The sequence below is a fragment of the Pelobates fuscus genome, chromosome 7 (assembly GCF_036172605.1).
Source record: "Pelobates fuscus isolate aPelFus1 chromosome 7, aPelFus1.pri, whole genome shotgun sequence".
In the NCBI taxonomy this organism is placed as follows: Eukaryota; Metazoa; Chordata; class Amphibia; order Anura; family Pelobatidae; genus Pelobates; species Pelobates fuscus.
The window spans coordinates 73,113,603-73,401,960 of record NC_086323.1 but is presented as its reverse complement, the minus strand read 5'-3'; the positions used below and the strand labels follow the sequence as shown (position 1 = coordinate 73,401,960).

Sequence of the window (288,358 nt, the reverse complement as noted above, 5' to 3'; positions counted from 1 at the left end):
AAAGCAGACATATCTCTACCTGACCAGTCACCAGCTCACCAATCAGGATGCTTTTATTCTGATGTAAGTCTGATTTTATCCCATAATCACCACTTGACCATAGGAAAGTCCCTATTTTTTTTTTTTGGGGGGGGGGGGGGGGCGGGGTGAAACTATGTCCATATTTTCAATCCAAATGTCCCTCTTTTGTAGGAGCTCCATATTGCTGTGTCTGAATGTAGACTAGAGGCCTATTTTTCTCAAATATTGTTCACAAATCAGTTTAAATCTGTGTTAGTGAGCACTTCTCCTTTGCCAAGATAATGCATCCACCTCACAGCAATGCCACAGATGTCGCAAGTTTTGAGGGAGCGTGCAATTGGCATGTTGACTGCACGAATGTCCACCAGAAATGTTGCCCATGAATTGAATGTTAATTTATCTGCCATAAGCCATCTCCAAAGGTATTTCAGAGAATTTGGCAGTACATCCAACCAGCCTCACAACTGCAGAACACGTGTAACCACACCAGCCCAGGACCTCCACATCCAGCATCTTCACCTCCAAGATCGTCTGAGACCAGCCACCCGGACAGCCACAATCGGTTTGCATAACCAAAGAATTTCTGCACAAACTGTCAGAAACTATCTCAGGGAAGCTTATCTGCATGCTTGTCGTCCTCTTGGCGTTCTCGACCTGACTGCAGTTCGCCAACGTAACCGACTTGAGTGAGCAAAGGTCCACCCCCCTTATTATAATTTAGGGCCCTCACCAGCTGCTCAGGGGTGGGGGCTCAGGAAGGCGGACCTTTTTTTTTTTTTCAACAGTGAGCAGCTATAGGCTGCTCACTGTTTAATAGACATGCCCCTACTCGCGGTATAGCGAGTAGGGGCATAATTTACTAATACTAAGTAGTCTTTACTTAGTATTAGTAAATTTGGCTGAAAGACCAATTTAGGTCTTTCAGCCTTTTAGTAGATAGCTCCCTAATACCGTGGGAATTAGGGAGTTATCTACTTATTCATTCCTGTCATTACATTGACTGGACAAGTAGCTTACATTTTATATGAATGTATGTTACTTGATTGTTGTAAGTGTTGCAAATGCTTAATTTCCAAGCTCCTGGTTTCTGGTATCCGCTGAAGCTGATTCAGGGTCTTGGTATGTGGCTGCACAAACGCTGGTGCTCAACACCAGGGGGCGTGCAGTTACCCTGCTAATCCACCTCCACGCTGTGACTCCTACTTTGAACATCAGGCATACTGGGTCCTGGTCCTGCACCGCCGCCCAGACAGTGTCTGGGTCCCGGGCACCGGACTGCCAACCTGACAGTAAGTATATTAGTACTTAGGCAATACTGTGCTTTGGAAATTCGGTAACTTCGGGACCTCGGCACTTCGGCAATTCGGCACTTCAGCAATTCGGACATTCGGAAGTAACCAAATGTCCGAATTGCCCAAAATTCGTCCAAATTCATATTCGGACCAAAACAAATTGCACATGTCTAATAATCATGCTGTCTAATCAGCCTCTTAATATATGCCACACCTGTGAGGTGGATGGATTATCTTGGCAAAGGAGAATTGCTCACTAACACAGATTTGTGAATAATATTTAAGAGAAATAGGCCTTTTGTGTACATAGAAAAAGTCTTAGATCTTTGAAGTTAGCTCATGAAAAATGGGGGCAAAAACAAAAGTGTTGAGTTTAAAGTTTTGTTCAGTATATATACACACAGATACACCACTAGAGATACATACAACGTTACATTGACACATACTGACATACTTGCTAAGATTCACATACACAGATCCACATGTACAGATACACTGGCACACATGCATAGGTGCACTAAATGCACAGGTACACTAAAACACACATTGACACATATGCACAGATACATACACTGACACACATTCACAGATGCACGGATATACACAGATCCATAAACTGACACACACACAAACACGCAGTTGCATATACTAACACACATGCACAGATCCATACATTGCCACATACAAACACTCACAAACATGCACAGATCCATACACTGACACACACACAAACACTGACACATATAGGCACAAATAGAAACATTTACCCTCTCTATCAGCCCAAACAAACCTGCCTGCACCCTGCCTCCATCCCTTACACAGCAGAACCCCACAACACAGCCTGACCTAGTGGTTCAGTGTTGTAATTGTTGTTGTGTGGTCCCTGGTGGTCCGGTGGTATAACTGACACTCTGCACCCCTTCCAGTAACATCTATGATATCCTTTCCCTTGCAGTTCTGGTGCTTAGTATTGAGTCAGAGCACAGGATGGGAATCCCTTTTTGCTGTGCTCTGACTCACTCATAGAGGGTTACCACAAGGGGTGCAGAGGGTCAATTATACCAATGAGGGCTACATAGGTTATCCTCCAATGGTAGTTCTACTCATCACACAGTATAAGAGAAAATGGTTTATAACAGTTACAATGGATGCTATGAGTTTACTCGCAGACCAGTTCACTGTTTTGTAAGCCAGTTTGTGGGAATCAACATCACCTCCTGGGGAAGAGAGAGATGTAACACAAGTTTGACAAAATTAATAAAGGTATTCTGGAACAAAGAGTTTTGGCTGTGTGATTGACTGCTTGGGGGCCATCTTTAAGCTCCAGCAATTGTTAGAAATAATTGCAGTCACAAGACTTGCTTATCAGTGAGAGTAGGCGCAGGTTATTTGAAGAATCTATTAATTTATGATCGATGTCCAATATTTTTAGAAAATAAATTACCAATGTATTTTTCCTAGTGAAATATATATTCAAAATAATAAATAAAGAAGCCTTTCTTAGATGCATCACACTGGTTTTGACAATCTTCTTATTCTTAAGATGCCATGTTTGTAAGATAAAAACACAATTTAGGTTATCCCTCACTACTTAGATGATCCATTCTATTTTATTTTGAATGACTGATTAGTGCTAAAAATGAATTTGACCATCATGGGTTCTATACGGCCATGAGGTTTAAATCAGTTCACTCTAATGTGGGTGATGTATAAACTAATATATTGATACAAAGATAATAAATTACCTGCTCATGTGATTATGTTCACCCTCTGTGAATTCTGTGATTAAACCTTCTATATATGCCCTTTTCATATTGTTCCATAGGAATAAGTGTATACAATAATATGTTGATACAAAGATAATAAATACCTGCTCATGGTGAACTTACCTGTTAATATGTTAAAAATATGTATCTATTATTTTGGGGTTTGAATAAATTACCAATATAACATTTGGTTAGTATAGTTGTGTTTATATCAAAGATATCTCACATGGTAGTCTTTCATTAACTTCCATAAGAATATACAGTTTGGTAGTTCGATTATTTTACTGATTGTCGGTTCGTACGCATTGGCTTTTGTGTGGTTGCCCTCACCCGTTCGGCCTTTAGTTCGTACGCTTGAACGTTACTTACGCATTTACCCATTTGGCCTTTAGTTTGTACGCTCGAACGTTACTTACAATTCGTACAACATGTCTGTATAGTGTTCGGTTAACCATGGAGTGTTCGCTTGTTATGCGTCTCTTTGCTCCTCTTTGGGGACATTCGTATAATTACAGTCAAATGCCCTATTATAGCAATAGGTTCCTTGGGTCCATGCGGACATTCACATAAATGTATGTATATGCTTGATAGGCTGCTGCCCTCTAGAAGCCATAGGGGTGTACTGCATGTTTTCAATTTCTATCAAATACGTTTCTGTTTAAATTTAATTGAGCAGCGCATTGTTGCTAGATTTTGTTCTGCCTATTAGATATGTTGTAACAAGATATTTTATAGGTTGCCGGTCTTGAACTTTCCTTTTGGCTGTGCCTCTGAGGGTTTTCAAGTCTCATAGGTTCTGGTGGTCTCAATTTCAATTGTCCAACTCACTTTAGGTGGGTCCTTTTTATTGTTTGTCAATTAGTAGTAAGTTATGCTCTCTTGAAGATTCTGATATTGGTGGTATTATAGGAACTCGCTTCCCTCCTCTGTTAGATGCTCACCCAGTCTCCACTCCTTCAAAAAATCGTTAAAAACCCACTTCTTCATGAAAGCGTATCAATTAAACTGTTTAATAGCTCCTGACTGATTCCTCTTCTGCAACTGTCACTAGTCCAATGCTATCCTTACCTTTTTGTGTCATTTTACCCCACTCCTAGCATGTAAGCTCATTGAGCAGGGCCCTCAACCCCTCTGTTCCTGTGTGTCCAACTTGTCTGGTTAAAACTACATGTCTGTTCGTCCACCCATTGTAAAGCGCTGCAGAATTTGATGGCGCTATATAAATACCATAAAAATTAAAATATATAACAGATTCGAGTCACTCTGCCATTTCACTATCATCTACTCTCTTTCGATTTCTACAATTTCACATCGGTTAGTGGTTAGATTTGTCTTGGGGATCAATGATCTGACCCTCACTACCCAAATAACCTAATTTGTTCCTTTTTATATTATTAGGTATTAGGCCCTACTGGTTATACTACCACTTAAGCTTTGCTGGTTCATTTAAGGCCTAGTCTATTGGCTGGTAGGTATCCCATATTATTTTGTTCTTCTGCTATTTTAACAGTTCACGACATGGGAATTACAACATTGCTATTACTCTCATAGGTATTGCTTGGGTTTTCATATACTCTGTCCTATTTCATCTACATCTGATACGACAGGTGTGTGAACCCAGTGGTCGTTACACCTTCCCCGCCTCCCCATCCTGCAACTGATACTAGGGTAAGACTTTGTCTACTGGCTGATAGGTTTCAGAGTCTGCTTATTTAGTATTCTGGCCTTCTTTCCTTGTCTTAGTGGTCCCGCAAGGCCAACACCCATCCTCATACTCACGCCCAACAGCCACTTCATAGTTAGTCGCCTCACATGGTGGTATAGAGAAGGCCTCCCCCTGTCACTACCATGCTATCTTTTGCTTTACTAGTCACCGAGAGGCTGACACCCTGCCACATTTTCAGTTGCCACATAATCCCCTCAGACCAACATATAGCTAGAGCCTCTCATGCCACTTGACAATTAGTAGGGCTCCTCTCTCCATTACTAAATAATATCTTCGCCACTTGGCATTAGGTAAGCTAGCCAGTACAATATTATCACTTTGGTTACTCATTAATTTTTGTCCTATCATGGCATGTCTGAACTACCAGAAGCTATTGAGGACTTCCCAATTCCCAGCACTCCTGCAAGGTCCATCTCTCTATCTCACGGAGCGGACAATGCCAGGCTGTCTTCCCTCAGGTCTTGGACCATACCTAGGATCACGGCTAAATTAAGGCGTTGGAATATTCCCTACCCTACCACTGTCAGGATCGCTGAACTTTATAGACTGCTCAACACCAACATGGATAACACCGGGGCTGGAGAGGGCCCCAGCGGTTCCCAGTCATCCGACCTCCAGGCCGTCCTGTCATCGGTCTTGTTCTCGTTGGAATAGATTACTGATAGGTTGAACCATTTGGATGCTATTGATAGGTAAGTGGCACCACCTGGATTGGTTACTCCAGAACCTACTGGTCTCTCAGGCACCCTGACTGGTAAATTCATTGGTCTACTACAGAACCCTAATATTATCAACCCAGCTCACATGGTGCCAGCTAATTTTAAAAAGGATATCTTGGAAGTGTTGCGGTCACCGGCCCGTCGAGCCTCACGGCCGTGCCCGACTGGCACGGCCACGCCGACAACACGAGCTTACCTGCTCGTCGGCGAGCCGGGAACCGCTCCTTCCGTTCTTCCGGGCATCACGCCCGAATCAAACATGGCGCCGACCACGTGGTCGCGCCTAAGAGTAGCTCCGCCCCCGAAAATTATACCAACGTGTGCGTGATGTCACAACGTCAACGCACACGCACGTTTTGGGGTCAGAGGTCGCCCTCTGACCAATCATAGCCTAGAGAGGGGTATTTAAACCCCTAGCTTTTCCCATTACTTTGCCATGTCGTGGTTTCAGTTTCCTGATTTCCTGAGAGTGCTATTTCCGTGATTCTGATTTCCTGGTATCCTGATCCTTGGCGTTTCCCTGGTTATTCTGATCTCTGGTTTCCCTGACTTGGCTTGTTTTATTGGTATTGAGTATTTTCTGGCTTCCTTGACCTCGGCTTTCCCTTTGACCATTCTCTGTCTCTAGCGTATTAGTCCGGCCATGCTAAGGTCCGGTTTACGCTCTATCCTGTTATTTTCCTTTTCTTACCTATGTATATGTTTACATAGTTTCTGCGTGCTGGACCACATTACTAGTCGTGACAGGAAGGCAAGGATATCAATCTAGTTTTGCTGCTGATTGCCTCCCAAGATATTCTGGAGAACAAGACGTGTGCCTATGGCGATGCCTTTGTTGTACTGAAGGCTAGGGACCCCACGTTAACTGGGACATTGTCAATTCCTGAGTTCATCCTGGCCTTTGGTATTTATAGGGACTTGGTGTGCTCAGTTTATCCCGAGCGCAGAGAGGAATTGGATCTGTATTTACACAAGCTGGTGGACCTGGGGGATAAGTATGGAGGTACATAATTTTATGATTCCCACAGGTCATTCTTTGTGAAGGTGTCTGCAGCTCTGGCTCAGTTCAATTTTCAGATGGACAAGAGCAAGTTGGACACGGAACTGTTTGCAGGCACTTCGCACTTCACCTCAGGTCCCCAGCTTGTGGTATTTGCTCTTCATCCTCACATACCACAAACCTATGTCCTAAAACCCCAGAGCTGGCTGCTATCTTTCCTTTACCGACCTCCTCAGCTAAATCTGAGAAGGTGGTTAAGGACAAGCTTGGTCATAATATTGCTTTTTGGGGTAAATCCCAGATTTGCAATAACTTTAATGCGGGTTCCTGTGGATTTAGTGCTTGCCGGTTATTGCATGTGTGTTCTCTTTGTTTTACGGCACATGCCAAGATAATGTGTCCAAATAAATTGTTTCCCAAACCCTATATGGCCTCAATCAATTTGACTTGTTTCACTAACGTATTACATAACCATCCCTCACCCCACTTGGTGGAATTTTTGGTGACTGGATTCACGGAAGGGTTCCACATGGGAATAATGTACATGCCATTCAGCATTGTACAATGTAAGAACCTGCAGTCTGCCCTTGCTAATCCAATAGTGGTTAACGGTCTGTTACATATTGAAATGGATCAAGGTTTCCTACTTGGGACGTTATTTCTTTATTTCTCAGTATGGAGAACTAACCCTATAGGTATGGTCTCTGGTAAAAGTTCAACCAAGCAAAGGTTGATTGTCGAACGCTCTGCTCCCCACTCTTCCATGACCCCAAGTCTGAACTCTCTCATTCCTTCAGAGGAATTATCCCTTTAGTATGCCACTATTGATAATGTTATTGACGCAATTCTGACTGCAGGGAAGGGGGCAAGACTCAGTAAGACTTATATCATTAATGCCTTCAAGCTCCTCCCAATCCTTCTTTGTGGCATCTACACGGTGTTAAGTGGCAGGGTTCTTACTATTTTACTCATTTCACTTTTGGTGCAAAAAGTAGCCCCAGGATTTTCCATACCTTCGCTGAGACTTTATGCTGGCTACTGATCTGTCTGTAGATGCCCCACAGTTATTCACTATTTAGATGACTTCTTGACTATTGAGAGTAACTTATTTCCACCCAGTAGCCTGAGAGCCACGATCCAGCTTTTCCAATACCTGGGGGTCCCCGTCTCCCCTAAAAGACAGAAGGACTCGACACATTGATTAATTTCCTGGGTATCCCGCTAGATTCGGTTGATATGCAAGCCAGTTTGCCTAGAGATAAGATTGAGCGCATTCTGTCCAGCATCGATCTATATCTCTCTGTGGGATCTTGTAATTGTACAGAATTACAGTTTCTACTAGGCTCCCTCAACTTTGCCATGAAAATTATCCCACAGGGCAGGTCTTTTATATCTAGACTGCTCAATCTGTTTCCTCGCTTTCAGTCGGACATTTCCCGCATTTCACTAGGCGTTCCGGTTACCTCGGATTTACGCATGTGGCAGGAATTTCTCATGATATGGAGTGGGAAAAGCATGTTTATCCCTTTACTTACCTCTGACTCCCATACTATTTTTACAGATGCAGCTGCCTCCTCAGTCTTTGACAATTGGCTATGGAGGGTTTGGCCTATTTAGTGTACAATGTACTAGGTTTTTCTACCACTTCTGCCCTGTTCAAGCTAAATCCTATTGTAGCTGCTGCAGTAGCATGCGGAGCAGCATGGTCAGGTCAGGCGGTGTGATGTTTTTCGGACATCTCAGCCACCTGCCATATAATTAACAAAGGTCATTCTAAATCTCTGATCATCTTGAGCTTTCTGAGGAAATTGACTTGGTTGGAGGCTAACTATAATTTCTTCTTGGTATGTGTCCATATTCCTGGCATTCAGAACGTAGCAGCTGATCATTTGTCTCGATCTCAATTTCAGGAATTTTACAAAGCTTTTCCGATGGCAGCCTTGGTGGCTTCCCTGGCTCCGTCATGGCACAACATGACATTGGATTCGGAGATCTGTTAACTCATGGAAGACTCCTTTCCCAATTGGCTTTGTCTGACAATACTAGAAAATCATACGACATGGCATTCCATTTTTATAACCGATTCTTGTTTGACTTTCAGGTTGTAAATAAATATTCAATGGAAACTATTGTAGCTTTCCCTTCTTCTTGCCACCTTAAATTAAAATTATCTTACAACACCATCAAATTATATCTTACAGGAATACAACACCATATACTTACACATTGGCCAAACAACCACAGTTTCCTATCATCTTATCAAATCAAAACCATACTAAAAGGCTTTAAAATTCTGATTAAGAATTCAAACCCCATCTTCTAGATCACCTATTCATATTCAACTCTTCCAATCATTATCCGACCTCATTGATACAACCCCTTTTCGAATCACACGCTAATCATGTCATTAAAACCGCCATCTACTTAACTTAATATGGGTTCCTCAGACCCGGAGAGTTTACTACTGCAAACATCACATCCCAAGATGCCATTAAGAGATCCAAGATTGTAAAAATACAAGATCACTACATACTATCCCTTAACCACACTAAAACCACACCAAAAAATCAACTAGTAAATATCCCCTATTACCCTACCAGTAACAAATGGTGCCAGGTAAAAGTACTAGATAAATTCTAAACCATTGTTCACCGCTTCGCCTAACCAACCTTTGTTTACCTTACATGGCAATGCTCTCACCACTAGTAAATTCATGCTCTATATTAGAGTATTATTGACAAGGTTAGGCCTTAATCCATGCCACTACTCAGGACACTCCTTCTGCATTAGAGCAGACACCACTGCTTCCAGCAGAAACATACTGGTACATATTATTAAGACATTGGGACGGTTGAATTCATCGGCATATACCAGATACATACCCCAACCAATACAGGATATTGGTTGGGGAATATGTGACGCTTTTTACAACATGAACATGTGATCTATGCTATATGATTGTCAAATTGTAGGCTGAAATAAATCTTATATGATATACTCTTTTTGCCCTCTTTTATTATAGGCCCACCGCATCGTGCATCGTCGGTTTCAGCACACCACAACCGACTGTTCATATTTTCTATTTTGTTATATGGTATAAGTTATATAAGTTATATACTATCATTATGGCTTTCTATGCCCTGAACACAAATGCTTTATAATAATAGGCCTGCACAATAAAGCCTTCTGACTCTAATCCTCATACAGGTGAAGATATAACCCTGTGTATAGTTATTTATTTGATATTGGAGTAGCCTTATAAGGCTAGTGGATATATATTTATATGTAAGTTTTTCACTGTTTTGTACCCTACTATATGTCTATATATATATATATATATATATATATATATGAGTATTTACTATATTTGATAGAATACTGACCTAATTTTCAGATTGGCACTAACCCACATTGTATGGATTAAGTGCGCATCTGTATATTGCTAAAAGATGAACCCTTACATGCAAGGGTCCTGGCATTTTTTTATCACAGCGGCCCAGTGGGAAAGGGGTGGGGCCTGAACGGAGTGTTGTGTCTTTACCAATGACAAGCACCTCAAAGTGAGCATCTTGCTCCAATGCTCTTCCAGGACAGCCCATGCTCAGAGCCCTGCTGAAGAGCTCTCGCATAAGAAAAAGGCCCTAGATTTGTGCTGTGCAGGACAAGTGGATTACATGACACAATTTCTCTCCGTTTGCATGTGACTTGTCTCTGATGTCTCCATACATGGGATACCTGAGGACAGAAGGACCAGGAAAAGTATTGTGCATGCGTTTGGAGGCTTCTTATGGAATTATGTGTATGTAGATTGAGCTGACTGTAGTGTTGTGTTTTCTGTAAATAGGTTGGTTTCAGTTTTGTTGTTTGTGATGTATGTGTGTGGCTAGGTGCTACAGAGAGTGTGTGTGTGTGTGTGTATGGCATATGAGCGTGTGCAGTGAGATGGTATAAGGCCTATATATTGTGTGTGCAGGTTTAGGAGCAAATTTGCATTATTTTCTTTGTAGTATACGTGTGCATAGGGTATCTAGTGTTTATTGGGGATGCAGAGAGTGTGTGTGTGTGTGTGTGTGTGTGTTACGGATGTAGTATCTAAAGGGGATGCAGTGTGTATGAGGAGTGCAGTGTGTGAGGAGTACTGTGTGTATGAGGGGTGCAGAGTGCATAGGGGTGCTGTGCACAAGGGATGCAATATGAGAGGGGTGAAGTGTGCGAGGGGTGCAATGTATGTGTGAGATGTGCTATGTGAGAGAGGGGTGCAATGAGGGGGGTGCAGTGTGTGAGAGGTTCAGTCTTGGTGTGTGATGTGCTATACATTGTGTGGGGAGGGTTGTTTGCAAATATGGATTTATTTATTTGTTTGCATTATTTAACAAACACAACATTTTTCCAGTGGTCTTGCGGAGGCGAATTACTCTGCCTGCAGCTCCTCCAACTGCAGGCAGAGTTCAGTCCTCTCGAAAGCTCCTGGGAATGTTGCCATGGTAACCCGTGGCAACATTCCGAATTGCCCAGCTCGCAGAAGTATCATTCAGCCACCCAGCTCCTCCACTCACTCTGAAGCAGTTAAGTGCCTGTGGATCTGTGAAGGAGATATTTGAGTTCCATCAACCCGTGGAGGCACACAGCAAGGTCTGTGCTTAGATAGTAGACCCTGATCTCCCCTGTCAGCATCGTCCCATGGCTATCGTGGCCCACTGGGCATTTGCCAAGTTTGCCCAATGGCCAGTTCGGGCCTGCTTAAATGTCTAAAGAAACATATACAAAACTGCTCTCTTTTCCAATTAAAATAAATGGGGCCAAGCTGATAGAACAATAATCCAAATTTAAATGTCCAAATGGTTTTCTCTTAAGAGTAGTCCTAAATATTTTCAAAATTAACTTAAAGAAAGTGAAAAGAAAAAGAAAAGATACTAAGCACTTTTAGTACATTTTGTCTCTTTTATCATGTTGTAACTTTGCTTGTTTTTGAAGCCATTCCAATTCTGGACTTTATCACAACTGTATTATCAGTAGGTTCAGACTATTGTTTATGGTCCTTCTCTTCACTCCATGAAAAATAAAACTTCAGACCTTATGTTGGCACAGATAAATAAATTGCAGAGTCTGGCGATTCTCCATCATTACACTGTTAAACATTTCCTATAATAAATACAGAATTTCCCAGAGTTTCTCAACTTAAGGGCCAACTGCTGACCACTTTGGTCTGAAAATTTTTCCTCAAGTTGAGATAATGATCTGTGTGCAAAGCTAAAATCATCAGACATCATCTCAGTGATGTTTAAAATTGCTCATTATATATGGAGTTATCTATATGATGCATCATGTGGGGATTATACTGTAACTCCTGAAATAATACCCTCTCTCTATGACCAGATATAACAGCAAATGTATTCATTGCATATTTATTTTTTGGTGACTCTTGCCCAATATGTCAATCCAATGGTATGTAGATATCAAATGTCAGATATGTCAAAGCAGAAAGTGCAGCAGAGATTTGAATCTCAATCAGCATGAAAATGTTGAAATAGGGAGCTTGGAACATTGAGAGAGTTGCAGAACACTGATATAGTTATTCACTTAAAGTCAAAATGTCAAGAGGATTTTAAATTTAATTCCAAATCAGCTGTCTTAAGAGAATTATTCCAGTTTGGCATTTTTGACCTAAAATTTGAAATTCACTTTGAATTCACTTTAAATTCTCACTTTAATAACCCCATTAAACTTTAATTAAAGAAATGGGTGCCATAGAAGATGGATTTATTTTTATTTTACTTATTACGGAAATAAACGTCTAAACGAGTGAAGCTGCATCCGTAGGACGTAAATTGGCAGGCCTCCATTGTTTAATTTTCAGAGTTTTCTTTATTATCTGGGATGCTGAAGATGTTCCTCAGGGTGGGATGAAAGCAAGATTAGTACCATTAATCAAAACACCTTCTGAGTCTGGATATTAAGGACCAGAAAGATGAATAGTGGCAAAGCTATACAAATGATTATAATGGAACAGTATTCAACCATTTGTTTTACAGAACAATATTACTGGTGGGAGTTAGCTTGGTATTGTTAATAACAGAAGATGCCAAACTAAATTAGCTGGTGTCTATGACAAAGTAAACCAAACTATAGAGCAAGATAATGTAGTGAATTTCTATGATAACGTATTTTTAAAAACTGGTGAAAAGATATACTTTAACCCCTTAAGGACACATGACATGTGTGACATGTCATGATTCCCTTTTATTCCAGAAGTTTGGTCCTTAAGGGGTTAAAGTGCTAACCATGGATTGCTTCTTAGTTTGTACAAAATGTGTGAATTATATATACGCATATATCTGTTTTGTCTTCATCATTTATGAAGTATTTACTAATCATCTTAAAGGGTTACTTTAAAGGGACTCTCCACTATGCAAATCCACAAATATATAAATCACTGTTCAGTAGATATATCTACATTAAAAACAAGCATGAATTCATGTATTTTTTTCATTGGCTGTCTGTGGCTGTCCAATCCCAGACTTCCCAATACAGTTCAATGAGAAGTCTTTACAAGGCAGGTGCTCTGAGCAATTACTGCCTCGTGTGTTTAGCTCCACTGAGCTAAACAACCAGGAAGCAAAAGGAATGGTTATCTAATTGACAGTCAAGGTGTTTAACAAGGTTAATTAACAAAAATGCTAATTTATTTTGAAATCTGCACTTTTTCTAAAATTAAAACAAGAGGATATAGTATTCACACACAAAGCATTTCAGCAAGCTGAAGTGCTTTCAGGATTTGGAGTTTACCTTTAAGAGTCGCGCATGAAACTTTACAGATGATATCAGTTTATACAACAATGTCAATGTTATGGTAATGTCATATTCAGCATAGGAAATGTTTTGCTCCTTCTGTACAAATTAAGATTCACAAACACTCATTCATTAGTAGAGTGGTCACCTGACATGGAGAACATATGCATGCTTCTTCACACATACACATGTCCAGATTCGTCACGATAGTGGGGGACGGGATTAAAGAATTAAGTGACTTATTGGAGGGTGCCTGGGTACTTTTTTACACAGACTGAAATATGAACAACTAAGAGTTTACAAGCCACATGCCCCAACGTCCTGACTTATACCGGTTACTTACCATGTTTGAGTTCCTCTACAATGGCCAAGACTTGTGACTGCATGCTATCTCATTTTTATGTTCTTTACTACAAAGACATTTGAATCTTCCATCTCCAGCATACATAAGGATGTGGGAGAGTCCCCTTGGGGAAGCTTTAACAAAACATCAATGGGAAAAGATTTGCGAACGGTTACACTATTGTGCAGTAGCTAGCAAAACACAAGAAAAAGCTTATAAGGTTCACAGCTCCTTTAGAGCATAAATCCCACTGTGGATGAAGACTTCTGGCCCTGTCATGCTACGCTGGGCACGTTTCTGCATATTTTGTGGGACTGCCCTAAAATTAGACATTTTTGAAAAGCAATTGGTGACATTTTGCAGAGGTTTTTGGACAGTTCTCCATTCTTTAGACATGCCCCTCTTTTCTTACATCACACCACTACACCAATGGCTAATATAAGAAATCCATTACCATACAGATCTTAAACACAGCAAAACAAGTTGTTCCCCTTTCCTGGAAAAAAAGATATGCCAACGCCACTTACTTTATGGTTCGACCTAATTGAGTAATGCAGACAATTGGAATAACTGACATTTATGGCTCAGGGACTTATTTGGACTTACTGGCTGATGGTTGCTTATCACGCAGACTTTCAGGAGCTGCTAACGTATGGAAACCTGACAAACACAAATGAAGGGTGATAAGAGTGAAGAGTAGGAGGATGATTTGCTATGAGATAAGGTATCCGGTCGCTGGTCAGGATTGCATCCGTGCTACTTTAGAGTCGTGTACCTCCCACACTTTGAGTCCATTGTTGGCCTGTCCATGGATTACCTCCACAGGCAGTGAAGATAAACCCTTCACATTTGCACACACATAGGAATACAAACCCCCTGGGGAGGAGGTGGGATGGGAACCGGGAAGGATAAGTTCTCGCGGTCTGTCCATATATCTAGTGGAGATTGAGTAGAGATTACATTTAGAGTTTCTTGATAAATGATTACTGGAAGTGATTACTTGGAACATGGTTCAATGGCAATGTTGATTAATTCATGTTGTATTTTGTCGAATACGTTTTGATGCTTATTGACGGACCTGTGTCCCAGCTTATTTTCATACTACTGTATAAAAAGTTCTGTGACTAAATATGAAAATGGTTGTTAATGTGGACCTGTGTGTCATTTGATGATGTGTTATTATTTTGTCTGTTAATAAATTAAACTTTATTCACAAAAAAAAAAAATGGAGGTACCCAGTTGAAGGATAAAGAAGAGTATATTTCTAAATTTTATTTTATTTTGTGCACCTCACTAGTGCTTATTGGCACGTCCTGTTCCATTCTGCACAGATGTCTGGCCTTGGCTTATGGTATCCAGTACTCTTTTTACAATTCTTGTTTAGTTTTTCTTGTTTTTTCTGGTATTCTATTGTATGTCTGGTTTTCTTTTTGCTGGGTTTTCTGAGTTCATTCATTTATTCTGTACCTGGAATTCCCAGTCTCCTGGATCCCTTTAAATGTTTTGTTTTTGTTGCCACACCCATTCCTTTGCCATTACTCATTTTTGTTTGTCTGTTCCTGCTTGCAGTGGTCTAATTTCCTCAGCACCTTTCTTTGCAGGTAAGTAATATGTGTGTTTTATTTTTGTTTATTTAGTCATGCATATCTAGGCAGTTAGGACCCACCTTAATTGGAGTACTTTGGCACAGTGGTGGGCTGCATACATCTTGGCCATTTATGTATGTCTAAATCTCCAATGTTTATTACATATGCAATATTTGGTTATGTGCCTTGTATATCTTGTCTCATTTTATTTCTCTTGTATTCCCAGTTCATGTACTGTCCCGTCCTGTCTTGTCCATGTCCTGTTCATGTTTCCCTCATGTATTGTGTACATGTTCTGCTTTATGTCCTGCTCTGGTTCTGGGTTCTTCTAGTCTTGTCTTGTTATCTTGTTTGGTGCCTGTTCTAGTCTTACCTTTTTTCTAGTACTGGATACATATAAGCATATCATCTAGCTCATGGCTTCCACTTAAGCTGCATCAGGGCTCTGGTATGTGGATGCACAAACCCTGGTGCTCAGCACCAGTGGGTATGTGGTTACCCTGCACCAGACCCTGATAGACCTTTTCCACACTGACCACCACCCATGACACATATTTGTTAGCTATTAACTGTTAGAACTACTTCATCTGTATCATAAATAGTATGCATATGTTTTGCAGTAAACTGACAGCAGCATTTTCCCACCGTTTAGCTCACCAATTAAGTAATTTATTAAATATGTAATATATAAAAATAGGTATTTCACGGTTTCTTTTTTTTCCAAGTGTTGGTAACTTCTCACCTGACCTGCGAATAAAATTAACATTTAGTTTCTGTCCCCTAGCCATCAGTCATCTTTTTTTCTTAACAATAATTTCTTATTTTGGCACCATGGGCAGAAATCTGAATCACAAATCGAGCAAACATGCTTGTCCATTGCCCAATTATTTATTTTTTTTAAATCTAAAACGGCAGTGTTTACATTGAAAAGCGTGCAGGGACAGGCTGTAGACACCAGAACAACTACATTAGGTTGTAGTTGTTCTGGTGACTATAGTGTCCCTATTAAATTCACTTTGAATTCCCTACAATTCTCACTTTAGAATATAAACTCTACTTTGAAAATGCAAAATTAGTCTTCTTCATGGCTTTATACTTATCATATACAAGTATGTAAAATTATCAGTCCAAGTGTTCTACATAAGTCATACAATTTTATAGATGACATCAGTTTATACACTAATGTCAAGGTTATGGTAATGTCATATTCAGTATAGGAATTTTTTTGTTCATTTCATACATTAATTGATGTTAAGACATGGATTTCACCATGGTGCCAGATGAGTTACTTGTAAATGCTGAACTTCATACACTTGTTTCTTTTTTTTAACCTAATTAGCTGCATAACGATGATTATAAGAGAAGTACATCACAATGGTTTCATTTGGATAAAATTAATGGCAATCTTGCCCCTGTCCCTAAACTCTAACAAATCTGTCATCTCACATAGTAGGCAGCCAATTAAACTGAGGAGTAAATTATATGCTAAGTAGATGGTACTTATTCCATTCTTTAGAATGAATGTAAAATCTTTTTTGAAACTGGCAGGGCTACGGCCGTAATTATAGGTCTCCATCAGCATTGTTTTTCTACATGGTGCTTTTTACTGTGTGCCTGGATAATGCATTGACCATTATATATTTAAATTTTTCTTAGTGGTATACTCCTAATACAGTGATTTTTTGTGAAATGAAAAAAGTATTCGAAATTTAAGGAGACATATAAGTTCAGAAATATTTTCTTAAAACAATTTCTTGTAAATACTTAATTTTTTATCATTGAAGCAGATACAGTTGTGCTCAAAAGTTTGCATACCCTTGCAGAAATTGTGAAATTTTAGCATTGATTTTGAAAATATGATTGGTCATGCAAAATAAAATATATTATTGAAGGATAGAGCCTTTTTTTTTTTTTTTTATCATGTAGTTGTTTGGTTCTGATGAAAAGTTTACATACCCTTGAATGTTGGCCTTGTTACCGACACACAAGGTGACATAAACAGGTTAAAATGCAAATTAAAGGTTAATTCCCCACACCTGTGGCTTTTTAAATTGCAATTAGTGTCTGTGTATAAATAGTCAATAAGTTTGTTAGCTCTCACATGGATGCACTGAGCAGGCTAGATACTAAATGGAATACAAATACAGAGTCTAAGCGTGTAACCCAGAAATTACCAAGTAACTCAGACACCCATGTGGTAACCTCTCTATCCACACATAAATCAATCAAAGATTATACATACACAGTGGGTGGAGTATCTTGATTCGAGGTATGGGATAATGGCAAAAGTGCAAATGGTATAGCTGTAAAAACACAATAAACACGCACCTAGTGCAATATCATACAGTACATGGATAATACAGTGCAAATTTCATAATTGCGTACTCACAAAGACGGAGCCAACAAGTAATGGCTCAATCTGGGCGCCTGTGGGATAGTTGGAAGGGATCCCACTCCCTTAAGGTATGTTGATTGTATGTTTTGTCCCAGAAAGGAAAAATGTCCACAAGGATTGTGAAGACAAAACTTCCTTTAATCAAAGAGTAAAATAAAGTGCAAAGTGCAAAATACAAAGCACAGTTTTAGCATGAACCACAATTGCACAATTCCCCCCTTTTATGTTATATTGCATTTTACAACTTTTTCCTTCTCATATTTTAGGGTCTTTAATTCTGATTTTTACTTTATCTACACAGATTTTTACATGTGTGAGCACATATTCTCCTTTAAATAAAATATGTATAAGCTCTCCTCCTCCTTTATTTAAACTTTATGCTTTTCCATTTAGGTGTGTTGGATACCATTCTTTATATATAGGGTTTCATTTTGTGTATATATAGGGTTTTATATTCCCTTTTCTTATCAGTTTCCTGGGGAGCCCTTTGGTACATTAACCATATCCTCTGTTTTATTATCCCTTTTACTCTATTTTTATGGATATCCGGGTGTATAAAGACAAATTGGCGTAACAATGTGGACAATAAAGTTTTTCCATCGAATGGAGCGCATATGCGTTCCAACAACAGCCGAAACAGGAAATCGAAAACCGGAAACGCGTCACTAACATGCAGCCGTGATTGGAAACGTCATCCGAAAGATACCAAGACGGAACAGGTGAAGAAAATGGGACAATTAGAAAGAGGTATAAAAGACTGATAACGGACAGGTAATATTAGCAACTGAGGAAGCCTATATTATAGGCGAAGCGCGTCTTGCTAATCGCTATCCCATAGTGGACTTTTTTTACTTCACCACTTGTAGTGGTTCATGCTAAAACTGTGCTTTGTATTTTGCACTTTGCACTTTATTTTACTCTTTGATTAAAGGAAGTTTTGTCTTCACAATCCTTGTGGATCCTTCTGGGACAAAGAACATGCAATCAACATACCTTAAGGGAGTGGGATCCCTTCCAACTATCCCACAGGCGCCCAGATTGAGCCATTACTTGTTGGCTCCGTCTTTGTGAGTACGCAATTACGAAATGTGCACTGTATTATCCATATACTGTATGATATTGCACTAGGTGCGTGTTTATTATTGTGTTTTTACAGCTATACCATTTGCACTTTTGCCATTATCCCATACCTCGAATCAGGCTAGATGCTAAGCCATCGGGAGCAGAAACGTACTGTCAAAAAACCTGCTTAATGAAGTAATGGAACTTTATAAAGATGGAAAGGATTGAAACTGCCAGTCAGTAATGGTAAATCATTTATTAAGAAATGGAAAATTTGGGGATCTCTTCATATCAAGCCAAGGTCAGGAAGACCAAGAAAGATTTCAGCCACAACTGCCAGAAAAAATGTTCAGGATACAAATAAAAACCCATAGGTATCCTCAGGAGAAATACAGGCTGCCCTGGAAAAATAGGGTGTTGTTGTTTCAAGGAGCACAATACTTGAACAAAATGAGCTGCATTGTCGAGTTGCCAGAAAGAAGCCAATACTGCACCAATGCCACAAAAAAAAATCCTAGTTACAATATGCCCGACAACACCTTGACAAACCTCACAGCTTCTGGCACACTGTAATTTGGAGTGACGAGACCAAAAGTTAGTTTTAAGTCACAACCATAAGCACTTTGTTTGGAAAGGGGTCAAACAAGGCCAATAGTGAAAAGAATACCAACCCAACTGTGAAGCACGGTGGTGGCTCACTGATGTTTTGGGGGGTGTAAGTTCTAAAGGCATGGGGAATCTTGTAAAAATTGATGGCAAGATAAATGCAGCATGTTATCAGAAAATACTGGCAGGCAATTTGCATCCTTTTGCATGAAGGCTGCGCAACAGACGCTCTTAGACTTTCCAGCATGACAATGACCCTAACTACAAGGCCAAATTTACCCTCCAGTGGTTACAACAGAAAAAGGGGGAAGTTCTAGAATGGCCATCACAGTCTCCTGACTTTAATATCATCAAGCTACTCCGGGGAGATCTTGAACGTTTGGTTCATGCAAGACGACCAAATACTTTGCATGACCTGAAGGCATTTTGCCAAGACGAATGGGCAGCTATACCACCTGCAAGAATTAGGGGCTTCACAGACAACTATTACCAAAGACTGCACACTGTCATTGATGTTAAAGGGGTCAATACACAGTATTAAGAACTAAGGGTATGCAGACTTTTGAATGGGGTCATTTCTTTTTTTTTTTTTTTTTTTGGCATGTTTTGTTTTATGATTGTGCCATTCTGTTATAACCTACAGTTGAATATGAATCCCATTAGAAATAAAAGAAATGTGTTTTGCCTGCTCACTCATGGTTTCTTTAAAAATATATTACTAATTCTCCAGGGGTATGCAAACTTTTGAGCACAACTGTGTACCACCAAAAAAAAATGCATGTATTTTCTTTTGCATGTTTTATTTATTTTTTGCATGGCTTATATGTAAAAGTAGCTTGCAATAACTGCAGATCTATTATCTGCAGGTAATGCAAGCCCTCACATCTTTCTCCGACATAGATGGTCAGTCTTTTACATCAGAAACTGAGGCCAAACAAAACCTTCATGTGTTTTTTGGAGAAGCCTGCTTGCTGGCCTCCTGCCCAAGGACTATGGTCCCCTGCAATTGGAATTATATTCCCAAACAGCCGCTCTAGCCAGAGATCACCCAGGAGTTTGTTAAGCCTAATTGACAGTTTGGTCTCTCTCCCCAGCAGCCGAGGACCGCTGGTCTCTTCTCACAAATCTGTGAAGCTTTGGCACAGGAGGGGTGGATGGGACCGTGATCTCCACTCCTGGAGTACAGAGATGCTGGACAGTATTGTCCAGCAAAGTATGGGAGCCCAAGTCATCCTGTTTTTGCACCTTCAGCAGAGCCAGTGTCTGTGATATGGTGCCCTCCGTTTCCCTCCCCAATGGCGCTGTGTATCCCGGAGAAGGGAGAGTTATACCCTTCCCCTCCAGCAACAATAGGAGGCCTTCAGAGGGGATTATAATGGTTTCCTTGCCCAGCAAGATCCCGGAGTAATACTTTGGAGCAGGTGGCAGGGGGCCCTCTGGATCACGCACTTTTTGAGAAAAGACACCAGACTAACACAGACCCAGACCGATTGGAGGTCTGGGGTCTAGTTAGATCCCCCAGGGAGAAAAGATATGTGACAAACTGAACCTTGTCATGGGCTCCTGGAGGAGACTTCTAGCCCGCCTCCTGCCCCAGGATTATGGGCCATGCAAAATTCACTGAAAAAAGGCTAGGTTTGTGCAATTTGACTTATATTGTTCGTGAACCGAACAGCCGCACGAACCTGAAACCACCTGGGTGCTTGTTAAGCCCAATTGATACTTTGTAGCAATTTCCACAGCAGTGTTCGTCTGGGTGGCCACATTTCATATGAATGTCCATGAGGTGGTGGCCATCTTGTTCCCGTGAACGCAGGCAGCGATGTTTGGGCATAAATCTCATGGAACTAAAATCGGACACAGAAACTCACGAACACCATCATTGCCTGCGTTCGGTTCTACCTCACTTAGAATGTCACTGTTCGGTGGAAACGTTCCCACGAACAAGGGGAACAGGCTACACACGTAAGGATTCCGTTCTGTGTTTTATGTAGTGTTGTGCTCCCAAAAGAAACCAACTGTTAGCCCTGATTTCCTGGAACTGTTTTGGGCATAGGACCATGTGCACGGTTGGTCAAAAATGTGACTTCCATAAAAAATCCAGAACCTCTGAACCCATCTGGGTAATTTTTGGATGTGTTAGTCACCTAGATCGGGGTTATCAGGAGATGTGACTTTTGTGGGGGTATATGTGTTTTGGGGGTATTTGAAGGTTTTTGTTATATTGTATGTTTTTGTACCTGAGCGATAATTTAATTATATATTTGTCAGGTAATTATCGCTCAGGCACAGGGGTGGAGTGTGTGGAATGTTTGCTTGTAACTAGTTCCCTATCACTGGTCCAGAGGGGAACGCCCCTAGAATATGTTTACGGAAACCCCTTGCATGGGGAGTTACATAAAAGGCTGTGTGTGGCTCCCATTAAACACAGTATTTTCACCCCTTCATGAAGTCTAGGCTCATGTTTGGGGGATTGGAGAGCTATAATCACTACTCTGCTGGAAACAGGAGAGCTATAATCACTGCAGCACCTGGTATTCGGGAGACTACTAACGAATATACTCAGCTGGAGTCTAGTTGATCCGTTACATATGTATATTTCAAATTATGTCCACTTAATCATATACCTTGTCCTACTTTATGTGTTTTCAAGTTAAAGAAGCACTACTAACACATACAGCACTTCAGCTTGCAGAAGTGCTTTATGTCTGTAGAATATGCTTTTTTAAAATTTATAAATGAAACTGGCACTTTTAAAAATTAACCTTGTTACACTCCCCCTGGTTTTCAGTCAGACAACCTTTCATGTTACTTTCAGGCTTGTTTAGCTCTGTGAAGCATAGCATAAAAGGAAGGCAATTGCCCAGACCATTGCATTGCAAAGACTTCTCAATAAGTTGTAACACAGCTCATCGAGAAGTCTTTGATTGGACAGCCACAGAAAGTCTGTACTGAGGAACAAGGGGAGGGCTTGCAGTGGCTGCAGGCACTTGATCTGCAGCTTTTCCAAGTCAAAATGTCACATACCTCCAATGAAAGAATTACAAAGAAATTATACACATATTTTCTGTGGGGGTTGACTTTTTTTTTTTTTTTTTTTGATGGAGTGTTTATTTTATATTTTTTAATTTCAATTATGTATTTTGTTTTTGGATTATTTATTGTACTGTTATCTCTCCTTTTGTTTCTTTGGATTACCATTTCCTCTCTAGCAAGACGGCTAAGTTCATTGTCTTCAGAAAAGCAGATTCTCAAACTTTGAGTCGTGATTTGTTTCTCACTTTATAATATTCCCCTTTAACTACTTTAAATTGTTTTGTGACTTTTCCAGGAGTCCATCTACCTACTATCTATTATGGCCTCCGGAACTTGATAGTACTATTCACTTTTATATTGATTTGACAGGACACAGCTGCCAGGCTGCGCTGTTATAGGACTTGCTGTGAGAATAGGAAGAGAAAAGCAGCATGTAACTGCAAAAGAAGTGTCTTATTGTCATCAAAACCCTTTGTGATTTATTCATCTGAAAAATGTCTACATGGCATAATTTGAAAAAAAAAATATCTGCGATCATAAAAAAATAGCTTTCATTCGGCTCACTCTTACTAGACATTCCAAATAGTGACATCCATTCAGTATCTTCACCTTTCAAAGAAAACATATTTTTCTTTTTTTTTTTGTTAAAAATTACTGCTTTCAGATGAACAAAATGAGAAAAGGTATGAATAATGTTCTTTTATAAAATTTTCATACTTCTATTATAAAGAGAGATCACTGATAAACACACATACACAGATGCCTACAAAAAAACACACTTATAGACATGAAGCAACAGGTCTCGATCACTGTAGTATTTACATTTTATTCTAAACCTTATATATGTTTTTGTAGGATATACAACTATAAAATGAAGATTAAATATCAAAACAGATTGGAATATACCTGCTAAACCAATGTTATTTCTATATGTGTTACTCAGATACACCATTGAGGGAACAATTGTGTCAAACGGACAGCATTATTGATATTAAAAATACTGTTCTGATGGGACAGAGTGAAATTAATGCATTGTTTCAACAAACTAAAAAATAAATAGTAATGTCTAACATGTGACATAGGTTACATGTTGTGACACTTAACAACCACAGTTGAAAACATCCAGAGTCCATCCGAAAGTGTTTTAACCAGCAAGAAGGAGACAGAACTCAAAGGTCAGAACTACATCCAGCCTTACCCCCCTTACAATGTATGTAAACAGACAGGACACACAAAACATGGTTACAGCTTTATTGGAGCAGAATAGCAGTTTTGGTACACGTAGAGGCCTTTATCAAGCTTAAAGGAATACTCTAAGTACCAAAACAACTTTAAAATAATGAAGCAGTTTTCTTGTATATATCATGCCCCTCTCTGATATTTAGGCATTATAGGGATATGGTAGGCACTGTAACTGCTTCAGGTCATTGAAGTGTTTGTTAGGAGTCCGTGGGCACTGTCCTTTCAAGTTTTATAACATGTGTGGTTTATTCATTTTCATAGAACATGCAGAGAATGCCATGTTTTCAGCATGAATTGAGTCATGCATGGTTTACACAAAATACATAAACAAATGAAAAGAAAAGAAAGGAATCTGTGGTGTAATATACAAAGGTTTGTGTCCCTAGATTTGAATCTCAATCTGACGCTCTCTCCAGAAGTCGTCCTACTACATTTAAATTGGCCAGTAATGGCACAGGATTTGAAAATCATCCTTATTCATCTTTTTTTAGCAGCTAAAATTGTGATTGCGAGAGGATGGAAAATTGATAGAGACGTTCTCTGGGATCAAGTTAAAACTCAGCTTGAGTTTCAAATAAAAATGGAACTCATGTTGAGTACACAAAAAATAAGTAGAAAAACAACTGTTTGGGAGAAATGTTGGGAGTTGATTAATAAATAGAGCTCCTAATAAACATTTGGTTTATTAAAGTTGGTTTCTAAACAAACTAAAAGTAAAAGTTAAAATGTGTGTGTTTGTACATACTTTGGACAGTATAGATTATAAGATATATACTCTCACCCGATATGTTTTCCCCTCTCTCTTGCTGCAATGTCTTGTCAATGTAATTCTGTAAGTCTAAGTATTGGTGTTTTTTTGGTTTTTTGTTTTTTTTTGTAATTACTGTAATGTATTGTATTGTCTTTCTGTATGAAAAAAAAATGGAGAAAAGAAAGGGTAAACCTTTACAATAAAGATTATATAAAAAAAAAGAAAAGAAATGAAGAGAACTATAACAAAACAAAATAAATTGGAATTCACTTTGCAAGTAGTTTCTTTCTCTGTCAGAGAATTCTCCCCTCAGAGCATTACTCAGTATAGATGCTCAGCTGTACCCACCTAATATTTTTATACAATCCCAGAAATTCACCTTGCGCCAAACACAGTTAACCCACGGCTGCCGTTTACTCACATTTTTTTTTTTTTACTTGGGCAATATGTTCAATACACATCTGTACATAATTGAGTTTTAATCTGTCTAGTAAGTTTGGAAAGGATGGGAGCAACAAGACATGTCGCCAGTGCCCTATCCACAAAATGGATGGATCTTGGACATTAGTAGCAAGTAGCGAGAGGGATCAAAGAGTAAGCTTCCTATCGATAGTGACTTTGGTAGAGCAGCTGCCTCTTTTCAGAATGGCTGACTTTTGTGGAATGTCCAACAGATATGCATCATGGTTCCCTCTTGTTTGACACATCTCCAATAAAAGGGATGTTGTCGGGCAGGGGTTGTATGCCACTGGTATACTAAGTTGCAATGGGCTTCAACATGATGATAATATTTTGTCGGGGCATCAAGTGACTTATCCCAGTCCCGATCTGAAAAGGTTAAACCACATTCCTCTCTCCATCTTATTTGGAAAGCATGTACACAAGTAGGCAGGGCTTGGTTTCATACCTTGGAATATGCTTACATAGCTTTTGGTCTTAAAGGACCACTCTAGGCACCCAGACCACTTCAGCTTAATGAGGTGGTCTGGGTGCCAGGTCCTTCTAGGGTTAACCCATTTTTTCATAAACATAGCAGTTTCAGAGAAACTGCTATGTTTATGAATGGGTTAAGCCTTCCCCCTATGTCCTCTAGTGGCTGTCTCATTGACAGCCGCTAGAGGCGCTTGCGTGCTTCTCACTGTGATTTTTCACAGTGAGAGCACGCCAGCGTCCATAGGAAAGCATTATGAATGCTTTCCTATGTGAACGGCTGAATGCGCGCGCAGCTCTTGCCGCGCGTGCGCATTCAGCCGACAGGCAGGAGAAGAGGAGGATCGGAGGAGGAGAGCAGGAGGAGATCTCTCCACCCAGCGCTGGAAAAAGGTAAGATTTAACCCCTTTCCAGAGCCGGGCGGGAGGGGGTACCTGAGGGTGGGGGCACCCTCAGGGCACTCTAGTGCCAGGAAAACGAGTATGTTTTACTGGCACTAGAGTGGTCCTTTAAGGAGAATTTCAGAATCTATCAAGGAGTAGCTGGAACCAGTGGTTTATCTGAAAGAAAGGGCACGTGATTACCAGGGAGTTGAGGATGCTCTTAAGTTGCAAAAAGGGGAAGATGTGACATAATTGTGATACATTTCTATTTCTGCAAGGACAACCATGGGGATATCTCTGCCGGGGCTGAGATCGGGGCCGTTGTTACACAGCACTTCCTTGCACCATGGAGCAAAGTACCTAATCCCTGATTGTCAGGTTTGTAGTGGCAAATTGTGGCTAACTAGATTGTCTAAGTGGCTTTGGGGTCCATACAGTTACTGTCATAAGTTGGGTTTGATTAAATTTGTAACACTACAGCTATCCAAAATGCTAAAACTGACAGTAAATATGATCATCCTTGATTATGAATATCTATGCCTGAGATGTCCAGACATACCTGGATTGGTTGTTACTTATAATGGAAGGTAAGATCAGGGATCTATTTCCAAGCAGTTTGGCATATAATTTAGTGTCACTATTTAACACTAAGATTGAAGAAAAACATGTTACTTGCGCTCTCTCCTTTATCCCTATGTATTTTTAAAACAAATTGAGGTATTTTAGTTACCTCCAATGGCCATGAGAGGATTGAGCCCACCTGCCACATCAAGGCAGACCCCCCTAGGTGGGTCCTAACTCTAACCATTCACCTTGCTTCCTTGAGCCTCTGGCAAAAATCTCTAATGAGACAGAAAGGGGTATTTTTTATATACACCCCTATACATTATTAACCCTTAATAGGGAACACATGGGATGGGCGGCTGCATTGTAACAAGGTTGAGTAATACAAAAATTGGATACAAATGCAAAAAGAAAAGTCCTGCGCTCAACTCCCATCACTACTGGGCGGCTGCAATGACTACAGTACACATCAGCCCCAATACATAGTAAAAACCAAAGAAAAACATGTTACTTGCGCTCTCTCCTTTATCCCTATGTATTTTTAAATGTTCCCTATTAAGGGTTAATAATGTAGTAATGATTTAGGTCACATTTGGGCTGATCGAGTGAATGATGACTTTATTCACAGATTAATTGAAAAGTAACCAATAGAGATAAAAAAGAGAAACATTCTAAAATGTAAATATGAATATAAATATAGTGAAAATCTTTATGATGTCAGCATCCTAGTATATTAATCTTCCTCTATATCTTAAATATTATAAAAACTCTGGGATCCATATATTCACTTATGTTTACCACTAATGGTGTTTTAAAGCAATGGAAGAGCCCAAGAATGTTCTGTCAACTTTGAACCCATTCTTATATTTTCTTCAGGTCTCAAAAACCATACACAAGCCCAGGCTAAGTGGCTCTGGAAAATGAGACTTGATTACTTTCACTCTGCTATATGATCTTTATAAAATAGAGCTGCCCTATTATACCTTCTTATCTTATGTCTCTTACATTTGACAACCTTTCAGAATATCTTTGTGTAAGGTGCACTATTATAGTACACAGAGTATATTTATTTTTAGTGTATTAAAATATTTGAAATTCACCTATATCGCTAGAGGAAATTCATGTGGGCCTTAAACTTACAAAACAAGGCTCCAGGACCGGATGGGTTCCCTACACAGTATTATAGGACATTCAACGACATATTGCTACCCAGACTGCTGAAGGGCCTTAACTCAATCCTTGAAGGTGGACAATTCCCAAAAGACACACTCAGAGCTAATATCACAGTTATACATAAAGAAGGAAAATACCCCACCAGCTGTGCCAGCTATCGTCCGATATCCCTCCTAAATGCTGACTTAAAGCTCTTCGCCAAGGTCCTAGCGCTGCGGATCGTGAGGGTGTTCTCTCACCTGATCCACCCAGACCAGGTTGGCTTTGTGCCAGGTAGAGAGGCAAAAGATAACACCATACAGGCGTTGAACGTCTTGCAAGCCGCCCAGAGGACTGGGCGTCGGCTTCTCCTCCTCTCTACAAAACTTGAAAAAAGCCTTCAACCAGGTAAGCTGGGGTTTCATGCACCAGACCATACAGGCAATGGGGTTTGGGATCCATATGTGCACGTGGATCTCCTCCATCTATACATAACTATGGGCGAGCATACAGATTAATGGAGCACTATCCCGTCTGTTCACGCTCCGGAATGGAACACACCAGTGTCCGCTGTCCCTCCTTCTGTTTGCCCTCTCTCTAGAGCCCTTTCTGGAGGCGGTCAAAAGGTACGGAGGTATTCTGGGGTTCACATACAAAAGGTATGACGCATAAGGTCACGGCTTACGCCGATGACCTTCTCTTTTTCCTGAAGGAACCCATAGTCTCCCTACCGAACCTCTGGAAGGCCTTTGATACGTATGGTAAATTGGCAAATATTAAACTAAACCTGGATAAATCTGAAGCACTATCACTCACAATACAGCAGAGGGAGGTCGCGACTCTTGAAACACAATACCTGGGTATCAGGTTGACAAAGGACCTGGGTTAGCTCTATGTCGAAAACTTCACACCCATTCTGCGGACACTACAGATGGATCTAAAAAGATGGTACAGCTCTTCGTTTGGCCGGACCAACGTAATAAAAATGAATCTGCTAGCCAGACCACTCTGCCAATAACACTCCAAAGAGCCTTTTTTCAGTCCATCGACTCTGCCTTAATGAGGTTTGTGTGGAAAGCAAGATCAACTTGGATAAAACTAACGTACCTGACCCTGCTGAGACGCCTAGGTGAAGTGGGTCTCCCATCCATCAAGACATATTACCGGGCAACCCACCTCTTGCGACTCATAGACTGGTACGTGAAAGACACACAGAAACAATAGATAGCACTGAAGAAGGCCCAAATTAATGTCGCCATCCCTGCACTACCGTGGCTGAACAACCCACTGAAAAACAAGGCCGCCCGCGAACACTCCTTTATCAGTGCTACCTTAAAGTATAATGCTCAATCCGACAAATGCTGCAACTGTCCTCGGCACCTTCACAACTGACCCCAATTACACACAACCCGGAGGTAGTTGGAGGACTGACACTTTCGGATCTGAAAAGATTCATGGATTTAGACTGGATATACTTCATCAAAGGACAGTCGGCCCCAATCTTAAACCCATCACCACACTACTCGGATAACGAACCCCTTAAGTTCTCCAGCAGTTCCGCTACTACCAAATAGCACAACATTTCAATTCAATTCCGGGCACACACCTACTATACAGAGACCTCACTACAATCGAGAAATTCTGCACCACCAGGACACATATATAACACTCTATACCCTATTCCTTACGGCCACCATACCGAAACCGATGGCCTTACATGTCAACCTGGGAAAGGGACACAGGGATCATGCTAGCTGATAACCAATGGGAGAAACTACATGTACTGGCCTATCGAGGAATGGTCAACACTAAAATACAACAGCTTAACTATAAAATAATAATTTGTTGCTACAGAACCCCATGCAGGCTACAGAGAATTTTCCCAGACCACTAGGACAGGTGCTGGAGGTGTGGTCAAGCAACCAGACACCATGCATATCTGGTGGACCTGCCCGGGGATAGTCTCATACTGGCAGAGGATAGATAGCATAATGAAATAAATAACTGATTCAGACATAGAACTGCAACAACTAACTATGCTACTCCTTTACACAAAGCTCCCAACCTCCACCTACAAAAAGTCCCTAATGAAACACCTCTTAAATGCTGCTAAAGCCCTCTTTCCCGTAAATGGGGAAAGCCAGAGATACCAATAATCAAGGAATGGATGGAATGCATAGAGGCGATCCACAGCATGGAAAGCCTCACGGCGGACGCAGGGACGTTTTAGCGCGAGGCAAACAAGGCATTTGCCTTGGGCGGCATTTTCCAGGGGGGCGGCAAAATAGCCGCCCCCAAACGCCCAAGGCAAATGCCTTGTTAGTCTTGTGGCTAACTGACATGCCGGTCGGGCGGGCGGCACTAGCGAGGGAGCACTTCCTCTGAGCATATATGACGTCATATTCCGGCTCCCAGCCTCACACTGCGGCGCGCGAGGGAGCTGAGCAGACAGCTCAGAGGAAGTGCTCCCTTGCCAGTGCCGCCCGCCCAGCAGCCACTGGACCCCCAGGGAGAAATAGACCCCCCCACAGCATTCCCAAAGGTAAGGAGGCTGGGGTCGGTTAAATAAAAAAAAAAGTGTTAATGTGAGTGAGTGTGTGTGTATGTCTGTTAGTGTGAGTGTGTGTGTATGTCTGTTAGTGTGTGTGTGTTTGTATGTCTGTTAGTGTGTGTGTATGTCTGTTAGTGTGTGTGTGTCTGTTAGTGTGTGTCTGTGTGTGTATGTCTGTTAGTGTGTGTGTAAGTGTGTGTGTGTGTCTGTTAGTGTGTGTGTAAGTGTGTGTGTGTGTCTGTTAGTGTGTGTGTCTGACTGTGTGTGTGTGTCTGTATGTGTCTGTTAGTGTGTGCCTGTGTGTGTGTCTGTTAGTGAGTGTGAGTGTGTCTGTTAGTGTGTATGTTTCTGTTAGCTAGTGTATCAGTATCTGTCAGTGAATGTGGGTGTGTGTATTTAGAGGGTTGGGTGGGGGTGGCGCGGGAGGAGGGGAGGGGGTGCCTGAGTTTTGTCCTGCCTAGGGCAGCACAAAACCAGGATACACCACTGGGCGGACGTACGGGGGAACCCCGAACTATGTGCTCTAATCTGGACTCTGTGGCTTTCATACATCTCCCAAAGAGAGGGGGGCACTCAGTTACCCTCACAACCAGACACAACACCCAACCCACAAATGCTAGACGACCACTCTGCCGCTTACAGTAGACCCACATAGTACAATACAGATAACCGGTCTGATCCACCACTCAATGTGAAATTCGTCATCCACCCAAGACTGGAGACCATGAGAACCATCTGAAATGTCACAAGAGCTGAATGACCACAGTCATGAAACCATCTACCACCATGGGGGGGAGCCGCCGTCTGGGCCCTTCCCGGGACAGGGGGACCCCTCACGCTCTCTTCCCACACATCTGTCAGCTCTTTTTTTTCTTCTCTACCTATGCCCTCACCCCTGCCTCCCCACCATTTACTACACTGGATGGAATCACTTACCAGAAAAGTCTAGCCAGGTACCCCACGTAAACCATTCAACTGCATCACACTGGGGGCAGGTCACAGCCTGACCACACAATATCCCTAAATAGAGGGGATATGCTTCCACTTATTTTGCAACTGTTCCAACGATATGCCTAACCTGATGCTTAGTGTATTGTTCATTTGCCTGCATCTGTACTCATGTCAATACCGTGCTTCGTGACACAAACAAATTCTACATTGCACACGTCATTGTTGAAACATTCTAACCCAGTGAAACCTGTCATGTTGTTCTTTATAAAACAAATAAAGATTGTCGAAAAAAATATATATATTTAAAATTATACAGTATATATTAGTTTCGTGAATCTATATACTTATTTTCAATATGTTGCTTTGTCATAAAAATAAGCAATAAAATTACTTTATGGATGTTAAAGACATATACATTGTTGATTGTTGCTTGATCTAGATTAATGTAATGGTTCAATAGTATGATGTCATAATTTAAGTATGATGTCAAAAGCCAGTGAAGGAGTAGCACAGAATAGTTATTTTAGAGCATCACATATTAGATACAAGGGTGCAGAGGTGCCAGACCTCTTAAAACCACTGCAATCCCCATAGTTAAATCACTGTTTACCACTAGATGTCAGCATAATTGATTTACTATTTATACGTCAGTGTAGTCTAACTGTGCATTTTTGAGTATGAATAGATATTTTCAGGAGAAGACATATCATTTGGAAGAAGGTTTCTAAATGAACTGAGTATGTTACTTTCTCTTACTTTTGCACAGGGATAGATAATTCATAACTAAAAGTGGTTCCCAAGATTTATTGCCTACATAGACAAATGCATGGGCTTAATCAATGCAAAATTTGAACTTGGACAACAGGAAAAAAAAGTCTATATTCCCACTCGCTGATTGAAAGGAGATATTTTAGTTGCAAATCTCTGCCAATTTTTTCTGCGTATGAATAGCTCAATCAAGCATATTGTATTTTTTACATTTATCATTGTGTTCTGAAATATCTGATATCAGTTTATGGATATTTTGGTTTTAAAAAAAAATATGATAAATTATTCCCAGTTTCTCTGCTCTGAGCAGCTAAAGTATTTTGCTATCGGAAAGGACTACAGAAAATGGTTCAGCAATACATTACATCCTCTGTATTAACAACATTCTCAACCAAGGGTCCTCAAACTCCGGCCCCCCAGATGTTGCTGAACTACAACTCCCATGATTCTTTGAATTACATAGAGAGCCAGAGAATCATGGGAGTTGAAGTTCAGCAACATCTGGGGGGCCGGAGTTTGAGGACCCCTGTTCTAAGCCATTCAGTGGTTAATAGAAAAATGAGACCATGCAATGGACTACCATCTTACTTTGAAAGAGTTAGAAAATGATAAGCATATCATTCCCGTAATGTCAATGATATGCTTGTCTGTAGGACACTACAAATATACCCATTAATATATCATGAAATCCATTAATAGATCATAAAAAAACACTTGAAACCTGACAAAATGTAATGCTTTATTTGGTGTTAAAGAACGAAAGAGCACAAGGAAAGCAAAATGTCAACTTAAGCTTAGTTGTCCTCGGGCACTAGGTTTGTTGTATATCTTTTGTTCCTGCTACTCTACTAACCTCTTGACAAGTTTACACTTAAATTGTATTTGCTGAAGAAAACAGTTATTTATTTTGTTCTTACCTGAAATACTGTGACTGACTAAACTTCGCACCTGAAGATAAACCAATATACATCTTGCACATAGACGTTTTCATAAAGTTACGTACAAATCCATTTCATATATGCACTGCATATATTGATTTATTTTTTTATTTATTTTTTTAAATACAAAGATTAATAAACATAGGCATTCTCAGCTTCTTCTTGGGAAAGTGTAATCTAAAGAAATCAATTTTTCTGGACCATAACCGCTTGACTTGTCTGGTGCAATTAACTGAAGTGGAAAAGGTCAAGTGTAAGCATAGGATGGAGGCATATTGTTAAAAAAGAAGTACGTAGTTATTCTAGCAATCCTATGTAGCATAATAGGCATAAGAATTTAAAGCATAAAATGCACTTAATTGAATTTTGAGGTGGAGAGCTCTATCCATTGTGCAAAAAGACCCACAGGGCCTCCATTTTATTATGTTATGCAATAAATAATATGTGTATTGATAAACATGTTGACTGTTATGTAACTGCCATCACAAAAAACATTTTCCACATGCTGTAGAAATGTATCACATGCTATTATTTTTTAATATAGACACCTATGGGAGTGCTGACAATCAGCACCCAATAGCTCTGCAGATAAGGCATTGCATACTAAAAAAAAAAAAGTAGTAGTGCAAATAATAGAACAAATTTACGAGTCTGGCGCAAAGCGAGTCTAAAGAATTTTTCATTGTGAAAAGTATTCTCTTTGATAACTGTCAGCAAAACTCACCCTCAGACTAAGCTTAGTTTTCTTTCAACATGTATCCCATGTTGGGCATTGAATGTTGACAGTTCTTTCTTGACACCAAAGGTGTCTCATTCGCTCTTTTTTGTCATACAAAGTTGGACTCCTCTATTGTATTTTTATCCCTTTTTTTGTGATGTGTCTCAGCTTTGTGGTGTTCAAAGTTTGCTTCCGTACGTGAAGCACTCCGCTGCTACACTTTAATTCGGGTCAACTTCTTGTGTCGTATGTGAAATCCCCAAAAACCTGTGTCTATTATTACTTTAGATGGATTAGGTGGCTTCTTTCCTTAACGTGCGAGGACATTAGCATTTCATTAGCGTGCGTCCGATTATTATGCTCTCTGTGGACTGGATGAGTGAAAATATCTTCCGGGTATTTTACTTTTGCCCTTCTACTCATGCTTCCTTTGTCCTTCTTTGTCAGTGTTAAAAATGCTAAATATGAAGCATTCTGCCATGTAGTAAAAATTTAGATTATGCCAGCTTTAGTGTACAATAATCTTAATTTTAATAATGACAGTAAGTGAGTATATTCCCTCCTTCTCTCACAGTTGGGATCAATCATTCTTTCTACCCTTAGATTTATTGTCTTTATGCATGGGGGTAATGTCTCATACATTATTTTATTATTATATACTTAACTTAACAATTTAATTGCCTATCTTTATTATTTTGACACATTTTATATTATGTTTACACACTACCATTCCAGCAGTCGTTCACTTGTTTCTATTTTGTTTCAGAGTCATCTTCTTCTGTTGGAACATGCTCAATGTCTCTTCGGAGCCTGGTCAATTAGAAGTTTACCTACGAGTTTTAATCTTCATTTTTTTTATGTCTGATTTTATTCAGCTCACATTATTACTGGTATACTTGTTCACATCAAAGAAAAAGGAGGTGCTGATATGATGCAGATATTTTATATCTTCTCATGTAACATAATCTACAATCATCATCAATAGATGGGATCATATTGTCATCCCTCATAGAGATACATTAAATTCATTCATGGGACCATATCACCAGGTTAATAGAGAATTCTGGACCTCCTGTTATTTTATGAACAATTATTTTTTGTTGAAACAGTATTTTGTATTAAAAAAAAAGATTAATGCTGAGCAATGGAGGCCATATACTTGTTTGCAAATTTCTTGATAAATTGCTGCCGTAAGCTGTCACTATTGAAAACAGATGACAGCATGTGGCAGATACAAATGACCTCTGTTTAAAACTGTGTGGCAAAATTTAGTAGCCCACTGCTACTAATGGCTTCTGCTACAGATTCAGCCACATGCATAATCAGAAGAGATATGGGATATGTCAATGATTAGATCAGACATGGACATCCTTGTGGACAATTTTCACCAAGAGTTTGCTAATTCATGTAATGCAATGGTGGTTAATAACTGTGTGCATACACTGCCCAATATAACAATAGATCTAAGGGACTGCATAGGTGGTAGTAAAGTTGTCTCTGTACTTACCAAGCCCTGGAAAAAATGTTAAGGTCTGGACTTGGCTTTCATTGCAATATTACCCTTACTTCTGTGCTGTTGTCCTAACTACATAACCTAAAAGCATTGCTAATTGTTAAAAACTGATCCAACTTCCTAGGCCACCAGCACTCTGTAGTATTATGGATGCCATTCATCTTCTGTGTCCCCAAATGGAAATGAAGTGTAACTGAACATGGCCAGGTGTAAAAAAAATTCTATTTGATGTCTGTTTGAACTCTGAAACCAAACAGGATTCTAGAGAGGCACTCATCATATAAAATGTTAGATGGGTTCATGTTTCTGGTTCAAACAATGAGGAAGAGCAATGACTGCTGTTTTTATTAACGATTAATGTTTCCATTAACAAAACATTTTTGTCATTTCTGTTCCTTTAATAGTCTTACAAAAAGTACTCGCTCAAATCACTTGTACAGTATACTTTAAATCAGATCCGTAGGGGCATATTTTTTAAGAATGCAGGGAAAATAAATCAATTCCGTAGTCTGGTTAACTGATTCATAATGTAATGTAGCGAAACAAGGGAAGTAATTATTTTGAACAAATATCTCTGTATATATGATTGCTTTTAGTGAGATACACCAGTGGTAGTTTTATCCTGAGAAGCAATTAGGGACTTTGATGGAAGAAGCCTGCAACTTTCAAGTCTACGATAATGACCTTTCATCCACTACACTACAGCATGGAGTGCATGTTAGTGCTGTTTGTGACCTATCTGACTCATTTTATGTCTGTTTACCGGAAAAGTCTGCCCGAATGTTGGTCTATCTGATCGTCACCTGTCTTTTGGTTTGCTCATATGTCTGTCTGTTTACTGAAATGCCAATCTATCCATCTGCTCGTCAATAAAAAATATAAAAAAATATTTTTAAATGTCTGTGTGTTTAAGTGCATGTCAGTTTTTCTCATATAGTACTCCAATTTTCTGTCTGTTGAAATTCTTATTCACATGCATTCCTGGTGTCTAATAAAATATGTATTTTATGCTGCTGTCTGTCAATACTGAAATGTTTACCCCATTGTCTGTCTGCTTTTATTAAAATTAAAATATTAAAAATGAACTGTTAAAAACAAACTAACAACATTTTCACTTGTTAACTTCTTGCTGACCAAACTCGTATATACATGGATTTGGTTTCATGATGGTGAAGTAATAATATTGGGAATTCATTGATCACTCCTGAGCAAACCTGATATTAATATAAGCATAGGCACATACAGGCAGTGCCACTAGACACATGCCTGGATGTCACAGCTATTAATTAAGCTGACAGGCAGGACACAGCATAAACCTGTATAAAGTAACAAAACACAGTATTAGCATGACTTGACATCGAGGGGCTGCGCACCATCACGAAAATAGTATAGTGCTAGGCGATAGATAAGAGAGAGAACAAAATTATAGAAAGCAAAGGCTGTGCCAGGTACAAGTATAAAATTAACAATATGTATATTAGTCCAAAAAAAAAGTCCTTATAACATACGTTAATATCTTGTTTTCAGATGTAGATGTTATATAGTTAGGTATTCTTTACCACTGGGGCTGTTTTCTTGGTTCCCTTTTAGATGTATATGGGAGACAAAAAATAAAAGGGAAATCCAATGGTACAGTATATCAGGCAGGATAAGTGCAATAGAATAAATAATAAAATTCCCACTCACAATTTGTAGAGCCTTAGCCAGCTCTAGCGTGTAGCACCTGAAGTGGTACAATCCTCACTCAGGGATATAACGTGAGTGTTTCTCAGTTGGGAGATGGTGTCAGGAGCTCAATGGAAAAAATATAAAAAGGCAACAATAGTGCGCTAGGTATAATCCACAGATAATTAAGATCTAAGATAAAATATACTCACAAAGGTGGAGCAGACAAACTGCTCTTTGGTTGTAGTGATGGTGGAATGATCCCCACCTAGGATTTCTTTGGAGTAAAGTTGATTAAAATAGATGTAGCCAGGGAGTAGTTTAGAAGAGGTGTTAATAAAGGTAATTGGCACAAAGATACGTGTAAAACAAAATGCAATCCTTTATTAGTAAAATCAATCAATATCCATAACGCATTTCGTCTATCAGACCTTTTCAAATGGAATGGTAGATAATAGTAATGGTAGATGATAGGTAAGAGATAAGCTAACCGCACAGACATGACATGGCATCTTTGGTGGTCCTGAACAGCCTCGCCAGCTGCCATTCCCATCAGGGCCGGCGCTACCATAAGGCGGCCCAGGCTGCTGCCTTGGGGCGCACCAGCCCTGGGGGCGCAATGTCAGGCTGACCGGAAGGAGGGAGGCACACGGCGCTCCCCTCCATCCGGTTACTATTTGTAGCGTGGCCGAGCCCAGAGATTCCCGCCCGCGGAGCCCAGCCTCTGCCCGCCTACCTCCTACCCTGGTGTTTGCTGATTGCCGCAGGCTGTGTGGAGGGGGCGGGGATATGACATCATATCCCTGCTCCCTGTGTACCGCACAGCGTGGCTGTGCCCAGTGATGGGGCTGGGCTGCAGGACTCCACAGAGCCGGACAGCATGCACACAGGGGACAAGATTGAACTGTACAAATGTAAGTATGTATGTTTCTGTCTGTATGTCTCTGTCTGTATGTATTTATGTAAGTATGTATGTCTCTGTCTGTATGTATGTATAGAACAACAGGGATATTCGGGATACGGCTGAAATATCTATAATTGAAACATAAAAGTGTACATAGTGTAAATCTACATAGAGTAATTAGTAAGTGATCATGAAATGCACTCACGAGATGTAGATGAAAAGATCGCGTTTCAAAGGTGCCTCCCCCGGTAGTAATGGGGGGCTGATGCCTTTCTCCACTTGCTCCCGATAGTAGATGAGAAAAACAGGACTTCCAGGTGGTGGAAAAGATAAAACAATTTATTTGGGATGAAAGAAATCACCCAGCAATAAAAATAGGAATACAGGCTTTAAAAAGAGGTCCTACGCGTTTCGTTCACCAATTGGAACTTCCTCAGGGACCAAATAATTTAAAATTACATGTAGAAATCACAAACATGAAAAAATACAGCCTACTCCCACCCTCCCACCAGTCCTGTTTTATAGGGCTAATCCCTGAGTTAATTGATAACCATCTGGGCGTTCTCCTTTCTTTCCTCCCTCATTGGTGGAACAGTGGGTCCTCTCCAGCTGATTTCTTTCAGTGTTAGTTGAATTTCCCGGGTTCTGTACCGGCCGAAAACCGGAACCGGAAGTGAACCTTCACTTCCGCGTTCCACTGAGTCATGCGTTCCAGCAGTGGAATTCAAAGAGGTTAGGATATGTAGTGGTGTGGCCATCTAGTGGTCGCCAGAAGAACAGTCCCAGAGAATAGGATTTTAAATAGATATGAATCTAACAAGAAAAAACATAATAACATCGGCAGCAAAAAGTGGAAATCGTATCCCGAATATCCCTGTTGTTCTATATTTTGCTGTGTAAAGGTTATCCGATCTGGGTGATGACCTGGGAGGCTGTCTTATTTTGAAATACTGAGATAAGTATATATTCTGTCACTTATATATCACTTATTGTAGTGAAATTTTTTATATCTATATACTTGTCTATAGATTCTATTTTTCTTAACCCAGTATTGTATGTATGTATGTATGTAAGTATGTATGTCTCTGTCTGTATGTCTCTGTCTGTATGTATGTATGTATGTCTCTGTCTGTATGTCTCTGTATGTATGCATGTCTCTGTCTGTATGTCTCTCTCTGTATGTATGTCTCTGTCTGTATGTATGTATGTAAGTCTGTATGTCTCTGTCTGCATGTCTCTGTCTGTATGTCTCTGTCTCTGTCTGTATGTATGTCTGTCTGTATGTCTCTGTATGTATGTATGTCTGTCTCTATGACTCTGTATGTATGTATGTCTCTGTCTGCATGTCTCTCTCTGTATGTATGTCTCTGTCTGTATGTCTCTGTATGTATGTAAGTATGTATGTCTCTGTCTGTATGTCTCTCTCTGTATGTATGTATGTCTCTGTATGTATGTCTGTCTGTATGTCTCTGTCTGTCTGTGTGTCTCTCTCTGTATGTATGTATGTCTCTGTCTGTATGTCTCTGTCTGTATGTCTGTCTCTGTATGTATGTATGTCTCTGTATCCATGCATGTATGTATCTGCATGCATGTGTGTAACTCTGTGCCTTTATGTATCTGTATGTACGGATGTATGTATGTGTCTGTGTGTCTCTGTATGTCTTTGTATGCATGTTTCTGTATGTATGTGTCTGTATGACGGTTTGCCTCTGTATGTATGTATGTTTTTATGTGTCTGTATGTCTTTGTATGTATGTCTCTGTATGCCTGTATATATGTATGTGTCTGTATGGCGGTATGTCTTTGTATGCCTGTATGTATGTATGTATGTACCTGTATGTATTTGTATGTATGTTTCTGTATGCCTGTATGTCTCTGTATGCCTGTATGTGTCTGTATGACGGTATGCCTCTGTATGTATGCATGTCTTTATATGCCTTCATGTCTCTGTATGCATGTATGTCTTTGCCTGTATGTCTCTGACTGTATGTCTCTGTATGATTATTTCTGTGTTTGTAGGACAGTGTATCTGTGTGACTGAAAAATGATGCCTGTGGCTTGAGAGGAAATACACACAGGTGAAGATGCATTTTTTTTTTTTTAAAAGGAGGGTGAGGGGCGCCAAAATGCATCTTCGCCTGTGTAACTAAAAATCCTAGCACCGGCCCGGATTCCCATCCAACGCTCGTGACAGGTCTTTGCTGGGCTGCACTGATAAGAAACTTGGTGGAAAAGTACAGACTGCCCACTCTTTTGGGAAAGGTATAAGAGATGGTGAAATTTGGCACTCACTTGGAGAACTACCGTATATACTCGAGTATAAGCAGAGTTTTTCAGCACATTTTTTATGCTGAAAACCCCCAACTCAGCTTATACTCGAGTCAATGTCTGTATTATGGCAATTTACATTGCCATAATACAGACTGGGGGCTGTGTGCGGTTACTTACCTCTCCTGCAGCTCCTGTCAGCTCTCTCCTCCTCCATGGCGGTCCGTTCAGCACCTCTGTCAGCTCCCAGTGTAAGTCTCGCGAGAGCCGCGGGGTCATAGTGCGGCTCTCGCAAGACTTACAGTGTGAGCTGACAGAAGAGCTGCACGGACCGCGCAGAGGAGAAGGGAGCTGACAGGAGCTGCAGGAGAGGTAAGTGCTCTCTGACAGCCCCCCTCCCCCCCACTGAACTGCCAATGCCACTGGACCACCAGGGAAGGAGAGCCCCTCTCCCTGCCATGTATCAAGCAGGGAGGGGGGATGAAAAATAAAATAATAATAATAATAAAATAATAATAATAATAATAAAAAAATATATAAAAAATGCCCACCCCCCACCAAGGCTCTGCATCACACACACACACACTGCACTCATACACACACACTGCATTCACACACACACACTGCACTCATACACACACACTGCATTCATACACACTGCATTCATACACACACACTGCACTCATACACACACTGCACTCATACATACACACTGCATTCACACACACACACTGCACTCATACACACACACACACTGCATTCATACACACTGCATTCATACACACACACTGCACGCATACACACACTGCACTCATACACACACACTGCATTCATACACACACACACTGCACTCATACATACACACTGCACACACTGCACTCATACACACACTGCACTCATACATACACACACACTGCACTCACACACACACTGCAGTCATACACTCACTGCACTCATACTTACTGCACTCATACACACACACTGCATTCATACATACACACTGCACTCATACACACACTGCACTCACTCATACACACACTGCACTCATACACACTGCACTCATACACACACACTGCATTCATACATACACACTGCACTCACACACACTGCACTCATACACACACTGCACTCATACACACACTGCACTCATACACACACACTGCAGTCATACACACTGCATTCAAACACACACTGCACTCATACACACACACTGCATTCATACACACACTGCACTCATACACACACACTGCATTCATACATACACACTGCACTCACACACACACTGCACTCATACACACACACTGCATTAATACACACACACTGCACTCATACACACACACTGCACTCATACACACACTGCACTCATATACACACACACTGCATTCATATACACACACACTGCATTCATTATATACACACACTGTAAATAAATATTCAATTAATATAATTTTTTTTAGGATCTAATTTTATTTAGAAATTTACCAGTAGCTGCTGCATTTCCCACCCTAGTCTTATACTCGAGTCAATACGTTTTCCCAGTTTTTGGGGGTAAAATTAGGGGCCTCGGCTTATATTCGGGTCGGCTTATACTCGAGTATATACGTTACTCACCTGTAATACAGACGCATGTTGCTGGTTCTCCTGTTCCCAGTGGAGAGGGTCCCTCCAAGTCTGACTACCAGAGTTCCCCCGGTTGTTTGCAGCGAGTGACAGCCAATTTTTTTTTTTTTTTAAATGGTGATGTATACTTAAGCTGATATATAGATACTTAAGCTGTTTGATGTGAATGCATGCAGTAAGTTAAATGAGAGTACAACTTATTATTGTATTGACTCCCCCTATGGACAATAAAGTGTGATGTGCATTCTTATATTCAACTAGGTCTCTGTATGATTTCTCTTTCCTATTGTTCAATATACTCATCCAGAATTGGGTTGTGTGCCCGCCAATATCGTTTTAAACCTTATTAGGTATTGCTTATTACTTTTTGGGTATTTGTGCTTCATGAATCTAATTATTAGGCACAACAGATGGATTGTATTGCAATACAAACTCACTTGGCAAAGAGCAGTACTTAACTCTATCAATATGTTGTCTTTCTCCAATCACTCAGGATTCATGAATCCCTTCCCTACTAATCTTCTAACTTGCTTGCAGTGATGGCTGTGTCCCGGCATAATGAAACAGAAAGAAGAAGGTATACTACCATTCAGTATAAAGCATGCAAACATTAAAATACATGGAATCTTTAAGTGACATTTATTGTTATTTCATTCGCGTGTGTCTATGTGTTATGGCTTACTCTACCACCAGTCGTAGCTTGTCAACTTTATGAAGCTCTGCATTGTTCCTGACCACTTACTTTTCTCTAGTCTGTCTCTGGACTATCCTCTAATGGGTTCTTCACCAGTGCTCCAGACAGTCCCTTTGCCTTGGACTATATACTACCAACCTTTGCTTCCTTGTGTACAGAAACCTGGTGTAGGTGTTATAACTGATTTGTGAGGCACAGGGGGAGATGGGGGGAGGGGAGGGTATTAGCAGCAACCCTTGTGGTCAGTTGTTATTCCATCCATTAATCATACAGAAAGTGCAGTAATATACCAGACATCATGGTCTGCTTTTTACAGCCCTAGGATGCAGAAAGAAACTGGTGTACAGCTCACATAAACAATGCAGTTTTAGTCTCTCACAAAGTACCAGAAAAGGTAAGCCCCAGAGAAAAGATAGAGTGGCTTAAATGTTTCTACATTAGCGATTGTGTAATTGTTTCTCTATGTGTCTGTTTGTGTGCATGTACAATTGTGTGTTTCTAAATGACTGTGTGTGTGATTGTGTGTCTATGACTGTGTTTATGATTGTGTGCCTTTTGACTGTTATGATCCACTCACAAATGGAGCAAAGACATGTTTGGTACCTCTATACCTGGCTAACTTCCCCTGATTGGGACACTGACAAGTACCTACTGGGATGGCTGCACTGGAACATGGATTACCAGATTTAACTGGTCAGATTTAATTTCACTCACTCTGGATTAACTCTCTGCTTGCAACTTAATGATTGTGTCTATCAACGCTGACTTGAGCATTAACTAACTGACACTATTAAAATCCTTCCGAATGATGACAGCAACCTTATTGATTTTCAAAATGCACAAAATAAAATAATGCACACCAGAAACATAAATGTGCAAAATGCACTTTTTTTTCTACTGGTATGGTACTGGTATGCACACAGTGTGAGGTGCACTGAAACATCCACTAACTTTGACATTGCAATGAGATACCTCCAAAAAGATGGTTGTTTTATCACATTGATTATAAGCTATCTCCATGTGGACCTTCTATTATCCCATACTGCTGATGATTGATCTGCTTAAAGCTCAATACATTTTCTCTACCTATAAATACTTTGTCAAAAGCATGAACTGACTGATGCTGACACAATAAAAAGATTCTTCCAGAAAGAGGGGCATACAAGAAACTAGGCATGTGCATGGAGAAAATTTTCGGTTCGGTTCGGCATTCCGAAATTCGGGACTTTCGCAATTCGGGACTTCGGCAATTCGGCACTTCGGAACTTCGGCAACTTCGGAACTTGGGCACTTCGGAACTTCGGCATTTCAACACTTCGGAATTTCGGGACTTCGGCACTTCGGGACTTCTCTTCCCATGGTATTAGGGAGTTATCTACCAAAAGGCTGAAAGACCTAAATTGGTCTTTCAGCAAAATTTTCTAATACTAAGTAAAAATTACTTAGTATTAATACATTTTGCCGCTACTCACTATACCGCGAGTAGGGGCATGTCTAGTAAACAGTGAGCAGCCTGTGGCTGCTCACTGTTAAAAAAAAAAAAGAGGTTTTTTTTCAGGGGTGGGGGCCAGGGGGGAGGACATTAGTTCCCCCCTTATTCTGATTAAGGGGGGGAGGACAATAGGTCCCTCTCATTATTTTACATTAGGGCCCCCACCCGCCGCTCAGGGGTGTGGGGCGGGAGGGGGCAATAGGTCCCCCCATTAGTTTAAAAGCCCCAACTCGCGCGTCGCGGGTGGGCGCTCGGGAGGGAACAGGCTGCTCACTGTTTAATAGACATGCCCCTACTCGCGGTATAGCGAGTAGGGGCATAATTTACTAATTTCGGCACTTTGACACTTCGGAACTTCGGCAATTTCGGAACTTTGGGACCTCGGCAATTCGGCACTTTGGCAATTCGGACATTCGGACGTACCCGAATGTCCGAATTGCCAGAAATTCGTCCGAATTCATATTCGGACCGAAACGAATTGCACATGTCTACAAGAAACCTAAAAACTTCTCTGCATGATTTCTCTATCCTGCAATTAGCACGTGTCCTTCATCAAGCGTTTCATCTTAAAATGTGAGAGATATATTGATTCAGGCTCATAACAATCGGTACAGTTGCACAAAATACATATTCTACAACTGGTATATTTAAAAGCTAGTGCCCAAAAACTAGGCCTCCATTCTCTCCGAAAAAAAAATGTTAAAGCCCTTATAATTCAGATATCTACAAATCATATTCTTCTGCTTGAAGGCAGAGGATCAAAATGGTCACAATTTGAAATTGTAGAGCTTGAACTTTACATAGTTACATAGGCTGAAAAGAGACATGTGTCCATCGAGTTTAGCCTTTCTCACATCTGTGTTTGCTGTTGATCCAAAAGAAGGCAAAAAACCCAGTTTCAAGCACTTCCAACTTTGCATCAAACTAGAATAAAAATTTATTTTTAACCCCAGAATGGCAGTCAGATTAATCCCTGGAACAAGAAGCTTCTACACTACAACTGAAAAATCTATCCTAGAATATTATGGTTTTTGCAAGTATGCATCTGTTGTTGTTTAAACATCTGTACAGATTCTGATAAAACTACTTCTTCAGGCTGTGAGTTCCACATGCTTATTATTCTTACATCACAGTTATTTACATGGAATTTATTTAAAAGTAATGAACCAAAGAACACGGTGTAATTGATATCAAATAATTCAAATACCCAAATAATTAGGTGGGCAGCAACATACATACACAAGCGACTTAGTCTGAGTGTAAGCTCAAGATATAGAATGTATACAATAGTAACAAAAATTATACAAATATAAGTATTTATTACTGAATAGTAAATTAATAGATGGCTAAACAGGTCTATAATTAGACCATATTTGCTAATAACAAAGTAAAATTAATGAATGAATAAAACAATATAAATATACCCTGATAGTAATGGATGTCACGGTAGGTATTCCACACACCAAATAGGTACAATGTAAAAAATGCAGCTATCTGAATATATAAAAACATACAATGTAACAAAATAAAACAAATATATGAATGAACTCAGTAAAAGTACCTTGCCTCGGTGGGGGCCCCCACCGAGGTATAAGCTAAAGAAATAAGAAGAAGCAGGACGAGATCCGTCGTGAGAAGTGTGGTGCTAAACCGCGGTCGGTATCTTCCAAAAAGACCGCGGTATGATGGAAAAGCACTCCAACGAAAAATACGTTGCACCGCGGTCGGTACCTTCAAAACAGACCACAGTGTAAAAGGACCAGCCCACGGCAGAACACGCTTCAAGCCGGTACTCACAGGGAATCCTGAACCTGATCTCCTCCTGCAACAGCTGATCCGAATGTCAGACTAACAGCTGTGGCTCATCGACGCGTTTCGTCCCGCCTAGGAATTCTCATTCCTAGGCTACCATACGGTCTCAAAGGCAATGTAACCAATCTGGCGAATTTCAATATGAAAAAACTGAAAATGTAACATGCTATATTTGACCCTGTAACTTCCAAAAACACCATAAACCCTGTACATAGGGGGTACTGTTTTACACGTGAGGCATCGCTGAATACAAATATGTGTATTTTATTGCAGTAAAAGCAAACAGTATTATGACATTCGCAGTTAGAATGTCACGTAGAACTAACTTATTTTCTCCCATTTTTTTATATTTTATTCATATTGAATTATGTTTTATACCTAAATATTTTATGTTAAATGAAAGCCCTGTTCCCCCTGAATAAAATGATATATATGATTAGTGTGGGTGCACATAATATGAAAGAGGTGAATTACGCCTGAACAGACATATAGCGCAATTTCAAGTTTTTGTTTACGTTTTGTTTTGATGACAACGTGTACATTTGGCTCAGTCCTTAAGAGGTTAATATAGTTACCTGTTATGTAACAGATATTGGTAGAGAGAGAGAGAGAAAGAGAGACAGACAGACAGGCAGACAGATAGAGACAGACAAATACATACATATATACATACATACAGTGTATATTGTCTTATTAGATGTATGGTTATGTTTATGGTTTTGATAGAACATTGGCTACCAAAGTACTCAAGGTAAGACGTTTCCAAGAATATTGTTCTTTAATAGCACAGGTCAGCTTTTCTTCAGTGCCTTTCTAATTAATTGGAGATGAGTACTACATTTTGTAAGAAAGGAAAAGCTGAACACATCATTACATGTCTTCGGCTTCCTCTTACAGTATTTCCACAGGATCTCTTCATTTTAAGAGTAATTCAGCAGGTTGCCAATTTTCAATAAATTCATGTATTTTAGTACATTAATCTGTCAGTGTCCCAGAATATCCACTACAAGTATCTACTTAGAGGTACAAAAGCAGACAGTCGTTATGGCAAAGGACTTCTATAGCTATAGCAGATATTGGAGTGTTTATTCATAGGTATCTCTGAGCAGTAAAAATCACATTTTGCATGGGTTGTGATTTTTTGTTTTGTTTCTTTTTTTGTTTAAATCTATATTAAATATGATCCTAGTTGCAGCCCTGATCCACACTAAGCCCACAGTCATCCTGGATGCAGAGATGTATGCTGAATGTATTCCAAATGCCATACCTTCTCTAATCAGGGATTGTTCCTATTAAACTAGGACTTGTGTCTGCGGAATACATAAAAGTACTTAGGGAGCTGGATATAGCATCAGAGGATTTTGAAATCCCTGTTTCAGATATTTAATTCAGAGTTTGGAGTGAGGATGATCTTGGTAGTTGCTTATGGTGTTTCCACACTACATATTATTCTGTATTAAACAAAGCTTTAAAAATAATTAATATTGATGAATCATTTTATTAGCGCACTACAAGCCTAAGCCAAACCGGTTCTGTTTTTTAGGCTAATAATGTTATTTGTCTCTGAAGCATGAGAGAACAGTGAAGAGCCACAACCAATCATGGACCCCTACAAGTAGGCAATCATGTTACCGATCTTGTATTCAGAACATACCACAGATAATTTAATTGCACATGCTATATATTGTATTATTGAACCCTTTTAGTTTCTTGCCATAACAGATATGTTGAACCATTGGAATCTAACTGACAGTGTAGTGTCTCTAAATTCCAGTTTTGATTCTAGAAATTGACATCTATTTCTCAAATATAAATTGTACCCTCTTGTTGTGTGTCACAGATGGTAACAGCTTGCTACCTGCTTCATTGCGTTCATATTAACAGAACCCTGGCAGATGTGTCTACATGACAGATGGAACATAGATAAGTTTGATGCACAGCTCATGAAATGCCACATTTATTAAACACTTGTATGTGTTCTAAACTACTAGGACATTCTAAGTCCATTAACTTTTCTACTTACATCAATAATACCAAATTGGTAGTAGCAATTGTGTCTGCATGAAATACTGAGTCATACCACTCAAAGGAACTGTTTTGTTTCAATCAAATCTATTGTAAACATGGTTGAGTGGAGATATATTTGATCCTACAAGCGTTGTCCAACTTCATTGATGTGGAGGACCGGATTTTGTTGGACAAACTTGAAGGAGTCCGGATACCATGAAACTAGCAGACAAATGACACATAATGTGTAATGTGCTGAAGAATATCACAAGATTATACTGGATATCCAAATCCCATATAATAAACACAAATTATTTACCTTCAATACCATAGCATATATATATATATAAAAAAATAACAATATTACTTGTTTTTCATACACATCACATGTACACTCACAGATAGTGATGTCCCGAACGGTTCGCTGCGAATAGTTCCTGGCCCCCTATTTGTCATCATTGAGTAAACTTTGACCCTGTGCCTCACAGTCAGCAGATACATTCCAGCCAATCAGCAGCAGACCCTCCCTTCCAGACCCTCCCACCTCCTAGACAGCATACAATTTAGATTAATTCTGAAGCTGCATTTTTTTTTATTTTTTTTTAGACAGAAGTGTGTTATATTTGAGCATGCTAGGCTGAACGTGCGTATATCATGACTAGTTGCACTGAGGGTATGAGTATATAGCAGTACATTGTTGTGAAAGATGGCTGTCATGTTTAGGGTGTAGCTTGCACGTCAGAGGCGGCTCTCTAATTAGGCGGTTTAGGCGGCCGCCTAAGGCCTCGCGCTGGCTGGGGCCTCGCGGCCGCCTAAACCGCCTGTGGGCAGACTGTGTCAGGTCCTTGGTCAATGACCGAGGACCTGACACCAGGAGGGGGCCTGGCGGCTTGCCCGGTATGCCGCCGGGTGCGAGGCCCCTCCTGGCTGCCCGGCCAGCCACCACAGACACCGGTCTGCAGCTCCGCAGTGAGCAGAGCTGCAGACCATGTGTCTCGCGAAAACCGGCCAATCAGAGCATTGCCGCGGATTACCACGGCAACGCTCTGATGGTCTCGTGAGATTACATGGTCTGCAGCTCTGCGGAGCTGCAGACTGGGAGCAGTAGCCACCGGACCACCAGGGAGCCCACTGGACCACCAGGGAGCCCACTGGACCACCAGGGACTAAAGGCTCTCCCCCCCACGACACTCACCCTCCCTACCACCCTTAGCCAGCCTCACCACCCTCCCCACCACCCTCAGTCTCACCCTCCCTACCACCCTCAGCCTCCTCACACTCCCTTCCACCCTCAGCCTCACCACCCTCCCCACCACCCTCAGCCTCCCTACCACCCTCAGCCTCACCACCCTCAGCCTCCCTACCACCTTCAGCCTCACCACCCTCCCCACCACCTTCAGCCTCACCACCCTCCCCACCACCACCCTCAGCACCCCACAACCCTCAGTCTCAGCACCCCTCACCACCCTCAGCCTCAGCACCCCCCACCACCCTCAGCATCACCACCCCCACCACCCTCAGCCTACCCACCCTCATCAATAACCTCAGCCTCACCAGCCTCCCCACCACCCTCAGGCTACCATACGGTCTCAAAGGGGGTGCCCTCACCACCCTCAGCCTCACTACCCCACCAGCCTCAGCACCCCCCACCACCCTCAGCCTCAGAACCCCCCACCACCCTAAGCCTCAGCACCCTCAGCCTCACCACCACCCTCAGCTTCACCACCCCCACCACCATCAGCTTCACCACCCCACCACCCTCAGCATCAGCCTCCCTCACCACCCTCAGCATCACCCTCCCTCACCACCCTCACCATCACCCCCTCACCATCACCCACCCCCCTCCTCAGCCTTACCCCCCACCACCCTCCGCCTCACCTCCCACCCCCCTCAGCCTCACCCCGCACCACCCTCAGCCTCACCCCCACCCCCCTCAGCCTCACCCCCTCACCACCCTCACCATCAACCCCCTCCTTCTCACATCACCCCCCTCCTTCTCACATCACACCCCTCCTTCTCACATCACATCACCCCCCCTCACTCTCACATCACCCCCTCACTCTCATATCACCCCCCTCACATCACCCCTTGTGCAAATGGGGAGTTTGCGGTTGTGCAAATGGACTGTTTGCGGTTGTTTGCGGTGTGTTAAACGGGGAGTTTGGTCTGTCACTGTGAAGTGGACGTAACCCTTACACTACCTGATCGATACAACATCATACCTGATGTTTTAAAGCACGTTATTCCAAACAATTTAGGAATGTTAGGTGATTTATGCCCTTTATGGATTAAAACCAGACTCTGCATCAACTATGTAATTTTCCATGGGAGTTTTGCCATGGATTCCCCTCTGGCATACCACAGTCCAGGTGTTAGTCCCCTTGACACAACTTTTTCATCACTATTGTGGCCATAAAGAGTCCCTGTGGGTTTTAAAATTTGCCTGCCTATTGAAGTCTATGGCGGTTCGCCCGGTTCACCCGTTCGCGAACATTTGCGTAAGTTCCCGTTTGTCAGGATCGGGACAGGGATCCAACACGCAGCGTACAAACAGTAGCCAGATACGTATACCGGACCTTAGAATGGCCGGACTAACGTAAGTAGTACTGAGAGAATAGTCAAAGACAAGCCGAGGTCGAGGGTAACAGAAGGCAGGAGAGCGAGAGACAAGCCGAATCAAGGATACAGAGGTCAAAACCAAAGGGAATAAGCAGAACACAAGCACTGAGTGACTAGAACAAGCTAGAACCACGACAGGGCAATGAGCTGACGAGAGAAGCTCCATTAAATACCCTGTTCCGAAAAGTAACCACGCCTCTGAGGCGTCCTGATTGGTCCTGCAGCAATTGACTGACAGGTCGTTCCGGTAGTCTCCTGACGACTTCCGGACGTGATGCTGTAAAAGGCAGTCACTCCCTCGCGGCCGGCTTTGCACGACCGGATAGACCGCGAGGAAGGAAGCCATCAGACCGTCCGGATGAAGGAACTGCTAAGTCTCTACCTCTTTCGGAGGTAGAGACCACAGGTACCCTGACAGTACCCCCCCTCTCAGATACGCCCACCGGGCGGAAGACACCAGGGCGAGAAGGGAAGCGAGAGTGGAACGCCCTGCGGAGACGGGGAGCATGCACCTCCTCCTGAGGTACCCAACTTCTCTCCTCAGGACCATAACCCTTCCAATCGACCAGATACTGCAGTCTCCCTCGGGAGACTCGAGAATCAACGATGGAATTGACCTCATACTCCTCCTGACCCTCCACTTGCACAGAGCGAGGAGGGGCGATTGCGGAGGAGAACCTGTTACATATTAGTGGTTTTAGCAAGGAAACATGAAATGTTTGAGAAGAAGACTCCGAAGGAAGGATGGAAGGATGGAAGCCATAATTCAAGAAAAAAGGGCTAGACTGCGTAGAATCACAAATGAGATTGTTATGTGCAAACTCCGCCCAAGGAATCAAACCGACCCAATCGTCCTGGTGTTCAGAAACGAAACAGCGTAAATATTGTTCAACTTTTTGGTTAGTACGTTCAGCAGCTCCATTGGACTGAGGATGATAGGCAGAGGAGAAATTCAATTTGATGCCTAGTTGGGAGCAGAAAGATCTCCAAAAACGGGAAACAAATTGAGAGCCTCTGTCAGAGACAATTTGGGAAGGTATCCCATGCAAACGGAAAATCTCCCTAGCGAATATCTCCGCTAATTCAGGCGAAGATGGGAGTTTAGGTAAGGGAATGAAGTGAGCCATCTTAGTAAATCTGTCCACCACAGTGAGGATAACAGTCTGCTTTTTAGAGATAGGCAAATCAACAATGAAGTCCATGGCCAAACAGGACCATGGCTTTTCAGGGACCTCTAAAGGATGCAGAAATCCGCATGGAAGCGAATGAGGTTGCTTAGTCTTGGTACAAACCTCACATGCCCCTATGAATTCTTTAATATCCTTACGTAAGTCAGGCCACCAAAAATCTTTAGAGACCAGAGCATATGTTTTGCGGATGCCCGGATGCCCCGCCACTTTGCTGTTATGGAGACAGCGTAGCACCTCCAGTTGGAGAGTGGCAGGAACGAAGTGTCGATCCCCAGGAGTCTGTTTGGGTGCCAAATGCTGAGATTTCATGATCTCGGAAAGCAATGGAGAGTGAATCCTAAGATTCGTGTTAGCGATGATATTTCCCTTGGGAACTATGGAGGACAGAACTGGTTCAGTTATAGTGGATGGTTCATATTGACGAGACAAAGCATCGGCTTTAGAGTTCTTAGAACCAGGTCTATAAGTAAGTACATAATTAAAGTGAGTGAGGAACAAGGACCAGCGAGCCTGTCTGGCGGATAAGCGCTTAGCCTCCCCAATATAAGACAAGTTCTTATGATCCGTTAATATAGTAACAGGGTGTAATGTCCCTTCGAGTAAATGTCTCCACTCCTTTAAAGCCTTAATGACCGCTAACAGTTCCCTCTCCCCGATGTCATGTCTGCTCTCAGACCCAGATAATTTCTTAGAGAAGAAACCACAAGGGTGTAACGGTTTATCCACCCCTAACCTTTGAGATAGAACAGCCCCAACTCCTGTCTCAGAGGCATCGACCTCGAGCAAGAAAGGCAGAGTCGTATCAGGATGAACTAGAATGGGAGCCGAGGCAAAAAGTTCCTTGAGAGTTTTGAAAGCAACAAGAGCCTCCTTAGACCAGACCTTAGTATCAGCCCCTTGTTTGGTCATATTGGTAATAGGCGAAATGATAGAGGAGTATCCCTTAATGAAGCGCCTATAGTAGTTGGAAAAACCAATAAACCTCTGGATAGCCTTGAGTCCTTTGGGCAAAGGCCAGTCTAAAATAGATTGGAGTTTTCCAGGGTCCATTTTAAAATCTTCCCCAGAAATCACGTACCCAAGAAAGTCTGTCTGAGACTGATCAAAACTGCATTTCTCCAATTTGCAGTATAGACCATGTTGCAGAAGTTTGTGTAATACCTTTCTGACCTGTTTATGGTGAGTCTCAATCTCCTTAGAGTGTATTAGTATGTCGTCCAGGTAAACAATAACACAATCATGTTGAAACTCCCTAAGTACCTCATTAATCAAATCTTGAAATACTGCAGGAGCATTGCAAAGTCCAAATGGCATAACCATGTATTCGTAGTGGCCATACCGGGTATTGAATGCCGTCATCCACTCGTGACCATGCTGGATTCTCACCAAATTGTATGCCCCTCTAAGATCTAACTTGGTGAAGATCTTGGAGCCCTTAAGACGATCAAATAATTCAGTAATCAGTGGGATAGGATAGGCATTTCTGACAGTTATTTTATTCAAGCCTCGGTAATCGATACAAGGTCTCAGCGTACCATCCTTTTTCTTAATAAAAAAGAACCCAGCCCCGGCCGGAGAAGAAGACCTCCTAATTAATCCTTTTTCTAAATTCTCCCGAATATACTCCTCGAGAACCAAGTTTTCCTGAACAGACAAAGGATATACATGGCCCCTCGGAGGCATCGTCCCTGGTAAAAGCTTAATCTTACAATCAAATGACCTGTGTGGCGGCAAAGAATCGGCATTCTTCTTGTCAAATACTGCCTTTAAGTCTAGGTAAAGGTCTGGTATTTGTCTTTCTGTGGACTGAGTAGGATTCTCCGGTATGTTAATATTAGCTAAGGGAGAAACCTTGCTTAAACACCTCTCCTGGCAGCCCTGGCCCCACGAAAGTATCTCCCCTAACTCCCAATCAATAATAGGGTTATGTTTCTTCAACCATGAGTACCCTAGAACAATGGGAACGGAAGGGGACGAAATGAGCATAAGAGATAAATTCTCAACGTGTAGGATACCAACATTTAAATCAATGGGTATGGTCTCACGAAAGATAACAGGGTCTAGTAGTGGTCTACCATCTATGGCCTCAACGGCCAAGGGTGTCTCCCTTAGCTGGGTTGGGATGTTGTTTTTACTCGCAAAGGCCTGGTCGATAAAATTCTCCGCAGCACCGTAATCTATCAATGCCATAGCCCTTACTACTTCCCTCTCCCAAGTCAAGGAAACTGGTAGCAGAAGCCTGTGATCTTTATAATTAGGATTAGAGGACAAAATCGAAACACCCAAGGCCTGTCCTCTAGAAAGACTTAGGTGCGAGCGTTTCCCGGACGGTTAGAACAGTTCGAGAGTAAATGACCTTTGGCTCCACAATACATACACAAACCCTCTCTTCTTCTGTACTGTCTTTCCTCCTCAGAGAGGCGGGTATACCCTATCTGCATAGGTTCAGGAAGCAAAGATACCGTGGAGTCAGGACTTGGAAAAGAGGGAGCTAACCTAAAAGAAGGTCTCCGATTCCTCTCTCGAGTGTTCTGTCTCTCTCTTAAACGTTCATCTATACGAGAGATGAACGAAATTAAATCTTCTAAATTCTCAGGGAGTTCCCTAGTAGCAACCTCATCAAGGATTACATCAGATAGACCATTCAAAAATACATCCATATACGCCGGCTCGTTCCACTTGACTTCTGACGCCAGAGACCTGAACTCTAGTGCATAATCCACAAGTGTTCGGTTCTCCTGTCTCAGGCGCAACAGTAATCTGGCTGCATTAACCTTTCTACCTGGAGGGTCAAATGTTCTTCTAAAAGCAGCTACAAATGCGTTATAGTTATATACTAATGGGTTATCGTTCTCCCATAGTGGATTGGCCCATCTCAGAGCCTTCTCAATAAGTAGGGTGATAATAAATCCTACCTTTGCCCTATCTGTAGGATAAGAGCGAGGTTGCAATTCAAAATGGATACTAATTTGGTTTAAAAAACCACGACACTTCTCAGGCGCCCCACCATAGCGTACTGGGGGGGTAATGCGAGAAGAAGCACCCACTGTGGCTACCTCTAACCCTGAACTGACAGGAGAAATAGGGGTATTATGTATCTCCTCTGGTGGGTTATTGGCACGAGATAATAGTGCCTGTAGCGCAAGTGCCATCTGATCCATTCTGTGATCCATGGCTTCAAACCTAGGATCAGGGGAAGCAAGCTGACTGTTTGTACTTGCAGGATCCATTGGCCCTGTCGTAATGTCAGGATCGGGACAGGGATCCAACACGCAGCGTACAAACAGTAGCCAGATACGTATACCGGACCTTAGAATGGCCGAACTAACGTAAGTAGTACTGAGAGAATAGTCAAAGACAAGCCGAGGTCGAGGGTAACAGAAGGCAGGAGAGCGAGAGACAAGCCGAATCAAGGATACAGAGGTAAGCAGAGTAGAATAAGCAAGCCGGGTCAAAACCAAAGGGAATAAGCAGAACACAAGCACTGAGTGACTAGAACAAGCTAGAACCACGACAGGGCAATGAGCTGACAAGAGAAGCTCCATTAAATACCCTGTTCCGAAAAGTAACCACGCCTCTGAGGCGTCCTGATTGGTCCTGCAGCAATTGACTGACAGGTCGTTCCGGTAGTCTCCTGACGACTTCCGGACGTGATGCTGTAAAAGGCAGTCACTCCCTCGTGGCCGGCTTTGCACGACCGGATAGACCGCGAGGAAGGAAGCCATCAGACCGTCCGGATGAAGGAACTGCTAAGTCTCTACCTCTTTCGGAGGTAGAGACCACAGGTACCCTGACACCGTTCACCGTTCGCGAACGGAAAATTTTATGTTCGCGACATCACTACTCACAGACAGACACACCAGATTTACTGTTCATGCATTCCCAGGACAATTGCACCCCACTAGTGTTTTCCTTACAAACATAATACAGTTGCTATTTCTTCAATGACATTACACAGTCTCACCTTAAATAAACACTAAAGATTTACTGAAAATACAAAAACCCTTTTCTTACATATGCTAAGTTCTCTCTCCAAGCAGATATCACACTATTAGATGCTGGTCACACTAAAATATGCTTTCTTCACATACAATTGATCAACCATACACATGAAAACACCACCATTATTTACTCACAACCATCACAGTCATATCACCGATACATACACGCTATTCCTTAATTCATAAATCCATAAGTACAGTCGCATACTTTTTTAATCCAATCCTTTTTCTATTCTAACTCTCTATTTGATGTGTCTCCAACTTACATGTACTTCTCTCCTTATTCAATCTCCATCAAAAGTACAGTTTATTCCTCCTGTACTTTAAAGTTCCTACTCATTCAAAGTTTCTTTACCAATCGTAATCCTTTTTCAAGTCCCCTATCAATTGAAATTGAAATCCTGCGATTCATAATTATCCTTCAGTTCCCCTTATTTTCAATTCCCCTGCTTATTGCACTTTTTACTTCTCCTCTCCTTTGGTCTTTTTAATTTTCCTGGTATTCCTATTCTCAGCTTCCATTGGTCTTCTTTAAACAACTTGTTAACTGGTATAAACCAAAGTCTCCAATAATAAAATATAAAGTTATTCTCTGGGCCACCAAAGGCTGTAAAGATAGACTTGGCTTGCTTTTATTGTAATATATAATCTGACTCTTTCACTACATACAAGTAATCACTATATTTACTGTGAAATGTTTGAGTTTAAAACACTAGTTTAAATTGGCTGTAGAGAAAATAAATCCTTACTATGAACTATCCTATTAATGGGTTGGTTCTCGATCAACCATTTTCACTAACAGAGATATATAACCTGCAATGGATTCTATAAATCGCTGAATGGTCTTCAGGGAATTTGTAATTGTCTTTATATTGCTGTATGAGATACATAAAAAAACATTATATTTGACCTATTGAAAGGATATCATTACCTACTAAAAATTGATGTGCAAGTGCTATGCTCTCTTTCATCAAAAACAACTCTTCTACTTTATAGACAGCTTTGTGTATTTTTTTCTATATATTTTAGTTTTTTACTAAACAGCTTAAAGGCTGTCTGGTTGAGTCTTATTCTACTAGAACTGTTTATAGCTATAGAAACATTATTCAATATTCAAGAATCTGTCTAATTTTGATGTTATTATTGTAATTCTGATGTGGGCTAGGGTAGAAAAAAGGAAAAGAGCTGATGTAAAGCTACATTCCTAGTTGAGCACACTTCCCCCTTCCCGCCCCCACCCCTGCCTTTTCATTTTTATATTTTGGACGTTTTTGGAAATATTAGAGTCAAAATAGAATCTCAGAATTCAGACCTGCGTTTTATTTATAGCAGGCAGCAGCGGAAAACCCTCCAAAGGCATAACATCTATAAAACTAGAAACGTGGACAATTTGAATGGAAAGCGAGGTCTTTTCAAAATGCCATTCGATCACTCTTTTCTGCCAGAATTTAGCAGTAATATTTGTTCCTGTGTTTTACACACACGTATTCACAGTACTGCTGTTTGTCTACTACATTAAAGAGTGTAGATTTTTGTTTATGTGTTGTTTTTTGCTACACGCCTCAAAATAGTAATAATTTATCCCATGACCAGATTTCTGACGGATCCTTCATATTCCTCAAATTTGTACTCTTGCGCATGCCTGAGCAGGGGCGATCTATAAGCCCCATTTTGTAATCAGACGCACACTCCCTGACAGTCACACACTCTCACTGAAAGACACACACACTCACAGATTTGAAACACATACTCACTGACAGACACACTGACACACACTCTCAATGACAGACACAAAATCTGAATAATTTGAAACACACACTGACAGACACACTCACTGATTTAAACACAGTCACTGACAGACACAATGACACACTCACTAATAGACACATTGACACACACTCAATGACAGACACACTAAAACAGACTCACTGACACACTCACTAATAGACACATTGACACACACTCAATGACAGACACACTAAAACAGACTCACTGACAGACACACACACACACTCACTGATTTGGAACTCACTCACTTACAGACAGAAACACACACACTCACTGATTTGAAACACATTCACTGACAGACAGACACACACTGACGACACACTCACTGACAAACACACTGACAAGCACATGCATACATTTACACATACTTGTACACACACTCACAAATTAATTTTATTTCTTGTTGTTTTATTTTATTTTTTTAGGCACACCAGCCTCCTTACTAGGCTGGGCTGAGCTGTCACACATTTATACATAAGTGTATATAGGTGCGCTAATTAATGATGTTGTATTATTTTGTTAAAAAAAATATTCTTTGTTATGTAATTCCCTTACATTTTTTTATTTAATTATTTATAAAATATTTTACCAGGGAGGATACATTGAGATTTCTCTACTTTTCAAGTATGTCCTAGATCCACAAACATTGCATTGTTACAATTGGGTACAATATAATATGACAAATACAGAAGCAATATTAATATACAACAGATATACAAAATTTAGCATAGAAAACGAAATAAATATATAATCAACCATGACAGGTGCATTCTATTTTAAAATATGTAGAGAGGAATCTCTTAAAGAATTTTAGGCAAGGAGTTTTTTTAAAGTGTGTGGGAGGTCATTCCATAATTTCGGTGCTCTGTAGGAAAATGAGGATCAAGTCACTTTCTTTTTGTATTGAAGGAGACTAAATAAAGTGCTGGTACTGGATTAGAGGTTGTAGGTGGTGGGAACAGCTGGGGAGAGCATTCTACTCAGGTAGGGTGGGAGCTTCCCAGTAAAGCTCTTAAACACACGGCTGGAAAGATGAAGGGTGCGTCTGGATTCCAGCAATAGCCAGTTTAGCTCTTTTAACATGTTACAATGGTGGGTCCTGTAATTACATTGTAGCACAAAGTGGCAGAATGAGTTATACAATGTATTAAGTTTATTAAGGTGGATTTGCAGTGCAGGTGCATATACTACATCCCCAATATCAATGATTGGTATTAGCATTTGCTGTACAAACATTTCTTTTACCATGGAGCTTAGGCAGGATTTGTTTCAGTATAGGGCACCTAGTTTTGGATAAAGTTTTGATGAGAGTTTTGCAATGTGGAGGCCAAAAGATAGATTGGGGTCTAGCAACATGCCTAAGTATTTTAAGGAATGGACTGCGGTCAGTTAGTTATTGGATTTGTTCTGATGCATAGATGGGAAATTTGCAATTTGTGTAATTTAAAAACTGTTCCAAAGATCATTGTGACAGTTTTGTCAGTGTTTAGGAAGAGTTTGTTTTTTACGATTTACTTTTCTACCTCTGTGAACTGATCTTGGAGCACAGTCCCAAGGTGCGGTAGATTTTGGTTTGCTTGCATAGATTACTGTGCCATCTGTGTACAAGTGTATATTTGAGGCTTTGCAGATGTTAGATAGATTGTTTACAAACAATATGAATAGTAGGGAGCTTAGTATGGAGTCTTGGGGAACACCACACGTGACTGGGAGAGGGAGGGAGTCGCTATCAGAACTTGACACATATTGCGATCAATCCGATACATATGATTAAAACCAGGTTAGTGGATGATTACCAATACCTGAGTTTTTTGTGTTTTTGTAGTAGAATGTCATTGTCTACTGTGCCAAGGGCCTTGGAAAAATCAAGGAAAAAGAGCTCCAGTTAGGTCTCCTTGTTCCATGCCAGTTTGGATGTCTTTGCAGACTTTTAAGAGGGCAGTTGTAGCTGAGTGATTCAGGTGGAAGCCTGATTGATCAGGGGTTAGAAAGTTTGATTGTTGGTAACACTCACATAGTTGCATATGAACGCACTTTTCCAAGATTTTTGACAATACAGGGAGCGATGATATTGGGCAATAACAAGAAACCAAAGTATTGTAGCCACGTTTGTGGATATGTACTACTCTTGCAGTCTTCCAAAGTTTGGGTATGTATCCAGATACCAAGGATCCATTGGTTAGGGTTGCGACAGGGTTGCAATTGCCGGCACACTGAGCTTCAACAGCATTGCTGGGATTTGATCAGCTCCATACTATTTCTTCATTTTTAGATTATTAATATGTTCATTTAAGACACTAATATGTACAGGTCTAAAATTTTACTTCTCTATATTGGGTATTTGCAAATCTAGTGGGGTCTGATCCACATTTGTAATTTCAGTATGCATGTCATGTATTAGCTTAGCAATCAGGGTGGTGGAGCATCCGACAAAATAATTATTAGAGGCATTTACTACATCTAAGGGGTGTTCTAGGGTTTGTACTCTGCCTTACTGAATTAGCACCTGCTTCAGGAGCTACCTAAGATGACCCGTCATCCACCTCCTAGACCCCACATGACAGGCCATCCTCATGGCACACCCATCTTCTGGCTCCTGGGCAGGGTACACACAGTGCACCCATCCAGAAATGGCCCTGTGCCTGAGAGTACAGCGCTGACATTGGCTCTTGGCAGCTGACTGGGAAATTGGGTGGTGAGGTGGTGACTGGGAAATACTCTGGTATTTTGGCATCTTGCCTATGGGACTAATACAGCTAATCCAATCTACACTATATATATATATATATATATATATATATATATATGGATTAGCTGTCTTTGCATCTTTTCCTAAATTGTGTTTCAAAGCTGTATATATATATATATATATATATATATATATATATATACAAAAAACAAATATGCTTGGCACTCACCCTATCTCAAAAATCAAGTTATAGATGCCTTGGTGCTATCCCACGTGTAGAAGATATATATGCAGAAATAAGGGAAGCACTCTCCGGTCTTCATAAAAAGTCCTTTAGTATTTTATTTCCAAATTTTCAAATAACGATCGACGTTTCGACCCCTCAGGGTCTTCCTCAAGATCAGTGTATCAATAAACATAAACCAAATATATAGCATAATCAATAATGTACTCACCAATCATGACTGAATCACCTCCCCTCCTCCGTGTAAACCCGGAAGTGAATTAGCGATCACGTGACTGCGTGACCCGTCGTGCTACGTGCGTGCTGACGTGTACATGTGTTGCTAGGAAACCCATATACAAAACATTTACAGAGTTATCTATCCCGAGCATTGTATAGATATGTGAATATATATCTATGTAGATTAGATGTGAATTATGAGAAATTATTTCTGCATATATATATATATATATATATATATATATATATATATATATACAGCAGTGAACCACTCATGGACAGCTGTTTCATTGTTAATGCAAATCATCAGCATGAGGTTGGTTACTGGCAAGCTTTGAGGCTTGGAGGTACTTGCGAAGCAACAACCAACATAGTTATGGTGGGTAAAAAATTGTGATTGAAAACCCTCATGCTGATGATTTGCATTAACAATGAAACAGCTGTCCATGAGTGGTTCACTGGCTTTGCATCTTTTCCCAAGTTGTGTTTCAAAGCAAACACAGACTCAAAGAAATCCATGTTTAAAATGGAATGAGGCAAAAATGTGATTTATTGTTAAACTAATTTGCATGTGCCCACCCAGAATCCTTTGCGGTAGTAACATCACTGCAAATTTGTGATTTATGTGGAAAAAGCAAGTCTTATGGCTTGACTGGTGTGCAGATTTTTGTTTAACATTGTATATATATATATATATATATATATATATATATATATATATATATATATATATATATACACACACACACACATACAGGATTTGCAAGTAACATGATTTCCAAAGGCTCCAACTGAGGTCCCTTAGTAATTGATATCTAACAATTGTGCATTATGCTAAAGCTATCAGATGGCTGGGTCTGCCTCTAGTAGCCTATTGTGACATGTTACACTTGTGAGGCATCTTCTTAAAGCACTTTGAGCCACAGTTTCTGAAGATCATTGCAAAACAAAGATATTAAAGAATGATTTGTGGGTGGTACACAATACCAGTGATATAACCTGCTCATCAGCTGTCACTAAGGAGTTAAATCAGATGATCCATATAAAGTGCACACGTAGGTTTTAAGATGAATGGTCACTTTCTCAATAGATTTTACACTTCATATCAACATTCATCAAACTTGCAATAGGTTTCATGGCTTTTCACTGAATGAAATAGATAAACTAAGTGATTTAGAAATGACTATCTATATTATAGTGAGAGAATCAATCTTAACTTGTTCCAAGTTTTGCCTGATTTTGTCTTTCTATATAACTTCCTCTCTCTTTCAAGGTAGATTATGGTTTTGGCAGCTATAGGATAGGAGGTGGAAGAGAGATCTTTGGTAATTCAGGTTTTGTCCCCCGTGCCTCAGATTTCTGCTGTGTTAAAAGTAAAACAATTCATGCTTTGCAAAACTAAGGGCACAAAGTACAGGTAGCTCAGACAAATGTAAGTCATGCTGTTCAAGCTCTGTAGGTGAAAGTCAAATTTAATGTACAGTAAATAAGTTAATGGAGAGCAAACATACATTGTTCCATGTTATGCTTTAATCACCATCCTATATAGGAACAATATCTGCATACTATTCCAATAGCATAGACAGAACACATGTAGAGAAAGACAAAAAACATAAGGACTCTGTTCGTTTTTGGTACCGGTGACCTTGGGGATTATTACCTACACATTGTTTGGAACTGTACACAACTGCAGATATGCACAATGTAAGTGCAAGTAGCTGATTTGGAGGCATTCTTCTACACAACTATAGCCTTAGCTTGACTATTATATGCTGACATTTATTATTTGCTTTTCATGCCACTAAAATTCACTGTTTAGAGAATGACCCTTCTCAAAATAAAAAGAGCAAAAATCTGGCTCACTTTTATTATCAGTATGGCTATGTTAAAATAATTCCCCAGGACTAGTAACTAAAATTTAAACTTTGAGATATTTGCTTGGACATTTAACATTTTCAGGGTTATTTACTAACGTGGGAAATCGGAGTAAATTCACAACTAATTCTAGATCTTTGGTCAGAGTAGCTGGACCGCGAGCAGAGCTGACTTTAGTTTTTCAGTTGGACTATTTTAACCTTCAATTTGAAATTCACTTTGAACTCATCTTGAATTCTTACTTTAGTGAAAATCCGGTTTATATCACATGGCCAAATTGGTCTAATTCTCCAATTCACTAAAGTGAGAATTCAAAAGTGAATCCAAAGTGAGTTTCAAATTTAGGCCAAAGTAGCCAATCAGGAAACATACCTGACTTAGAGAATTTTCCCAGTTCTGATATTTTGGCCTGAAATTTTAAATTCAGTTTGAATGTAATAGGAATTCTCACTTTAGTGACTAACCCTGCTGGTCATCTAGGTTTCTGTTTCCGTTGTATTGGCATAAACATTGCAGTTACTCAGTGAATTACCCACAGTCCACATGTACTAAATAACTATTGTTTTCACCACAATTCACTGTTTCTGGGTTTTATACACGTCACCGGGAAATACAGAGAATTGAAAAGGAAAACACATTTTAAACTAAAATAAGTGAAACGAAAAATAAATCTCCAAGTCAGCTTGTTTTCCAAAATGTTAAATTCCCGTATTAATTCCTCACAATTCATGGTGTTGTCAGTAACCCAAATAGTGTCTGAACACCAATGTCATGTCTAGAATTTGATAACCCCATGACTACTTTAATAGCAGTCCCTCTGTATCCCCTGGGTACTGGAATTTAACTCCTTTTATTGTTTTATTAATATTTTACAGCTAATGTAACCTTCCCACATTTATCTCACACCTCTGTCACTCAAAGGGTTAATTGATTTAGGTCTCCCTATCTAATTAGTAATCTCAATGCCTCCAGCTGCCTGTTATCTGTTTATGTATCTAACTTGTATCTGTCTTGGGCCTCCTACCTCCTTCACTGTGTGTAGATCTGTATCTGCTACAAACCCATCTGTAATAGAGACGTTTCTGCATAACATGAATACTCTGTGTTGGGGAACTAATTTGGATCCTAATTTGGGAGGACATTACAGAGGCTGCAGCATCCTACATAGGTCTGAATGCATTACCAGTTCATGATCTTCATTCTGTCTCCCCGACACTTTATAAAGGGCAGGCACACCTCTCACTGTTTTTAGTCAATGTATACAGCAGCTGCCTCATCCTTGCACTCATTACAGCAGCGCTTGGGATTGCGGTAACAGGTTGTGCATTTCTGAAATAATTATCTCCCCTCAGCTTTTGTGCATGTAGCCAATTTTTTTCTTTGTTGTTTTTTTTCAGTAATTCCCCATTCTGCCTCCCTTTTTTTTCTGCTCTGGGACCATCAGGAGAATACAGAGTAATAAATGCACACACTCATCCCAACCCCAATTGGAAGCTGCTTTGGCCATTAACCCATTGAGTACCAGAATGTTGTGCAAAGCAAGGCATCAATGCCCACCTCCCTTTTCCTCTCAAATCTGGAACTGAGCTGGTTAATCCACAGAATCCCCCATTAGGTCAATGTATTCATCAATGCAATTTAACCATTGGAATGCCTAGACCGACTAGCACTGATTTCTAGTACTTTGCTGCACACTCTGGCACAGACAGTGTTAATGATGCTGGTTAATAAGAGACACCCAGGAATCACTAGCGTTAAATTAAGGTGCTGGGAAGTCTGTACAGTGTCTTATTGGACCATTGGGGCGTGTGATCCCCCAGCATTTAGACTCTGAGCCAACGGGAGCAAGTCTCTCTGCAGATTGCCAGTGACATTCAAAGAACGACCATGAGTTGGATCCAGTGAGGAAGTGGAACACGGCAGAGTTCTATTCAGGGTTCTAAAGGAGCCACACGGTTCTTAAGTGACCCACCAGGGATAAGGGGCACAGGGAGTGTCACATGGATACTTCTGCCACAGCTTACTAAGGATGAAAGCAGAGACAGTCACCTTATTCTCATCTTCCCTGGGTCCTAATGCTCCTCTCTCCCCCTGCTGAAGCTTCATCCCCCTAAATCCCTGCAAGAGAAGCCCCCCAGAGCCTATGTGATGTCACATCCGTTGCCCAGGTCTGAACACCTCTTCTAGCAGCTCTCCTCTCCACCTCCATCTCCTTCTCTTCTTCCTCCCAGGCTCTCCTCGCCTTCTACTGGGCAACAAACTTTGGCAGCTCCATCAGCACCAGGGACAGCGCAGGATGTGCAGCACAGAGCAGTGCTGATGAGCCGCCCAGACAGGGGAGCAGCATCATGCAGACTCCTAGCAGCCTCCTCCTCCTCCTCACTCTCCTGGCTCTGCTGGAGCCTTCCAAGGTACAGTAGAACCCTTGATAGCTGGGTCCACGCTCCTCCTTGCTGGCAGGTCCCCCTTGGTTCTAAGTGTTCTTATAATGTCAGTGTCCCTGCTATGCATACAGCCAGGGTCCATCCATCTCCTGTTCTGGGAAGCTGCTCATGTAGCACTGAACATTGCATGTGTCCTTATCACAGACAAGGGGCTCTATCTGGATCTTGACTTCAGTTTGGGGCAGTGGAATTCGTGTGCTTTTATTTATTTAGTGCACTAGAGGGATGCAGTGTGTGATCAGTCATTAAGTATAACTGGTCATTGCTTAGACTGCAGAGACAGAGAGAGCCTGGGAGGGAGGTAGCCAAGGATGCTATAAGTACTTCATTTATGATGTTTGCTCTGTAGGAGAGCCAGACTCTGTACAACCCAAATAACTTCCTATTGAAGGCAATACATAGCAAAGCAAAACTGCTCCTGACAACCAGCATTACCATGCTCTAATCTGTTTACTGCTCCAGGCTGGAGTCTGGCCAGGTCTTGCTGAATTTCACACCAAAGCAGAATGCCAACTAATTCCTGCTCTGAGCTCATTGATACTTTGTAAACCTTGCTATTTTGGTGTTTAGAGAGATAGCTGGCATTTCATTCAGATCATGGAGGCAGTCTGCAAACCACCACAAACCTCTGTGGGGATGCTGTAGGGATAGATTATGCTGGGTTCTTTCCTTGTGATGTGCAATTCTAATTATATCTTAATGAAGTGTAATAGGCTTGGCATTTGGAGTCAAAGATTCTCTCTTTAATGTCTAAGTAAATGCATTTTAGTCTTTGAGCTGCTAATCAGGAAACTGAGGCAGTTTTATTTTATTGGAATTAGTTTTAAGCAAAATGATGCAGTATTTGAATAAACAGCTAATTACTGCCCTCAATGCATACTACATTGTGTCTCATTTAATCAAACTATGGTACTATGATTATGAACATTTTGGAGACTAACATAAAAATCTTCTAGATGTAATTTAAGTGACCTGTTTTATATGGCACTATGGCAAACGTGTGTGTGTGTGTGTATATATGTGTATGTGTGTGTATGTATGTATGTATATATATATATATATATATATATATATATATATATGTATATATATATATATATATATATGTGTATATATATATATGTGTATATATATATATATATATATATATATATATATATATATATATATATATATATATATATATATATATATATAGTGTGTGTGTGTGTATGTATATATATATATATATATATATATATTGTGTGTGTGTGTGTGTGTGTGTGTGTGTATATACGCTCCACACTATATATATTAATAATAATAATAATAATAATAATAATAATAATAATAATTAATAATTATAAGATGTATCAACATTTTCAAATTTGTGTTTATGCATGGAATTATATTATGTTAACCATTTCAAGGCCAGCACTATTGTTTGGTGAGTTAAACACTATCCTCCAGAGAACATTTAAAGAACTACTTTGCGCTGATGTTGATATAAATATGTGCTGGTGTTTACCCTTCAAAAAGAGTTACTTGCTATATAGAACTGGAAGGCTGATGCATAATTTAGTAACTGAATGCCTAGCAAAGATACCCTTAGCTAGATCTTAAATTGACGGTGCTGTGAGGCTAAACTGCTTATTTGGGGAAGCACAGTTAGAATAAGTCATTGATTCTTTCCTCATACAAGCTCAAGGTTCACAAGTCCTTTGCACTTTTTTTCCCCTCCAAATCCCCTATTAGCCTGGGAGAGATATATACAGACGTGATTGCAAGAATGTCTCTTTTTCTATATCCTTTGTAGATATTTTGACAGCTAGGGGAATTGGGATTATGAAATATACCAAAAAAATGTTTATAGATTTGACAATGAAAATGCATTGGTGAGAAAGGTTAGAGAAAAGAAATCCCCTTTGAACAGATTATCATTTTACACTGTATACTATCAATATGTGTATTATTTGTAAATACAGACTACTCTTTGTCTACAGCATTGAGTACTAAGTTGGTCCTTTTTGCACTATTTTAATATAGTATATAATAAAGGTTCATGTGCACTGATAATAGGTAATGCTAGAAAACAGAAGAAATGATGGGCACACCCTTGAAAATATTTCTATTTGGGAAATGAAAAGGAAATATGCTAGCTTCACTTAACCCTGCATTACATACATAATTTCTTCCCGCCTCTGCCCACAAAGATTTCTAATCATACACAGAGTTCTCCTCTTATTTAGCCTTTGAAAATTTAAGGATTTAAGGACCATAGCTCTTATGATCCAGTGTAGCTGAGAGTGATGGTAGTTGATTTCCCATTGCTGTGCCTGGTGATTTACTATACAGGGTAAAATTCTATAACAGAATTTACTTAGAATTCATATCTATTGGACAATTCAAGCGACATTGTCTTTATTGAGCACAGTATGGTATCAGAAAAAACACAAATAAGAAATTTAGAATTGATAGCTGGAAACGAGATTTGGTTTTCAGTTCAGAATACATTGTTTAGTAAGCAACCCCCAATGATTCGACCCTGTGATTTTGTTATTGAGTTGGTCGTGCATGCTGGGACCTGCAGACCACTTTATCAGGAGTTCTAATAGTTGGATATCATTGTTCCATTATCTGTTGCACAAATAATATTACCAAAGAGATGATTTAGTCCTCGAAAGCCATGGGCCTACCAGAGTTCACTGGATTTCACTAAGAAGCAATCAGTCAATTAACAATACTTAGAATAGAATCGAACAAAATGTTTTGGTATTACTCTAGGAATTCTATTGTCAGTCTCTCCTGGAAATATTAAATGGATAAAAACTCACTGCCGATCTCTCTGTAATTAGCTGATCAGGCGATTATAATAGTCTACTCACAGAGGGGTTTTAAAACTGTTTGCATTAAAAAAGGCTGTGCATCTTTATAATTTCTTGAATGACGATAATATTACATGAAGAATTTTATCCAAATTTTTACGTTTGTCAACATGTTGATAATGCCATATTCATCTATCAATGGATTGAGAACAAAAGATTGGTCAAAGATAAACATGTTGCTTTATTTTATATATATATATATATATATATATATATATATATATATATATATATATATATATATATATGTGTGTGTGTGTGTGTGCAAATAATGTACTCTTCAAATATGCAGTGAATGTTGTCTTCATTTTACTTAGCAGTGTACATTAGATCCCACCACTATTTTGCAGTAGCAACAAAACACATTTGTCTTGACAGCAACTAACTCAAAAAGGTTGCTTAATAACATCAATTGGAACAGATCTGCTATCAGTCATTATGAGTTCCTGGGCAAATTTATAGGTGCCCCAATACGTTTGTCCCTTTCTGTCCCTGTCCATCTGTTCCTTCATCTACGTTTGCAACCTGTTCTATTTTCAGAGTCCTATGTCTTACTATTCCCTTTAGTCCCATACATTTTTTTTCCATATATTTCCTTCTGTGCTCCATATTGCTTTAATAGTATATGGGGTAATGCACTAAATTAAATTCGGGTGAATTCACAAGTGGATTCACCAAGCTATTTTACCAGGTCAGGTGTTTTTTTTTTGCAATTCCCTTGTCAATTCTACACAATGCCTGATTAATAATAGTATGTCCTCATTTAGCCCCGCTTGTAATTTGACCAACCTCTTCTCTTGTTTTTCTTCAATCTCTACAACAGTACTGGGTTTGTTTTTTAAAATTATTTTGGGTGAGTTTTCTTTCAAAGAGTACACATAACTGCGATACCAACAAAATCTAAACACACTGGGGTTTATTCACTAAACAGAAATGGCAACTAATTGATAGGTGAAGGACAGTCTATAGGCTAAAATAAAAAAACTGTGAGTTGGGGAGTTTTTTTTGTTTTTTTTTACTCCGCTTTTTTCATTATTTTTGCAATTTCGTTTTAGGTTTACGTCAATGTGATGGTGAGTGAATAAAAAAAAAAAATCGAACTATATGCTATATGCCATTACTGATATAATATTAACTGCTATAAAATAAATCATGCTCTGTCACGTAGGCTGACCGTCCAGCCTGCACACACATTAACAGATTTCAGTCCAGATGCAGAGAGTGTGGATTCTCTGTAATAGTCATTAATTACATTGTCTGCAAGTCGTTTTATACCCTGGAGGTGCACTGCTGCCTCACTCTTTCCCTGATGCTGAATTGTTGCTGTCATTGCTTGCATGCAGCCTGAAGGATCCATACAGTCAGTGACGTGTCTCACTGCATCTGGCTGCAGTGAGATGTTACAGGGTGGATTTATAGTATGAAAATAGAGATTTATTACTTTATTTCCATTGTGCAATCTGTAATGCACTGGAATAAGGATTATACACTACATGATTTCTAATTGACAAATGCATTCATTTACTTCCTCCATTCAACACTTCAGTTGCCTAGTTCAACCGCCCTCCCCGTCCCTTTATACTCTAGTCCCCACTTCATTTATTTCATATCTCTCTCTCTTCATTGTTTCATGCATTTTAATTTCCCCCCCATTTCACAATCCTAAATGCAATTCTTTTGTCTCTCACTTTTATTTCAGAGTTCTCTGATCTTTTACCCAACAGCAATTCACTTAAAAGATCTAGCTATAACCCTTTTTATTCTCCCCCTTTCACTACATTTGACCTAACTCAACCATTTCCCTGTCTCAACCCCTTCACAATCTCCACAACCTCCCATCCCTCTCCCCCATTCACTTCACAGCCCTTACAGGTTCCCATTCTTTTCTCTCCATTCACTGCACAGTCTTCACAGCATCCCATTCTTCTGCCCCATTTATTTATAGTGCAAACCTATCCAATGTCCAGGGCCAGTGCAACCACAAGGTGGCACAGATGGCAACCTATGGCACACAGACCATGGGGGTACCATCACACTGCACAGAGTTCCTCTTCCTGCCAGTCACTTCATGTAACATGGACGAACAGACCACGGTACATGATCTTCTTTGTCATATTCCCAGTCTGACAGGAGGAGCACACTGAGAGCTTCAAACAGCTTGATGTCAGACCTTGTAGAGGATACAGAAGAATTTCTACTATGGTGCGTCCGGACATGGTACATAGAGGGAAGTCAGCAGGCACCTGGGTGGAAGAGACACACACAAGAGGGGCTGGGGGAAAGAGACACAGAGAGGGATAGTAGGAGGGAGAAAGACACAGAGGGGCTGGGGGGAGAAAGAGGCAAAGAGGGGATGGGGATGAAAGATACACACAGAGAAGCTAAGGAAAAGGAAAAAGAGGAACATGATGGAGGACAAAAAACAAAGGGAGGAATTCAGAAATACACAAGTGGTGGAGTAAGAGAAACAAAAGTGACACACAAGGGGGAGTGGTAAGAGACACACAAGGGAAGTGTAAGATACACAAAGGGGAAAATGGTGTATATGATACACTAAAGTAGGTTAGACAAGCAAATGGGGGGATAAGAAAAACAAAATGGGGTAAAAAATCTAAGAGAAAAACAAGTGAATATGTGAGGGGGTGGGGGGGGGGATGCATCTTTACCTGCATTACCCAAAGTCCTTATGTCGGCCCAGCCAGTATCCATTTTGTATGTAAAGTAATGATTGGATGTAATATAAAATGTGACCCCTTTCCAAACCCTGTTTCACATTTTAGTCCCTCATGCTTTCTTTTTCTTTCAGCCATTTTACAACATATTCTCTTTCACAACTTTGATCTCATCTATGATCTTACTCTCCCATGAGTCCCTTTAACCCCTTAAGGACACATGACGTGTGTGACACGTCATGATTCCCTTTTATTCCAGAAGTTTGGTCCTTAAGGGGTTAAAGTCCCATTACATTACCTTCCCCCTAGTGATATATATATGATCACTTCCCTCCTAAAATTTCAGTCATAGTGTATAGCCACCTTTCTCATTTAGCAGTCCACAATAACATTTCACTTCCTTGCCTTTAATTAATCTCATTCACCTGCACATTCTGCCCTGGTTCTCATATTCCCATCTTAAGTGCCCTAATCGAACCCATGTTAGTAACCAGGTCACCGCATTATTGGTATGTGTTGTGAAGGATGTTGATCCATGCTGCAAAAAACATGGTGAAAAGCCACCTTCATATCTGGTAGGAAATAGGTATTCGCCTTGCAGCAGCCTAAAACAGGAGAAATCAAAGTGCTGAGAGGAAGCTCAAAATAAATGCCCACTGAATCTTAGGGCTGACAATGACTTCTCTGCTGACAATCCCACAGTATTTATATCACTGCAGAGAGTTTAATAGCACATGTGTATAGATAAAACAATTCTTTAACTGTGCTAAAATCCAGCAAAGCATGTGACCACTAGTCCGGCTCAAGACTCCAGTCACCCAGGGTCCCCACTGCTGTCCCATCTCTACTATGCTGTGATTGTATTAAAAACAAAGATAATAAATTTCACACAAAAAAAAACAAAACAATAAATGGGTGATACATGTGAGACTCTCTTAATTATCTAATAATCTTCTAATGTAAATGCTTTTTATGACTTCTTCACCTTCCTAAATTTTTAACTCTTATGTATTGGCAAGCACAGTTAACGTCCAAAAAAACTAATTTAACTAAACATCGATAGTGTTTTTTTTTTTTTTTTTCACACAATTACAAATAATATGTCATTACGTTCAGAAACGTTAACAGGGACTTCAAGCTGTCAGTTCAGCTTTATGATTTGTGTTGCCCTAAGCAAACAATATATTTGGTGACACTTACCCAAACTCTGAATATTTTTTGATTGGTTCCATTTGTAGCTGCGTCCTTGATTCACAACCAGCCCTGAACATAACATGTGATGTCCTAGATTGCTGCCTAAGTTGTTTAAAGTGGCAATGGTGTTTCCAAAAAGGTTTGTTTTTTTTTTCTGATAAAGGCTTTAGAATGTAATAGGAGAGTGCATCATGCCAGTTCATTATCACCCAATGAAACGTGTAGGGATGCCATTATATCCTGTGCTAAACATAACAAGTTCTAATATAAAGTGCATCTATATGGAAATCATTTGTAGGGATATACTGGACCTTAAAGGGTTACTACAACCACCATGACAGTTATTTGGAGTTTGCATTGTAGTAGGAGTCTGGGTGTGCAGCATTTCTGTTTAGAACACTGATATTTTTAGATCTCCCTACACCCTCTGCACACATGACTTTTAAGCTGCGGGGAACTCTTTTCCTTTCTGTAGAATATCAATTCTGTGCAAAAACTATGTGTGTTGTTAGCACACACAGTGCACTGTCAATCTGTGCACACCAACCCAACTCCCTCCATTGCTTATTTTAATTTTTTTTTATTATTTTTTTTAAATAACCCTCCAATTTTTCACTGCTTTAGAGTGCAGGGATGCGGTGTGAGCTGACAAAATGGTCCAATCAAATGCTTCTTTAAGAGCGCAGCTCCAACAACTTAGCCTGGAGCTGGAATTCAGGAAAACATTTCCAAACTATATTTCCAATTACTCCAAACCCAATATCCAATGAAGGAATCTATCTAGGTATGCCCAATTAGGCAGCATAATAAATAAATATATATATTATTGGACCTTGAGAAAGACCCGAACGGGTCGAAACGTTGGTTATTTTTTCAATGTAATCCCTATTGGAATAAATCCTAATTTTTCACTGTAAAGTCCTGAGAGTGCATCTCTTCATTCATCTTCTTGTATGTATGTATGTATGGGTATATGTATATGTATATGTGTGTGTGTATGTATATATATATATATGTATATATATATATATATATATATGTATACATATACACACACAAAGGTTAGAGTAACTGCTTAACAAATTGAGACAGTGCTTGTCTAACTATATTGTACATACTGAATGAGAAGAGACAATAGACACAATATTCTCAATTTAATCATCAGTTTAATGCTTCCTGCTTGTGAATGTTTCTCTAAGGAGTCTTTGCATATTGTATTTTATAATTTGTGGTATGCTATTAAATTTTTATTTCTGTCTTTTATTTATCTCCATTTATGTTTTAACTATTGATTAAATTACTATTAATATTTTTTTTACTTGGGTATATCAAGGCAACCATGTTCTATTCTGAGTGCAAAGAATTAAATGTTGAGAGACATACTGTGGGTTTCCTTGGTATTTGCCAATTATTGAGCCCCCAGAATGGCACCTGGTTTTCCCTTTAAAAAATCACTCATCCTTTGTTCCTATTCGTTGGATATGCAAAAACTGTTGGAAAATAACTATATGATTTCTTTTATGGTTCAATCACTACATCACTCCAGGCACTTTTCAATATAGATTCACTTTATTAGCACTCTTATTTAAGACTCGGTATATAATTGCACTCCTGGGTTGATGTTTCATTTTACGTGAAGTGTCTCAGTGTTTATATTGAGGTGGTAACAGCGCGTTGCATAGTGCACACTTAGTTTTATCTGTTTATTTTTGTTTGGATCTGTTGTACCGTCATGAGGCAGTAAGGAGCAAGTATAACTGAGAACTCTTTGAACAAATAAACCAAAATATTCTACTCAAAGAAAACACAGTTTTATAAATGATTAAATGTGATGCATTACTTAAAAAGCAATCAAATAAGAAGTTCAAGAAAATCATGGATGTTTCTCCGTCTAAAATGATTTTGTTGCTCAGAAGACTGCAGCTGCACTTAAAAAAATAAATAAATAAAAACATACCAGAAAATCCTGCCCACACTGTTGACACTTTAACAGATTCATCTCATTGAAATTGTTACGGTGTCTGGAGTCCCCCTGGCACTATCCATCCAAGCACATCCTCTGTTGCTGCTTGGACTAATGAGGAAATAGGTAGATCCTACAGGTAGATCATCCCCCTCGCAATAGGACAGGAAAATAAACAATATTATAAGAGAAACCATCTAGACATAAATCACAAGCCCTGCCCTTGCACCAAAAGTGTCAGTATGGTCGCTGGATGGTCTAATAGCCTTTTTCTCCCAAGGAAGTCCATCCCTTAACCTTGAAACCCTGATCTTCCCAGGTAATTACTTCTTAGCAGTCAGAAGTATAATGCTGAAATTATTCTATAGCTTGCAATTGATTTGCCTAGTTGGATCAGCAATTTGTTGGGGATATTAGTGTGGTTTTATTCAAGTAGGTAACAGGGGACAGGATATGCACTTGGTTGGAGGAGGTAGCACTCTGATATCTATGGGGAGCATACATCCCCCTAGTCACCCCAAAATGCCCCTAGGTCCCACATTTAACTTTTTTTTTTACCTGTTTATTTCTTGTCTGGATCTAGGTCCAAGGCGCCGCCATCTTCGTGGCAGATTCCACTATGAATCTGTAAGGAGTATTCAAACAAGGCTTAATCTGTAAATTTGCTGGCATTGCTCACACTTAATATACATACATACATAGTGTATACATAAAGAGATACATTGTTTGTTTTTTTCTTTTTGACCACCACGATCTTAACAGCACATTTTCAGTTTGTTCTTTTGTTAATAGCAAGCTGTAACTGCTGGAACCAAAACAGAACAAAGCGGGTGAAATGGGTCACAATATATTAATCCATTCTAGTAGATATAATTTTGCTAGACACACCATCCACAAAACATAATGTCCAGCAAAATGTAACAGCATAATAAATAACTGCACTTTCATTAAGAGATCTAAACTAGATTAAAAAAAAAATCAGTTAATCAGCATCGATTAAAATCAATTGAAAAAAGAGTTGGGTTTATTCCATGTGGCATTTTCAGTTTAAATACATTTCGTCTGTACAATCATTTTGGTAAAAATGATTTGGGCAAACTAAAAGAGCATGGAAATTGACCAATCAGTGTTCACCCACATACTGCTTCCTTTTCTCTCTGCTGCCACAGTATGAGCAAGGTTTTACTCGGTGGCTGGTCATAGTATAAGAGAATAAGCAGTATTACGTATGGGAGGACAAGCTTCTGGGTTGAAACGTTGCAAAACAGTTTAACTTGTCAAGGTAAGGTAGGGTGCGCACATTCCGGCCAACAAAACAACTTAATTGAGCTGAAGGTGTTATGGAGTGGGAATGCCCCTTTAATGAATACTATACTGCTTTACTTTTCGATATTATGATATTTTTTAAAAGTCTTTATAAACACCAGAAATTCTTGCTAGCTTTCCAACAGCATTTAGATTGCTACCTATGTCAAATGTATAGAACATTCCATGTCAGTATAGGATCTCAGTGGACTAGTTAGTTAGCAACACTATCAAAGGTCTTTCATGGATTGAATTGTGTACACTACATGATGCATCTCATTAGGCTTGCTAGATGACCACTCATACTTGTAAGATGTAAGAACAACCTGGGAGTGTTGGCTCCAGAAGATATTGCTGCCAGGCATGGTTTATCTAGCACTTGGTACATTCACTAAATGGTGCCAAGTAGTCCAGGAACCTTTTATAGTACACTGTGGTGCTGATAGAGGGTAGATTGTTATATATTTATTTGTATTGATACGGAAGCGCATATAGTGTATCATGCAGAGATATTTCTGAGCAGCACTTTCTGTCGCTGTGTGAGATGGGCTGGACCGTAAGAAGATGGGATGTGATTTCACTTGCTATCTGTCCACAAAGAGCTAACTGTTAAATAGTGTAAGTGAAAACACACAAAAAAAACAAAAAAACAGTGGGTGAGAGTGAACTTAGTGTATGCAGTCTCTCAAAAGGATAACTTCTCATTCCTATAAAATGTAAATAAAACCGACATGCGTATAGATATTACTGCATGAAAAACATGGACATCAGTGTTAATATAACCTCAATAAATGTACCATTTGGTAAAGAGATCCCACTCTGATATTGGTCCACTTAGATAAGTATGTTTTCATATTTGGGGAAAGTTAAGCGAACTAATCATATTGTAGTAAGTATATTTATTACACAGAACATAAGGTTAAAATCACACTCACAAAGTAAATTGCACGAATACAGAGAAATGTGCAAATAAAGCAATGTCACTAAGGACTCAATCCCACTGTTCTTGCTGGAGGATAACCATCTCTTAAACATCCAGAATCCAAGGTTCCAATTAGGATGACCGGTTCTTCTCCGCGAATGAGTCACAAGGTGGTGGCATAACAACTAAGCTCAAAGTGTTTCATCCCTAAAACTTCAAACTTTCTCAGGAGCTATCTTCCACCAATTGCTTCACTGTTTAAATATCATGTTTGTTCTTGCCTTTGCGGTTCCATGCATGCGCACCTTGGCACTGACTCCCAATGACATCGCACGTCGTAACACCTTTAATGCCATTAGCCCCTTCCTATGTTGTAAAAACGTCTTTTTAAGCCTAAACACAAATTATAAACCCTTTCTAGACTACTAATCAATTTCTGTGATGTCATTCATGTATAATTAACATGGCCAGTATTTTTTCTAAAAATTATGGCAACCCAATTTAGATATTTAGATCCAACTACTAGCGAAGTTAATTTTCAAGCCCTTCAATTATTTGTATTTTTCTAAATTTTCACCACAGTTTTGGGGTATTTTTTTTTCATTTGGTTTTCTAATAGTGAGTTGATTTTTCACTAATGCATTCCTTGAGACTTTGCTGTATTGATTTTTAATAAGTGTCTTACATTAAAGGTTAAGTCTGACCACATTATCCAAAATGTATAATTAAGATTATCACTGTTGATTTCATTGTGCAGCTTATCTCTTAACGCTCTCGGATCACGTCACCTCAGAGTGCCTTTGAGAATCTATTTTGATAGTGTAATATTAATTTAATGACCTACTTCTCTGCAATCAGATGCCAGTGTCACCCTCAAATGTAAATTTTACATCAATGTCCATTTTTTATTGTGCACCTTTTATTTTAAACAGATAATATATAGGGAGCATGGTGTATGGAGAGTTAGAGAAGTATTACGGTTTATTTTGTTCTGAAAGCTAAAGTATAATAGAGAGACATACACCGATGAGCCACAACATTAAAACCACCTTCCTGATATCATGTAGGTCCCCCTCATGCTGTCAAAACAGTTCTGATGCATCAAGGCATGTACTCCACAAGACCACAGAAAGTGTCCTGTGATATCTGGCCCCAATACATTAGTAGAATGCATGTCCTGCATGTTGTGAGGTGAGGCCTCCATGAATCGTTTTTGTTGTTCTTGCACATCACACAGATGCTCAATCAGATTGAGATCTAGGAAATGTGGAGGCCAAGTCAACAGTTTGAACTCTTTGTCATGTTCTTCAAGCCATTCCTACTGCAATACCTTCCCTGGGTAAAAGACGCACACGCATCCAGCCATTCTCCTGATCTAAAAGAAAACATGACTCATCAGACCAAACAACCTTCTTCCATCACTCCATGGTCCCATTCTTATGCTCATGTCTCCACTGAAGGCGTGTTCAGCGGTGGACAGGGGTCATCATGGGCACTGCGTGTGCAAATCTATTTGGGATTAGTAAATAATAAACTACAATTGTATAGATAGGGGAAGCCAAAAATTTGATCTCCAGAACTACTATGCACCACGACTGAAAAAGCATGATGGGATTTAAAGCTTTACAAAAGCTTAGTTGTACAACCAGCAGTTGCTCATCATAATTCTCTGTACTCTTCAAACATAACAAAATAGATGACCAGCCTCTAAATGATCATTAATTATGTTTTGTTTCTTGTTTTACCTGTAAGCTGGCACACCACTCCTCCTTCTAAACAAAAAACTCTTAATTAGTTCTTACAAATATACTACTCATCAATCTCCAGTGCTGGGGATATACAGGGAGAGTAATATCAGCCTGGTGGCTTGCGCTATGAACCTCAGCCAATATTTGGTCCATCTCTTACTGCCAGGGTAGACTGTACATTTTATTAATTCACTTCTGTTGGCAATTTTGCACCCTTCTGTAAACAAAATTGATTGTCCACTTCCATTTCACAGAATGTATGAGCAATTTCACTATCTTAATGGGAAAGGACAATGCAATGCTCAGCGGCAAGTCAAGTGAAGAATATATTCATCTTTGCTCATCTTCTTACAATATTTCCAAATGCTCTTCCTAAGTACAGACTGGTAATTTAGAAGCTGCCAGCAGTAATTCGGTAATTCATATTAGGCTTATAACAGGGCATAGGATGTTCTCCGACTGGGAGTTACAGGTGCATTTGGTCTATATTGGAGCATAAAGTGGAACCAAATTTGTAGTTTACAATTTAAATATTTTACATATGTTTTTATATATATATTCTCAACAAAGGATAGCAGTCTTTGATTTCTTGCAAAAAAAATAAAACAACTTTATTATATTATATTCTTATTCTGATTAGCATAAATGTTTTTATTTATGCAAGAAACCTGACAGTGCTATCCTTTGTTGTGAATATATGAATATCCTGCCGGATTAAGCACCAGGTTAAGTGCAATTTAAACAAAATCTATGAGTTCAATTTTATGTTGTTATGTACATGTATATGTGTATATACAGTTAGGTCTGGAAATATTTGTACACCAACACAAAATTTGTTATTATGGCTGCTTGGGAAAATAAATTCAGGTTACTGTTAAATAATGAATATGGGATTAAAGTGCAGGCTTTTAGCTTTAACTTGAGGGTATTCACATCCAAATTGGAGGTAGGAATTACACCTCTATAATATGTATCCTCTACTTTCTCAAGGGACCAAAAGTATTTGGACAATTGACTCAAAAGCGGTTTCATGGACAGGTGTGGGCTATTTCTTTATGTCATCATCAATTACACAGGTAAAAGGTCTGGAGTTATTTCCAGGTGTGGCATTTGCATTTGGAAGCTGTTGTTGTCAACCCACAACAATGGAGCTCTCAATTCAAGTGTAACAGGCCATTGTGAGGCTGCAAAAATAAAGAACAAATCCATCAGAGATGGCAGGAACATTGTGAATGGGCAAATCAACAGTGTGGTACATCCTGAGAAAAAAGAACACACTGGTGTGCTCTGCAACACAAAAAGTCCTGGATGTACACAGAAAACAGAGGTGGATGATCGTAAGATACTTTCCATGGTAGGAAAAACCCCTTCACAACATCCAGCCAAGTGAAGAAAACTCTCCAGGAGGTAGGTATATCAATATATAAGTCTACATTAAGAGAAGACTTCACAAGAGAAAATACAGAGGGTTCACCACAAGGCGCAAACCATTCATATGCCTCGAGAAAAGAAAAGGCAGATTAGACGTTGCTAATAAAAATATCTAAAACAGCCAGATCAACCTGTGCCAGAATGAAGGAAGAAAAAAGTATGGAGAAGGCCTGTCACCACCCATGATCTGAAGCATACCACATCATCTGTAAAACAAGGTGGAGGCAGTGAGATAGCATGGGCATGCATGGCTCCCAATGGCACTAACACGGTGGAGGCAGTGTGATAGCATGGGCATTTATGGCTTCCAATGGCACTGAGTTACTAGTATTTTTTGATGATGTGACAGTAGCTGGATGAATTCGGGTGTGTATAGGGATGTATCGTCTCAGATTCAGCCAAATTCAGGGAAGATGATTAGACAGCGCTTCACTTTACAACTGTACAATGACCCAAAACATACTGTGAAAGCAACCCAGGAGTTTTATTAAGGCAAATAAGTGTAATATTCTGCAATCACTTGATCTCAATGCGTTTGAGCATGCATTTTACTTGCTGAAGACAAAACAAGACCCAGGAACAAACAACAACTGAAGACATCTGTAGTAAAGGCTTGGCAAACCATCACAAAGGAGGAAAGCCAGTGTTTGGTGTCATTGCCTACAAAGGATTCTCAACAAATTAACACTTTATTTCTGATTATGTTGATTTGTCCAATTACATGTTAGTCCCTGAAATAAGGGGACTGTGTATGAAAATGGTTGTAATTCCTAAACATTTCATAAAATATTCTTGTTCAACCCCTTGAATTAAAGCTGAAAGTCTGAACTTCAATCGCATCTTGGTTGTTTAATTTCAAAACTATTGTGATGGCATACAGAGCCAAAATTCTGAAAATTGTGTCAGTGTCCATATACGTCCGTGTGTGTGTGTGTGTGTGTGTGCGTGCATGTGTGTGTGTGTGTATATATATATATATATATATATATATATATATATATATATACACTGTGTGCAGAATTATTAGGCAAATTAGTATTTTGACCACATCATCCTCTTTATGCATGTTGTCTTACTCCAAGCTGTATAGGCTCGAAAGCCTACTACCAATTAAGCATATTAGGTGATGTGCATCTCTGTAATGAGAAGGGGTGTGGTCTAATGACATCAACACCCTATATCAGGTGTGCATAATTATTAGGCAACTTCCTTTCCTTTGGCAAAATGGGTCAAAAGAAGGACTTGACAGGCTCAGAAAAGTCAAAAATAGTGAGATATCTTGCAGAGGGATGCAGCACTCTTACAATTGCAAAGCTTCTGAAGCGTGATCATCGAACAATCAAGCGTTTCATTCAAAATAGTCAACAGGGTCGCAAGAAGCGTGTGGAGAAACCAAGGCGCAAAATAACTGCCCATGAACTGAGAAAAGTCAAGCGTGCAGCTGCCAAGATGCCACTTGCCACCAGTTTGGCCATATTTCAGAGCTGCAACATCACTGGAGTGCCCAAAAGCACAAGGTGTGCAATACTCAGAGACATGGCCAAGGTAAGAAAGGCTGAAAGACGACCACCACTGAACAAGACACACAAGCTGAAACGTCAAGACTGGGCCAAGAAATATCTCAAGACTGATTTTTCTAAGATTTTATGGACTGATGAAATGAGAGTGAGTCTTGATGGTCCAGATGGATGGATTGGTAAAGGGCAGAGAGCTCCAGTCCGACTCAGACGCCAGCAAGGTGGAGGTGGAGTACTGGTTTGGGCTGGTATCATCAAAGATGAGCTTGTGGGGCCTTTTCGGGTTGAGGATGGAGTCAAGCTCAACTCCCAGTTTCTGGAAGACACCTTCTTCAAGCAGTGGTACAGGAAGAAGTCTGCATCCTTCAAGAAAAACATGATTTTCATGCAGGACAATGCTCCATCACACGCGTCCAAGTACTCCACAGCGTGGCTGGCAAGAAAGGGTATAAAAGAAGAAAATCTAATGACATGGCCTCCTTGTTCACCTGATCTGAACCCCATTGAGAACCTGTGGTCCATCATCAAATGTGAGATTTACAAGGAGGGAAAACAGTACACCTCTCTGAACAGTGTCTGGGAGGCTGTGGTTGCTGCTGCACGCAATGTTGATGGTGAACAGATCAAAACACTGACAGAATCCATGGATGGCAGGCTTTTGAGTGTCCTTGCAAAGAAAGGTGGCTATATTGGTCACTGATTTGTTTTTGTTATGTTTTTGAATGTCAGAAATGTATATTTGTGAATGTTGAGATGTTATATTGGTTTCACTGGTAAAAATAAATAATTGAAATGGGTATATATTTGTTTTTTGTTAAGTTGCCTAATAATTATGCACAGTAATAGTCACCTGAACACACAGATATCCCCCTAAAATAGCTATAACTAAAACAAACTAAAAACTACTTCCAAAAATATTCAGCTTTGATATTAATGAGTTTTTTGGGTTCATTGAGAACATGGTTGTTGTTCAATAATAAAATTAATCCTCAAAAATACAACTTGCCTAATAATTCTGCACTCCCTGTATATATAAAATCTTTGGTGAAGGTTAATATATCTTGGCAGGTTGATGTCAGGACAAGCAAGGGAATTATTCTTGAGAATTTGCAACAAAAGGCAAAATAAGGTAGAGTTTTGCAGAGGAAAGCTAAACACACATTTACAATTCATGTCCAATTTCTTCAGATCTATTAAATGTTTAAAAAAAAAAAATACACATTGCACTGTGTAGCATTAAATTGAAGGAGACACAAGTCATCTCGAAATGCCGTTTCTAGGAATGCACTATTGGTGCAGTATGAAACAATATTCTGTACATGGTAGCTGACAATAGGATAGCGATCTATTCTCACAGAATTCAAATTAATGTGGTTGTATTGGCTGGGGGAATATTAAAAGCTTGATGATTAACAGTTAATTCCAGTTCCAAGAGCAGTGCTATTGCAGAGCAAAGTTTAACCCTCTACAAAAATGAAATATATGTACCAAATATTAATTAAAAACCATTCCAACCGAGTATTTTAAATCTTCCCTTACTGGACACATTCCCCTTCAGTATCACATGTAAACACTTTTCAACTCCCCTTGCATAGATGCATTGCTAATATCTTCATGTTACTTTCACTTTCTGCAGTGAGAGGTTGACATCTGTTAGGATTACAATTTGATCCAGCACGCAGAACTGTGTCACACCTAGGACTAAGGATAACGTATAACCGGACATTAGAATGGCCGGACTTAATGTCTCCAAGAACAGTCAAAATACTTGCCGAGATCATGGACACAGAATCAGACGCAAAGATGACTGAAAGCCAAAAGTCAAGGATACCGGATATCAGGGAAGTCAAAACAAAGCCAAAGTCAAATACCAGAAAATCAAGATCAGGAGCGCACTCTTGGATAACCATAGGCATGAAACCATGACAGCACAATGAGCAAAAGGAGAATTGGGTTTAAATACCCCTCCTGTGGATCCGATTGGCTGTAACCGGCCTTTGACCCCAAAGGCAATTAGCAGGTTTCCATGTGCATGATTTCTGCTCAGCACAACTTTTCCTGTCAGGACAGTAAATGCCATTAACCACATTTAATATGTGACAACATCCTTGTATAAACTACTAAAGGCAAATACATTGTTTATGATTAAAGCTGTGTGTTTATTTATGCTTTACCGGTAGTGAAGTTGAGTCACCGTGGTCATAGACTGGCTTGAATTCTTTATTAGGAATTCTGGTGAGAATTTTTTTTTTTTCGTTTGTATAGTTTTATTTATTTAGCATTACAAGTGCACCTTTAAAATTGCAAATAACTGCGGAAGAGACAAGACCTATAGATTCAGTTGTTTCTGACATTAAAAGACTTTAACTTGGTAATGGTATCATTTCAAGTTGTTCAGTTGGGTTGATATAAGGACTGTGTTCAAATCACTAAGGTTTTCATACATCGATCTTGACACACCATTTCTACATGGACTTTTTTTTTTTTACTGTACAGATACACTGTAAAGCTATAACAAACAGGATACTTAATAAGACTAATGCTACAAAGTTGGAACCACAAATGCTTCTAGAATGCATGATGTTGTGTTAAGATTCACTAAGCATCTGAGTCATTTGATGACAATGCACATGCTCACTGCTCAGCCATGGAAACCATATTCAATGAGTTCATGGTTCATTCTTGTGCAGTCTAGAACTAGTGACTGCTGCAAGTGACAACAGACAATTTTTACTTGTCTGTTATTGTTTTCTGACTACAGATTAACTATCTCTAGGTAGATGAACTAAAGTTATGCTTTTTGGTTTTATTGATTTTTGTTTTTTTGTATTTGTTGTTGGAGAAAGATTATTGGAAGTCCAGCGTGCTTCAGTGCCCCTACTTGTGCTTTGCAAATTGCAATACACTTTGTGATAGTTTACTTCACAAGTAAATGCTGAACTGAATGTGAAAGGTCATTTTTTTTTCTTCACAAACATTTATTTTAGCTTAATACAATTGTGTTAGCATATAAAAGACACATTCATATCCCAATGTATTTTAATAACAAAAACAAATCCACCATCATCTATGTTAGATTCTAATCCCAAAAAGAAATTGATTAATGGTACGGGAAGGTGTTGTGACCCTCAATCCAACATCAGCATTAGTGCCATTGCCTCTCAGAGTCTTAACACCTCAGCCATGAGGACTGCTAACATCTCCCTCACTTCTACTGCCACTCACTCGTTCCACCGTGACATGAAAAAAAGCGTTCCTGCACATCCAGTTTTTGTCAAAAGTGAGTTTTTTTCATTGTGAACAAAGAAATCAGTCCCCTGTCTGTTTATGCCAACTGTATTTGTAGAGAAACATAGAATGTGATTGCAGATAAGAACCATTTGGTCCATATAGTCTGCCCAATTTTCTAAATACTTTCATTAGTCTCTGGCCTTATCTGAAGTTTAGGATAGCCTTATGCCTATCCCACGCATGCTTAAACGCCTTTCCTGTGTTAACCTCTACCACTTCAACTGAAAGGCTATTCCATGTATCCACTACCCTCTCTGTAAAGTAATACTTTCTGAACCCCCTCTAATTTATGACTATGTCCTCTTGCTGTGGTAGTGTCTCTTTTTTTAAATATAGTCTCCTCCTTTATTGTGTTGATTCCCTTTATGTATTTAAATGTTTCTTTCATATCTCCCCTGTCTCATCTTTCCCCCAAGCTATACATGTTAAGTTCCTTTAACCTATCCTTGTAAGTTTTATCCTGCCAGCCATAAACCAGTTTAGTAGCCCTTCTCTTAACTCTCTGCAAAGTATCAATATCCTTCTGGAGATACGGTCTCCAGTACTGCGTACAATACTCCAAGTGAAGACTCACCAGTGTTCTGTACAATGGCATGAGCACTTCCCTATTTCTACTGCTAATACCTCTCCCTATACAACCAGGCATTCTGCAACTATTTCCTGCTGTTCTAATACATTGTCTGCTTACCTTTAAGTCACCTGAAATAATGACCCCTAAATCCTTTTCTTGAGATGTTAAGGTTAGGACTGTGTCAAATATTCTATACTCTGCCCTTTGGTTTTTACACCCAAGATGCATTGTCTTGCGTTATCCACCTTAAATGTCAGTTGCCACAGCTCTGGTGATGTTTCTAGGTTACTTAAATCATTTGCCATATGACATCCCTCATGGAACATCAACCCTGTTACATATCTTAGTATCATCAGCAAAAAGAGATACCGTACCATCAAGACTTTCTGCAATATCACTAATAGAAATATTGAAGAGAATGGGTCCATGTACAGATCCCTGAGGTACCCCACTGGTAACATGACCATGCTTCAAAAATACTTTATTTAATACAACCCTCAGTTGTCATTCAGCCACTGCCTAACCCATTCAACAATATTGGAATCCTAATGCTAGAGGTAGCATTAGTAGCCACAGCGCAAGTTTTAGCAGGGCAGAGGAAAAAAACACTAGAATTAAAGGCATTTTATAAAAAGGTTTTTTTTTTTTTTTTTTTAACTGAAAGGAAAAATTTACTGGACACTTGAAAACCCACTCACCCGTTTGACCCAGTTCCCTTTTTTTAAAATTAAATGACTCCTCCATTTTAAAATGTCATTCATTGTTGTGGTTTCGCCCGGCCTGGCAGAGTCTTCCCGTATGACTTTGCCTGCTATCTCCGCAGATGCAAAGTGCCTTGAAATTGAAATCTGTTTTGTAGATTTCTAAAATTATTGTAACATGTTTGTGGTGGTTTTAATGCTTTTGTTTTTTAAATGTCTATCATTGTAGTGGTTTCATCCTACCTTGCTGAGTCTTGCAGTGTGACTATGCCTGACGCTTCTGTTTATTTACCCAATGAAGTGGTCACTCACACTACAGACTGGATGTTTGTAAAAGCCTTATTGTTCCACCTCAGTGTGGAAAGGATCAGGGAGGAAGGGATGAGAGGAGTGAAAAAATTCCAAAAGAAAATTGTTCTAAAAATACCCTCAAAGAATCTGTTTAATACAGATATAATGATATTGTTTTGACAACTTATTATTGGCTGATATTGCCCAGCCATTGGAAAAGGAATATTGTAACAATTTTTGCATTGCAGTGCACTAATAGGAGCCTTTTGACCCATTTTTCCCTTACATATCATTTTGCCAAATCTTTGCGTACATGATCTTCGTCCAACACAAAAGTTTCTAGACAATCTAAATTTAAAAAAAAGATTCAGCCAAACTGTAATCTTTGCCACTAAATATTTAACCCAGTGCTGTCTAGTTTAACGCACTATTGTCTAGTTCCATCAGTAATCCCTCTCTATAAATTATTTGTGTCTTTTTATTCTGTGCATCTGTCTTATCTATTTATCTATCCATATATCTGTCTGTCTGTCTGTCTGTCTGTGTCTCGATTGATATGTTTGTATGTCTCACGATCGATCTGTCTGTTGATCAATCTGCTTGTCTGTCTCTGAAGAAATGCCACAAGGGCATGAAATGTGTGTAAGCATCATCTGTCCAGTGCTCCCCTTGTTTGAATACTCCTGCTGAATTCATAAATGAAGAAATTAAGTTTATTTATTTTATTTGAATGAAGCTGATTGAGTCGCCTTTCTCGTGGCTGTCTGGCTCTCTGCATTTAGTCCTTGTGAGATTCTGCATACATCATTTAGTTAAGGTCAGAATAAATAAACACTAAAAAATAATATTAATGTTTAAATTAACAATATTTCTGCTTTAATTTGCAATGTAGGCTAGTGCGGTTCGTAAATGGAACTGTAATTTGTAATAAGGGACGCAAGTGCACATTAATATGTTTAGTGTTCCCTGTTTTTTTTTGTTTTTTTTTATGAATACATGAATTGTTAAATATGGAAGTGCATTATGTATGTATATTATACATACTATGCATGTATATTGGCTGCTTTTGTAGCTTCCGTTACATTTTACCACTTACCCACATGAACATGTATAGCTACTGATTATCTACAGTTTGGAGATGATCCTTCTAAACTTTTGCCCCAGTTTAAGTGCCAATAGATAGACTGCCTGTGCCATAAGGTCTTAGTTGGTTGTTTTTCTATGAGCTTATTTTGTTCTGACAGTGTATGCCCTCCTTTTGACTTATACTGCATGGACACTTGTTGCTATGGAAACAGATTGCACATTCGGTATATTTTGCATCAAGCCCATGTTTTGTCTTGAAACACACTAAGGGACCACTTTTCCTACAGGTTTATTTCTGAAACCCATGTTCTACAGTACATGTGGTTTTGTGTACGTCTAGGACACATGACATGCTCTGTGCGTTCTCTGGTGTGTTAAATTGATATTGTTTTATAATATATATCTAAACTTGTTTCAGTGCACTATTTCATATTAATTCTGCTTACAATAGGCCGTTATTGACCCTTCAATAAGCCTACTTGACAAGAAAAAAAATGAGAATTTTGTTCATCAGTGCAGAGCTTTCTGTCACATTTTTCATCTCCACTAGTTAAATTAATGTCAGTCTTGGTGACATTCCAGTTATGACCAAGAAGTAGACATCATAACAATGTAGCCCTGAAGGTTAAAACAGATTTGAATAGATTGCTTCAGCTCAAATGCTGTGTTTAAAGAACAGGCCAATGTGAATCATACCTACAGGCATGAGATAGACAGATGATAGCACTGATGTTCAGAAACCCATATATTTGATATTGAGGGGTTGCAGGTGGAAGTAGACATTAGCAGATTAAGCAAGAGACTGGGATAAACATTGAGATAGGTAGGCAAACCGACAAGATATTGGCAAACATTGACTTCTGAAAATTGTTTCATATTATTTCATATTAATTTCATAGTAAATATAGGAACATACTAAAATAAAGAGTGAAAAAATAATTAACACTTACAATACACTTTACTTGATGGTGTGAATATGTTTCTCTTGCAATAAGGCAATCACTGATGCAACATGATATATAATAGAATTAACCTTTGAAGTCTTTGGTTAATACATGAAATATCGCACCAGGCAGAACAATGCATTTTGTTAAGGTCAACTTTTAAAGCTCCGACCACCCTCTCCTGTCTCACTTACAAACAGACCATGCATGACATTGTAACATTTTTATTTTCTTGATGAATGAAAGCTAAAAGCAGTTTTGCTGATCCATGCTATTGTCAGAAATTGGGATCCGGAGGTTGCTGAGCTGTAACCCAGACACAGGCAGGAGCAGAAATTGTGAAATTAGGGCAGGCTTAATAGAAGTGAGTGGTAACCTAGCAAGCAAACAGAAACAGGAGAAGAATAACACACATTAGGAATTCAAAGTTTGTGGCAAGTAGGGAAGACGTGGTCGGTTAAACAAGTTGGCAGCAATTAGGTAACTAGTAATACGATAGAGGAAAAGATTGGGCAGGTTGTGGGAGAAAGAATGAAGGAAAGTCCTGAAAAGCAGATATGTTGCAGGGTACGCTTTAAGCAGACAAATAACAGAGTAACCAAGCACCATGTTGACAGACAATGATTGAAAGAGTTGGGAAAACAAGATGTGACACTAACTAGACTAGTGGTTTTCAACTAGTGAAATGCCACCTTAGTGTGTGCCCAAACAATTTGATTTCAGAGCTGCAACTGGCTGAATGCAATCCTTAGGTTTGTGGTCTTATTTTATTAATTAGTGACTGCATCAAAATTTACATTCCCATCTAGCACGTAGTTTAAAGTCTATTTAGTTAGTTACACATAGGAAAAGCTGTTACATAATGTATCATTTAGAAGACGCTAACGTAAAAAATAAAGGTGTGCCTTAGAATATTTTATTGAAGTGTCCCTTTTGTCCAAAAAAGGTAAAGAGCCACTAGACCAAGTGTCACAAATGGATAAATCCAGGAATTGTGGTACAGCAGCAAGTGTGCTCTAGATTTGGTGATTGGTTTTGTTATGAACTGAAATTTGTACAAATTTGGGTGGATCCTGTGATTGTCCAAATTCCAGATTTCCAAATAGCAATATAGACTAATCATGAAACAAACAACTCATGCAATGGAGAGAGAGAGATTACTGCTCCTCTTCATTTTAACTTTTTTGGTTACTTTTTGTCCCTCGATCCGTGAACCAAATGGCAGGCAAATATTTATATTGTGTATATATTTTGCTGTACACTGAATGATCAGTTTTTGCACCCTTTGGTACGTCTAATTAATTTTGCCAAATCTTTTTCAGTGGACGATATTTTGATGGGCTGAGCCACCAAATGCACGAAATTCTGCTGTCCCAAAATTATTTTTATTTTTGGACAAAGTGATTCATCAAAAACATTTTTATTTTTTTTAAATCAGCTGTGCCCAAGTTTTCTGTGCTTGCCTTGCTTTGATGTAGGAGCACCATGTTCTTGTATCACAAGGTAAAATATTTGTACCAATATTGCAGTTGTGTGACATAAAGTGCACCCACACAGCTGTAGAAAGTGGTGTCATACTGGAGCAGACTATGTTGATAAGGAAAACAGTAAATCAATGTTGTCATGACAGTAATGTTTTGTATTATTACAGTGATTTAAAAAACGGTTTGCAAGATTCAAATTACAAGTCGAGATATTTAATTTTTCTTTTTTTTCCCCCAACTCTATTTTGATCTATATTTTGCAACTCACTTGTCATCTCACCCAAATCAGCATTTAGTGAATAAATTGCTAAATGTCAGATGGAGAGTTAGGTGGTACACGGGGTGAGACTTGATGGGGAAAGTGAGTCTATCCCCCATCTGGGTTTGAGCATCAGTATCAAATCACAGATGCATGTCTCCCATGTAATGTTTTTTTTATATTATCTGAGCTCATCTTCAGCGCTACATACAGAGAAGGTTTTAATCCCATTCATTTGTATTGACAAGGAAGAGAAGCATAGAACAGGAATCTCGTTATCATGCAGCTGTCTGAGATATGCTGAGTTCTTCTTATGGATATTTATGCGTCAGCTTGTGAAGTTTTAAGTGTCTTCACTTCATATAACTGCTCATTCGGCGTGCGTTCCGAGCACTGTCTGTCAATATCACAGTAATATTAGTCTCACGCCTTCTGATTACTCTGCTTCTTTGCATTCTGAGGTGGTAATAAATCCAAAATATGATCACAATAAAATTCCTGTTTTTTTTTTTTCCTGTTGGTACACAGGTCTAGAATAATGATGAGCCATTTTTCTCATCTCCGCAAGTAGCAGTCTTAACTAATTACAGTCTTGTTAAATTTTGCATTGAGTTTTTTTTTTTTTTTAAGCAATCTAATTATTTTACACTTTACAATATTGATAAGATTATTGATTGTGTTGCTCATTCATCTGTTGCAAGAAAACTGATGCCTGACATTATTCTGTCTTTTCATATTTATACAAAATCCTCTAGAAGTGGTCAATGTTCCTAAAAACATTGCAGATTGCATCAGTCATAAAGTAAGATATTATTCATTTTTTTAATAACAAATCTATATTTTAGCATAGATTGTGTAGTGAGTGTTTTATTCAGTTATTTGTTCCCTAACGATCTATTTGCATAAAATTTTATGTTCTATTGCTGAAATAAATCTCACCTTGTGTCTGTCATTTATTTCTCTCCAAGTCACCAAAGCATATATTTCATCAGTATTTCATTACTATTGGGGAGACTTAATACAGTCCTTGGAAGTCACTGATGGATTTATTATTACCACCTGCCACATTGGTTAGTGATACACAATGAAGATTGTTAAAACACAAATCAATTAGATTAATACACAGGCAGGATTATGACCATCATGTGTTGTCCTTTTAACACTAGCTTTAGTTTATAAAATCGCAAGAGGTAATGGTAAACAATCGTAAAAAGATAACGGTCATTAGACATCATCTATGTGTCACACTATTGCAAAGTACAAGAGAATTCCATAAACAAAAAATCTTCAAACGGGGATCTTAGATAAACATGGCTGCAATAAAGAAGTGTTCATGAAAACACAGATTTCAGCTACTAATAGTCCAATTTAGTGCATAGCAATCAACACATGGTAGATGAGTGTTCATGATGAGTGACATCTACTCAGTAAAGGTTCAAGAAAGACAATCATTTAATTTACACATCTGATTTAACAACACAAAATACTGATACATGTTTCCTGTCTCAACAGGCTTTGACATTCATTCAACTCTAGAAGAAATGTCTTTTAAGTAAATGGATTTTGTACACGATTTAGTTGGAATTATATAAAAAACAAAGCTTCTCTATCAGTATAATTATTTTCAGACACAATTCCTACTATTGATCAAATAATATATTCAACGCATTTATTGCAAACAAAAATCTAAAACATAAAAAAGGAATTTCTACGTATCATTCTGTTATGGATTCAAATATGCATTTTTACCTGTGATAAATATTATACTCCCTAGGATTGCAACTTTGAATTTGATACACAGTTAGCATTACTAATTTTATCCCATTTGCTTTACAGTCATTATTTGCTTTATTTAAATATAAAGCATATGCCTCTGACCCTGTCCTCGGATTCAACCCTGCAAAAAAATGAATTTGCATGATCAGATTTTTTTTTTTTACAGACAATTATGATCTTCACTGCCAGGTGGCAGCAGTGAGCTGTAGAAAAACATTGTATTGTGACCTGCTGATTGTAGCTAAGTGATGGTAATTTTACCCTTCAGGTGCCAAAGTTAGGACACGGCGTCTTTGTAATAAGTTGCATACAAATGTTCTAAGTTTAGGTTTATTTGTGGTAAATCTTGGAGGAGGTTAGGTGGCACGCACAAGAAATACAGTGGATTATAGAACATCAGCAACAGGCTGTTTCCTGTGTAGAGAAGAGGGCATGACATATGTCATGACATATTTCCACGTCACTGTTGGTATAGCAGTCATCAAGTTTTGTTTTTTTGTGGCTTTTTTTTCAGATGTTTCTGGAACCTAGCAACAGCACTGCTTACGTTTAAGTTAAACGCAAAGGTGAGTTGATGTTAAAGAGAGGAACATTTTTGGATGGAGCCCTCTAAATTATGTCCCAGTAAATAAAGGTCATAAATATTAGTGAGCTGGAAATTTTCCACCCAGAATTATATGTTTACACTAAAACTAAAAGTGGGGTAAAGAGGAATAAAAAAATGATGCAACCATATGTTGTGGTTGAGGGACGAAAGAAGATGCTAACATCAAGAGAACCAATTTGATGTAAAATTGCAGACCTCTTCTCTGTGAGACTTCACGTTTGGCCTTGAGCTTTAGAAGAGAATAATTGATTTGCATAACAAGCAAATGCCTCACCAAGACTGGGTGCAAAGCTGATTTTCTATCAAAAGCAATTACCGTTCCATCATTTCTTCTTGCCCTAAAAAGAGGGACTCTACCAGAACAAGTTGATGCGCACCCAGTAACCGTTATAAAATGAATTCTGCTTCCCATAACGGTTCAAAACAACGTGGGTGAAAGTTGGAATTGTTTTTTTATTTTCACATAGAGAAAAGTATTTTTTTTTTTATAGTTCGTTGATTAGTTACAATTATTAGTTCAGTCATTCTTCCAAAAACTTTGTCTGTATATGTTATTTTCTGGCCTTTTACCTAATAATGTAAACATTACCAGTGATGGCATTCTAGAATAATAAGCATTATTTCTCTCTTCCTTAAATATATTCAGAAATTCTCTAATCCTATCTACAATGCTGTTCTCTCTGCATCGATTCTTGTCACTAAACATTTGCACCCGCTGCCACACTGATGACAGCAAACATGTGTGTGAAGACTACAGAGAGACCCAAGAAGCTTAATTGTTGAGGAAGACATGAGCAGTGAAGGATTTGGGTGAACAGCATGCGTTGCTCCTACATGCCTTGATTTGTATAACAGTTGGTTGATAATCCCAAATGGGAATAGCAAATGTTATATATAAAGGGATTTACACTAAAAAGAGATTTTCCAAATAAGGAAGCGTGGGATTTATAACTTCTGCTACTTCATTTGGTGCGGATCATAACTCCCATCACTTTATGTTGTATGGCTAAAATGCGAGCATTGTGTTGGCTTTCAACAGATGCAGTGCAAGAGATTGTTTTGTTTTTTCCTATTTCACGTATATATATATTAATGAATGTTGCTTGTTTCTCATTAGCCGGCTCTTTCTGATTGATTGTGATGAGAGTTGTAGCACTTGTCAGTTGGAGTGCTGGAGTTGTCCTTCTTCTGTTTGGTACTTGGAGAGCATAAATACTGTTTGTGCATGACATCAAGCAACAATGATGAACAGCCTCATTTACAGCTTGTGGCTGAGGCCAATTTAGGAAACTCATTAATCAAACATCTGATATTTGACATATATCGTTTAATGGGGAGATTTATATTGAAAGAGCACAGAATGGGAGCTGAAACACAATACAATCAATCACATTTTAATGCATAATGTCATTTATTGCAACAAATAACAAAATTAAGCAGAGTGGCATTTCAGTTTGAAATAAATACATATAAGGGTAATCTTTGCTTTCAAGTATATTGTTATTTATGTCCTGGAATGGTTCAAAAGGTTATCTTATTCCATATTTCAAGACAACATTAAGGTGCCACCTTGATAGTTTTCTCCCTTCTCTAATACCAATGGTATTCTCTTGCGTAGCAAAGAACTGCACAAAAGGGTCTATTTTTTGTTTTTGTTTTTGCAGCCTGTTGTGGTAAGTTGATATGTTGACCTGCATTAAAACCATGATGAAATGCTCTACAAGTTTACTCTGGACTTAAATTAGAGAAATTACACATGCACGTTAATTTAAATTTTTTTATCCTGTAGTTTTGAGCACTCACATTCACGATTTTAAACTTGCACCCATTTTATAATCCTGTATAAATTATAATCAATGATGATCTACACTATTAATTCACACAGGATCCCAAATATTTATTTTATTGGTTTATATATGCAGTCCCTATTACTGCCTGCATCTTCCAATTTTTTTCTATATTTACCCTAATACATATCTTTGGATACTCAGCTTTGCTTTGGAGTCTACAGACCATTGCTGTGTTCTCTTTAACAGGCAATATATTCTACTTTTGGGGAGTCCATCACCTTTTCTGTCTAAATTTAGAGCTAATTTCATCATTTTAGGTTACCTCAACTTCCTTCTCCAAAGGAAGCGAAAGTAGGACACTTAATCATTAACATTAATAACACTATTTATCTAAACCTAATTAAACTTAAAGGAACACTATATTGTATTCCTTACACTAAAGTACTGAAGTGGCTGTTTAGCTCTCCAGTCCCCTCTCTCTATGGAGATAAAAGTTTTTTTACTTACGTTTTTTCCCATGCCATGACTGGCTCCACCTCCATGGCTGAGATCATCAATCATGATTATCTTAGCCAATCCAATGCTTTCCCATCGGAAAGGTTTGGAAGGCTATTGTGCATAGGTGGCAAAATTACACACTGCGTCAATCATAATCCCCTCATAGATGAGGTATTGAATCAATGCATCTCTATGAGGAACATTCAGTGCCTTCACACAGTGCTTGGGACGCTGCATACCAATGCTGCATAGCAGTGCTGCACACTGTGTAGCACTGTTCTAGGAAGCACCTGCCTGAGTGACTGCCACTAGAGGTGTGACAAGGTAGCAATGTAAACACTGCAATTTCTCTCAAAATGCAGTGGTTACAGGGGCTAACACTGCAGGTACATCTACCTACACCAGAGCCAATACATTAAACTGTAGTGGGTCTTGTGACTATTTTGTCCTTTTTAACAATCGTTTCTACTTTTGCTTCTTCTAAACAGCCTTTGATTAAGCCCCACATAGATGAGTTGGTTGCTTATCCACATTTTTCCAGCATTAAACTGTCTTAATGATTTAATGCTAAACATGGTTGCCCAGCAGTCCATCCTCTGTGTGATACTTGGGCTAATGAGGAAGTTTTAGCCTGAACAGCAATGGACAGCTGTGATTGGCTGTGAGTGTCGGCTGACTGATTTTAGCCTCTCAGAGTACCCACTGATGGTATGAATGAGTATGACTACAAGGAAGTGTGTAATCTCTGTCGTAGCCAATGCCAGTGGACTCCAGGCACTCTAACTAATTCAAAGAGATGAAATGGTTATATTGCCAACAGTTTCCCTTTAAATTTAATAATATGTAAAATACAATTGTTTACATTTTACATGCGTTGTAGATATGGCTATAGGAGAAGTGGTCGATGCAAAGGCAAGTACTTCTTGTTATTCATAAAACCATCCCATCATAAACAGCTCCATGTTTCTTATACCAAGTATGAACTAAGTACAAAACAAATGTGTCTCCAACCACTGTGGATCTACAACCTGCTTGATTGTGAGTTGCTCATATGCAATAAAAACCTTATGGGATTTGTAGTTTCACAACAGCGGTAGAGCTATCCCTGTCTGAGAAGAATTCTTTGAACAGAAATGTACAGGTAGATGTTTTTCAATAATAAAAAAAAAAATGTCAAAACCTGAATTCAGTGACAGACTTAGTCAGACCTACTATTACAGCCTTTCTTGGATAATATGTGACTTGGTATTCACCCATTACATTTATCTGATTCAATTACACTTAGTTACAAAAGTTAATTAGGTTTTCGGATATCATTTTGTAATTAAGCAAGCCTGGGACCTGAGATACAAGCTGGGGACATCACAGGAGAGTTCATTAACCCAACAGAGTAAAATTGGCAGAGAAAGTCATTTGTCATATAAAGTCCCACGCTATGTCAAACCATCTGATATTTGCTACATATATGAATGTGTGTTTACCAGTAATATGCTGTTAAGATCTTTATGGTATTTGGATGGATATAGTTCCCCAATAACTGAAAGCAGAAAGACTATGGAAGCACACCTCCATAACTTCATCAAATATAAAGTAAATGATGTATTGCAGTGACATGGGTGACAGTTCGTGTAGAATATTGACAGTACGGTGTACGGTAGACACCATGGAATAGACAAAGGACAACTTTCTTCCAAATTTCCCTGAAAAAGTTACTTTTTTCATACAGTGATTCACTGGAAATGAAGAAATTATAGGATGAATCACATAGATCCCTAATCTTTCTTCCTTAAATCCTTGCACCTTCTCTGTTCCTTAATCATTATCCATTCTTTGTTTTGATGTTGCCATGCTGATACAAGTTGAAATCTTTAACTCAGATTTCATACCTTTTGGTGGAACAGTCACAAGGTCCAGCTCCTGCACCACTGTCCTACTTTTGGACCAAGTCCACAAAACCTGCAGAGCAAGTACAGCATAAGCACAGAACCAGACAATGTATGCACATCACCACCTCTCACCATCTCATTTATATCCTAACTAGCAATCAACCATTATACACATTGTCCCAATGTCATGCCCTCAAAAACTCATCTCCTGCCACTACACCACCATTATAATAATGTTCTTTGCCAATGTCGCCCACTTTACGACTAACGTTCCCTCCTATCGGTATCAATCTCCCTGTCAGTATATCCCATCCACACTCTGGTTCTTGCTTTCAAATCTTTACATAATGCTACTCCCACCTATCTATCCTCCCTAATACACAAGTATGTCCCGTTTATGCCCCTACACCCTGCCAAAGACCTGCATCTATCCTCTGTATATACTCCCACCTCTGATGCTCACATTCAAGATTTCTCTAGGGCTGTACCATTTCTGTGGAACTCCCTTCCCTTCTCTGTTAGATGCTCACCCAGTCTCCACTCCTTCAAAAAATCATTTAAAAATCACTTTTTCACAAAAGCATATCAATTAAACTGTTAATAGCTCCAAAAACCCTACACTAAGTCTTCATTAAGTACTATTCTACCAATCTACTTCCCTTACCTTTGTGTCACTTTACCCCACTCCCTCTAGCATGTAAGCTCATTGAGCAAGGCCCTCAACCCCTCTTGTTTCTGTGCGTCAAACTTGACTGGTTACAATTACGTGTCTGTTAGTCCACCCATTGTAAAGCGCTATGGAATTTGTTGGCACTATATAAATATCTTATTAATAATAATAATAATAATGTCCCTTCTCAACAGGCATCATTATCATGCCCCTGACAGTTCCACCTATCCTGAGAAGAATAGTTATAGTTAAAGTCATAAGAGAGTTGGATATGCTGCCTTTTTTTTTTTCTTTCTTTCTTTTTTTTTTTATAAACAAATTATATATATGTATACGCAATTCTTGTAGAGGTTATGTTGCTGTAAATCTATGGGTGCTCCCCCCAATTTTCTGTCAAATCTCTATGGAATACTTTGATTGAAAAGGTATTTCTTCAGCCCCAATGTCCACCCACCTACAACTGCACTTATGATAAAGAAATTACACTTTGAGTGGGATAGAACACCTATAATGAGATGTAGTGGTAAAGCTGCTAAGACTGCCCCTTTAAAAAAGGGGTACTTTAACCTTTCCATTGCCAAATAATATTTGTCACTGAAGGCTCATTTAAAAGGACAATCTAGGAATTCAAAGCATTTAGAAGAAATTTCTGATTGATAAAGCCGAGCGGCGAAACGCGTCTCGGAGAGAGAGGAGGGTCCACTCTACACCATATACTTTGGGGCTGGTATTACTTACTTATATAAGTTTTTATTTGTGTTTTGCTAATAAAGTGTTATTTTTTGTGATCACCAGTCCTGTGGACCTTTACTGTTTCCTGCTCCTGTATACAAGACATTTAGTGCTTCCCTTAAAGGCACACACGCTTTGATACTAAGAATCTAGTATAATTAGCATTACCAAAGGTGAGCAGTTTATTGCACTAGCTCTTTGGATAATTTTCTACCTCAACAATTTGGCACTAGGGCATTTTGTCTCCCTTTTTGTCTCCATATCTGAGAATCACTGCGTCAAGAATCCGGAGAGGGTTTGGTATGACCAGACATACCCCTGCTTCTGAGACCTGAGCCTATCCTTATATGGCTCTATACCACGTGAGTTTGATCTATATTCTTGAACATTACACTCTGGTCTCATTGATATACTACACTATTTTGTGTCTGTTTTTCTGTTTTAGAGAACATTGTTATTATACACCCCTGAATATTTAGTGGGGTAAGTGTATCTTATATACTAGCGCTCCACTGATTGATTTCTTTTGGTGGTGTGTTCTAATGGGTTCACTTTTTTTGGCATTCTAAGCATTTAACCTCATTGAATTGATAATAGTGCTTGGAGTCCCCTGCTATTGGTAAACCATTTGTAAAATGTTTAACACTAAATAATGGCCCCTTGCCACTCACAGCCAGCCTCCACTGTAGGTATGTCTAAGGCAGAGATTACACACTCCTTTATAGCCATACCAATTCTATTGAACGCAGTCAGCTGACACTCTCATCCAATCATAGCCACCCATTGCTACTCAGACTAACTAATGCTTCTCCATTAGCCCAAGTAGCACAGAGGAAATGGTCTGCTGAGTACTCATGTAGCATTAAAACATAAATCCCCTCTCCCCCTGCCTCCCTGACAGTCCCCCTGCCTCCCTGCACAGATCGCCTGCACAACCACCCCTCTCATTCACAGATCCACTCTCTCCCCTGTACAGATCACTTCTCCCCTGCACCGTTCCCCTCCCTCCACAGATCCCACTCCGTCTCTGCAACCTCCACACACACGCCCCCTCCCAAAAAATAAAAGTATATATTTTTTAAAATGTGTAAAAAATTAAATTCAATAAGCTGTGTTTCACTCCAAGTGTTTCTTTTCAAGCGCTTCAGTTAAATATACTGAAGCGCTTCAGTAACAATAATTATTTAAAGGAGCACTCTGCCCCCCCCCCCGTAAAATTACTGTTTAGTAGGTATTCCCCCAATTAATTACATGCATGAATTTTTCATGCATGTATTTATTGGGTGTATATCTTAAAAAAAAAAAATGAAAAGGTTGTAAACTGTGTTGGGCTAGAGGTGTTGAGTACTTAAAATATGTATGTCTGGTGCAGCCACCGCCTTCCGCGACTGCACCGGACATGACATGGGTATAGACAGGGGCAGCAAACTCAGGGGCAGCCCCGGGCGGTAAAAGTTCTAGCTACGCCACTGCTTTAAACTTTCCACAATGACAAAGAACCCATTCCCTGGTGGGAACTGGTTCACTCAGTATTTCCTGCCAAGAAATGTTTGTACAATTCATTTGATTGCATCGTACAAATCAGTGAGAGTTTCTCTGCCTCTCCTCTGAATGATTTTAATTTTCCATTAAAGAAAAACATATTCCTGGCTGTTGACAAATTAAGATAATGGTTCTGTGTAAGTGCTGGGAGAAGGAGCAATTGATTCACCGCAATTATTTTATTGCAGCAGATCTTTCTGAGAAAATCTATCTAGGGGATGTATATATATACACATTATACCTTATCATTATATACCTAAATTAAGAATAAATAAAAAAAATCGGATTTTATAGTTGAAGCTTTACGTGTTTTCTCATAGCTACACATAATGTTGGGTGAAAAAAAATATGTATATATTTGTTAAAAATGGATAGTGTAAAAAATGGATACATGATATAATCTAGAATTTGGGGGAATAGCTTCTACAGGGCATGAGAGCATGACACGTGCTAGATATTACTAGCCAATATGCTATCAGAAAGTTCAGCAAAGGCTTTAAAGGAGAATTGTAATTTACCAGGGTTTTATTATGTTTAGGTATCCCTTTATTTAACAGCTATATATTTGTGAGGTTTAAAAAATAAAATTAAGTGTAGAAGTCCACACCTATTTACCCTGCAACTGGGCACCTCCATCTTGGCTCACTGTCAATCATTGTTATTAGATCTGTCCTTTGCACCTGGCAGTCAATAGGGAGAAAACATACCGATAAGAGGAGAAATGAAAGAATATTTCTATTTCTCCTCTTCATTTGCAATGTTTGCCCCGGGTTTTCTTTGTCTGGACTATGATGTCATTTTCTAAATCTTTAATATAAATGTAAACAGAAAAGCAGTATCTCATGAAAGAAGCATGAAGACACAACATACTCCCCTTAAAGATGCATTGACCAACCGCATTTCTGTGATGAGATGCTAATTGGTGCAATGGGGACATTTCCATAAATGCACGGCACCCCTTCCCTCCCGGCACTGCGGTTCCTTATAGGGAAGCTTTAGACTAGCTGAGATCATTGTTACTGATTAGCCAGCGGCAAAGCAGCAGCCACTAGGTGACCACTGCATTATAGAAAGAAAGGTAAAAAAATACTTTATTTTGCTTTTATAGAGGGGCCCAAATCTAACAAGGTAGGAGAATACCTGTTTATTTCTCTAACACTAGAATGCTTCTTTTTCTGTCCTGTACGCATAGTGCATTCTTTGCAATAACCATTTACTCTAAACTTGCACAATGCATAAAAAGTGTTCCTCCAAATTTTAGACATTTGCAAGACTCAAAATTAGGTAAATAAAACCTCAGATGAACAATAACACATGACCTATTACATTCTGTGGTGATGTATTTAACAAAAATGAAGCCAAACAAAAAGTCATGTGTGAAAAATTAAATACACCTTGTGATTCAATAGTTTGTAGAACCACCTTGAATAAAATGAAGTAATCATTTTCTGTATGACCTTATCAGTCCCTTGCATTGTTGTAGAGGTAATTTGTCCCACTCTTCTTTACAACGTTGCTTCAGTTCATTGAGGTTTGCAGGCATTTGTTTATGCGCAGCTCTCTTAAACCCCCGCTACAGCATTTCACTCAATTTGAGGTCTAGACTTTGACTGGGCCATTGCAACACCTTGATTTTTTTTTTTTTTTTTGTCATTCTGTTGTAATTTTGCTTGTGTGCTTCCGATCATTGTTTTGTTACATGACACGATTTGGTCAAGCTTTAGCTGTCGGACAGATATCCTCATATTTGAATATAGAATACTTTGGTATACAGAGGAGTTCAACTCTGCAAGGTTCCAAGGTCCTGTTGCTGCAAAACAAGCCCAAATCATCACCCCTCCACCACCATGCTAAACTGTTGGTAGGAGGTGATCTGTGTTTGGTTCCCACCAAACGTGACACTATGCATTATGGCCAAACATCTCCACTTTCATCTTGTCTGTCCAAAGGACATGGTTACAGAAAGTTTGTTCAGATGCAACTTTGTAAACCTAAACCGTGCTGCCATGTTCCTTTTAGAGAGAAAAGGCATTTTCCTTGCAAAACCTTGCAAACAAATCATACTTGTTCAGTCTTTTTTTTTTCATTTGTACTGTCATGGACTTTCACATATAACTGAGGCCTTTAAAGATGTAGCTCTTGTTTTGTTTTGCAATATCTCTGAGCATTGCACGGTCTGACCTTGGGAGGGGGGAGGGTGATACTGTGAGGGAGGGGGGTTGATACTGTGAGGTGGGAATATTGTGAGGGAGGGGGTAATAGTGAGCAGAGCTGCAGACCATGTATCTTGACAGATCCAGTCAAAGCGTTGCCATGGTAACTCGTGGCAATGCTCTGATTGGTCAGAATTCACAAGACACATGGTCTGCAGCTCTCCTCCTGGACAGATGGCACAGAGGGGCCTCACACCCGGCAGCATATCCAGCAAGTCGCCAGGCCCCCTCCTTGTGTCGGATCCTCGGTCACTGACCGAGGACCTGACACAGTCTGCCCTAAGGCGGTTTAGGCGGCCGCTAGGCCTCAAACAGCACGTGACTCTGGGGGGCCACCTAAAACTGCCTAATTAGAGAGCTGCCTCTGCCTTAATGCTCCAGACCAGAGGTTTTTTTTAGAGGTGGTCATGCTTGTTGATCAATTAATTAAGGGGTTTTGATTAGCAGCACTTGTCTGCTTCTTAGCCTCTTGACTCCTATGGAAGCAGTTAATCTGTACTTTGTTTTTCACACACGACTTCTCCATTTTCACTTTATTTTTGTTAAATAATTCATAAGTGTAATATGTAATGCATTGTTGTTCATCTGAGGTTGCATGACCGGTGTATAGTCGCCATATGGGCTGTCGGAACCTTGGACAAAACCCCCCCACATACCTAACCCAATAATACACTGACACTCTGGTATATGGGAAAATTTGTCCACAGCTTTATTAAATAATTATAATATATAACGATAATATTGCTTAATAATAAATTAACATGTAAAACATGGGCCATTGCCCCCATCTTCCGCCCCTCGCATCCGTATCCTTCCTTTAATAAAGGGCAATGACCCCCAACATAACAGATACAAATATATAACGACAGTTTCCAACCACGCTAACTTGAACCAAACAAGTGCCAACCATAAGTAACCATGGCAGGGGTATACCCGGATACCCCTGCCCCACCAGGTTCTGAGCCACCTCCAGGACTCGAAACCACCATTGACCATAATTCTCCATGTTCCTCACGTTCCTCATAGGGAGCCTATGTCCTCTCACTCAGCTCCCTATCCCGCCACAAGCTCAGACCTTGACCCCTTAACCCCTTAAGGACACATGACATGTGTGACATGTCATGATTCCCTTTTATTCCAGAAGTTTGGTCCTTAAGGGGTTAAGCTGTCTGAGCTCCGCCACCCCGGAGAAGGAACGCCCTCTGCATCCCCTCCTGCAGACCCAAGTTTAGCAGGTCGTAACCCACTGCCGAAAGGTGTACACCGTCCGAGCGGTAATACCCAGCCAACCCCTCCTCCAGCTCCTGGTGCCTTACCACCACTCCCCCCAGTTTCCTGACAAAACTCGCCATCAGGCTGTTCACCTTACCCCTGCATCTGTCAATGGCTACTGGGTCCCGTGCGTACCGCCACCGCCGCCTCGGAACAATCTCTGACCATACCAGCATCATCCCGGGAAGCAGGTCCACCAACCTATTAAGATCCTGCTTCATCCATTTTACCAACCTCTGTTGCGGGGTGAGGCCCAGGTCATTACCGCCTGCATGTAAAACTAGCATGTCCGGCCGCGCCCCTCCTGCGACCATCCGGAATATTGCCCCGCAGACGTCCCCCCAGCAGAAACCCCGATACCCCCACCAGCGCACCACAAGCTGGCCTTCCGGAAAGCCCAACTGCTGGCCTTGAGCTCGAGCTGCAGCCCTCCTTCCAGCCCAGAAAACGAAGGAATGACCAACGATCCAAGCGACCCGGCCTGGGGAATAAAGAAAAACAGGATAAAACACACCCGTACCCCCAAGGCCGCCTCCAGAGCCCCCTAGTGATCCAACAGACCCACGTACATATGAGCGGAACCTAACAGATTTCCATCTCCCAATCCGCTTGACTACCTCATCCCCCAAACCCAGGCGCGTAGCCTCTGTGGCCGCCCCAATACGAAAGGAATGGGTACCGTATGCGCCGGCATTCAGTCCCATCTGACCCAGACCAAGACTGAAAACCTTCTGAAATTGGAAGCGAGAAAGCGACGAGCCATCCGCGTGAACCAACAGGGACCCGCCAACCGCGGGTCTCCGACCCAAATACTCCGACACCGCAGCTACCGGGCACAGCGCCGAGCCCGGCAAAGCACCCAGCGCAACATCCCTGCCCTTACCATCCACATCTGTCTTGGACCTCGCCAAGTGTACCACCAGCTTCCCTCCCAGTATACGCACCCCCGACACCTGCAGGCCCCCTGTGGCCGCCTGGGTGTTGCTCACCAACTCCCCGACACGGAACGCCCAAAAGAAAGCCAAAAGAAATGCCGCATGGAATAGCGACACCTCGAAGTCAGTGAAACAAATGTCAGGCAGCACCTGGACAAGCCTCTCCAGCACATGCACCTGACACTGGGCGCCTAGCATCGGGGACCCTCCGAGCCCTCCGATACCCTTTGAGCGCTTGCCTGACAATAAACACCTTGGTAAGGTCCTCACCCCCATGGATTTTGAACCAAAACGCCATTGCTGCCATGTTCCTGTCAATTACCGCCGGGGAGGCGCCCCCCACCAGTAATTGAAAGGTAAACCACAAGAAGGCATCCAGAGGCGGTTCCCCTCGTACCCCTTGGCCCAGCCCGCCCCAGGAACGTTCCCATGAACTCCAGACCTTACTGTAGGCGGCCCATGTGGCCGGCGCCAGCGAAGCCTTCACGAGTCCGCCAAGCAGGATGCTCCTAGTTCCACATCTCGACCGGGCACGGTTGACCCATGTCCTGAGCCTCCGGAGCCATCATCCGAAACCGGGACCACTGAAAACGAGACAGAGCGTCAGCTACCTCGTTCAAGTACCCTGGCACATGTCGCGCGCGAAAGACCACATTCAGGGACATGCACAACAAAACAAAGCGACGCAGCAGTGTCACCACCGGCTTAGATGCCGCTGATTGATTATTAACCGCGTGCACCACGGACATGTTATCCGAGAAGAAAACTACCTTCCGGTCCCTCAACCGGTCCCCCCACAGGGCCAACGCCACCACCAGCGGGAACAATTCTAGAAAAGCCAGGTTACGCATGAGGGGGCTCCGCCCCCACGCCTCCGGCCACTTCTCAGCACACCAGCTCCCGCTGAAGTATGCCCCAAAGCCCACGCTACCCGACGCGTCGGTATACAGCTCCAGCTCGGCTGTCGACACGCCCCCTTGCCGAAAGAACACCGTCCCGTTAAAGTCCCGTAGGAAGGTATCCCACACCCCCAAGTTCGCCCGCATGGACGAAGATACCCGCACGAAATGGTGAGGGGAACGAATCCCCGCGGTAGCCGCCGACAAGCTGCGGCTAAACACCCTACCCATGGGTATCAGCCTACAAGCAGGCGGCGCAGGGTCACTTTCCGCGCCCGCCGCACCTCGCCCACCACGCCGCGCAACCCTTCCAGTTTCGCCAGTGGCAGCCGACATTCCCCCCGCACTGAATCGATCTCCAGACCCAAGAAACTAAGGCACTCGGTCGGGCCCTCCGTTTTATCCGCCGCCAGCGGCACCCCAAAACAGCCCGCCACCCATTGAATAGTCCCCAACAAGTACTGACACGCGGGAGAGCCGGCCGGCCCCACACACAGGAAATCATCCAGATAGTGCACCACCGCTCTATCTCCCGCTTCCACCCGCACCACCCATTCGAGAAATGAACTAAACTTCTCAAAGTAAGAGCACGAAATGGAACACCCCATGGGGAGGCACAAATCCACAAAGTAGCCCCCTTCGAAGAAGCACCCTAACAGGTGGTGACACGCCGGGTGTACCGGGAGCAACCAAAAAGCGGCCTCGATATCCACCTTGGCCATCAACGCACCACGCCCGGCTCTCCTCACCAGCTCGACCGCCTGGTCAAACGATGCATAAGAGACCGAGCATAAGTCCCTATCAATGTCGTCGTTCACCGACTCCCCCTTAGGATAGGAAAGGTGGTGAATAAGCTGAAACTTCCCTGTTTCTTTCTTGGGGACCACCCCGAGAGGAGAAACCCTAAGGCCCTCCAGCAGCGGGGCCGAGAAAGGTCCCGCCATCCTACCTAACCGCACCTCCTTGTCTAGCTTCTCCCGAACCACCTCCGGAAACTCCGCCACAGACTTGAGATTACGAGGGCACGCCGTGCCGCCCCTCTCCCTAAAAGGAATAACAAACCCTTGCCCAAACCCCGCCCGAAGCAGCTCCGCGTCTGCCCTGTTACCGTAACGGCTTAGCCAGGGCTCCATCGCATCTAGCCTCACCGGGGTTAGCCAACCGCGGCAGAGGCTCCCGCCCCCCCAGACTTTCCTTTCTTGGAGCCCATGCGCCCCACCGCAGCCCGAGCACTCGTGCTTGAAGCGGCAGGCTGCGCCCCACTTGCACTGACCCTCATTAAAGAGCCAGTATAAGCCCTTCTGCGAGGCGGCCGACGAGGATGACTGACCCTTAGCGCCAGCCGCGTGCTGAAAGGGCTGCGCCTTCTGCGCCATCATGAGCTTCATCCAGAGAGGCAGGTCCATCTGGTCCCACCTCATGCCAGGATTCTCCGCCAGCCGCTGCCGGAACTGCTCATCATACCGCCACCATGCCAATCCGCCATAGGTGCGGTATGCCTCCCATATGCCGTCCAAGTAGCAAAACAGGGTCGAGCAGGAGCCCGGCGACTTCTCCCTGATTATGCTGGCCACGATACAGAATGCCCTCAACCAGTTACCGAACGACTTCGGTATCTTGCGATACCTCCGCCGTTTTTCCTCTTCCTCCTTCTTCTCATCCTTCTTGTCCTCCTCCTTGAGGTCAATAAAGTCCTCCAAGGGAAGAAGAGAGAAGATCCCGCAAAATTCCCCCTTCCAGATTTTGTCTTTCACCTCCTGCTTGAGGTGCACCCCCAGCGGGCCTGCGAAGGACACATACGCATGCTGCCTCGCCGCCTCCGACAACCCACCCGTTAACTCCGCCCTCTCGCTCCCCGCCTCACCCACGCTGGAAGCCGCTACGGCCTCCCCGCCCGCAACCGCCGCCGGGGACCCTACACCGGACCCCGCCCCCCCCCCCCTTGTGCCCACACTTGCCCTACGCCACCCTGTGTACCACCCCCCGCTCCCAGCGAGTGGAGTAGTGATTGCAGTGTTTGTACTAGTGCACTGGACTGTAGCGATTCAGTAGACTCACCGGCCAAGCCCCTCGAGCCGGGGATACCCGGGGCTGCGCTGTCCGCCACTGCCCTTCCAGGATGAGCGACATCCGCCGACGTCCCGCCAACCAGGGAGCCCACCCGGTGCCTGGAAAACACTGACGAAGAGCGACTCTGGGACCTGGAAAGAGGAAAAGAAGTCCTGGGCAAGGCGTACTGTTCCCCCACCACCTTCCTGTCCCGAACCGGGGAGCGCCTGCCAACCGCCAAAGCCTCCCGCCGGGTGTCATCCCGCCGATGCGCCCCAAAGGCCCGGAGAGCCCTGCCCCGCGGACTATGACTCCTACTGTCACCCCTAGATGCCATCCCCCGTCGATGCAACCTGGGGGACCCGGACCCCGCCGAACTCCCTGACGTGGAGCGCCTGCGCTGGGGCCTCCTTCTGCGCGCCCTCGGGACCCTAACTGGCGAGGGGCTAACACTACCAGACTCCGAACTAGGCCCACTCCCCCCCTTTTCTGCCCCGCACCCCACCCCCGCTTCAGCCCGACCTACCCCTGCTCCTACGGCACCCAGACCAGGGACACACCCCCCGGGGCCCTCTACGGACACGGACATTGGCACCCCGCTCCCCGAGACCGCTATCCCCGACCGACCGGACCTCGGAGCCTTCCCTTTCCCTTTACCACCTACCGCCCCCCTAACATCTACCGGACCCGCGGGCCCCACCCTCTGCGCCCCTTGCGCAGAGGGTGGGGCCCGCGGAACCCCCCACCCTCCCCACTGAAGCCCGCCCTCTCTGCACTCCTCGAGACCCCTGCGCAGCCTCCTGCACCACTCCTAGGGGCCCTCCGTCCGACCCCCGCTCCCCATGGGCAGCTCGCCCACCCTCCCTTCCGACCACCCGCTCCCTCGAATTGGACCGCGCTCCCCGTCTGCCCACCACGCCAAGGGGACCCCCGGAAGGGCCACCTGCACTTGCCTGCTGTATGCTGGGCCCGTCCTGGACCGTCCCGGTCCGCGTGCTGCCGTCCACCACCACGACCGATGGGGGCGCCCTCCTGGGCCTTGACCCCGCCTCGCCTGGCCCCGCACCAGGCCGTCCCGCCGCCATCTTGGGTCTGGCTCCGCGCACGGCCCCATCCATGTTAGGGGGTGCGTCAGCGATGTCCAGGGCAGCCGCCCGTCTAGAGTCACTGCACCGAAGCCCCGGCCGCACACTGGGAGGCGGAGCCTCGACCAGGCAGCTCCTGGGCCTGCTGCGACTTCCACTAGCTGCTTCCTGCACTCCCGTGCCACCGACCTCCGGTTCTCCACCTGGGCTCAAACGCCTCGGGGGCCTCCTGGCCCGCACCGGGCGCGCACCTCCAGCATCTCGTCCGGCCGCCGCAGCCAGGACCGGGCCCAGCTGGGCCCGCACCCATTCCGCTCCCTGTTGCCGCGCCGCTATCCTGATCCCCTCCAGAAGCTTCTCCACGACATCCATGGCCCTGCAGAGGAGACAAAAGAGAAAAGCCCTACCCAGCAAGTTTAGAGAGCACCGGGATGCACACAAACTAAACCGGGTAGGAAATTAAAAGTGAACATCACAAAATGGTTCCTCCCTTAAATAGCCAAACCCACATATCCCATAACCCACATGTCCTGTCTGTTCCTCCTAGGCCCGCCTCCTAACCCCTGTCAAGGCCCTGTTCCGCTTAAGCTGCGCTTTGGCTACATGGGGCTACATTTACCTAAATTTAAGACCCGCTAAGGAACAGATCATTATTATAATGTTCTGATAAAGACATACAATTTAAAGAGGGTGCACGTTCTTTTTCCAAGGATTGTCTAAGAATTTTTAAAAATCATTTAAATATAACATTTGGCTTCATATTTAGTGTGTAAATTATACATTAATATGTCGAAGAGACTCTTATGATTGCTTAGGCCCTGTGTCCTGACTGCTCAATGCATAGCAAATGTTTTTGATATTAAATGTCAACCCAGAAACCTTAGCTGGGTATTCAACCACTTTAAATACATTGAGTGAATCCACCGGTTTTAAAATGTTTGCACTATATGTAAGTAAGCAACATGCATTACTGAATAATAATGTCAGAAGTAGCACAGAAATAAACTATGAGAAACAAAATGTCAGACTGTGTACCCATGATCCATGTAAAGGATCATTACACTATGATTAATAAATATAAATTGGAACTCGTGCAAGGTTATTTATTAAACACAAGATTGTGTCTGAATGTACACAGTTTGGTGAAAATGGCCAAATTCCAGTCAGAATTGCATTATTTATATTTTTTAAAGCAAATTCCAATCGGTATTTGGTTTATCCAACAGAATCTGTATCATTTGGCTGGAAGCATTCAATGCCTGGTTTAAAATCTGTCTTTTGTGCATCTAAACCTTTTGTATAGTATTACATGGGGAATATGTACAAATCCCTAATTTTAAACTGAATCAGGACTGAATGCATCCAGTAGGATTCACATTAGTGAATTATGGATAGACATTTGCTTTTTGCAAGTCATTGATAATTTAAAGTACTAGCCAACTGCCACTTTATAAAGGTGAAAAGTATGTTAAAAAGCTTATGTAAGTCTGTATGATTCCCATGTTAATATAAGGAAGGGTTTTAACCTCCTTTATGCCCCCACCTGCCATGCAGCTTGTGGAAGCATATCAACTAAATAGTAAGAATCAAGGGCTGCTCACTGTAACTATAAGCTAGCAACAGACCAGCAATTGCAATGGGCATTGTATAGGGGACTTTAAATTGAATAATGGAGAGTGAACAAATCAGGATTGCCCCCACCCATGGTCAGCGAGTAGGAGGTACTTATTAAAATAAATAGCCCCAACCATAGTCAACAGGTGGGGGGGCTATTTATTTTATAATAACATAGGTGGCCTAATTCCTCCCCCCAGCCCACACCCATCAGTGTTGGCGGCTTATTAATTTAATAACTGGGGAGACATATTGCCCCCTCCTACCTTCCCCACATATTAGTGTGGGGGGATACTAATAGCTTACATACATTCCCTAATAGAATGTAAAAGGGGCTATTTTGGGTCCAAATCGCTTAGTCCCTCTTTTCTATCATCCTTTCTAGGAGCTTTATATTGTTGGTGTGTCGGTGTGTCGGTGTGTCGGTGTGTCTGAGTGTATGTATAACAGAGGTCAACAGTGATAAGACTCACAGTAATTTGTCTTTAAACATAAATATATATGTTTATAAATCAGTTTGTGTAACAACTCAACAAAACATTGTTTTTTGGTTTTCTAAATTAAATTTGAGTTGCATTGTAGTCATGTAAAATTTTTCACAAACAGCCATGCCCCTCTCACATCGTTAATATGAAAATGTCCATCTTTGGCCATTTATAATGATGGGTGGTATGCATAATTACAAATAAATTCTACAGTTACTAAAGCCATAGGGAGTTTTATAAGGCAGAGGAAAGTGACTATGCTTCTTGCTCTGAGTGTAACACCACTTGTTCCTCTCCCAATTTAATTAATATATCTGCTCTTAGTGAGTTCCGGTTATTTTCCCTTCAATTACAAAACACAGGATAGCTACTCTAGGGATACTGAAACTGTAGCAATATTTATATTTATCAGACCTTAGTCATTCTAATTTATGTTGTTTGAATGAAACGGTCCTGTCTCCTGAGTTGATTTCATTAGATGAAATGTGTGAAACATAATCAGAAGTTCCCCGGGCATTACATAATAATCTACTGTTCATTCAGTAGATTGTAGAAAGTACATTAGGGTGTTTAGCACGCAAAATAAGAGACATCGGTTTAATCTATGTGACTTCTGCCTCACTATTAACATATACATTGTTTTCCCGCGTATGTCTATGGCAGCCATGCCAACCGTCATGGCTGAATTTACAGTTCAAGGAAGTTTAAAGCCACTTGGCTGTGTCCTTGGGTACGTGATGGGAACTCAGTATACTAAGCTAGTAAGGTCTAGAAAACCTGTGGGGAATGATGCGTCATTGTCACTCCTAGAACTGGCAGTTTTTATTTTTAAAGCTGGTATTACTACAAAACAATATTTTTATTTCTTTAATATTTGTTTAATAGATGCCACGCTAAAGAACAGCCAAAATACATTGTACTCATGCCTACCGTGACAAAAAAATAATCTTTCTCTGTGACCTTGGACTCACAAAGTTGCCAGCTCACCTTGCTGAGTTTTGCTGTGATTTTAATGGTATCAGGAACCATAGACACAGCAACTTTACCTCCCTCGAGCTCACTTCCAAATTCTGTTCCAAATGCATATACAAAATAATCTATCAGGAGCAGAATAAAATTGCCAAATTAATTGCCTCTTTAAAGGCTTTCCAAGTTTGTTTCAAGCTTGGCTGACAGTACCTTAATGGCACTTCTCGATGCACCTGGCGCTTTATATCTATTAAACTAAGCAGACAAAATGTGTTGTTGTTTTTCTAGCTATTTATAATATCATTACTCTTCTCGTCTATCATGGAAAAAAAAGTGTAATGAGCATTTTTCCTAAACAGTTTAATAGCTGTGAGAAGCTACTTGTGAAGAAAGAAAAAAGGATATTTTGCCTTCGGAGAGCTTCTCGGTGATCCGTAATTATAGAAATAGCTGTATGAAGGTCACTGGATTTACACTTATCTTTCCTAAATTTACTTTGGATGGAAGCACCTCTGGGTTTATTCACCAAACGGTTGCACCAATTGTGTAACTGCATGTATAATGTTGTGCTCTTTTCAAAGACATGGATCTACTTTAGCAACATGAACACACTTATTCTAGGTGCAACATATTTTGAGTTTCAATAACATGTATCTATCCTATCTGTCTGTCTATGTAGTCCTAAACTAACTTTAGGGAATGTAAGAGCCACTTTTCACCTCAATTACTAATTAATTGAAGACATGTTTAACAGGATAACTCCTCTCGTGTGGGAAGATATTTTTGTGTATCTGACATAGATGTCACACATATAAAAACATATGACAAAGGGCACACACATATAAACGAGAAGACAGACACAACTAACACAAGCTACCAGTACAAATCTCTTACGTATGCAGATATCTTGTATATTCATACACACGTCTTCCAGACAGAGCATATGTGATGTGATTTTTTTTTTCTCCTTACCTGTATCAGGTAGAGTCCAATTCTCACATTTGCTCTTATTACTATCTTGGTGAAATCTGGAGATAGGCCTATGGCATACTAGCATTCCTGTAAGTTCTGCCATATCGGTTGTGACACAGTACGGATGTATATGTACAGAGATTTACCAGATTTGCTTTGATAATGCCCTTTATTCTTATTTTCTGGTACTGTGATAACATGATACATGTTTCCAGATCTGCTTCTAATTCTATCTTCATTTTCTGCATACAGCCTTGTGCTCACCCTCACCAAATCCCATCTGTGGGACAAACATGCATGTCATAGAGATGAAATAGAACACAGTTTTAGTATCTGCTTCTCTGTATTGATAGTCCTACTGTTTAACATCCTTCCTGATTGTCATACATGACTGTAGCACATAAACATATTACATATATAACACGTAAAAAACAAGGGCACATGCAGTTTGCACACATTGTATGTTGACTTATCTTACCGACATGCCCATAAACACTTAAAGGAACACTATAGTGTTAGAAATACAAAACTGGATTCCTTACACTATAGTGTTGCTCCAGCTCCCCCCCCACTGCCCCAACATGAAAAGTTTAAAAAACATTTAATAAACTTACCTGATTCCAGCAACAACTCTCCATCTGTGCTGGATCGGAGTCCTACTCCCAAGACATCAGCAGTGGGGGGGACCTAATGTGAATGTGCAGCAAGCACCACATGCTTATTAGGGAGAGTATTGAATCAATGCATTCCTATAGGCTTTAAAGATGCTGGACATCCTCATGCTAAGTGTGAGGATGTCCACCATCGTTTCACCCAGGAAGCGCCTCCAGTATCTGTCTGAGAGACAGCCACCAGAGGATGAGTGAACTGTGCAATATAAACTATAATAATAAACAATATAATAATTAACATTCTAGGGTTAATGGACCAGGGTCCCTGCACCCAGACCACTTCAATGAGATGAAGTGGTCTTGGTGCATATAATGCACCTTTAAAAAAACAGAAATATATTTTTGGAGACTTCCTGCACTTGTACTTTAACGCTTGATCCTGTCTCCACCCCCATCATCAATTAATATCACTTTAATCTGTTCCCCAGTTGATATTCCTCCATGATCTCCTTATATATTTGTAATAGTAATACTCTAAGAACTAAAACGTTTACTTTAATTTTATGGGTGAAGGGATTCTCATGTGCCATTGTGTTCCATGTTTCTGTGTTTCAAACTATGTCATGTTAACATTTTGTTAATATGAGCTCAGAATGTCTTAGCCAATGCTTCCTCAAACAGAGTGATGTATATATCACCTATTGACTTTCATGTTACAAGCTATTTCAATACATCTTGTCTGTACACATCCAAGACACAAAATTATTTAAGCGATCCAAGCCTTACTTTGTAGATTTAAATGTGTGTCTGGGGATAAATATTGATTGATATTATAATTTACCAAAGCAATGATAAGTCTATTTCTCAAAAACATTTTCATAATATTGATAGCCAGGCATTAGGGAAGTCTGAGACTGATGGACGTTTTTCAACAGGTAATTAATTATGGTGAATTAATAAGAAAACAGAACATTAATGCTGTAGACTGTTAACCACGGCACCCCAACATTTGAGAACTGCATTTCTCACGAATGTCAAATGTGATACAACATTTCCAGAAATGCTAAATGTTGGCAGTGGATCATGGTTAGTGTAGTTTAGGATTGTTATGATAAGCCATTTCTAGCCTTTAAGAGATTATTGGCAAATAGTGATGTCCCGAACTGTTTGCTGGCGAATAGTTCCTGGCGAACATCGCTTATTCGCGTTCGCCACGGATGGCGAACACATGCGCTGTTCGGTCCACCCCTATTCGTCATCATTGAGTAAACTTTGACCCTGTACCTCACAGTCAGCAGACACATTCCAGTCAACCAGCAGCAGACCCTCCCTCCCAGACCCTCCCACCTCCTGGACAGCATCCATTTTACATTCATTGTGAAGCTGCATTCTTAGTGAGAGGAGGGACAGTGTAGCTGCTGTTGATTTGATAGGGAAATTGATAGCTAGGCTAGTGTATTCAGTGTCCACTACAGTCCTGAAGGACTCATGTGATCTCTGCTGTAAGGACAGCACCCCAAAAAAGCCCTTTTTATGGCTAGAACATCAGTCTGCTTTTTTTTCTGTGTAATGTAATTGCAGTTACCTGCCTGCCAGCCTGTGCCCACTTGCCCAGTGCCACCACTCACTCACTGGTGTCACAGTAGCTTGCATTTAAAAAAAACTAAACTTTTTGGACTGTAATATAATAGCAGTCAGTTTCCTTCACGCGTGTGCATTTCAGGGCCTGCCAGGGCACAGTGTCACACCAGTGCAACTCATATCTGGTGTAACAGTAGTGTACATTTAAAAAAAAAAAATTGGGACTGTAATAGATTGAATAGCAGTTAGTTGTCTGCCAGCGTGTGTGTCAGGCTCACAGCGTATACTGTGCCCACTTGCCCAGTGCCACCACTCATATCTGGTGTCACAATAGCTTGCATTTAACCAAAAAAAAAAAATGGGGACTGTAATATAATAGCAGTCAGTTTCCTTCACTAGTGTGCATTTCGGGGCCTGCCCAGTGCCACCCCTCACTCATATCTGGTGTCACAATAGCTTGCATTTAAAAAAAAACTAAACTTTTTTGACTGTAATATAATAGCAGTTTCCTTCACGAGTGTGCGTTTCAGGGCCTGCCCAGTGCCACCACTCACTCACTAGTGTCACAATAGCTTGCATTTAAAAAAAAAAACTTTTTTGACTGTAATATAATAGCAGCCAGTTTCCTTCACTAGTGTGCGTTTCAGGGCCTGCCCAGTGCCACCACTCACTCACTGGTGTCACAATAGCTTGCATTTAAAAAAAAAAATAAACTTTTTTGACTGTAATATAATAGCAGTCAGTTTCCTTCACTAGTGTGCGTTTTAGGGCCTGCCCAGTGCCACCACTCACTCACTGGTGTCACAATAGCTTGCATTTAAAAAAAAACAAAACTTTTTTGACTGTAATATAATAGCAGTCAGTTTCCTTCACGCGTGTGCGTTTCAGGGCCTGCCCAGTGCCACCACTCACTCACTGGTGTCCCAATAGGTTGCATTTTAAAAAAACTAAACTTTTTGGACTGTAATATAATAGCAGTCAGTTTCCTTCACAAGTGTGCGTTTCAGGGCCTGCCCAGTGCCACCACTCACTCACTGGTGTCCCAATAGCTTGCATTTAAAAAAAACTGAACTTTTTGGACTGTAATATAATAGCAGTCAGTTTCCTTCACGAGTGTGCGTTTCAGGGCCTGCCAGGGCACAGTGTCACACCAGTGCCACTCATATCTGTTGTCACAGTAGCTTTCACGCATAGTACCACTAATCGAAAAAAAAATGACAGGCAGGGGCCGTCGTGGTCATGGTGCTGTGATTCCCTTTGGCCCTAGAATAATGCCCAGTGTTCAGAAGCCACATACCCTGAACTTGAAAAGTTCTGAGGACATAGTTGACTGGCTAACACAGGACACCCAATCTTCTACAGCTTCTGCTCGGAACCTTGACACACCATCCTCCTCCAGCTTAGCTTCGGGCACCTCTCAAGTTACCACTCGCCCGCCTGCCGCCACCACCAACACTAGCACCACAGCCACTTCACTTGATCTGTTAGAGGAGTTATTTACACATCAGTTGGAAGAAATGAGTGATGCGCAACCATTATTGCCAGAGGATGTAGATAACAGTGTGTCAGGGTTCTCACCGGGACCTCCAGACTGCCAGACAGGGTCGCCTCTTTATTGCCCAAAGAGGGATTTGAACCTATGTACTCTGCAATTCTGGACCTGCTCTCTTACCTCTGAGCCATTTCAGGACTTTGGATAACTCCCGTTTATTCTTGAATTGCCTGCAGCACTAGGGGGCTGGACTTCACCTGGCTCAGACCTGTCAGTAACTCTCCAGCTGAATCTGATACCTTATTAACAAGGTATAAGACACTGCCCCTCCCTAAGGGCAGTGTCAGTTCATTGACTCTGGCAGCATTACACACGTACGGTGTGATGATGATGATGTTGTACCCGCTGCGCTTCCTTTGCTGAGTTGTGAGATACAAGTAAAGCGGTTGATGATGACGATGCGTCCGTGGATGTCACGTGGGTGCCTGCTAGAAGAGAAGAAGAACAGGGGGAAAGTTCAGATGGGGAGACAGAGAGGAGGAGAAGGAGACGAGTTGGAAGAAGGGGGAGGTCGTCGCAAGGAGCTAGTGGCACAGTCAGACAGCATGCATCGGCACCCGGGGTCAGCCAGACAGCACGCCAATCAAGGCATGCTGTTGCCACTACCAGAATGCCGTCATTGCAGAGCTCAGCAGTGTGTCAATTTTTTTGTGTGTCTGCCTCTGACAACAGCAATGCCATTTGCAACCTGTGCCAAAAGAAACTGAGTCGTGGGAAGTCCAACACCCACCTAGGTACAACTGCTTTGCGAAGGCACATGCTCGCACATCACAAACGCCTATGTGATCAACACATGAGTACAAGCAGCACACAAACTCAAAGCCGCCATCCTCCTCCTGGTCCAGCATCTTCAGCCACGTTAACCACTGCTGTCCTCCTTGCCCCCTCTCAACCATCCCTCCGTCTCTCGCCTTGAGCAGTTCCTGCTCATCTGCCCACAGTCAGGTGTCTGTCAAGGACATGTTTGAGCGTAAGAAGCCAATGTCACAAAGTCACCCCCTTGCCTGGCGTCTGACAGCTGGCTTGACTGAACTCTTAGCCCGCCAGCTTTTACCAGACAAGCTGGTGGAGTCTGAGGCATTCAAAAAATGTGTAGCTATTGGGACACCGCAGTGGAAGGTAGCCGGCCAAAATTTCTTTGCACAAAAGGCAATCCCCAACCTGTACTTGAGTGTGCAAAAGGAAGTAATGGCATGTCTGGCACACAGTGTTGGGGCAAGGGTCCATCTGACCACTGATACCTGGTCTGCAAAGCATGGTCAGGGCAGGTATATCACCTACACTGCGCATTGGGTAAACCTGCTGACGGCTGCCAAGCATGGAATGCGGGGCTCTGCAGAGGAGTTGGTGACACCGCCACGACTTGCAGGCAGGCCTGCTGCCACCTCCTCTACTCCTCCTACTCCATCCTCTTCCATAACCTCCTCGGCTGAGTCCTCTTCTGCTGCTGCGTCTTGCTCCACATCAACGGCACCCCCCCCCCCCAGCTCCCCAGGTACTGTTCCACATCCCGGATACGGCAGTGTCACGCCATCTTGGGGTTGACTTGCCTGAAAGCAGAGAGTCACACCGGACCAGCACTCCTGTCCGCCCTGAATTCACAGGTGGATCAGTGGCTGACTCTGCACCAACTGGAGATCGGCAAAGTGGTTTGTGACAACGGAAGAAATTTGTTGGCGGCATTGCATTTGGGCAAGTTGACACATGTGCCGTGCATGGCACATGTGTGTAATCTGATCGTACAACGCTTTGTGCATAAGTACCCAGGCTTACAGGACGTCCTGAAGCAGGTCAAGGTGTGTGGCCATTTCAGGAGTTCCTACACGGCATGGCGCACTTTTCCGATATCCAGCGGCGAAACAACATGCCAGTGAGGCGCTTGATTTGCGACAGCCCAACACGTTGGAATTCAACACTCATAATGTTCGACCGCCTGCTCCAACAAGAAAAAGTTGTTAACGAGTATTTTTATGACCGGGGTGCTAGGACAGCCTCTGTGGAGCTGGGAATTTTTTTGCCACGTTACTGGACGCTCATACGCAATGCCTGTAGGCTCATGCGTCCTTTTGAGGAGGTGACAAACCTAGTCAGTTGCACCGAAGGCACCATCAGCGACATCATACTATTTGTTTTCTTCCTGGAGCGTGCCCTGCGAAGAGTGCTGGATCAGGCTAGAGATCAGCGTGAAGAGGAAGAGTTGTGGTCACCATCACCACCAGAAAAAACCTTATAAACATCGCTTGCTTTACCTGCGGCAACGCTGGAAGAGGATTGTGAGGAAGAAGAGTCAGAGGAGGACTATGGCTTTGAGGAGGAGGAGGAAGACCAACCACAACAGGCATCCCAGGGTGCTTGTTGTCACCTATCTGGTACCCGTGGTGTTGTACGTGGCTGGGGGGAAGAACATACCTTCAGAGAGATCACTGAGGATGAGGAACAGGACATGAGTAGCTCGGCATCCAACCTTGTGCAAATGGGGTCTTTCATGCTGTCGTGCCTGTTGAGGGACCCTCGTATAAAAAGGCTGAAGGAGAACGACCTGTACTGGGTGTCCACGCTACTAGACCCCCGATATAAGCAGAAAGTGCCTGAAATGTTACCAAATTACAGCAAGTCGGAAAGGATGCAGCAGTTCCAAAATCAATTAAAAAGTATGATTTACACAGTGTATAAGGGTGATGTCACAGCACAACGGGAATCTAACAGGGGAAGAGGTGAAAGTAATCCTCCTCCTCCCACAACCACGCCGGCAAGGACAGGACGCTTTACAGACGTGTTGTTGATGGAGGACATGCGGAGCTTTTTAAGTCCTACGCATCGCCACAGCCCTTCGGGGTCCACCCTCAGAGAACGACTCGACCGACAGGTAGCAGACTACATAGAAACATAGAAACATAGAATGTGACGGCAGATAAGAACCATTCGGCCCATCTAGTCTGCCCAGTTTTCTAAATACTTTCATTAGTCCCTGGCCTTATCTTATAGTTAGGATAGCCTTATGCCTATCCCACGCATGCTTAAACTCCTTTACTGTGTTAACCTCTACCACTTCAGCTGGAAGGCTATTCCATGCATCCACTACCCTCTCAGTAAAGTAATACTTCCTGATATTATTTTTAAACCTTTGTCCCTCTAATTTAAGACTATGTCCTCTTGTTGTGGTAGTTTTTCTTCTTTTAAATATAGTCTCCTCCTTTACTGTGTTGATTCCCTTTATGTATTTAAATGTTTCTATCATATCCCCCCTGTCTCGTCTTTCCTCCAAGCTATACATGTTAAGATCCTTTAACCTTTCCTGGTAAGTTTTATCCTGCAATCCATGAACCAGTTTAGTAGCCCTTCTTTGAACTCTCTCTAAGGTATCAATATCCTTCTGAAGATAGGGTCTCCAGTACTGTGTACAGTACTCCAAGTGAGGTCTCACCAGTGTTCTGTACAATGGCATGAGCACTTCCCTCTTTCTACTGCTAATACCTCTCCCTATACAACCAAGCATTCTGCTAGCATTTCCTGCTGCTCTATTACATTGTCTGCCTACCTTTAAGTCATCAGAAATAATCACCCCTAAATCACTACCTCGCCTTAACTGCAGATATCGACACTCTGAGGAGCGATGAACCCCTTGACTACTGGGTGTGGAGGCTTGACCTGTGGCCTGAGCTATCCCAATTTGCGATAGAACTTCTGGCCTGCCCGCTTCAAGTGTCCTGTCAGAAAGGACCTTCAGTGCAGCAGGAGGTATTGTCACTGAGAAGAGAAGTTGCCTAGGTCAAAAAACTCTAGATTACCTCACCTTTATTAAGATGAATGAGGGATGGATCCCAAAGGGACTGACAGTGGGCGATACATTCGTCCAAAAAAGGCTTGATGAGGGTACGTAACAGGGTGTCGCGGCTGCCGGCCCGCCGCATGATATTTAAATCCCTAGCTCACCCCAGTACCTTTCTTTGTCGTGGTTTCCCGTTCCTAGTTTCCTGAGAGTGCTTTATCATTGTGAATCTGATTTCCTGGTATCCTGATCTAGGCTTTTCCCTGGTTATTCTGAATTCTGGTTTTACTGACTTGGCTTGTGTAAACGGTATTGTGTATTTTCTGGCTTCCTTGACCTCGGCTTTCCCTTTGACCATTCTCTGTCTCTAGCGTATTAGTCCGACCATTCTAAGGTCCTGTTTACGCTCTGTCCTTTTATTTTCCTTTTCTTGCCTATGTATATGTTTACATAGTTTCTGCGTGCTGGACCACACTAGTAGTCGTGACATTAGGATTAAACTGATAAGAATAGTACTACTTAACACACCACTCCTATCTGGTGGCACATTAGATTGCACGCGCAGTGCCCCAAATTTGAAGTCGGAGGACCGACCAAGCATCTTTTTCCATCTCCCGGTTCCTAAAATCAATGCCTTATATACACGTCCCCTGATAGGGGACATAACGGGGATTAAACTGATAGGAATAGTACTACTTAACACACCTTATAATAACGCAGAGAGAGGCAACGCAGAGAGAGGAGTCTGAAGAAGAGGAGTCAGAGGAGGAAGGTGGCTTTGAGGAGGTGGAAGACCAAACACAGCAGGTGTCCCAGGGGGCTTGTCACCTTTCGGGGACCCTTGGTGTTGTACGTGGCTGAGTGGAGGAAGAGAGACCTTCAATTGTGCAAATGGGGAGTTTGCGGTTGTGCAAATGGACTGTTTGCGGTTGTTTGCGGTGCGTTAAACGGGGAGTTTGGTCTGTCACTGTGAAGCGGGCGTAACCCTTACACTACCTGATAGATACAATATCATACCTGATGTTTTAAAGCACGTTATTCCAAGCAATTTAGGAATGTTAGGTGATTTATGCCCTTTATGGATTAAAACCAGACTCTGCATCAACTATGTAATTTTGCCATGGATCCCCCTCCGGCATGCCACAGTCCAGGTGTTAGTCCCCCTTGAAACAACTTGTCCATCACTATTGTGGCCAGAAAGAGTCCCTGTGGGTTTTAAAATTTGCCTGCCTATTGAAGTCTATGGCGGTTCGCCCGGTGTGCCCGTTCACGAACATTTGCGGAAGTTCGCGTTCGCCGTTCGGGAACTGAAAATTTTATGTTCGCGACATCACTTTTGGCAAACATATAGTGTTGGGAAAAAAAATATCTCGGTTAGTTTTGTTTGATTTTTAAATATTTGCTTTGGTTTGTTTTTTGTTAAACATTGCTTGATTTTAGACATCCATCTTATTTGAAAGGGAAATGTCACTTATCAGGAGTATTAACCTTATATTGACTTATTTTTAAATGTGAGCTTGTATTTACCAAATGTAGATTTTCAGATAAGTGATACTTTCCTGTATTATACAAAAAGAAATGTTTGATCACATGGTTATGTTGCCTAGAGAGCCATTGAACCATAATCCAATTTAACATGAAACCAAGTAGGAATAGTTTGATATAAATCCAGGTCCCTCCCAGGACCCAAGGACCTTCCATATCACATTGATAATACAGGAGTAACCTTCCACATGTTCAGTCGGTATCGTCCAACCCGAACTACATTGATTGGCTAACTCACCAATCAGCCAATCAGTTTAATCCAGTTTGATCTCATAAAAAGTCACAATAGTCTGTATTTGTATAATATATTATATCTCAGATCAGCAATGGATTCAAAACGGCACCCATGAAGTATCTGCTAGTTAGAATAGTTTGCCAGTGATGTCAAAATGTGCAGAAACTATACAAATGCCTAGTATTGATCCATTAAAATACTCTTGGCTGTTCCATTTATAACCGTTTATGTTATTAATTAGTTTTATGAGTTTTGTCATAGCACAGCTTTTTTTGGACACAATCACATTCTCCAATGTATTTATTTTTTAATAGCTTTAAAAAAAGAGGAGCAGCAGGAATCGGGATAAATTTGTTACAATTACAATGTTACAAATATGTTACATTTTGCATCAAAGATAAAAGTCCCTTGCGCACTCTCATGTGTTTCCTATTAAGGGTTAATCAGTGTGTAGAGGTTTAGAAAAACACCCCTTTCTGTCTCAGAGATTTTGCCATTTAGTTGCCAGCAACAAGATAAATTGTTAGTGTAGGACTTATTTCAGAGGTTTTGACATGACTTGGCAGGCAAGCTTATACTTGAATGGTTATTGAAATTATGCTAAACAAACCTCTAGTTTCATGGGGATTTTGTTGTATGTATTGGGGCTCGTGTACCATAGTCATTGCTGACGACCAGGTGTAGTGAGCGCTGGGCTTTATTTTGCATGTTGACATTTCGGATCAGCAAATTTAAATTGGAGGATCTACATTGACCTGAATATTTTGGATGAATGTGGAACGATTTGCGGCTGAAAGTTAAGCATTTTATAAATTACTCCTAAGCAATAATTACAATGGTTGACATTGAAGATGGCCAATTTTACATAGAAGAAGGATGCAAAAGGATTTGTACATATCTTACAATATAATTTAACGGTGAGAATCGAGTAAATATGTATGTAATATGTTTATACAATAAAAACAAAACAGCAAAAGATATGTTCCCTTATTTGTACAAAAAAACAAAAACAACATATTTTAGTGCTGTTCTAATATACAATAATTGAAGTGAATACACATAATTGCTCTAGAAACAGACATGATAAATACATAGATAATATAGTTTATTATACTTTAATACATGTAAAAATATATCAAACTTTAAAATATAATCTGAGATTTGAGGGCACGTTTTGTGTGTTTTATACATATTCATTTTATTTGCACTATTAAATACTGTTGTATTTCTCTGCAATATTTTGGAACACATGGGCAAGTGTTCATTTTAATAGGCAGTAGCACATTATGTGTGGATATTAGAAATGACTTGTGAGTTTAGTCTTATAATATATTCTCCCTATACTTTTTAATGAAAAATGTCTCCTTTCAGCTAGACAGAATTATTTTGAAGGCCTGTTTGACGGCTGTACATTTGAAAGTACAGCAGTGATTGCAAATCAGAAATTCGCTTTTCTTTAAACATCTGATTTTTTATTTTATTTTATTTTTTTCTATTCCATTAACATCTGGAAGACAGATGATTTCCCAGAGCACTAGGTAGATCTTCCTCACAACTGTGATTCTCTGGCTGATGTACAACAAGGTACAAATAATTCTCACTGCGAGCTACTTAAAAAAAGCTTTGGTACTGATACGATGCTCCACATCAAATAAGCATTGCAGCATTTCAAACAAATGGTCTGTTTATCACATTTTATTGACTGCAAAACAATGAATTCCCTCTAATTGCTGTAAAGCTAAACATCACTTGTGATTACATCTACATGCCTGCATGCACATGGCCTATTGTGAAAAGTCAGCTCATTGTGTTCCTAGCAGTTGAATATCTTGGGTTCAACTATGAAAATTGGATCATTGTCACAATGTAAAGAATATATTGATTTACAATTATCAACAAATGTATCTTTTGATAAATGTAGCTTTATTGGATCTAATTTGTGTTACTATATTTAAAATCTAGAAACTACAGACTCTGGGTTTGGCAATTTCCTTTCAGTGGAAAGAACTTTGTTCTTGGTGGCTGAATGGGATGCAGTTTCCCATTCGTCATGACTGTCACCACCCCAAAACTATACTTTTTCTTTACCTCTCTTATGGGTGAGACTTCCTCTTCTTGTCCCTATCAGTTTAAATCTAAAGTAAGAACTAAAATATTCCCAGTAATGGTTGTAACATAAACCTATTGAATTATGAATGGCGTGAAGGAGGAAAGGTTTCTGGAGACGAAGGATGGCTGTTGATGAGGGAGAATCTCTGTCAAGGAATGTGAGAGAGCAAATGTTAACAGTGTGGCCGAGTAATATGGCTGACGAGGAATGTCAGAGGTGACAAGGAATTGTCACTGCCTGAGTAAGAGAGAAAACTTGGTTGCGGGGAGGGAGGGGGGGAGAAGAAATCATAATTTTGAAGGGGGGTGAAGAAAATATGTTTGGCTAAGTTACAATACTACGTGGGGGATATTGTGAGATAAAATTGCCAAACCACTATATGTTCCAAAGGCAGTACCAGTCCTCAGGAAAACCAAGCCCTTTTGACAGTTCTCTAGACTATAAGTAGCCAGTGATTACTGTCAAAATAATACCAGTTTAGTGGTTCCCAACACTCCTAAATATGCTTGGACATGATTGGATTATTTTCTATAACTTTTGTTGGACAATGGTTTTTCCTGCTTGCCATATCTAGCATGGTAATACGCAAACATTCATCTTCAGCAAATTGAAATGGGAAATTAAAATCAGCAAAGTCGGCAAAACAAATGTAGTTCCTTACCGTTAGAGCTAAATAAGTAAATGTAATTGGTTGGGTTGTTCCAGCCAAACACATTGACCCATTAAATTCCGATTCTGTGAAATAAACTTTGCAATTCTGATGCACTTAAATAGCTGGATAAATAGCACCTCTGTGTATTCGTCTTTCTGCAAGTCTGTGTCACGGAAGATTAGGTGTTTCTATCCTGCTGATTAAGGAGTCACAGAATACTACCTTTCTTATTTAACTTTTAATGCATGAGTCAATCCATAGACCATCACAAGGAAAAGAAACACATGAAATCGATTTAACCCATTAAAGAGTTTCACCCCATCAATTCCAGAGTTTCTGTGCATCGGCAGTGTATTGGTTAATGATGGCTGTCTCTAATAATTTGATTACTTTGACAAGCTTCTATGAAGTACGCGCTCTAAGTCTAGAACAGGTGGTGAGATGCTCATTTTTATGGAGCCGTTCATGCATACACAATAGACACATAGAGTGGTGGGACTGCCAGAGCGACTGACATAGGGTCCTGTAGGACTGGAGATGTGATATTGAGCTGGCTTAGCTCCAGAACAGCTAGAAACCTGCCAGGAATTTGTAACTGTTTAGGAATCAGTTAGCCAGATGGAACAAACGAAGACCAACTTATTGTACCATACAACAACAATATCTGTTGTACATGACAAAATAAATGTAGAATGCTTAAAAATGTATCATTATAATTTTACAGAAGAACAAGCAGATGTCTGTTGCAAATATAACTCCCATGATTCTCAGCAAGACATTTCAGAGAAACTTCAAAATCATTCGTAATGAGGTCTAGTGCAGAATGTTTTAGATTGAAAGTTAAACTTAATCTTGATCAATTTTAATCCATGAATAACATTTAATTAGTTTTTCTATGTTTTGCAAGTGCGATTTTTGTTTTTTTGGTTTTTGTTTTTGTTTGTTTTTAAGCTGCTATATCTTTCAAAGAGACTTTGTCATAAAATTGGCACTTTTAGATTTTTATTTTTCCTTTAATCCTTTAATTTCCTCATAACATATATACCGGTGCAGCATAACCTAACCATTTGAATACATGTTTCTCACCATTTTCATCACACATATAATGAACTCCATTACCCTGTGATTTTTACTGTAGTTATTTTACTGCCCCTTCAATAAGGATTTACATAGGTATTGTTTTTTTATTAAATAATGTGCTGATTATATATATTAACACACGCAATGACTTAGTTTCTGGGGAGGGCATAGGCCAGGTCAGGGAGACCGTGCATAAGCACACCTTGCACACCTGTTGCACGCACATATGTATAACACCATAATCACTGCAGCTTGATTTGTCTATAACATTGATGCCTACTACAGTGTCACAAAAAAGACAATATCAGAAAAAAAGATAGCAATTTTCTCAAAAAAAAGAGTGATACATTTTTTTGTTTTATCTCTCAGGGCAGCCTTGACGACTACTCACACACAGCCACACGCATTACTCACAGCTACACAAACACAGCAATACACATCACTCACAGCCATCGACACTTCACACACATCACTCACAACGGCCCAAACCTTTTACTAACAGCTACTCAACAGCTACATATACCACTCACAGTAATCCACTTGCATTCACACATACCTCACGGCTATACACACATTTCACACAGCCAGTCTTATACATAATACCCAGAAAGCCACAACACACACCCAACAACACTTACTTTCACTCTACACCTACTCAAGACATACACACACACCACACATTCACTCAACATTTTAATAGATATTCGCATTACATAATATTAAAAATAACATAGGGGAAGTGTTTCCTGCTGCAGACCCTATTGAAATGGGCTGTTCATGCCTGTGGTGATATAGTGGTTATGGTGCTTTAAATGTTACTGTAATACTGGCAAAGAAAAGCTTTATCTTTCATTAGCAATCCATGCCATTTTCTAACAGAGAGATATTCTTCTTAGCTCTATGGCCGAGAAACTAGTGTAATTTTCCATGTAGTGATTTTTATGTGCTCATTTGTTTATCGTATTGCTGTATCATGCATTGACCCATTGATATTAGCACATTAGTGTTTTTGTGCTTTTCAATGTCTGGTTTTATTTTACCACATCTCATAGCACGGTTATTTACTTTTACAGTTTCTAATTATTTTTGGTAAGGTAAAAATGGTTCCGTTGTAAAGGCATACATGCATACTAAGCAACGCAGAAAGACATTTAGTATTAAAGGTATAACACCCTATCGTAAACAGTTAGACAATCTCACCATCCTACAAGTTTCTTTCCCTCATTTGTATTCTTCTTTCCACCCTCATTCATTACGCAGTACTTTTGCTTTATGTGCCAACCCTTGCAACATTAAGGGGTGAGAACATTTTGGCTTTATATAGTCACTGGTGTTCCTCTCCTACCTTTATACATAGAAACATAGAAACATAGAATGTGACGGCAGATAAGAACCATTCGGCCCATCTAGTCTGCCCAATTTTCTAAATACTTTCATTAGTCTCTGGCCTTATCTTATAGTTGGGATAGCCTTATGCCTATCCCACGCATGTTTAAACTCCTTTACTGTGTTAACCTCTACCACGTCAGCTGGAAGGCTATTCCATGCATCCACTACCCTCTCAGTGAAGTAATACTTCCTGATATATATTTTTAAACCTTTGTCCCTCTAATTTAAGACTATGTCCTCTTGTTGTGGTAGTTTTTCTTCTTTTAAATATAGTCTCCTCCTTTACTGTGTTGATTCCCTTTATGTATTTAAATGTTTCTATCATATCCCCCCTGTCTCGTCTTTCCTCCAAGCTATACATATTAAGATGCTTTAACCTTTCCTGGTACGTTTTATCCTGCAATCCATGAACCAGTTTAGTAGCCCTTCTCTGAACTCTCTCTAAGGTATCAATATCCTTCTGAAGATATGGTCTCCAGTACTGCGTACAATACTCCAAGTGAGGTCTCACCAGTGTTCTGTACAATGGCATGAGCACTTCCCTCTTTCTACTGCTAATACCTCTCCCTATACAACCAAGCATTCTGCTAGCATTTCCTGCTGTTCTATTACATTGTCTGCCTACCTTTAAGTCATCAGAAATAATCACGCCTAAATCCCTTTCCTCAGATGTTGAGGTTAGGACTCTATCAAATATTCTGTACTCTGCCCTTGGGTTTTTACGTCCAAGATGCATTTTCTTGCACTTATCCACATTAAATGTCAGTTGCCACAACTCTGACCATTTTTCTAGTTTACCTAAATCATCCCTCCTGGAACATCAACCCTGTTACATATCTTAGTATCATCAGCAAAAAGACATACCTTACCAGCAAGGCCTTCTTCAATATCACTAATAAAAATATTAAAGAGAATGGGTCCAAGTACAGATCCCTGAGGTACCCCACTGGTGACAAGCTAAGCTTCGAATATACTCCATTGACTACAACCCTCTGTTGCCTGTCACTCAGCCACTGCCTCACCCATTCAACAATATTGGAATCCAAACTTAAAGATTGCAGTTTATTGATAAGCCTTCTATGTGCAACAGTGTCAAAAGCCTTACTGAAATCTAGGTAAGCAATGTCTACTGCACCACCCTGATCTATAATTTTAGTTATCCAATCAAAAAAATCAATAAGATTAGTTTGGCATGATCTCCCTGAAGTAAACCCATGTTGTCTCTGATCTTGAAATCCAATTTTACTATTGTATAAATGAATTTTCTTTGTTTAATGAAATCTTATATATAGGTAAGTAAAAAAAGATATTAAAAGTATAAAGTTAAGCAATGAGATATCCATAAAAAAGTGAACATTTTTGTTCCCCAAGGTTCCCCAACAGTCCTGATTTCAGGGGCCTGTCCATCCGTCCTTATTTTGTTCCCTGGTATTCCTCTTCCAGGGACACTAGAGAATTGTTTTTGAGCACCATAGGGCATCATTAGACTTTTGTGCTGTAAACATGGATTAGGACTCTGCATAATGGGTGTTGCCAATAATAAAAGCTGCGTAACTGGTGACAGCACCTCCGGGCCCATCCAACTATCTTGCTTCTATAACGCCCAATTTAGGGAGGTATGTAAGAACTAGTTTAGGCAATAGTTATCAGTTAACAGAGACAGAATATAGGGAGGAACAGAGATCCCTCAGGAAATTGGATATGTAGTTATAACATATGTTGTTTTTATGTTCTTTTTTTTTTTCTTGTCACAAAATCAGTTTATAAAACTTCTAAGAAAATTGGGTAATTTAATTATGAATGCGGGCCAAGTAACACTTTCTAGACTTGGACTAAATTCTGCCTATCGTAAAATGGAGCACAAAAAATTAAAAATAGTATATTTCTTCAGTGTTCATTTTGGCAGCAAATTTTAATTTAGTTTTAGTCATAGTCTTTTGACTAAAAGGCCATTTAGGTTTTAGTTGTATTTTAGTCATCTGAATTGTTTTAGTTGTAGTCTAACTCCAGTATATTTTAGTCGATTAAATCTCTAATATATTTTAGCCGACACAACTAAAATCTAATGGGTTTAGTTAAAGCCTCTATCTGTCTCTTCTGCCCTTTACCAACCCCTCTGTGTCTCTTTAATTCCCCCACAGTCTATGTGCTTCAATCCCCCAGACCCTCATGTATCTCATTTCCTCTCCTCCCTCCTCCATGTGTCTTACCCACCAGTGTTAATTTTGGTGGCAAATTTAAATTTAGTTTTAGTCATTGTCTTTTGACTAAAAAGCCATTTTAGTTTTAGTCGTATTTTTGTCATCTGAATTGTTTTAGTTTTAGTCTAGATTTTGTCTACTAAATCTCAAAGTATCTAAAAAATCTGACTATAATTGTTAGTCAACAAAATGAACACTGCCTTCTTTTTATTAGGCAAATATAGATCTGCAAATATGCTATTCTGCCATGCCAGTGTGTATCTATTTAATGTGGCTCCAGGCTCTGTAATGCAAAAGGGGTAGTCACGCAAAAGTGTCTCTGCACACAAAACACGGAAATTGTATGGCGCCGCCCTGAAGCCTATGGAGCTTTTTTCCCGCTGTTTTATACTGCTTTAAGAAGATTTTGAATAAAAAGATTGTATTTTAGTGTGGACAAGTAGTGGTAAGCATATTTCAGGAACACGTATGTTTTTTAGTTTTTTTTCATGGATTATCATCATATAGAACACATCTCAGCAGTCAGCCAAAGTTGCTCAAAGTAATTGTCCTGGGTTAAAAGCATTCGACCCAGTAGGGTGCTCAGACTGAGCAAAACTATCCTTGACATGATTTTAGGGACCGCCGCAAGATTGTGACAATAGGCAAAGACCAGAGATTTGAGATTATAACTTTATTGATTGTGCTTAGGGTTCAATCACCTCTTCTTTGATCTGGGGTGATCGCATGTTCACATCTACTTTAGTGATGGGAGTATCTAATTTTGGTAAACCCAAACTAGGTTCAACTACCCATCCTCAATCATGTCATTCTCAGTTTGGCTTTGGATATGAGAAGAGAAGAGGAAGAAGCAGATTTTATTAGCAAAGGGATATGGAAAATCATAGATATGATATCTTAGAAAGAATAGTCTTGGACAATAAAGCCTTGGAATATGCTGTTTAAATTTTAATGTGATCTGAACTATTCAGAAGTCATGTATTTCAAAAATATTTTAAGATGCCTATGAAGACAAAGTTTGCCTTTGTTTAATAATAATTCTTGTAAGGGCTATTAAAAAAGTGAAGCAGCTGCATATAAAAACTGTAGAAAACAAATTGAAGTTCTTGGTGGAGTTTATTGATAATTTTCTGGAAAAAAAATCCACTCAATTATTCAATAAAATAACCCAATTGCGACTATCCTGGATTCAGCATTTCAACTCAACATCGTGGATCTAGCCAAATTAAATGTTAAAGTAACAGTTAAGTCTCAAAACAAATAAGCTCTCAAATAAAGGCACTGTTGACTAAAAATGCATGACACAATGACAGAAACAGTGCTCCCTGCATGACCTGTCCTCAGTTGGCTGGCAGCCTGATGAGTATTCAGTAATGTGGGCGGACATGCCCCCTTTTTGGGTGGGTCTGCCTCCTTTTGGGCAGATCCAGTGACACAATCAGGTCACTGGCCAGCCCCTTTTACTCCACTCCCACCGACATCGCGATTCTAGGACTGCTGCTGTTGGGAGGTAGTCTGCTAGATATCTCAATAATTGCTTTATAGTATCTGTATTCATGAACTATCTCAATAGTTGAAGGACCACTATAGGCACCCAGACCACTTCAACTTAATGAAGTGGTCTTAATGAACTTAATGAACTTAATGAAGTGGTCTGGGTGCCAGGTCCCTCTAGTTTTAACCCTGCAGTTGAAAACATAGCAGTTTCAGAGAAACTGCTATGTTTCAGTGAGGGTTAATCCAGCTTCTAGTGGCTGTCCTACCGACAGCCGCTAGAGGCACTTCCGCGATTCTCACTGTGAAAATCACATTGAGAAGACGCTGGACGTACATTGGAAAGCATTGAGTAATGCTTTCCTATGGGCTGTTTGAATGCGCGCAAGGCTCTTGCCTTGCATGCGCATTCGGATCTGATGTCGGCAGGGGGAGGAGAGGTCACCAGCACAGAGGGAGCCCGGCGCTGGAGAAAGGTAAGTGGCTGAAGGGGTTTTAACCCCTTCAGCCCTGCGGGAGGGGGGCCCTGAGGATGGGGAGGTTCTAATGACCCTATAGTGCCAGGAAAACTAGTTTGTTTTCCTGGCACTATTGTGGTCCATTAGGATTTCAAATTAAAGAGAGTGTGTGTATGCGTGTGTAGTGATCTTTTGTTGCTGCAACTATATGAAAAGAATGAAAGGAGACAGGGCGGGAACTCTTATGGCAATAACCTATAAATTGAGCAGAGCTAGCGATTGTGCTTGTAGTGTGTTTAATGGTAATGTGATTTTTACTACAGTGCTGCATCTCTTCCTCATTACTGGAGTACTGGGTGCAGTCCAGTAAAAGACTCATTAACGGCCAGGCTGCAGACATATGTTGTCTGAGGATCATCTATCAACCACAAATCAGAAATGTGTTGAGATTTCTGCCAGTGAAATACCCACTAATGTACATGAGAGGTTAGGATGCATTAGTGTTCTCTCTGTTTGAGCATTGTGTAATATATATTCCTGTATATAATCATGAAATAATGTGGAGAGACGCCTATGCAAACAATATTTTTAAAGTGCAGCATGGCTAAAAGAGGAAGTATCATTAATTAAGAAAATGGTATGTTCCCTTTTTTATACTACTGAATAAATTATTTGAAACTGTTTGTGTATGCTGCATGGTTTCTTATGCTGTAGTCTTTGTAATTCAAATCTGCAAATTATATGAGCAGATATCTAATCTCTAGTAATAAAATTGTAGCTTTCACCACGAAAATATTGTCATCACCAAAATAAAAAAAATATTACAAACATACTATGCAGCTTTAAAAGTTGACCATAAAAAGTATTGTCTGACTTTGATCTATCTAATGTATTAATGTATTGAATCCAAATGTTAATCCCAAAGAAATATTGTGAAAGTAGAAGTGAATTGACTAGAAAGATTCTAGTTAAAAAAATCAGGCGTGGGGGGCAGGGCCAGGCGGCCATGCTAGCAGGCTGCAAGTCACTATGGCTCCTGAGGAAAATGGCTATTTCTGGCTACATACCTGCTTTCTAAAGCTGGTAACACCCTGGAAGTCCATGGTACAAGGCTCTGGAGTGTCCCAGTGCAGCTGGAGCGCCTGATATCGGGTGATTCTTGGTCCTGGTGAGAGACTCTGGGACTTGAGGCCTGAGGCCTACCTGGGAGGGAAGAGGGGCGGATGGCCACTGCCTCGCTTTCTGCTCGGGCTACTGCTACACTATGACTTACCTGATGCCTCCCTGGTTCGCCCTTGGACCGGCGAGGGATATCCCGGTCCCCACAGGGGAGGCGGCTGCGCGGCTGATCAGAATAAACAGCCATGCTGCTCTCTGTAAAATTGTTAATTTATTGACTAAAGATTAAAAACACTCCCATAAGTGAAGTTAAATCGGACATGTAAGGAATAAACAGGATGGAGTCTTGTTGTGGATCGGTAGTTGTCCTCCAATCCACAGCGGACAAACTTTACTCAATAAATTATCAATTTTACAGAGAGCACTATGGCTGTTTATTCTGTATATTAGATCACAGTGAGGATCCTGTCCCTATAGATCTATCTCTGCCAGTAGATAGCAATGACTTTCCTGCCAGTACTATACAAATCTAGCCTGCTATTAGAGTTATCACGTCTGTATTACAAGCTGAGATTCTCTCACCCAGGCGAACAGATTCAATTTTAACTTATTACAGTGCAATATTATTTATAGACATAGTTTCATTTATGCACTTATACACTACTGGACTGGATTCACTCATCGGACTATTATTGTTTCTTGTATTTTAATATTTAAAGGGACACTATAGTCACCTGAACAACTTTAGCTTAATGAAGCAGTTTTGGTGTATAGAACATGCCCCTGCAGCCTCACTGCTCAATCCTCTGCCATTTAAGAGTTAAATCCCTTTGTTTATGATCCCTAGTCACACCTCCCTGCATGTGACTTGCACAGCCTTCCATAAACACTTCCTGTAAAGAGAGCCCTATTTAGGCTTTCTTTATTGCAAGTTCTGTTTAATTAAGATTTTCTTATCCCCTGTTAATGTTAATAGCATGTTAATAGTTTGCTAGACCCTGCAAGAGCCTCCTGTATGTGATTAAAGTTCAATTTAGAGATTGAGATACAATTATTTAAGGTAGATTACATCTGTTTGAAAGTGAAACCATTTTTTTTTTTCATGCAGGCTCTGTCAATCATAGCCAGGGGAGGTGTGGCTAGGGCTGCATAAATATAAACAAAGTGATTTAACTCCTAAATGACAGTGAATTGGGCAGTGAAATTGCAGGGGAATGATCTATACACTAAAACTGCTTTATTTAGCTAAAGTAATTTAGGTGACTATAGTGTTCCTTTAATTTTTGCTTTTTTCCTGCATTTTTTATTCCTCCTGTTTTTTGTACTGCCTTCACTTAATAGTCATTAACCCCTTTTAGCAACGCACTCCTGATTTTATAACTAGAATTTTTCTACTCAATTAACTGTTCCTTCCATTTCTACATGGGCTTTTCCCCTAATATTTCAGTAGATTATGGTCAAATATCCCATTGCTTTCTTGTATATTCAAGGGGTTTTAATAGATTGTCTCTTAGACGTACTCATATTTTTTCAGTAAAGCTATATTGTGTTTAATTAATGAAATGCAAGAGAAATACATTGCACAGATATATTTACATCCTGCCAATTGTTTTTTACACTTTTTATTTTAGCATATTTCTCAATATTATGTGAAAAAAATAAGAGAGTAATACTTTACAATATTTTTTGAATAAAAGTGATTTTATCTGTCTGTCTGTCTATCAATCCATCCATATATCCATCTATATATCTATCTCTTTATAAGTACAGCTAATCGTATCAGTCTAACAAGCACTTCTTCAATGCACTTAGAAAACTATAATGAAAAAAGCAGACACATTATAACAGCCCTCCCCACACCTAATTTGTTTCCATGCACAGTTCAGTCTCTCTCCTGCCACTCTTAGAATCTCCCTTACTCCACTTTTACAAGACTTAACTCAACACAGGCATCATATAGATCCACATTTGCATTTTGCTTATTTGCATATAACTGGGGTCTCCCTAAGTAACAATATGATCCAGACGTGGAACCTTTCCTTAATGTGCCAGCTACACCTTACTGATAAAGCCTAATGAAGACCAAAATGATCGTCTGGAGTTGCTGTATCTGTTGTGCAGAGAGAAACGTGCTGGCATTTGTGATCAGACTTACATGCTTCATCATGCAGGGGTAGGCAACCTTCGACACTCCAACTGTTGTGGACGGAATCTCCCACAATGCTGTTACAGCCATAATGCTGGAATAGCATCCACAACATCTGGAGATTTGAAGCTTGCCTACCCTCTAATTCAGACTGCCTAATGTCAATTCTGTGCAAAAATAACATTTGTGGTCAGCATTCACTGCGTGCCGGGGAAAGATGTAATCGTTCTGTAATTGTTACCTCCTACCCCTTCCACCCATCTCCTTACCATGTAAAAAATCCCAGCCCTCTCCATCCACTTATTTTGTTAAAGAGCACTCCAATCTGCAAATAATGAAAAGTAAATGAATAAACTGAATAAATATCTAAAAATCACTATTTAGCAAATATTCATGCATACATTTTTCATGCATGTATTCATTGGGGTATAGCTGTAAAGAACATGCATTAACAAACTATATAATATACAAGTACGTCCCATCCAGGCCCCTACATTCTGCAGAAGACATGTTTTTATCATCTGATCGTATTCGCACTTCTGACTCTCGCCTTCAAGATTTCTCTAGGGCTGCACCACTCCATTGAAATTCCCTTCCCTGTTACAATAGATTCTCAGCGAGTCGCCATTCCACCAAAAAATCTAATCTTCTAATAAAATAAGGCGTCAATATAAACTCTTGTAGCAACATACTTTTCCATTACATGAAATACATCTTACTCTTGCTTCTCGTGTCATATACCCCACTTCACTTAAAAAGTAAGTTTGTTTGAGTGGTGCCCTCAACACTTTCTGCACCTGTGCGTCCAACTTGTCTTGTTGCAATTACTTTCAAGTCTACCTATTGTTCTACTGAAGTTGTTGCTTTATAAATAATAATAATAATAATAATAGTAATAAAATGTTGATGCCATAAATCACAAAAAAAGAATCAGACAACGTGGGCCTACTGAAATGTGTGTGCCTGGAACTTTATCTCTCTCAGCCTCTGTATCAATCTGACCCTGAATCGATGTATGCAGTCACTCAAATTTTGAAGCCCAGCGCCCATAACGTGTGACCAATGGAGGTGTGCAAACTCTTGCATTTAAAGCAAATTGCTCAAGTATCTGTTTCTGTACCTTCAATGGACTTATATAATTGCTTTTTATTGCAGAATTTGAAAACCACAATGTCGTAACTCTGTCAATAACTGTTATGGAATTTCACTTAATTTCACTTATCAAATCATTGTATGGAGATTTTACAAAATTAGCACTTGTAGAATCATCAAAACCAAGATTATTTCTGTGTATCATTTGCAAACACTGTAAAACTATGCACACTTGAACATACACATATACACCAGATCAAGGTCTTTGATTCCCAGATGGCAAAGGCTGATGTTTTATCGATTAAATTAGAATCCTCATTTTGGGACCTAAATCCAATAATCCTTGTTCTCGCGGGGAGATTAGGATCTCTCTATTCCTCACTGCTCTGTGGGTGGCACATTTCTATTTTCAGATTGTTTGTTGGAATCTCTCATTTGAAGTTTAATTCTCACTGTTTTCAAGGACAAATGAGGGTGATTGCAAGGGTTTGGATAATATTGTAAGTATTTAAGGCATGGTGAACACTTTAACTAACCAACCAAAGTATGACACTCTATCTCAACCCCGTGAAGATATAGGGCTTACACAATAGGTCAGCAAAAATAATATTTGATAGGGCTATTATAATTTGTATATTCACTTTTAGTTGATGTTAGAGTTGACTGCTATATATCTCAGAATCATCTTTCATTAATTTATTTTGGAATGGTTGGTGTGGATAATTGGCTCAGATCTGTTAAATGAAACATACAGTGATCAAGCAAAAGGGAAGATCAATAAGTTAAGGTTTTGTCATTTGCTGCATATTTGTAGTGTTTTGCTGTCATTGACTTTCTGAAACCCTTACTAAATATTGTTTTTTAGCAACAGCTAAACGCTGATTTCTTGTCATTAATGGAAATATTGGTTAAAAAAAGCAAAAGCATTGGACTCTAGTGGTGGTTTTATTTCAATAAAGAACATTGCAGTGAAGAGTTTAATTGGTAATCAACTGAGAAATTATATATTTTTTTTTAATTTTACATTTATGGTTAAAGACAGTTGATTTATTTCCATACTGGTATCAACAAATAAACAGATCTCCCTTGCTTAGTGGACTTTGTGTTAAAAATAAGCTGAGATATTTATGACTATGTTTTATGTGTGTGTCCAATTCTTGATAAATGTATCAACTGTTTTCTCCCCAATGAACACGTACCTATGAATAGCTCTTGGGACAAGTGCTAGTTATGTCTACTAGTTGGAGAATCTAAATGTTACAGCATTTGTATTGTGTTCTTGCTTTGGGGATTTATTTACTAAACAGTGAATGACAGTGATTTTAAAACCATGTAGAACATTTTAACCAACAATTTTAATTGTTATGTTCAAGTTGGGACTAGAGCTGAAGGATTTAACCTAAGTAGTCACAATTCAGTGTTTAATTTATGTCAATTTACTGTTTAAATATTTACTAGCTTAATAACATATTTACTTTAAAAATATGTTATAAATATTATTGTGTTCTTAGTGGGATTATTTTCAAGCAGTTCATTTTACATTACAAGCTTTGTTTCATGACAAGCAATCTCTGTGTTAGATTTGTTGTTCTGTTAGATCTATCTTTTATCCTGTCTTTCCTAAAATTGCATAAATTGATTACAGGGCACATCTGGCCATCTTTTTTCTCTAACATGAAGATATTTCTGATTACCCCCAATGGTTGCAGCGGAGCCAACTCTATAGCCTCCTTGGTACGTAGAGCCGACAACTCCTCGTCAATCAACCTACGATCCTGAAGGGAAAAGCAGATCGGTTGAGGGGTAGGGATGTAACGAGGTGTTCCCATTAACTCTATGTGAAACCCCCTTAACGTGTAGAGAACCCATGTGTCGGATGTGATAGACGCTCAGGCTGGGAAAAAATGACGCAGTGTGCCCCCTACACAAACATGAGAAGAAATATGAGGTAAAATTAAGCTTACCATATGGCCGTCTGCCCCCAGAATTCCCTCTGAATCCCCTTGACCGCCATGGTCCACCACGGGATGGGAAGAAGGGGCAACGGGTCTTCACCTCTTGGTAGCTGGGGCGCTGGTTGAAGAAGCCTCGTCCCAAGCCACAGGAATAAAAGTAGCTGCGGCCGGCTAGACAGCCACTGGATCTGCCGGTCCTGGTAGAGACCTGCCCCTGGAATGCCCTCATGGAGCACTGGGCCTTATCTAGGGCAGCAAACGCCACACCAAAACACCCTAAATCCTTAATAAAGGAATCACCAATCCCTGATGGCATCTTTACCGGCCTCAGCATGTATGGGGAATTCTAAACAAATAAACCAGGATATGATGTACTATGCGACTCACGCTTGGCCTATGTTAATGCGATCATAAGGTTACAGCTCTAACTTGTCAACACTAAGTTTTCAAAATGTAAACCACATTGTATAGCTCACGCACCAATGTAAATATTGTAATGCCTACACTAAATATGTACCTGGATCAGCTCTGCAGAGCAATATTTTACCCTCCCCCTTTATTTTCTGTACCCTCGTTTATTGTTCTTATAAATGAAAACTGTACCAAACTCAATTATCTCCAGGCACAGAAAACATACATTTTAACAACCTTCCTAAAGTACCCCCAAAACACATGGAAGCTCCACAGTCACATTCCCTGATAGCCCCGATCTGGGGGACCAACAAATCCAAAAATTACCCAGATCGGTTCAGGGGTTTCGAATTTTCATGGAAGTCATAGTCAGTCTCTCTTTCTGGAGTTCAAAAGTACATAAATCACATACAATTTTAAAGGGCCCATAGTCTTTTGGCAAGAGGCTGGCCAGCAGGCCTCTCCAAGAGCCTGTGGTGAGGTTACTTTCACCACATCATCCATTTGTCTGGTTACAATGGTGTCTGTTAGTCCACCCATTGTACAGCGCTACGGAATTTTGCTGGTGCTATATAAATAATAAAATAATAAAAATAGCGTTGGTCACATACCTTTGGAGCGCCAAGGACTGTGGGGATCAGGGTACCCTGCCGAGGGGTGGATCCAGCAGTAGATGGGGCACCACTCAATAGTAGTGGGGTATCTATCTCCCCAGGGGTTGTGGGGCACACAGGCACTTTAGGCATAGATATGGCAGGTAACTAAGTAAGGCCCACAAAAATACTAGCACTGAAAATAATTGAACACTGTCAGGAAATAATAATGCAATCAGTGAGGGTTAATCACCCAAACTAGCACACCAGAAGGGGGCTCACCAGGGTCCAGACCAGCAGGTATAAACCAGAAGGAAACTCCGTTAATATCATGAGATCACGGTGAAAAACGCACAAATTTGCATGGAAAAAATTTAGCCGAATGCGTCTAGTAGGCAAAACCCGCGAAAGTGGCAGTAAAACAACCGGAAGGTCCAGTGTTCGTGACCCAAAATATAATATGAAAGAGGCAAACAGGCATTCACATTTGAACGCTCGAACGCCAGTCTCGAAACAGCACAAAAAGAGCTGAACAGAGGTGCGAAAAAAAAACAAAAGGGCGTCAAAACAGACTCTGGACGCGGGACAGAAAACAGAGAGAGACAGAGAACAGGAAAAATACTGGCACACCCCTGAAGGGAAAGGCAGAAACCATAGAAAAGAAGAGAAAAGAAGAGAAAATAAGTCAGTGGAGGAGAAAAAACCCAAGTAAGGGGAAAGGAAAATCCCTCAGCTGGCCTGGGACCCCGAGCACAGAACAAGTAAATATACAATAAACAGGTATAAAAAAATCCAGTATTAGAAGTTAAACTAAAGTATAAGTTAAACCAAAGTCCCGAGAGACATAAAATAGAAGTCCAACATAATCAGTACAACTAAAATTTCAAGAGACAAAAATATGGTACTTAACTGACTGTGGAGCAGCAAATAAAGAGGAAGAGTTAAGGGAGGTGCTGACTATTATACTGGGACTTGGCATGGGAGTGGCTTATATCACTATGTATACCATATTTTTATTACTGTTTTTGTATTCTTTGCTGCTATTGGTGGACAGTAAAGAAAGGGATATGCAATATGAGCCTCCGTGTCTTATTATAAAATCAGAAAGCCACTGTTGACGTCTGCGCAAATTCCTATAAAACTTTTGTACAATCACCACAAAAATCCATTAATGAATTCTAGCATGGGTTGAAGGAGTAGGAAATAGTGCTACTATCAATAACCAATAACTCTAGCTGGGTTCTGGTTTATACAATATAATTTTGCCAACACACTGTGCTTATCCAGTATATATGTTTAATACTTGTAATGTGCTAATTGAAATAAGTAAAGTTGTCTCAGTAGTTGCTTTGGCAACTCTCTACCCAATGCTGCTATTGCTGGCTAGGGAGTATAGAAAGGAAGTGACTGATGTCACTATGTTCAGAAGCCAGTATTCTGGCAACGAAGCCAATGTGTCATCATTACTAAAGAGGTTTGCCCTGCTTAGGGTAATATCACAAAGCAAGGCAAATCAAAGCAGACCAGAGGAGGAGTGTAGGACATACTGGAGGTGGGTGTTAAAAAAATAAAAATAAAAAATAACACCCACGAGGCTCTGAAGAGGACAGCACTGGCATGGAAGGAAGTATATATCAATATTTTACGTTAAATATATAATGTGTCATTGCAATTTATGATGTAATCAATGTGTATGTGGGCTATTTAAGGTAAATTGATTTTTACACTGTAATAGTTATTATGCCAGTAGTGTCCTGGCGCCACGTCAATGTAAGCAATCAAGCTATTTAGTCATGGTTTAACCCTTATCCAGGGTCTACCACTCATGGCTTAACACTACCTCTCTGCCGTAACGACAGCGGAAAGCAATAGGGGGTTGCCTAGACACTATGGCACAATAACCACTACAGCTTGGTTGTGGTGCTTGTATGGTTCCTTTAAAAATTAGAAATCTATGACTTTACTTACATGTAAACATTGTATCTAGGCCTTTGATCTGATAAAGTAAATATTGCAAGATATGGCAAAATATGGAACCAAATGTCATAAGATCCAGATTAGAGCATTCCTGCACAAATAGATATTCTGACAGAAAGAGAGGGTCAAAGCTTATTATTCGTTGGATAACTTTTTTTTATCTCTAGTCAGAAAAACTGGATGGAGGTTGTGTTGACTTTCAGTTTGACCCATTAAGGTTTTTTTTTAATGTTACCGTTCTGTTGTATACAAAAGAAAATATTTGCTGTAATTTTTAAATGTGAAAGCTTAATAAAAATACATTGGAAAAAAAGATATGACTAAGTATAAACACATACTACTTACACATATTTACAAGAGTCAGAATTTAAACAATATGATAGTATGTGGACATAAGGCCTATTTGCAACAATGGTGAAGAAGATGAGATTAGGGAGCAGCGTCTTGGAGAAGACCTCAAATTGAAAGTGATATATAGTAGAAGCGGACAAGAAAAAAATAGAGCAGTATGTCAAAGCTTCAGATTAAAGAAAATAGAGAGATACACTTACAGTGTAAGCTATCTCTTGGTTGCCTCAGTGGTACAATCCCCACCACTGGAACTATATGTTGTTTGTAGGGATTGTACTGAAGGGACAATTACATTCTGTCAAATTTTTTTTTGTGAATTCTACTCAATTTGGTTGATATAAAAAATATTCTATTCCAGCTATTAACAGTTTAATTGATACGCTTTTAGGAAGAAGTGTGTTTTTAACGATTTTTTTGAAGGAGTGGAGACTGGGTGAGCATCTAACGGAGGAGGGAAGCGAGTTCCACAGGAATGGTGCCGCCCTCGAGAAATCTTGAAGGCGAGCATCAGAGGTAGGAGTATGGACTGAAGATAGACGTAAGTCTTTAGCAGATCGTAAGGGCCTAGACGGGACATACTTGTGTATAAGGGAGGATAGATAGGTGGGAGCAGCATTATGTAGAGATTTGAAAGCAAGAACCAGAATTTTAAATTGAGCTCTATATTTTATAGTAAGCCAATGTAGGGACTGACAGAAGGGTGAGGCATGGGAGGTGCGGGCGGACAGGAAGATGAGCCTCGCTGCGCATTCATTATGGACTGTAACGGCGCAAGTTGGGAGCACGTAAGACCCCTGAGAAGCGGATTACAGTAGTCAAGGCGAGAAAGGACAGTGGAATGGACCAACACCTTAGTCGCATCTGGCGTTCAGTAGGGGCAGATGCGCGCAATGGTTTTGAGACGAAAATGACAGGATTTGGTGATAGACTGAACATGAGGCTTGAAGGAGAGGTCGGAGTCAAAGAGAACACCTAGGCAGCGAGCCTGCGTGGTGGAGCTGATGGTAGCACCGTTGACTTGGAGGGAGACAGACACAGGAGTAACAACACTTGACCAGAATTTCAGTTTTAGTCAAGTTTAGTTTAAGGAAGTGGAACTGGACTTATATATAACCTAGGAAATGATTTTAACTTGGGGCGCCTTGGAAAAATATTGAAATATTAAAGGCGCTTAAACTGAAAAAGTTTTGGAACCACTGCTCTATTGAATAACTTTGTACATTCTAAGGCACAAAGCGAAGAAGAACAAACATGTTTCTTCTTACATTGGGAGCAGTCACTAAAAAGACACAACTAAAATCTAATGGGTTTAGTTAAAGCCTCTGTCTGTTTCTTTTTCCCCTTTCACAGTCCCTTTGTGTCTCTTTGTGCCCTCCCAGCCTCTCTAGGTGTCTTTCTCCCAAGCCCTGGTCTCAGCGGTGTACATATCGTGGCTGTGACCGGGCCCATCACTCCAGGGGGATCGGCCGCCCTGCGGACCCCCGCGTCCGGGCACCAGCTGCCAAATTTTGTGACCCTGGCCCGCACGGCAAACTGCCGGGGCCGCATATGGAGGGGTCCAGGGCTGCCATCAGAAATTTCGAGCCCCTGAAACAGTTCAAAGTGTGGGCCCCCTGGGCCCGCCCCCGAGGGCCCATTCTGAGTCCACCCACAAGGATGGCCTGTGTGGTGTGTAAAATGGATACAGATTGCACATCTGTATAATGAATGTAGTTTTGTGTGTTTTAGATAAAGTGCGTGTTTGTGTGGTGAATGCAGAGTGTTTGTGTTGTGGTTTAAGTGTGTGTATGGTGAATGCAGTGCGTGTTTGTGTTGTGGTTTTAGTGTGTGTATGGTGAATGCAGTGCATGTTTGTGTTGTGGTTTTAGTGTGTGTATGGTGAATACAGTGTGTGTGTTGTAGTTTTAGTGTGTGTATGGTGAAAGCAGTGTGTGTTTGTGTTGTGGTTTTAGTGTGTTTATGGTGAATGCAGTGCGTGTTTGTGTTGTGGTTTTAGTGTGTGTATGGTGAATACAGTGTGTGTGTTTGTGTTGTGGTTTTAGTGTGTGTATGGTGAAAGCAGTGTGTGTTTGTGTTGTGGTTTTAGTGTGTTTATGGTCAGGGCCGGATTAAGAGCCCAGTGGGCCTGGTGCTGATAATTATGATGGGCCTAATTACAAAATCTTATTGACCAAAAACACTAAAACAGTCCTACCTCCTAAGCGTCATGTATCTGATGGAGATGATGCTGTAGGGAAACTCATAGGATGCAACTATGAGAAAACACATACCCTTTGCTAATCTCATGCTTTCATCTTTCAAGTAAACCCATACCCCCTAACAGCAGTGTCCAGTAAAGCAGGAAGTCTATGGATGCGGTAAAAGGGTGGGCTACTGACACAAATCACATAACCAGAACGTCCGAAAGGGCGAACATACACAAAAAGGGGGAATGTCTGTGTCCCTATGTCTCCCAGTCCCTTAGTGTTTGTGTCCTCATGTCTCCCAGTGTCCCCATGTCACTAGGGGACATTGAGAGACATTGGGACACTGGGAGACCTGGGGACACAGATACTAGGGAACACTGGGAGACCTGGGAAATCTGAGACTCTTGGGGACACTGGGTGACAGACACGAGGGGACACAGGGAGACATGGGGCACTGAAATACTGTGATATATAGGGGACACTGGAGACTTGATAAAAACCTGGGTACAGGTCAAAATGTTGTGGTGTCCAATAAACCTGCTTAAAGCTATCACAGTGAGTGCCTGAGATTTTTTTCTTTTATACTAGGGGACACTGAGACACTACGGGCACAGAGACACTACGGGCACAGAGACACTACGGGCACAGAGACACTACGGGCACAGAGACACTACGGGGACAGAGACACTACGGGCACAGAGACACTACGGGCACTGAGAGACATGGGGCACTGAGACACTGATACATAGGGGACACTGATACATAGGGGACACTGATACATAGGGGACATTGGAGACTTGATAAAGACCTGGGTACAGGTCGAAACGTTGCGGTGTCCAATAAACCTGCCTAAATCTATCACATTGAGTGCCTGAGATTTTTTCTTTTATACTAGGGGACACTGAGACACTAGGAGACATGGGGACACAGAGACATTGGGAGACTGGGAGACTAGGGGACTTTGGGAGTCTAGGGAACACTGAGACACTAGGGACACTGGCACACTACAGACACTGAGAGACACCAGGGACACATGGCGATACTGAGATACTAGGGACACTGGCTGGGAGACATGGGAACACTGCCATGTCTCCTATGTCTCAGTCGCCCAGTGTCCCCATGTCTCCCTGTGTCTCCATGCCTCTCAGTGTCCCCATGTCGCCCAGTGTCCCCTAGTGTTTGTATCCCCATGTCTCCCAGTGTCCCTTTGAGTCTGTGTCCTCATGTCTCCATGTGTCCTGATGTCACTAGGACACTAGGGGACACTTAGAGACATGGGGACACTGGGAGACATGGGGACACTGAGACCCTAGGGACAGTGGCTGGGAGACATGGGGACACAGACTAGGGGCCACTGGGAGACATGGGGCCACTGTGTCCCTAGTGTCTCAGGGTCATGGGCATCCGAATGGGGGGGTAAAGGGGGTACTTGGCCCCCCCGGATTTTTCAGCTTGTGCTGCTATTTTTCGTTTTAGTGTGAGAATACAGTGCAATACCAGCGCTGGCCAGTAGGTGGCGCTGTGAATGGAGAAAGGCAGGAAGCTACAGCTTATCCCTGCCTCTCTCTCATGACTGAAACCGCAGGGGAGCAGCACAGAGGCAGCCTACAGAGCAGGTAAGTGAGGGATGGGGGGTGGGGGAGACCGCATAGAGGAAGGTAAAGTAGAAGGAGCAGAAAGGTTCTGCAAGGGGCAGGAGGGACCAGCAAGGAATAGAAAGGGTCTGCAAGAGGCAGGAGGGGTCAGCAAGGAATAGGAAGGGGCAGCAGGAAGGGGTAGGGACGGTCTGCAAGGTGTAGGAAGGGTCTGCAAGGAGAAGAGGGGTCAGCAAGGAGTAGGAAGAGGTAGCAAGGAGTAGGAAGAGGCAGCAAGGAGCAGGAAGGGGCAGCAAGGAGCAGGAAGGGGCAGCAAGGAGCAGGAAGGGGCAGCAAGGAGCAGGAAGGGGCAGCAAGGAGCAGGAAGGGGTCGAAAGGTTTTCAAGGAACAGGAGGGTAAAGTAGAAGGAGCAGCAAGGAGCAGGAGGGGTCAGCAAGGAGCAGAAAGGGTCTGCAAGAGGCAGGAGGGGTCAGCAAGGAATAGGAAGGGGCAGCAGGAAGGGGTAGGGACGGTCTGCAAGGAGTAGGAAGGGTCTGCAAGGAGCAAGAGGGGTCAGCAAGGAGTAGGAAGAGGCAGCAAGGAGTAGGAAGAGGCAGCAAGGAGCAGGAAGGGGCAGCAAGGAGCAGGAAGGGGCAGCAAGGAGCAGGAAGGGGCAGCAAGGAGCAGGAAGGGGCAGCAAGGAGCAGGAAGGGGCAGCAAGGAGCAGGAAGGGACAGCAAGGAGCAGGAAGGGGCAGCAAGGAGCAGGAAGGGGCAGCAAGGAGCAGGAAGGGGCAGCAAGGAGTAGGAAGAGGCAGCAAGGAGTAGGAAGAGGGAGCAGGGAGGGTCTGCAAGGAGCAGGAAGGGGCAGCAAGGAGCAGGAAGGGGCAGGAAGAATCAGAAGGAACAGAAAGGATCAGCAAGGGGCTGCAAGAAGCTGGAAGGGGCAGAAAGAAGCAGGAAGGGCAGTAAGAAGCAGGAAGGGTATGCAAGAAGCAGGAAGGGCCATCAAGAAGCAGGAAGGGCCATCAAGGAGCAGAAAGGGATCAGAAAGAGAGCAGAAGGGCGCAAAATAAGCAGAAAGTAGCAGAAAGGTAAAGGAGCAGAAGGAGCCTCAGAAGGCAAAGAAGACTGTTTCAAATGAAGGAGAAGAAAATGAGATTGGAGCACTTCATTCTGGACACCACATCATTAGGCGTTGGTACCTGGGCCTGGCAGGGAAACTTTGGACCTTCTCATCTCCCCAGGTAAAAACAAACAATATCAGTGTTAATGTGTTCACTTTTATTTACTGAGTGTCAGGAAACACAGAGGGCCGCTGGGTAGGGGTGCCGCTGATTGGCTAGATGGGTCAGCTAGCACTCTAAGCCAATCAGTAGCTCCCCATTCATAAAAACGTAAAACATTTTTATGAATCGGGAACTAGCGATTGGCTTAGAGTGTCAGCTGACCACTCTAGCCAATCTGCAGCACCCATGCCTGACGTCAATCTGCACTTCCTGACACTCTGTTTCAGAAGTTGAATACCACTGAGCGACCTGGAGATCTGGAGCTGAAGGAAGCCTTTGGGGGTAAACCATTTGAGAGCGGTTTAACCCCTTTAAAGAAAGAGCACCCAGGGGCCTCCTTGCATCACATCATTTTCATTTAGATAAAGTTGTTATGGTGACCAGAATGTTCCTGTAATTTGATGAAAGGAACACTATAGTGTAAGGAATACAAACATATATTCCTGACACCATAGTTGTGAAAACGCTATTCACCCTGGCTTTATGTGAAAATGACTATGCTCCTTCCCTTTCATGACACTGTCAAAAAGGGGCCAAGCATGGATGTCATTACAATTATGTCCCCCCTCCCCCCCGGAAAAATTCCTGCGGACGTCCATGCTCAGGGTCCCCATGTTACCCAGTGTCCCAATGTCTCAGCGTCCCCATGTCTCGGAGCTGCTGTCTGGACTCTCTGTGCAGAACTGGTCCCCGCGGATCAGTGAGTAGAGAGATGCAGGGAGGGAGATGCCGTAACTTCTTATCACTGCCTCTCTCCACACAAACAGCGACCCCTACTGGCCGGCGCTGGTATTGCAGAATAAACTATGTTTATACTGAGACAGACATTTGTATTGCCGGTATTACTGCAATACTGGCACCGGCTAGGCAGCCTCAAATACCTGAGAAATACTTCTGAGAAATACCTGGCAACCCTAAGAAATACATGAGAAATACCTGGCAACCCTAAGAGTAGTGTGTAAAAAAAAAAAAAATGTAAAAAAAAAAAAAATTTTTTTTTTTTTTTAAACCAATGGGCCTATTCCATGGGCCTGGGCCTGGAGCTGCAGCTCCATCAGCCCCTATGTTAATCCGGCCCTGTTTATGGTGAATGCAGTGTGTTTGTGTTGTGGTGTTAGTGTGTTTATGGTGAATGCAGTGCGTGTTTGTGTTGTGGTTTTAGTGTGTGCATGGTGAACGCAGTGCGTGTTTGTGTTGTGGTTTTAGTGTGTGTATGGTGAACGCATTGCGTGTTTGTGTTGTGGTTTTAGTGTGTGTATGCAGTGTGTGTGTTGTGGTTTTAGTGTGTGTATGCAGTGTGTGTGTGTGTGCTGTGGTTTTAGTGTGTGTGTGTTGTGGTTTTAGTGTGTGTATGCAGTGTGTGTATGCTGTGGTTTTAGTGTGTGTATGCAGTGTGTGTGTGCTGTGGTTTTAGTGTGTGCATGCAGTGCGTGTGGGCAGTTTGTGCGTGCTGTGGTTTTAGTGTGTGTATGCAGTGTGTGTATGTAGTGTGTGTATGCAGTGTGTGTGTGCTGTGGGTTTAGTGTGTGTATGCAGTGTGTGTGTTGTGGTTTTAGTGTGTGTATGCAGTGTGTGTGTTGTGGTTTTAGTGTGTGTATGCAGTGTGTGTGTGCTGTGGTTTTAGTGTGTGTGTGTTGTGGTTTTAGTGTGTGTATGCAGTGTGTGTATGCTGTGGTTTTAGTGTGTGTGTGCTGTGGTTTTAGTGTGTGTATGCAGTGTGTGTGTGCTGTGGTTTTAGTGTGTGTATGCAGTGTGTGTATGCAGTGTGTGTATGCAGTGTGTGTGTTGTGGTTTTAGTGTGTGTATGAAGTGTGTGTGTTGTGGTTTTAGTGTGTGTATGCAGTGTGTGTTTTGTGGTTTTAGTGTGTGTATGCAGTGTGTGTGTGTTGTGGTTTTAGTGTGTTTATGCAGTGTGTGTGTGTTGTGGTTTTAGTGTGTGTATGCAGTGTGTGTGTGCTGTGGTTTTAGTGTGTGTATGCAGTGTGTGTGTGTGTGTTGTTGTTTTAGTGTGTATGCAGTGTGTGTGTGTTGTGGTTGTAGTGTGTGTATGCAGTGTGCATGTGTTGTGGTTGTAGTGTGTGTATGCAGTGTGCGTGTGTTGTGGTTTTAGTGTGTGTATGCAGTGTGTGTGTGTGTTGTGGTTTTAGTGTGTGTATGCAGTGTGTGTGTGTGTGTTGTGGTTTTAGTGTGTGTATGCAGTGTGTGTGTGTTGTGGTTTTAGTGTGTGTATGCAGTGTGTGTGTGTGTGTTGTGGTTTTAGTGTGTGTATGCAGTGTGTGTGTGTTGTGGTTTTGGTGTGTGTTGTGGTTTTAGTGTGTGTATGCAGTGTGTGTGTGTTGTGGTTTTAGTGTGTGTATGCAGTGTGTGTGTGTTGTGGTTTTTCGTGTGTGTATGCAGTGTGTGTGTGTGTGTTGTGGTTTTAGTGTGTGTATGCAGTGCGTGTGTGTGTTGTGGTTTTAGTGTGTGTATGCAGTGCGTGTGTGTGTTGTGGTTTTAGTGTGTGTATGCAGTGTGTGTGTGTGTTGTGGTTTTAGTGTGTGTATGCAGTGTGTGTGTGTGTTGTGGTTTTAGTGTGTGTATGCAGTGTGTGTGTGTTGTGGTTTTAGTATGTGTATGCAGTGTGTGTGTGTGTTGTGGTTTTAGTGTGTGTGTGCTGTGGTTTTAGTGTGTGTATGCAGTGTGTGTGTGTTGTGGTTTAGTGTGTGTATGCAGTGTGTGTGTGTTGTGGTTTTAGTGTGTGTATGCAGTGTGTGTGTGTTGTGGTTTTAGTGTGTGTATGCAGTGTGTGTGTGTGTTGTGGTTTTAGTGTGTGTATGCAGTGTGTGTGCTGTGGTTTTAGTGTGTGTATGCAGTGTGTGTGTGTTGTGGTTTTAGTGTATGTGAATGTGGTGGCTGTATGTACAATAGGGGGCTGCATAAGGGGGTGGGGGGTGAGAGGGGAGCTTTTTTGGCTGCATTGACATTTTATTCCCCCCTCCCTGCTTTTTACCTGGCCAGGGAGGGGGGAGATCGCATCCCTGGTGGTCCGGTGGTCCGGTAGAGGTAGCCAGCCGCTGTCGAACTCAGACGGGGACCAGCCAGCACCATCTTAACACTCCAGCAGCTCCTGCCTGTAAGTCTCGTGAGCTGTGCTGTTTGCTGCGTGGAGCGTTGCCATGGTAACCCGTGACAACGCTCTGCCGGCTGCGGAGCTCGCGAGAGTTACGGGCAGGAGCAGCTGGAGAGTTAAGATGGTGCTGGCTGGTCCCCGTCTGCATTTTACAGGTAGCCGGGGCCCGAGGTGCACATATAGATAGCGATAATCGCTATCTATATGTGCACAAATGAAATGTGGGGCCCGGGACTCCCTGAGCAGTCCGGGCCCCCCAGGACCGCCGGGCCCATGACAACCGTTATGGTTGTCATGCCCTGATTGCGGCCCTGGAGGGGTCCATCGGGTGGCCCATGCTGTCAGATTGACATGGATTGTCAGGGGTTGTCAGGGGGCCCGTTCAGCGCTGGGCGCTTTAACAGCGCGACCGGGCCCCCTGTGATTACATCACAAGCTAGGAGGAAGTGATTCCCCGGTCACTCCTCCCAGCTATCAGGACCGGCGGGAGGAAGGAGGAGGAGGGAGTCAGAGTGGGAACTCTGACTCCCATCAGGCTGAGCCCCCAGGGAAAGTCACAAGGTAGGAAACATTTTGTATATGTATGTCTCTGTATGTGTCTGTGTCTCTCTGTGTGTGTGTCTCTCTGTATGTGTGTGTGTCTGTGTCTCTGTATGTGTGTGTATGTATGTGTCTGTCTGTGTATATATGTGTGTGTATGTATGTGTCTGTCGGGGGGTGTATGTATGTGTATGTGTCTGTCTGTCTGTGTGTAGTGTGTGCCTGTATGTATGTGTCGGTGGGTATGGGGGGGCACGGATCGGGGGAGAGAGACGGGGTGGGGGGGCCCACGGATCAGTTTAGCACTGGGGCCCCATGGATTGTGTGTATGCCAATGCCTGGTCTGTCTCTTTTGCCCCTTCCACTGTCCCACTGTGTCTCTTTGTCAGGGCCAGCCTTAGGGCTGTGCGAACTGTGCGGCCGCACAGGGCGCCATGGAGCTGGGGGTGCCGTGCGGCCGCACAGCTCACACATGGCCAGCCGGGATTTTAAAAAATATATATATATATATATATTGTGGCGGGCGGAGCTTCCGTACAGCGGGGCAGAGCTTCCGAACGGAGGGGCGGAGCTTCCCGTGCGGCAGGCGCGGAGCTCAAAGTGCCAGAAAACTACTGCAGGGGAAGCAGGAAGGAGTTCCTGCTTCCCCAACAAACAGTCTCCAGGATCTGCACTGCCTGTCTGCCTCCACAATGAAAAGAGGTAACTATGTGTAATTGTCAGTGTTACTGTGTGTGTGTGTGTGTGTGTGTATGACTGCCTGTGTGTGTGTGACTGTGTGTGTGTGTGTGTGTATGTCTGCCTCTGTGTGTGTGTGTATGTCTGCCTCTGTGTGTGTGTATGTCTGCCTGTGTGTGTGACTGTGTGTGTGTGTATGTATGTCTGCCTGTGTGACTGTCTGCCTGTGTGTGTGTGTGTGTGTGTGTGTGTGTGTGTGTGAGTGACTGTCTGCCTGTGTTTGTGTGTGTGTGTGTGTGTGTGTGACTGTCTGTGTGTGTGTGGCTGTCTGCCTGTGTGTGTGTCTGTGACTGTCTGTGTGTGTGTCTGTCTGTGTGTATTACTGTCTGTGTGTGTGCGCGCGTGACTGTCTGCCTGTGTGTGTGTGTGTGTGTGTGTGCGCGTGACTGTCTGCCTGTGTGTGTGTGTTTGTGTGGCCGTCTGCCTGTGTGTGTGTGACTGCCTGCCTCTGTGTGTGTAGATGGTCGCCTGCCTCTGTGTGTGTGCTTGTGTGGCTTTCTGCCTGTGTGTGAGTGTGTGTGTGTGGCTGTCTGTGTGTGTGTGACTGTCTGCCTGCGACTATGTGCATGTGGTGGATTTGACAGTGTATATGTATAACTGTGTGCATCTGACTGTGGGAATGTGTGCACATAACTCTGCAAAAATATACACCTGCATTCAAAAATAGGCCTAAATGCATGTTTTTATCGGATTAAAATAACCATCACACACAGCCAATAAACCCAGCACAAATATCACATACAACTAATACATGCATATCACACACTGTTAATACACCCATTACAAATATCACACACAGTCATCACATCTATCACATACACAGACAACACAAACATTAAATCATACATGGATGACGAGGGGAGGAGGGGGGGGGGCGCTGTGAAGATTTTTCGCACAGGGCGCCTAAAGGCCTAAGGCCTGCTCTTTGTGCCCTCCGAGTGTCTCTAGGTTTCTCTCTCCCAAGCCCTGGTCTGTCTCTTTTGCCCCTTCCACAGCCCCCCTGTTGTTTTTTTATGTTTGACAGCAAGTTTAAATTTAGTTTTAGTCATATTAGTTGTAGTTGTATTTTAGCCATCTGAATTGTTTTAGTCTTGTTTTAGTCTACTAAATCTCAGAAATATAAGTAGAGTAAAATTTGACTAAAATTGTTAGTCGGCAAACAACACTGATTGAGAGTGAATGTTCAATATAAACCCACATAGAGGTGTGAGTATGAATAGGAAACCTGCGGAGAGATCGCGTTTTGTACTAAACTCCAAGATATCTGATGATATTCCTACTGAGTGAATGAGTTAAACTCTTTATATATCACAGACAAATCTGTTGTAGTTTGAATGCAGATATCACCATGCTCCTACCTATACCTGGTTCAAGCTGGGTCTCTGCCTGGTGCAATATAAGCCTTCATTATTATTTAATACCTGCAGCAGTTCTCTCTGAGGCTGGCAAGGCAGAGTCTTTAAATTGCTGCCCATGGCCTACTGATATTCCGAAGGCACATAATGCAGTGATAATAGATTCTCCCACACTTCTGAGTGATGAACATCACGATTTAGGAAGCTGTTCAGAGGGAAGTGATTTCCTGGCAGCTAGGAAATGATTCAGCTGTTTGACCTCAAGTCCTCATTGTGGGCTCTTCATCAAGCTGTGTAATTCACTGCTTGTAGTGTTATAATATATGCACAATAGAAAAGCTGTTAATGCCCACAAATACCACAAATGCTCTTCTGTCATCAAAAAAACATATCACGTACCAGTCAAGCCTTCCTTTGTCATTCTCCAGATAAGGTCCTTTTTTGCATTGTATTCATTTAATACTCTATAATCTAGAATAGCAAACATTTGTGAACTACATTTCCCAGAAATCCTCTACAATTTTGAGAATCATAGCTCTAAAACAGGGCTACTAAAACATAGCTCTAAAACAGGGCTACTACAACTTCCATGCGGCTTTGTCATTTTAAAGCCATGCAGAGGCATGCAAAACATCATGGGAATTGTAGTTCTACAGCATCTGGGGATCTACCTTTTGGGTACTCCTGCTCTAAACCATCTGCACTACAAGTGGTAGTCATCACTGCTCAATAACTTCTTTATAAAAGTCACCTGGTGCTCAATTGCTTAATAATATTCATGTAACTCTTTATATTGCCATAACCACCCTCAACACATACCTACTTTTCCCTTCAACTTGGTTTTCCAATATTCACTGTTTCTCCTTTCATTTAGTCTCTTTAACTACAAATGCTCATGTAATAGGCATTCTTCAGTCAATGACATTTACCCTCTTCACTTCTGGAATTTTTAAGGATATATATCCTAGCTCGTTGGTGATTAATTACATTAATATCAATAACTAAGCAAGCAAAATGTTAATGCATTCTTGAAATTATTATATATTATATAATTTTTTTTCCTGCAAATTATCTTATTTATACATATAACAATGGAATAGAAAAGTAAAAATGTTTTAACCCAGCTAAATGTTTGTTTGTTGTATTTTTTTATGTTATTTAACCACCCATTATCTTTAACAAATAGTTTATGTAAACGCAATTTACCAGATATTAAAACTGATTGGACTAACAGTGGGAACGTTAATGGTTTAGGGAAGCATTTTCCTTGGATGCATGCATTCTTCACACTGATCAGCAACAGCCCTAGAGTAGTTTATAAACTAATTCAAAATAAATTGTTAAATTGTTCCTATATGTGTCATTTTTTGTGTTGCTGTGACAAGCAGGTGAAATGCCATTAGCGAGCCTACAAATCTTAACTCTTCAAACTGCCCTCCAGAGAATAGAACTGCTACATGCTTCATTCCTCCTGCCCAGAATCATTGCCAAAAGGCACCTCACAGAAAATTCAAAGCACCCCTGAGTGAACTCATTCCTCCACCCTTACTTTCCACACTCACATACACATACTCGCATATGGGCTAAGGGAATTTTTCAACTTACAAATTGATCCTTTTTTTTAACAAATATCCATTTCACTAACTTTTTTATGTAGAAGAAAAAATAAATGGGTTTCCATGACAAATCATTGGAAAGGAACTCTTGAACAAGTTACATTCCTTGCATTGATTTAGATGGAAGGAACGCTCCCATCCTTGTCTCCCTCCACACAGTTTCTTATTCTGACAGAGATTCCCAAAAATCATTGCAAATACAATCAAACTACTTCACTAAAGTACATCACAGCGGAAAGCTAGACATACCTTGCCTGGTTTGTACAATGATGGTGTGCACCCAGAGGACAGGCACACAACATTCAACCTGACACCTATAATATTTGACGTCTTTACAGAGATCTATGAAAAAGCCATTGAATCACATATGCAGGCAGCCCAAATGTCCCAATTTAGATGTGGGAGTCCCGATTTTCGTAGATCTGTGCCCCCATGCTGGTTATGTTCTCTATGTCACCCATTCAGAGACACCAAGAAGTGTCCCCAGCTAACATAGCATGACTATATCATTAGACACACTTCCACTGTGCTGAGAGCGCTTTAGCAGAGATTTGTTCACGGGGGCCAGCCAGGAGGGTGTCAGTCGGCCTGGTATCACACAGGCCTGCTCCCTTTTCAAGCAAGACCACCCACATAAGGCATACAACTTTCTTTACTTGTTGCCCCTCAAAGGCATGCCTACCCCCTGTTCCACTTTTATACCTCCAAAATGTATAGCCCATAGCCTCACTAAAGGAACACTATAGCGTCAGGTATCCAACATGTATTCCTGGGTCTATATGTGTAAATTAGCCATTTAGGTTCCCGTCCCCCTTTGCCCCAGTTAAAAAAGTGATTGAATCAACTTATTTACAGCGCTGCACAGGTCTCTTAGCGGCTGGCCCTGCTTGTGCTCCACCTACTTGGTTGAGATTCTCAAAATTGATGATCTCAGCCAATCCATTGCTTTCCTATAGGAAAGTTTTGGAGGACTAGAGCGCAAAACTGCCTCACCCAGCATCTCCTAATAGACAAGCATTGAATCAAAGCATATGTATGGGGAGCATACATGGAGGCCCTGATTGACCCAGGAAGCACCTCTAGTAGTCATCTGAGTGACTGCCACTAGAGATGTTCGTAAGCAGCAATGTAAATACTGCCTTTTCTCTAAACATTGTGTTTAGTTTAGTTTGTTTAGTTTATAAAACCTGCAGGGACAAGCAGCAGACACCAGAACAACTACATTAAGCTGTAGTTGTTCTAGTTACTATATTGTCCCTTTAATGAAAAAGCATAAATAGAGCTACTGGCAGGAGAAGGACTTATGGGATATACCCAGCTCTCTCTCATTGAACATAAAGAACATACTAGGACATTTTTAACTACTTTTTGGTCTTGGCAGAGTTTACAATGGGTGTTGTACGTTTTGGGATTTTTTAGCTGGGACAAGTAATTTCAAGATGAGCACTTTATTTTAGAAATTATGATGAAGAATTATATAAAACCCACATGGAGCTTGAATTTCAAATCATGTTGGCTCCTCTGGAATGTGCACAGTTCTTCTGCGATTGTTCACTCTTCAGCGTAAAATTCACAATCCAGTTCACCTTTGTGGAAGCATGAAATGACTTTGCTCTTATGCGTTATGGCCGCAGGTATTCTCAAAAAACTAGATTTTTGTTTCGTTTAAAATAAATTGTAACTATGAAATGACAAATGACAAATGACTAATGATACCATTTACCATTTGCAAATCCCTCTGTAATATGCTTTACCTGGCATATCTCTGCATTATCTCAATAAAAGACCAATGGTGTGAAATGGCTCCTGGAGAGTCTCCCATATGTCTGTATTAATTGCCAATTATGTGACTAGTCGTTCAGTATATAGTGGGACTCCATTCTTTTCAAGTAAGATGCAATGTTCACAGTTTTTGCTCCCTGCTCCTTTTTCAGTCTCTTCCTTTTTGTTTTGTTTTTGTTTGTTTTATTACTTCTTTCTTGCCTGTTTGTCTTTTTGAAAGCTGAACAAATGTGATGAAGTGAGCAGGGTATATTGTTCTTTAATCACACTATTATGCTATGATTTTGACTTGCCCGAGTATCTTGTTTTATGTTATTTATAATATTGTATTTTTGTCATTTTTACCATGGTAATTTTATTTTTCCTTAAAAATAATTTTGTATAAAAAATACAAATCTGCAATCCTAGCACTATAATTCCCTCTGTCTCCTCCCCTGACCCAGCAGTGTAATGGTTAATAAACCCTTCCTGTTCTTACCCGATTCCTGCACAAATGTCCCTCGGTGATGGGTCACTGCTTTCACCACATCCGACGTCCCCTAACGTGGGGACGCATATGCACACTCGCGGCAAGCACATTAGGCCATCCCCGTAGGAAAACGCAAACATAAGGATCAGCGCTGTAAAACTAAATAGAAAAGGATAAGCAGTAGCAAACCTAAAAAATGGGGCTCCCTCAAACACGGGCGGACTGACAACTTATAGGGCCCTCGGTCAATAGGAGATCAAGGGCCCCCCTCCCGGTGCAAGGTCTTTGTGCAGCTGTCATACAGATATGTGCGCGCTACCCAGCATGGCTGTGTGAGTCATGGCGTCCCCCAAACAGGGTCAGATATATTTTAAAGGGTTAATCCAACCAAAAACAGTGTTTTCATAAAACATTGTTTTTGAGTGGAGTACCCCTTAATAGCTTGCCTTACGCTACCCCTCCATTAAAATAAAGACATAAAGCAAATTTAATTAAACACTTCCTCTGTGTTTGTTGGTGACATCACAAGCAGCATCCCCCACATGTTCAACTATACAAGCAGCCTCCAAACACATGTGGTGGGTACAGGGAAGGATAGGAATGAGAGTGATAGGGCTGTAGTGGGTGAAGGGGGAGTGGGATCTGGGATGGTAAAGGGGCATAGGGGCTGTGGTGGGTGAAGGGGCATAGGGGCTGTGAAAGGGGGCTCAGATGGATAAAGGGGCTTAGTGACTGGGATGGGTGAAGGGGGCACAGGTGGTGTTATGGGTGAAGGGGGCACAGGGCCTGGGATGGGTTAGGGGCACATGGGCTGGGATAGGAAAAGGTGGGTACAGGGGCTGGGATGGATAAAGGGGGCACAGGGGCTGGGATGGGTGAAGGGGGCACAGGGGCTGGGATGGGTGAAGGGGGCACAGGGGCTGGGGTGGGTAAAAGGGCACAGGGGCTGGGATGGGTGAAGGGGTATAGGGGCTGGGATAGGAAAAGGGGGGCACAGGTACTTGGCTGGGTGAAGGGGCACAGGGGCTGGGATAGGTAAAGGGAGCACAGGTACTGCACTGGGTGAAGGGGCACAGGTACTGGGCTGGGTGAAGGGGCACAGGTACTGGGCTGGGTGAAGGGGCACAGGTACTGGGCTGGGTGAAGGGGCACAGGTAATGGGCTGGGTGAAGGGGCACAGGTAATGGGATGGGTGAAGCGGCACAGGTACTGGGATGCATGAAGGGGGGCACTGGAGCTGAGATGGGTGAAGGGGGCACTGAGATGGGTGAAGGGGCACTGGGTCTGGGATGGGTGAAAGGGGCGCTGGGGTGGGTTAAGGGGGTACAGGTGCTGGGATGAGTGAAGGGGGCACAGGGCTGGGATAGGTGAAAGGGGGCACAGGGCTGGGATAGGTGAAAGGGGGCACTGGGGCTGAGATGGGTGAAAGAGGGCACTGGGGCTGAGATGGGTGAAGGGGGCACAGGGCTGGGATAGGTGAAAGGGGGCACAGGGCTGGGATGGGTGAAGGGGGCACAGGGGCTTGGGTGGGTGAAGGGGGCACAGGGGCTTGGATGAGTGAAGGGGGCACAGGGCTGGGATGGGTGGAAGGGGGCACAGGGCTGGGATGGGTGAAGGGGGTACTGGGGCTGGACTGGGTGAAGGGGGGCACAGGGCTGAGATGGGTGAAGGGGGGCACAGGGCTGGGATGGGTGAAGGGGGCACAGGGCTGGGATGGGTGAAGGGGGCACAGGGCTGGGATGGGTGAAGGGGGCACAGGGCTGGGATGGGTGAAAGGGGGCACAGGGCTGGGATGGGTGAAAGGGGGCACAGGGCTGGGATGGGTGAAAGGGGGCACTGGGGCTGAGATGGGTGAAAGGGGGCACTGGGGCTGGGATGGGTGAAGGGGGCACAGGGGCTGGGATGGGTGAAGGGGGCACAGGGGCTTGGATGGGTGAAGGGGCACAGGGGCTTGGATGGGTGAAGGGGGCACAGGGCTGGGATGGGTGAAGGGGGGCACAGGGGAAGGGATGGAAGAAGTGGGGCACAGGGCTGGGATGGGTGAAAGGGGGCACTGGGGCTTGGATGGGTGAAAGGGGGCACTGGGGCTGAGATGGGTGAAAGGGGGCACTGGGGCTGAGATGGGTGAAAGGGGGCACTGGGGCTGAGATGGGTGAAAGGGGGCATTGGGGCTGAGATGGGTGAAGGGGGCACAGGGCTGGGATAGGTGAAAGGGGGCACTGGGGCTGAGATGGGTGAAGGGGGCACTGGGTGGGTGAAGGGGGCACAGGACTGGGAAGGGTGAAGGGGGGTACAGGGGCTGGGATGGGTGAAGGGGGGCACAGGGCTGGGATGGTAAAAAGGGGGCACTGGGGCTGAGATGGGTGAAGGGGGCACAGGGGCTGGGATGGGTGAAGGGGCACAGGGGCTGGGATGGGTAAAGGGGGGCACAGGGGCTGGGATGGGTAAAGGGGGGCACAGGGGCTGGGATGGGTAAAGGGGTACTGGGGCTGGGCTGGGTGAAGGGGGGCACAGGGGCTGGGTGAAGTGGGGCACAGGGCTGGGATGGGTGAAGGGGCACTGGGGCTGAGATGGGTGAAAGGGGGCACTGGGGCTGAGATGGGTGAAAGGGGGCACTGGGGCTGAGATGGGTGAAAGGGGGCACTGGGGCTGAGATGGGTGAAGGGGGCATTGGGGCTGAGATGGGTGAAAGGGGGCACAGGGCTGGGATAGGTGAAAGGGGGCACTGGGGCTGAGATGGGTGAAGGGGGCACTGGGTGGGTGAAGGGGGCACTGGGTGGGTGAAGGGGGCACAGGGTGGGTGAAGGGGGCACAGGACTGGGAAGGGTGAAGGGGGGCACAGGGGCTGGGATGGGTGAAGGGGGGTACTGCGACTGGACTGGGTGAAGGGGGGCACAAGGCTGGGCTGGGTGAAGGGGGGCACAGGGACTGAGGTGGGTGAAGGGGGCACAGGGCTGAGGTGGGTGAAGGGGACACAGGACTGAGGTGGGTGAAGGGGGGCAGAGGGCTGAGATGGGTGAAGGGGGGCACAGGGCTAGGATGGGTGAAGGGGGCACAGGGCTAGGATGGGTGAAGGGGGCACAGGGGCTGGGATGGGTGAAGGGGGCACAGGGCTGGGATGGGTGAAGGGGGCACAGGGCTGGGCTGGGTGAAGGGGGTACTGGGGCTGGGCTGGGTGAAGGGGGCACAGGGCTGGGCAGGGTGAAGGGGGCACAGGGGCTGGGATGTGTGAAGGGGGGCACAGGGCTGAGGTGGGTGAATGGGGCACAGGGCTGAGGTGGGTGAATGGGGGCACAGGGATGAGGTGGGTGAAGGGGGGCACAGGGCTGAGGTGGGTGAAGGGGGCACAGGGCTGAGATGGGTGAAGGGGGGCACAGGGCTGGGATGGGTGAAGGGGGGCACAGGGCTGGGATGGGTGAAGGGGGTACTGGGGCTGGGCTGGGTGAAGGGGGGCACAGGGCTGGGATGGGTGAAGGGGGGCACAGGGCTGGGATGGGTGAAGGGGGGCACAGGGCTGGGATGGGTGAAGGGGGTACTCGGGCTGGGCTGGGTGAAGGGGGGCACATGGCTGGGATGGGTTAAGGGGGCACAGGGCTGAGGTGGGTGAAGGGGGGCACAGGGCTGAGATGGGTGAAGGGGGCACAGGGCTGGGATGGGTGAAGGGGGGCACAGGGCTGGGATGGGTGAAGGGGGATATTAGCTTTAAAAAAAGTAATATTTACTTACCTGCTGTCTGCCTGGGTTCAGCAGATTCTGCAGGACAGGAAGTGATGTAACTTCCCCTCTTTCGGCCCCGCCTCTTCCCCCTCACACGGAGCTCCGCAGTCATTGCATGGAGGAGACCTGGCAGGAGCAGCAGGATCACTGCCAGGTTTCAGAAGGTGGGAGTGGAAGGGGGAAACAGAAAGCAGGAGCAATCTACCCCTAGAATATGTATAATTCTGTTTGTTTCTGGCTGGGGAGATCTGTGATCTGATCTTCCCAGCCAGAGCATGTTAGTGCAGCCTGCCGGGCCCCTGACTGCCTCGGGCCCTCGGTCCATGACCGATCTGCCCGAGTGGTCAGTCCGCCCCTGCCCTCAAACACCCAACAGAAATTGCTGCAATACTTTCCCTGAGGGATTTGACTGACTTTGGATATCCTCTTGCACAGTGTAAGCACGTCCAGCATCAGCTAGGCACCCAAGTCGCCTAGAAGCCGTCTTAACCCCCGCAATGTAATTATTGCAGTTTATTATAAACATTGCATGGTTAAAGGGGACAGGGTCACTGCACGCAGACCACGTCAGTGTTTTAAATCAGGTGCTGTACATCAGGTGCTGAAGCGCTGAACATTCCCCTATAGAGATGCACTGATTCAATGTATTTCAATGTAGAGATGCTGATTGACGTAGCTCGGCTTATTGGATTGGCTGAGATCATCAAGATCTGGAGCAGACCGTCGTAGCCAGACAGAAAAGGCGACTGATACATGTTTGCATACCTTGCATAGTGTTTTAAGGACAAATCACAAATCAACAATACATATACAGGAAATCCTCATGAGGAAATGTACTGTAAATGTTGCTTTTATTTTTTTGCGTATTTCTCTTTTCTAGGATTTAAATTCCTTAACACAGCATTTATCTATTAATAGACTATGTCAATTTGCAAATAAACTATGCATTTTCAATTTCACTTTTTTAACCTTGGAAAGAAACAAACTGTGCAAATTAATCTGTGTCAGGTTTTGATCCCCCCGGCAAGTGGACACCTGGCACAGATCTGGCAATATTACTTCCAAGTTGTGTTTTTTAACCATTTTAGAATCAGTGGCAGAAACTTTCCATCATAACAACACAGTCTTGAGAGATTCTTTATCAAAATGGAATATCCTGTTGGAGCTCTATGTAGAGATGCACATGGAAAGCATGATATTCCATAAAGGAACACTGTAGTGTTAGTAATACATAACTGTATTCATAATGCTATAGCCCTGATGTCCATTGTTAATTAAGTCACCCCCATTTGTAACAAAATAAAATCTAAATAAATATAAATCAATTACTCACCTTTTCAGTGCCCAGTCTCCCTCTGTGCTGCCAAGTTCTCCTCCTCGCATTGTATCATCCTGGAGACGTGCCTTCAGGATGACAGGCCAATCTAATGCTCCTCATAGACCATTGGGGAATATTAGTACCTGTGTGGCGCTAGCCGGGATGCACTTAGAATTCCTCCATTGGAAATCATCATATTCAATGTGTACGTTATACCTTACTGTATGTTACAGTATGATAGCCAGGAAGTACGATTCACGGATTTCATACCCAGAGGGCATTGATGCATAAATTGGATGAATGCCTTCTATATAATGAAATAAAGGGTTTGTGGGGATAGAATAGTCAGAAGGGGGGCGGGACTGCCGGCACTATAACAACTTCAATAAGATGAAGTTGTTAAAGTGCACACACTGTTCGTAAAATAAAATGGTATATTTGGGGATCAGATTACAAAGCCACCATAAAATATCATTATGTGGGTTAAAAAGAGGGGCTTTGCTACAGTATTTTGTAAACTATTGTAAAATATTGCATTCCTTAATAAAATTATAAAAATATTCCTTCATTAAATAGATAGAAATATTCTTTAATTAAATAGATAAAAATGTGTTGGGATTAATTAGCTTTAAACAACTGCAGCATACCATGCCAGGATATTTCTCTTCAAATAAGAGATGCTAATTGATATGGCTCTTCAGTCAGACATGCAGAAATACAGATTTGCATAATAAAGCGCTTCTCGTTTTTGGCCTTGAATTGGCCACAAAGAACACGGAAAAACAGAATTAAAAAGAGCTTTCACATATTGTACTACAGGTGGAGTCAGATCAGCCATGTTATTTGCACACGGAATAGACTTTTCACTGATCTATATACAGTGTTAAACAATCTTAAACTCTCAAAAACCAGATGGAATGCGAAAAGATCTACGGTGTATTCATTTGAAGGCTCCTCCTTAATTTACAATGGGCAAATAGAATGTGCGGCGATCAGGAAAGGGACATTAGAAAAAAAAATTAACAACCTCTTAATTTGCTATGTTTGTTGCAAACTATATTTTCTGATGTGACTAGAAAGGTTCATTTAGATGTACCCTAATGGTATTATTAGAGAAAGTCTTTGAGAATAGGTCATCGTCTACCCTAGTCTCTACTGTTGAAATGGAGAGTACAGAGAGTTCGAGGACTGCATATCCTAAGGCTCAATTACAGGGATTGTTGGGTTTGGGTTAAAAACCCTTTTCTTAGATTGCTGATCAAAACACCAAAGTCACTGTGTAAAAAGAATGAGCAAAATCAGATACCTTAGTGTATATGTCATCTTAAGGACTCTTCCATCCCCCTGTATGTAGGGTAGTTATAGAGGGAGCATTCTCTAAATCTGATACAGTATTACATGCTTTGCCAAGGGATTTTCATTTAATATGTGATTGCAAGAGAGTTAACATCTCGTGACTTATTTGGATGAGGTCAAGTACTTCAGCTTTAAAAAAAAACTTTTTTTTTTTCCCTTTATTTCCCGGGAGCTAATCAATACCTTGCGTTAAAACAATAATAATAATATATTACATATGTCATCATTAAAATTATAATGAAAAGGGGAAATTATCTTTAATGTCTTGGTTGACATTTCAAAGTTGGAAAATAAGTCTGATCAGCAGCAACATATAAATATAAGCTGAAAATGTCAAGACCACCAAACACAACATAACTCTTAATTATTATCTTTGAGTTAATAAAGTTGTGTTTGTTACTATTGTATATTTAATTGTAGATTTATTTTTTTTATGTTTGTTGTTTTTTTGGGGGGATGAATTCTATTTTCCGCAATATTATTCGAAAAAAAAAATTGGAATTTAACATGGCTGTAGCAAAAACTATTGTTATGCCTCATCAAAAATAGACAATTTCTCCACTGAACACTTCAAATTACATTTGCAACTTTATAAAACTGCTCATTTTCGAACTTATAACAAGTTTTTCTTTTAATTTAAAATGGAAATAAAGTACAGAACAAAAGAACTTATTTGAATTGTAATATCAAAATCCATCATTGTGCATAAATATATATATATATAAATATAGAACCACTTCTCTTATAATTCACCTTGAGTGGGATATGTATGATGCTGTGAAATTTATTCCTCCTGTTCTAGGCCCTCTGGCAAAAGTCAGAGCCAATAAGACTCTCGGATTTATAACTTTCTGTGTTTCTTCTGCTAAATCAATAAACCGTCCGTGTAACTCGCTGAGAATCTCATATCTTCCCAATGCGGTGGGGGCTGTGTGGAAGGTAATTTCAAAGCTTTAGGCCTGGCGGGCAGAGCCAGCGGTTGTGCTTATAGTTGCAAAGTTGATTACTGCTCTAAATAGCTAACTAACCAGTTTAGAAAGGCATCATGAGGACAGCTACCTAAGGGTATCTAGATAAAAAAAAAAAAAAAAACTTTTACCAACTTCTGCTGTTACTGAAAACAAAAATATAATAAGTTAAGTGAATAAGTAAATTGACAGATATATAGAGAGTAGTATTTAAATAAATTCCTCAGCTTTCTGTTTTCCTGTTTAAACCTTTGAAGGATTGTAGTTTTTATTTTTGAGTCAGGGGCTATCGTGAAAACTATTCTTTTGAAATTGTAGCAATAATTTAATGTGTTACTTTGCAATGAGTTTTTACGGCCATAACCCCCTAGGTTACTTGAGTCTTCAGCTTCCTGTGATGACATCACTGATTTTTTTGGTTAGTAAGGTTCAATGACAAGACTATATAACAAGTGCCTATCAGCCAAAAATGCTAACTGCTGTCTAATGGATACTTAAACTTGCCAGTTTAGACTGAAGGGACCCTATTCAAGCAGTACTAAAACATTAAATGTAGCTTGTCTGAAAATGTATAGTAACATATAAAAATAATGTTTTTCATGATAGTTCCATTATATGGACTAATGTTAGTCTTTCATGTAAGGTGAAAGTTAGATGGTATAATTTGTAATATTTAGCAAAATTATGGTCCAAATAGTCAAGTTTCCATCTCTGTTCTTTTTGGTTTAAGGTTTGCAGATCAGTCAACAAAACTGGATCTTGTGAATATTACCCTTATACTTATAGTGTAGTGTGCTGGTGCCCCCAATGGTATCAGCGTGTGTGTGTGTGAGGAACACAGTATGGGGTAACCCTCACTAATATGTGAAAAACTATAGAGCAAATGATCCCTGGAGAGAAACACCGCCAGGGGTCACGAAAAAGGTCCCTAGGGGATCTGTACCATATTTACGATTCTTTGTTAAAATTAAAAAATATCTTTTATTAGAACTCTGATCCTAAAATCTTGTAAAGAAAAAATGGGATATCCTATTTTGATGCACAGCACAGTAGGATTGTTAGTAAAGTTATTAAGGGACGGATGGCATCCCTTTAATTTCTATGATTATAGAGACATTACAGTATCTTTTTCTGTACGCATACGCAATGGGAGATGTACACGCATGCCACCACGGGATGGACACGCAGGCGCAGTGAGAGACGAGCATGCATGCGCATTGGGAGAGCCGCACGCTAGCGCATCAATGGACGTGCGCACTATGACGTCACATGGCCCAGCACCCCACCGACATTAGAGAGACGCCCAGCACTTTACCGACACTGGAGAGACCTTATATGCATCCAGGGAGAAAGAGCAGGACTACCAGGATATCTTGTACTGTGAACAGCTCATTGTACAGCATTGTGCAGCTTTGCCTGCAACAGGACCTGCCTCTACAAAAATATTGGTGAGATCCACTCAAACATCATAGTGTGTACACACTGGGACTGTATATTCATTTTTATTTTTTTTTCATTTTTTCAATCTTTTTAATTTTTTTCATTTTTTCATTATTTTCTATCATTTTTTTTACATTTTTTAATTTTTTTTACATTTTAATTTTATACTTAACCTTTTCCAAGAAATCTTCCAGATAGCAATCTGGGCTCTCAAATATATAAGTGCAGTTAAGCACTATCACTACTAAGTAAGTCGGACTTTGTAGGGGTTTATTTATACATGCATGGAGGATCGTTGGTTGTCAGTATATATCATCTCCAGAAAACTTATTGTTTTAATATCTTCTCACTTTTTTGCATATATTAAATTAAATATAACTACAATTGAAAAACTAATTATTTATTAAATCGAGTAATTACTTATATTAAAAATTATTGAGTGCGGTATCATATGTTGTTATATATCCTATTTTGTGTGTGGTATAGACAATATGTCATCTAAAGATTATTAATAGATAAACTTAGTTTCAGATGGACAGGTGCCTAAAATAAATGCTGTAAGCGTATAAATTGTTATAGACAATATGGGCTATCCTATCCAAATCAACCGTGGCTCGTCTAGGGGAGCCGGTGGCGACTCTGGTATAGACATATTGTCTATACCACACACAAAATAGGATATACCATTTTTTCTTTACAAGATTTTAGGATCAGAGTTTTAATAAAAGTTATTTTTTAATTTTAACAAAGAATCGTAAATATGGTACACCTGGTGGTGTTTCTCTCCAGGGATCATTTGCTCTATACCCTTATATGTATAGTAACATTGTCAATTGTTGCTTTCAAATTAAATTGACATAGCAAAGTAATCACACGGTATATTGACATAGCAAATTAATCACACGGTATCAAACACAAAACACAGCCTGTTTGTGTTATGTATGAGATGAATTTTAGCAAAATTAGACAGGTCGGAGCTGTATTCATTTTCTGAGTGCCCCATTATGGCATTTCCTTTCAGCTGTCACTTATGAAATTCAATGAGAACAAACATCTTCTTGAGTGACATGCAATGGATGCTTATGACATCCCATTGCACAAGTTCTATGGAAGATCCCACAGTCTATCACAGAGGTAGGCAACCTTCGGCACTCCAGACTACATCCCCCATAATTCTTTTACACCCATAATGCTGGCATCAAGTGAGATGTAGTCCACAACCTCTGGAGTGTCAAAGACTGCCTATCCCTGGTTCAGCAGAATCTTCCATAGGTCTCTGTTGTCTACTCTCAGAGTTCATCAGTGTTAAAGATCCTGACAGTGGTGTGGCCCTTGGCACCAGTGAAGCTGAACTGGAAAGATTGAGATCTCAAGTAAATATACCTCCCTTACCCTACTCTCGATGGGAACATCCATACATGTAGAAATGTCACCTGTCAAAAAAAACAAAACATACTGGCAGGGCTAATTTAACAGTAATTACAATGATTCAAACCAATAGCTTTACTTATTATTTATTATATTTTTTATATTCATATCACATTGCCACGTCCTACATTTTAGTCAGTGATTTAAGTTCGGTTTCTATCTATTAAAAACAAGCTCCCTATGACATTTAGAATTGTATCACATTAACCCTCCAATTGAACCTTGTACAGTGATCTTGGCTACAATTTTAGCCAGCAGGATCATCATGCAGCTTAGACTTAGGTAAATTTAACTGAGTCAGTAAAGAGCTCCAGATTATCCCTGACCTTAATCAAACGTTATAGCTATTGAGTCGGTGTCCGTGATAGACGTCCAAAAAGTCAGTAATATTAGCAAATAATGCAGAATTGTCACAGCCAAATTCTGCTCAATAGGAACTCATTCTCTCTGTCACCATTAGCACTTGTTAAATACATATATAGAATAATTGTATGCTTATTTTCTATTCATCCTTGTTAGGGTTGATTCACAAAGGTTCCACTTCTCAGTATTTTTTAAATAGGCGAGTATGGTTGAAAAAATATTACTAGCTTGAAATCAAACGGACATCTGTATTCATGTAATAACATATCCACTATTATGAAGAATGCTCTAAAGGACAAATAATGCTCACAGGGTGACATAGACATAGATGAACCGAACCAGTAATAAGTAGATCAATCTAATAAAATGGATTCCTTCGGACACTCCATGAACTGGGTTTTCTCTATGGACTGCTAGATCCATGGTAGCAAAATCAGGAACTTTTTACCTTATCTAAAGAAAGCTAATAAAGCCAAAAATACATCTTTCTATTTTTTTTATTTGATTGTGTTGAGACAATTGTAAATACTCTTGCTGTTCATTATTCCCTAGGTTTTTTTATTTATACGTAGGAATCCATAAATTCTTGTTATCATGTTCCAAATAGCAAGATATCAAAGATGTTAAAACCCAAAATTCACATAAAGGCTCAGCTGCTTGAGGTTGGCCCATATTTGTGTCATTCACTTAATGCTGAGTATGAGAGCATAAAAATAATAATTTAAGCAGATTTGAGAAAAAAAACATGACGTCACCCATTTTGAACCAATCTTGACAAACATCCTAATCTGGAAAGGATGTTATGCAGTGTTCCTTGAAAGCAAATTTGGAAAGACTGTCAAAGAGTAACCAGTAGGCACCAATCAATGTCCATTTTGAAAACAAACACCAATTATATTCTCTTTCTGTTAAAGCTAAAGAGCTTATTTATGTGGTGCTACTTATCAGAGTAGGGGTAGGCAATCATTGGCACTCCAGATGTTGTGGACTATATGTTTTATTATGCTTTGCCAGTATTATGCCTGCAAGAGCATGATGGGAGATGTAGTTGACAACGTTTGGAGTGCTGAAGGTTGCCTATCCCTTTATTAGAGTGTGTAAGTGGCATTCCCAAACACTCGCCTAAATTACTAGATCCATCATAACCAGCTTACTGTTATCATATCTCTCAAACATGTAATTATGTTCCTATAGAGAAAGCTAATATATTTCAAAGCCTCTAATGAGGGTTAATAAAAAAAAAAAGATATTGGATTTGGACAGGTGAAGGAAAAATTACCTTTATCCATAGACCAACTTTTACTTGTCAAATGGTTCAATGCCAGGTGTGTTCCACAAACAAGTATGTTTTATTGAAAGGTTTAGAGAAACAAAAAGTTTGGAGAGAATGTAAAATGTCTGTTACTCTCCAATTTATCATGTATCAATTTGCATTCACAGACAGAAAACTTCCTGTGACAAACTATGAAGATAAATGTTTCTCCCAAGAGCAGATATTTTGCGGTGTCTTCAGAATATTAAACATGATTCTCTCGTAGCATTTGGTTAGCAGAAGTACATTTGCTACATGAAACAGTAACATATTGTATTATGTCAACCAGCTATCGATTTCCCTTATACAACCATTTGGAAAGAAATAAAGGGGCTTGTTTAAAAGAATATCTGGTAGGAAATGTAAGAAAAAAGAAATGCATAATTAATCAAAAAACGATTTTCCCATATATAACCTCTTTCTTTCATAGGCATAACTATTTGCTCAATTGCTTTTACACATAAAATGATTCTGTACAAAAAATAAACTCTATATTTCCAGGGGACATTATAACACAAATTATATAAAAAAAAAAATAGAGGTATTTAAATGGGGACACCTGCACAAAATATAACAAAGTCCAAATAAAGACACTCTGATATAATTCATCTTTTTGAAGATTTTCATTTACCTGTGTGTTTAATAAGATTTTCCTGGGCCAATCAGTGTACAGCAAAATATATACATTATATGTAATGTTTATGGTGCCAGGAGTGCCCTAGTGCTCCCAAGGATAAGTAGTAAAATGGGGGCTGGAGAGAGACTGGATGGGTCCATGTCACACACATTCTCAACAAGCTAGTTGTGTGGGCGACTGTAAACAGAATCCAGAGTAGTTGCTGATAATAAATCAATCTTCAAAGGGCAGGCACCTCAGTGTTGCATCTTGAGCACCACCTTACCCCTCCACTGAGTACCCCTTGCCTTGTACTTTAGTAAAAATATTTTGTGAAATTATGTATCATTGGAAGAGGTCACTTTCCATTCTGATGAATGCATCTTAACAAAGCAATATTTGGGTAAATACTATTTAGAGTATAATTTGTTCACACTTGTATCTGACTTGTTCTCATGTAATACAATGGTTGTGATGTTTTTCATTTGTGATACACTTAAATATATATTTTTTTTTTATTGATTTACAACATAAGTAAAGTAGTAATCCAGACTTTAGCTCAGTTGTAATCTCAAGCATGTGAAGAACCAGTAGTAAAAGAAACACTATAGTGTCAGGAGTACAAACATGTATTATTGACACTATTGTCCTGAAGTGGCTGTTTAGGTGACTGACCCCTCTCTGTGCAGTAACAAATGTGATTTTACTCCCCTTTTCTCCGTGCAGCGCAACTCCCACCATGGCTGATCCCATCTGGGTCTGCCTCCATGGCTGATATTATCAGTCTTAATGATGAGCTCAGCCAATCCATAGTTTTCCATTGTAAAGCACTGAGTTGCTATTGCAAATGTACGGCAAGATGCCGTACTGCGCCAATTAGCATCTCCTCAGAGAAATGCATTGAATCAATGCAGCTCTATGGGGAACATTCAGCACCTCCATGCAGATCGTAGAGACGCTCAACACCAATACTGCACACTGTGCAACACTGGACTTGGAAGCATCTCTAGTGTGCCTGAGTGACTGCCACTAGAGGTGTTCCTAGGCAGCAATGTAAATACTGCCTTTTCTCTGAAAAGTGCTAAGGCTCCAGGGACAGGCTATAGGCACCAGAACCCCTGCATTAAGCTGTAGTGGTTCTGGTGACTATAGTGTCCATTTAAATATAGGTGGTATCTGGAGAAAATATGCTATGAACCATCCTCTTAACAAATCCTGAAATGTGTTCTACAATTAGATGGAGAGTCATAGGCTTATCGCTTATATATTCTCAAAGTTTCATAAACAGTGAAAGTTACGGTGCTTTATTCTCCTGAGTTTTCTGTGCTTATGTGTCCGTTATTTGTTTTTACTCCAGATGCTCTCCATGCGCCTTTTTGTTTTATTTTTTAGTTTAGCTGTGTTTAGCTGTGTACTGCACACACTTGCAGCGGCATACATACCGCGGTCACAGGGGTCGCAGCTGCGACCGGGCCCGTCACTCCAGGGGGCCCGACCGCCCTGCGGACACCCGCGACCGGGTACCTGCTGCCATCTTTTGCGGTCCCGGCCCGCAAAGCAAACCGCAGGGGCCGTCCTCCAAGGGGTCCATCGGGTGGCCCATGCTGTCAGGGCCACCCGATGGATATGGATTGTAAGGGGGCCCAGTCAGCGCTGGGCGCTTTAACAGCGCGACCGGGCCCCCTATGATGACATCACAAGCTGGGAGGAAGTGACTGCACGTCACTTCCCCCCAGCTAACACTGAGAGCCGCGCGGGAGGAAGAACAGGGAGTCAGAGTGGGAACTCTGACTCCCATCCACCTGAGCCACCACTGGACCCCAGTCACCCTCCTGCACCTAAAAGGTAAGAAGCAAGGGTGACTTAAATATTGTGTGTGTTTGTTTGTTTGTATATGTCTGTGTGTAAGTGTCTTTGTATGTATGTGTGCATGTCTGTCCGTATGTTTGTGTCTTTGTATGTGTGTCTTGTGTGCCTGTCTGTATGTGTTTGTGTGTGCCTGTCTGTTTGTATGTATGTGTGCTGTCTGCATGTGTGTGTGTGTGTGTGTGTGTGTGTGTGTCTGTCTGTATGTATGTGTGCCTGTCTGTATGTATGTGTGCCTGTCTGTTTGTATGTATGTGTCTTTGTATGTATGTATGTATGTGTGTCTGTCTGTATGTATGTATGTATGTATGTATGTGTGCCTGTCTGTCTGTATGTGTCTTTGTATGTATGTGTGTTGGTCTATATGTATGTGTCTGTGTGTGTCGGTCTGTGTGTATGTATGAATGTATGTGTCTGTATGTATCTGTATGTGTGTCTCTGTTGGGGGAAGGAGGATGGTGGGGGGTCCACGGATCAGTTTTGTCCTGGGGCCCCATGGATTGTGTGTACGCCACTGCACACTTGGATGGAGACAATGTCCAATTTTACCAAGACACTAAACACCTTCAGCATCACCTATCTTCTGAATCAGTCTGACTCCTTTAGAGTGATTTAATGAACTGTTTGAGGACTCCAAGCATCATGTGCATCGTAACACAACATAAGCTCTTCTTAAGTGTCTGTTTACAAAATCCACCATCAGTCAATTATGGCATGTAAAATGAGATTGGCACTTAGAACTGGCAGCCTACCCTGAAACAATTACTCTATATCTGTATGTATTTTTATTGAAATGCGTACTACATTTTTTAAGGATATACCACTGGAAAGCAGGAACCAACCATTTATAATAAGTTTACAAGTTTTAGAAAAGTATAGGGTAATACAATTAAATCAACACTCCAAACACATCAAGCACTTTAGCTTGCTGACATGATTTATGTGTGAAGAGTGTGTTTTATTTTTCATTTTACAAAAAGTGTAGTTTTCAATAGAAATCTTCTATGTATGAATCTTATTGCAGACCCCTAGTTGTCAATAGTTAAGCTGGTTCAGTTATTTCCAGGTAGTTTAGCTCAGTGGAGCTAAACTCAAGAGCACCTGCCTTGCAAATACTTCTCATTGGACTGCAGTGGGAAGTCTGTGATTGGACAGCCACAGTAAGTCTGGCGGGGTTAGAAGAGGAGGGCTTGCAAAGGCAGCAGACAAGAGAACTTCAGTTATTGAAAGATATACCCCAATGAAAAAAATGCGTAACTAATTGCATACATGTTTTAATTCTGAGTATATCTACTAAATAGTGAATTTTTATTTAGGCATTGGAGTGTCCCTTCAAAGTTTAAGCATATTGTAATATGTTTAACTAATTTCATAGTATCATTTAAGTCTGAAATGCTCACACTACACGTGCCATGCCTCTTCACCCAATAAAACCATATAAAGTAAATAAACAAATATTTATGAATTTCTTGGTACTAGAAGTGAACTGAGAGTAGTCAAAAAAGTCAACAAAAAACTAAGGCTGATAAAACATAAAATAAAGAGACATCTGGAATTTTAAGCATTTTTATGCTCTCCCCTCCCCCGGAACTGTGGCATGCAACATTCCACTGTGGAATAGCAAAGGGGAACACCAGTTAAATGTATATTTTAGTGTAGGAATAGGATCTAGGTAGGGTAAAATAATGTCATATATGTTTAAACATTTAACCTAAGGCAATTGTGCTTATTTATCGTCATATAAATATGGTATGGCATATTTGGTTAACTGGCTACAAACAGTGTAAAAATCCATATTTTAGTTTTTTGTTTGTTTTTTTTGTTTATTTTAAAAGACAACCTATTTTATATCAAGTGAAATATAACCTAATATGATCAGAATGTCACAAATGTTAACATTAAGACACAGGATTGAGCAGGGTAGCAGGTTTTTATAAAACTGTCAGTTTTCATAAATGTATATTTTTTTTAATTGTTTTTAGTAATTGAATAATGTTTTCCAAGTCTACCATTCTAATTTCCCCAGCCTGAAGGAAAGCTCAGCGTATGTTTGTGATGAATATATATAAGTGTTTTATGTGTGTTCATTTACTGTACAAGAGGCAAACCCTCCTGTTGGATGCTGTTTGTGGCTTTCTGCCGTTCCTCCTCCCACTCTTTCCCATCTCTGGTTCTGATCAGTCACTATGAAAACTCATTAGCTTCCCCAGGATGGGCTCTCAGCTTTTAACATTGGGTGCTGCTCTCAGCACCATGGCAATAATCTCTAACTGGATGTCCCAAACGCTCCCCTCCCTGGTAGGACTAAATACAACGCGTATCCCCATCAGCAACTCTCTGGTAAGTGTCCAGTCTGCATGACTAACTAATCCTTTACTCTCACACTGTATTATCCATAAGCAGATCCCTTTTAACTCTTTCACTGAAAGATGATTCTTTGTATGAGATCTCCTGCCGTGAAGACTTTGGGAACTAACACCATGCTTATTACTCAAAATACTGATATCATTTTTTAATTCCAGCTTGTCAGATGCGGATTTAATGTGTGCAGTTTACTTCTTTTATTTTTTTAATTGAGCTTTTTTTTTTTTTTTTTTTTTTTTTTTCTGATCCCTCTGGCGCTGAAAGGATGAGTTAATTTTAATTAGATTGTTGAGGAGAATTCACAGACTGAATAAGAATCAGTCAGGTCGTGTGTACATACGTTGAATATGAAAATTCCAATTCCCAAGTGGTTCATAATTTACTTAGGAGGAGGATCTAAAAAATATTTCATGTCTCGGATGGAGACCTATCAGATGCAGAATGGGGTCAGTATGATTCCTTGATAAGCTTGCAGGCAGGACTCTTCAAACCAACTATCCTACTTGTGTTTTTTTAAGTTTTGTTATACACGTCACTCATTGTATCTTGCATGAGAAAACTTGTTCGCTCTATATATAAAAGTATCGGTCATACATATTAAGTCCTGCTTATTTAGTTACCCTTTGGTTCTTATTGTGCCTAAATTTGATCTGTTTAATGGACATCATCATTTTTCTACTCATTATGTGTTTGGGAGACTTTATTAAACAGGTCTTGAACTGATTTTTGGCATTATTCCCTTCAGCCCAAATACAAACGGTTAATTCGCACTTACAGTTGCCAAATTAAAGATGGGGCAGCATCATCTGATTTCTTATTGCTAGATTTTTAAGTAGCTTCATTAAGTATTTAACGATGTATGTAGGAGTGGCGGATATGTTTCAGCTGTTGGGAGCTCAGTAAAGTAAATTTGCAAATCTCCCTAGGATAGGCTGAAATATGCACAATATGTTAATACTTCCTGCATTGCCTGCTGTAGGAAAGCTTTTTATCTCATGGATAAGCAACTTCTTCTGTTGATTACGACTCCCATGTTGCTTTGACATCCTTTTGGCTGGTTGAGCAAGCTGGAGCTTAATATTTTGCCTGTCTCTAGGGAGACCATATTTCACATCATACTTTCACAGCAAAGTATGTTGGTACCCTACAGCATGCATTCTTTGTAAGTGTCTAAAATCAAAGAGGTAATATAATCACCTTAGCTCTCATCCTATTTATATCTTCATTCATATTCAAAGTACACATAATCAATACAATTTGACCAGATTTGTAATCAAGCCAAGATCTGATGGTCCCTAACATGCACATTAAAGGCTGGAAAGCACTATTAAGGAACATATTTCTTTATAAGTCATCGAGACCAAATCACATCATTATAATATCCTGAACTGCAGTGGTGTAGATTTCCAATGCATCCTTGGCTTGTTTATATTTGTGAAGTACACTAGACACAAAAAAAATGAATCAAGTTTTAATGTGCTTCATAATTACCAATATGCTAATATATAAAGAAGTGAGAAAATAAGGGCTTGAGGTGCGTGCTGTTGCACGAGATACAAAATCAAAACAAAAAATAAATTAGTGGTTATATTTGTAATTGATAGCGCTAAGTTATCTTAGTGCAAACATGAAAAATAAATGCATATGAATTTTTAAGTTTCTAAGCAGTCTTATAGCTTAAAAACTGGTCTAGCTGGTCTGATTTTGTATCTAAGAAAGGACTGAGATAGTTAGCTAGAATTTCACATTTGGCCTGAGCTGGGCTAAAGTAGGGAAAAGGCCTTATCAGAGTGAAACATGCCTAACTAGCTTGCTTTGGATCCAACTTAACTGTTGTCATTGGTTAGCCCACAGCACTGAAAATGCTGTATATAATTAAATAAAACAAAATATCAGAAACCATGAAACTCCTATGAAAACTTTGAAATGAGATGGAGATAAATAAAAAGTAGGTATGAGATACAACATTTGCAGAAAGATAAAGCATGGTCAGATTCAGTCAAGGAAAGTGAGGAATATGTAGAATCCAGAAAACAAGTCAAGGTTGCTGGAAAATAGATACAAGATTTGGAAAGCAGGGTGGTGGAAACAAAAATGAAGGAACGAGGGGGGGCGTGGCCTGACAGCTCAATCGGACAGTCGCATGTGCTGTTAGCTCCTCCATCAACCGACCCTCCACAGCTAATAATTCGAGCTTACTCAGCCCAAACCAGACATCCACCACCTACAACAGGTACCACGCAAACATGGCAACAAAATCTGCGAAGAAAACTAAGCAGAGGCAATCCCTGCTACAAGTACAAGCGCTGGCACTGCCGCGCCCGCAGGCCCAAGATGGCGCCGACCTGCAACGCTCGCCAGCGGCCTACTCTGACGCCAGCGACCTCACCTCAGCCTCGGAACCGACGATAGCTCCGACTACGGACCTTTCGGTCCACAAAATGCTGCAAGCCATGCAGACCTCGCTACAAGCTGATCTGTCTAAAATGGCGAGAGATATCAGGACCGATATCCAAGCGCTTGGGGATCGAACATCACGCCTAGAAGAAAAAGCAGAGGAAATCATCTCCGCTCACAACACCCTGGCGGATGCCTATGCAGACATGCAAGCACAGCTAGTTCGCCTGACAGAAAAAGTTGCTGATCACGAAGATAGAGACCGGCGCAGCAATATCCGCATCCGAGGCATCTCAGAGGAGGTACTCCCCCAAGACCTCCAAGCCTATGCCATCGGCCTTTTCCAACATCTGGTCCCCGATCTCGCCCAGTCAGACTTCCTCATTGACCGGATCCACAGGCTGCCAAAACCGAAAGCCCTGCCAGCATCAACACCCAGAGATGCAATTGCCAAAATGCACTACTACACAACCAAAGAAAAGATTATGAGAGCATCCAGACAATCACAAAACCTACCGGAGAAATTCAAAGGGGTCCAATTATATACTGACCTTTCTGCATCTACTCTCCTGAAAAGGAAAGAACTTTCCCTGATATCAAGAGCCCTGCGCGAAGCAAATGTGCTCTACAGATGGGGCTTCCCAGCTAGGCTGATTGTCAGACGTAATGGAACTGACAGGCACATCACCAACGAAGAAGACGGCAAAAAGATCCTCGCCGAATGGGACATTGCACTACCGCGCCAATACCCACAGGAAACGCGCAAAGAGCAACGCAGGCCCCCACAGAAGGTCCAAAACGACTGGAACACAGTCGCTGCAGATAAGTGACACTGTCCACTCCCATACCTGTTACCACAATAACGGGCATGATAGCCCAACTTTCTTTCTCTTTTACGAGAACCACCTTTAGTTCCTCCTTTTTACATGTTTTATGTTTAGCAAAATGTTTTATGTTTAGCAAAATGTTTAAAGCAAGTACCTACTTAAGACCTATTCTGCAGCACTCCCACCCGCCTTCTAGGTCTCGCCGTGGTGCCGGGGCTCCGGTTACTATAGCGTCGCTAACGAGGCTATCGCCCACACGTCCAGAGCAATTGGGCTGCGGCCTAAGATCATTATCCCTAGACCCTGTGTATCTAATCGCGACTAGCGATCACCCTACCCCACGATACAAACAAACACAAATAACGAAATAGCATTTGTAAATAAAAAAAAAAAAAAAAAAAAAAAAAAAAATAATAACAGAAAAACAATAAACAAAAAAAAAAAAAAAAATATATAAATAATAATAATAATATTAAAAAAAAAAAAAAAAAAAAAAAAAAACTCCCAAAAGATCCCCGCCACACGGGACATTGCACTGTCGCGCCAAAGCTCACAGGAAACACGCAAAGAGCAAAGCAAGCCCCCGCAGAAGGCCCAAAGCGGCTGGACCAAAGTCGCTGCTGATATATGATACTGTCCATTCCTATACCTGTATCCACAATAACGGGCATGATAACTCAACTTTCTCTCTCTTTCACAAGAACCACTTTTAGTTCCACCTTTTCCATGTTTCATATTTGGCGAAGTGTTTGTTTAATGCAAGTATTTTTAAGATTTATTTTGCATCGCTCCCACTCGCCTTCTAGGCCTCACCGTGGTGCCGGGGCTCCGGTTACTATGGCGTCGCTAACAAAGCTATCGCCCACACACCCAGAGCAACTCGGCTGCGGCCTGAGATCATTATTCCCAGACCCTATGTAGAGAATCGCGACTAGCGATCACCCTACCCCACGATACTAACAAACGCAATTAACGAAATAACATTTGTTAATAACACCAAAAAAAAAAAAAAAAAAAAAAAAAAAAAATGAAGGAACGATCCAAGGGTAAGGCTTCCGACTGGTGTTCAGATCCATTGGAACCTGAATATCTAAGTACTGTGTAGAGCTCTCTGGGGGAATTTCTAGAGTGAATCTGAGTGCTTTTTTTATATAAAGCAGGGCACAAAGTGTAGCCTAGCTTATGAAGTACAGATACACAGTTGTCATTTTAGTTCTGTGAGGGTTCCTGTTTTTGTCCCGTATGGTACTCTAATGTATGGAAAAGATTCTTGTGCCATTGGGAATTCCGATACCATTAACATGGGGAAAACACGGAGTAATGCAAGCCTACACTCCAAGAGTCTGTGTCAACAAGCAAATCCTGAAATCAAAGGTAATTGACAATTCAGGTCTGGAAATTTTACTAAACAATATAAGATTATGTGGTTACACACAAAATATACGGTGCTTCTAAAAAAGAGGGCGATATCATGAAAGAAAGAGTTTTATCCAAAGAGAGACTCTCTCTCCAAAATATGGTAATTATTTAAATTTTATTAATCAGCTCCAACTTGGTCTGCAAAGCTGCACAAAAGATAAACAAAACAAAAAGGTATTTTATAGCAAGGAAATAAACAATGGAGGACAAAGGCCTTGTTCAAACGAACTTGGCAGTTACAGGTAGTGAGTTGCACATCCAATGTATCCGATAAAATAAACTGTCAGGAGAACCATCGGTACCAGTGTGTTCAGAAAATGTACAAGATGTGGGTGTTTAGGTATGGTTTATAAGTTTTGAAAGCTGAAAGGTTTCATAGAACAATATAGTGTCTTCTTTAAGAATGGGGGAGCCTTAGAGGAGTCATGTGAGCTGCTAAAGATGGTGTGTAAGACAGCAGAGTGGAGGTGAAAATTGTTACAGGCCGAGGTGTCTAATTGTACTTACCACAATCTACCTATCCTCTGTAGCTAGTAAGTTGTGAAGAGCGTTTTAGGTATCAGAATTTAGAGGAACACTTCAAGCATCATAACCACTGGAGCCTACTGTAGTAGTAATGGGGCCAAAAATTCCCTTTTACATTCCAAGGCAGTGGCGGAACTACCGCGGTCGCAGGGGTCGTAGCTGTGATCGGGCCTGCCACTCCAGGGTCCCAGCCACCTTGCGAACCCCTGCGACCGCAGGTCCTGCCGGCTAAGTAATGTGGCCCTGGCCCATGTGGTGTAACATTGAAGGAGCCCATCAGGTGGTCCATCCAATGCTGTGTATCCATCCAATGCCATCCAATGCTATGTATTTCCAGGGAGCCCAGTCAGCTCCCAGCAACCACCGGGAGCTGCTCCGGAGGAAGGAGCAGAGGGAGACAGAGTGGGAACTCTGACTCCCATCAGGCTGAGCCACTAGATCCCAGGGAAAGGTGTGTGTGTGTGTGTATGTGTCTGTATGACTGTGTGTGTGTGTGTCTGTATGTGTGTATGTATGTATTTGTCGCTGTGTGTGTGTGTGTGTGTGTGTCTGTATGTGTGTATGTATGTCTGTGTGTCAGGATCCTATTCTGACAACCAAGATATTGTTTTATTTTATTCTGTATTATTACTGCAATACCTGTTTCTCGCCACTAGTCACCTCAGTCACTCTCACCTGCATAGCATGATAATCCAAATCTGCTACAAAAGCACACCCAACTCATCACAGGGCCTTTACATTGAGATAAGTTGTGTTCTAAACCTGGCAAGTCTTCTGCTACTGGCTCTTTCTAAAGAAAACCTGCTCCACCCTTACTTACCTTCAACCATCCTGATTTATTCCAACCTGATCTCCAAAATGAACTAACTTTATTTCTATAATGGACTTTGTTTTCATATTGATTTGGTTCCAACCTACCTGGATATTACAGACGTTCTTATTATTTGCAAGTTTACTCAAAGACACTGAAACTGCAGTTCTGATTAAAAACCAAAGAGGCTGATCACCTCAAATTGATACTTTAACCTGTCTTAACCTGTTTTTACTCAAATGGTTTGATTACTTATCTGGGGTCTGCTGGACGCTGCTCATGGCTTCTTCTGCAGCTAGAAGCACCTGCCAGGAGCTGTTGGCTCCATTGAGCTGTGCAGGGCTGGGTCACTGGCAGAGCGAGCCATCTTAGCGATTGACTACTTACCCTAGTAGGGTGCCATTTTACTTCTGTAAAGCAGGAAATACTGGTTACAATGCTTGGAATCTTCATTTAGAACTTCATCATACAGAAAAAAAACGATGTAATTCAGTACAAATTGTAATTATAATATATGCATATGTTGGCGTATTCAATATGGGGATTAGTGAGAGGGTAAACAAGTTTTTGGTTGTAACTGTTTTAGAATGGAATGCATACTTATATCATCTTATAATGGCCCATTGAAATATGGGCTTATCAAAAAAGCTACTTTAAAATGGCCCCATACAGGCCTTCTGTTAGGAATGTCACCCTCATAGAATGCTATAAATATTTGTGATGAACTATTATTGTAAGTGCAGTTTGCTGTTATCTTGACTTCATTTGAGTAAAAATATAAAAAGAAAACTAAAATCAGAGAATATGCAAAACGAACCCTAGTAATGAATTTTTTTACTGCGTCCTTTCAATCGAATTAGTGTGGGTACAAGTTTTCTTCACACAAACAATGACAACTGGACCCTAAGTTAAAATTAAGACCCCATTCAGCTCCAGCAGTGTTACAAGTGTTGATTCACATTGTGTATGCTGCAAACACTTTTTTACTGCAGAGGGATAATTCTCTAGCCTGGTAAGACTAGGGTGACATAACAAAAACAATTCAGATGTATTTCACACCAAATGGAGCTTTCTGTACTGTATCAGAGGATCAATTATCACAATTTCTTTACCTACTTCACTGCTAGTACGTGATTTATTTATAGCTGAATTCACATCAGTGCATAACTGTGTCAAATTCAACAGCAGCGTTCATTGCAACATTGCCTGTATTTGGCAGATTAACCTGGCAATAGGAGATAGAATTTAGCAGCCAAGCCCAAAATGTAGTAAATGTTTCTGCCAAACTAGCTATTTTGTTTAACCAGTTTTACCTTTCCTTTAGATTTGCATATCTCTAGCCATCTAATTACAATACCAAGTTTACAAGAAAAGCTATCATCAGAATATTAAGATTAATGTGAGTGTATTTTCTTTTTGAGAATTGACAGCAGACTTGGCAGATTTAAAGGGACACTGTAGGCACTCAGACCATTTCAGCTAATTGATGTCCCATGTCCCTTAACCCTACAGTGGTAACTACTGCAGTTTTTGAGAAACTGCAATAATTACCTCTGAGGGTTAACTCCTCCTCTAGGGGCTGTCTACTAGACAGCCACTAGAGGGACTTCTGGAATCTAAATGGATTTTTGGTCCGTTATCTGACGCTGGACGTCCTCATGCTCTGCATGAGGACCTTCAACGTCAGATTTTTTTCCCTACAGGAAAGCATTCGATAATGCTTTCCTATGGGGAAATCCTATTGCGAGTGCGGATGCGCATTAGGTATCCCCCGCTGGCTGGCGTCGCGGGAACGAGTGTGGGCAGAGCCGGATCCAGCCCCGAGGGACATCGGCGCTGAATTCAGCTAAGTGACTGAAAGGGTTTTAACCCCTTCAGCACCGCAGGAGTGGGGGCGCGAGGGAGGGGGCACTGCAGGAGCCTATAGTGCCAGGAATACGAGTTTGTTTTCCTGGCTCTATAGAATCCCTTTAAGAGAATGAATTCTAAATTATCACATATATAGTTAGATATTAAAACAATCACTATTGTCATTTGTTTATATTGAAAATCATTGTTATAATTCACTTCTGAATAAACAATGAAGCTCTGTGCTAATTGCTGCACTCAAACACACAATGATGTTTTTAAATATATAATTTTACAAGATTTATCATTTTACTACTTTGATGAACAAACATAAACTGATTTTGTTTTTGACAAACTATTTTGACAAACTATTTAAAAAAAAAAAGCTGGTTCTGATGGGTACAGCCTATAATCCTTACCTGACGTTTAAGTACAAGATGACATGCGATAGAGATGATGCAAGTTTGGTAACCCGTGGGAACTACAAATTGATTCTCAGTATCCACTGCTGTTTTCAGGTATCCGCAGGTTGAAAATGTCAAAGTGATGGATTCTTCCAGTTGGATTATTTAGCTGATGGCTTGCTCACCCTGCATGAGCATTAACCCATGTGATAAAACCACACACCATGCAGGAAATGCTTTAGCATGAATTTATAATCAGGGTAATAATTTAACGTAATTTTTATGGATATTTTTCTTTTTTTTACTGTGTGGACAACAAAAGATTTCCATGCACAGCAAAAACAGGATATCCCCGGTAGCATTCATTAAATCATCTTACATCCTTTTGGTAAAGAGTGCTCATTAAGATTCTCTATTGCTTTCAAGTATGTTCCGGGATATCTTTGCTATAATTTCCCAACTCAGTAGTATGAACCTTGGTAAAGATGAATGACAGAGCTTATTAAATGTTTAGACAGTTATTATAGAAAGTACACTAGCTGAATGAGCTATCACACCAGTTCTAGTGCTACGTGGTATTGTCATCAGATTGCGAAAAAGGCAAGAAGTGACAAAAAGTCCCACTTGACAGTAGGAGAGAGAAAACATATTTCTCAAGGTGTTTGATGAGAAATAAACAGTGTATCAATGCTTTGTTCGGCCTTGTATAGAAGCATGAAACATAAACATATATCACTTTAGTTACATATTTTATGTCATGTTGGCTTTACCTGACGTAATTGTCAGTTATTTTATGATAACCGAACGAGTTTGGATGACATCTGTCCAAATAGCGCTACTTGACAGGAGCTCAGTTGAGGTAGTGGGTACATTCTGTAAAGCTGTAATGGGAAGAGAGCCTTCTTACTTAACAACTTGGGTTTTTGTTAAGGGATTGTTTCTACATCACATCTCGTACATAATGACAATAATTTCACACTTCTATACACTCCTCAAACCAGTCATTCTGGCAAACTGACAAGAGATTTGCAAAAAATAAGGAGAATATAACAGAGTTTGATAATAGTGGAGTGAAAGTTTAGTTTTTTTTTTCAAAATGTATTATTTGACCAAAAATGTACAGCTCTTTTGTCATTGCTCTGAAGTATCCTGTTTAGTGACCCTACGTATTCCCCCAGCAACCTCACACATTCCCCACACACAAATACAAAGCTGTATGAATACATAAAACTAAATTAAAGGAACACTCCAAGTACCATAACCACAACATTATGCTATAGTGGTTATGGTGCCAGGAATACCCTGGCACCCTCAATGTAATACTTTTGGGTACCTAACTGATGCTGGACATCCTTGGGCTCCGCTCGAGGACATCCAGCGTCAATCAATTCCCCAAAGAAATGCATTGCAGGCTTGCAGCGTTTGCCATGCATGCGCATTAGTGCCAGCTCCCTCCCCATTGGGTGATGTCAGAGGGAGAAGAGTTTGACCCAGCGCCAAGGGACATTGGCACTGGAAACAGGTAAGTACAGTAAGGGTCTCTTAATCCTTATACTGCAGGGCTGGGTGCGAGGGCACATCTTTGTATTCCTAGCACTATAGTATCCCTTAACACAAACACACTGCATCCACTGCACACACATATAACGTATACATATTGATGGGCAGCACATGAAAAAGGTTGCCCTGTAGTATGTAGCATTCAGAAGAAGGTGTAAGATAAGATTCAATTAGGCATTGATTAATCCTGTAGAATATGCATTATACATATTGCAGGGCAACCATTTTCTTAAATATGCCAAATGTTATGTGTCCATAAAAACACAGTGGATCTGTTAACTATATATATATTTTTTTTTTCTCACCCATCCTGGGTGGTATGTTTATTGCTCATTCTCGAGTCCGCAGCTGATGTTAGCTGTTCCTAGAACTGCACTCTTCTGGAAAGGGATCTCAGATGTTCCATCTGATACAAACCTAGAGCTGCTTGAATATATATATATATAATAGGAGCACTCAAAAGGACTTCTTTTCCGTGTTTTTTAATGTGGCAAAAAAGTTTACATCAAAGTGTAACGCATCAAATCGACGTTTCGACCCCTATCTTGATCTTGATCTTGATCTTGAAAAAGACCCTTAGGGGTCGAAACGTCGATTTGATGCGTTACACTTTGATGTAAACTTTTTTGCCACATTAAAAAACACGGAAAAGAAGTCCTTTTGAGTGCTCCTATTAATCTATGGTTATATGTTTGGACGTTGGTAGCACCAAAGGCAAGAATAACGAGAAAGCTTTTTAAGGGTGAGTGCCTAAACCATATCTTTATATATATATACACACATACTGCATCCACTACACACACTCGCCAACCACTACACACTGCATCCACTACACACACACACTTCAACCACTATGCAAACACTCTGCATCTACTTTACACACACTGCAACCACTTTACACACACACACACATGCCTGTTGAGTCAGTTTTACACACGTGGGCCCTATGAGTGAACTTTGGGATGGGTCGTGTGGGTGGACTCAAGGGAGGTTCCTGTAGGCAGGCTCGGTGGTGGGCAATGTGGGTGGACTCGGTAGTGGGCCTTGTGGGACAACTGGGGGATGTAAAGGGCCCCAAAATGCCAGATAGTAGTCCTGCTAGAATGTCATGGCAGTCTGTTTAACCCCTTAAGGACCAAACTTCTGGAATAAAAGGGAATCATGACATGTCACACATGTCATGTGTCCTTAAGGGGTTAAAGGACTTGTAATGCGTTAATATAATAAAGTTTCTTAAGAAATAGTACATTGAGAGATTTTCAAATATGTATGAAAATGTGTGGGATTTGACTGTTATGTATTTTAAAGAAGCTGAAAAAAAGAAGCTTAAGTGAGAACTGAACAAAAAAAATTCCTGCTTTTGATTTGAAATTAAATATATATTATTTTTGGCTGTTTTATGCTTTCTTCTAATCTGCATACTCCTGGAATTGAAATCCTTGAAAATTCACTAGTTATAGTAAATAAATGGCATGATGTGCTAGTCCAGGCATAGGCAAAATTTCGGCACTCCAGATGTTTTGGACACCATGATGCTTTGCTAGAATTATGGGTGTAAGAGCATTATGGGGGCTGTAGTCCACAACATCTGGCGTGCCGAAGGTTGCCTATCCCTTTGCTAGTCTGTTATCAAAAAGCACACTTCATATGTCAATACAAGGAAACTGAGGCACATTCAAACATGTTCTATATATTGATGTCTCTACATTAAAGCTTAACTGTTCTGTTCGGTATGGTATATGTGATGTAGATTAATTTAGAAATAAACAAATATGTTTAAATGTCTATCTGTTCCTGTCCAAATCTGAGATGATTAAATTGCGTATACGCAGAAGTAAGCTCACACTGACACATGGAGTTCAGGTTAAAAGCACTTCAGAAAATGTAATGCCATCTGGTTGGAAAACAGTTATGCAGACCTTTTTAAAGGCAAAATGACATCATCATTGAATATCAGATAATAACAAATAAACATCATTAATTGGATTAAATGTTATGTGACTATATCAGTGTCCACCCATCAATATTATTAATTGGCTCAGGGGTTTGAGTGACTAGCTAGGTGTCCTCCCACCGGGAGGTGGTATTGTTCTGGACAAGGGTGTGGACAGAAGGCTCAGGCGCCATTTTTCCCAGCATGAGTTTTACTCGGTGGAAAGGGGGGCTTGAGCGTCATTTTACACAGTCAGTGATGTCAGATCTTGTGGTCAGGTGCAAAGTTCTTTTATGAATAGAACATTTCATTAGTACAGTGTTCTCATGGCCTTGGCTCTGGCCTTGGTTATACTTTGTTGCATGTTACAGGAGATTCAATAATTCCGGAGTCAGCTATGTCTTTATAGAAAATACAGTCTCTGTTCATTGTATTAAATGTACTGGGAAATTCTGTCATGTAATGTAGTTTAAGATGGAGAATCTGTCAGGTAATGAGGACAAAATGGAGGGTTTGTCACAGTGTGAGGTTAAAATGGAGTTAGTACAATAATTCAGTACAAGTTCAATAAAGATTTTTAATAATTCTACATCAGTCCCCCCTATGAAATGTTAAATTCTAAAAGATAAACTTTATTGCTTAGTTTCAGAAGACAGGTTAGCCCAAAGGCACAAAACCCTATGAAGTAACGGTCCTTAAAGTCTTCTTAGTTCTTCAGAGGGACATCATAAATAGACAAGCTTACATTACCATATGGACCTGTGTTATCTGGAATATAGGCACAACAAGTCATGGTGACAGGTAAATGTTGTTGGTTGCAATAGATATAATAAATGCAAATCAAAATATTATTATTATTATTAGCAGTGACGGTTGGGAAAATGGACTCAAGCTTTCCTTTTACTGCAAAATCATCTGGTACCCCCCTTGGCACACCTATGGCATCAATATATATATATGTATATCAAACTTTCCCTTTAGAGGGGTGCTCCTCTTTATGTTCTGAAGCATGAATGTGGTGTGTCAAGAGTACCTTGTCATGTATTATGTGTATGGACATAATAACCTTGGCTAGGGCGCATTTGCTTATGCATTGTAGTATTAAACCTGTCCCACGCTACATCAGCGTAGGTGGACTCGGATCATTTAGTCAATATTAATATCACCACAAACTCAGGATGGGCAAATAATCCTGAGGAAGCTTGGCGTTTGGATCTCTTTAGCTTCACGAGGTCTCCTTTTGGGGTCCTCGGCTTTCCATCGATGGCAGGTGGTCAGGCATTATTATGGCCATCAAACACCTACTTGTTGGTATCTTTTTATTTTTTTATTTAACAAGTCATTTTTTTCTTTAGAGTCAAAAGTGTGTCAAAATCAACAAATGTTACTTCTCATGTTGCAGAGAGAGAGAGAGTCTTGAATCTGGAACAATGAATCCACTGAGTGATCTCTGTAACTTTCACAATGCACTATTGGGTATATGGTCTTGGTTGTCACATTGATGACCGGCTAGGCTTCTGGCCATCCTGACAAAATGTCTATTATAACTAGTGCATATTTGACCCAGTAGCTCTTTGTCACCTGGATTCTTGAAAGGGATATTGAGAGTTAGCTAGGTGCTTAGGAGTATTTAGAGATCAAAGAGTTCATGAGGGTCTTGGATAGGTATAAAGTTCCATGGGCTCACTGCCCAGTACATGTTTTTGGGTAAACAGAGCTTGAGAGTGTTGGAGTACAGCCCGTCTTCAAGGGTTGCCCCTTTCTGTTTTTCCAGCTTTGTATTTCTTCAGGGTCAGCAGCTGCTTGTCATTCTTTCAGAAGCTTGAGATCTGTAGGTAGGATCTACATGGTGAGTATAGAAGTTTCTTTAGCGGACACCATTCTGTCCACTTCCCTTGGTGCACTTGTGGCTTGGTTGGCAGCTTTTAGTCAGCTGAGTGGTGCTTCTTATCTTCCAGATTGATCCAAAATAATGTGCTGCACCCAGGGCATATCTTGAGTCAGTGTAGGTATTGGCATGTCTTCCTTCAGGCATTTTGTATGCCACTGAGAAGGCTGTCAATTCAGCGTCTTGAGCAGATGTGAGTGAGGAAAGTGAAGATGCTTGACGTACCTGATCTTCTGTAGCAACAGCAAATCCAGTATGGTACCTTTCCTCTTTATCCGCAAACAGAGTGGAGTCAGGATCTGGTAAAGCTACTGCATGCTCTGTTGAAAGGTGTCTTGTTTCTTCTTTCATCTGTTCAAAGCAACCATGAGGAGCAGTAGAAGAGGTTTCCTCACCTATTTCTGTGTGAGATTGGGGGGTATTTGTCTTTCTATTTACAGTTCTCTTGCTGACCCCCCTCTGTAGAGAGTTGTGAATTGATTGTTCATGTTTTGTTCTAATGAGTCAGGTTCCTTTCATGAGATTTCTGGGGACTTAGTGAAGAAAAAACATGAGGGACAGCCACCTCCCTTACAGGTGTCTTACTTCCATGGGAATCTGGGTCAGGACCGCACTATTTCCTTGAGAGTGCCCAAAACAGTTCTTTCATGTCTGAATAATTTTTCGTTAGAATAATTTTTCGTTAGTGTGGTATTACCCCCTGGGAAGTGGCGGAAGAGTGGCCAGAGCAACTTTTCTTCAAAATATAATGTTGTCAGGTAGAGGCAGAGTTGTCTATGAGCGGAGGAAATTGGTAAGGAATAAGAAGGGAGGAAGCATATAAAGGATATAGATATGGTGGTGGGGAGATGGAAGAATGAGAAGTGGATAGAGTGAGAGGGGAAGAAGGTGGAGTAGGAGGAGGAGAAGGTGGAGTAGAGGGAGGAGTAGAAAGAGGAGAGAGGAGTAAGAGCAGGAAGAAGGAGTAGGAGGAGGAGAAGGTGGAGTAGAGGGAGGAGTAGGAGGAGGAGAAGGAGGAATAGAGGAGAAGTAAGAGGAGAGAGGAGAAGGTGGAGTAGAAGGAGAAAGTGGAGTAGAGGGAGGAGTAGGAGGAGGAGAAGGAGAAATAGAGGGAGGAGTAAGAGTAGGAGGAAGGAGTAGGAGGAGTAGAGGAGAAGTAGGAGGAAAGAGGAGAAGGTGGAGTAGAGGGAGGAGTAGGAGGAGGAGTAGAGGAGAAGTAGGAGGAGAGAGGAGAAGGTGGAGTAGAGGGAGGGGTAGTAGGAGAAAGTGGGGGACTGTAGATGAAGGGGAGGGATCGGTGGGAGGAGGAAGCGGGGGTGGGCAGGTAAGGGAGCAGACAGGTGATGTAGCAATGGAGGATACATCAGAAATCAAGACTAGGTAGAAATGCAATGGAGGCTGCAAATAGCCCATGTACAACAACTATTAACTGGCCCTATGCTTTCCCTAGAGAAAAATAATAAAAGGCTAACATGCTCATCTTGTCTCCACAAGCCTCGAACGTTTCACTCCGTGGGTGTCCCACAGCGGCTAGCCCATCACATCTCCCACACCAGACTTGTGCCCGTGGAGACAGACGCTATCCCTGACTCTCGTTCTTAATTTAATAATTTATATCTAACATCTCAAAATGTAATTCCTACTTATATCACAAATATACATTATCACAATTTTATGTCTCGTAAATGGGATAAAATTTATTCTACTCTTCACTGATAATGTATTTTTGAAACATACAAAATAGACAAATAACAATGTCTTCTGCAAAATAAATGGAAAAGATAATGGAGATTTTGTTAAGCTTATAAATAGCTATACATTAATTCACATTTCTTGTTCTCCAGTTTCTGGCTGTTAATGACAATGTACAATGTAATAGAGCAGCAGGGTATGCTATCGGAATGCTTGGTTGCATAGGGAGAGGTATTAGCAGTAGGAAGAGGGAAATGCTCATGCCATTGTACAGAACACTGGTGGGACCTCACTTAGAGTACTGGATACAGTACTGGAGACCATATCTTCAGAAGGATATGGATACCTTAGAGAGAGTTCAAAGAAGGGCTACTAAACTGGTTCATGGATTGCAGGGTAAAATTCACCAGGAAAGGTTAAAGGATCTTGACAGGTATAGCTTGGTAAAAAGACGAGACAGGGGAAATATGATAAAAGCATTTTAAATACATACAGGGAAACAACACAGTGAAAGTGGAGACTATATTTAAAAGAAGGAAAACTACCATAACAAGAGGACATAGTCTCAAAAATAGAGGGACAAAGGTTTAAAAAATAATATCAGGCAGTATTACATTATTGAGAGGGTAGTGGATGCATGGAATAGCCTTCCAACTGTAGTGGTAGAGGTTAACTCAGTAGAAGTGTTTAAGCATGCGTGGGATAGGCATAAGGCTAAGCACTTGCTGCTAGTAACAGATCTAGAATTAATATACTATAATGCCCAAAGTCTCAATTCCTATGCATATGCAATAATAAAATATCTGGACTTACAACAAAAATTATGTTAGTCAGTCTTTTAATCTGGAGGCAAACATTATCCAGTAAAAAACAGATTGGAACACACTCCCACCTTATTAATTTGTTAATAGTTATGCTTAGAATGTTAACTGGTTCCTTTTCAATTAGATCAAAACATTTTGAAACCAATCCCTAATTGTATTACCATTTGTTCATGAAATCTTTGTTTATTAGAACATTCTTTTAGTAAATGTTCTTTAAGATAACCCCTCTTCCAGCATGTTATCAATTTTGTATACAAAGTTAAAACACACTTGTTACTTATACGTGAATCGATAGACATATATATATATATTCTATCTATATATATATATATTAACCATTACTTGTCACAGACACTTTCCTGATATAGGGAAACTAATAGTAGGATTCAAGATATATGGGCGGATATGACCTCACTAAGGGCAGAGTGAGGGCAGGAGCCAGGACTGATGTGTCTCTTTAAGGACAACCTTCTTTTGTTCTAGGGGCCATTTTCTTTTAGGGCATTTCAGCTGGCAAATGAAAGCATTATACATTTAACAGCCCGTGAAGCTTTGAAATAACATGGTGCAAAAAATAAACTCACGGGATTCAAACAATTTACCTACAGCCATTAATCACTTTTCCTCTTCACAATCTCACTTAACAACTTTGCATATTCCCTCTATCCACATTGCATAGTATTGCAACAAATCACACTTGCCTTTACATTTTTAACTCGTCCAAATAATTCTCTATTCCTGCATCAGATTCACTTTCCTAACCTTCGTAATCAACACTGAGCTACATCCCCGACTCCCTATCTTATACACCAGTCTTGGAGAAAATACTTTGCACCGCGAAAGGAAATACAGCCTCAGAAAGGTGGAATGTAATCTTGTGAGCTAGTCTCCCACACGATCCTATCAACTTCAATTGAAATAACAAAATACACAATTAGAATATTTTCTAGCAAAAATCCCATTGCTAAGTTCTGAATAACTCTACGGAACACAAATCTGAATCGCACTGAGTCGCAACCACGCCCCCCCCCCTCCTCCTCCCTCCCTTGTCTCACAGAAGGCAAAAAGGGAGGGGGAGAAACAAGAGGGACTGCAAGCATGACATTTTAACCATGTCAGTGCTGGAAAGACAGTTACGTTACAATTATTGCAAAAGCAAACTGAGTCCCCTGCCACAAGACTGAGTCCCCTACCACAAATAAAAAAAATTTGGAATTCCACCAGCCTCAGCGCTCGAAGCTGTGGGTTACCACCTCTCTGCAAGCAGAGTTACGTGCACAATGAGGCTAGCTAGGCTATCAAAGTGACACAAGAAGGATCACAGGAAATTATGAGTCTACACAAATTCCACAGTTCCAACACTCCTCTTTTTCCTTACAGCCACAGCCACTAGGCTCCTAAAAGAGGTAAACAGGCAAAGAAGACCCCCAGGAAAACTTCCACAGGTCAACCCCCCTTTTTCCCTACAGCCACAGACACGTGGCTCCTAAAAGGAGTAAAACAGGCAACAGGACTCCAGGCAAATCCCCCGGGTCCACCCCCCTTTATCCCAAAAGGGGCAACAGACAAACACAGGACCCCCAGGCAAACTACCACAGGTCCACCCCCCTTTTATCCCAAAAAGGGGAAACAAATAAACACTCAACCCGGGCACTTAACTAAAACAGGCCAATTCAAACACACCCAGGCAACAGATAGACTAAATGCAGGTAAACAAGTGAGTAACGAGACACCGGGCAAGATATTACCTGTCTTTGATGTCCTCCCGGGAAGCAGTCACAGACACGTGGACGGGTCAATCAAAGGGGCCGGAACATACCGGTGGCTCTGCAGAAGTCTCTACCGTGTACCTGGAGGTGATCAGTCTCCTTTCCTACCCCCAGGATTCCCCCGTCCAACAGCATCTTCCTTAGGACGGCTCACCGGCCAGACATAGCCCGATGCCCCACGTTTCTGGGCGCCAAATTGATGTAGATTAATTTAGAAATAAACAAATATGTTTAAATGTCTATCTGTTCCTGTCCAAATCTGAGATGAATAAATTGCGTATACGCAGAAGTAAGCTCACACTGACACATGGAGTTCAGGTTAAAAGCACTTCAGAAAATTTAATGCCATCTGGTTGGAAAACAGTTATGCAGACCTTTTTAAAGGCAAAATGACATCATCATTGAATATCAGATAATAACAAATAAACATCATTAATTGGATTAAATGTTATGTGACTATATCAGTGTCCACCCATCAATATTATTAATTGGCTCAGGGGTTTGAGTGACTAGCTAGGTGTCCTCCCACCGGGAGGTGGTATTGTTCTGGACAAGGGTGTGGACAGAAGGCTCAGGCGCCATTTTTCCCAGCATGAGTTTTACTCGGTGGAAAGGGCGGCTTGAGCGTCATTTTACACAGTCAGTGATGTCAGGTCTTGTGGTCAGGTGCAAGGTTATTTTATGAATAGAACATTTCATTAGTACAGTGTTCTCATGGCCTTGGCTCTGGCCTTGGTTATACTTTGTTGCATGTTACAGGAGATTCAATAATTCCGGAGTCAGCTATGTCTTTATAGAAAATAGTCTCTGTTCATTGTATTAAATGTACTGGGAAATTCTGTCATGTAATGTAGTTTAAGATGGAGAATCTGTCAGGTAATGAGGACAAAATGGAGGGTTTGTCACAGTGTGAGGTTAAAATGGAGTTAGTACAATAATTCAGTACAAGTTCAATAAAGATTTTTAATAATTCTACATCATATGTATTAAAACACTGAAAGAGTAACACTTTAATAATCTCATTTTTATGTTGCCATATATACTGTGTGTGTTTATATGTGTATATATATGTATGTATATATATATATATATATATATATATATATATATATATATATATATATATATATATATATATTATAACAGGATTTGTTTGTAATAGACAGATGAAATGCATATTTTAGACTAAACATGATGAACTGAAAGTTTTCAAGCTTGCCAATTTTGAGAGAAATCTACAATTCCACTGTGAATTACCTTGCAATTTTAGATTTAGTGACTAAATCCCATCCCTCTTTCTTATGATAAATTCAAGTAGAAAAATGTGCTCTAGCTCTTTAAATTGATCTGCCCATTTTTTTCACTGTTACAAAAACATATTGGCATGGGTGAATTAACTACTGGGTTCACAGGTTATTTGCTGCAGGGCTTTTATCCACCGAGCCCTAGTTCTGTCATTGAGCAGACAAAATTATAAGGTAGCCTTTTTTTTTGCAAGCAAGCAATAATTCTATAAATGGCTGCCTTGGGGTTCAGTTTGTGTTGAAAAATACATATAATATTGATTTATATGTAACTGTTTCTTATATTACTTTTCAGTTATACTGTGGAGGGTGCTCTTGTGACTGTGTTGCCTGGTTTATAATCTACCCATGCTGAAAGGAAGTATGGAGATGCTATGGCTTATCTTGGGAGAGGGGGGGGGGGGAAGAGTAACACAATCAAACAAGATATTTTTTTTTTTCTGCAGAAGCCCGTGTTTGCAGTTTTTCCAAGCATAACATTTTTTCATCAGCATTATCAATGTAGACAGATTTACACCTAGTGTTAAAAAAGGTAGAAATTACTAATACATGAGCCGGAAAAAACCCATTAAGAGTTAAATCATTTCTTGGAACAGTATTCTTTAATCACAATTTTATGAACAATTCAAATGCAATTTAAAAGGCTCCCCAAAGCTGTCATTTTATTTTGGATTTTATTGCTTTCTTCATTGAAAAGAGAAACTTGTAAAAAGTCCTTCTTACCGTATCATGAAGCCGAAAGATGTATTATAACGTAAAAGGCAGTTTCTTTATATTGTTTCAGGTAGTTCCGTAGAGGCAAACTCAAAATAAAATCGTAAGAATTATTTACTAAAGTGAACTTCAAATGTAAGGCCTGAGTAGCCGAACTGAAAGCATATATGATTTAGAGAATTTTTCCAGTTTGGCTAAAATGCCCTTAAATTTGAGATTCGCCTTGAATTCTCACTTTAGTGCATAACCCTGTAAAACTGCTTGTAATATTGTGAATTCAGAGAGTACTTTCTTCTGAGAATGAGCCAAGTTATATCCCTATACCTGGGGCTCCACTGTGTCAGCTGGGGTCATTTCTAGGGGCCCCAAACTGACGGGTAACCTGCAAGCAGAGTTGAAAGTGAAATCGGCATGCAGTTCTTCCAATTTGAATTTAAATCCCAATAGACAGCAATGCAGTGTGAGCAGGAATAAATCCCTGGTCACACCAGGAAACCCTGGCATCAGTGGCCCCAGACTTACAGTGCGTTGCATGCAGTGCTGAAAGTCAACATGGCATATAGCCCTTTAAATCCATAGAGAACACTACAGCTGATCAAGCTAAACCACAGTTATTCTCACAGTGGATCTGGGTGATTGGGAGACTCCCAGGGTCCCAATGGCATTTTGATAAGTGCTGTGTTTTGTTTTGTCCAAATGGACCCCCAGAGACAGGCAGCTTTGATTGCGTCAGAGACAGTGAGGGAGCTGTTATCTTCCTGCTCTGCTCCCTCGCACGCTATTTACTGATGCTGGGAGCCGAAATATTATGCCAAAATATATACAGGGGATGAAACAAAATTAAAGAGATGTATGATATATGCTTAAAATTTCAAAAACAACAAAGGTCAAAACAAGAAAGAAAAATAGGTTGGAAGTTAAAAGAAAGAATGAAGGGGAATACAAAACTGAAACAAGAGGGCACGAGCCGCGCGCACATTCAGCCATTCCATAGGAAAGCATTCACAATGCTTTCCTATGGACACTGGCATCTTCTCACTGTGAAAATCACAGTGAGAAGCGCGGAAGCGCCTCTAGCGGCTGTCAATGAGACAGCCACTAGAGGCTGGATTAACCCTATTATAAACATAGCAGTTTCTCTGAAACTGCTATGTTTATAGAAAAAAGGGTTAACACTAGATGGACCTGGCACCCAGACCACTTCATTAAGCTGAAGTGGTCTGGGTGCCTATAGTGGTCCTTTAACGCAGAAAAGTGTCACATATTCATCCGCTTATAAAAATGTGGTTAATGGTATTTACTGTCCACACAGGAAAAGTTGTGCCAAGCAGCAACCAAATCCACAGAAGGGTTAATGCTGAGCAGCAATTATGCAAATGGGAACCTGGTAACTGCCTTTGGGGTCAAAGGCCGGTTACAGCCTATAAGATCTAGAGGAGGGGTATTTAGGCCCAGTTCTCATCCTACTCAGTGCCCTGACGTGGTTTCCCTTGTGGTTTTCCGAGAGCACGTTCCTGATTCACGTTTCTTCTGGTTTGTGACTTTGGCTTTGATTTTGACTTCCCTGTATTCTGTACCCCTGACTTCTGGCTTTCTCTTATCGTTGTGTCTCTTTCTGTATCCCCTGTCCTCGGCAAGTATCCTGACTATTCTTTGGTACGTTAAGTCCGGCCATTCTAAGGCCCAGTAATACATTACCTATTAGTCATCTGTGTGACACAATGCTACGTGCTGGATCAACTAGTAATCCTGACAAAAAGGTGTTTGACCCCCTCCTCTGGCTTTTTCACTTTCCAAACACTTACTCACTACAAGTTCCCAAAACAATTCTTATCTTTCTTTGAAGATACATATCATCTCTCACAGGGAACCCTCCTCTTACCCAACATTTCCCCTCCTAGGTTCCAGATCTCAAATGGAACAAGACATTACCCCTTTCTCCCCCTACTGTTTGCATTATCCTTAGAACTATTGTTGCAGACAATATGGTTTAGCCCTGGATTGAGGGTGTTTATATTAGAGGAGAACCCTTCAAGGTGTTGACTTATGTTGACAATGTCCTACTGACACACTGACAAAACCCTAAAGGGAGCTCGTCCAGCCAATGCAGACATACTACGAAATATCAGGCTACAAACTTAATCTCACAAAATCTGAACTTTTCCCAGACAATCTGGATGGTCTATGCCTGAGTTAGCTAAAGAAATGATTTCCACTTCACATTTATGACTCTAGCATTACTTATCTGGGAAAACAACTACCCGATGACATTATTACTCTCTATTAGAAAAACTATATCCCCTTCTTGCAAAAAGCATATACTAACTTAAATCAGTGTAAATCATTTGGAATTTCCTGGCTGGGTCATGTCACCTCCATCAAAATTAACCTTCTCTCCCTGGTTGCTATATAAGTTCCAGACCCTCCCAATCCTGTGCCAATAGATCTGATCTCATCTGATCTCATACAATCAACAGTTGTTTTGTTTGGAATGTACACAGACCCCGCATTCGACAAAGCACAATTTATGTCCCTATGAATTTGGCAGGACTCTGCCTCTGGGATAGAGTAAAGGACAAATATGACTTCTGATAGTTCCTTTTGCCAATGACACCTATATTGTTATTCTCGCCTGGATTAACACTTAAATTTTGCTCACTTTGAGGAGAGAGACATCACAAGGCTACGTAAAGACAGCTTTACCTCACAAATTCACAAATTACAGCCCCCTAAATATTTCATAAAGTTTGGGACCCATTGCTAACCCAACTAGTTAGGAAGGCAAACATGAAAGAACAACTAGACCCCAGCACTGCAGATTGTGTTGAATAGCACATACACAGAAATACACATTTTTGTATGCCTATTGATACAAAAAATATTTTTTCAATACTGCTTGTTGGACAACATCCATACATTGTATTTCAGGTTTCTGTACGCACCTTTCTTTTTTCAATGTAGATTGCACACCTGAAGCCTGTAATGTAATACTTATAATTAAAAATTTAAATAAAGAATTAAATATTAAAAATACATAAGGGAATTTATCACCTTATAGATTTTTCTGATTAATAGATGACATGAAGACTGTCTCCCTATTTGTTGTCTAGTTTTAAATACAATGTTATACTTTACAAAATAAAGTAAAGTTATGGATATTGTACTTCCCGTAAAGGTCCACCCATGTCTTTCTGCATAATTCCTCACATGCGGTCCTTCTTCTCATTCACTGCAAAGATGTAGTCCATTGTCATTAAATGTGGGTGGTGCAATTATTAGGTTTATTTTCTGCTGAATTTTGTTTGCAATAGATAAAGAAAATTCATATGTAATCATTTGGAGGATATGTACTAAATGTGCTTTACTCTGTGTGGTGAACAAAAACCTCGCCATGGGAGCCTATTGCCCCTGCAATATACCTTTTCTAACACACTTTAAACTGCTCTGCTCGTGTGGTTTGGGTTATATGGTTCGGAAACCACCCAGGAACTATTTAAGCCTAATTGACAGTTTGTAACAATTTCCACCACAGTGTTCTAAGTGTTCGTCTTGGTGTCCGCATTTCATATGAACGGCCACGAGGTGGTGGCTATCTTGTTCCCGCGAACACAGGCAGCGGTGTTTGGGCATCGATCTCCTGGAACTGAAATCTGACACAGAAACTCCCGAACACCGCTGGACTTCCAGCATCACCTGCGTTCGGTTCTACACCACCTAGAAGGGAACTGTTTGGTGGAAACTGAAGCCCACTACCCTTTCTATGAGAGTGGGATAGTGTGATTCGGTTGCGGTGTTTGCATGATGAGCTCAGCATTTTCATACTGAGACAAAAGTCACTTCATTAGTATTTTAAAGTTAAGTCCCCATACAGGATTAACTGTGTAAAACATCAACCACCACATTATCCCTCCCCTGTGTGTTTGTTGCAGTGGATCAATACTGTAAATATAATTCTTGTTTGTAAATAAGAGAGCAACATCTACATTTTCAGCGGTCAACACATCTTCATTTTGTGCTGTAAGCTAACTTTTGCTTGCTACAGGTACTTTAAATCAGTGCTCCCCAACCTTTTTATCGCCGCGGACCGGTAAACATTTGATAATTTTTCCGTGGCCCGCTTGTTTTGATTTAATAAGACAAAAAAAAAAACAGTCACATATATTAAAAAAACACGCAGACACATACATAGTCAGAAAATCACAAACACAGTCACATAAAGACAGAGACTCAAAATTGTGTGTATGTGTGTGTGAGCGGTGCAGTGTGTATGTGAGGGTGGCAGTATGTATGGGGCAGTGTTTATGGGGCAGTGTTTGTGGGGCAGTGTGTGTAGTGTGTGTATGGGGCAGTGTTTGTGGGGCTGTGTGTGTAGTGTGTGTATGGGGCAGTGTTTGTGGGGCAGTGTGTGTAGTGTGTGTATGGGGCAGTGTTTGGGGGCAGTGTGTGTAGTGTGTGTATGGGGGCAGTGTGTGTAGTGTGTGAATGGGGCAGTGTTTGTGGGGCTGTGTGTGTAGTGTGTGTATGGGGCAGTGTTTGTGGGGCTGTGTGTGTAGTGTGTGTATGGGGCAGTGTTTGTGGGGCAGTGTGTGTAGGGCTGTGTGTGTAGTGTGTGTATGGGGCAGTGTGTGTAGTGTGTGTATGGGGCAGTGTTTGTGGGGCAGTGTGTGTAGGGCTGTGTGTGTAGTGTGTGTATGGGGCAGTGTGTGTATGGGGGCAGTGTGTGTATGGGGAGTAAGGAGGGTAGGGAGGCTTTTTTTTATTTATTTAATTAAAAATAATATATTGATGTCCCCCCTCCCTTCTTACCTTTACTGGGAGGAGGGGGGACATTTCTTAGTCCCTGGTGGTCCGGTGGGGATTCCCTGGTGGTCCGGTGGTGGTGAGATGAACTCTAGCCCAGTTACAGGGCTAGAGTTCACTCTCGCGAGATTTGGAGCGTTGCCGTGGTTACCGCGGCAACGCTCCAAATCTCGCGAGAGGAGGACCCGGAGGAGCTGCAGGTAAGAGCTCCTGGGTCCTCTCTCCCTCCCCTGCCGGCTGCCAGCACCGTGCCTGCGGACCGGGGAGGGAGATCTCTGATCTCCCCTCCGGTCCGCAGGCACATTGCAGGCAGCCGGCAGGGGAGGGAGAGAGGACCCAGGAGCTCTTACCTGCAGCTCCTCCGGGTCCTCCTCTCGCGAGATTTGGAGCGTTGCCGCGGTAACCACGGCAACGCTCCAAATCTCGCGAGAGTGAACTCTAGCCCTGTAACTATAGCCCTTTAAATCCATAGAGAACACTACAGCTGATCAAGCTAAACCACAGTTATTCTCACAGTGGATCTGGGTGATTGGGAGACTCCCAGGGTCCCAATGGCATTTTGATAAGTGCTGTGTTTTGTTTTGTCCAAATGGACCCCCAGAGACAGGCAGCTTTGATTGCGTCAGAGACAGTGAGGGAGCTGTTATCTTCCTGCTCTGCTCCCTCGCACGCTATTTACTGATGCTGGGAGCCGAAATATTATGCCAAAATATATACAGGGGATGAAACAAAATTAAAGAGATGTATGATATATGCTTAAAATTTCAAAAACAACAAAGGTCAAAACAAGAAAGAAAAATAGGTTGGAAGTTAAAAGAAAGAATGAAGGGGAATACAAAACTGAAACAAGAGGGCACGAGCCGCGCGCACATTCAGCCATTCCATAGGAAAGCATTCACAATGCTTTCCTATGGACACTGGCATCTTCTCACTGTGAAAATCACAGTGAGAAGCGCGGAAGCGCCTCTAGCGGCTGTCAATGAGACAGCCACTAGAGGCTGGATTAACCCTATTATAAACATAGCAGTTTCTCTGAAACTGCTATGTTTATAGAAAAAAGGGTTAACACTAGATGGACCTGGCACCCAGACCACTTCATTAAGCTGAAGTGGTCTGGGTGCCTATAGTGGTCCTTTAACGCAGAAAAGTGTCACATATTCATCCGCTTATAAAAATGTGGTTAATGGTATTTACTGTCCACACAGGAAAAGTTGTGCCAAGCAGCAACCAAATCCACAGAAGGGTTAATGCTGAGCAGCAATTATGCAAATGGGAACCTGGTAACTGCCTTTGGGGTCAAAGGCCGGTTACAGCCTATAAGATCTAGAGGAGAGTATTTAGGCCCAGTTCTCATCCTACTCAGTGCCCTGACGTGGTTTCCCTTGTGGTTTTCCGAGAGCACGTTCCTGATTCACGTTTCTTCTGGTTTGTGACTTTGGCTTTGATTTTGACTTCCCTGTATTCTGTACCCCTGACTTCTGGCTTTCTCTTATCGTTGTGTCTCTTTCTGTATCCCCTGTCCTCGGCAAGTATCCTGACTATTCTTTGGTACGTTAAGTCCGGCCATTCTAAGGCCCAGTAATACATTACCTATTAGTCATCTGTGTGACACAATGCTACGTGCTGGATCAACTAGTAATCCTGACAAAAAGGTGTTTGACCCCCTCCTCTGGCTTTTTCACTTTCCAAACACTTACTCACTACAAGTTCCCAAAACAATTCTTATCTTTCTTTGAAGATACATATCATCTCTCACAGGGAACCCTCCTCTTACCCAACATTTCCCCTCCTAGGTTCCAGATCTCAAATGGAACAAGACATTACCCCTTTCTCCCCCTACTGTTTGCATTATCCTTAGAACTATTGTTGCAGACAATATGGTTTAGCCCTGGATTGAGGGTGTTTATATTAGAGGAGAACCCTTCAAGGTGTTGACTTATGTTGACAATGTCCTACTGACACACTGACAAAACCCTAAAGGGAGCTCGTCCAGCCAATGCAGACATACTACGAAATATCAGGCTACAAACTTAATCTCACAAAATCTGAACTTTTCCCAGACAATCTGGATGGTCTATGCCTGAGTTAGCTAAAGAAATGATTTCCACTTCACATTTATGACTCTAGCATTACTTATCTGGGAAAACAACTACCCGATGACATTATTACTCTCTATTAGAAAAACTATATCCCCTTCTTGCAAAAAGCATATACTAACTTAAATCAGTGTAAATCATTTGGAATTTCCTGGCTGGGTCATGTCACCTCCATCAAAATTAACCTTCTCTCCCTGGTTGCTATATAAGTTCCAGACCCTCCCAATCCTGTGCCAATAGATCTGATCTCATCTGATCTCATACAATCAACAGTTGTTTTGTTTGGAATGTACACAGACCCCGCATTCGACAAAGCACAATTTATGTCCCTATGAATTTGGCAGGACTCTGCCTCTGGGATAGAGTAAAGGACAAATATGACTTCTGATAGTTCCTTTTGCCAATGACACCTATATTGTTATTCTCGCCTGGATTAACACTTAAATTTTGCTCACTTTGAGGAGAGAGACATCACAAGGCTACGTAAAGACAGCTTTACCTCACAAATTCACAAATTACAGCCCCCTAAATATTTCATAAAGTTTGGGACCCATTGCTAACCCAACTAGTTAGGAAGGCAAACATGAAAGAACAACTAGACCCCAGCACTGCAGATTGTGTTGAATAGCACATACACAGAAATACACATTTTTGTATGCCTATTGATACAAAAAATATTTTTTCAATACTGCTTGTTGGACAACATCCATACATTGTATTTCAGGTTTCTGTACGCACCTTTCTTTTTTCAATGTAGATTGCACACCTGAAGCCTGTAATGTAATACTTATAATTAAAAATTTAAATAAAGAATTAAATATTAAAAATACATAAGGGAATTTATCACCTTATAGATTTTTCTGATTAATAGATGACATGAAGACTGTCTCCCTATTTGTTGTCTAGTTTTAAATACAATGTTATACTTTACAAAATAAAGTAAAGTTATGGATATTGTACTTCCCGTAAAGGTCCACCCATGTCTTTCTGCATAATTCCTCACATGCGGTCCTTCTTCTCATTCACTGCAAAGATGTAGTCCATTGTCATTAAATGTGGGTGGTGCAATTATTAGGTTTATTTTCTGCTGAATTTTGTTTGCAATAGATAAAGAAAATTCATATGTAATCATTTGGAGGATATGTACTAAATGTGCTTTACTCTGTGTGGTGAACAAAAACCTCGCCATGGGAGCCTATTGCCCCTGCAATATACCTTTTCTAACACACTTTAAACTGCTCTGCTCGTGTGGTTTGGGTTATATGGTTCGGAAACCACCCAGGAACTATTTAAGCCTAATTGACAGTTTGTAACAATTTCCACCACAGTGTTCTAAGTGTTCGTCTTGGTGTCCGCATTTCATATGAACGGCCACGAGGTGGTGGCTATCTTGTTCCCGCGAACACAGGCAGCGGTGTTTGGGCATCGATCTCCTGGAACTGAAATCTGACACAGAAACTCCCGAACACCGCTGGACTTCCAGCATCACCTGCGTTCGGTTCTACACCACCTAGAAGGGAACTGTTTGGTGGAAACTGAAGCCCACTACCCTTTCTATGAGAGTGGGATAGTGTGATTCGGTTGCGGTGTTTGCATGATGAGCTCAGCATTTTCATACTGAGACAAAAGTCACTTCATTAGTATTTTAAAGTTAAGTCCCCATACAGGATTAACTGTGTAAAACATCAACCACCACATTATCCCTCCCCTGTGTGTTTGTTGCAGTGGATCAATACTGTAAATATAATTCTTGTTTGTAAATAAGAGAGCAACATCTACATTTTCAGCGGTCAACACATCTTCATTTTGTGCTGTAAGCTAACTTTTGCTTGCTACAGGTACTTTAAATCAGTGCTCCCCAACCTTTTTATCGCCGCGGACCGGTAAACATTTGATAATTTTTCCGTGGCCCGCTTGTTTTGATTTAATAAGACAAAAAAAAAAACAGTCACATATATTAAAAAAACACGCAGACACATACATAGTCAGAAAATCACAAACACAGTCACATAAAGACAGAGACTCAAAATTGTGTGTATGTGTGTGTGAGCGGTGCAGTGTGTATGTGAGGGTGGCAGTATGTATGGGGCAGTGTTTATGGGGCAGTGTTTGTGGGGCAGTGTGTGTAGTGTGTGTATGGGGCAGTGTTTGTGGGGCTGTGTGTGTAGTGTGTGTATGGGGCAGTGTTTGTGGGGCAGTGTGTGTAGTGTGTGTATGGGGCAGTGTTTGGGGGCAGTGTGTGTAGTGTGTGTATGGGGGCAGTGTGTGTAGTGTGTGAATGGGGCAGTGTTTGTGGGGCTGTGTGTGTAGTGTGTGTATGGGGCAGTGTTTGTGGGGCTGTGTGTGTAGTGTGTGTATGGGGCAGTGTTTGTGGGGCAGTGTGTGTAGGGCTGTGTGTGTAGTGTGTGTATGGGGCAGTGTGTGTAGTGTGTGTATGGGGCAGTGTTTGTGGGGCAGTGTGTGTAGGGCTGTGTGTGTAGTGTGTGTATGGGGCAGTGTGTGTATGGGGGCAGTGTGTGTATGGGGAGTAAGGAGGGTAGGGAGGCTTTTTTTTATTTATTTAATTAAAAATAATATATTGATGTCCCCCCTCCCTTCTTACCTTTACTGGGAGGAGGGGGGACATTTCTTAGTCCCTGGTGGTCCGGTGGGGATTCCCTGGTGGTCCGGTGGTGGTGAGATGAACTCTAGCCCAGTTACAGGGCTAGAGTTCACTCTCGCGAGATTTGGAGCGTTGCCGTGGTTACCGCGGCAACGCTCCAAATCTCGCGAGAGGAGGACCCGGAGGAGCTGCAGGTAAGAGCTCCTGGGTCCTCTCTCCCTCCCCTGCCGGCTGCCAGCACCGTGCCTGCGGACCGGGGAGGGAGATCTCTGATCTCCCCTCCGGTCCGCAGGCACATTGCAGGGCTGGCACTTGGGCAATGCCAGCCCTGCATTAGCCGGCAGGCTCGCACACCCCTGGGCGGCCCGGTACCGTTTGATCCACGGACCGGTACCGGTCCGCGGCCCGGGGGTTGGGGAACACTGCTTTAAATGATCCAGTGCATCACCTGCTGCATATGCTTTATGATTCTTTGTACTGTAATCTTTAAGGAAATACTCCCTGTTATGACTAATAGGTCTCACATGGTATGTGTTCTTTTAAAAATTGTTAAAATCTACAAAATTGTTGTACGGGGATGCTGACATTTTTATTCCTTGTGACCACAACTGTAGACTCCCTGTGTGTTGGGTTTGAGGTTTGGTCAGTTATGTAATCTGGATCAGAATATCATGGCCAAAGATAATTTCTGCGTTTCTCTGTGGCTCTTAAACACTCAACTTGGCCGGTCCTTTTAACATGGTATAATATAAAAATATTGAGTCTATGAGAGTTATTAGAGAATGCAGATGAGACAATGTCTGTGTAACCTGGTCCAAATACTCGCTCAATTTCTATGAGATTTAGGATGATGTAGCATCATCTCGGAGAGAAATTCTATTGACAGGGTACATATGTTGCAATTAGTTAATGCAAGTTTCATACAAATATCTAAGTCAAGAGCGCTCTATATAAGGGGATCCCTTCATTATAAACCGTACTATAGTAGATTAAGTAATAAGGTAATTAAGGAAATACATGTATACATAAGAAACCCTAAAATAAATATGATACAAACTAAAAGTGGTATACCTTACAATAATCTGTTCTGAATACTGCAACTGTTTAGTGTTTAGCCTTTAGTGTTTAGCCTTTAGTGTTTTGGTTTTTTTTACAGGTGAAATGCTGTACAGCGGGCCATAATAAAACCATTGCATGCTATTACTATTGGAGATTATTTAATAATATGAAGTTTTGCAAGAAAAGCGCATGTTACATCTCACGTGAAAGGGGCCCCGTAAAATGTTGCTGTTCAAATCATGGATCCATGTTTCCCTTTGTAAATTGGCATATCCTGAAAGTTATTCTTTCACTGACAAAAATAATAAATGTCTCTCCCTCATAAAGGAGTACTATTAGAGGAGTATTGTACAGCTCAGGGTTAACTCTACTTTTAAAGTGCAGTGCATTGTGACAAAGATCAATTGTGTTATACATATTGATTGAAGAAAAAAAAAAGCCATTATGGATGTATAGGATAGGTTTGTTTCCACAGTAAGATTAATAGAGATCAGACAATTTATGATATTTATAAGTAAGGCAATTCTAATCTACTAAACTACGGTATTATATTTGTATTGGTAAATTGAAAGCATTTTGCAGTCCCAGAAGAAGATAAATAAATAAAATAATAACTAGAAAAGGAGACAAATTATGGGAAGAGCCACCCAAAGATTGCACTAACAGGTTAAACTATTTTTTTTGATAAGCATATCAAATGTATCTTTTGTGGTTAGACTTTTGATACTCGGTTAATATGTACAAACCACATCCTTGCAGGTACAGTAAGCAATATGCTTTTTAACATTTGCAATGTCTTAGTGTTTTCAGCCTATTCTGACAATGAAAAAGTACCTAACCGCATGTCTGCACTACGCCCATGACCCAGACTCTCAGTATTGCAAACCCTATATGAAGGCTATGCTTTCGCTGTTGATGTATACACCCCTAGACAACCGTGCTTTACATACACAATTTAACTATACATTAAACCTTCAAAAGCTTAATAATATTATATCGGTGTGGTACACAAGGAGGGGGTGTGGGTTAGGTAATCTCACCCTAGCACTATTTATTATAGGGAACAAAGACCATAAGTTAGGATTTTGTAGTAGGATATTAATATACTTTATATATAGTTCTGGGTGTTAATCCAAGAGTATTGAATTAATTGGGATTATCAAATCAAGGTTTAACTTTAGGAACAGAGTTCTATTGGGAATTGCCCCCATATGTATATGTTAAGATTATATATATAGATATATAGACTTCGTCAGTTAGTCACTTGCTCGACAAAGTGTTTTAGCACTCGCCCTGTCCAGTCAAGCATTTATATAGAGTGAGTGCTTCTCTCATCTGTACCAAGGCATTCCAATGGAAATTATGTCAATTTTGGAAAGGGCAAATGTAACAAATTATAAGCAAAGCTGAGAGAAGTACATGATACACAAGTTAAGGGTTTAATTTTAGTCTCTAATTTGACTTTTAGCCTAAGTAATTGATAAATTGATAATAATATAGATATATCCTTTTAAGAATTGTTCATGTCGTATTGATCCCTGTGTTTGTATGATTGTAGAGACTGTCCCGGAGTGTTTGTGTCACTAGATTTTTTGGGATCTGCTTACCTATCTATCTCCTCTGGCTGACCCTGCACTATTTTGCAATTAAATCTGTGTGGTCAAAATCCCTGCAGGCCAAAGAAACTGAGACGCTTACTTATAAGGATATAAACTTTGCACGCAAGTACCTGGAAAGTCCGGAAGGTGCAGTGCTGTCTAATGCCGCTAGTTCTGTAATAACCCTTTCAACAACTGGGGTGTTGCACAGAGCATTGTGGTGAACATACAGCAAACAAAAGAAGAACTAAGAACTATGTAGAAGCTGACATTGTCTTGTTGTCAGCCATATTGCCACCCTTAGCTGATTTCTTTATACTCCTTGAAAGACTTGTTCTATTTTTCTGAACTATTGAACTATTTTTTTTTTATTTAGCCGGAGAGAGAGGTAGTGTTATCTGAACCAGGGAAGGATGTAGTATGTGTCTTTGATGTATGTTGAGTGTGCCAAGGATGGATTCCCATGTTTTAAGGAACTGAGTGTTGATATGACTGGTTTTGACTGGACCTTTGGTATAGGGAAATGGTTAGGAGATATAGGACGCAAGGTCCTGGTTGCGATTATTGTCAGATTTGCAAGCTAGATTATAATTTGTCTCATGATTTAATATGTAAGTGGGCCTTTTCAATCAATCAAGAAGTGTTTCCCAATTCCTCCCGATGCCCAAGCTATGTACTCAGGTGCGGGTATCATAAGGCACAAGTGGTGTCAACCTGAGGGGATGACATGTCTAACACGGTCGTGGCCCCCATTTAGGGTTTCCCCAGATGTGCTTTTTCCTCAAATATGAGTTTTTGCCACAGAGTTTTTTGCATGGCCCCAGATCACCGGGTGGACTGGTAATCCTAGACCCTGGTCTACGAACGGGGATAGGTATTATTCCCACTTTGACTATTTGCGTTCACTTTGTGAACAAAGGAGGGAAACTGTTGGGAATAATACACTTTGCCTATGTTTTCCCAGGGCTGACCGGCTAGTCAGTCTGTTTAAAAGTGGTTAACATGTCAGCTATTTGAAATAATATATCCAATGCTTATGGAATATACCCCTAGACAAGAGTTATAGAACGTTGTGTAACAAGTGTTAGTGTTATATCCTGTATGTTTCTGCTGTTGGCCTTATTTCCTGTGTTTCCCCCTTTAATGATAACTGCATAGTCATTTAGAACTACGTAGTAAATATCTTTAAATTCTAAGTGCATATACATATTAATTTTAGGAGTGTAGTTATAGTAAAATGTAGCGTTGAGCAAGGCCCGAACATGAAGATACACCTCCAAGTTTGCTATAGGTTAAGATGTTAAGATAAGATAGATGATTTTATTAAGATTGGATAATGCTTGTAACGACCACCCCTGTTTCCTGCTGTATTTAACTTGTTACACGGCTCATTAAACACTCAGAAGTAATTTGAACCTTACTTTGTCTTATTTTGTTCATTTGGGCTCCTTAAAGCCATATAGTTTGGGGACAAGGAGAGATACAGAGAACTGCAAATTTATACAAAAGGCTGTGGCAAGGGAAAAGGCCTGACAGAGGAAATTCCTCACTATCAAATGGGGGCTCGTCCGGGATGCGGCATCAAAAGTGGGTCGGCTAATTTTGTTTTGCAACATATATCTTTTATATATGTTGATGTGTATGTGTAGGTTGGGAGGGTGTAGAGTAGATAAGGGACAAGGATAAAGCCCCCTAATCCTATTTCCTATTCTCTCTCTGCCTATTTCTCCAGTCTCCTCTTTCATAACGTATACGTTTTTTATTCAGTTTTATTGTTAAATATTTCACATGGGAACTATATGCCTGGTATGATTGTTAATTCTTTACCATAAGCCATGGGCAATTAAGGCCTGGCAGAGAAATGTCCTCACTATCAAAGCTCCAGGGTAAGACTATTGACTGTTTGGTTCTTTTTTAAATTACCGAACTAGACCGACCTCTAGCCATGATTTCATGGAACTGTTTAGGGCATAGGACCATGTGCATGGTCCCGAATCTCTGTGATTTTTGGATATGATGGTCACCCAGATCGGGGCTATCAGTGGATGTAACATTTGTGGGGTTTTCATATGTTTTGGGGGTACTATTAAGGTATTGTTATATTGCATGTTTTCTGTACTGGGAGATAATTTAATTAATATGTTTACTTTGCAACAGTCTCCTCTCAGGTCCAGTGGGGAATGCCCCTGGAATGTGATTAAGGAAACCCCTTGCATGGGGAGTTACATAAAAGGCCGTGTGTGGCTCCCAATAAACAAGTTCATCACCAGCATAGAGCCTTGTCTCATGTGTGGGAGAAAGTTATACCTGCTATAATCACTTGGTATACTGGCTATACTGTCTTGGAGGAGAGGTCTTCCCACTGGGAGCTGGATCCAGGTGTTGGTCCAGGGTGGGAAGGGACGGCGAGATCCCAGCCAAGCTGCCGAGGCTATGGTGTCCGGTGTGGTACTTATATTACTTGGTAGTACTAGGAAGCAGCAATTGGCGGAGGTACCCAGTATGCATGTCCCCTCTCCCTCCCACCCCCCAATCCCCGGTTACTGAAGGTGTGAAAACCCCTTCGGTCACTTACCTGAGGCAGCGACGATGTCCCTCATTGCTGCCTCCTCCTCCGCGCCGTTCTTCCTACTGACTCCGTCGGCCGGTGGGCGAGACTGATCCCGCCCACCGGCGGGGAGACCTAATGCGCATGCATTTTCAATGTTTTCCTATGGGGAAATGAGCGATGCTGGAGGTCCTCACACAGCAGATGTCCAGCGACGCTCTAGCACAGATAATCTGTGCTATGAGTCAGGAAGTTCCCTCTAGTGGCTGTCTAGTAGAGGCTGTCTAGTAGACAGACACTAGAGGTAGAGTTAACCCTGCAAGGTAATTATTGCAGTTTATAAAAAACTGCAATAATTACACTTGCAGGGTTAGGAGTAGTGGGAGTTGGCACCCAGACCACTCCAATGGGCAGAAGTGGTCTGGGTGCCTGGAGTGTCCCTTTAAGTGACCTGAATCAACTCTGAATAGGAGTCCATGTCCTTTATTCTGCAATGGCCCTGAATGTCCTGTGAATGACTCAGATGGTAATAAATAACTATTCTTTATTTGATTTAAAAAACAACTAATGATTAACATAAAGAGTAGTGATAATTTATTGTTGTTTTGTTTAGGTTTTTTTCTGCTCCGTATTACAAGCCTCCCTTTATTCTACATTCTTATGTAAGATAGCAACAAGAACTGTATACATCAGCCAGAATATGAAGCCTGGCTTGGCGTGACTAAAATCTCTTCTTGCACCTCGTCACCCTGACATTAATTTCCATCTGTCCGGAGAGCAATGGTAGGTCTCCCAGTACCCCCCAGTAGCCATCATTTAATCAGACATTAAGTTGTCTGAGAGATACTAAGCTGTCTCTTGAGTGGGTCTATGATCATCATTACAAGCTGTTATTATTAATAACTGCAGCTAGGAGATCTGTGATCCTCAATCAAACCATTATTATCATGGCTCTGCACTAAATTCTCACTCTGTGAGTGTCAGGTGTCACCTGCTGTCCTGAATCTGATCTCCAGCTGAGACAAGACCAGACTGCAATATACTGCTGTGGGTCCAACAGATACATGCTGCTCTTTGCGTTAATTACCTATTTTCTCCTGTGTTGGACACCTACTGTTCTGTATATACATGCTACATGGAAATAAAGCTTACTCTGTGTGCTAGGCACATATAATTTGTGCTACAGATATACACAATTTTGTGCGTTAACTGATTATATTGTCATCTGCTGTGGATATGACCCTTCCTTGTGTGCTAATCACATATACTTTGTATCTTAGGCACATTCACAGCAATGCATTAAAGGCGGATAGTGCTTCTTGATTGTGACAATCACTGCCCTTTACTGGAGATACACACTGCTCAGTATATCAACCATATACAGTGCTCTGTGTTACAGTTAAACAATGCTCACATATTTAAAAATGTTTATTGCCTGCTGGAATTTGTCATACACATATAAAAAAGGCCTGGATTTTCTTTAGTGTTTGATTTCTTCTCATTTCTACCATTGTCTGTGGGGAAACTGGTGCATCTATACATGCCAACAGTTTATCCAAACCGATAGAAAAAATTAGACCGAAGGATAGGAAGAAGGTATGGGGTCTTAAGAACTGTTTCTTTAACCCCTTAAGGACACATGACGTGTGACATGTCATGATTCCCTTTTATTCCAGAAGTTTGGTCCTTAAGGGATTAAAGCATGGAGATTTGGGAAGTGTGTTCAAATATTATGCATGAGAAAGGACTAATTGATGCTTATGGTTTTAACTTACATATTACCCCTGAATTTAGGAAATAAATGCTTATATATATATATATATATATATATATATATATATATATATATATATATATATTGTAACGGACCGTTTCAGCCTAAAAGGGGAAAAATGCGTTTAGGCGATAATCCCCTTTTTCATAGACCAGCAGCTACCATAAGCACCAACTTCCCGAACTCCCAAACTGCACGAATTCACCAACTCTCGAACAGCAGACACACGAACCCTGGAAGCAGCCGAACAGGAAAAGCAATATGGACAGCTTACACTCCTGGCAGTCGGCATACAGTCCCCTTCCCCCCAAGAAAGAGACACACTCCAGCTTCAGGGTTAAACAGCAACTCATTTTACTCAGGGCTACCTGCCCAGTATTTATGCAGGTCTCCCACCTGGTGGACACTCCCCTAGGGGACCAAATGGAAGACTGTAACAAAGGACAGACATAAACCAATTACAGACACACAGCAGTAAACATTCCCACAATGCATCCTGGTTTCCTCTCTTCTGCCCTGGAGATAGTTGTAGAGGTAATCCAATTACCTCCCAGGACAAAGACAAGACTCCATTACACATGTGGGGATCTAAATACAGTATTATGCTTTAAAATATATAAAGTCACTTTTATTCCACCCAACACAGACATGTTACATATCCCCAGATAGCTCAGGTCTGGGTGCACATTATTAAGTGACTGGCACCCAGACTACACGAATACAGTTTAATCGCCATGGAGCCAAAGTCTTTAATCACACAAATAGGCTCCATGGTATAGCTATCTGGGCTACTACAATTCCCATAGAAATACCGAATTCCAGTGTTCGGTTAACCTTGTACGATTAGGACCCAGGCGACAGACGGCTCAGCGGTGTTCGTGCAATTAAGTGTCCGTTTATAGTTCCATAGAATCCTCGCCGAACACCGCTGGTCTTTTGCACGATTAAAATGGCCGCTACCTCGTGGTCGGCAAACGAACAAAGGCCACCCAGCGTTCATCAATTAAGCTGCGGTTAACCGCAGCTTCTGGGCGGTTAATTGACGGCACACTCCATCTCCTAGGTGGTCCCTCATACGGTAGTTTGTTCGGTAGCTGGAATCTACCGAACACCCCGGCTGAAAGGCACGAATATGCCTTTCTGCAGGTAAAATAAAGCTTTTTAAAGTCTGGTCCATAGTCCAACGGAAGCAGGCGAGCAACCAGGCTTCTCCAGCTCATAGTGGCGAGGTTGGTTTCGCCACACTTCTCCCCTTTACCAATTAGACTAACAGGGTACCTGACCTCCTGCCGGTCAGTGCCCTGGTTAGTCCAGCAACCCACCCACAAAACACAACTATTAGTACAGCCCCCCCACAATAACTGGGTACTACACCTGAAAAAATTACAAACTTGTCCAGGTCCAGGTGTCTCACCATGACTGTGTGGGGAACAGTTAGGCTGCCTTGGTGGGTTGCTGAGGGGGCAGAGACCAGCGGTATTCTGTCCTGGTGCCAGCACTACCACGGAAGTAGTCTGGTTGGAGCCTGGTTGCTGGAGACTGACTGTCTCCCCTTTAGGTGCATAGCTCGGCTGCCGGAGGGGGAGACCGACTGTCTCCCCTTTGGATACATCGCTCTGTGGCTGGGGGACAGGACCGACCGTCCCTACCCCTTGGGCTGTAAGTACAGAGACTACGGTCCCATCTGCACCGTCGTGGGGCTTAACATCTCCCCTTGGTGGGTTAGGCTGCCGCTGGAGAGAGGGTGTAACAAGCTCCTCTCTCTGGATGGTAAACTGCCGCTGGGGAGAGGGGGTAGCAGGCTCCTCTCCCTGCCACTTTCTCTGCTGGTGGAAAGGGGGACCAGCTGTCTCCCCTTTCATTCTCTTGTCCGGCTGCTGGGGTGCGAGACTCACTGTCTCTGCTCCCGGCAGGACACACTGCCGCTGGGGAGGATGTACGACACCATCAGCTCCCTGGGGCACACACTGCCGCTGGGGAGGGAGGACGCTGCTCTCCTCTCCCTTCGCTTCACACTGCCTTCTTGGCACATCACTTTGCTGCTGGGGGGCAGGAACAACAACCCCTGCCCCCTGTAACTCAGCCTGCCGCTGGGGAGGAAGGACTGCACCTTCGGCTCCCTGGGACACACACGGCTGCTGGGGAGGATGGACGACACCATCAGCTCCCTGGGGCACACACTGCCGCTGGGGAGGGAGGACGCTGCTCTCCTCTCCCTTCGCTTCACACTGCCTTCTTGGCACATCACTTTGCTGCTGGGGGGCAGGAACAACAACCTCTGCCCCCTGTAACTCAGCCTGCCGCTGGGGAGGAAGGACTGCACCTTCGGCTCCCTTGGACACACACGGCTGCTGGGGAGGATGGACGACACCATCAGCTCCCTGGGGCACACATTGCCGCTGGGGAGGGAGGACACTGCTCTCCTCTCCCTTCACTTCACACTGCCTTCTTGGCATATCACTTTGCTGCTGGGGGGCAGGAACAACAACCTCTGCCCCCTGTAACTCAGCCTGTCGCTGGGGAGGAAGGACTGCACCTTCGGCTCCCTGGGACACACACGGCTGCTGGGGAGGATGGACGACACCATCAGCTCCCTGGGCCACACATTGCCGCTGGGGAGGGAGGTCTGCAAACCCCCTGGCCCGCTCTGATTCCCACGGCAAGTACTCTCGCACTGCTTGCTTCACACGCTGCACTCTATATTCTGAGGGGTTGGGTCCGCATAAGGCCAGTATCTTGGTGACCTCTCTGTCATACGCCTCTTGAGTGTAGCTGGGTGCCATGCTTGCTCTGCTGCAGTTGGTTCCTTGTAGATAGGGGCGCTGTACGGGTACTGGCGTTGCCCGCACTTTGTAATCCAGGAATGGTGTTGTCTGTAGCTGTCCCTCTGGTTGTAGGAATGATCCCGCCGCTTGCCACCAATTGTAACGGACCGTTTCAGCATAAAAGGGAAAAAATGCGTTTAGGCGATAATCCCCTTTTTCATAGACCAGCAGCTACCATAAGCACCAACTTCCCGAACTCCCAAACTGCACGAATTCACCAACTCTCGAACAGCAGACACACGAACCCTGGAAGCAGCCGAACAGGAAAAGCAATATGGACAGCTTACACTCCTGGCAGTCGGCATACAGTCCCCTTCCCCCCAAGAAAGAGACACACTCCAGCTTCAGGGTTAAACAGCAACTCATTTTACTCAGGGCTACCTGCCCAGTATTTATGCAGGTCTCCCACCTGGTGGACACTCCCCTAGGGGACCAAATGGAAGACTGTAACAAAGGACAGACATAAACCAATTACAGACACACAGCAGTAAACATTCCCACAATGCATCCTGGTTTCCTCTCTTCTGCCCTGGAGATAGTTGTAGAGGTAATCCAATTACCTCCCAGGACAAAGACAAGACTCCATTACACATGTGGGGATCTAAATACAGTATTATGCTTTAAAATATATAAAGTCACTTTTATTCCACCCAACACAGACATGTTACATATCCCCAGATAGCTCAGGTCTGGGTGCACATTATTAAGTGACTGGCACCCAGACTACACGAATACAGTTTAATCGCCATGGAGCCAAAGTCTTTAATCACACAAATAGGCTCCATGGTATAGCTATCTGGGCTACTACAATTCCCATAGAAATACCGAATTCCAGTGTTCGGTTAACCTTGTACGATTAGGACCCAGGCGACAGACGGCTCAGCGGTGTTCGTGCAATTAAGTGTCCGTTTATAGTTCCATAGAATCCTCGCCGAACACCGCTGGTCTTTTGCACGATTAAAATGGCCGCTACCTCGTGGTCGGCAAACGAACAAAGGCCACCCAGCGTTCATCAATTAAGCTGCGGTTAACCGCAGCTTCTGGGCGGTTAATTGACGGCACACTCCATCTCCTAGGTGGTCCCTCATACGGTAGTTTGTTCGGTAGCTGGAATCTACCGAACACCCCGGCTGAAAGGCACGAATATGCCTTTCTGCAGGTAAAATAAAGCTTTTTAAAGTCTGGTCCATAGTCCAACGGAAGCAGGCGAGCAACCAGGCTTCTCCAGCTCATAGTGGCGAGGTTGGTTTCGCCACATATATATTATATTTATTTATTTTTATTTCAATATTTTATATAATGCATAGCCTATTGTCTGTGAATTGTGTATATTTATTTTGGGACTTATCCTAAAAAGCAGGTGAATTAAAATTCCCACATTAATTTCTGTATTGTGAAAACTGAATGCCTGGATTCATGAACTTTGAATAGTCTGAGCATTTTTCGGCATGGTTAATAACTAAATAAAATCCTTACTTATAAAGAACACTCCAAGCACCAAAACAACTACAGCCCCTGGCTGTGCACTCCTTTCCAGTATAAGAAGTCAAACTGTTTGAGAACAGCAGGCACCCACTACCACATCCTGCTTTCAGGAGCTTCAGTTAGCTCCTCTAAGCAAAGCCAGGGTCTGCTTATTGAATGAGAGCATCAGCTGTGCTTTGTCAGTCAATGTGAGTGGCACTGCAGGCAGCATAGGAGCCAGGTAAGCTGTCAAACTGTCCTTAAACCATTTTACTACTTACATTGAGAGGGCACCAGTGCACTCCTGGCACCAACACCACAACAGCAAATTATAGTAGTTATGGTACTTGTAGTGTTCTGTTCCTAATTATTTGTCATTTTAAAACATGATTCTTTGGGGGTTTTTTTGTTTGTTTTCTTGTATTTGCAATTTAGCTCACAAACGACATCCTTAGATGTTTTGGCATTGTTGCCAGTGGAAGAACAAACCATTTTATGTAGATGTTTATAATTGTCCATCTGTAAGTTTTGTAATACTATGAAGTGGTACAGGTAAGTATTTTTTTTAATGTCTATTAAAACATCTCTATACAGGGCTATTCATTCAAGAGTTAATGTCTGGGAACTCAAAGTGATTTTTTTACATTTTGGTCCAAAATAATGAAATCAAATGCATTACTCACTTGGATAATTTTCCCAGTTTGGCTATTTTAGCCTAAAATTTAAATTCACTTTGAATTACTGTCAATCCAGACTTTTAAAAATAACTCTGAAAATCTCATCTCCCTACAGGACCAAAAAAGTACAATGTCATACAATTTGTAAAAAAGTATCTTATTTATTCATAATGCCGCTTAACAATTCTTTCTTCTGCAGAATAGCTATAATCATAGCTCTAATGCATGTCTATGCCAGTCTTTTATAAAAAAAATTGTAGTTCCATTTCTGCAATGAGTAATGATGTTATTGCACATGCTTTCAACTGGCAAATAAGAAGAGAAGTTTTTTAAAAATGTACATAAAAGAAATAAAGGAGGGTATGTGAATTGGGAGGGGTAAGGGAGAAATGGTGGCTGGGACTGATGGAAGAAATGTGGCTGTATATGGAGGGGATGTGAGTATTTGAAGATAATAGCTGAAAGGTAGAATAGGAGAAAGGTACGGCCTGAAGTACAGAGGGGTAGGTGGACATATGGGATCGCATTGATACCCCACTATATGTATAAATTGTGTCCATTTATAAAGTCTAAAAGTTGAATAAAGTAACTTTACTTGTCCATAAATATTATACCACTTTTCATTTGTTCCCATATAACATGTATTGTTTTACTGTTATGTTGTTTTTAACTGTTGATTGACATCTGTCATTGATATCCTGCAAATATATCTCCATATCATTTATCACTGCTACTAAACAATTACTGCTGTTTTCCCACTAACGTTCTGTCTTCAATGTAACATTGCAGACCCAAATCAGCCCTCGAGAAGGTTGGCAAGTATACAGCTCGGCTCAAGATCCTGATGGTCGATGTATCTGTACTGTGGTGGCTCCAGAACAGAACCTGTGCTCCAGAGATGCAAAAAGTAAACAGCTTCGCCAGCTTCTGGAAAAGGTAAGGAAATTAGATACCTAGTCCTCGATTCAATATGTGTTTTTTAAGTGATTCAATACTGATAGAAATACTTTCTAAATAATTTATCTACAAAATTTCCCGTGGACTTTAATGGTGACTTTAGTAGATAAATCATTTGGAAAATGCTGAATGTCCCAGTGGACAACATTGGTCTTCACGCAGCTAAAATGTAATCTTATTCTACTATCAACATTAACCCATGAGTGCAGGGAATTTTTTGGTTTGTGTGTTTGCTTGCAAATGCAATATGTCCAATTTGTGTTGTTTATGTGAATGTGTTATATATTTAGGGAACCTAGAGAACATATTAGTTCCATTGATTCTCTACATACTGGACACCTGAGTTATATGCCATCCCATGCTCCCTTTACAAAAGCTTTCTGGGCAACAGAGAGTTGCCATCGATCCATGATACAATCAGTCCAATAGTGTTCTCATATTCGCTTGTTCCAGGCACACCTCTTTAAAGAATGAGACCACTGTCTCTGCCCAGGGCAGACAATCTTTCTCACCAACCAGAACTGATAAACAATCTCTAATGGAACATTGTAGACATCTGTAACGCTTCCTTAACCAGAGCACCAGCAAACTCTATAACAGAAAGCAGAGCAGTTTATTATTCATTCTCGAGGAGAAGAAGCCGTTAAAAAACTGACTGCTTTCAGTGTAGTCCAGCTGCTTTATTCAATACAGGCTCAGCTGCTGTGAAGACAATAACATGAGAATAATTTCCAATTTTGCCTGACCTCAGAAATTAGTCCACAGGTGAGAAAATATCAGATTATTCACAGTGGATGAGGGAGAATAGAGAAAGAATGATTATTGGAAATTCAGCAATAATAATATACAAACAGCACAGAACAGTCAATCATCCCGCATGAGATAGGAGGGTTCCAAAAAACCATTAGAAAAATGTGTGAATCTGCTAAAACGAAAATCTATATCTACACAAAGTATTCCATGTGTGAAAATGTATTCCAAGTACTTGTCTGTTAAACCATCATCATTATCAATAATTCATACCACCCAAGTATCTCTATTTAGAACAGACAGTCCCTATTCCGAAACAAAATTCACACCAATGTGTCTGTAAAAGTACAAATACACAAATTAGTACAGTAAAATAATATCTATTAATAAGATACTTTGGTCTGGAATTACATTATTTCGTTATATCAATGGCAATACGCTGGTCATAAGATGCAAGATAAATAAATTGTCTGTCCTGCTTCTGACCACACCTACAGCGACACTGCGTAAAATAAAACTGCCCCTCCATGGTCATTTCAAATTGCCCTACTTGCTGAAGAGGGGTAGGACATGCAGTATAGCTCTTTCTGGTACTATGAATATCAATCTCTCTGTTAGTGTTTTTTCACTATTTGCCCAGGATAGAACTACATACCACAGTCTATAGAATGCAATGGAGCAAAATGCCTAAATGCCTGATCAGTCTACATTCTATACTCAACCTCCTATTTTAACTATAGCCTTTTGAGAATATAATCTCCACTATATTTATTAATGACATGGTAAAACTGGTGATTGGGCTTCTTCTGTTCAGGAGTACACATTGTGAGCACATATATAATTCATATTTAAGGTTCTCTATAGCTCATTATGTTTCTTAAAATACCTATTTAGGTGTATTGTGTTGATTGGGGATTTGGTTGCAAAAATTTTCAAATGTCCTACAGGTAAATTTTTTAAAAATATGTTTGCCAGAGAAACCCCCAAATAGGGTCTCATGTTCTGCACACCTTTATTTAACATATAAATACAGAGAGTGGGTTTGGTGTTTATAAAGTAACAAGTTCCCTTCCAACAACTGGAGTTGTGTGTAATGGGGTCTGAATATCTAGAGCTGTCATTTGAGAATTTGTCATGAGTGGGACTTTGTGTGTGACTGGAGTTATGTTTGAGTTTATGTTTGCTATAAAATATGTGGGATGGATCAATGTCTTGTCCTGAAATGTCCAAATATTTGTATATCTGTCTTTTTAAAAATGAAGAATACAAAAAAGAAGAAATAACCATTTTTGCATAAAAAACATAGTATTTGTCCTTCAAATGTGAAGTTGTTCATCAGGTATAATTGTTTTAACACAAAAGGTATTGATATAGAAATAACGTTTACTATTACTTTCTTGATTCCAGATAATCTACAATTAATGGAATATAAATTAAATGCGGAGAATTGCTTTCATGGAGCAGATAAACAAATACTTATATAAACACACGTTCACTATTTAATTTGCTTGTATATAATCTTTTTCAAATATTATGTTTTGTTCACAGGTCCAGAATATGTCCCAGTCCATTGAGGTGCTAAATCTACGCACACAACGAGATTTCCAGTATGTACAAAAAATGGAAAACCAAATGAAAGGGCTTAAAGCTAAGTTTAGACAGATCGAGGAGGATAGAAAGACCCAGCTCACTCGTCATTTTCAGGTGAACCCTGCAGTTTAACATCCATACCTTCAAAATGCCACTATTTCAAATGTTCATTGAGTAAGGAAAATGCTTCTTGAGAATGTCTGAAGCTGAGGCTATAAAGACATAATCTTTTTCTAAATAAACGTTAAAAAAAGAGCAACATTTTCATTACCATTAATTTATAACATCACTACTATAATTTAAATAGCAGGATAACGGATAATGACAGTAATGTAATTTTACAAAAGAAATTCATGGTCTAAAGGACAATACAAAGTGAGCTAAGTGTAACACCCAATATCATGCTCTCTTTCCACCACATGAGGCATGTTTGTCCAAAGATTTGTCATATACCGGAATAATACACATAAATTATGACTTTTACAATTACACCAGTTAAGATTAATGCATTTGCTTCTTCGATGTTTGTATAAACAGAATGGGACATTTTAGAATGGTTCATCAGCATCCACCAAGTCTTACAAAGTAAAATGTAACATTTTGCACATTTGGGATGCAGTACTTTTTTTGTGGTTTGAAACCATGAAAATTCCCCTGCATGAAACTAAATGACCATCAATCCAAGATTAAAATGTGGACCTAACACATTGTAGACTACATTTTACCCAACACAGTTGTGATGTGACCCACACTAAAAAAAAGTGATTTTGGAACCCTTCTTGGCATTAATGTTTCATACAACAAGGAACGGCATGGGTATGGTATGAATATACAAGGGAATTGTTTATTTACATCAGATTTGTTGAACCCAACTCTTTTCTGTTTTTAGTATAATGCTTGGCACATTGCTCACTATGCCAAATCTATAGCCAGAACTTGATAACAGCAGAGTCCAACGTATGTTGTTATATATAGAGAAAGATAAGGTGATTACCAGAAATGATAGAACTGGTAGATGCCAGTCAGTTCTCATTTACAAAAACAACATTGTTAAAGTATGTTCTATATTTAAGACATTTTGTTATATAATAATAGGGAACTGTTGTTTTAGAACCTTTCAGAAAAGTATTGAGTAAACTGAAACTAGTAGGATTATTTCAATGTATTATTTATTATTTAAAATTTAAAGCCAAAATAACTGGATACATTCTCCAAGTCAACTATATATTCTATTGGGCTATTTTGGCCTTATATTTGAAATTAATTTTGAATTCCCAACAATTCTCCCTTTATTGAATAGCCCTATACATCTCCTTATTTGTCTCAAGTGGCCGATACAGAACCTAATATTGGGAGGAGCACTGGTAGATTATTTAAAGTAACACTCTAGGCACAATAGCCTAATAACCTCTGTATTGGTTATTGTGCCTAGAGTGTTCCTTTAAATAATTTACCGGTGTCCTTCCTTTTTATATATAATGACTGGACTTTATCCGAATAGACTTCATATGTGCATATGTATATACAAGTAAATATATATGCACACAGTTGTGCTCAGAAGTATATATATATATATATATATATATATATATATAGATCATATATGATGTGTGTATATATATATATATATATATATATATATATACACACACCCGAGGTCTGTCCAGATACAAGATAGAAGAAACATTGTACATAGGACAATGCCGCTTCTGTCCCCTTTAAAGTTCGCACCATGGGACCTCACACAATTCTCCCATCATCTCTTCCACTGTTCAACACAATGTGCAAAATGCTTTGTTGGAATCGCCATCAACCGCCTCGTTATATTTACCTTAAGCTCATCGACAGTCTGAAATCTCTTCCCTTATAAAGGTGATTCTCAATCATCTTTGAAGCGTTTGTTCCATTCTTTTATTTGCACTGCACTCAATGCATTGTCTCTGACAGCTGTCTGAATAATCTGAATAGTTCCCACTGAGGAATGTGTAAGCTTAACGGAAAATTTGATGGAGATGCGTTGCTCTGCTCGCTCAGTCATTTTGAATGTGACATTTACATTTTACTCCATCCTGTACACCAAGCATGTCAAACTTGTGGCCCATCTCAAAATGTGCAGTTTTGCAAGCTGAAACCCTGCACATGTATACTCCATCCACCATGAGCACTTGAAATCACTGAAGTGGTTATGATGGTTGGAGTTACCTAGACATCAGACATACAGCAACTTAAGAAACTCTGGAAATAATAAAACTTTGCTACATAGGTGTCTTTATTAGACTTGGACTTTCGTATTCAAAAGGCTGAACATTTCAGCCGAATGCATGATTGGCTCATTCTTTCGATGCGCTTTTGTTCTTTTTGCTCACCCAGATCATATCTGATAGGAATGAGCCAAACTAACGAATACACACTGAATGAATGAGCCATTTATTAATTTTAGTTACCTGTTCGGCCTTTTGAATTACAGACAGACAGTGTACTGTCTGTTGCTGCATGTATTGCAAACTGTTGAATGATTCATCTCAATGCACAAATAGGTTTAATATTTGGTGCTCATGCATTAGTTCTGCTCACTCTCATATATTTATTATTATAGGTATGATGGGAGTAAGTTGAATGACCATTCGTGCAAAGAACGAATGAGCCATTCATGCATTCAGATGAAGCATTTGTCTTTTTCAATACATTGCTTTAGCATAGGGATATGGTTGGGAGACTGAGCTGAATGAACAAATGGGTTATCTAAAATGTAAACAATGTCCAAATTTAGTCCGTAAATGAATGAGTCAATGGACTTTTTTTGTCGGAATACATTTGGCACAAACAAAAACATCTCCAGTGTCCAGGTCTAGTCTTTATAAGGTATAAAATATATGACTAAGATAGATTAGCAAATGGACTAATGCTATAAGACAGAGCATAGAAATCAATTCACAGGGACCAAGTTGTCACACAATAGATATAGCAATATAAAAGATTAGGAAACAATAAACACTGGAACCAGCCTAAGTAATTAAAACAATATAGTACTTGATTACAGCTCTAAACATATGGCTTTTGGGAAGGGCTGTGAGTGATTTGTTTAAAGTATAGATATTTATGCCTTGCATATCTTATCTTTACATATGATTCACTATTAGCAGAATTCTCATTAGTTTGGTCACATACCTATCCTTGTAACCTCTAATAGTTTTCCCACCAAAATACCGTACAATTCTAATTGTAATAAAATTTATACAGGTGTCAAAACCACTTTTATGGCATGTTAGTGTTCCTTAACCCCTTAAGACCGCAGCCAAATGTACAAGTTGTGATCCAAAAAAACGTAAACAAAACCTGGCATTTGCGCTATATGTCTGTCCAACCATAATTCACCTCTTTCATATTAAATGCACCCCCCATTATTATATATAATTTTATTCAGGGGAAACGGGGCTTTCGTTTAACATCAAATATTTAGGTATGGAACATAATTTAATATGAAAAAAATATTTAAAAAATGGGAGAAAATAAGAATTTTTTAAATTTTTTTAGTTCTACGTGACATTCTAACTGTGAATGTCATAATACTGTTTGCTTTTACTGCAATACAATACACATATTTGTATTCAGCGATGTCTCGCGTGTAAAACAGTACCCCCTATGTACAGGTTTTATGGTGTTTTGGGAAGTTACAGGGTCAAATATAGCGTGTTACATATTTCAGTTTTTTTACATTGAAATTCGCCAGATTGGTTATGTTGCCTTTGAGGCCATATGGTAGCCCAGAAATAAGAATTACCCCCATGATGGCATACCATTTGCAAAAGTAGACAACCTAAGGTATTGCAAATTGAGTATGTCCAGTCTTTTTTAGTAGCCACTTGGTCACAAACACTGGCCAAAGTTAGTGTTAATATTTGAAAATGCAAAAAACTAATTTGAACGCAAATTTTGGCCAGTGTTTGTGACTAAGTGGCTACTAAAAAAACTGAACATACCCTATTTGCAATACCCTGGGTTGTCTACTATTGCAAATGGTATGCCATCATGGGGATAATTTTCATTCCTGGGCTACCATACGGTCTCAAAGGCAACCTGGCGAATTTTAATGTGAAAAAACTGAAACGCAAACCTTATATTTGACTCTGTAACTTTTGAAAACACCATAAAACCTGTACATGAGGGGTACTGTTATACTCAGGAGACTTCGCTGAACACAAATATTAGTGTTTCAAAACAGTAAAACGTATCACAACAATTATATCGTCGGTGTAAGTGCCATTTGTGTGTGAAAAATGCAAAAAATGTCACTGTCACTGACGATATCGTCGTTGTAATATATTTTACTGTTTTGAAACACTAATATTTGTGTTCAGCGAAGTCTTCCGAGTAAAACAGTACCCCCCATGTACAGGTTTCATGGTGTCTTGGAAAGTTACAGAGTTAAATATAGTGCTAGACAATGTAATTCCCTGAACTTTTGGCCTGGGTTGGCAGGCAGGTCCTGCAAATTGTAATTAATAAAATGACCTAATTATGTAAAATTATTACATAAATATATGCGTAGAATTATTATATATATATGTGTGTATATATATATGTGTGTATATATATGTATATAATTTTTTTTAATTATTTTTATTTATATATAGGTATATACATAGTGATATATACGTATATACTTATGTATATAGATATATATATTATTTCGTTCTACATGTATTTTGATATCAATATATATATATTAATTTTAAAATACAGTTAGAACGAAATTACGCATGTTTATATATTTTTTATCTATTTTTTTTTCATTATTTTTTTATTATTTTTTTATTTATTTTTTTAACGTATTTATATATTTATTTATTTTTTATTATATATAAATATATATATAATGAAAATTCTATATATATTTAATCAATATCATTGTACGTGTATTTTGATATTAATATATATATATAATTATGTATATATTAATATTAAAATACACGTAGACAGTGTATGCATATTTATGTGTATGTGTGTATATGTGTGTATATATATACTTAGATCATATATATAATAAATATATATATGATCTAAGTATATATAATTTATTTTTACACTGTTTTAACATTTTTTATTTGTATTTCAGACAGCAGGGGGAGTACCTGTCATTACAGGCACTCCCCCTGCTGGCAATGCCTTGGACGGCTATGCCGTCCATGTGATCGCGGGGTCCTCGCAAGGACCTCGCGATCACATGGCCCTGGGCGGCTGAAGAGGACGCAGGGGGACTCCCTGGGCTCCCGGGTAAGTCCCCCATACCGCGATCGCCGGCGTGGGATCGCCGGCGACCGGGTAAGTACATAAGATCGCAGGACGTACTATGCCGTCCTGCGGCTTTTAGAGCCACCAAAATAAGGACGGCATAGTACGTCCTGCGGTCTTAAGGGGTTAAGGGACCTTGTCCTTTTAGTGCCTAACACATCCAAAAGTCCTGAAAGGACTACAGAGCTTTTACATACTAAAATAATGCAGCAATCAATAGTGTAATACATACTGTATGCAGTGATTTTCTTTTTTGGGGGGAGAGGAAGGAGAAAAGCAAGTTTAATAAAATATGTTTCAGACTTTTTAAAGTAAAATTTAATTAAAGATCAACTTTTTCAACATTTGTTGGTAGTGATTTCGCGAACATAAAATTTTCGGTTTGCAAACGCAAACTTCCGCAAATGTTCGCGAACCCGGCGAACCACCATAGACTTCAATAGGCAGGCGGATTTTAAAACCCACAAAAAAGCCCTAAAGGCCCCCACCCCTGAGCGGTTGGTGGGGGCCCTAAATAAAGAGAGGGGGGTGGACCTACTGTCCTCCCCCTGGCCCCCACCCCTGAGCAGTGGGTGGGGGCCCTAGATAATAATGGTGGGGGGTACCTACCGTCCTCCCCCCCAGCCCCCACCCCTAAACGGTGGGTGGGGGCCCTTAAAAAACAATAAGGGGGGACCTACTGTCCCCCCCGGCCCCCACCCCTGAGCGGTGGGTTGGGGCCCTAGATAATAATGGTAGGGGGACCTACCATCCTCCCACCCTGGCCCCCACCCCTGAGCAGTGGGTGGGGGCCCTAAAAAAACAATAAGGGGGGCCTACTATTCCCCCCGGCCCCCACCCCTGAGCAGCAGGTGGGGGCCCTAAATGAAAATCCCCCCCCAATCAAGGTGACTAGGGGTCCAAGAATTTAGTGAAAATTCCCCTGTATAACAATGTTTGGAATTTAGTGAATATTCCCCTGTATAACAATGTTTGGCATTTAGTGAATATTCCCCTATATAACAATGTTTGGCATTTAGTGAATATTCCCCTGTATAACAATGTTTGGCATTTAGTGAATATCCCCCTATATAACAATGTTTGGCATTTAGTGAATATTCCCCTGTATAACAATGTTTGGTATTTAGTGAATATTCCCCTTTATAACAACGTTTGGCATTTAGTGAATATTCCCCTGTATAACAATGTTTGGCATTTAGTGAATATTCCCCTGTATAACAATGTTTGGTATTTAGTGAATATTCCACTGTATAACAATGTTTGGCATTTAGTGAATATTCCCCTATATAACAATGTTTGGCATTTAGTGAATATTCCACTGTATAACAATGTTTGGCATTTAGTGAATATTCCCCTATATAACAATGTTTGGCATTTAGTGAATATTCCCCTGTATAACAATGTTTGTTGTACTTAATCCACCAATCAGAGTGTTATGAGTCAAATTACACAGCGTGGGAAAATTCCACAGAACTTTCCCACGCTGTGTATAATGACACAGAGCACTCTGATTGGTGGATTTCAAACCAACCAATCAGAGTGCTGTGACAGGTAAATGTAGAGACTTACCTGTCAGTCTCTTCATTTACCTGTCAGAGCATTCTGATTGGATGGCTTAAACCCACCAATCAGAGTGCTCTGAGTCTAATTGCAGGGCGGGGCAAGGCTGTATAAGCCTTCCCCTGCCCTGCAGAGCTAAGTCTGCTCGGAGCCCTCGCCGGGTGAAGATGGATTATTATTTTTTGCGCTCGTTTTTTTTTTTTTTTTTTATTGCGTCGTTTATTATGGATATTTATTTGGCCTTTTTGGAGGCTGAAAAAAGAAGATTTTAGAAGAAAGAAAACATCGAATGGTAAGTTATTTTTTTTACAGGTCATCTGGGGGGACATTTTTTAATGGCCCCCATCCGCCTCTCAGGGGTGGGGGCCGGGGGGAGGACAATAGGTCCCCCCCTATTGGTATTTAGGGCCCCCACCCGCCGCTCAGGGGTGGGGGCCAGAGGGAGGACAATAGGTCCCTCCCCCTATTGGTATTTAGGGCCCACACCCGCCGCTCAGGGGTGGGGGCCGGGGGGAGGACAATAGGTCCCCCACCCCCAATTTGTATTTAGGGCCCCCACCCACCGCTCAGGGGTCGGTGCCAGTGGGGAGGACATTGGGTCCCCCTCCCCAATTTGTGTTTAGGGCCCCCACCCACCGCTCAGGGGTGGGGGCTAGGGAGGAGGAAAATAGGTCCTCCCCACTTTTTTTACTTTAGGGCCCCCACCCGCTCAGGGAGGGGGGACCCTTTTTTTTTTAAATAGTAATAGGGGGCGGACCAAACATCGCATATGTTCGCCGTCCGTGGCGAACACGAACACGCGATGTTTGCCAGGAACTATTCGCCAGCGAACCGTTCGGGACATCACTATTTGTTGGTTCTCCTTATCCTATTGACATTCAGAGCACACATCTAATTAACCTTCCTCAGAGATCATCTCGTCTTAATTCTTCCTGATTTCTAAATAAAATGCAGATGTGTTTTAAAATATTAATATAGCATATGCTAAGTTTGTACACTCTCCTAGTTAATTTTTTTTTTTTATTTAGGTTTGCCAAAATAAAAGTGTTAATCCCTTGCGACTTTCATGCAACAGAATGCAAATATGCTTGCATAGTACATGAACTGGTGACAGAAGCATTACCATTACTTGATGTTTTCATTCAAGGGAGAAATTGCCATTTAAATCATTTTATTCTATTTAATATAATTGTATTTATATTTACACAACAGGCATGAAGAGATTCTCTGCTTTTAGTGCATTACATAAATAATGATTTTAGAAAAATATATATATAAAATGAAAAATATGCTTACTTTCAATGTTGATGCAATTGCAGACAGATAAACAGACAAACAGAAAATCTTGCATGCACAAGTCTCCGAACTTTGGTGTGCATGGTCAGCTAGGTCCATATTGCATATACTTAAGGAAATATGTCAATTACAATTTTCTTCATGTCTTTATTTCCATGTAAAGTTATGGTCTGCAGTTTGCACCATTTTTCTGAAAATGTTAGAGGAGCTGCTTTAAGATGTCTGTTGGCACAGTTGAAGTGGAGTAAGGCAGCAGGAAGGATTTGGCAATGTCCTTCCTAACCTAGCAACATGTGGATAGGCGAGTAGATCGCAGTCTGCATGTTTTCTAGAATCTAAAAAGTGAGTAGAACACTATTGCTTTAGAAATAATACTAACGCGTTTTACTCCTTGCGGTTTACTCTTAACGGTACAGTGTACCTTCCAGTTTTACCGTGTAAGATAGGACCCTTTTTTGTCAAACCAATAATGCTCAAAGTGTTGTAAAACAATGTGAATGGACTGGCGTGTCTGGCTTCCGGTGCGTCTGGTCGCATGATTTAAGGGCTCCGTCGGCTGCTCGACCTGACTAGCCACAATACAAGCAATTATTTAATTAAAAATCAGAGAAATATTGATCTTTGCACTCCTCGAACTGAGAAGAGCTGTAACATGTCACCGTCCAAGCAACTTAAGCTGCAAGAATCGATGAAATCGAAGAAAAAAGACCGCCGGAAAACGACTCAAGATGGCGATGAGGATGCAGAAAACTTTTCAGAAGGCCTCTCCGACCCAGAATCGGTATCCTCTAAGTACTCCGATTCCGTTGTAACGGAAAAAAGCCTTCATAGAATGCTACAAAACCTAAGAACCACGATAAAGGCAGACTTCCAACGCATCGATGGGGACCTAAGGAGAGAGTTGGCAAGTATAGGCGAAAGGACTAGCCACCTTGAAAATAAATCAGCGGAACTGTGCTCTGCTCATAACGAAGTGGTAGACAAACTTCAAAGTTTAGCAGAGGAAAATACTACCTTGAAACTAAAGCTGGCGGATTTGGAGGACAGATCACGGCGACAGAATGTCCGCTTTAGGGGGATCCCTGAGGATATTTCTAATGATGCTCTTCCAGCCTACTTGTTGTCCATCTGCAGATCGTTAGTCCCTGATGTACCTGATTCTGCTTGGGCATATGACAGGATGCACAGACTCCCTAGGCCGGCCCGATTATCTAGCGACACTCCTAGGGATGTGATTGTCAAGTTTCATTACTACTCCCACAAAGAAGCATTGCTGTCTGCTGCAAGAAAATCCCCTGTACTTCCAGAACCGCATGCTAAGATAGCTCTATTCACAGATCTCTCAGCAACTACTATGGCAAGACGGAAAGAATTTATTATCATCACCAAGACTTTGCGCAATAACAACGTGGCCTACAAATGGGGGTATCCTACTAAGTTGATAGTATGGCGTCAAGGCAAGACGCGAGTGATCGCTGAACCCGAAGATGGTATGAAACTACTAACGGACTGGGGTCTTTGGCGCAACGAGAGCAACCATCAAGAAATCACCAATGCGACTTCACCCAAGAAAATATCGGCGGAATGGCAGATGGCCGGCACGCAGAATAAGAAAAAATAGACTTTCGCACTTCGTCCTAGTCTAAACCGTGTTGGCGGTATGGGTATGAACTCGAACAACTGAGATGTGTTCTGTGCATGTTATACTGTTAGTTTCTTATGTTTTATGCGAAACTGTACCACTGCATGCATCTAGGCGCATAGATACTTTCTTTCCCGCATGTCTCAAAAGTCGGGTTTAATCCCTCTTGCGGCATGTTTACCACGTGCAGCGACTGGGGATTCTTCCCGACTTTCACTATCATTACTGTATGTTTTAGCATGTAAATTAGATCTTCATAGTCTATCGCATGACCAGAGATCGAGAGGTATGACTGTGGGCCATATCACTTCGAATATGCAAACAGCGCTTCCAACACAGGGCTTAATTATTTGGCCAATAACAGGCGTCTTATGCTTACTTTCAAGTAAGGTATGGTAGTCATGCATAATATCATTCAGTATGCACAATGCTTTGTTAAATTCTCATGTACCTTTCGTATAGGCATAGAGCTTACTTGTCACATAACCCTCTTAATACACAACTGTTCTCCTAACATGTTAAGAGAGCCCAACGAGCCCTATGGTCAAGGACGAGGAACGTGAATAGTCCTTACTAATAAGGTTTAATGTTCATAACTATGTTCAGTAAGTTACACTGTTATACTTTTATTTCTCTTTTCAGCCGTCCTTAACTTTTGCCAAGGCATTTGATACAGTTCCACACAAAAGATTAGTGTTCAAACTCAAGGAAATCGGTCTCGATGAAAATGCTTGTTCTTGGGTAGAGCATTGGCTTAAAAACAGAATACAAAGAGTTGTCGTTAATGGTAAATTTTCAAGCTGGACAGAGGTGGCAAGTGGTGTCCCTCAGGGGTCTGTTCTGGGACCGCTTCTATTTAACATTTTTATAAATGATCTTGAAGACAGCATTGAAAGTCATGTTTCAGTGTTTGCAGATGACACAAAACTTTGTAAAATAATACAATGTGAGCAAGATATTACTTTGCTGCAGAAGGATTTAGATAGACTGGAGGACTGGGCACTCAAATGGCAGATGAAATTTAATGTTGAAAAATGCAAAGTTATGCACTTCGACGTAAAGAATACACAAGCAACGTATACCCTTAATGGAAGTGAATTAGGGATAACAACACACGAAAAGGACTTGGGAATTGTTATAGACAACAAACTATGCAACAATGTGCAATGTCAATCAGCAGTGGCCAAGGCCAGTAAGGTATTGTCATGCATGAAAAAGGGCATTCATTCTCGGGACGAGAATATCATTTTGCCTCTCTATAAATCACTGGTAAGACCACATATTGAATATGCTGTGCAATTTTGGGCACCTGTTCTAAAGAAGGATATCATGGCACTAGAAAAAGTGCAGAGGCGGGCTACAAAATTAATAAAAGGAATGGAACATATCAGCTATGAAGAAAGGTTAACAAATTTAAACCTATTTAGTTTAGAAAAACGTCGCCTGAGAGGGGATATGATAACATTATACAAATATATTCGGGGCCAATACAAACCATTGTGTGGAAATCTATTCACAAACCGGACTTTACATAGGACACGAGGCCATGCGTTTAGACTGGAAGAAAGAAGATTTCGTCTAAGGCAAAGGAAAGGTTTTTTTTACTGTAAGAACAATCAGGATGTGGAATTCTCTGCCTGAAGAAGTGGTTTTATCAGAGTCCATACAGATGTTCAAACAGCTACTAGATGCATACTTGCAAAGACAGAATATTCAAGGATATAATCTTTCAATGTAGGGTAATAACTGCTTGATTCAAGGATAAATCTGACTGCCATTCTGGGGTCAAGAAGGAATTTTTTGTCCTAGCTTGTTGCAAAATTGTGCTTCAAACTGGGGTTTTGTTTTTTTTTTTTTTTTTTTTTGGCCTTTTGGATCAACAGCAAAAAACAGGTGTGAGGAAGGCTGAACTTGATGGACGCAAGTCTCTTTTCAGCTATCTAACTATGTAACTATGTAACTATGTAAACGGCACTTAAGCAACCAATTGTCAGGACGACAGGAACGTCCTTACTCCTCCCCTATTTTAGGTCACCTCTTGAGTTCACACGGTGTGTTCTCTAAATGACCTTTTTGTGTCTCCCCCATAAGGGAGATGTCTGTATATACTTTGGTTTCTTTTCGCTTCACCGACCCTCCCCTTTATCCAATGACTCCCTTCGAACCCTGCTCACTGTATTTCAACACCCAGTACCACACTATGTTAGTTCAGCCGTATTACCTTCACAGAATCCAGACTTATCTGCTATAGGAAACGCAATCTACGCGGAACGTAGCAGGCTGCCATCAGGGCTACATCAAACATTGCTCCTTAAATCGTTCACGAATAGCAATTTTCAATGCATACCTATACACTATGTCAATGACTCGTAATACCATGAAATTTTTTTTCCCTCAATGTTAAAGGGCTAAACAGTCCCTATAAAAGGCGCCAAGTACTGAATGATATGAATGCCTCTAATGCGGCAATAGTGTGCCTTCAAGAGACCCATCTTTCTAAGAATAATCCACCCACATTCCGTTCACCAAGATATCCCACAGGGTTCCACGCACATGCAGACAACAAAACAAAAGGTGTTGCTATATTCTTCCACTCTTTGGAGCTTCACATTACATGCCCAATATGCAGACCATGCGGGTAGACTACTAATCTTAGTAGGCGAACTAAATGGCATACTAATAACAGTTGCCTCCCTGTATGCGCCTAATACAGCCCAAATCTCCTTCTTGTCTAAAGCCATTAAAAGAATACTCCGAATACGCAAGGGACATGTAATAATCTGCGGAGACTACAATTGCACTTTAGATCCGCTTTTAGATGTACAACGCATACACAACAAACGTCCGAATAAAATCTCCAAGCAGACAAGCAAGCTTTTCTCTCAACTCATACACTCACATGACTTATACGATTCTTGGAGAAATCTCTATCCCACAGCAAAGGATTTTACATATATCTCACAGGTTCACACTACATATACACGAATTGATATGTGTTTGGTAGACAAACTCACGCTGCCGCACCTAATTAGTCAATCGATTGAACCACGAACATGGTCTGATCATGCCCCAATTATAACCACCATTGCAGTTCCATATCCTACAAAAGGCAGGGGCAAATGGAGGCTTAATGAATCCATACTTGATGGGCCTGTACATTTAAAGAAAGTACAGTCGGCTCTGATGGAATACTTTACTCTCAATAACACTGACGACACTTCCATAGAAACGCAATGGATAGCCCACAAGGCGGTTATCAGAGGAGTTTTTATCCAATTGGGCTCTTCTATTAAATCACAATTCAACAAGGAACTTACCAATCTGACTCAAAACTTGGCGTCACTGGAGTCGTTGAATAAGGCATCCCCCTCGAAAACTCTATCCAAACAAATTGCCAGCACTCGCACAGCCCTCCAACATCTAAACACACAGGCATTTACTAAACACACTCAGAAGCTCAACCAACATTATTACCATATGGGTAACAAAGCGGGCAAATTATTAGCAAGCAAATTGAAATCGAAATACCTCCAGACTAAAATCCCGTACCTAATTTCTAACTCCGACGCCAGGATTTATAATCCTAACGACATAGTGGACGAACTATCCTATTATTATGAGGGTCTATACAACTTAAAATCACAAGGGGACACCCACACGCCGTCTCAAACAGACGTGGACGATTATCTGTCAAGGATAAAACTTCCACAACTTACAACACTCCAAAATGAGCAACTAATTGCTCCATTTACAGAAAGTGAGGTTAAAGAAACAATCCAAGCCCTTCCCAAACATAACAAAAAACAAAAGAGGAAGATCTAGAGAGAGATATAGAAAACTCTTAATCTCTAATAAGATCGACCAGAGTAGGTAACCCCTTCCTAATAGTAATACTAAAAATTAACCTTTAATGGAAATAAGATAAAATTAAACGAAATAAACACCAATTGTACAAATAACTAAGAAAACAAAAAATAATAATACAAAAAAAACAAAAAATAGTTTAAAAAGGAGTGGATTCTAAATAACAGTGGTAGTGGACAATAGATATTGTGGAAAAATCAGCTATCGTCCTTAAAAAACCACCTATGGATAGAGACTATAGTCCAGACTATTCCCAAATACGGGGAGGTATAGAGAGGTGAAGGGAGAAAGTTGGAAAATGAATAAGGTTAACCCTTAAAATTCGTGAAGTAAGGGAATTAAACCATACATGAGAATAATTATTCTTATAGTATACTGGCTAACAAGTGCTAAACAAACTATGTACTAAGCACTTGTAGCAAAAAACCTAGGTCCTTGGGTGGGATGGTTAGCAACACTAAAAAACTGTTGCATGTAAGCTAACAAGTGGGTACTGTAAAAAAATAAAATAAAGTACCACTGCCAAATTAACACTTGTAGCAAAAAAAAACCCTGTATCCAATAAACACCTGGACCTCAAAGTTTACAGTACAAAAAATCGGCTAAATTGTGTTGCCGACAGAGACACTCTCCCCCTAATTTCCCTCTTAGAAAAACCTCAATAGTGGCAATATTAGAAGCAAAACTATCTAGTCTAGACTAAAGGCTCAAGGTCTGGAACTCACTCCTACACTAGCTACCTGACGCGCGTTTCAGCGCTATAATTGCGCCTTCGTCAGAGGTACAAGCAGCGTGCTGTCCTACTGACGGATCTTTTATATCTGGAGAGCCGGCAAACATGAGAAGGGAGTTGGAGGATTTGTTCGCGCCAAAAACGGCGTTTCAATCTGTTCCGCCCATCTGCTTACGTCATGGGTTGATTGACACGATATGCAAATACCTGTCAAGCCACCTAGATGCTTACTTCGAAGTAAAGTAAAAAGACCTCAAATATATGTTATTGAAAGAACGAAAAGAAGGGTTTAAACCCTCCTACAGACTGGAGGGATGCAACCAAACTTATAACTCAGTTCAATTACCAAATTGTAAAGTTCATGAAATAATAATAGTGAAATATAGCAAATAAAAAACGGGTCTAATTATAACTTAAATTTATCTTGAAAAAGGCAGTTATGATAATGACAGAATCCAGAACTCCCAACTCTTAAAGGGACAGATATATGTAATCCAAGTTACTCAAAAATTAATAAAATGAAGGTATTTACAAAGATTAATGAAAAATATAATCAGATTAAGGGTAAGAGCATTGCTGATGGTATAAATTTATGCTCACAGTGTAATTCATTTTTCAATGAAGGGAGTAAATGTGAACCCTTCATTTAGACCATTGGGGGTCAGTGTATTAAAACTGTAAATCCAAAAGGATTCTCTTCTGAGAAGAGTGCGGTCTAAGTCCCCCCCTCTGCGACCCAATAGGACTCTCTCAATCCCTGCAAATCTTACCCCGCTTGTGTCGCTGTCATGGTAATTCCTTATGTGCCTAGCGACAGGGGTATCCTTAAGGTTTCTGACTGAGTGTATGTGTTCCATCACACGCCTCTTAAGGGGCGTATAGTTTTTCCCACATACCTAAGTCCGCATACACAAGTCAATAGGTAAACGATGCCCTTTGTGTTACAGTTAAAGAAATGTTTCACTTTGCATGTTGTATTGTCTATCAAATTTGGAAGTATTTTAGAGTTTTTCATCATATATTGGCAGGCTACACACCTACCACATTGGTAGGTACCCTGCACTGAAAGCCAGTTAGTAGTGGCACTTCTAGAGGATAAATGGCTGGAAACCAGGACATCTTTGAGGTTTTTCCCTCTACGTGCAGTGAGGGAAGCAAATGGAGTCACAGCTCCCTTTAGTTGGGGATCTTGAGAGATCAGTGGCCAGAACCTACTCAGTATCCTTTTGGACTGGTCCCATCCGGAGTCAAACGTTGCTATACAACGAATGAGTTCCTGGTTGGATGGTGTTGCCATATCCTTTAAGAGGTCTTCCCTGTCACTCAAAAGTGCCCTTTGATATGCCCTCTTGAGGCAACGATTAGGGTATCCCCTCTCTTTGAATCTCGCTCTCAGGAGTTTAGCTTGAACTATGAATTCCTCCACCGTTGAGCAGTTTCTCCTCAAGCGGAGGTACTGTCCAACTGGAATCCCATTTTTGAGGGGTATCGGGTGATGGCTGTCCCACCGCAACATGGTATTTGTTGAGGTGGGTTTCCTATAGAGGGTAGTGTCGATTACCAAATCTTTGGAGATGTTAAAGGTACAATCTAGAAAATTAAGTGTGGTTCCTCCGATCTCAAACGTGAATCTTAAATTGAGGTCGTTGGAATTCAAATTTTCCACAAAGGATCTAAAGAAGTCCTCCGTGCCAGTCCAGACAACGAGGACATCATCGATAAATCTCTTCCACAGAAATATATATTTTGTAAAGTCAGCATTTGTGTCACAGAACACCACATTCTCTTCCCACCACCCCAGGTGCAGGTTGGCATACGATGGAGCACAAGACGTGCCCATAGCAGTCCCCTGCACCTGGTGGTAGAACTGACCATCAAAGAGGAAGAAATTGTGGGTCAGGATAAACCTCAGCAAATTGATCACGAATTTCGTGTGGCGGTCATGTTCCGGACCCCGTGTGGCTAGATAGCATTCAGAATGCATAAGACCTTGAGTGTGGGGAATTGACGAATACAGGGCCTCAACGTCGAGACTACATAGGAGTGCATTGCTTGGTATATTGAGAGAAGCTAGACATTTTAATGTGTCCTTTGTGTCTCTCAAGTACGAAGGTAATTTTTCGACATATGGTCTCAATATTGTGTCTACATATAGACTGGCCCTGTTCGTTAGATTATTAACCCCTGACACGATAGGTCTAGCTGTTAGTTGGCTACATTTTTTTTGTGCACCTTGGGTAGGCAGTAGAATGTAGAGACCACTGGGCTTTTATTATAGATATATGAATATTCGTCCTTACTCAAGGTGCCTTCGTCGAATGCTGAGTCCAAGATAGCTTTAAAATCTGATAGGAATTTAGTGGAAGGATCAGATTTAAGGGTACGGTAGGTTGTTTCATCCTTTAGTATGTTAGTAGCTAACTGGATGTAGTGTGTCCTATTAAGGACCACAATATTTCCCCCCTTGTCTGCTGGTTTGATTATGATGTCCTCGTTGTCTCTTAGGCTACGAAGGGCTAAACTTTCCTCCCTCGAGAGATTACTATAAGAATAATTATTCTCATGTATGGTTTAATTCCCTTACTTCACGAATTTTAAGGGTTAACCTTATTCATTTTCCAACTTTCTCCCTTCACCTCTCTATACCTCCCCGTATTTGGGAATAGTCTGGACTATAGTCTCTATCCATAGGTGGTTTTTTAAGGACGATAGCTGATTTTTCCACAATATCTATTGTCCACTACCACTGTTATTTAGAATCCACTCCTTTTTAAACTATTTTTTGTATTATTATTTTTTGTTTTCTTAGTTATTTGTACAATTGGTGTTTATTTCGTTTAATTTTATCTTATTTCCATTAAAGGTTAATTTTTAGTATTACTATTAGGAAGGGGTTACCTACTCTGGTCGATCTTATTAGAGATTAAGAGTTTTCTATATCTCTCTCTAGATCTTCCTCTTTTGTTTTTTGTTCCTATCACGTATGTAAGGGTTACCCCCTTTCCCAGGTTTCCCCAGGCACACTCACGGGCTGGTTGTCTTTGGCAACTAGCCTTTGGCTTCTTTTCTCTTCCCAAACATAAGGCCCCAGGCCCTGACGGGCTGTTGAATTATTACTACATCAAATTAATAGATCAAATTACTCCTCACATTACAAGGTTATTCAATACAGTTAGACAAAGCGGGAAATTTCCTGGGGAAATGTTGGAGGCCTATATCATAACCTTACCTAAACCGAATAAAGCGCCCACAATTTGTATCAATCTAAGGCCAATATCACTATTAAACGCTGATGTAAAATTATATGCAAAATTGTTAGCCAACAGACTAAAACCTCTTTTATCCACTCTGGTATCGGGGGAACAGGCGGGCTTTGTGCCTGGAAGGCAAGTTGGAGATGACACTAGATACTGTATGGACTTATTAGAATGGGCTTTCAAACATAAACAAAATGGCGTCCTAATGGCGTTAGATGCGGAAAAGGCGTTTGACCGCCTTAATTGGAACTATATGGCTAGCACACTTTCAGCGTTCAATTTCTCCCGACCCTTTATAGACAGTATTTTAGCCTTATACTCATCGCCGTCGGCTAAGGTCTTCAACACGGGGTTCACCTCAACTTCCCTATCACAAATGGTACCAGGCAAGGTTGCCCATTATCTCCTCTAATATTTATTTTATGTTTGGAACCATTGGTAAAAACAATACAAACAAACCCTTTACTTCCAGGCCTTCAAACGCCCGATGGCGAAAAGAAAATTGCACTCTTTGCTGACGACGTTATGCTGTTTCTTCATACGCCGGTACAATCTATTCCCCACCTTTTAGACACCCTGCATGAGTACGGCGCTGTATCTTACTATAAGAACAATATTAAAAAAACACAAATACTTCCTGTCCATTTGGATCAAGGGACAATCCATGTCCTAAAAGCAAAGTACCCTTTTCAATGGCGTAAAACCTTGATATCATATTTAGGGGTAAAAATTGCATGTTCCCATAAGCAAATTATTCGAGAAAACCATGAAACAGTCTTAGCTAGGATTTCAAAACAAACTGGCTCGTGGGATATGGTAAATACATCTTGGATAGGTAGGATCAATTTCATTAAAATGATGGTAGTACCCAATATATTGTACCTCTTTAGAACACTGCCGATCGCCCTTCCGAATGCTCTTTTAAACAGATTCCAAATAGCAATAAACGCCCACATTTGGAAGAAAAAACCACCAAGGATTTTGGCCCAGTCACTCTGGCTCACCTTTAACAAAGGTGGCCTTAACCTTCCAAACATTAAGAACTACTACAGGGCATTAATTTTGGCTCAAGGCCTAGACATTATCACTAATAGATCCAGGCCAATATGGCTGAAACTGGAGGCTGAGTGTGGGAATACTCGGCCTTTATCTGATAACCTTTGGTCTAGGGTTCTCCCAGCATCGTCATCTATGCTAACGACCACTAGGTTTTTATTGAAATCATGGATATCGGAGAGCTCAATACTATGCCCTCAAAAGGAATTGCTATATGTAGCACCACTCCAAGCCCTATCAGTTATCTCACCGAACATGCCAATACACAACTGGACGACGAAGGGTATAACTCATGTACATTTATTATATACTCGTACGGGCTTGATCCCTTTTCCGGATCTTCAACGTACATTCGTACTAACGCCACGAGATCTGTTTTTATACTTAAGGGTGAAACACATATTGCAATCCAGGGAGATTGATTATATCGACCCATCCACGTTGAGTATGGTGGGACGCTTATGCTATGCTCGTAAGGCGAACCAATCATCCTGGAAATTTCTTTCCCTCTGCTATCTGCAGCTATCGCTGACTAAGACGAGTGGCAAATTACCATACAGGCTTCGTTGGGAAAGGGATTTGGGCATAGACATCCATAGCTCTGATTGGGATAAAGCCGTCAGATATACCAAACAATCGTCAAAGTGCGTTACCCATTGGGAAGCGTACTTCAAAGTGGTAATGAGATGGTATATAACGCCAGATAGACTCAGTAATATATTTCCGAATGTTTCTTCATTTGCTGGCGGTGTAACGCTCAAAGGGGGACGCTGCAACATGTTTTTTGGGGATGCACAATGCTTACCAATTACTGGCTTCAGATTCAAGGTCTCATAGCATCAGTAAGTGGCCAAACATTACTGCTTTCACCAGCACATTACCTTCTCCATTTGATACCAGACTTAGACATGTTCCCCTCAAGAGCAGCGGTGCTAAACATTCTCATTGTGGCGAAGACTTGCATTGCAACTCGTTGGAAAAGCTCCGTATGTCCAACGTTACTAGAGGTAATTACTAAGGTAAATACTACATACTTATATGAAAGGGAATGGGCTAAGAGAGGAGACATGTCGAAATTCCTTATATTATGGAATGATTGGGATACGAATGTGATCTCCAAATCAGCACTTTAACGAAACAGTGTACAAATCATAGCAGGTACTGAACTACTCTCCCCCATGCTAGTCCCTTTTGTGTTTCCCTTTTTCATGTCCCCTTTGCATCCCTATGCTATGTCAAACATTGTCACTATTTAATTCACCATTTGCATATGGACCATTTAGGTGTCCGCAAGGTAGTTGACTCCAAACTCACACTTCTCTCTCTAGGGAAGGTTACATCTACTGTTCGGTTAGGGGTTTAGTAAACACTTTATACTAAACAACTGAGGTTCAAAGGTTGAATGATGCCAACTAGACCCCTGTACAGTTACTCTACATGATTATTGCGATGTTTCACTTGCTATATACGACTGCAGGGGCTCCTTTTTTTAGCCTAGAGCTTAGTGTTAGTCAGTTTCATACATACGATTCATGTTAAAAATCTGTTTCTCAAAGCTAACTCACGTAGATCATTCTGTTTGTATGCTTCACATTTATATAACTGTACGCTCTTCCTGTTGAAGGACAATTCGCAAGTTCCTTTTAATGTAAATTGTATAAAAGCAAAGTATATTATATAATGCCAACTGATCCGTGTCAAAATATGCTACATTTTGTACCAGTGGGATTTTGGACACCTATGTGCCCCCTTCCCTTTATGAATATCTTGTGGATTGCGCATAATGTGTATAACTGTGTGAATTATGCTACATTTGTTACCCCTTTACCCCCCCTTCCCCTTTTTTCTTTCTGTATCCCCCTGATTTTTGTGTGTGAAATTCTTCAATAAAAATCATACATTGGAAAAAAAACCCAATGTGAATGTGTTCACTATATATTCTTAGAATAAAAAAATATTCAAATACCCATTTAAAATATCAAAATACAGTCTGTGGGATCAAAAGATTAATTTAGGAGCATGCTAGAAGAAAGTCTGATTCCCTACATACTTTGTGTGTGCTGTTCACATTTGATTTAAGTAAGAAGCTAATATTACTGACTTGCTAATATATCAGGATTTAACATTTTAAAAGTGTTTTTCTTCTTTTCTGTCACAGTCCTCTTTTAACTTGTATTATCTGCTATTGTTAAAAAAAAAAAAGAAACTTCTAGTGAACAGGTAGGTGGCAATTAAGAAGGGAAGATAAGACACAGAGGGGAGTCTTAATTAAGGCCCCTAATTTATATTAATTTAATTAATATGTTATGTGGTCTGCAACAGGTGTGTATACTTTTCCTCTCTTTACATGTTACTATGAATACCTTTAAAGTGTGTTTGTATGCACGGACACACATATAGTGCTTCTTTTTTTATTGACATTTTAAGTCCATAAGAAAATGTTTTTAGAAAATTTCTAAACAAAAATAATCTGCAGATACCAAGTGCCAGATACTAGTACAGTTTCAAATATCTTAACGCATACAATCTTTGAAGAAGCTTTTTTTGACAAAGGATTTTGCAGGTCTAAGAAACTCCTATTGAAAGTCTGAGTGTGGTGTTTAAAGAGCCTTCTTCCCAAGTTAATGGGCCCCAATGATTTGGTTCCTGAAATAGTGTGTTTTTCTTATAGGATCTGAAGGAAAAGATGGATGAGCTGCTGCCTCTGATTCCCGTTTTGGAACAATATAAAACAGATGCAAGGCTCATTACTCAGTTTAAAGAAGAGATTCGTAATTTGACTGGCATTCTGACCACTATCCAGCACGAGATAGGAGCTTTTGATTATGAAGATCTTCACCAGAGAGTGCTGGGCCTCGAGACCAGGCTGAGAGAGTGCATGAAGAAACTCAGTAAGACCAAATGTTGACATATACTGTGTTTATCAGTGATATCCATCATTTAGTTATCTATTAAATTTAGACTATGGTTCAGGGAATGTTATTTAACACCTTAACCCCTTAAGGACACATGACATGTGTGACATGTCATGATTCCATTTTATTCTAGAAGTTTGGTCCTTAAGGGGTTAAAGACACAGTTTCAGATGTTAAAGGCCCGCGTGATGGAAAATGTCCGTCATGTGTCCTAAATGGGTTAATAACTTGATATATATTTACAGGATACAAAAGTTGGTTTATTATTTACATCACTGTTGGCATAATATCTCACAACCCGGAGATATATTGTTAGCGCTAACATTGCTCATTTGAAGATTCTTGTCTATCTCTCTTATTTTCTCTTTACCTCTAGTTTCTGGCTGATTGTCAACTTATCTTAGTTTAGAGCATACAAAGGACAAAGAAAAAGGTCTCTCTCAGGGTAAATTTGCAAATTAGGGCTTAACCCTATACAGCAGGGGTCCACAAACTATGGCCCATGGGCCGTATCCATCCCCCCAGGGGACTGATGTTGGTCAGTGCTGCGGCCATGCATTAGCGCGACCAGGCCCCTTTGAAAAATTGCAGCCGCGAGTAGTGCTAGGAGAAAATGACAGCTTGTCACTTCCTCCCAGCTCCCTTATACCCTTATAATTATAGATTAGGAGCTTATGAACATGCTACACTGAAAGGCCCAATTCGTTAGTGTTTTAAGGTCTGCCGTATGCTGTAACCCTGCTCACTTGGAAATTATCAGGGCTTCCTCATAATGCAAGTAAACACTATTAGTTACAAGGTATCTGTAAAGTTAGGGTATGCAGAAAACTCACTAAAAGTAAAGGAGATGTATAACAAAGTAGATACAAAATTCCCTTATATAGGCTAGCCCCAGCTGAAGGCGCATTCATTTTAGCGCCGAAACGCACGCCAGGCGTTTCATTCCTATTCACCTTTAACAGATATGCTCGTTTTTGCTTTTTTATGATTTACCATTAGCCTTTTTCTTTTTTTTTTCTTCACAGTCACTGGGGGTGTGAGAGGATTTTGGGATTCATTATTGATAGGAGACTAGCAAGTTTTGACTATGCAGGGTCCTTCGTAATGCAACCTATCTCTTCATAGGGAACTATCCTCTTAATGGGTTTTATCCCAAGGTACTAGATGATAAAGTGGAGATTAGCTACTTATTTCTTTAGACCTTTACGTTATAGGATTCTTAAATATTTAGATATACTGCTTCTTAAGCAATTAGGAGATTGGAGAGGTTCGGAAGTTGGTTGGCTGCAAATTTCAATATACCAATTAACAGGTCTTTTAGTGAGTTTTCTGCATAGCCTAACTTTACAGATACTTTGTAACTCATAGTGTTTGCTTGCGTTATGTGGAAGTCCTGATCATTTCCAAGTGAGCAGGGTTACAGCATATGGCAGACCTTAAAACACTAACAAATTGGTCCTTTCAGTGTAGCAAGTTCATAAACTCCTAATCAATAATTATAAGTGTATTTTCTTCCCTACCTCATAATATACCTACTATGATACTAAAATTTCCTATCTTTACCTGTCCCTTTCTCCCCTCTTAGATATTTAGTTAATAGCCCACTTCTTTGGCAAGTCCTAAATTAATAAAGGATTAATCCAGATTATATATGGGCTCTTCAAGTGGACTTTTTTTTTTCTTTTTTTTAAATGTCATTTTTACAAGCATTACTGAGCTCTTTACTAATGGTTATTACTTGGTTCTTTGCTTCAGACATCATTATCTTGAGAAACTATGGGAATTTCCTCACTTCTGTCCCTAACTTTATGCTCTTAGGGACTGAAATGTTTTTTTCTTTCTTAATTATTCATGGTTATCTTAGTTTAGGGATGCAGATAACAACCCATATAAAAAAGTGAACTCAAATTGAATCTAAGCAAAATTATTTGAGTTATTAGTTTGGGTTATTAACTAAATTGGTAATTATAGAGAAGTGTCTAGGAAATCGTTGATTTTAGGACAAGACAGAAAAATGACTGTTGGAGAGTTATTCAGATTGCCTTAAAGTTGGCATGTTTAATGATTACCTCTTTTTGTAAATAATCCTAAACATTAAAGCAGCTTTGTCAGTTTCGGTAGACTTTGCATATTTTTTAAAGACCCCTGATGGTGGCAATGTTGGTTGGGGTACGATGGCCCAGGGGTACAGTACAGGTAAGTTACCAGAAGATGTAAAACTCACATACCGCTATCTTTGTTCTTCAGCTCCTGGCACTTCCTTAAATAGGAGCCCTAAGCAGAACTGTACTCTCGTGCATCAGTGAGATCATGGGAATCTCCATGAATTAAGTCTCATGATGTCAGACAATGCCTGAATCCAACAGCCATCCCTAGCAATGTCTGTGGGAACTGACAAAATTTGATAGCCGGTGCACCACTTTTTGTAAATTTTCGTCACCTTGAGACCTTACAATATTGTTTAACTTTGTTGGAATTTCATAGAAATTACATTATGGTTAATATGAGTAATTCATAAAGATTTTATCTTTATAAAATGGTAATAAATTTTTTTTGGTGACAGAGGCACTTTAAACTTAGCAAGTTATACCTATCCTCTACCCTGTTGTCATTCATGCAGTTATTTAAAAACAGGTAAGATGTCTCCAATACATTACAAGATGAACATATCACAGATTTGTCTAAGCAAAAATTCAGGTCCAACTTGGAGAGACGTTTCTGTGGAGACACGAACAACCGAGGCACGTACAACCCCACTCAGGTTTCCTAAGTCAGTTTATATTATAATGTCTTTACGCCCAATTGAGACAGTAATCTTTATATCTCTTTGCCAAAACCTCATTATAATACTGACACATAAGAGAACAAACACTATTGTATAATGTTTATTCAGAAAGAAAGTGAAAATAACTGAAAAAAAACAGAAGTTCCCACCTGTACAAGTCAAACACGCATTAGCCATCATCAATATGAAGAGGTAAAGCACTTGATGTGTTTTGGCCCTGGTGCAGATTGCACTAATCGAAGTATGAATGAGAATTATATACCTAGAAAAGAACACTACACAGATTCCTCTGTGTTTGGAAGTTAATTACTGTAATTCATGTAGTGGACCATGGAGCAGCAGATGCTGAAACAGATGACTGATGGAATCACAAAATAACTAGCAGTAGGATGGGTGCACAACCCACCTTCTTTGGCTCAGTCTTAAGACCAGAGCTTTGGTTTATTAGTCACTCAAGATAACTCAGTCTTTCTTTCAAGATAAAGACCCCAGGAAAACTGTTGGTATGTGTCAGTATTTGAGTATTTCTGTCTATCTCTCATTCTTTCTGTCTTCCTATGTATTGAGTGACGAAATGAAAAAATTACCATATGAAAAAGTAGTTGACCAACTGAATTACAATTACAAATGCAGACTAAAAGTTGAGAGATAATAGGACCTATTGCCAATTAACAGTATGTTTGAACTATAAAAAATATAGCAATTAGATAGAGATAAAGGTAGGGAGAGTGTGTCAGGTTGCCACTAATAAGTGGGGGGTAACCCCTGTATGAAACATTAATGCAAAAGAGAACAAAAAAGGTTAGGTCATAGAAACATAGGTGTAGAGTATTCCCGATCTAACCTTTAGTAAGGGCAACGCTTGTAAACTAATCTCTATTAAAACATAACTTTTAATAAAACTTAACTAAAAGTACTGTATACACATGCTCAGTGGAAGGGGAGAAGAGATCTGCACTAGAAAGTACTTGCTGAAGTAGTTATAGTACCTACGGCATTGGGGTATTCAAAATAAGGTAGTCTAAAGTCCAATTTAACCGAATTAGAAAAGTAAATAGATATATCTCCAACTCCCATCAACCAGTGCCAAAATAGGGTTGATACCCTTTCCCCTAATGTTAGAAGTATAGCCAAAGCTGATTAACTGATAGCTACAAATGCACTCTAGATACGGTGGATAAAAACAATAGCAAGGTGGCTCATCTAGGAGAGAGTAAAGCTGCAGCATCGTCCCCATTAACCTCTGCCACCCACTGCTCTAAATTCCCGACGCGCGTTTTGCCAACTACAGGCTCTTCCAAGGGAAGTATAGCTTCGGCTATACTTCTAGCATTAGGGGAAAGGGTATTAACGCTATTTTGGCACTGGGTGATGGGAGTTGGAGATATATCTATTTACTTTTATTTTATTTACTATTTACTTCTATTTTAGAATGGTTTGACTTTTTAACCTGTGGTGCTCCGGGCACTACTCTACAGCTATATGGGTCCTGTTTTGTAGCTTCTGTTAGCTGTTCTGAGCTAAATCCTCCAGTGCTGGGTGAGCTCATTGGCTGAGGGCATCAGCTGAAATGCTCTTAGCCAATTAACTAAGTTCTGCACCATCAGTCTTAGCTCAGACAGAGAGCGTACGACTCTCTGTCTTAAGTAGTGGAAGTGGAATGCAGCTCCCAGTGGACCCTAGGTAAAAAGTCAAACTGTTCTAAAACAGTTTGCCTACCTACAATGGAGCAAACCAAGGCACTCCTAGCAACATCTATATATACTTGCTTTGTGGCTATTTTGGTAGCACCTGCAGTCCTTCTCGTCCCTGACAAATTCATGAACATGCTGTAAAATCCATGGCGACTGTTTTATTCTTACCGGGCTTGATGAGAAGTGGAAACATTTCTAAAAATATTTCTCAACCGTATATTTTTAGGGTGCCGTTATAGTCTGCCAAAAGAGCTGTGAGAACAACGATGCATTGTTCCAGCAGAAAGATTAATTAACATTAACTAACAGTCAATTAAAGAATTCCTGCAGCAAAGAGTTTAATTTTCAAGAGCTGACTAGGACTAAAACATAATTAGATGTTTCTTTACCCACTGCCTCCTTTTAGTTACATTTCTAAGTTATTCTGTAACGTACTTAAAAATAATGGATATTAAATATGCAAGAGTTAGAAGTATGAGCCCATTTATACCGGCTTCTGAATTGTTCATGGATCTTAATGGCAAATATAAGCATTTCATACGCATAAACAATTCTTTATTGGTTAGTGCATATAAAAATGTACAGCAATATGCAAAATATTTAACAATATGAACAAATGTAGTCTCTACACCGTGCCATATCGAATTAATGTTAACCATCTTTATCACTTGCTTCTCTGGTATAAACAAATGTTAAAATGGATATGTACAGTATAGCCCATTTTTTTCTGTGTATACTTGAAGTTCACAACTGTAGTAACAAGGAGTGTTCCCCAAACAACAATTTTGAAGGAACTATTAGTAGTACTATTAGTAGTAGGAAATGCTGAAAATATAATGTATTAAAAATTATTTATGATGAAAAATCTAAAAAATATTACATAAAACAGTAAAACTTTGTATGTACAAACAGCAAAAATGTATTGTAAGTAGTGATTGAATGGACTGAAAAAAAAAATATGTATATATAGTGCAGACTAAGCACCTTCCCCTCCACTATAGCTACCCTTGTAAAGGAAAGCATGAATTGAGGAGAAGCAATTAAAGCAATAAGTATTGCAGTTATCATGTTTATCACCTATGTTAGAATTACTGTAGGATCCACCGATATTGGAGTACTGTGACGTGATGGTGGGCTTAACACAGTATGGCCATGTGGTTTAACGGAATCCCCATATTTGTTAGGTGATAGGAGATTTTAAGTAGCCTTGTAAAATGTAGAACTGTATTCTTTTTATTTTTAATGTGTAGTTTATTAGCATTTGTACAGTTGTACATGTTGTATGAAATAATGTAGTAAACAGACTGAGAGTAAAGCAAACTTGCAAACTGCAAAACGGCATGCATAATACAACTGAACAGAATTTCAAGTTAAGTATGAATATGTATAAGAATGCCAATAAGGTAAAAGCTACAAGACATCTCATAGCTTAATTTCACTATTCAAGTGTTCATTCAACCATACAGCTCACATGTGGCAAGGTAGTCTACACTTCGTTACTAAGCTTAAGCTCCAAGATGAAGGAGGGAACAGGGATAGAATGAAAATCAAAATCAACTTAAATCAACAGTATAATAATAGCATAACAATGTCACTGGTCTTATAAATATATATATATATATTTTTTTTAAATGGGAGAGTACCCTCTCGGCCCTTTGCGCCTCATAAATCCATCCTCTCCGAATTTTTCTTCTTTACTTCTTGTGTAGCATTCTTCGTTATTCCCTCTGGTATGGAGGAGGCTGTTAAGCCCAGTTTATTGAAAAGTGTCCAAGGGTTGTTGGTGGAAGACAAGGTGTGTGGTTCTGTGCCGTGTGTAACTGCGATAGAGCCCTCAGCATTTCAACAATATTTAATGGAATGATCAGTGAGCTTTATGGTTATTGGTGAAATTTGCCTTTTTTTTCCGAGGACAGAGAAGGGGATGTCACTATAAATGGAATCTGTATGACCTTTAAAACCGACTTTTCACAAAGATCTAGATCAAGTCATGATAGCAGCTCTCATCGCAACATCTCTGGTAGTCACTATAATGTCTCTGGGTGTATTTGAAGGTACAGCAGCTGATTTTCGGACGTGAAAAGTGGACAGTATAACTGGGGAGTCTGCATTACTGTGAAGGCCACTGGAGGCAATCTATCACTGAACACAAGTCAATAATTCCTCTCCGCTTAACTTTTGAGGAAAGCCTCCTAGGCATATATTCCTATGTCTGTGCTGGGATTCTAGTTAGAGCACCATCCTATGCAATTGTCAGACCTGTATAGTAGAATCTTCAATTTGGTGTTTAGTGTCTTGGGTTTGACTTGTTCTCTCCCTCTCCTCCACTGCATCCACTTCTGATTAATGGTAGCTATTTCAGTAGTAGATGAATGGTAGCTATTGGGTGTCCTGCAGGTTGGCCTTCCAGACCAGTCCCAAGTCTATCGATAGTCTCTTGAAGTCATACTTCATTGATGGGGACGTGTCTTCATCTGAATCTGCATGGTGGTACCCTCCACCAGGGTGAGAAAAGTTACCCGATTCCCCCTATTCATTTGAGTATTGAGAGGCCTCTGGCTCACTGTGAGACTTAGACACCATCTTAGTTGACACCCCTAGTGCCAGTCGTTCAAACAAGATCCTATTATCAGATAGGCCTCTCTATGTGGAATTGCCTTTTGTGTTTGCACCACATGATGATTTCATAGGGGTAATAGGGGTGCCGAGATTACTCTCGCCAGTGGGTAGGGAGAAAGGTGTAATCTCCAGTTGCCTCAGCTGAAAATAGACATTGTAAAGGCTGAGGGATCGAACACCTCCCCCATTCCCTTGTTTATAGGCCACTGTCCTGTCTGTGTCCAGAGCTTCCTGAATCCTGCAAACCGTTTCAGTTTGTGACATGCGAGGTAGACCTGGGAATCCCACAGATGCTGGGAGTATCACAATTAGGGAGAACTTGTGGAAGATGTGGTCTTTGATGTAGACTTGATATAAATTAATGTTCCCAGAGCTTTTCCAAGGCATGTACAGCTTGCTCGGCGACCAGGCTCCACCCCTCAAACTATATTTTTGTGTGTGCTGTTCCATATTCAGTATTTTGTGTATATTTTGGACATTATTGAGAAATGTATGCTAGGACACTGAATACCCCACACATAAAAATTGGACAGCTAAGAATGGTGAAATATATACCAACCCTATTCAAATTTAAATAAAATGCAATACAATAAAGTAGGAATAAGAACAGTATGACTATCTATCATTATAAATGCTGCTGCTTGTTACTGTCCTCCATAAACATCTAATACAGCAACTATGACGGGAGACAAATAGTTATTAAATAAAAGTAATAATTAAATTGACAAATAGTTCCCATCTTTGCAGGGCTCTCTTCTACCAACTGAACTGCTAGACATTGCACAGTGTGCTGTACATTGTGTGATCAACCTTCAGTGTAAATGATAAAATGTAAATGTCCCACAACCTGAATCCTCCTGCAGAATGATCTAGACAAGCACTGTCTTCTCTTCTTCCATTCCACAATCACTACTCTAAAAGTAGGGTAGGTGAGACTGGTATACACTGAAATAACAGCAGCCTTGTGCCATTACATTTAGTTCAGTTTTTACACTGTTACCACTACCGTTGAATACAGTTGAATACAGTGTCCCTCCCTGCATTGTGGAAACATCATATCAGTGCACAGATTATTATATCCAGCACTTTCTTTCATTGGTTTTCTGGTGGCAGCCTGCGGAAGCAGACCTGTTAATTGAATGCAGCATATCACAGAAACATGTGTTTATGCTGAAGGCAGCACTTTTCTGGTATCTAACAACATTAGTTATGTTGCTCAATCTCAAGGGATGTATTCTTGATTGCCTTCATTGACGTTTTCATTTACAATTATACTCACAGAAGGAGGAAGTTGCAACTTGCAACATTATTGATATCAGTGTTGGAATTCACCCTTCTGTCCTATTCCTGCCAAGGATTTTGGGTGAGAGTACAATCATTACTGTCCCAATACTATTCTATATGTATATATTATCACCAGCATTATATTGGACTATACACCTGGGAGTTATACACTACACGAACTGTTCTGGTATTTATTAGTAAAAATCTAACCAGTTCCGTTCATCGAACCCAAGGATTTATATATACACTTTTCAGGGTTTGCTAACGTGATTAGGTCCTCTCATTTTGGACACATTTACTCAATGATCATTTTATGCTTGCTTCATGGCTATTTGATTTATTTTTGGGTTTTTTTTATTGGTTTTTTTTCTCCTGCTGATGTGCATATATATTTTCAATGGGGTTGAATAATTTTGATTACAACTGTGTGTTGAATAATTTTGATTACACACACACAGAGTTGAAATCAAAATTATTCAACCACAATTGAAAATCAGGTTTACTTTTAACTTGCAAACTATACTTCCAACGGTGTCTCTAGGAACATTCAGTGCCTTTGCTATTTATATTTATTTTTCTATCCTGTTCCTTGTTTGTGAAGGGAGATGATCTCTTCTCTTAAATTTGTGGACCATTATTTTGCCTTAGCCATATTTTTAACATGCAGTTAAGGTGTTTCAAGGGTTCCAGCTCAAGCACACCTGGTGCAACTAATGAAGCCCTTGATTCGTTACATCAGGTGTGCTTGAGACAACACATGTTTTGCATATTTATGTTGTGAAGGATTCTATTCAGGAGGTTGAATAATTTTGAGACTGGAGAAGACATTATAAGTTGCAATTTCAGTTGAATTTGTGGAAGCCTATTGAAGCATTCATTGTGTTGAGCTATTTTAATTGCTTTTGTTTGATTTGTTTATTGCAAGCAACTGAAAGTCTAATTTTTTACAATAAACCTGATTTTCAATGGGGATTGAAAAGTTTTGAATACAACTGTATATATTATCTTACAACAGTACTTGATACATTTTATTTATTTTAAAATAATATATTGAAATAAAATATTTTAGCAATACCTTGGTTTATGTATATGTTTCTGTAAGACACCATGAGTCATGTTGACTGCTGTTTTTTTGTAACTTATGAAGTATATATTATACCCCTGTTTAAAAAATGTACATCTACTCTTACTTTATTAGTGCTCTACTTAAATGCACCAGGGAATGGAGGAAAGTAATAGGGTCACTGTATGGCACAGCCTGTTAATTGTACCATATGCCTCATTGCACATTTGGTGAGGTTAGAAGAAATGAAACAATCAAATCAACCCCTGGGGGTTTAGTTGTCTCCTAAAATTGTCTATCTCTCTACAAACTCTAGAACATTTGTCAACAACTACTCTTTTTTAAATAGCTTATAAGCTGCAAAAAACAGTACGACATACAGTCAACATTTGCCAGGACAGATTCGTAATAAATACAATTCTGGTTATATTATATTGTGTGTTTAGGTGTTTGTATTTACTGAGCCTTACCCCCTTCCAGTACCTAAAAAAGCTTTTCGTCCAACTGACTGGTTTCCCATGGTCAATAAAGACTAAGTGCAGTGTAGGGATTTTTCATTCAGTGTGTAGCACATTTTTTTTAAATTCTTTATTTTTTGTTTGTTTGCATGAGGTATAATACATATGTGCTGGTAATGCCACGATAGCAGTGACCGGCTACTTGAAAACAACATAGATGTGACATAATATAAGATTGCTCTAAGATTTTGTCTATACATGGTCAACTCTAGGTAAAATGTTGGCATAGAAGGTATACAGCTAGATTTACATGTCTGCTGTTAAGGGAGGACCTCTCAGTCAGTTGTCCCTGTGTGTCAGGACCTTGGCCCGTCTGGAATGAATTCCCCTGTGTGCGTCCTAGGTTTTGTCGGCGTTGTTCTGCTTATGTTGGGCTTCACTGTATGAAGGGTGTGTGGCTGTCTTTGACAGAGATATTTGGGCCTGATGGTGTCGGGTAATTGTAGTTCGCTGTTGCAATTAGGTTTTTGTCCTCTAGATTAACGTGGGTATTTCTGAGTTGGTGTTTGGGTAATTTGTTGTGCGTGTCTTGGGCGTGGTGGGGACCGTTGCGTCGGCTTAGTAAGGGCTCCTCTCCATTAGTCCCCCTCCACGAGTCTCTGTAGGTTTCCCCTGTGCCTAAATGCCCACCTTCTCAACGCGGGTGTAATTGTGCGCGGTGTATCTTCGTCGGGGGGCCTGGTTATGGCTCGTCTAATAGCTTGTTAGTGTGTAGTTGTGTGAGTGTTGTAAGGGAGCAGGACTTGGTTTGAAAGCATTTGTTAAACGTTAAACAAACAACAGAAAATAAAAATAAACGTTTGCAAACACTTAAGCAGGGTTGTGATCTTTAAGTCCCTAGAGGTCTTATGCGGTGTTTCGCTTCTGCCGGACCCCTGTCGGCGGCGTGTGATATTCACTCTCACGTTCCGACAGTTTTAATGGGGTTATTGCTGGCGCGGTTTACCCCGCTTCCTCTCCGCTCCGGTACTGTTCTCCTGTTCTGCCTCTCCTCTGGTCGCGCCCAGGGTTTCCCTGCTCTCCGGCTCTGAGGGCAATGCCTGTAGTCGCTGTAGGTCTTGTAGAAATTTTGTGGGGTCATCCTCCGCTGCCAGGGAGAGGATAGTGTCTTTGTGGGTCACCACCAATGTGCCCGCTGTCCCCCAGCGGTATCGGATACCTTGCTCTCTCAGTTGGCTGGTTATGGGTATGAGCTTTCTTCCCTCCATCAGGGTGGTGAATGGGAGATCGTCGAAGACTCTGATGTTGTGGTTCTTGATGATGGTGGTGGGCGATTTTCTGGAGTGGGCCATAAGTGTCACCTTGATGGATACTGGTCTCGGCTTTGTTTTGGGAGCTCACTGCCTTGCTTTTGTGGCAATTTAATGTGTTTTAATGTGTTGAGAGCCGGAGCTCCACACAAACACGTCTTGTTCGCTGCTCTGCTAGGCCACGCCCCTCACTGTGTAGCACATTTAAAGGGACACTCTAGGCACCCAGACCACTTCTGCTCATTGGAGTGGTCTGGGTGCCAACTCCCACTACTCTTAACCCTGCAAGTGTAATTATTGCAGTTTTTTATAAACTGCAATAATTACATTGCAGGGTTAACTCCACCTCTAGTGGCTGTCTATTAGACAGCCACAAGAGGTCACTTCCTGGGTTCTAGCACAGGAAACCTAAAGCATAAACTTCATTCGATAGCCTACAGTGTCGTACCTATAGCGTTCGCAGGGGTCGCATCTAAGACTGACCCATTCATTCCAGGAGGCCCAGCTGCCCTGTTACCCCCTGTGTCTGGATAAATTCAGGGTCTGGACATTCTGTTGCCAGGTAACCAGCAGGAGGGGAGCACACAGCACAGGTTGAACGGACCGCTGAGGGAGCCCTTCAGGTCAGACAGGGTATTGCAGTCAACTCAGCCATGCTACATGGGGCTGCGGGAGAGACACATGGAGGAGATGAGACATATGGGGGGGAGAATGATACACATGGAGGGGTATGCATCTGATGCCCTACATGAATAAATTTCCTTAAAGTAACACTAAAGCGCTGGAATAAATACCTGTATTCCTAACACTATATTGTGCCTCTCTTCCTTGGTATACAGCCCCCTTGTACAATAATAATTAATAAAATTAAGGTTTTACTTACCTTTTTTCCAGTGATGAGACTCCCTCACCTCTCTGCCTCCCACAATGTCATTGAGGAGGCATGGTCTACCCCAGCAATGGTCCAATCCAATGCTCCTCATACAGTCCTTGATGCACATGCTCTGCAAGTGCATTAAAGTGGATTCAATGCTTTCCTATGGGCTTCGACCACCTGTTAAAAGGATGGGACCAGTGTACCCACACCACTTTATTGAGATTTGTGGTCTTGGTGACTGTAGTGTCCCTTTAAGTACAAAATTATACTTAAAGGGACTCTCCAGTGCCAGGAAAACATATCCATTTGTCCAGTGCCCCTCGCTCTCCCGCTCCCCATCCCATGTTGCTGAAGGGGTTAAAACCCCTTCAGTGACTTACCTCAATCCAGCGCCGATGTCCCTCGGCGCTGGGTCAGGCTCCGCCCACGCTCAGTCAGCCGGCGGGGGAGACCTAATGCGCATGTGTGGCAATGGCCGCACGCATTAGACCTCCCTATGGGAAAGCATGCAATAATTACACTTGCAGGGTTAAGGGTGGTGGGAGTTGGCACCCAGACCACTCCAATGAGCAGAAGTGGTCTGTGCCTGGAGTGTCCCTTTAAAGGAATACTATAGGCCCCAAAACAACTGTAGCTTAATAGAGCAGTTTTGGTGTATAGATCATGTCATTACAGTCTCACTGCTCAATTCTCTGTCATTTAGGAGTTTAGTCACTTTTTTTGTTGTTCATGCTGACCTAGCCACAACTCCCTTGGCTATGACTCATACAGCCATTATTTTAGAAGTTTTTATCTCCTGCTCTGTTGTGAGAACTTTAATCTAACAAAGGAGGCCTCTGACCACATAGACATGGTGGAAAATAATTTAATCAAGCATTTCTCTAGTAATGAGAAAACCAGTCTGGAAGGGGGACAGGGCACATATGAAATCATAGTAAATCCCAAGAATACAAGAGAGGCGGACCGAAAGGGAAGGAAAAGATGTCAATTAATTGAGAAGGGTATGAAAACAAAGGACATAGAATTTACATTATTACAACTGATGAAGCCAGATTTGGCGAAAAGTGTATTGGACTCTATATACAACCAGTAAGGTCTTTTTTTTTTGTTTTATTGTTATTATAACATTGTTAGATTTTATCATATTTTGAATGAAACCAGCTATTGTAAGAAATACCATCTGGAGTGGATCTTATACTTCATATGATTTTGTGAATACTAGGCTCTGATCCACGTGAGTGCTTCTATTTACTGAGTTTATTAAAACAGCATTCATATGTATTATGCTTTGGAACTCTCTATTTTTATGTGTTAATATTGGCAATCTGCACCAGAAACAAAAAGGGGTCCGAACTATCTCAATGAGCCATACTGCACCTAACACCAGAGTTGGGTGAATAGATTGGCTCCATATTTGTGTGGAAGAAGAAAAATTTTACTATAGAAATATATTTTGTACATCTGGGCTATTGCATCTCAATTTCTTGTCTTTCTACGATGATTACTACATCCTGCAATAGAGAAACATTGTAATAGGTATCAATTGCATCACCCACATATCTTTTGTGCGTTTTGCAAAGAACAATATATGTTGGGCAATATGAGGATAATCTTTTTCTGTAATAGATTTTTATTTTTTTATTTTTTTTATAGGAAGCGAGATTGGTGCTATTCTAGTTCATGTACCATTATTATTTATTACCCATAGTACATTACACAACTACATAACCAAAGTTACACTTTTAATTATTTATTTAGCGCTAAAACATTCTCCATTTCTGTACAATAGATAAACCAAGACAAAACAATAAATTCTAACAAAACACTTTTGACATACTGGAACAGTAGGTGAAGATATCCTAATAATTTTACAATCTAAAAGAATGAGGGACAATTGCACAGAGGGAAATGAGGGAATGAAAAGGTTTGGATATATCTGAGGATGTGTGATTGGGAGGAGGGCCACAGTAGATGGGAGAAAGCAGAGGAAGGTTGTAAGGGATGAGGAGATGTTTAGGAGATGCTTTTAATTTCAGTGTTCATTTTTCTGACATACTGATAATTAGTTTTTTTCTCTTGGTTTTAGAATCTGTATATCTTCTATAACCTTTATAAACATCTGCTCAGGCATACATACCTACAAATGTATATATGAATTCATAGTAAATCTGCCTTAAGCCGCAAGGGTCTGCCAACTATCCGTTAAAAGTAGTGTTATTCACCATGAGAAAGCTATCCACATTTGGATCTTGAAAATCTGTCTATCAGCCTTGGCTATTCACTAGGAGAATATGCCCCATCATATGGGATGAAATCCCCATCTGTCCTGAGAATCAGATTATCAGTATCCCAAAAATCTGGTTGTTCACCCAGAGACCCATTCAGGGCGCAACTTTGTATAAGGTTACATTTGTTTAGAGACCATTAAAGTAGGTTGCAAATAAATTAGTTTTTAGTTCTAAAAGGTAACATATATCATAATTTTAAGAGGAAGGATAGGACAGAAATAGGATAGGATAAAAAATGTAATAAGATGGCCTAACTGAAGGAAATTCTTCCAAAGGAGGTTAAAGTAAAGACTTTAAATAAATACAGTAGAGCACCGGGAAACACACTGATAAGCTATTAGAACCATAGAAGGGCAACGTATTCCTCTAGGTACTGGTTTAAATAGTCTATGAGACATTTGTCATTAGTACATGTCAATTTGACATATACACATGCACAAAATGGACTCTAATCTTAGTAAATTTGGGGGATATGCCATTTGTCCCATTGCAGTAATACCTGTTATACCACAGAGTTTATAAATATGTGTTTATGACACACATGACTTGGGAAAAAAAACCGAGATTTGTTTTTTCCAGGAGTCGGTTGTACTTTTTATCTTACGGAAACAGTGAAAAATACATGTCAACGTGGAGTACACATAGAGAGCAAGAGGTGATTGAACGCTTCACGAACTACAACACTAAATCAAGAAAGATAGTTTTTTTTTAAATTACAATACAAATAATGTTATACTCATATAAATTAAAAAAGGATATGTGCGGTGGGGAAAGATTTCTGTATGTCATTTTATATCTAAGCCAAGCAAATAAAATTAAATTAGAGACAGACTTTTCTCCTAATGAAGAGGAGTTATTTATTCATTAAAATCAAGAGCAGATATGTTTAACCTGCCTATGGAAACATCACATGGATTCCTTTGGGATAAATCAGACCTGCTACTGAGATACCTTGATATCATTTCATCCTAATTACGTAGTCAGTCCAGGATAATTTGATTTATTGGTCGCACATACCTCAGTACAGAGGACAATATACCAGAATAGACCAATTCGAGTCATTCATCAAGTTCTGTTTTTAGTGTGGGGGGGACGAGGGGGGGGAGTTTACTCGTAAAGTGAATTTGTTTTAAATTACAAAAAATCAAGAGGTAGAATTTCTCAGTAGATGTGTGTGCCTATTTTCAGATTAATTTGAATGAGTTCCGAATTGGAACCCATTTAAATAAACTCCAAGTGCCCCATAAAATAGCTCCAAAATAGGACTGCTTATCTGAAATTCATTGGGTTTTGTAGTTTGATATGCTGTGCAAGTTTCACATATAGCCTGAGTGCAAGGACTATTTGTATTTGTATATAAATTTATAAATGAGCAAACAAGCAGAAGCATAGGGTCTCTCCAGGTATCCTATTAACTGGGTAGAGTTGCAGAGGTATCAACCCTCCATTACCTCACATCATGAGCTATAGTATTGACAATTTATAAATTGAATTTTGGCATGGGATCAAGCTGAAATCAAGATCACTTTTTAAATATGATTATCACAATTATAGATTTTTATGGCAAATAATAAAAATAGCATGGAGGGACATACATGCAGTCAAAGTAAAGCTGAAGGCATTTCACGTATTAATGGGGAAACTTCTAGTTAAGACATGAAATGCTTCAAACTTGTATTTGACTGTATGCATATCCTTCCCCTCTGTGTTATTGTAATTATTTATTTTATTTTTTATGCAAATTCAAGTCTTCTTAAAGGACAACAATCACCTTTTTGAAGGAAATAGATTTTTTTAAATGAAGTATATGTAAAAAAAAAAAAAAAAAAAAAGAATATAGAAACGCATCCGGACCATTAGTATTTGACAGGATCATATTGCCATACACATACAGCTTTTGTCGGACAGTGTTTACAAACCGAAAGTCTCTATCGTCTTCTCTGCTTCACTCCTTGAAAGATGGGAACGGTATCTGTAGGTTTTTTAACACTGTCTGACCCAAAGTGCATGTATATGGCTGAAGGATCCTGTCATATTATTATTATTATTATTATTATTATTGCAAATTATATAGCGCCAACAGATTCCGTAGCGCTTTACAATATTATGAGAGGGGATTTAACTATAAATAGGACAATTACAAATAAACTTACAGGAACAATAGGTTGAAGAGGACCCTGCTCGATCGAGCTTACATTCTATAGGAGGTGGGGTGTAAAACACATTAGGACAGGAATTTGCAATCAAATAAGGTGGACTGCCCTTTAGGAGAGGGCAAGAGACAGGTATGTGAGGTATTGGTTAGTCTTGGAGGCTATAAGCTTTCCTAAAGAGATGGGTTTTAAGGCACTTCTTAAAAGATGCAAAACTAGGGGAGAGTCTGATGGCGGTAGGCAGGCTATTCCATAGGAAGGGAGCCGCCCGCGAGAAGTCCTGCAAGCGCGAGTTGGCCGTACGAGTGCGGACAACGGACAGGAGGTGGTCACGGGCAGAATGGAGAGACCGAGAAGGGACATACCTATGGATCTGTGAGGAGATATAAGAGGGGCTAGAGTTGTTCAGTGCTTTATAGGTGTGAGTTAGTACCTTGAATTGACTCCTATAGCATATAGGAAGCCAATGTAAGGACTGGCAGAGGGGTGAGGTGTGAGAGAAACGACTAGAGAGGAAAATCAGTCTAGCAGCAGCGTTCATTACGGACTGTAGGGGTGCAGTACGGCTTTTGGGAAGACCAATCAGGAGAGGGTTACAGTAATCCATGCGGGAAATTACTAGAGCATGGACAAGCTCTTTGGTAGTATCTGGTGCAAGAAAGGGGCGGATGCGGGCTATGTTTTTAAGATGGAGTCTACAGGATTTGGCAACATGCTGGATGTGAGGCTCAAAGGTGAGACCAGAGTCAAGTATGACGCCAAGATAGCGCGCTTGCAAGGATGGATTGATGTTGGTACCACAAACTTGAAGGGAGAGTGAAAGAGGAGGATCAGTATTAGGAGGAGGAAAGACAAGGAGCTCAGTTTTTTGAGAGATTGAGTTTCAGAAAGCGGGAGGACATCCAGTCAGATATGGAAGAAAGGCAAGCAGTGACACGTTGCAGGACAGCAGGGGAGAGGTCTGGGGAGGAGAGATATAGCTGGGTGTCATCAGCGTACAGGTGGTAGTGGAATCCAAAAGAGGTAATAAAGTTTCCAAAGTTATGATAGGATGAGTGACTATTATTATATTATTATTATTTTTTTTTTTTAATCTATGCCATTTTAAAATTTGATGAAAGGATTATTATATTAAAAAATAGTTTTGAGATAACAGTTGCCCTTTAAGTTGAATAACACTTCACCGGACTCTAGGGTAGTTGCCAGTAGCATTTGAGGCATATTTTTATGGTATCATGGGAAAAATATAATAACAAGAATATCTTATTACATAAGAGAAGGACTGGTCACCATGTCTGTATAATTAAAGGTTACCGAACAAATCGATTATTTTTATTTTTTATGGTTTGGATTGTTATTTTCCTACTATACATTTCTGTATTTTTTTTTCCTTTTTAGCATGTGGAAAACTAATGAAAATTACAGGACCGGTGACAGTGAAAGCATCTGGCCCAAGGTTTGGAGCATGGATGACAGATCCTACTGCATCAGAGAAAAACAACCGTGTATGTATTGTCAGTGGGTACCCGGACTCAAAACCAAATATATGTTTTATTAACTAATTAAATGCTTTTTCACTAAATTAAGTCAGCCATGCCATCAAGTAAATGCCCAAGATACTAATTATTTCTGCATTGTATCTTTTTACAGGGTTACTCACTAATGTAAGAATTTAAATTGATTTTAAACTAAATTCTAATTTGAAGCCTAAATTGCCAAATTGGAAAAGTTTTCTAACCCAGCTATGCTTCCAACTCAGCTACTTTGATCTAAAAATTTTAATTCACTTTGAATTTACTTTGCATTCTCACTTGAGTTAATAAAACTGTTAGTCTATAAATGATTACTATCAATTATATTATTAGTGAAGTGAATTAAAATAAACTACATCAAAGTAACCATTGCAACTATTGCTAACACTGTAACAAAAATAAGAAAAATACAAGAAGCACAATATGTTATAAATTCAATCATAGGTCTGTTTTGTGTGTATATATATATATATATATATATATATATATATACACACACAAAAAAAAATAATTTTTATATATATATATATATATATATATATATATATATTTATATATGTGTGTGTGTGTGTGTGTGTGTGTGATATAGATAGATATGGATAGATAGATAGGATGCCAAAATACTGGAATAATATGGCTAATCCAATCTACACTATATATATATATATGTCATACTCAGATCTTTATTCAGTGTGATATATATATATATATATTTGAGTGTGATATCTATCTATCTATCTATCTAATATCACTCTCAGATCTTTTTTCAGTAGAGTGCTATAATGAATCGGAAAGCAAATTGCAAAGTGTAAACTAAACTTGTCCAAGCTGAAAACATAGCTGAAATTAATGTTTTTCCATCAGGCTAATTTGACTTTTACTGGTTTACTGTAACTCTTTGTAAGACTTCTTTAATTTTAGTTAGGACCCCTTCGCCCCCTTTAAAAGGTAAAAAAAAATATCAAAACTGAACCTTAAAACCAGCGCCAAGCAAAGCTCCCGGCCACGATATGCCTCCTCCGTCTGCTGTCAGCAAGGGACTCACGCGGTCTAGTCACTGACCCAGTATACTAAATACTACACTATCAGTATTCTTCTTTGTCTCTCTTCTATCCACATGTACATCCAATAAGGACAAAATAGATTCTAAAAGACCATTAGAAGAATTTCTGGACTAAAATGTGTTTTATATATTCTATAGTATCTACTTTTTGTTCTCTTTTTTTATCCAGTAATTTGTTTTATTAGTCTTTTTTTAAATTGGTGCAACCTGTTGTTTGCACTATTTTTTAATTTCTTGTTGGGGCCTTGGAGGGATCCCCTGTTTCAGAGTTTGCTGCCTTTGGTCTGCCAGCACTAGATCTTCCAGCGCTTTACCCTTTTGCTATCGTTGGACTGTTTCACTGTCTCTGAGCTGTTGAGGGGAGGAAGGGAGACAGAGATGGAATTGCTTTCTTTCCTGTTTTTTCAAACCTACCCACTAGGTGGCTAAATATATAATGTTATACTGGAGAAAAATGTTTTTTATTTTTTTTGCAAACCTAATAAATTTTAATGTGAAGAAAAACGCAGCACGAATCTAAGGCCAAAGTCGTGCATGTGCCTGAACATTGCTTTATACCTTAATTCTATTGTTATCTTACCATGTCTGTTTAATGAATAAAGCCTGTAGCTTCTTTATCTGTAATTTAATTGCCTGGTTCTGACATTGGGAAATTGTCATTGTTTTTTTATTCACGATACACCAATCCATATGAATACAGAATTTTCTTCAATTACATGAGACTGATTTCTAATTCTACTTTCTTTCCAGGTCTGGTATATGGAGGGATTTACAATAAACAAAGTGGTACGGGAGTACAAGTCGATGGCAGATTTCATTACTGGTGCAGAATCTAGGACTTATACTCTTCCTGTAAAATGGGCTGGTACCAGCCATCTGGTTTACAATGGATCCCTCTTCTTCAACAAATACCAGAGTAACATAATCATCAAGTACAGCTTTGGCACAGGCAAAGTTCTGGCGCAGCGTAGCCTGGACAATGCTGGCTTTAATAATGTCTATCCCTATACTTGGGGTGGACATTCTGACATTGATCTTATGGCAGATGAGTTTGGACTTTGGGCTGTCTATGCCACAAATCAAAATGCTGGCAACATTGTGATAAGCCAATTACGACAGGACACGTTAGAGGTTGTGAAGACCTGGGTTACAGGATACCCCAAAAGAAGCGCTGGAGAATCATTTATGATCTGTGGTACCTTGTATGTTACCAACTCTCACCTCACGGGAGCCAAGGTCCATTATTCTTATTCCACTAAGTCCTCTTCCTATGAATACACAGACATTCCATTCCACAATCAGTACTTTCACATATCCATGTTGGATTACAATGCCCGGGATCGTGCCCTCTATGCCTGGAACAATGGGCACCAGGTGCTCTTCAATGTCACTTTATTTCACATTATCAAGACGGACGAGGACATGTGAGGTGGACCATAAGCCTTCTTCCAGCTGGTGGTCCTTTATAATTTTGTTCAGTCTGTATTTCATTCCCAGCTTAACATTTTTCTTTCCATAGTACACTTCAAGCTACATTGTTCTTTTTTCATTCTATTATTTTTGTTGCTTGATACCTTCACAAGCGTATAACAGGATATATATTTATTACAACAGTAGCCTGTGATCAGCTTGGAATCTATTTGTACACGTTCTTTGTTAATTTGTATTTCCATCCAACATTATCTCATTTGGGGTGACTTTATTTACATGCACAATTATTGTGCAATTCTTACTGTTGAGTTGTTATTACTAATATTATACGGTCGTACCCATTTTCCTGGCCCGCTAAGATCTATGCCACAATTTATGTATGCAGGAATTTTGGATTGGTACAGCTAGTATGAAGAAGAAGAGAAGATAGCTTTATCAGAAAAAAATATAAAATTTGATGGGGTGCAGGCAAAAGAACATCTAAAATTCATGTAAAATTAGTGATCGGTTTAAAAATATAATATATTATAATATGTTTTATCAAATATGTTTGATAATACTGATCCCTAGTAACTAAAAGAAGAAAAATATCTGTTTCACCTGTATTGGTTTTTACTACCTTTTAACTGATGCAGCAGTATTTGCTTTTGTTCATTTTCAACAGTAGATCTTATAACGGCACTGTTGAACAATATTTTTAATGCAGTGTTATACTGTAGTATTAATATTAAATATATTTTGCAAAATAAATACAAATATGATATGTTCCTAAATTTAATGAACCACATATTTATTGTTTTAGATAAAGGGTACTTAATGTTTATATTTATTAATAATAGGTTGATTTATATATACAAAAAAATATTTTTAAAGTAATATATTTTACTAAGTTAAACTAGGGATCAGCACTTTTAATAGTAGATAAATCTTTGATTTGTATTGAACTAATTATGTTGAACAGAAAAAATAAAACAGTGTGGATAGTTGGAAAATCAAAAGGAATTTCACGTTTTTGGCCATTGTAAAAAAATTGGAAATATTCTCAACGTCACTATGTTTCAAGTTTGGTCTTAAACTTGAAATTCACTTTCAATTATTTGAATTTCCCAAAATTCCAACTTTAGTCAATAACTCTTTAAATATTTGTAAAAACAACCACAGAAGCCAATTGATTGTATTTGATTATTCTATCATCATACTGGTGTGGTTTCTGAAAATATGACATCAAGCATCCCGTGAAGACTCACAACCATCACACAGAGTAGTCTGTCATCACCAAACATGTGTTTGTTTGGGTCATGCATAAGATGACATTTTAATTAGTGGAGAACATTTTGCCAATATTTACATTTCATGGCATGAGAATGAAAATGGCAGAAGATCTAATTCTGCATTATCGATGTTGCTGAGATGGGGACAGCCACACCGGGGGCCAGACTCCTGGCTATCATCAGACCATACTTACGCAGTGTGTAGTAAAATTCTGGGCAACCTGACTACACGAGCAAGCAATGAAGGCTGGTTCACAGGTGCAGGTGGGGCAGCTCCTCACAGTTTTTGTCTCAATAACAACAAAAATAAAATCTATTGGCATGTCAAAACTAAGTGTGTTTTAGAATGAAAACTGTTGTATCTGTCATGATCTGTCAGTCACTCCACCTTACTGGTGGTGGAGATGTAGCTTAAAGATTGAACAGCTAATCGTGTCAAGATTTTGGGGTATTGTCAATTATTGGTATTGAGATCCTGGACACCTAAAGAGTCCTGTCTTCTAGGGTAGACATTGGGTAACAAAGTATATATCAGAGGGTTGTGTAAGAGCTCTTTGAAGTCATGCTTTTTTCTGTATCTGTAGGTTTATGTTACAGAGCATAAAATAAATGTTGGTACAGGCACTCAAGATAAATCCAGTGAGCAGATTTGTTGGTGCAGATAAAAAGCAACATTTCGGCATACAACAGGACCTTAGTCAAGCTTGACAAAGGCTCTGTTGTGGGCCAAAATGTTGCTTTTCATCTGCTACAATAAATCTGCTCACCTTGCGTGCCTGGACCATCATTTATTTTCTGCAAATTAAATTGTGAGGATTGGCCAACCTCAGACCTGGATGCACCCTGGTCCTATACTTTACTTAATCACATTTATGAACTATATGTTACAGAGCATAACCTCCAATTGGGTCGAAGGTTGAGTACAAGTGGTTAAACTGGAAGAGATTTAAAGAAATCAGTGGACAGAATCAAATTTTGAAGGTAGAGCTCAATGCCCCACCATCTTAAAATTAGTAACAGAAAGCTGAAAATGTTATGTTGCTTAGAATTCACCTTTAAAAGAAAAAGAACCCAGAATGTTGGGATTGGCAATTACCAAACTGAGTTGTATATTTTATCTTGGCTATTCATATTTATTACAGTGGGGTTTTCTATAGCAGTAAAGGAGAAAAATAAATCTCCTCCTCATAACTACCCTGAAACTAAATAACTTGGTGGCAAGTCTAATTATCTATAATTATAAAATCTTGAAGCAGCTTCTGCTAATAAGTCATAATGATGGACAATTATCTGGTCTATTAATCACATAGATTTCATTAATGCCTTGAGGGTGTGAGCAAGTAACTAGGATTTAATATATACCTATTATATCCACTATATGCGGAGCAGAGATTATAGCAGCACTCAGTTAATAAAATAAGATATTAAAAATGTATTTATGTGTATCACATTTGATGAACATATTTTATGAGAGTTCAGAAAAAAAATAGTATGTGATTTCAATCCTGTATTGCTGTTTACTGATTATTTATTATGTATATCATATCATATTTGTTCTCCCCTCTATCTAGTTACAATATCTATATTTTAATCATCTCTACATATCTGGCCGTTTTTTACTGCTTTTTATTTATGTATTCAAATTAAAAATGCTTCATTCTCCATCTCAGGATATCATTCCTGTTTGGCATATACTTATAATAAATGGCATACCCATCTAGAGAGAGGTCTGTAGGAAAAGATCGAGATCCAGACTTTTTTTCGGAGGTGTCAATGGAACTAGAACTGCCAGCTGAACTTTATTTCTTTGCCTTATTGTATGATGATGCCCAGGACGAACTGGTGATTTGGGAACAAACTTCAGAAGACTGATGGAACTATATTTTGTCCTAAAAACTATGGCCACGACAGGCTATCAAGATCTTCTTGTTGTGACCTTTGTAGATATACTATGGTCTCACTCTAATATTGATCAGCAGCAATGTACATGTGTGCGTGTCTCTGTATCTATGTATATTTATATATTTGTGTTTAAAATGCACAATGTACTGAAAACTATATGGACCTTTTGTGTTTGCTTTATTTTGTATGTATTGATATACTGGGGAACCATTTTCTTTTACAATATGTAGATGTGGGGCTGATTTTAAGATATCCGAATGTGTGACCACAAGCCCTTTAGAATTAGGGGTAGATCTTTCCCCTGTTAAGTCATTTCAATCTGTAAATTTTCATAGAACTCTTATACGAACTAGAGTGAAACATTGTAATAGTTTAATCAACTTTCTATAAATTTTATTGTAGGGGTTCTTTAAAAAAATAAATAAAAGAAAACAAAGATGGGGAGAATATAAATTCTGTTCTGCAAATCTTGCACGGAACTTTATTGCTCAAGTAAAGAAATGTATGCACATAGATATATATTAGGCAATTTACAAAAACACTACACAAAACTCGTTATCAGATGAAACAAGAAGTCACAAAATATATCCACATATAGCCCTTACCTTATTTTGTAGCAAAATAAAATAAGTGATATCCAAAAACTACCAAAGCTCTACTACTATTACGATTATATTGGAATATGTTCTACATTCAATTCCTAATGGTAGTCTACTGCAACTCACATATCTTTCCGACACAATTACTAATGTACTTTTGGCCCAGATATTGTGTCCTACTAAGAAAGAAGGGATAACTCAACTGTAAGGGAGCAAAAAAAAAAAAATTTGTAAAGTAACAAACATTCACTTATTTCTATAAAACAAAATGTACATTTGTTTTAGACTTTAGATACACATATATACATTATCAGCACAGACTGATATATAGCTAAGCTTTCACAGAATTTTGTGCATATTCCTTGTCTTTACCAATCACTGTTTATCAAAATGTAATTCTGGACTTACAACCTTCACATCCTCCACAAAATTTGATTACATATATTGAAGGTAGAGATAGTCATTTATAAACTATGATACGTAATTTTATCATAAGTACATGTCAATAGGGTTGTACATCTTTTTCCTGGCACAATACCAATTCGGGTATCTGTGCTGGTGAATTAGTGTTTTTTCTTGTTTAATAATTTTCTACTAGGGTTACCCCCTGCATTCTGTACAACCTGGTGGCTTCTTCGCTTTTTTTTATTTCAGGGTTTTGGGAGGGATACCTGCCTTTCTCACCCCATTTTGGGCTGGAAAGGGGGTCTCCCAACTGAACCTGGACTCTACCTTTAGACAGAGATAGTCATAGCATTCCGCATAATTTGCGGCATTTATAAATATATTGTCATACTCCTGGTTATGCAGTGAAATGAGTGTAGTCAATAGAACATATCTTAAAATAAAATTTAAAAAAACTTTTTTTATTATGCTAAATGTTACACTGCATTTCAGAGAATAGGATTGTCTATTAATCACCAAGTAAATTAGGAACTGTTGAACCCTCTAAACCCAGGGACTGCCGTTTAGGATCTGTTACATAAATACAAAGAAGCCATTGGACTTTTGGATGGATCTGTTTGGATCAAACACTATTCACAACTCAAGCATTCATTCCTAATATCTTTATTTCTTAATACTATTGATACGGGTGCCCCATATATTGAAATTAAAAGAATGACAATCCCAACACCAGGAGTTATAACACGCAATTTTGCAATGTAAGTCTGGTGTTGAAATTCTTAACTGTATAGTAAGTAGGTTAGTACATTTTTGTTTGGGCTCAAAGTTCCAAAAATGTTTTTATGGGGAGAACAAGGTAATATCTGCCAGATTTCTTACACGAACTGTAGCATTTAAGAAATCAACCAAGTCATCCTTTTAAATAGTACCATTGTGGAGCATAATGGGAGGAGATAGGGCAAGTGATCAGTGGTCAGAAAGAAAAGTGATTAGAAAAAAGGACAAAAGGTAACGTACATATTCTGTACATACATATCGGTGCATACACACATATATTTATATACGGTACTGAGTTAGTAAATTTCATTACTTAAGCAAACAAAAAGAGCCTTGCCCAAAAGCCACTTTTGTGTTTTCCTCTTAAACATTGTCTGGATCCCCCCACATCGACATTCCCTTATTTGTGTATTTTTCACTCTGCTTTTATCACCTCCCCGGGGAAGCTGGAAGCAATTTGTGATAATATAAATATCTGTGTTACATCTTTGCCTTAACCCTATTCCTGGGTCTGGTGCTTCTGTAGCACACTTTTTTTTTTTAACTCTTGCAAGCATATCTGGGGCCTGTGCTGGTTGTTCTTGTAATCCGCGTTGTGAGATTTTATTTATTAACTTCAGTGGACTTCAATCCATTTTTTATAAAACTGATTCATTGACGATTTAATGTGTGTACATAAAAACTGCATTCAAGCATACAAGCAGCCTGTTGTCTTCGTTGGCCCTCAGTAAATTGTTCTATGCACTAAAAAAACGGGAAAGTGGTGTATCAACCTGATTACTTTTTCAGAGACCTGAAAAACAACATAGATCATTTTCTCATCTCTGGGAGAGGTAGATAAACATTGTAGTATAATGGAAACACTTTGTTGAGCACAGCAAATGCACGTGTGCACTGTGTGTGATGGTCTTGAGGGTGTCAGAAAACATTGTTCTCCTAGTTCTTTGGGTTTTTTAACTTCATAGACTAAGCAGGGCTGGAGCCTTAATGGGCCTGGTGCTAAGGATTTTGATGGGCCTTTTTATGGAAATGTATATAATAATAAAAAAAAAGTAAAAATTAGAATTATCTTTAATGTGCCATAATAGAAACTTATTGAAAAAAACTTTGGTCCAGAATCAAAAACTGGATTATTAAATAAAACAAAGTCAATAAAATCAACTTAGAATTTACAAATATATATATATATATATATATATATATATATATATATATATATATGTATTAAACATGTATCATATTTTTCTGTTCCTTAAAGGAGCACTCTGCCCACTATAAACCCAGCAGTGGTTATATTGCCAGGAGTGCCCTGGTGCTATCCAAATGTAACCTGTCAATCTGCTTTGTCATGATGTGACACTTGTCTGGTTCCCGTTAGGAACCAACACTGCTCACTTCTCAAGCTGTAGAAGCCATATGTCTGTTCTGTGCAAGATAGGAACTCATTGGCTGAAAGCATTAGCTGATAACTCTCAGCCACTGAATAAGCTCATATCTTGGACAAAATTGACATCCACCTTCTGCAGCTGAAGACTGGAAGCAGTGTGGGTGCCCAGTGGGACCCAGGTTAGTATAACAAACATACACAGATTATGCAATACGATATATTGACAGGTTACGGTGGTATTAGTCTGTACATTTTGTAAAGCTTTATAGTTTGTGAACATAGTGTGTGTATGTGTATAGTGTGTCCGCACATGCAATGCTAGTATGTGTAAAAGCAGGGGTTTGATGGTGTCTTCCTACTGCCAAAAAACTCTCCCTATACAACCAAGCAGTCTGCTAGCATTTCCTGCTGCTCTATTAAATTATCTGCCTACCTTTAAGACATCAGAAATAATTACCCCTAAATCCCTTTCTATCAGATATTCTGTGTTCTGCCCTTGGGTTTTTACACCCAAGATGCATTATCTTGCACTTATCCACATTAAATGTCAGTTGCCACAACTCTGACCATTTTTCTAGTTTACCTAAATCTTTTGCCATTTGGCTTATCCCTCCTGGAACATCAACCCTGTTACATATCTTAGTATCATCAGCAAAAATACATACCTTACCATCAAGACCTTCTGCAATATTACTTGTAAAAATATTAAAGAGAATGGGTCCAAGTACAGATCCCTGAGGTACCCCACTGGTGACAAGCCCATGCTTCGAATATACTCCATTGACTACAACCCTCTGTTGCCTGTCACTCAGCCACTGCCTTAGCCATTCAACAATATTGGAATCCAAACTTAAAGATTGCAGTTTATTAATAAGCCTTCTATGTACAACAGTCTCAAAAGCCTTGCTGAATTCTAGGTAAGCAATGTCTACTGCATCACCTTGATCTATTATTTTAGTTACCGAATCAAAAAAATCAATAAGATTAGTTGGGCATGATCTCCCTGAAGTAAACCCATGTTGTCTCTGATCTTTAAATCCATGTTATTTTAAATGTTCAACAATCCTAATCTTTAACATGGTTTCCATTACTTTCCCCACTACAGAAGTAAGGCTTACTGGCCTATAGTTGCCCGACTCCTTCCTACTACCTTTCTTGTGAATGGGCACACAAAAGGCCGGACTTAACGTACCTGAGAATAGTCAAAATACTTGCCAAGGTCAGGGACACAGAATGAGACACAATGATGAGGAAAGCCAGAAGTCAAGGATACCAGTAATCAGGGAAGTCAAGACGAAGCCAAAGTCAAATACCAGAAAAACACAATCAGGAACACGCTCTTGGATAACCAGCTAGTGGAAACCACGACAGGGAACTGACAAAAAGGTAATTTGGGTTTAAAAAACCCTCATGAGACTGTAATTGGCTGTCTCTGACATCTGACCCCAAAAAGTGTGTGTTTCCTATAAATATCTGAAAGGCAGCAGCCGGCGTTCCTAAGAATATCACACCCACTGGGGACCGGAACGGAGGGAGACCAGGCAGCTGCCCGCCGGCACCAAGGTAAGTCAGAAATATCTCTGTCGGCGTAGCTGCTTAGTTTTTATATATATACTTATCTGTCTGTAAAACCATTAAGACATATTACGCTATTTTTTGGTTGTATTTCTGTTTTATTTTCAGGTTTTCCTGGCACCGAAATACAAAATAACTTTACCCCAGAGAGAGTACGTATATACATAATTTATTACACATTATTGGGTTATTGTTAAGATTAAGTATAACCATGTGATTTTGTTCAGTTCTGTTTGGCGCGGTTTATCACCTGTTGTTTTGTCGCATGTGTGTATTCGTATGGTGGGTCTGTGTATAAATGCAGAATGTATTTGTGCAGCATAAATAAGTGGGGTTCTGGCATCCAACATTGCTCCTCCCAGCTTCATTCCATGTGTGTGGAGATTCTCCTTGTGATGCATGCTTAGGGAGGTTGTAGGTGGTATTCCATGTGTGTGTGGAGATGCTGCTTGTGATGTATGCTTAGGGAGGTTGTAGGTGGTATTCCATGTGTATGGAGATGCTGCTTGTGATGTATGTTTAGGAAGGCTGTATGTTGTATTGCATGTGTGTAGAGACTGCTTGTGATGTATGTTTAGATATTGCATGTGTGGGGATGCGACGTGTGGGATGTAATAATCCTTTGGTGTCCGCTGTTGGCCTCAGTCCATGCCCCAACACTGGGCTTATTTTTAACATCAGCCTCTATGTTAATGCTGCCCTGAGACTAAGCAAAATAAGTTCAAGAACAGATGATATTACTCCAGTCAACTTGACTAATTAGTATGTTAAACTGATCACACAATGGAACATTAATATAATACCTATCAGGTAAGTCTTCACAAGGTACTGCTGGGAAATTAGATGATCAAACTAACACTTTCTTGTATTAATGTAGGCTTATAGTTGAAACTAGTGTTTTGAAAATAAGTGTTCCTAGAGGAGAATGACAGAAGGTACTCATCTCTCCATCTCACTCATAAAATATGGGGAAAAGAGGAAGCATCCCAAACAAACGTGGAAACTGGTTGGTGGACTGGATTTATATAACTGACTAACTTAGGACAAATACATGTGTTGGGAAAATCAGACAAGGGTACTGTTTGAAATCATGTTATATTTGTCATTAATGTTGATGTAGCCAAGGTTAGTAACAGTTATAGTTGTCATTATTACATGTTTGCATCACATCACATAATTTGCAATAATGAATGATACTTGTTGAGCTGGTGCAGTTTAATTGTGCATTTTAATACCACAAAAGACTTAATATGTAACATAGTCTACCAACCTCCTGCAATGTTCATATACAGATACGATGACTAAGTTGTGTTGAAGAGCCACTCTTGCAATGTTTGACATTGTAGCAGCAGTAGTTGCTACTGATGAGATAATCGAGTCCTTGTAGCCTCATAGTAACATTAGAACCAGTCTGAAGAAAATACACAACAATAACAAGGAATGTGGAAGCAGGTGGATTTTATTTGGGAACGTTTAACGCCAATTTATAATAAACAAGACAAAGAGGAACCTGTTGGGAGAATTCAACATAAATAAAGTAGGTTACGGCACCTGATAAAAAAAAAATACAAAATAAAAAAAATACAAAATCGAGTAATAAATACACACTGAAAACTGCTAGAGGAATTGAAATAGACAATACACATTTTGTAATGTTAAGTTTGCCTAAATGATGCATATTTTGATTTTAATCACATCATTGTTTTATTTACACAGCAAATTAATGTGTTTGTTTTAGACTGGACTCAAATCAACAGCACATGGAGAGACAAAACAATTTAAGAACAGCCAGGTGCAAACCATATAAGCACTCCGTCAAGTGCTTTAAATATTCAAATGTATATAGAATATAGAATGCACACCATAACAATCTCCCAAAAATATTTAAATTTTATTATGTACAAAAAAGTACCAGAATGTAAACATAAGAAAAAATGAATATAAACAAAGTAACAGAAGTAAAGGCAGATCAAGGGTACCCTTGATAAAGGCAGCCAGTTGGTGCCGAAACGTTGGGTGGTTTGGTGACTCGTGTTTCTGTCTGAGGCTTGTAAGGATTTTTGTGGTAATTTATTACTATTATTTTATTGTATCTGCCTTTACTTCTGTTACTTTGTTTATATTCATTTTTTCTTATGTTTACATTCTGATACTTTTTTGTACATAATAAAATTTAAATATTTTTTGGAGATTGTTATGGTGTGCATTCTATATTCTATATATGTTTTAGACTGGAACACATGTCAATAGAATAAATAGAAGTCAGAAATTCCAAAAATACATTTTCAAGGGGCTAAAATGCTTTCACTCACTGATGAAAGCCATATATAAAAGTCCTGCTTATTTCCAGTTATAGATTATTAATAAGTATCTAAGGAACACAGAATCATCCAATGCTAAAGTGTAAAACACCACAGACCATATTTAACAAAGTCCTCTGGGAAATTATCTCATATTTTGTTCTACTGACTTAATTGAGCCACCTTAAAACATCTGAAGGGTTAAAACCTGGGGGGTCTGGGTGACAATAGTGGTCCTTTAATGCATAAGAATCACCTCTGCTACCTCTGCAATCAGTATAGGCCTTTGAAAGGTTATTATTATTATTATTATTATTATTATCATTATTATTATTATTATTATTATTTTATAAGCAGACAAATGGACGCACAGGAACAGAGGGGTTGATGGCCCCGCTCAATGGGCATACATGCTAGAGGAAGTGGGGTATAGTGACACAAAAGATATAAGTAGAGGTAATTAAATAGGTTGCTAGAAAAGTATTAGGTTATTTTTGACAGTTGCAGGAGAGGAGTCATGTGGGGGAGGGGGGGATGAAACCCCAAAAACAGTTTAAATGATATGCTTTCCTGAAGAAGTGTGTTTTCAAAGATTTTTTGAAGGAGTGGAGACTGGGTGGAAGTTTAACGAAGAATGGAGAAGCGAAGGGAGTTCAACAGAAAAGGTGCAGCTCTGGAGAATTCTTGGAGGCGAGCATCAGATGTGGTCTCCGTCAGAGCGCAGAGGCCTCAATGGGACATACTTGTATATTAGGGAGGATAGACAGGTGGGAGCAGCATTATGTAGAGATATACTGACAGGGAGATTGATACTGATAGAAGGGAACATTAGTCATAAAGTGGGCAACATTGGCAAAGAACATTATTATGATGGTGGTGTGATGGCAGGAGATGGGCTTTTGAGGGCATGAAATTGGGACAATGTGAAATTGAGCCCTATATCTAACTGGAAGCCAAGGTAGGGGCTGACAGAGGGGGGAGGCGTGGGAAGTGTGGGCGGACAGGAAAATGAGCCTTGCCTCTGCATTCATTATAGATTGCAGTGGAGCAATCTGGGAACACACAAGACCACTGATAAGGGGATTGCAGTAGTCAAGTCATTTGCATGCAGTTTGCTAACACAAGGCACAAGATTGTCTTTCGTGCAACAAATAGAAAGAAACTATTTGGAAGAAATTACGTTCTCTCTCTTTTATATGGATATTGCCCAGCAAAACACAACCCCAGCTTTTACTCACTCAGTACAAGATCTTTATGTTTTGCTACAGACTCCAAATAAAACGTATTGTTAACACTATTCATTTTTTTCCATCATACCACGATGCCCTTAATGGATCCAAAACCTCCATCTTCATCAATATTAAGGCTATCTATGTAAAAACATAATGTGGGCAGCTTAAACAGCACAAACTGGCCTGAATTCAACACTGCACTTATGTCAATAATACTGGTTATTCTTTTCATGAATTAGCTTTAGCAGGATTCAAATATATGCAGGACATTGGATCTAAGTAACCAAAACAACAATGCATTGTAACAAAGCATCATTATAACTATGTAGACTACACTGAGGCTTCTATTGTTGGTATTTTCCAAACACACTCATTATCGATGACAACTGATGTTGCTACTCCTACGTGATGCTCAATATATCATTTACCTCTTTCTCCATTTTGCCAATTTTACTGAACTTCAAAAATCTCTTTGCTTCCAACAGCTTTGTGTTAATTTTGCAGCTCTGTCAGCATATCTCCTATTCTGTTGCTTCTCTTCATTTGTTTGTCTCTCCACCAGGTATCCCCGCAGAAGGGTTAAGATGTTGACTGTTGTGCTTTATGTGTTTCTCAATGTACTTCAGACCTTTTGGATCCTCAATATCAGCCTATGACATCTTGACTCCTATTGATAAAAACCTTTGCTGTCATAATTCCAGGATTCATTCTTGTTGTTTCTCTGTATCCTGTCTGGCTTTGTGCAATGTATTTCAGTTACATGTCTCTTGTGGGCCCTTTATTTCAGATACCTATCATCTGGGAGGTCTTTGCTTGCATCTGAGGTAAGTTTGTACATTCTTATCTACAGTTTACTTTCTTGTTCTCAACTGTGCATTTATTGCTCTTCAGTGGCACTATGACCCCAACTATTTCACTGATAGAAGGCTCCTATTTAGGTTTAAGACATATACGTTTGTTACATTTTCACCTGGATTCTGTATCTGCCTATAATGGTAGGTCAGTAATCCAGTCCTCTTACTATGAGCTAGGAAGACTTTTGTCTTTCACACTGAACTATGCCAGGTATAATCTATTGTCACTTGACTTGTGGCCCCTAAATCAGCATCCACTGTGCGTTGCCAGCATGATGGCTGTATGAGCAATATGGAATGTACTTCACAACATCTGGAGTGCTGAAGGTTGCCTACCCTGCCCTAAATCGATGTAGAATCCACGTGGAACCCTTTTCAGAAATCTTAACATATTGCCTCTGTGAACTGTATGTGAGTTATTTTGCTGCGATCTTAACTCGTCCTTTTAATGACCATTTATTTTTCAGCTTTCCAAATGAAATCATTTTTTTTTCAGATATCCTATCTTTTTGCAACATGAACACTACCTTTTTGTGTTGCATTCTCATGCATTTTTTGCATTTTTCAGTCTCTCATCCCCTTCAATACACAAAATGTACATATTTTTATATTTTTTTATATTCATTAATAAAATTGCCCTTCTAGTATACATTTCGACTCAGGCCTAGCATAGAATTCTCATACACTGCATGAATGTCAATCCAAGTACTCTATGAGGCTATATAGCAATGACAACATTATATCATGATCCTGCATTTTTACCCAAAAACCAATTGCATATGTTTTCACAGTAATATCCAAATTACAATATCCTTTACAACTTTTGTAGGACTGGCAGTCACGTAGGACTATTATTATTATTATTATTATTATTATTATTATGATATTTATATAGCACCTTCAAATTTCGCAGCGCTTTACAATGGGTGGACGAACAGACGTGTAGTTGTAACCAGACAAGTTGGACACACACGAACAGAGGGGTTGAGGGCCCTGCTCAATGAGCAATGTTATTTGTCTTCAAAACATTAAGAGGAAAATTAAGGCACTCCTTCCGAGGGGAGTTCACGAGCACACAGGATACACGTTTTAATGCAAAATACGTGTTTCCTTGTAATTTCTGCTGAAACAATTCAGTCAATACCCAACTTTTTCATAGGCAAACTATTCAAACTAATTTTGGACTATTTTTTTCCATTTAAAACCAGCAGCAGATAATCCATTTTTGGATCTATACTTTACATTTGAACTACTATTACTATACCCTCTCTACTGGTTATATCCCTTTTCCCTAACATTTAGAGCCTGGATTTGGGACTCTTGAAACGTTTTCATATAAATTTGTGATGTCCATATGAAAGTTGATATGGGAATATCCACTAAGCGCTGAAACTATTTTTGTAGCTTTTTATGGTGTTGGAACTTGAGGTTTTATTGTAACTCGCTGAATTATTTGATTTTATTTGTGACTTTTTATCTACTCCTTACCCACACAGATTTGTATGTGCGCTCTCTTATAGTGTTTATTTTTTGATCTTGTTAATTACTAGATGTATCTACAAAAAATACAACATTGAAAGTAGAAACTTTTCTGTACAAAGCATTCAATGCCATCGTAGACATAAAAAGTAAATGAATAAATATTACTGTAGATGACTGTAAAGGAGGATAAGATGAACAATGTTTTATTATGTAAATTCTATAATTTATACCAGAACATGGTACATAAATACAAAGAAGAAATATATAGAAATTTGAAGCAATATTCACTTTCAGCTCGGCTAAATTAGAACCTTATATCTCTATACTGTATATCTAAATTATTAAAAGCTATGATTAAAAAATGCATAATCCCTCCGAAAATACAACAGCAATAAATGGAGATATAAATTAAGTTTTATAATGTTATCGTTCAACATTAGATTTCTAGTTTACTTAACATAAAGTTTAAAAACACAAATAAAAATGCTTAGGGGGGGGTCCTTAAAAGTTCAGATGGAACAGAGCAACTCCAAGCAGCATATATTGAATGAGAATATAATGAAATACCTTAAGCCAGTAGCTTTTATTCCTTTTCTTTTTTCCCAAGCGTATTACTTATGGCTTACGGCTATTCTATTATCTTTACTGTCCACTACCACAATCACAGGGTGATCAAGCGTGATTCTTTCACTATGACTATGAATACAAAGTTAATATACCACCATTAACCTTGACTGTTAGTGTATACATGGGGTATGCTTCATTAATAAGTTTTAAATACATGTGTAATTTTAAAGTAAAACTTATCGTTCACAACAATCCAATACAGTACCAGAAGCTAATCCTAATTGAGATTTATTTATTTTTTATTTTTTATGGTACCTGATCTGCCTGATTCATAATGTCGTTACCCCAAGATGTGTGCAGTAACATCTAATTATTATTAATTATTATTATTATTATTTATATAGCACCAAAAACCTCTGCAGGGCTGTACAATGGGTGGCCTAACAAACATGTAATTGTAACCAGACAAGTTGGACGCACAGGAACAGAGGGGTTGAGGGGCCTGCTGAATGAGCTTGCATGCTAGAATGAGTGGGGAAAAGTGACACAATGGGTAAGGATAGTATTAGAGAAGTATATTGGTAGAATAGTATTCAGTAAAGACAGTGTGTTTTTTAATGACAGTTGCAGTAGAGGAATCAGGTTGTGGAAGAGGGGTGGAGGGAGTTAATAATAGTTTAAATGATATGCTTTCGTGAATAAGTGAGTTTTTAATGGAGGAGTGGAGATTGGGTGAGCGTCTAATGGAGAAGGGAAGAGAGTTCCACAGGAACGGTGCAGCCTGAGAGATGTCTTGAAAGTGAGCATCAGAAGTGGGAGTAAAAACAGAGGGAATTTTAGAAAATTGGGCAGACTAGAGGGACCGAATGGTTATTATCTGCCGCCACATTCTACATTTCTATGTTTCTAGGCGTAGGTCTTATAAAAGAATACAGGTGGTGAGTTATGGGGATACTAGGCTACTATAATATTAATGGACTCTATCTGGAAGCCAAGTTCCTGGTAGAAATTAATCTCTCTTTTGGAGAACCTCGAAAAATTACTAGAAAATACTATAGAAGCACATTTGGAGAACCTAGAAAAAATAATAGAAAATACTATAGAAGCAAAGTCTTCTCAATTCATGCCCTGCACACATATATATGGACAGATGGAGATAAAGTAAGAGCTAAGACAGGTAAGAATCACCAGTATAGCATAGTAATGGCAAACTGATAAAATTAAACTTACAGTAATAAAACATGAATATAGTTAAAGACATACCATTCCAAGCCTCAGTTGATCTTTGTAGCCATGAACTGCTTGGTATCGTAGAACTTCTTGCAGGCTTTAAGGGGTTAAAGAGACAGTGATGAGACCAAGACTGACATCATATCAGAGGCAAAACAGAGTGTAAAACGTAAGATGTATATACAAAACAAATATTAGCTCTTTGTTGGACATATAGAAAGCACACTCTTCTGTGCAGTGGTATACTAAGGGGAGTCAGTGGGTGTTTCCAGTAGTGGGATTGAAACATTTTAGTAACCAGTTCTGACCTTTTATGTGTTTCCAACTCCACTGGACCACCCTTCAGTCATGCACACGCATTCTCACTCACAAGCACATCGATACAGTCACACATATATACCATGGGGGGCAAGGGAATGCTATTAATTTATTAAATGCATAACCTTGTATATCATGCCAAGAAGCAGTAAAAACAAAAATTAAGTATATCATGAAGAGTAGCAATAAATATATAAACTTAATATTTAATGCCAATGAAAAGTAAATGCATAAACTTGGTATATCATGACAAGGAGCAGTAAATGCAGAGATCCTGAATATCATGACAGTAAATTTGTGTGTGTGAGGGGAACATGGGGCAGCAGAGTGTGTGTGAGGGGGACATGAGGTGGAAGAGTGTGTGAGGGCGAATTGGGGCAGCAGGGTGTGTGTGAGTGGGACATGGGGTGGCAGGGTGTGTATGAGGGGAATTTTGGGCAGCAGGGTGTGTGTGAGGGGGACATTGAGTGGCAGAGTGTGTGTGAGGGGGACATGAGGTGGAAGAGTGTGTGAGGGCGAATTGGGGCAGCAGGGTGTGTCTGAGGGGGACATGGGGTGGCAGGGTGTGTATGAGGGGAATTATGGGCAGCAGGGTGTGTGTGAGGGGGACATTGAGTGGCAGGGTGTGTGTGAGGGGGACATAGGATGGCAGAATGTGTGAGGGAGAATTGGGGCAGCATGGTGTGTGTGAGGGGGGCATGGGGCAGCGGAGTATGGGTGAGGGGGACATGGGATGGCAGAGTGTGGGTGAGGGCATCAAGGGCGGCAGGGTGATTGTGAGGGAGACATGGGGCAGCAGGGTGATTGTGAGGGGGACATGGAAGGGCTAACAGAGCTGGTGCAAGGATTTTGTCTATTCAGATGAAGACACATTTTGCCGACCACAAATTTAATCTTTTCCCGGCTGTCTAATATCCCTTTTTTACCCATCCTTTTTGTTCATCTTGCCACCTTTTTCTTTCTCTTTACCCTTTTTGCATATTGTTTCCCCTGTTTGTCATTCTTTTAATGCTTTTGTGTCTTTATCCCAATGTTGTGGTCTCTTAACCTCTTTGTGTCACACTCTCACCCACTCAGTGGCTAAAACATTGGCTCGTATACACACACACACTTACTGGCTTATATACAGACAGCCAACAAGCGGCAATAGAGGGTGAGTAGAAATGTAAGCACAATGTATGTTAGCTGAGCTGGTTTACTTAAGGCCAAAATGTGCCCGGACTAATTTTCTGCCCTACCCATCCTTGATTTGAACGATGATCAATACATTTCACATAAGTGTAATTTTGTGTAAGACAGACCCTACCATTTTTTGTTACCATGTGCGTTAAATATGTATCCATTCTTTTTGCAAGACAGTCACTGTGGAACATGGAACATTCCACAAAATATCATAAGCACCAGCAAATATCCCTTGCCTTTCAATTAAAGGGGACCGTACTATGCAGATCAGTTTGCACCATATAAAGCAAAACTGTCATGATCTCCCCCGATCGGACATTTACCTCCACCACTGCCAAACTCCTGACCATGCTGCACCAAAGGAAGCAGGAACTGCATCTAATATTTCAGGCCCAACCTAACAATCCTGCACAATGAGCAGTCTAGATGCACACCTGGCAATCATGTGGACTTTTAAAGGGGAAGTACACAGGATGCAGGTAGGACACCTAAGGAGGTGTGTCCATTTTCTCCTATTTAAACCTACTCACACCAGATACCTGTGCTCAGTATTCTTGCTCCTTGTTCCTGTTAAGTTGTTTTCTGTCTGCTATTTGATATCCGACCATTGGTTTATCCTACGCTTACAATCCTGTGCTGCCTGAACTGACCTTTTGCCTTATCCTTGCCTGGACCTCGCTCTGGACATTCTTAGTTTGTTTTTTGCATATTGGGCTCTGTCTACTAAACCGTGACCAAAGCCTTCACCTCATTGCTAGACTAGATCGATTAAATGTTTTGCCTTACTACAAAAAGAACTTCTAAGTAGTATCTCCATTTCTCACTCCATAACTCTATCATAAACCATATAAATACGGTGAGCTGGGTGACACATCACTAGCTCATCCATTATACAATACATAAAAAAAATACAATGTAATCCTCCTTCCACAAATTGAGTCACCTCATCCGTTAGAGAATACAAAAATAGCAATTAAACAAACAAAAAATATAATGGAACTTTTAAATGACACCTCTAGAAGCGAGGAGGCCTTTAAGCCTTAAACTGCTTAAAACATTTACTCATGCCCTGTTTATTTTTTTTTCACTACGACTGGGAATCCCTTTGGGCAGGACATGAACTCAGTGATATTCATGCAGCTCAGACACAGCCCTGGGTGAAGCTGATTGTGTTTACTGCGTGTTTTCAATTTTTTGCCAGCATTGGAGACCTTTGGGTTAAAGTTCTAAGAGAAAATACATGACATGTAACACATGATTGAAAAAGAGAACATTCAATGGCTGCATTAATAAAGCGCCCTTAAAAGGCAATAGAATATGAAATAGCCGGACCCTTCTGTTTATTGAACGATTAAAGCGAAAATGTGTAAACCCTCAAATCTACTGGAGAGCAGTAATTTTAGTATTTATGTACATCAAATAAGAGAGTGGTTGAATACGTATAATCTTTTTAAATGCAGGAATACAATAAATATTGTATTATACCTTGTGTATGAAGTGCATTGAAGTGCAATGAAGTGCATTGAAAATAGAATTGCTATATTTAAGCAAAAATAACTGAATTGCAAAAAAATTCTCAAACTCAGTTATAGTCACAACTTATTATTATTATTATTATTATTATTATTACTGGTATTTATATAGCGCCAGCATATTCCGTAGCACTTTACAATATTTTCAAAAGGGGAGATTTAACAATAAATGAGACAATTACAAAAACTTACAGGAACAATAGGTTGAAGAGGGCCCTGCTCAAACGAGCTTACAGCCTATAGGAGGTGGGGAGTAAGACACAACAGGACAGGAGGTAGGAATCAAGCAAGGTGGAGTATATTGACTATATTATCCTGAATGTTGCAGTATTGTTTTCAGTTCACACAATACAGATTAACGAACAGTGCACAGACACACAGACACACACAAAAGAAAAATTAAAATCTTACAAGGCTATTTAAAGTCGCCTTCCTTGGCAAACACATATGTGTATTCGACTACAACATAAGGTCATATTGTGTTAAGACCACCACTACGTCACAGTCATTGATGGGTACTACTCTATATTGGTGGGTACTACACTAAATTTACCATATTACATTAACACGCCAACTGTAATACTTACTGCTTAAATGGCTTCCAGAGACTCTACTCAATATATGCTTTCCTGTGGTCACCTCTAACTGAGCACCTATAGTTGATCGTTGGGGTGCTCAACCCAGTAGGAATTTCGCCTGGATTCCAAATATACACAGAAAAAAAGAAAACTAGGGGCAAACACGGAATATGCATTTCTCAGTACTTTTTCTGCTTTAAAGACAAAAATACAGTATATACAAAATAACATTTTACAAGGCTACTTAAAATCACCTATCTCTGCAAACAATTTGAGTTACACTATATGGCCTTATTGTGTTAAGCCCACCACTATGTCACAGCACCCCAATATTGGTGGTCATCACACCAATAAAAATATAGGAGATTGACATACCAACTACAACACTCACTGCATGAACTGCCTTCAGAAACTCTCTTCAATCTATGCTTTCTTGTGGTCACCTCCAAAAGGGCACTTATAGTGGATGGATGAGGAATCTAGTCTGTATTCCAAATATACACAGAAAAAGGAGTAATTGGGACCACACCTAGAACATGCATTTCTTGGTAGAGATGCTGCTGTAAACACCAAAACATAGACAAAATAAGCAACACACAAAATCGGCTATTTAAAATCACCTTAGCAAACAAATATGTGCATTCAGTTACATCAAAGAGCCATATTGTGTTAAGCCCACCACTTCATTACAGCACCCTACTATTATTGGTGGGCCCCACACCAATAACAACATGGGTTCATCACTTAATCATTTTTAAACCAGCAAGCAAACACTTGTTAACAAATATGCAAACCAAAATAAAGTAAGACATTGTTTAAAAAAATATTTTAAAAAATTTATAAACTGACTATAAACTTGGACAAATTACATGTTAGGCACACCTCTCAACAAGGTGTGTTGGTTCAGTATCCACCCTCACTCCTACCCACCCACTAATCTGGTCCAGACCAGTCCACTAATGATAGAAACAGGTCATCATTGTGTAGCAGCAACAAGCACCTCATTCTCCCTGCAGTGACCAACATAGCAAAAAGAGAGAGAAATCCAACACTGGAGACTGCTCTGAATTATTCACACTGATCCGACTCCCCATCTTCTTCCCTTGTCAGGATTTTTAAGGTGAAGATAATTTCAAACTGAACATGTGTGACTCTTTCAGGCATGCCCAATGCACTTTTCCAGCATCCCCAGGGATAGGACACTGATTGGTTAGATCACCCAATCCTCCCTGAAGTGTGTGTGGAAAGCATTAAAAAAAAAAAGCAGATAGATATAAAAAACAAATCATATTTACCTGCTTGTTTCAGCTTGAGCTAAAGCTTTTAAAAGAGACAATTGTGTCAAAGTGATGCACGTCCCGTGGCATTTCGAAGGGCAATAAAACATTAAAAATCCCATGTAATTTGTGTTAATCTTTGTTTTTGTTTTCACAGGATTCTCAATTTTCTTTTAAACTTATATGAAAAAAAATAAACAAATGACATCATAATCCAGTTCAAACAAGTAAAATTCAGGGAGAACATTGCAAATGAAGAGGAGAAATACAATAATTGTTTCATTGCCTTTCTCTATATATTTTCTCTATGCTGGCTGCCAGGTGGGAAAGGAAAGAACTTATTACAAAGATTGCCAGGGAGCTAAAAGGAAAGCGACCAGTTGCAGGATGCAATGTGTGTATTTCTACAATATTAAACAAAAGTGGTAGTTCCCCTTTAAAGTCAAGATTTCTAAAGTAATTCTTAAAATACGCCAGTCCTATACGTAAGTCCAAGTCTATCTTCCTCTACTGGATTCGGACTCTCTTCCTCAGTGTAAAAGAATAAATGTTTTATTTACATTAACAATTTACACAGGCTAACGTTTTGTGGATAAAATGTAATCGCTTATTCATTTCTCTGTGCTCTCCTCTGATATTTATTTGTTTCCTAGCACGTTCACTTCTCCGCAGCAAAAATGTCAAATATTTTTCAAAGTCAATTACACTCTTTTTATATTCCTCGCTGAGGCCATTTAAAGAGGAAAATAAAATCTCAGAGCAAATAAGTTCTGATAATGGAATTCAGAATGTAATTATGTGGACTCAGAATCTGACGAGTTCTGTCAGTAATGTCACTGAGAGGTGTCAATGAAATGTTTTATTCTTTAACAGTATTTCACTAAAACCGCTTGAAATGTAACATTACAACAAGCAGGCTATACGACAGGCTAGGATCAGCTCATGTTAATCTGAGTTTCTTACTAAAATAAGCACCTTTCTGATCAGGACTAATAAGCATAGTAAAAATTACATAATCACAAAAAATAAATAATGCTTGTTTAATCCACCAACCATGCAAAAAAACAACATAAATGCGAGAGTTACATTTTATTTTATTTTATTTTTTTCATTCATATATTACTAAGTAGGTAAAACAAAAACACAAAAAAATAAATAAAAGGTCAATTGATACTTTACAATATGCAGTTTTGCCTGTAATATAGCCATTATACATAATAAGGAACAGGAACACTCTGATTGTATCCCCCTCCTATTAGGCAGTCCCGGAATGAGAGAGCTAGTGCATGGAATGAACCGGACTATATGGTATGTACGAGTTGTTTGATGTGCTTTTTTTTGTTTTTGTTTTATTTCATTTTCTGCAATGGATGCTTTACAAATTAATGTACCTTGTAAAATACCATATTTGCTAACACAGGAAAACAATTTATTTTTAAAATATATATGCTAAAAACCTAATAAACTACGTGTTAAAAAAAAAATTCCAACTGCTGTGGTTTTCCAGGGTGTCCACTATAGTGATGGCCACTATCAGACTAACCCTCGCTCAGTTAAGTCAAGCATCACGTAGTATAAACCCCCTCCACAGCTGGACGATCCTTTAAATAAACGCCTGTGAGTTTCAAGCATCCATGTCAAGGTAATTAGACAGAGCTGTTGGATTCTTCATAAAGTGATCAGATATTAGAGTACTTAAAAAAAATTTTAATCTAGGGTCAACAAATAAGGCATCTTAATACTGAGTCCTTGCTCTTGGGACACAGTCTTCAAATTGTCCTAGGTGATGGCAGAACACCTAAGCTTGGTTTGGGTGGTAACTACGTATAGCAGTTCCCCCAAAGATCCCTGCAGAATTACCCTCTAGTGACCCTCTAGTGAGCCCCTGTACTTACTATGATTCTTTTGTAGGCCAGCTGCCGCTTGGCTAAGAGCTCAGACAGACAACTGGATTGGTAGACCTGTAGTCCTACTAGGATACAATCCCTGGGAAGAAAATGGAGACTGGAGTAGACACTCATCCCTCTTTTCCACAGAGGCGCTTAGCACATATTGTACTTTAGGTACAAACTCTTGTGTTCTACTTGAAACTGTAATACTTCATGTTGCTAAATCCCCCCTCTTATATATATTATATATATTATATATATTGTAAAGCGGTACGGAATCTGTTGGTGCTATATAAATGGCAATAATAATAATGTTGCTTTGACATATCATAGATCAATCGACAAATTGATTTTGCCCTAAAATAGCACCCTAAAAAACGAATCTTGGAGAAAGTGCTTATAACTGATTTAGTTATTTCTGAGTTAAATCACCTTTTGTGTGAAGTTTCTCATAATATGTCCACGCATATAACGATGGCTTACATTTACCAATCACTTTACGAATTTACCTTTGCCATTTTTTGTTTCTATGCTGGCATCATTTTATGCTATGTACTTGTTAAGATAAATAAACTCTTAACCACTAATTCATCTCTTTTCCTTACCAAATTCCATTTTTATTATTTTGTTTGTTTGCTTTTATGATAAAAATGTGATTTGTAAACTCTGCTGCAGTACCTGGAACAAATGGTGAGAGAAAGTGATGTAGGTTAAATGTCTCTCAGGTACAATATGTTATTCCCTAAGCTTATTAAATGGTGTGATTATAGATCTCATCATATTTTGATATACTTTCAGGCCGATGTGATATATATTTTTTTTACTTTGGTAACTCGCCCTGCTAATGAAAACAGAACACAGCAGTTAGTAAGTGACGAATTTCCCTGTGAGAGGAAATTGCACCATATTAAAATGATATGCATATCCATTTATATAATTGAATAGCTTGAATGAGGTTTTATGTTGTGAAGTCGGATATACACAAGGGGTTAACTCCAGAGTACTGGAACCTAGTGCCCTCTGCTTGCTGCAGTCTTAGAACAAAGTGTTCATCATTTGTCCTTTAAATGAGGGACAATAGCATATTCAGGGTCCATGAGAGAGAATTTATTAGCCATTTAATATTTTAATGATGATTGCTGTCATTTGCTTAGCTATTATGATCATCCATTCCAGGACAGAGGAAACATTGAGCCCTCCTTGCTAATCTGATCTCACTGTTATGTGGAAAGGCAGCCATATATTCCTGCTCCGAGTTCCAATCGTGATGTGTTTCTTTTCTTTATGAGGAAATGCATAGAACAGTAGGAAGCAGTACAAATATGAGTGGGTGTATGATGTGACAGTAGTCACCATCGCTGGGACCATATAAAATGTGCCGTTCTCTCTGGCAGCTATTTTAGGAGCTGTTTGGCCTCAATTCTCCCTTAGAATTACTCCACATTGGGCTGGGATTATGTGTGACTGAGTTTTCTGTTGTAAGTTATGGAACTGTCTGTGTGTGTGTGTGTATGTCTGACAACTCTCCCCGGATGTTTGTTATGTCTTATTCACACTATGTCCATTATAGGTACAGGGTGTGGATTATTATTTGTTAACTGTCTTATGTGCGCTTCTGTTCTGCTAATGCGCTTTACTAACCAGGTTGATTTGGCTGTGGAGCCTGTGCAGCATCATCTGTTGGTTGTGACGATCTTGAAACAATTATATTCTTTGTATAGCAAGGCTCACTAATTTACATATTTTAATTTTTTTTTGCATATTATGGTTGAGGCAAGCAGGGGGTGCATTTCTTGTCTTGTTTGTCTTCCTCACCCCCTTATAATTATTGCATTGTGTTAAATGAGTGCCTGTATGATTCCCCATATCGATATGATTTGTGTATGTAATTGAGTGTTGATCCAAATATTGATCTTTGTTATATTCAGAGGAAGCCGAATTATTATTACAAGTGCACTTGTAGGAATGCGAATTAGACACCAGACACCTGTTGGTATTCAAAATAAGCCTCTGTCGTTTATTCTTCAGTTGTGGTTTTATACATTAAAAAGTAAGTGATTACGTGCAAATACTCATAGGACAGTAGTAGGAAGGGAGTGAAAGGGTGAAAGGAGTACAGATAAGACATAGGGATGAACGTCATGTACATAAAACAAATACGTTCAGAGAAAGAGAAAGAACAGAATGATTTGATAAGAGACAGCTCAGCTGGGGGTGATCTGCTCCTGGAACTAGACATATATGGTCTTAGGTGTCGTTTTAAGCATCAAGCATTTCCTGAGTCCAAGTTAGCCAATTTTAATATAGGATATCTAATATGACACCTATAAGCTTGAACCTTGGAATCAAGATAAATTCTATCACAGTGAGTTGCCATAAGTGTAATGTAATGTGGACAGGGGCTAATCCTGAATGTAGAGTATTGTATATTAGTTCCTATGGGAACTTGATGTCCTGTCTGGTTTGTTGAGGGAGTTTTTGGACCTGTTGGCTGGTATCATTGGTCCCTGATTCCCAGGACGAGTTAAGAAAGAGCTAGGCCTGAGAATTACAAATAACTTTGTAAAAGACCCTGAGAGGTACAGAAGAGGTACAGAAGAGGCAAAGGCAAAGGGGTTTATACCTACCTGGAAGGAGAGAGCTGCAGCATGGTCTTGTGGAAGAGGTCCTCAGAGACCCCAATCAAGCTTCGGTGACTGGTACTGAAGCACTCCAGAGTCCCTGGTAGCATAAAGGAAGCTGACATGGTTAGAGCACAGGAACGCCATCACATATGATTTGAAGAGAAGGTTAATAGTAAGGGGAGCAGAACCAGTGTATTATTCATAAATATTGTATTACTATGAGTGAGCTTGCATTGTATTCATAGATATTGTATTATGAGTGAGTCTGTATGTAATTCATAAATATTGTATTGCTATAAGAGAAGCTGTGTGTTATTCATTGATATTGTATTGCTATAAGAGAAGCTGTGTGTTATTCATTGATATTGTATTGCTATAAGAGAAGCTGTGTGTTATTCATTGATATTGTATTGCTATGGGTGAAGCTGTGTGTTATTCATTGATATTGTATTGCTACTACGGGTGAAGCTGCGTGTTATTCATTGATATTGTATTGCTACGGGTGAAGCTGTGTGTTATTCATTGATATTGTATTGCTACTACGGGTGAAGCTGTGTGTTATTCATTGATATTGTATTGCTACGGGTGAAGCTGTGTGTTATTCATTGATATTGTATTGCTACTATGGGTGAAGCTGTGTGTTATTCATTGATATTGTATTGCTACGGGTGAAGCTGTGTGTTATTCATTGATATTGTATTTCTACGTGTGAAGCTGTGTGTTATCCATAGATATTGTATTGCTATGAGTGAAGCACTGTTATTCATTGTTATTTTATTGCAATGAGTGAAGCTGTGTGTTATTCATATATATTGTATTGCTATGAGTGAAGCTGTGTGTTATTGTATTTTTGTGTTATTCATACAACCTATTCTGCAGGGCTTTACAATAGAGGGAATGCAGACAAATAATGAACATGTACTGATACAAAGGGAACAGAAGGCCATTCTAAGCTTACCATCTAAGAAATAATTGGTACTTGAAACATAAGGTTGCAGGGAATATTTGATGCATTGGCCAGAAATCAAGGGTAATATGGTAATACAATGTTGCTTATGAGGTAATTAAATAGATGAGATTAGAGACAGTTGCATGATCAAGCAATAAAGAAAGATGGAGCAAGGGTGGGGACTGATAACAAAATGTTTGGTTACTTTATTGAGTTAATCACAATGGTGAATCTGTATGTAAAGACCAAAATACACACAGCACATACAAAACAAACAAATCACAATTCCCTTTTACTCAGTCTGTTTTTGGAATCCAGATGTTGCCAGCTGCATTCTGAGGGTAGGAAAACCAGCACATTATACAGAATTGAGGGGGAACACCACACACATGTATAGAACCTCTCAGCTCCACTCTCAATGGGGAGAAGCGGGACAATAACTTTATTCACATTTTTGACATTTATACTATTGAAAGCATTTCAGAATAATATTTTAATACCAACCAACCCAGATTCTTTTTGGGTTGATCACCGCTCTCTTCCACTCTAGGTTCCCCTTTGGAGGTGACCACAAGAAGCAGTAAGCATTGCTGCTGATATTGGGATACTGTGAACTAGTGGTGGGCCTGACCCAGTATGGTCATATCAGTGGCGGATCCAGAGTCTGATCTAGGGAGGGGCACTTGTAGATTATTTAACCCCTTAAGGACCAAACTTCTGGAATAAAAGGGAATCATGACATGTCACACACGTCATGTGTCCTTAAGGGGTTAAAGAAATAATCCAGGCACAATAACCACTACAGCTCAGTGTAGTAGTTATGGTGCCAGTAGTGCCAGGATCCCACCCCAGAGTAAGTAGTCAAACCATTTAAGAACAGTTTGACAACTTACCTGGGGTCTGCTGGGATATAGGGCATATGAGCAGTGGTATGTGCTAGGGGTGAAGTTTGTGTGAAAGGTACAGTGTGTGTGTGTGTGCGGTGAAATGTGGGAGTGCGTGAGGGCGGCAGTGTATGTCAGGGTTGCAGTGTGTGTGTCAGGGGGCAGTGTATGTGTGGGGCAGTGTGTGTATGAGAGAGCTGCAGTGTGTGTGGGAGCGGTGCAGTGTGTATGTGAGGGGGCAGTGTGTGTGAGAGTTGCAGTGTGTGTGCGTGAGGCTTGTAGTGTGTGTTTATGGGGGGCGCAGCGTGTGTATGGGGGGCACTGTATGTGTGTGTGGGGGGGCACTCTATGTGTACATGGGGCAAAATGTGTGGATGGGTGGCAATGTGTGTATGGGTGCCAGTGTGTGTATGGGGGTGCAGTGTGTGTATGGGAAGCACTGTATGTGTGTGTGGTGCAGTGTGTGTTTGGGGGGGTCGTGTGTGTGGGGGCAATGTGTGTGGGGGGCACTGTATGTGTCTGTGGGGCAATGTGTGTATGGGGGCAGTGTGTGTGGGGGGAAATGTGTCTATGGGTGTGCAGTGTGTGTATTGGGGCAGTGTTTGTGGGGCAGTGTGTGTATGGGGGGGGAGGTAGGGTAGGGAGGCTTTTTAATTTTTTTTTTTTTAATTTTTATTTAATAAAATAAATAAATGTATGCCCCCCCCCCTCCCTTCTTACCTTTACTTAGGGAGGAGGGGGGACATTTCTGGATCCCTGGTGGTTCGTGGGTAATTCCTGGTGGTCCCAGTGGTTACAGTTCACTCTAGCCCGCGCTCCAGGGTTCACTCTCTCGAGATTTGGAGCGTTCCGTGGTAACCACGGCAATGCTCCATGCTCGCGAGAGAAGATTCCGGTGGAGCTGCAGGCTGAGTTCCCGGGTCCTCTCTCCCTCCCCTGCTGGCTCTCTCCCCTCCGGTCTGTGAAGGCACATTGCAGGGCTGGAGCTTGGACAGTTTACTATGAAGAAACCCATCACTTTTGAATCAAAAGAATGACAAAACTTAACTGTCAGTCTTCACTTTGTTTGTTCCGAATTTGGAAATTATCTTCAGTGGCAATGCTTGATTGTTCATTTCAAATTGCAATTTAGTGTGTGGACACAGTCTTTTTGTTCAGAAAGAAATGCTTGCTTAGTCCAGTGTGTTGCAGTAGCAGTAGAGTTGCAGGCAGGGTACTGCATCATTAAAGATAAAAGCTTTTTTTTTTCTTTAATTGTGTGTTCTACTGTATCCTGTGTGCACTGTAGTGTACTACTGGTATGTTGGAAGAAGAATGTGAGTGAGGGTAGAGCAGTGATGGCGAACCTATGGCACGCGTGCCACAGGTGGCACGCCGTGCCCTCTCTGTGGGCACGCGGCCACAGGTCCGCCATCACTGCAGAGTGGCACCTGCCTGCCCGAAACGGCAGGCGCCTACTCTGCTTCCGTGTCGGGAGGCAGGGGAGGGATCTGTGAAGCAGCTCCCCTGTCCTCCCGCGCGATGCTGTGAAGAGCGTTGCCGAGCGTTACCATGGCAACGCTCCACACAGCATCGTGCGGGAGGACAGAGGAGCTGCTTCACAGATCCCTCCCCCTGCCTCCCGACACGGAAGCACTGCCTGCCACCTCCGGACCACCAGGGATGACGGTACCACCACCGGACCACCAGGGATGGCTGTGTCCCCCCCCCCACTTCATTAAAGGTAAGAAGGAGGGAGGGAGGGGGGGGATACTGACACACAGCACCCCTACCCCCCCCCAGAAGTACCCTTACCCCCCCCAGCACCACCCCTACCCCCCCAGCACCACCCTTACCCCCCCAGCACCACCCTTACCTCCCCAGCACCACCCCTACCTCCCCCAGCACCACCCCTACCCCCACAGCACCACCCCTACCCCCCCCCCCAGCACCACCCTTACCCCCCCAGCACCCCCCCCTATCTCCCCAGCACCACCCCTACCTCCCCCAGCACCACCCCTACCCCCACAGCACCACCCCACCCCCCCAGCAGCACCCTACCCCCCACAGCACCACCCCACCCCCCAGTAGCACCCTACCCCCCCCAGCAGACATTTGGAACCGATATTCTGATTTGGAAACCAATTCAATTGTAGATATACACTAAGCAGCTCATCCACTTAAATGCCAAGACCCAAGGTTTTCCAGCAGAACATTGCCCAGAACATTACACTGCATCTGCCAGCCTGCCTTTTTCCCATTGCACATTCTGTTGCCATTTCTTCCCCAATGAAGCATACACTCATCAGCATAACTCATCAGACCAGGCAACCTTCTTCTATGGCTCTATAGTCCAGTTGTGACATTCAAGTCCCCATCAAAGGCACTTTTGACACACGTGGAGAGTGAAGGGTGGCCCATCTGGTCTGATCACACAGAAATTGCTGAATAGCTGCAGACTGGTGAGAGTGCCCATGATGGCCCTTGTCCACAGTCAAATGTGCCTCAATGAGCTCCCATTATCACCCCTATCCCTACTGTTGCCCCTATCACCTTCTATAGCCACTATCCCACCCACTATAGCCCTTATCCTCGCACTACAGCATCTGTCCCCAATACAGCCACTATCCCACCCACTAAAGCCACTATACCACCCATTGTAGCCCTGTCCCTTCACTATATCCACTATCACCCCACTACAGCCACTATCCTCCCATAAACCCAATCTCAGAATATAGTCCCTAGTCCCCACTACAGTTCTATTCACCTACTACAGCTACTATCCCCTTATTACAGTCTCTATCCCCCTAACTACAGCCCCTATTTCCCTTATAAACCCCTTCCCTTTCTATAGCTGCTATCACACTACTATAGCCATATTCCTCTTCTATAGCCCCTACCCTCTACTATAGCCCTTATCTCCCACTATATCCCATATCCCCTCTACTGTGGCCCCTATCCCTGCACAATAGCATTTATCCCACCACTACATGCCCTATGTTCCACGCTACAGTCCCTTTCTCTGCCACAACACACAAATACACCCTAACACCCTAAATGCACACTACAGGCCCTATCCCCTGCACAAATACACTACAGCCCTTATTCTGCCCCCACCCTCTTATGCATACACAACAGCCCCAATTTCCTAAAACACAGTCTGCAGTCCCAAATTCCTTCTATATGCCCTACTGCCCATATCCCTCAAACACACTCTAGAGCCCTTATCCTCATCAACATATTACTACAGCCCATACCCCCTAAAACACACACTACAGCCCCTATCCACATTTAGCCCCTATTTACCCACAAACAGCACCCCCACACATGCACACAACCCCACAAATAACATCCCCAAAAACAAGCAACACCACAAGTAGCCCACTATCACCACAAGCATACCGGGAACACCTCACAACTTGCTGTTTTCGAGATCCTCTGACCCAGTCGTCTAGCCATCACTATTTGGCCCTTGTCAAAGTCACTCAAATCTTTCTGCTCGCCCATTTTTCCTGCTTCCAACAAATAAAATTCAAGAACTGACTGTTAACTTACTGCCTAATATAACTTACTCTTTGACAAGTGCTATCGTTACAATATAATCAATGTTACTCACTTCCTCTGTCAGTGGTTTTAATATTGTGGTTGAATCTATATTTATATATATATATATTTATTCATTGTATAAAAAATAATTATTTTTAAAAAATGTACGACTCTTTTTTTTTCCATCTATTGGTCACTTCTCACTTGATCTGTGAATAAAAACAACCTTTAGTTTTATCCCATAGCCATTAATCATCTTTTTTTTTCCTTTAAATCCTCTATTTGTTTGGTGCCGCAGGTGGAATTCAGACTCACAACCCTGAACGGAACATGTTCGTCATTGCCCAGTTTGGTTGGCTCGTGGGTACGTTTCGGACTTGGAGTTTGGGAATTCAACTGATCAGCCAATCGTCCCAAATTCAGCCGCATTGCAGTTCGGTGCGAAATGAATCTATTCTGCATAATGGATTCCAACTGCTATCCTATTGCCCGGCTCGCCACTGTACAATGCACAGCACTGCATTCTTTTGTTTAACCACTGTCCTAATTTTTCTTATTTTTTAATCTAACTCTCGACCCTCTGGGATTTATTCAATGTGACTTCTAGTGAAATGAAAACAGAATTACAACATTTAGGCCGAATGTATAAAGTCTGCTATAATCACAGCTTAACTATTTTAGCTTACATATTAAAATGTGTTGTTCACTACATCATAATTCACTGTTTATTGAATAATCCTTTTTATCTATCACACATTTAATTAGTTTTATTATGTATAAAGTGCACACACATTCCACTGCGCTGCTAGTCATTAATGGATTTCTAAAGATACGTGTTACGTTTTAGACATTTCATGTAATTTGGCCTCAAACAGATAAAAGTTATCATTTTAA

General features: G+C 40.6%; 1 protein-coding gene across 2 annotated transcripts; it reads left to right on the top strand.

Annotated features, from left to right (window-relative positions):
- Positions 1 to 63,739: 63,739 nt before the first annotated feature.
- OLFM3 (olfactomedin 3) lies at positions 63,740 to 257,159 on the top strand. 2 transcript variants are annotated; one of them, XM_063428426.1, is made up of 6 exons: positions 63,740 to 64,301; positions 212,446 to 212,592; positions 214,912 to 215,067; positions 236,325 to 236,544; positions 254,498 to 254,604; positions 256,445 to 257,159. In XM_063428426.1, the coding sequence occupies exons 1-6, from the start codon at positions 64,239 to 64,241 to the stop codon at positions 257,120 to 257,122; spliced, it is 1,371 nt and encodes a 456-aa protein (XP_063284496.1). In that variant the 5' UTR covers positions 63,740 to 64,238; the 3' UTR covers positions 257,123 to 257,159. The 2 variants fall into 2 exon arrangements, with proteins under 2 accessions (XP_063284496.1, XP_063284495.1); XM_063428425.1 differs by lacking the exon at positions 63,740 to 64,301 and adding an exon at positions 170,106 to 170,274.
- The last annotated feature ends 31,199 nt before the right edge of the window (positions 257,160 to 288,358 follow it).

Coding starts and splice junctions, on each gene's coding strand:
- OLFM3 (XM_063428425.1), top strand. CDS start 170,146: ATGGGCTCTCAGCTTTTAACATTGGGTGCTGCTCTCAGCACCATGGCA. Junction 170,275..212,445: donor TCCCCATCAGCAACTCTCTG/GTAAGTGTCCAG, acceptor GTAACATTGCAG/ACCCAAATCAGCCCTCGAGA. Junction 236,545..254,497: donor AGAGTGCATGAAGAAACTCA/GTAAGACCAAAT, acceptor TTTCCTTTTTAG/CATGTGGAAAACTAATGAAA.